A 288,358-nucleotide genomic window follows, 5' to 3' on the forward strand; every position below is an offset into this window, starting at 1 on the left:
AGGACAATCTTCAATATTGCCGTGCCCACTTTCATCACGTAACCTGCTTGCCCACCGACTAACTGTACTGTGATCAACAGCAGCATCTCCATACACCTTTTTCAATGTCTTGTGGATGTTTCCCACTGTCTCATTTTCAACAGCACAGGAATTCTATGACAGTATGTTGCTTCTGACAAACATCAAGTGAAGCAGCCATCTTGAAGACATGCTGTGACAGCGCCACTCATGGGAACGGGTTGAATTAAGTTTGAAAATAAGTGGAAAGGATGTATCTACACACTGTAAAACTTTCACACATGCAGAGTGAAAACTATATTTTTACAAGAATAGTGTGCATTTCTTTTGCAGTGACCCTCATATATATTCATGATAAAGTGGTATTAAAAGCTATTATTTTGCAGTAATATCCTTACTCGCCACACTGGTGACCCCGTGTTACACATTTTCTGTGAATCCAGCAATTTGGACAATTTCTGCAATCAAAATACCACAGGAAAATGTGGCCTACAATAGCAATGACTGTTACGATGTATCAAACGACTCCATCCACTGGTTCTATACCTACATGTGCATCTTCTGCTTCAATTTGCCACCATTGTGCTTTCATATAGGCATCATCACAACTTGCTCAACAAAGTGCACAGCCAATGGACATTTACCTTTCTAATTCTAACCTACAAACGACACTCTTGGCTCTGCATCATGGCACCATATTGCCACCAGATTCACATAACCTCTTTGAATTCAATGACAAACCATAAGTGTTCAGTTCAGTGCAACAGCAACAGTGCTTGAACAGTGACCTTTTATTAATGAACAATACAACTTTCACAGCCACCCCATCTGGTGCTCCTAGATCGAGTGTTCCCATTGTACCAGAACTAGTAAACAAACTTCTGCAGTGTACTGTGTTGTGCATACCAAATCTCTTGGTGGCCATGGCCGTTTCTACTGTGCCAATCACCCCTGAAACTGCGTCTGCCATGTCAGGTCATATGTATGAACATCAAGAACAGTGTAAAGTCGAGCATCCAGATATTCCGCAGGACACTGCAACATCGTCTGTGTTCATTGCCCTGCTCCTGCCTGTTCTTTCCGGACATCTACCACAACTGCCTCTGCTTAACAAGGATAGCCTGAAGACATGGTCTGCTCTTGTGGACAGCATCCTCAACATCCACAGGGTGTTATCCAATGAAGTGCGGTTCATATCTTTGATTGCAGCTCTGCACGAGTATGTGGATTTGACATCTGATCTCATCCTCATGGCACCAATGAGGGACCGCTATGAACACGCAAAATCTATTACTTTCGAGTGCTTGTTGAGAACTCCACAAGAAGCAATTAATCACATAGTGCCTGGTATCGCTCGGTGAGCTCACACCATCGCAGTTGAGGTGAAAGTTCAGAGCATTGATCAGTCCCTCCTTTCTGTCTGATGCTGCTTTGTGGTCACTCTGGATAGTGAAAATACTGGAAGCTATCCAGATGCAACTTTTATCACATGCCACCGACCCATTAGAGATGTGCCGACGGTTAGCAGACAATGCCTATAAATTGATGAGCCATCAACAACTCACTGCAACGCAGAGCTCTTCACCGATAGTTGGCAATACTGCACCTGTTCCAGCATATACTTTCATGCTAGGCTGCACAAGGTCACTCCAGTCAAAAAAGTTAGTCAATGTGCTACCTGCTTATGGTGGCAGTAAACTGGCCACCTCTACCGTGCCTCCTCACCCAGTCCCCTCTCCACCTCACCCAATTCCAGTGCTGCAACTACAGGGGTCTCACACAGTCCACAGCTGCGCCCCATATATCTGCTGTGTTGGTACCATGCCCATCACGGGATGCAGCTTAGGAGTGTCACCTGCCGTGTGCCCTGCACCCAATCTTCCATTGCAGGATGAGTTAGGTGCATCATCTCACAGGTATTCTACAGGGTGCCTGCAGCAACACCAATCTTCACACAATAAACTACGTCTGGGCAGACTCAGACATGATCTCATCTGTGACACTTTCTTCCTGGTCGACACTGAAACAGATACCAGCATCATACCTCCAGCATTGTCAACTTCGCCACCGATACCTTCTGCCATGACACTGCAAGCAGCAAACAATTTGTCAGTCGCTGTCTATGGCTCCACACACCTTTGCCTCAAACTTAAAATGAAATTTTGTTTTGAATGGATCAACGAGGCCAACACTGATGAGCCAGTGTTGGGCACCGATTTTCTACAACACTATGGCCTCTCTCCAGATTTATTGTCAGGAATGCTGCTCCATCACTCTTCTGTCACACGCATTTAGGGCTCCTTCGTCATTAACACCCACACATTCGCGAGCTACAACAGCTGTCCCTTCATGCTCGCTGACTGAACTCACACCCCTCACTTCAGACCTGGTGGATTCACTGTACAAGCTACTCAACCAACAACATAACATGGCAGCAATGCATCGCTGCAAGACTGATCATCAACACTTCTGTAGACCTGGCACATGCGTGAATGACCATCACAGCACTTTCAGCAGCTATCACCACTACAATGCCAGACACTGCTATGGTCTTGCTCTCTATGGACAATGTTCAATGCAAACCGTCTTGTTGCTCCCATGGTGAGCAATCCGCCTCCTCCACGTTGGCCGACTACACTCACTCTACAGCTTCAAACCAAAGAACTATGCAGTAACTACAACTGACGACGTCCCGCATGCTCACACCAAGCCCGCACACCCTCACGCCACCTCGCCCACCGCCAACACGGACCACACCCCTCTCGCCACATCAACACCACATATAACAGCTGGCCCAGACTCCACACCTGCAGCTGCTGACACAGTACCTGATGACAGAGAATCTTCACCACCTTTGCCACCTATTGTACAGGTCAGTTCACAGTTTCACAGTGTTGGGTGTGACGTTGTTCCCTGCCTTCTGTTCGTGTAGGCCCAGTGAGGTTCTCCATTAAAGTTATTACAAACAGTACATTTCATAGGCTACATGCTACGGAAGGACTCCCTGACCGCACAAAGACATGCCATCTATCAGCTAAGAAACTTCATGGTGCAAAATAATGCATTCAGGAACTTTTACAACTAGGAATCGTATGTTCTTCTGACAATAATTGGTCATCACCCATTCATCTCGTCCCCAAGAGGGACTCAACCTGCAGACTTTGTGGAGACTACCATAAACTGGATGCCTGCACCATTTTAGGCAATTACTTCATCCCCCCACATTCAAGATTTTGCACTGCAATTACATGGTGCTCGGTATGTTAGCATCATTGACTGTTGTAAGGCATATCATCAGATTCCAATGCACAAAGACGACATTGCTAAGACAGCCATTACAACCCCTTTGGGTTGTTCGAATACTGTTATATGTCTTACTGCCTTAAAAATGCAACTCATATGTGGCAACATTTTGTAGACTCATTATTTCGCCAGTTTCCATTTTGTTATGCTTACTTTGATGGCATATTAATTTTCTGGACCTCTGCTAATGAACATGAGAAACATCATTCTCAAGGACTCCACATGTTCTCAATAGCGGCGTGCAGATAAACGAAGACAGATCCCAGCTGCACCAGCCAGAAGTTACGTTCATGGGCCACACAGTGAACTCTGAAGGCATACGCCCCACGTCTTAAAGTGTCACTCAAACAGTGAGCTTACCACCACCAGCCACTTTTTGTGACCTACGTTGCTTCTTGAGCATGGTCAATTTTTTCAGGCATCACGCCCCTCATGCAACCTCCCTGTAGTATCCTCTAACTGATGCCTTGCAAAGCAAACATACTTCGGGCAATCGCAAGGTTACGTGGACCCAGGACATGACTCGCACCATCAGTGACCTAAAAACGCCCTTAGCTAATGCAGTCACACTAGCTCATCACAGCGCAATGTGCCTATCTCAATCACTACAGACGCTTGTAACACCGTGATCAGCGCTGTGCTGCAGCAGCACATTCACATAGACTCTCAACCACTACGTTTTCATTTTAAAAAAAAAAACTGTCCACCTCTCAATGCAAATGGTCGGCATTTGACAGGGATATACTGGCCATTTATGAAGCCATACACTATTTCCGAGAGGATATTGAAGCACATGACATCACCATTTGCATGGATCACTGTCTCCTGGTTGACACGCTGCGTAACCCTGTTAGTGATCTCCCTCCACATTGTTTCAGGCATATGGATTTCATCAGCCAATATAGAACGGACATACGTTTTATCAGTGGTGCAGATAACATCATAGCAGACTACATGTCACACATTAATACTACTATGAGCCTGTTTCATCCCATGGAGCTCATGTGACTACAAACTACTGATCCGGAAGTACAGTCGCTAGCTACTAACAACTCCACATTCAACCACGCCCTTTCCCTGGTGTCACACAACCAATTCTTTGTAATACTTTGATTAACATACAATGACCAGTCATACCCCATCCACTTCGACAGGCCGTTTTCTCTTCGCTGCACGGTCTAGCTCATCTGAGAATCAGAGAGACAGTACACCTAGTAACTGAATGTTTCATTTGGCCACACATTAATAAAGACACTCTTGAGTGGGCAGAAGCCTGCGTATCTTGCCAATGTGCTAAAGTTGGTCGAAATGCACATCCCCCTCTGGGACACTGAAATACTGAAGGGATGCTTCAAACACTTTCATATGGAGCTTGTCAGCCCCCTACCCTTTTAACGTCCACTGTTGCTCTTTGTCAGTCACTGACCGCATGACACAGTGGGCAGAGGTGGTTCCTTTGAACAGTATCTCAGTGGATACCATGGCTCTAGCATTTGGTACCTGTTGGCTTTCTGGCTTCAGCTGCCCTGCATCCATCACCACAGATCAGCAGCAATTCGAATCTCTGCTCTTTAAACGATTGGGTGTCCTATGCGGTGCCAAGCGTTTCCATACAACAGCCTACCACCGCCAAAGTAACAGGTTAATGGAACACTGGCACCGCACACTAAAGGCAGCATTAATGTGCCACTCTGACTCTTGGTTAGATGCACTCTGTGGGTACTGGCAGGCATTCACACAGCATATAAAGATGATTTAAAGGCCTCTCTGACAGAGATCATTTGTGGCGATCCTGTGGTACTTCCAGCAAAATTTGTCGAGGACACTACTTCTCTTCATGCTCCTTAGTCGAGCAGGTTTGCTCTTATATCTTACATATGTGCATACCACATCCATGAGCACATACTCACCCACCAGTCTTTATACACAAGGAACATGCAGACTGCGATTTTACTATGTTGCGAGATGACACTGTTTGCCCAGCTCTTACTCCACCCTAATCAGGACCTCACTGGGTTGTTGACCATGCTGCAAACACTATGACCATCCTGCTTAATGGCATACCACAAATGGTCTCTCTACATAGAGTTAAACTGGTATGGGTCATCACTGAAAACATCTCAAACAACAAGGCCTCAGAGCTTCCTCCAATGGTCATCACAACAAGTGAACTGGTTTCCAGTGAGTTTTCAGCAGGCTCTTCCCTCCCACCCTCCTTTACATCTTGTGAAGCCAGCGTTAGTGATTGTGTCTCCCCCAGTGACAGTGATGCATGTGACGAACTTCCCATACCCTTGTTCTCACCACCAACACTGCGCTCAACTGTGACCACATTTACTGTCGACATCTCAGCATTCCCAGTGGACGACACCTCAGTGCAACATCATAGTGAGTATCTGTTTGTTTTTTGTGCACCTCCTCATGTATGTGAGTCTAAAGATGTTAACCTCAGGCTCGTCTGAGCTATTCACTTATCCAATGATTTGGTCATCAGTTCCCTTCAAGCTTTTATCAACGAGGATGGCATATTGTCAGTTGTCATTCTACGTGATCATCCACAGTCCCTCCCTTCCCTCCTATTCAGATCCCACTCTCCCACACCCAGTCGTTCCCTACACCAACCGATGTGGATGAAAGATTGTGTTGTGTCTTCCCTGATTGCCTCCCTGGTGCAATTCCTTTCTCCTTTTGCTCCTAGACCATGCTCTGCTATCCCGGGGTTGGGGGGGGGGGGGCTTTGTTGTGGTTCGATACATCAATCCATGTGATCTCTCTTGATGATGATGATGATCTTTGAACTCACTTGATGTCTAGTTTTGTTCTATGTTGTTAGGTTTTGTGATCACAAAGTGACTAAAGTATATCATTACAATAACATGTTGTTAAATGTTATTGTTTCACTGTAATATCGTTACCCACCACAAGGTTTTAACTCAAGGTGGCATAGTTAGACATTGCAAGAGTACCCCAGAAGCATGTAATCAAAAGTGAATCTTAACTTTATTCTCGAGGATAAATTCATAATGAGAGCTTTAACCCTCAGTAAATAAGTAAGTTATCAAGCAATAGTTCAGCCTCCATGACAGCCACAGAGTTATAAAGATTAAGGTGCTTCTTCAAACCATAAAAATCTAACAATCAGCGAAATTTGAAAGATAGTCTAAGAGAAATTGAGTCGCTCTGAGCATTATTAACTGTACACTTAAGCTAACTATGTATAACCTCTCAGACAATGGAAACTCCAGGTAGGAATATCAACAATGTAGGAAAAGAAAGATTGCTACTTACCATTAAGATGCCAAGTTAAGTTGCAGACAGGCATAATTAAAAGACATTTACATAAATCTTTTGGCCACAGGCTTCATCAGCGAAAGAGAAATGCACACCATTCACACACACAAGCAATCACACCTCGTGCACACGTGACCACCATCTCCAGCATCTCTCGCCAGAATGCAACTATCATGTGAGATGCAATCAGTAATCTGAATGCATGGGTGGGGAGAGAGATGAATGCTGTCTGGCACAGTGTGCAGAGACTAGAAAGCCAACAGGCGTACACCAGGATACTGTGGGGCAGGGAGGTGGGTAAAAAGGAGTGAGAAAGAAGAGGAGCAGGGAATGATGGGCATGTGTGTTCGTTGGCAGAGGGTGGGAGACAAGAATGGGGAGGAGATTATAGGACAGAGGGGATGGAAATTTGTTAGGTGGAGGGTGTGGGGACTTTAGGTTGAGCCTAGGAAAATTATGGGAGTGGAGAATGTGTTGTAAGGATAACTCCCATCTGTGCAGTTCAGAAAAACTAGTGGTGGAGGGGAGGCTCCAGATGGTGCAGGTGGTGAAGCAACCATTGAAATTAAGCACGATATGTTCAGCTGCACATTGTGCCACAGGGTGGTCTACTTTGCTCTTGATCACAGTTTATCAGTGGCTGTTCATTGTGGTGGACAGCTGGTTGATAGTCATACCAACATAAAAAGCTGTGCAATGATTGCAGCAGATCTGGTAAATGATAAGTCTGCTTTCACAGGTGGCCTGGTCCTTGAGAGGATAGGACAAACCTGCAACAGGACTGGAATATGAAGTGCTGCACTTGAGTCTTCCACAGGGATATGATCCTTGCAGCAATGGAGTGGGAGTCAGAGTGGCATAGGGGTGGACTAGGATGTTGTGGAGGTTGAGTGGCCAATGGAGGTGTGGGAAGTATCTCACGCAGGATGTCCCTCATTTCAGGGCATGATGATAGGTAATAAATGCCCTGATGAATGATGTGGTTCAGTTGTTCCAGTCCGGGGTGCCCCTGTGGGACAAAGGGGACACTCCTTTGTGGCTGGTTCTTGGAGGTGGTGGGAGGATTGGGAATGTGAGGAGAAATGGCACGGAAGATCTGTTTGCAGTCTAGGTCTGGGGGATAGTGCCTGTCTGTGAGGGCCTTGGTGAGACCCTCAGCATACTGAGTAAGGGAGTTCTCGTCACTGCATGTACAATGTCACCAGGTGGCCAGGCTGTATGGAAGGAATTTATTGGAGTGAAAGGCATGACAGCTGTCAAAATGAAAACGTAAATAATAGAACTGTTAACTCAGGGCCTGATAGACATCACCCTGCTGAACTTGCTTAGAATGCAGGTTTCCCAGAGGACTTAAATCATTTTATCATATCAGTATTATATAGACCTTTATCTTGAGCTGTTGTGAGGTCTACACAGTATATCGCCTTTGGGTGTGGTACACTCAGTCTTGCAGGGAGCACATTACTTTGGGGAAAATTCACTATTTTCTTTCGTTATGTGGGAACTGTGACAATGATCTTGAACAAACACTAACTCGTTGACCCTGAAGATTGGAGTCTGTGCTTCCCCATTAAATTTGTGTACTCTCTTAATTGCACGTCTATGTAATCACTGTTCTACTGCTCTGTGTACTACTTCCAATTTTCTGTGGGTGTAGATGGCTACTTAAATAATTTCAATAACTGTTCTTCCACAAAAGTTATATTCGTGATTTCTACTGGAGATAATCTGGTAGCCACGTGTGGTAACTAATTTATTATCACCTGAAATTCAAGAACGAGTTGTGCCCATGTAATATGGTTTTCTGAACAACATGTTCTGAATAATCTTCCCAATTATTTCATTACTCTTCACATGGGTTGGATTGTGGGTGGTATCTTGAGATAGCTGCATGTCTCAATCCTTTTCATGTGAGAAACTCTTTAAAATTAGTCTAATAAATTGTGGACCATTATTGGTTAATAACCAAAATATTCCTGTAAACATTGTATCACAGTGGGTGTATTGGCCTTCTTAATTGGATAAAGCTTAACATGTTTTGACCAACAGTGTACAAGCACAAAGATATACATAGCTCCACCACAACTGAGAGATAGTTGGGGGGGGGGGGGGGGCGGAAAAGGGCGGCAGTTAAGTGTGTAGTACTTTAAGTATTACAGGACACAACTTATAAGAGAATAACTATATTATCTTCTTTCACCCTCTGACACAGTTCACAGTCATATAAGACCTCCCTAATTTTCCCACTCAGGTTCTTGAAATAGTAGAATTTTTCATGGTTTTTATACATTTTCATATACCTTATTGACCATAGCCTTAATGGATAAACCATATTAGACATCTCCCTACTGTTTGTGGCATACATAGCCTTCATGGTGACAATCTCTTTTGCCTTCCAAAATAGAGCATCTTCTTCATGCAGCCATATAGATTTATCTTCTGTTTATTGCAATGCTATTTTCTTGTTTGTAAACTTATCACCTTAATAACTATCCACTCTACATCTTGATTAATTTTTCTAGTGAGTTTTGTACTTTATCATTTGTATAACTTAATGATAGGAAGTTTATAGTGAAAATCACGCCTAGGCCACTAGTTCTCATGTTATCCATACCTAAAGATAATCATGATAAAGTATCCAAAACAACATTTTGTGATCCTTTACTGTAAACAATTACTATATTATATTTTTGTAACATCGGACAGTGTGGCCGAGCGGTTCTAGGCACTTCAGTCTGGAACCGTGCAACCGCTACGGTCGCAGGTTTGAATCCTGCCTTGGGCATGGATGTGTGTGATGTCCTTAGGTTAGTTAGGTTTAAGTAGTTCTAAGTTCTAGGGGACTGATGACCTCAGATGTTAAGTCCCATAGTGCTCAGAGCCATTTGAACCATTTGAGCCATTCTTGTAACGATAATGCCCATCATGTTAAATAGTTATGCAAAAGGCAGATTTCCATTAAAAATCATAATGCTTGGTAGTCAGTATAAGTAACTGTTTTTTTTTAATCTCCAAATTAATTTTTGAAACTTCTTAATGCTCCATACAATCATGGCTAATTATTTTCCCTTAACTGTGTAATTTGGTTCACGTTTATTTAAATTATGACTTGCAAAAGCAATGGTGTTATGCTCTCCTCTATTTGGACCTCATTCCTCCTGATAGAGTTCACCTACTGTCCTATGTTTGGATGCATCTGTCACTAGTTTGAACAATTTCTTCAACTTGGGGTGTTGGAATATTGGTGCATTTACTAAAGACAGCTTGATGTTATGAAAAGCTTCTTATGTTCCCTCATTCCTCATTTTGCTTCAACAAGGATAATACTCTTGTGCCATTCATTTATTTTTCTTGTATCTACCTATAATAAAATCTGGCTAAACCAAGAAATGAACATGATCATTTTATATTTCTCAGTTTGGGACACTCCTTAACTGCTCTTCTGCATTCCAGGTGAGGTTTGATCCCATTCACTTCTACCAGATGGTCTAGAAACTTAAGTTCTTCAGTTATCATTATTGCATCAGAATATCTGAGGACTAAGGGATAAGCTTAATGAGTTGCTTATTTGTGTTGAAGAATTAGAGTTGAGCAAACCAGTTGATATAATATGCCTCTCTGAATATCATGTGACCACTGGTACAGATATGTTAAATGTTACAGGATTCAAGTTAGCTTCTTATTTCTGTAGAGAAAATATGGAGAAAGTGGGAGTTGCCATATTTGTCATTGTTTTAAGTTCATCAATATTGATATTAATAAAGTTCAGTCAGTGCAGCAATTTGAGGCTTCATAATAAGTCCTTTATAATAGTAGGTATATACAGATCACCTTCAGGAAATTTTAACCTCTTCATAAAAAATCTGGAAGTTCTGCTGTCCCATCTCATAGTAAAAAACAAGGAAATAGTGGTTGCTAGTGATTTTAACGTGGATTTATTGATAAGCTCTGTCAGTGAACACTTATTGCAGTCAGTAACACTATCTTTCAATTTAGTTCCTACTGTGAATTTTGCTACTAGGATATGTAAATGCTCTGAGACTGCTATTGATAATATCTTTGAAGACAAATCTAGGGAAAAAAGTCATATCACAAAATCAATAGTAAGGGGACTATCTGATCATGACATGCAGCATCTTGTGTTAAATGTTGAGACTTGTCAGGATAAAAAAATCTATTAAATCTGAGTACCGGTGGGTAATAAATAAGTCAAAAATTGAGAAATTCAGGAAATTGCTCAAAGACATTAACTGGATAGATGTTTACAATACTTCTGACTCAAATGGAAAATACAAAGCATTCATTAATAAAGTTACCTCCACTTCTGAAAATTATTTTCCTCTAAAGGTAACTCAAATCACCCAGAAGTCAAAAAATAAACTGTGGATTACAAATGGAATAAAGATATCATGTGGGACAAAAAGGAGACTGTATCTACTATCTAGGAACAGCTCTGATGTTAGAATTGTAATGTATTACAGAGAATATAGCAAAATATTGAAGCAAGTAACCTAGAAATCGAAGCAGCTTTATTATGAGGAAAAGATAATTACATCAGGCAACAAAATAAAAACTGTATGAGATATAGTGAAGACAGAGACAGGTGGGGCCAAAAAGGAAGATGAACAGATAGCTCCAAAAATAAATGAGACTTTGGTAACAAGTACATGTAGTGTTGGAAACCTCTTAAACAAGTATTTCATTTCTGTTACTGACAGCTTCTTGTTGTCAGGTTCGGTGAACAGTGCAATGGAGTATCTGAGACCAGACTTTAAAAATAACTTCAATAGAATGGAAATGACACTCACATCTCCCAAAGAAGTAGCATCCATCGTAAAATCCTTAAAATCTAAGTATTCCTGTGGGTATGATAACATATCAACAAAATTGATCAAAGAGTGCTCATGCGAGTTGAGTTCTATCTTAAGATTAGATTAGATTAGATTTACTTTAATTCCAATTGATCCATAGTGAGTTGGTCCTCCAGTATGTGGAACATGTCAGAAAGTTATTTCTGTAATCAATCTCTTATCAGCAGAACATTTCCAGACTGGCTAAAATATGCTGAAGTTAAGCCTCTTTACAAGAAGGGGGATAAAGAGATACCATCAAACTATCGACCAATTTCACCTTTGCTGGCCTTCTCAAAAATATTTGAAAAGGTTGTGTTCTAGCCTCTCCTTAAGCATCTGACTGCAAATAATATATTGTCCAAGTGACAGTTTGGATTTCTTAACGGTTCTGATATGGAGACAGATATTTACACTTGACAGTGAGAATGTATTTAATTCATTAGATAGTAAATTAGTGGCTACTGGCATTTTCTGTGACCTGTCAAAAGCTTTTGACTCTGTGAATCACAGCATCGTCTTAAGTAAATTAGAATATTATGGTGTCATTGGCGATGCTGCGAAATGGTTTGAGTCTTGTCTATCTAACAGGAAACAAAGGGTGTCATTGCAAAATACCTGTACAGTAAGCAGTGAATCTTCATCTGACTGGGAATTAATTACATATGGTGTTCCTCAAGGTTCCATCTTGGGCCCATTGCTTTTTCTTGTTCACATTAATGACCTTTCATCTGTTACACTGCCCGATGCTAAGTTTATTTTGTTTACAGGTGATACAAACATTGCAATAAGTAGCAAGTCAAGTACAGATTTAGAAACAGCTGCTACTCAAATTTTCACTGACATTAATAAGTGGTTTAAAGCTAATTCACTGTCATCAAACTTTGAGAAGACCCACTATATGCAGTTCAGGACTTGTAAGAGATTTCCTTCCAGCATGTGTATAACATATAAAGACCTGCAGATCGAAGAGGTTGACAGCGTTAAATTTCTGGGATTACAACTCGATAATAAATTCAGTTGGGAAGGGCAAACCACAGAAATTGCTTAAGCACCTAAACAAGTCTGTAATTGCTGTGAGAATGATGTCAGATGTAGGAGATAAAAATATCTTAAAAAACTTGCATACTTTGCTTACTTTCATTCCATTGTGTCATATGGGTTCATATTCTGGGGCAACTCATCAAACCGAGCAAAAGTTTTTAGGATGCAAAAGCATGTGATAAGAATCATTTGTAGTGTAAATTCAAGAACATCATGCAGAAACCTGTTCAAGGAACTTTGTATCCTAACCACAACTTCTCAGTACATTTATTCCTTAATGGAATTTGTTGCAAGTAATACATCTCTATTTCCAACCAATAGCTCAATACATCAATACTAGGAATAAGAACAATCTACATAAGACCTAAAATCACTTACCTTGGTCCAAAAAGAGGTCCAATATTCAGGAACAAACATTTTCAATAAATTGCCAGCAACCATTAAAACCTTGATTTTAGATAAAGCACAGTTTGAACAGAGTTTGAAAGACTTTTTGATATGCAACTCCTCTAGTCCGTAGATGAATATCTTAACAGAGACTGTTAAGCAGGCTTCAGTAAAAATATCTGTTTGATTTCAGTTTTGACATCACCTGGACGCAACAGTCAGGTTTAGGTATTTTGTGTATGATAAATTTGTTAATTGTGCATAACATTGTTTCAGTCTGACAGCATGTTAATTCTGTAAATATTAGCTGTTCCAGTTTACCACATTGTATTCACCTATTTTGACAATTTACTGACAAATGATCAGGGTAGTAAGTATTATATTCAAATGTTTTATGTTTTTATGTTATATTTCTGACATGTTCCACACCCACAAAAATCATCTCATTTTTTGGGTATATGGAACAAAAACTGAGTCCAATCTAATCTAATCTAATCTAATCTCTTGCGTGAAATGTGATTTTGTGACTTCAATTGTAATTCCTTTTTCTTGAAATTTTTGTAAGGCTTTAATTAATGTTCTACAATGTTCTTCCCAAGTCTTAAATACTATTAAAGTGTCCTTTACATATACAATCAATTCTTGTAGTAATTCTTTCCCTAATGCTTTGACAATCACCTTTATAAACACTGCATCTGTGATGTTAAAATTGAATGGTAAAACTTGAAGCTGATATGACTTCTTGTCACATAAAAATACTGTATATTTTCTTGAATTTTTATATTAATTTTCCTGCTAATAAGTGCACTGAACAGAAAAATCTTTTTCTTTGAATTTGGGTAGCAAATTGACTATACATACAGGTCAACCTCTTTCCATTTCTACTTGTTTAATTAATGTGTGGTCATCTAACATCAAATGCATCCTCACCAGTAGACTTCCTTACTATTAGCAGTGGATTGTTGTCAATGCTCAGGCTTCTTTCTATAATCTTATTATCTACCATTTTATTTATTTCTTCCTGCACTACTGCTTGTAAAAGTGAAGGCATTGGATATGGTTTACCTTAACTCTGAAATGGCACTCACAGCCTCCTATTTCTCCTGGTTTTTTGCAAAACACATACCTATACTTTTGTAAGATATTATATAGTTCTTTCTTCTGGTCTTTAGTTAGTAGAGTAGATCTGTAAGCCTCATCATGTAATAAGTTGTCTCCCACTATACCTTATCCTTCATTGACTTCATTACTTATCACATGAATGTTCATTACTAAACACACAATAACATATTCCCCTTAAGCTTGCATCAGATTATTAACTTTGAATAGTATCTCATAGAGATATTTTTCTTGCTGCCAGTATAAAATTTAGCTATCAAAATCCAGCTTTCCTTTATATTTTACTAATCAGTCGATCCCCAACAATATCACTAAATTTACATTTGGTATTACCAACATTGTTTGCATGAACTTAAAATTACTTATACTTGAGGTTAATCAAGGTTCTCAACATTAAGTATTGATTTAAGTGTCAGGAAATCATTTCTGGAAGTATTTCTATGGAGTGTAGCCATGTATGGAAGTGAAACATGGACGATAAATAGTTTAGGCAAGAAGAGAATAGAAGCTTTCGAAATGTGGTGCTACAGAAGAATGCTGAAGATTAGATGGGTAGATCACATAATTAATGAGGAGATGTTGAATAGAATTGAGGAGAAGAGGAGTTTGTGGCACAAGTTGACTAGAAGAAGGGATCGGTTGGTAGGACATGTTTTGAGGAATCAAGGGATCACCAATTTAGTACTGGAGGGCAGTGTGGAGGGTAAAAATCATAGAGGGAGACCAAGGGATGAATACACTAAGCAGATTCAGAAGGATGTAGACTGCAGTAGATACTGGGAGATGAAGAGGCTTGCACAGGGTAGAGTAGCATGGAGAGCTGCATCAAACCAGTCTCAGGACTGAAGACCACAACTACACAACAACTATTCCAATGATGTGCACCTCCGTCACTGGCAACATTGGACAGTAACATTATTTTTTGATAGATACTAACAGTGATACCAATGGGATTTCACTTCCCAAAGCTACATAAATGTCTACTGCTTTACCTTCCATGTACCTCTTCTGACAGTCATTTTTCTTCTACCAGCCAGTGCCTTGTTGATAAGATTTGATTAAATATAACCAGTTTTGCTGTCTTTGGGCCTACTGCTGAAATGTCACATGCTGGATTTTGGCCCTCCCTCCAGGATGTTCCCCATGTCCCTTCATTATATTGGGGTTTTTAATTTGAATCACATGCTGATTACAGTCAATACACTCTGATTCTCACTAGCATCTACAACGCTAACAGTATTTGGAGCGAATCCTGTGTACTTACTTGTTGTGTGGTTTGATTACTTGTATTGTTTTTGTTGCTGTTATTTCATGGAATACTACAATAATTACTTTCATTTCACCTAATATTTCTATACCTATTATTGCCACTAGTTTTGTTAGTGTCAATACCTCTTTGATTACACACGCATCTCGTTTAAGGACTCTAGGCCTCTATAAAGGTCAATAGTTCCTTAACATCCTTCCATCCTCTGTCCAAAACCTCCTTTCATACATGGTATAGACAACTTCGAACAACAACTATTGCTAAACAGTTTCCTTCTAAAGGGTTTTTTAAATACTTTAACTGGATTAAATACCATTCGGTGTATTTTTTAGAGCCTCCCCAAAAATTATTATAACACTTAGGGTCTAACGGTTGTAGCATCAACATTTCCCATTTACTTGTCAACTGATATTTGCCTTTAAACTGTTCTCTAAAATCGTCTCATGATTTAATGTCCTTGGAATGGGCTGTTTCCCATGATACCGTGTTCCCGGCTAAATAATTGAGTGCAAAATCTATCTTTCTTTGGTCTTCCCAGTTATTTGGTAAAGTCCTCAAAAAGATATAAGAAATACGTAGGATGTACTTCTCCATCTGGTTTAAACTTTAGAAATTGCTTTACCAAGCTCATTTCTATCCTTGATTGAAGTTATTCTAACCATTCTGTTGGTTTTCATGTACTATTTTAGATTAGATTAGATTAGATTAGATTAGATTAGATTAATACTAGTTCCATGGATCATGAATATGATATTTCGTAATGATGTGGAACGAGTCGAATTTTCCAATACATGACATAATTAGGTTAATTTAACAACATACTTAAGTTAATATAACAACTTTATTTTTTTGTGTTTTTTTGTTTTTCTTTATTTTTTATTTTATTTATTTATTTATTTAATTATTTTTTTTTCCTTAATTTATATCTAAAAATTCCTCTATGGAGTAGAAGGAGTTGTCATTCAGAAATTCTTTTAATTTCTTCTTAAATACTTGTTGGTTATCTGTCAGACTTTTGATACTATTTGGTAAGTGACCAAAGACTTTAGTGCCAGTATAATTCACCCCTTTCTGTGCCAAAGTTAGATTTAATCTTGAATAGTGAAGATCGTCCTTTCTCCTAGTATTGTAGTTGTGCACACTGCTATTACTTTTGAATTGGGTTTGGTTGTTAATAACAAATTTCATAAGAGAGTATATATACTGAGAAGCTACTGTGAATATCCCTAGATCCTTAAATAAATGTCTGCAGGATGATCTTGGGTGGACTCCAGCTATTATTCTGATTACACGCTTTTGTGCAATAAATACTTTATTCCTCAGTGATGAATTACCCCAAAATATGATGCCACATGCAAGCAATGAGTGAAAATAGGCGTAGTAAGCTAATTTACTAAGATGTTTATCGCCAAAATTTGCAATGACCCTTATTGCATAAGTAGCTGAACTCAAACGTTTCAGCAGATCATCAATGTGTTTCTTCCAATTTAATCTCTCATCAATGGACATACCTAAAAATTTGGAATATTCTACCTTAGCTATATGCTTCTGATTAAGGTCTATATTTATTAATGGCGTCATACCATTCACTGTACGGAACTGTATGTACTGTGTCTTATCAAAATTCAGTGAGAGTCCGTTTACCAGGAACCACTTAGTAATTTTCTGAAAGACAGTATTGACAATTTCATCAGTTAATTCTTGTTTCTCAGGTGTGATTACTATACTTGTATCATCAGCGAAGAGAACTAACTTTGCCTCTTCATGAATATAGAATGGCAAGTCATTAATATACAATAAGAACAACAAAGGACCCAAGACTGACCCTTGTGGAACCCCATTCTTGATAGTTCCCCAGTTTGAGGAATGTGCTGATCTTTGCATGTTACGAGAACTACTTATTTCAACTTTCTGCACTCTTCCAGTTAGGTACAAATTAAACCATTTGTGCACTGTCCCACTCATGCCACAATACTTGAGCTTGTCTAGCAGAATTTCATGATTTACGCAATCAAAAGCCTTTGAGAGATCACAAAAAATCCCAATGGGTGGTGTTCGGTTATTCAGATCATTCAAAATTTGACTGGTGAAAGCATATATGGCATTTTCTGTTGAAAAACCTTTCTGGAAACCAAACTGACATTTTGTTAGTACTTCATTTTTACAGATATGTGAAGCTACTCTTGAATACATTACTTTCTCAAAAATTTTGGATAAAGCTGTTAGAAGGGAGATTGGACGGTAATTGTTGACATCAGATCTATCCCCCTTTTTATGCAAAGGTATAACAATAGCATATTTCAGTCTATCAGGGAAAATGCCCTGTTCCACAGAGCTATTACACAGGTGGCTGAGAATCTTACTTATCTGCTGAGAACAAGCTTTTAGTATTTTGCTGGAAATGCCATCAATTCCATATGAGTTTTTGCTTTTAAGCAAGTTTATTATTTTCCTAATTTCAGAGGGAGAAGTGGGTGAGATTTCAATTGTATCAAATTGCATAGGTATGGCCTCTTCCATTAACAGCCTAGCATCTTCTAATGAACACCTGGATACTGTACTCTTTTTTTCCATAGCTCCTCCCAGATTTTCTGCAACTCTTGTTGATTAGAATTAGACTCACCAGTCAAAGTAGGTGTAAAAGAGGAATCAGTTCTTTCCTGTACAATTTTTCTACAAACTCCTGCAATCGTCTCTCCAAGGCAGGTAAGTTGGTATGAGGACTCAAAATTCACTGAATATCCTACCTCACTCGAGTATCTCTACCCTTTCTTTAGTATTAGAGATTTCCTTGTTAACTGTTCTCAAATTTTTAAGAATATTTTTAAAACATTCATCAACTTCATTGCAGATTACAGTACACTGATTATTTATTTCCTTTCATAACTCCTGGGGTAAATTAATGATTACATTTTCTAAGGTAGATATTCTATTTCACTGTGTTGATATTACACTCAGTATTTCATCTTGTTTCATAATTATTCTATCCCCTTGAGCTCAAAGTGCTTTCTCTTGTTTTGCATTAATTCTATCCTCGTGTGCTTGAAGAGCTTCTTCTAGTTCAGTATTTATATTAGCTAGTTCTGCTTTAATAGTTTCCTCTTCTTTAGTGTTAATATTAGCTACTTCTGCATTAAGAATTTCCTCGTGTTTAATATAATATTAGCTGCTTCTGCCTTCATACCATCCCCTTAAGCTTTTAAAGCTTCCTGGATGTTTTAAACGTATCCTCCTGAAATTTAGCCAGTAAAGCTGTTATATCTACTTCCTGTGCCTCAGCTGCCACCGTACAGGTATAGGATATTACTAAATTATAATTCAGAGTTTGCCACTACTCAGCAGTTCATCTATATCACTCCATAACAACATCAATTACAGACACACATACGATATAATTGTGTCACAATTTCGTAACTGTACAGGTCACCATACATTGTTACTGAATGCTGCAGTGAACCACAGTCAGTCTGCTAATTCACTGTGGAACATTTTGCACCATTTGGCTATAGCAAGCTGCCACTGGAACTGCTACAGTGTGGCTGGTGACATGTAATGGTGTGGTGCCATAAACCGTTCACCAGGTTGAACTGCCCTCGCTATATCAGTCAGCTGCTGAGGCATTGTTAATCTTCTTCTCTGAGCCCAACGTAAACTCTGCTGTGTTGCAAGTTAAATTGAATGTGCATGACTTGTGTACTCTTTCATAAAGAAGCACAATAAAATACCAGTTGATTCCATAAGTAAAGACAGCAGCATTTTATATTCTCCAATTCTGCACAAATTTGTTCCTTTTCTCTCTTCAACACACACAGGTGTCTTTGAATGCAACTACCTAGCGTGTGTACTGCTAGACATTCTGCTGTTGACTCCCATTGTCCTTGGCAACACCAAGTATTCTTGGATATTTCTGTGAAATATATATATTTTTTCTTTTTTATAAAAGCTTCCTTTTTGTCTCTTTCTTCACACCTTCTCTTCACATCCTTCACCAAGGTCACCGCATGGAATGTTTTCTTGGTCCTTACTTCCCTAATGGGGATGTTAGGAATGGGCCATCAAAGCAGTTCCATAGTCGATTGGTAACTTTCGTGTTTTGCTAGGTTTCTTGCTTCTCTTACTTTTTCTCATAGTTACTGTACAGTATCAATGCTGCAAGGGTCTGCTATTCAACTGTGGCATAGCTTCTCCCCACGGACAATCTGTTCCGTTTGCTTATCAATCCCCTAATCTTATAACCTTTTGTGTTTGACATCACTTAATTATTAGCTCCCAATCTCATTGTTAATTTGCATGCTGTGTGATATCATGAAGAATTCTCAGTTCACTACATTTTTGGCACCCAACATGGGACAATATAATCAGTAATCTGCATGTCAGTTTATGCAGGAGATCAAAATAATTCTCAGTGTACTATATTTTTGGTGCCCAATGTTGGGTGATCTTACTGGCAATTTGCACGCTGTGTGATATCACACAACATTCTTGATTTACCACAAGGTCTTCACCTGAAACTGAGAAAGTTCTTTCTTGTCACCCACGAAATGAATGTCTTGAGATGTCTAGTTAACAGGTAAGTAACCCATTCTGATCCAGAAAAACAATGAACCCTGGCAGGTTTTCTGATGTGAGAGGCTTCCTTTGATTGTGCTCTTTCTGCATATGCTTCATAAAGAACTTCAGTTGGAAGGCACAGCTGCTACAAGAACTTATGCAGAGAGAAGTGAGAAGCAAGAAAGGTCTTTCTGTATACTTATAAAGCTGTTGACATCTTCACCAGTCATGCACTTTGTAAGGAGAGTGCTGAGATGAAGCTACACACTGATGTCGCTGGTTACGGGGTAGGTGCAGTTAATAGTGCAAACCCAGGAATCTGCTGTCGTTCTCCAGGGTACTCTCAGAATTCGAGAAGAACTATTTTATGACTGTGTAAGGCTGTATTTCTGTTCTTTGGGCAGTCAGCAATTTCTGATCCCATTTGATCCTGTTTAGTGAGTAGACCACTCACTGTTGTGAGTGCCAACCATTTTTTATGCTGGGAAACAATCCTGAATGTTCCATCAAAACAACTGGCAATATGGGCTGCAATGCCATTGCTTCAGGAACGTGATGTCACAGTAATATGCAAAAGTACACAAACACATAAATACCAACTATCTTTTATGGAATTCTTTGAAGAAACATTACAGAACTCATGTTATCCCAGTTATCACTCTGCTACTGAACATTATGGCCGAACAGTGGGAAGGTCCAGCTTTACTAAACATCTCTGAGGCCTTAGAGGAGGAAAGAGCTGTCAAAGAAGAATTCAGTTTAGTAAGTGGAACATTATAACAGAATTCTGGTCCAGCAGAATAGAAATCGTTACTCATCACCCCACCTCATTTGCAGCTAGCTGTACTAAAGTATTTTCATTACACTTTGACATAAAGTTATCCACAAGTTGCCCAGACCTGCGATAGAATCAGAAGCAGGTAAATAACTACATCTCCGCCAATCTGTCATCATGTAATACGCTACAGCAATGCTGATGACAGAAGTGTGTGTCTCAGTTATCCCCTCCCACAACTCCTGGTATGAACTCCTCCTGTGATTGCTCTATTTTGCCAGACTGGACAGACCTCTGTGGGAGGTTCCAAAATCAACAAATGGAAATAAATGGGTAATAGTGTGCACCGAATACCTTACCTGCTTTGTGTTGACCGAGGCTGAACCATATGCTGGAATTTATTTGTTTTTGAATTGTCAAAAAACAAACAATTTCTCTGAAACGTGTTTCTAAGTTAACAAGTGTATTATTGGTGTAGTCATAAGAATGAATTCGTCATTGGCTTCTTTTGGGCATCACTTATTTCCCTTCTGTAATATATTTTCAGTTTTACACATATTTGCATATAATTAATATCAGCACAACACCTTTTATTGGATAGATTCAGTAGTATTTCAACTTTATATCACCATTTAGTTCTGCCTCCTTTTCTGTTTTTTTCTGCACATTGTGTCTCAATATTTTTGACAGGACAGCTGTCATTAGAGATAGTTTATGTGGTATGTAAAAAATTTTCAAGTGTTTCACAAGGAGACCCACAATGACTGAAGGTGGAACTTCAATCACTATAGATGAGTCAAGCTACAAGACTTGTTATATATATAGCCATCAGTAGATTCTCCAACTCAGTTCCACTCTCATATTTGTGAACTCTAGATAGCCTCAGGAGAATGCCATCTTGGACACAGAGTATAAAGTTCACAGCTTCTTGGAATGACATAATCTAAATAGGTATTCTGTCTGATTGGTTTATCATTAAGGCAAAAAAAGTTGTGTAATTTAAAAGTATCCAGAAATATCTTATTTTTAAGAAATTTTCACTTGTGTTAATACTACACAAGTTTACAATTCTTTTCATTTTTTGTTTAAGTTAAGATAGAACCATAACAGATTTTTCTGTGTATATGCTCCATTAAAATTTGAACTATTATGGAAGGAAAGTACACAAACATAAAAAATTTCTTTGCAATAAAGAAACTGGATACCAGAAGCTTTGATTTTTCTTTTAGGGTTAAATGAGGTAAAACAGCACAAATTTAAAACATATTTTTCTTAAAAAGCAAATGTCAAGCATTTTGTATAAAATTCTACACAACTAGGATGTTTACAGCTTCTATCGTCAGTCATGTAGAAGTACATGACTTAAGATAGGAGTTGTAATGTCCTAGTTGTGTAGCATTTTATACAAAATGCTTGATATTTGATTTTTAAGAAAAAAAAAGTTTTAAATTTGTGCTGTGAAACTTACAGACGTACAGGATGTATCCAGATGATTCTTCTGATTTTACAAGAGTGTATCTAGGAGGTTTATAGCTTCTATCTTCATTCGTGTAGAAGTACATGACTGAAGATGAAGCTGTAAACCTCCTAGATACACTCTTGTAAAATCAGAAGAATCTTCTGGATACACCCTGTATGTCTGTAAGTTTCATTTTCACAATTTTACATCTTTTTTTTATTGTCTGTATTGTTATAAAATTCCCAATTTTTTCCATGTGTGGAACAGTTTTATTCCCTTTCAGTAATGTTTTGTGAGCAGATTTTTTCTTGAAATCCATCACCTAAATTTCTATTTCATTAGGTGGACTACACAATACATCAGACAATTCTTTGAAAGCTATTAGTATGTGTATTCTCTTGTTACAGGTGTCCAATAGTTCGCTATATATGTTTTCTGTCGTCCTCAGGTTCTGCCAATGTCACATTCAATTCTAAGTAACTTCTTGTCTCTCCTGATTCTGCCCCAAAATATTTTTGTGAGAACACCAGACACTAGAACAGAAATGTCCTGAGATGAGATATTGTGAGCTACCCCCACCTGTTGCACTACTGCCGCAGTACCAGAAAGAATCTTAATCCAATATTTATTGTATGCTGAAATAAAAAAAATTAATTGGTGTATCCCAAATTTACAGTTCCAAGACACTGTACATAATTTCGTGGCAATGTGACGAAATGTAATGTAGAATCTAAAAATTAAAAATTCAACTTCATTGAAGTTGTGAAGAATTAATGTAATGTAATATGTGATGAGATATGTTGCAGTGATTCAAGAAAACGTATGTGAATCATTAGTGAAGTGCTTTAAATTCAACTCACATGCTTTCACATTTGTCTGCTGGTACGTAGGTCACACTGCCGATACACAGTAGTTATCTGTCCTGGTGATAGTGCCACATTGTCTTTCAGTCCCCAGGCTGGAGAGGGGCCTCTCAGTGTGGGTGCTGCGCCGAGCCGTGTTCCCCCTGAATAAGTAGCTAATGGCTCCTCAAACTAGATCAGAGTTCTCCCCACTTTTAACTTCTACATTGGCAGTTATGGAATTTTGCCTCTGTAAGGTAATTGCTGGCCACCAATTCTGTCTTCCCATATTTTTACAGTTTTCTCAAATTAAATCTCCTCTGGATACATTACACATTTTATACAATGCCTGAAAAAAAAAAAAAGTTTAAGGCGTTCCTCTGCATTTATATAGGGTTAAATCTATTATTGTGGAATATGATTATTGTGATATTGTAATATTATGTTGAGGCCTGCATTGATTCTGTTCCTGACTTTTCCAAGTCAGAAAAATGTACAGCTATCACCAGGAGTAGAGCCTTAAGATTATCAAAACCACTGACATCAAACTCTCACATCAGTAGATGAGAACACCAACATCTAGGCTGCAGTATTCTGTTTCACTTTTTCCTGTTCATGTCAATTGAACATTGAGCTCGATCAATACTCACTGTGTATAGAGTGTCACATAATAATGACATATCCAGCATGTTTGAGTTCTCAAGAGTTTAGTGAGGTGCACTCATTGAGAAATGCGTTGAGAATTTCTCCAGCTTCCCGAGATTTGTTCTCATTTCCCATAAATCATGCTATCTGTCTTATATAAACAGCTGCCCAGAGGTGTAAATGGAGCAACAGCAACAGGTTATTTTCTTCTAAATGGAAATGCAGTAGAGTACTGATTATCCAAATTCCAGTCAACTAAACAACGAATAACCAAAAGCATTTCAGTTGGCAGCCAAACAGCCAACTTGTATCCTAATCGGCAGGGCTGACTAAAGTATGTTCAAGACAGGTAGAAAGCAGTCAGGGATATGTTGGAATCTAATGTCGACCGTGGCCATCAAGTATTGAGGGATCATGAAATGACTGCCAGAGTCACAGAGGACTGAGGCCCTCATGGCTCTTTGGATGGGCCTAGTGACAACAAACATGTTACAAAAGAGTGGCCAGTGAGGCAGCTTTTCAATGCCTTAAGATGGCTATGAAGACTGTGATGTTGTCTAATTACTGTTCTTAAAACTTCTGAGAGATTTAGCAGGGGCAGGGTGGGGAGTTCCCTGAGTCTCAGGATCATAAACAAAATTTCACTTCTTTTCCTAAACTGTAGGCCTACTTTAACAGCCATTCTGAACTTTTCAAATTAGGCTATGTTCTCTGCATTATTTGTAAGACATGTGATATAAAGTACATTTCTATGTGATGTGTTTAATTCATTATTTCATAGTTTTATATTTCTGTGTACACTGTTTAACAAATGATTGAGAGTGTCATTTAGTTGCTAATATAGCTTATCAAATTTTGTGTAATCTCTGACTGTTTTAGTTTGATGTAGTTCTTTTTCGTCAAATGTTTGAGAGGAGTAAAAACATTCCACAATGCCTTTTGTAAATTTTTCATAGCAAAACAAAAGGGGTACCAAATTAACCAGCATTACATCTAGTTTTGCAAGCAAAAAAAATTTGATTGCTTGGAAGTAATCAGAGTAATTTAGAAAAAGTTAATTAGTGATTTGAGGGTAATTTGAAATATTTCACAATTAGCTGCCGCTAGCTATGTCAATGAAGTACTACAAAGTTCACCTCTTCAAGGCCTAGCTATTTTGTGCATAAAAAGTTACATTAGTGTGATATTTAACTGTCAATAAAAAAAGTTGAATAAACAACAATTGTAAAATTTTTGTAAAATGATTTGTCTAAAAGACAATAAAAGCAGATAAAAGAAACATCCGACACATCTTTGAATGACAGTTGAAATCATGTACAGCAAATGAGGTGCCAATTGAGAATTTAAAATGAGTATGTTAAACTCAGAGAATTTTAAGAGCACTAGAGGATATCTGTGTGGTGGATTATGTAGACAACACAGTCTCATCTGCTGTACATGATTTTGAGCATCATTCAAAGCCACGCCATTCGTAAAAAAAGTGAATGTGTTTGTGTGTGTGCTGTTGCATAGTAATTGGACTGTTTTTCTATTTATGTTTTACAGGTGTTTCAATTTAGTGTTTTCAACTTCATCCTCCACACGTCAAATAAGTAAGTGATGAAAGAATATCAGAATATACTGTCAGCTACGCTTTGTGTGATGGTCAAGATAAACATCTACCGGAGTTATTTGTAGAAAAGAGTGTGATGTTTTATGAAATTATTTTGAGTTCTGTAAGCAGTAACTTCCACTGAAAAATAGAAACCAACAAAAATTATAATGTTTCCATTTTTGAATGTCAAGAAAAACAGCAGCAAAAAGCTTACATTTTAGTTTTAATATGAAAACTAAATTCAGTTAAAAAAAGAAAAGAGTGGAATGATGTTTACCCTGACAACACCTTTCTTAACAAGAGGCTCACATACTGCAGTGCAGTTCGAATCTTCACAACAAATAACAAAAGCGTAAATCTTTGCCTGTCTCTCAAACAGTTGCATAAGTAGATATATATTTCTAAAAACAAAGATGATGTGACTTACCATATGAAAGCGCTGGCAGGTCGATAGAAACACAGACACATACATACACACAAAATTCAAGCTTTCGCAACAAACTGTTGCCTCATCAGGAAAGAGGGAAGGAGAGGGAAAGACGAAAGGAAGTGGGTTTTAAGGGAGAGGGTAAGGAGCCATTCCAATCCCGGGAGCGGAAAGACTTAACCTTAGGGGGAAAAAAGGACGGGTATACACTCGCACACACACACACATATCCATCCACACATATACAGACACAAGCAGACATATTTAAAGACAAAAAGAAAACTCTTTGTCTGTATATGTGTGGACGGATATGTGTGTGTGTGCGAGTGTATACCCGTCCTTTTTTCCCCCTAAGGTAAGTCTCTCCGCTCCCGGGATTGGAATGGCTCCTTACCCTCTCCCTTAAAACCCACTTCCTTTCATCTTTCCCTCTCCTTCCCTCTTTCCTGATGAGGCAACAGTTTGTTGCGAAAGCTTGAATTTTGTGTATATGTATGTGTCTGTCTGTGTTTTTATCGACCTGCCAGCGCTTACATATGGTAAGTCGCATCATCTTTGTTTTTAAATATATTTTTCCCGTGTGGAATGTTTCCCTCTATTATATAGATATATATTTCCACGTATTTGATTATCATTTATAACATATGTTCTCTGTTAATTCTGGGACCTTGAGGATAGAGGAACATATTTTCTATGCTGTCACCAGCCTCTACGTGGGACATGTCGACAAAGAACTCCTCTGATAAAATTAGATCAGTTTCAACAAATATTTTTAAATATGCTTGTACACTTTTAAGGAATTCAAAATCCTCATACTTATTGTACAATATATATTCTCCTGCTGTGTTTTATAATGAAAAATTAAATCCCTGTTTTAAACTCAAAACATATGTCACAGTCGTCACATTAGAAGAAAAGCAGATGTCCACTTACAGCTTACAAACTTCAGTATAGTGCAGAAATTCAATGGCTGGTAGGTTTTTTAATGCTCTCCTTCCACAAATTGAATGTGTTGTGGATAACGAGCTCCTTTAATACTTATGCAAGGCTTATGACTTTGCTTGTTTCAAGGATCACCTTACACTCTGAAAGATTTACTGAATCATACTGTATACTATCCAACACTTGCAAATTTACATTCATCCTCAAATCCTTACATGTATGAGTGTGTATCTTCATAGGTGCTTCTCAATACTGTAATTTTTTATAAAGGAACCTACCTAACATGTACAAATTTAAGGTTTAAAAAATTGGTTGCCACTATTTACTTAGTTTTATGGAATGTTGTATTGTAATAACCACCACAAACTTATAAAATTGAGTTGTTCCACATCCTGATCTGTTAAAGACAAAGATTTATGAAACACAAAATAAATAAATGTGTAATATATTTTTTTGCTAGACTATCTACCACAGCAGCTGTTATATATGAATTATTTTTTCCCATCTTAAGCATACTGCAAGGATGACCATTGAAATGAACACACAATACAAAGAGCTGAATGGTAAAATCATTGTAAACTTTTCTATGGAGACAACTTTTGTGAAGATTTACACAGATGAAAAAGAAAATGCAGGTTCCTAAAAACCAAAACTATAGGAAAGGGTGAAAGGGCAACCAAGTTTTTTCAGCTTTAGTGTCTGGTAATGATGAGGGAAAACCCTTTGAACTCAGAACATTAAAAGAGAGCAATGAACATCAATTATCACTGATGATTCTTTGTAAATAAAAGTGAAATGTAAGTAGTGTAAAACAGCCTTAAATTACAGCATTTTTAAGATGGAAAAAATAAATAACAGTTTATAAATAAATGTGTGTGCTGTAAATAATACAAGTTCATGGTGAACATTCAGCATTATTAAAAATCAATAGGTTACAGCTTACATGAAATAACTGAAACCACAAATGAAAAGCAGACCAAATCAATACACAGTTTTATTTGAACTGACCATAATGAACCCTAGTTACAAGGGTTATTAATATTAACATATTTACATTTTAAAAACATATGTATTGTATAAAGGAAAGAAATCAGCCCAGTCTCCTCCTACGAGGCAAGAGTTAGTTGTAACTTCTTGCTAGGAGAAGGAGAAAAAACAAAAAAGTATGCAGTAATCTAAAGCAAATTTACTGGAAAAATTTGTGAAACCCGAACATACTCCTCACTCAGAAAATGGGTATCACACATTCGACTTCTCTTCACATTCTCACAGCTACTTACTGAAAATAAACTCTAATCTGCAACTATTTCATCACACCACACTATATTCATAAATAAAGCTTTTTTCAAGCACTGAAATAAAGAACATTTTAAATAACAACTCTGTCTTAACTCCTCTGCATGGTCCCAATTCAAAAATTTGGATACTGAAAATATGCAGTCCACAAATTTATATTTTGTGCTTCAAGTCTGTTCAGACAGTCTCAAACCAATCTGCTAATGTTGCAAAAGTACTTTGTGAAACTGAATGCTCTAATTAGGGGTGAGGGAAACATAAAAGTGATTCTCGCAGACCATTCTGTACAACTAACTTTGTAGTTAGCACTTAACTACATGTTAAGAATACATTAGCTGTGGATTTTGAAAGGGAAAAAAAGAAAATAATAAAGTCAGTTTTCCCTGTTCTTTTACAAATGAACAAACATACTGACATAGCCAACACATTGTAAAAAGCTAATCACAGAAGGAAAGGCAAATACACATGCTGAAGATTCACAAAAATAAAAATGAATAATGTGAAATCTTTCATGACCGAATGGTGAGCTTGCATGTAAAAATTCTCTATTACCTATAGTCTCTAAATTTAAAAAAATAAAAACTGAAAAGATATGAACTATGCCACTAGTTTGTGGGAAATGTATTGTTCACTTCTGTGTGTATACATTGTCACCATCCAGTCTTTGTGACCGTGAGAACTGCATCCCAACATATCATTCCTCAGGAACATTAAACACAGGAAGCCCAGATAATTGTATTGAATCAAAACTAGCTAGTCTGCATCACAAGAACTCTTTCCCCATGTAACTGGACTTTCTTTCTTTCACTTTTTAAGAGTTGTTATCTACAAATGAATACAACTGCTCTTCTCAACACACATTTTTGGACAGACTGACGACATGGCACACTTTGTAGTATATTAGCATGACAAAATATTTTTGGTAGTCGGAAACAAATAAAAATTTGAGACAATTTGGACAAATCCAAAATTAACGTACAGGCTGCAATATTGCCCTAAAATTGGTCCACATCATGTGTCTCCATGCAGACCCTACAATCCTTTTCCGGATATGTTCAGACTTTCTGGAATGTGTAACGAATGGTTTGGATTTAATTAGTCATGCAATGGAACTACACAAGCACACTTCAGTGAATGAAGTTGCTGTCAAATTCTTAAAAATATAACACTGAAAATGTAACAATAAAGAGGGTGAGTGTCACTCGAAGATACATTTCATAAAACTTGACAAATAAAAATAATGGATGTAGTAAACAAAGTAGTATTTTGCAGAAATACTTTATAAATTGCATAGCATGATTTGTAATTTGTCCACAGTCTGTCCCTACTGACACACATTTTAAATGATAGAATGAAGGAAACTAGGCCTGGGGAAAACAACTTTAATTTTTTTTTACATGGAATGTCACTAAAAACCACAGGAAACATTAAGTATGTATCAAGACAGCATCACAACGCAGAGTTAAGTTTCCATCTTGATTAAAAAATTATAATGTGAGCAATGCTCTTGCATTAGGAATGCAACCAGTACATGCCACAGAGCTGTGTGTGTATGTATATACATATATACGTATGTATATATATATAAAGTACTGCTGAACTCAAGTCACTCACAGATGGCGACACTTATTTTCTCGTAATGGCTTCCAAATGCCGTTTGCTTCAGCACATGGCAGAGCTGAGTGTGAAGAAATTCTGCTGCGCATTTGTGAAGAAACTGTGATTGAGACAGCCGCTGTACTTGGATCACAAAGGCTTTTAGAATGGCAACACGAGAATATAAATAGCATTACACTTGAAAACCGTTATCAGTGAACATTTGTTATTTCACTCTCACTTGCAAAACTAACAAAAAAGATATTCAGAAATAAATCTACATAACCCAACAATTTTTTCAGCTTTCATTGATATACACAATCCAATCAGGGTAACAGACTGGAGTAAGATTTATATATATCTTTATCTGTGACTTGGTCATAAAGAATAAATACTAAATAATATTTCATATTTATGAAATAGTCACATTTATAGAAAAGTGAGCACATTTTAAATGCCATGAGGCTAATTTCTTCTACCGTATATGCACATACACACTGTACAATAAGCACCAAATTCATTTACAAATAGGAACACACGATATTACGGTTGTTTACAGTATTACAAAACAAACATTTGGATATGTACAACCTTATGCATACAGATGTGCACACGAGTACTATCGTATGTGGATGCGCGCACACACACACACACACACACACACACACACACACACACACACACACACACACACACAAGCTTGCACCTTCAACAAATACAAAAAAATTAAAAATAACAAGTAATGCAAAGTGCACACAACGCTTTACATGGGCAGCAGTAGTTGTAACACTGCTACTTCTATATCAACATGTTAAGTACACAAAAAGTCTCAATTGCTCCACAATTGTTCTATACACTGATAATCTACTTAACACACATTGTGCAGGAACATGTGAAGCACAAAAACATCTTTACCACCCAAATTTCGCCACACTGATCAAGAAATAACATCCACTGTCACTGCACTTCAGCCTCAACAGCCTGAAAAAAATGTTTAGGCACCTTCTACTGTTGCACCCACTTACTCAGGAATCTTCTGTCAAATCAAATGCACCTACAAATCACAATGGCTTAGGCACCACACATTCCTGCCATCATACAAACATGGGAAATTGGTACAGGCAAGGAGTGAGCATATGACAAACTGGGAAGCTCTGGGAAAAAGAACAAATTCAAACACTTTCAAACCTCAACCTACAATCTAGTGGCACAGAACAAGAAAATAATTTAACAATTTAGACACCATCCATTATTGCCAAATTACTGTGGTATTTTGTTTTGCAGCTAGCAGACTACGGTACTATCTGCGCAACGATTACGTGGCAAAGTCGAGGCGGTCCCACGACAGGTTTGATCCAAGCTCGCCCGTGACTCTGAAGTCCACATCCTCCGTCCCAAACAGGTCAAACGGGTCCCGCGTATCCGACAGCAGCGGATCGTACCCTGTGCTCCCGCACACAGTCGAGGGACCCGGGAAAAGTGTGGTGACGGGAGTCGGGACGTGTGGCGGTGATGGGACGTCTGTATCGGCAGGTGCAGGTGGCACTAGACCATCCAACCAGTCCACATCGGTCACGTCCATGTCCACCGGGACGTCTACATCCATGAGCTCGTCGGCAGTTGGGACGGCTGAAGAAATGGACCTGGCATCTGGAGGGTGAGCCACCTCCATCTCAGCATCAGAATCGAGTGCGCCAAAGTCTGTAGGATCGAGGACACTCAGGTCAAGGGCCAGGCCCAGGTCAGCTTCCACACCATCCGAGTCCACGACACCTGAGGGCCTCGCCACTTCCTCCAGCAGGAAATCCAGATCTTCATCACGGAAGTCTGCCGCATCACCGGACACGTGCGGCAGCGGAGGTGGTGGCGGAGGCGGTGGCGGTGGCGGCGGGGGTGGAGGTGGTGGTGGAGGCGAAGCTGTGTCGATAACAGAAAGGAACTGGGGGGACTCTGAAGAGGCTCCAGCAGGTCCCGAAGTTGGCGTGGCTGGGTCCTGGGCCGCACTAGGGGGCAGCTCTCCATTCTTGATGAGTATCTCCAACACGTCGTCCACAATCTGGCTCTTCACGTGCCTCTGCTTGGCAGCCTGGTGCTCATCCTGTACCAATACATTCAGAATTCATTTTATTGACAGTCCTCCAAAACATTACGACTATCGCATAAAGTATAATAAAAGAATAAAGCAACACACACACACACACACACACACACACACACACACCTCTGCTCACCTGATGAAGCTGCCAATATTTTTATCAAAATTTGATATCATTGAATTTCAACACAGAGTGTAGTAAATCAGGTGGGACACAAAACATTTACTTTTTATGTTAATCAATCAGAGAGAGAGAGAGAGAGAGAGAGAGAGAGAATGTATGTGTGTACACATGAGGTGCACTGCAAATTTATGGAATGTCTAGAGTAATTTCAACAAAACATGGTACAGATATGACTTATTGTGTGAAAAAAGTACTGCTGGAGATAAGGTAAGACACTCCCTTGCACACTTTGGGGTGAGATTTGCATGTGAAAGTAAAAATAATAAGAAGTGGACAAAATTATGGTGGAATTAATTTTTTTCCTGGTCAGTAGGGTGACTGGTAGCGGTCCTGATGACATGTAACCTCTAGGGGTGGAGGTGACAGTAACACGGAGTTACTTGTAATTAATGGAGTCACTTGCAAAGCTTGCTTTCTCCTGCCTGGCACAAGACTAGGAGGAGGAAGTATCCGCGACGACAGCAGGTAACTGGCTCGTCGTTCCAACTTAGCGGTGACCATAAACTAACAGGTAGCACAGCAACATGTGGAGCTGGTGCTGCCTAGAATCTTGAACACATTATACTACACAGTAAATAAAGTGTTGGAAATAAGTGAGGCACATAGTGATTCACATACAACGGAAATATTAAACAGTAAGTTAGTACGAGCAGGTAAAATGGCTTAGAGCCACACTCAGCTGCAGTCAACTCACAAACATTAAGATAATTCATTACATAGCAGCACAATTAAACAAAATACTGGTATAATTTTTAAAAGTATTCATCTCTGAGTATAGGAAGGCAACAGCATACTATCTCCATCAGGACTGTGCCTAGTACAGCAATGTGGTGTTCGAAACAATCTTCAGATTGACGACTGCTTTACTTTTTTACTATGTGAGGAGAATGCACATCATTTATTTCTACACAAAGAAGCTGAGTTCTTTCCTACAGCACGCTAGGCAGTGCTACAAATGGGGAGCTACAAGGTCAAAGGGTAGACGTGTGATCTTCAGCTTTCCTGGTGAATCAACTGTCTGTATTGTTCTCAGATGTCCAGCCAGATGCAAACATTTACGTATTCAAATATGGTGATCACAAATTTGTATGTAGCCACAGCTGAGTGAAAGGCTTTATGAGTTTTTCCAACATCTAGAATCTCTGTGCCTACAGTATCAGATTTGCTACCAATGTGTAAGAGAGTGGTGAACTCCAGTTTTTGGACATCCTAGTCAAGTGCACAGCAGACTGCACCATGGAACACTGTGTGTGCAGAAAAGCCACACTGATTTGTTTCTCCACAGCTCCAGTTGCCATTATCGTTCACAAAATGATGGTGTGCTATGTACAAGGCATGGCTGAAATATACAACATTCTTTATTTTTACTTCTTCAGAAGTTTTACATTATCCCCTTCCAAATATTCCTCTCTACTACATTTATACTGCTCCTTGTAAATTTTGCTCTGCTCAATGCTGTGTTTGAAGTTCTCTTCCGATAGCATGCTCATCATCTCAGTTGCTTTTTCTTTCACAATTTCAGTTGTCTCATGTCTTGTTCTTTTCAGTGAAGATTTTGTTGCTGGGAACAGAAAAATGTTTCTTTTTGAGGTATCATGATTCATCTGGCTACTACTAATTTCTATATGAACTGTGAAATGTCTGCCATTAAGGCTTCACAAAGTCCGCCATCTTTGGCACTCCCAGCGTGTCTCCTTCATCAACACAAAGCACCGTCCTCGTCACAGCAAAATTCCCAGCCATGCAGCTGGACCAGGTGCAGGGGCTACCCCTCTCATCCGGCTAATGTTTGCCACCACGTGTTTGTTGCCGGGCCCCGACTTTGACGAGCGTCCTGTGCGGCTGCCCCAATTCCGAACATATAATATTTCCATGGTACCACAACTCGCAAGTACCTCACAATGAAATGTGACTCCTTTACACTTTAGACTACAATCAGAATGAAGCAAGTTGGCATTTTTGGCCAAAACACTTACACCAGAATCTAAGTTTTGGGGCAACTGACATCCAAGTATGCAATGTCATAACAATACCTCCACGGTAGTCAAGGAAGGGCAGCAGAGCAATGCAGCAAAGATGCTCATTCTATGGGTATCACCTGAAGATGACAGAAGGCCTGCTGTCTGAATACAAGAGGGAATCAGAAAGTGACACACAATAATCCCCCCCCCCCCCCCTTGCTATTGCAGCTGGAATGGAATGTTGAAATTTCACAGTGATATTGTTCGAAGTTTGTGCAATAAAACAGAGGGTACTTTGTTTTCATGTGCAGCTCTCAGCAACAGAAGCCTGAACTTCGATAAATACATGGCATACATGTCACTGTCATCAACTTGTGTAGAGCAGCGAAGTATAGTTAGATATTTCTGGGCCAAAGGGCATAAATCAAGTGAAATTCACAGGGGCACACGTGGTGTGGATGGGGATGACTGTATGGACCCCAGCAATGTCTCCAAGTGGTGTGCATTCTTCCTAGATGGCCATGAGCACAGCTGATAGTGATCAGAAACTGTGAACAAAAGCCATTGCCTTCAGTAACCTCTTTTGAGGCCTCTTGAGGAAGCCTTCCTAGCCTCCCAAAACCCTAAGCACCTTGTCTAGTTCAGGCGCATTGATGATATCTTTGTGATCTGGACTTGGGGCCAAGATACCCTAATTAAACCCAATAATCATCAACAGTACCTGCATTTTGACAGCTACACCAAAAAATCCCTCCAATACAGTCTGGCCACCTGTGGACGACGTAATTACAGCAATGAGAATTCCCTTGCCTAGTAAGCCGAATTTCACATACCAGCTTCACTGGCAAGCACTACTCCCCAAAACCTAGTCCACAAATGGATTTCCTGTGCCATATCCTCCCACACCCAAGAATCACCAAGGAAGGAGCGCCCCTCTTGTCACCCAGTATCACCATGGACAGGAACAACTGAACCACACCCTTCACCAAGGCTTTATCTATCACCCCGGACTAGAACAACTGAACCATACCATTCACTAAGGCGTTATCTATACATCATGCCCTGAAATGAGGGACATCCTACCCAAGATTCCTACAACCGCTCCTAAAGTTATGTTCTGTCACTCACCCAACCTACTCAACATCCTGGTGTGCCCCTATTCCACTCCCAATCCCAATCCCTTGCCACAGGTGTCATCCAGGTGCAAGACCTGTAGAAGCCATCCACCCAGCACTACAGTTCTTTCAGGTTTATCCTATCCCATCAGTGGCAGGGCCACCTGTGAAAGCAGCCAACTGTGCTGCAATCACTGCAGTGCTTTTTACGTCCACCAGAATTAATGGCCATCACCAAACAGTGACTAAGAACAAAGTTGACCACAAAGGTAGCATAACACATAGCGGAGCACAACATGGTTGATTTCAATGGCTGATTCATAACCTGGACCATCCAGATCATTACTTTTTCAGCATCAGCTTTTCTGAATTAAACAGATGGGACTTGCAACACATCCTTTGCTCCCGTAACCCTCCAGGCCTCAATCTCCATTACCCCATCGTCCCCATACCCTCCACACACTAGTTTCCCTTTTCTCTGTCTCACCATACCCTCCCAATTCACTTCTCCACATCAGCTTCACTGTGTGCCACAACCCACCAGCTCCAACACCCGTGCATCATGTGTCTGGCCTGTGCGCCTGCCTTCCCTCCCTCTCACATTCCTAGCCAGCAAACTGACTGCCTCCCCCTGAGCTGTTAGTTACCCACTCCCTGCTTTCTGCACCTCCCTCCCTTTACCCACCCTCTCCAGCACAACCCCCACAATACCCTAGTTCACCTGCAAAGCTGCAGTGCTGGGACTCCCAAAATCTAGCAAGTTTTCTTTCTTTTCTTTTGTGTGTGTACGTGTTGCTGACTGAAGACTTGTGCCTTTCGGTGAATGGGTTCCCTTTACTCTTAAAGTATTTACATTCTACTAGAACTTTCGTACTACAGGATGCGGCACAGGGACTTCCCTATTTAAAAAAAATCATAAATCAGAAAGTATTAGACGCATCATTTTAATTATTTTTTATTTCCAAAGAGTAACATCTAAAGTTTTGTTCCATTAAGTTATGAAAATGATATCTTGAATGCGGCCTCCGTTCTGCTCAATGCATTTGGAGAGTCAAAATCTGAAGTTTCAGTCCACTTTTTCCAAGACATCTCTGTCGATGTCGGCAATAGCAACACGAATATTGTTCTGTAGCTCAGGCAGGGTCTGTGGACGATTGGTATACACCAAAGATTTAAGACATCCCCATAAGAAAAAGTTCACGGCGCTGAATCCGATGAGCGTGCTGGCCGCTGGAGATCGCCCCTCAAAGAGGTGAGATGATCGGAGAAGAATTCGCGCAACACGGTCATCAATGTTCATGCCATGTGTGCCGTGGCGCCATCTTGTTGGAACCAGACATCATCCACATCCATTTCTTCAAGTTCTGGAAGTAACAACTGTTCAATCATCTGAACATAATGCTCACTGCCTTATCGCTCTCTTCGAAAAACCGTGGGCCAATAATGCCATCTTTAGACAGTGCACACCAAATAGTCACAGGTTCAGTATTCAGGGGCTGCTCATGATGTTCTCAGGGGTTCGTGCCACTCTAGTACTGTGTATTCTGTTTATTCATGCAGCCAGACAAATGAAAAAGTGCCTCATTGCTGAAGGACACTAAGGCGTCACGAGGCAGCTCATCGATCAACGCTTCACACGCATTTTTTCGTGAAACAAAATCACGTGCATGAAGTGTGTGCACCACTGGCAGTTTATGCAGATGAAATTTCAACTCATCATGAAGAATTTGTCTCACTGTGTGTTCAGAAACTGCAAGGGTAGCTGCACGTATGCGTGCAGATCGCTTGGGGGAATTCAAAATCAACATCTGTACCCTCTCAATGTTTTCAGGCAGTCTGGTGGTTCTTGAAGGTCCTGGTTTCTTTTCCTGCACACTTACGGTATCCATAAAGGTGTCTACCCACATAACAATTGATTTCCTATCAGGAACATGACCTGCAGGCACTATGTTGAACTGTTTTCTGAATGCACGCTGAGTTCTGATGACGGAATGTCCATTCGAAAAGTAGGCCACAATGGTGAACGCGCACTCCTCTCTTGCCCATTGCACGATCCCCACTACACTAACCTTAAAGAAAACGTTAAGTCTCACACTTTTGATTGAACTGAAACCCACGCAGCAATGTGTAACGGCCACTGTGTGCCGAGTGCTTCAAATAATGAAGTTCCCACGCTGCACTCTGTATAAAAGTTATATTTTGTACTCTAAAAGATCTGCAGCTTGCTGTCTAATTACTAAGTCCAATGAATGCATCCAAGTATTGCTAATAATGTGACAGATGGTGTACTCCCAAATGCCGCAGGACAAAACTCTTGTGAGCTAACACCTGCAGCACAGCACTGCGGTTAGCTTGCTAGCTGGCATGCTGTGGGAGGACAGTTTGAATGCATCTGCCAGAAATTATTTGTTATTTAGTATTTACCATTGCTGAAAGTTTCTTGAAATATCTTATGTTTGTAATGTTGGTATATTCTTGAATAGTTGATGTTTGTATAAATATCAGCATTCTGGAATAGCCTGTGTTTGTATAACAAACAGCTGCAGTGTATGACCAGGAGGTCAGGTCTGTTCTGGCTTTACACTGATGTCATAACAAATATCCTTTCAGTTCTAAGACCTGTACTTCACTGACGATCCTGCCTTTGGATCTGAACTCTATTGTGGTTGTTACATCCGACTGACATAAATGCTAGGTGTCCCAGGTTTAAGTCTGTGGTCTTATGGACACAAGCCATAATTCAACACTAAAGCAAGTAAACCTCCAACTTTTCCCATTACTGCAAATGCATCTGTGCCCCTTCTAGTGAAAGGAGCCAGTTGGCCAGCCAGGGTGTGCAGCATCATGGGACTGCTTGCTGCTGAAGCTGTTGTGTACCACTGAGTTACTGCAGAGGAGCCTCAGGAAGACCTGGATAGAATTTATATTTGGCTCAATGACTGGCAGCCCAGTTTGAATGTGGATAAATGTAAGTTGATGTAATAGAAACATTCATCCAATGAGCAAATACAGTATTAACAGTATGGTGCTCAATTAAATATCTAGGTGTAAAATATCAAAATGACAGGAAATGGGACGGGCACATAAGGTCAGTTGTAGGAATGGAAAATGGCTAACTAAAGTTTATTGGGAGTATTCTGGAAAAATGTAGTGTTTCTATAGAGAAGACCAGGTACAGAATGTTGTGCAGATCAGACCAGGTTGGATTAAAGAGGAACACACTGAAGCAGTTCAGAGGCAAGCTGCTAGATTCGTTACAAGTCGATTCAGATGGTACTAGAGTGTTATGAAAAGGTATTATGAACGTTTAGAGAATCAGCATTTGCAGCAGACTACAGAATGATTATACTGCCTCTGAAATTCACCTCACAAAAGGATAACAGGGACAAAATAATAGAGGTTACAGCTCATACACTGGCCAACAGGCAATAAGATTTCCCGTGCTCCATTTGCTAGTGCAACAGAAAAGGGACGGAAGGGAATGGTTAGCAACAGTACACTCTGTCATGTGCTCTGCAGTAGCTTGTGGAGTACGTACACATATGTAGAGACACCAAAAGAGATGGTACAGTTTTGTATCTGTAGCAAACACATACCTCGATATGTTTCGTTGCTTCGTCATAATGTGGCGGTGGGACCTTTGGAATGATGAAAGCGGCTGTTGTGGCTTCTGTAGGTGGTGCCTGTGTCACACTTACTTTGACACTTCCATCAGCCATAGATGATTGCTGTGTCACAAACGAGCCCAAGAAGTTCGGTAATGATGCAGTCCTGTAAAAAGATAAAGCATCAGTTTTAGAAAAATGTTGAGTTGTGTAAATACTGCCTCTGCTTTGTATTAGCACAGCATTTTCTAAAGATCCTGAGAACAAAATAGTGCATAAAAATGAAAGACTAAGGACAGACAATCATAGTAATTTTACGCCAGCATTTACATCCACTGTTGACATGGTCAGGTATACCATGAAAATACTGTCAGCAATATTGGGATCTACTTTTAACTAATGAACTTTAGTGCTTGAAATGAGTATTAATAAATAATTCCAATATTCTGGAACCAGATCAGTGGTATGTTAAGAGCAATTTCATAAAGATGAAATCAGTTGATGACTGTAATCATCATCATCATCATTATCATTATCATTGTTATCATCATTATCATCATCATAGCAGCAGCAGCAGCAGGAGGAGGAGGAGGAAAAATAGCCACTTGGCTGGCATCCACTTCCGGATAACAGCGTCCTCTAGACTTTTCCACACATTATACTGTCTTCATTTATAGCCATCCATGTCTCTCTTGCATGTTTCTATATCCTCTGCCCACGTTCCACCAGGTTGTTATCTAGGTCATTCCTTATATCTTGGGATCCAGCAAAGATATACGAATGTCCTGCTAATACTGACGGAATTTCAAACAAATTTCTTATAGTTAGTGAGGTGCAGCATGTGCTACAAACTGCACATCAGGAGAAAAAAGTATCCACATGGGGCTGACAATGTGTGTAAGGGCTCGTACTACCCATCTCAAAAGTATTACATTGTCAGGCAGCACACACCTGAAATGTGCCCATTGGGGCCACACATGTGAGTGTCATCTGTATAAGTGGTCTGGCAGTAATTTTCAGCATCACTGCTGCTTCCACCATTGTTCTCATTGCTATTAGAACCATCAGTTTGTACACTGCGTCAATAGTTTGTTCCACTGGAAGATAATCCTCATCTGATTTAAAAATGTGATGGCACTGTGAAGCACACTCTTCTTCACCTTTCCTATGAAACTTTTCTTCTATGATTTATTTGAATCGGCCAATGTGAAATAACGTACTTCTTTTGTAAAAGTTCTTGCACTGTACATCAAAGCTCAGCGGCATGATGGGGCTCAAAGAACTGAAAACTGGCATTTTGCTTTAGTTTTTTTATTTTAATAAGGTAAATAGTTCCACTTTGTAAATACCATATTTAACCAATTATAAGACAAGATCTTTTTCCCATATTCGTCATTTAAAAAATATAGGGTTGTCTTATATTTGCAGATTAAATTATTGCTGCTGAGGTCAACATTTTTATGTTGTTCACTAGAGTGTATAGGGGTTGTCTTACATTTAGAGATGAAGCATTGACAATTTAGGTCACGATTTATTTTGAAGAATTGAGAAGGGCAGGGCTCCATTAACAATACTTGTTTTCCAACAGCCTCAAGATACGCTGAAGTGCGAACAATACATGACATTGATTCATGTGGTGCTAGTGCAAGAGATTTGAGAATCAAGTCATGGTCCAGGTAGGCTGTATTCTTTTTATTATCTATGTGGATGGCCTATTTCAACTTTTAGTCATTTTCAGACTGGTTTCAGCTCCCAGAGACTGTGGTCACGTGTACGAGAGAGTTGCATTTGTGTGTGAGTGTGTGTGTGTGTGTGGGGGGGGGGGGGGGGGGGGGGGGGAAGGGGGAGGGGGGGGGTCTATTTTTTACAAACGCCCTGTTGGATGAAATCTCATTTTGTTGTGTCTATCTGTGACACAGTATCTTCACTATATGGCGAGTAGCAATTATCCTTATCCTTTTTATAATATTGTTTTATAATATTGTTGCTGTTGTTGTTTATAATATTGTTTTCAATTGCTTGAAAATCATTAAAGGTTGAAATAGGCCAATGACATACATAATAAAAAGAAAACCACACGTGTCCTCGGAGTATTTTATGGTGGCATGACTGGATAAAATCTTCTCGGTTTTCAAGTCGTGTCAATTCCAATAAAATTCTTGAGCTTTCGATGGATAGCTCCACCATCATCGTCAGGAGTAAAACCACTGACTGCTGGGACTGCCACTATTTCCCACTTACATACCTACAATTACAGCTGCTGGCACCAATCAGAAAGGGCCGAAACGATGCATGCGCGGAAGGCAAGTTGGTCAGCTCCAGCCCACCGCGAGACTGAGTGAGGTCAGGTGGCACAAAGGGCCAGTGCCACATCTGAAGCTGCCGCTCCTGCCTCCTACAAGCGTTAAGCGTCCAATGTTCCTTCATTTTGACATCCAAAGCCTGCCCCCACACCCTACTCAGTGTGTAGCCCTGGTCTCTGTTGAAATTGTTGCTGTTCATTCTAATCTCAGCCACCTCTTTTATGACTGAGTCCCAGTATGTTGACGCATGAGTCAAGACTCTCTTTGTAGAACACAGAAGCTCCCAGTTGTTTATCTTATTTTAACACTGTAAGTAAAGTGCTCATTGTTAGGCATTCAGCAACCAATTTGTAGAAGCCTTATATCATATTCCAAATAACTCATGAATCATCAACTTTGCTTTCAGTTTTTCTCTATGATTGTTCTTATTTGGTGTGATAAGTGATGTAGGTTTCTCTTGTCAATCACACATTTGGCAACACATGACAGAACACATCTCAAATTTATGGGTTGCTTTAGATCAGCCTCGTCCTTGACAAACTTGTGTATGTTCCACACAATTTTATGGCTCCGACGGGTCAGAAGTTTCTTACCACCTACTTTCTTCATCACCAAATAGGGCACCCACAGCTCACTTGATATCTTCTGAACTGTGTCAAACGAGGGGTGTGTCCGCAGGAGCAGTAACTATATGTCCAAACTGGCTCCTTCCCCAACCATACAAAATCAGTGCAGAGCTGGTGCATGTGCTGACACAGTAGCTCATGATTCACCCGCACCTATACATGTATTGCTCAGTATCTGGAAAAAAGTATTAAGGGACTGAGACTTAGATTAGATTCAGTTTTCATTTAATAGACAGAAAAATGAGATGATTCTCATGATGTGGAACATATCAGAATGTATAATGTAAAAGACACAGAACATTAAAATATAAGACTCGTTTCCCTGGTCATTTGTCAGGAAACTGGGAGTGAAGCAGAAGACAGGCATGTGCAACTGTATAGCTCAGAGCAATAGGTCCTAACCCACAACATTAAAAAGTTAGACTGCTGTGCCATCTAGTGGGGATACCATCATAAGAAAGTTGTCGGACTCAAATGGAACTGGCACGAGACGAGACCAAACTCCAAAGAAAGTACAGCACAAATTTGATGCTTGAAAACTCCAAGTGGATGCAATCATTAGTTTGTTACATAATCATATAAATCATTATATGGGTCATGCATTTCCTTTTTTTATGTTATGTTTGGAGTTTCAGATACAAACATAAACTTTGGTGACAGAAATATTGATTATTCAGACAGCCAGGGATTATGAGCCATTAGGGGAGAGTAGTTCATCACAGGAAGAAGTAAAAGAGTACCAAATTCAGTCAGTGAAAAAAGTACATGAGGAATCTGAAGCACCAAAGTGATGAGGTGCATATGCTGACAATTATTAAGGTCATTCCAGTACAGTCATATTTAAAAGTGTCCCACATTTGTCCTAAAAATTACAATGATAGAATATGTTACAAAAATTGAGAGCCAGTATTTTCTAGCTATTGCAAAACGGGTTGGGTGATGAAAAAGTCTTAATAATGGGTTGAACAAAAGTGTCGGAGATGAAAATAAATACATAAAAGGAAATCCATCTCCTAAGGTGATGATACAAACTTGCTTTCTGCAAGATGAAATGGAGGCGGGCAGATCGTGATGTACATAGTAAGTTCTTCAAGGGCGCACTGTAAATTTCTGGTATAACTATAATCCTGGCATTGAACTGAAGAGACAAGTCAAGAACAAGAAGTTACTGTTGGCAGTTTCATAAAGAAATTTCCTGCATACAATTACATTACTGCTGAAAAGATACTTGTCAGTAGTACCTTGTACCACATCTGAATATGTCTAAGACATGCAACATTTATCAACCTGACTGTAAATCTGTGAACACTACTCCTGTATCACTGTTATCTATATCAGCACAGTTTTAATACTTAGTTCAATGTATATTTTCATCACCCAGTAAAAGGTATAAGTCAGTGATGTGATAAGCTTCATTATTAACAGAATTCCTTGTCAGAAGGTTCAGAAACAAGAGCATAATATCCAGTTGCAGCAATCACAATCAGATAAGTCAAGAGATGTCCAGGCAAGGGAATCAAGCAGTGGTACTCACCCGGTATTGATGTTTCACTTTGAGAGGACTATACCTTCTCCAGTACTAACAAGAGGTATGCTTTATTATAAATGCCAGTTCTGGGTGCATAACCTTGGGATTCGTGATATTTTGAATATGGGATACATGTATGTCTTAGATGAAGGTATTGTACCCACTGGTGGCCCAGAAATAGCATCAAGTTTATAGAGACAGATAAGCTACCTTTCTAAAACTAAATGAATACTTAATTTGGACAGTGATTCCTGTGGAGGGCAAAACATAAGCATTAAAGTAATTTTGCTCCTGTCATTTACCCTCCAAAGTTCAAGGTGATTACCTGTATAGGTACCACACAGATGACTGTAAGCTGTGATGCAGTCAACAAAGAAAAAGAAGCCACACTTGTGGTTAATAAAAGACTTAATGGCACTTTTTCTCATGTTCAGTTTTGGAAAAACACATCACAAACCAAATGAAGTCTGCAAATGGGGAAAAAGTACATAGGCTCAACATTTGTTGGCTGTAGCTGTAAAATAAGAAAACAAAGAGCCATTTATCTGAATATAATTTCAAAGAAGTTTCTCCCTTAATAGAAATAAATAAGCAAAAACCAAACAGAGAAAAGTCACAAAGCTCTGAACTGGAATCCGTACCAACACTTTACCAATAAAGCAAAGGAAATACAAAAGAAAAGAAGGCTTTCTTATAGTATATGTCACCTGTGCACCATTATTAGCAACCTAAGGGTATGAGACAGGCGAAATACCCTCAGACTTCAAGAAGAATATAATAATTCCAATCCCAAAGAAAGCAGGTGTTGGCAGATGTGAAAATTACCGAACTAACAGTTTAATGAATCACAGCTGCAAAATACTAACGCGAATTCTTTACAGACGAATGGAAAAACTGGTAGAAGCCACCCTCGGAGAAGATCAGTTTGGATTCCGCAGAAATGTTGGAACACGTGAGGCAATACTGACCCTACGACTTATCTTAGAAAATAGATTAAGGAAAGGCAAACCTACATTTCTAGCATTTGTAGACTTAGAGACAGCTTTTGACAATGTTGACTGGAATACTCTCTTTCAAATTCTAAAGGTGGCAGGGGTAAAATAACGGGAGCGAAAGGCTATTTACAATTTGTACAGAAAGCAGATGGCAGTTATAAGAATCGAGGGGCATGAAAGGGATGCAGCAGTTGGGAAGGGAGTGAGACAGGGTTGTAGCCTCTCCCCGATGTTATTCAATCTGTATATTGAGCAAGCAATAAAGGAAACAAAAGAAAAATTCGGAGTAGGTATTAAAGTCCATGGAGAGGAAATAAAAACGTTGAGGTTCGCCGATGACATTGTAATTCTGTCAGAGACAGCAAATGACTTGGAAGAGCAGTTGAACGGAATGGACAGTGTCTTGAGAGGAGGATATAAGATGAACATCAACAAAAGCAAAACGAGGATAATGGAATGTAGTCGAATTAAGTCGGGTGATGCTGAGGGAATTAGATTGGGAAATGAGACACTTAAAGTAGTAAAGGAGTTTTGCTATTTGGGGAGCAAAATAACTGATGACGGTCGAAGTAGAGAGGATATAAAATGTAGACTGGCAATGGCAAGGAAAGCATTTCTGAAGAAGAGAAATTTGTTAACATCGAGTATAGATTTAAGTGTCAGGAAGTCGTTTCTGAAAGTATTTGTATGGAGTGTAGGATTGTATGGAAGTGAAACACGGACGATAAATAGTTTGGACAAGAAGAGAATAGAAGCTTTCAAAATGTGGTGCTACAGAAGAATGCTGAAGATTAGATGGGTAGATCACATAACTAATGAGGAGGCATTGAACAGAATTGGGGAGAAGAAGAGTTTGTGGCACAACTTGACAAGAAGAAGGGACTGGTTGGTAGGTCATGTTCTGAGGCATCAAGGGATCACAAATTTAGCATTGGAGGGCAGCGTGCTGTGTAAAAATCGTAGAGGGAGACCAAGAGATGAATACACTAAGCAGATTCAGAAGAATGTACGTTGCAGTAAGTACTGGGAGATGAAGCAGCTTGCACAGGATAGAGTAGCATGGAGAGCTGCAACAAACCAGTCTCAGGACTGAAGACAACAACAACAGCAACAAGGGTTGAAAATAATACTGTTACTGGACTCTACAAAAATGACAGATTTGGATAAATGGTTTTTGTTCTTGGTAAGTGTATCATTTGTAACTTACCAGCGCCAACAAACCTTAATCAAGAAGTTTTATTTCGCAAGACATACATAACCCTCTGTAATTATTATTAAAATGTTTAGTAGTTCAATTATTTGAATGATTTATATGTCTGTTATTTATTTATATACGCAATAAAAGAAATACATGTTTGTTATCTCTCACATTTTTCCAGAGAAATGTGGGTTACGTACCTATAATCCTGAGCCATCCAACTCTGGAATGCGTGGAAAAATTTCAAACTTGGTATAACATGTCCCACAATCTACGGAAAGTATGTCACTATTAAGGAGGGGTAAAGGCATGCCTGGGGCAATACGTAAAAATAATTGAAAGCAAATAGTATATAGATTTTGTTCCTTCTCCTATCTAATATAAGATGGTATAAATACAAGTACAATGGGGAACCATCAGCCAAAGTTGGAAATTTCACTTTTTTCCCATTTTCAAATTATCCAGATAGTCAAAATGGTGTTTCCAAAAATACAGATAATTCTGTATGCATCGTAACTGTTCATTTGCAGTTCATAATATGTGTATATTTTTCTTGACACGGGTCTTGTATTTTTAGAAATACCGTATCAACTATCTGGATGATTTGAAAATGGCTCCCAGCCCAAAACTAGTACGGCTCCCAGCCCAAAACAAGTCATCGAGTAAATAAAAAAAGTGAAATTTGCAACTTTGGTTGGTTTTCTGTTGTACTGATTAACAGAAGTTGCTGACCTGCAATTATTCCAGCACGCTGGAAGTTCACGATACATACGCACCTGGGTAGTGCCAGTTAATTAGCTGCTAAATAAATAAAGAAAAAAGCTACAAAGTGAGCAGAACTCGTTACGTGCCATACCTGTGGTGGCCAGGCTGCGTGAGCCCATTGACACTTGCGGCGGCAGCCGCAGCAGCGACCTTCTGCAGGTTGATGTGGTTGAGGACAAGCGCTGCCTGCTGCTGGTCCAGCACGATGCTGCGGCGGATGAGTGGGTGGCCACTCTGGCCATTTGCTGTACTGCTAGAGTTGCTACCGACAAGCATGTTGTTCGTGTTACTGTTTTGATTGTTGTTGTTGTTGTTGTTGTTGTTGCTACTGCTGCTGCTGCTGCTGCTGTTATGGTTACTGTTGTTGTTGTTCTGCTGTTGTTGCTGTTGCTGGTGATGGCTGTTCTGACTCTGGAGGAAGGCTGCAAGGCTTGCCTTGGCATTAATGACCTGTTAAAACAAATACGAATTGTCTTAAAGATTTCTCTTGAAGAGCAGCTTTCTATTTCAGTTGTGACATACATAACTATACTTTATTCTTGAATCTGTCTTTGGATGGACTAAGTGTATGTAATTGGAAGGCTATGGTATTTCTAACTACGATTTCTGGTCAAAGTTACTGTAGCAGCAAAAATGATGGTTACAAAATTATAAATAAGCATTTCTTTTGTCTACAGTAGCTTCAAAACTATATATTTGAGATGAAGATTTTATTTTGGAAATTATTAAGCCTTTAAATGCAAACATTTTAAGTTAGGCTTTGCTGTGACTGTTATTGATAGTGATTGGGACAAGTTTACTGTTACTTGTCACATTTTATTTTATTTCCACTACACATTTCAGAGGTCTAAACCTCCATCGTAAGGTAGATTTATGTGAATTAATACAAAATGTATGTGTTTTGTTTACTACCTTTGTGAAACATGCAGTGCTGTCTAGTAGCTAAAGACAAAAACAAAACACTTAGTGCATGGGTCATAGTTTTGTAAAAGAAATTCACATTTCCATAACTCAAAAAGGAAATTTCAGACATTGTTGTTAACATGTACTGGAACAGTAGATTTCAATATGTTTCTTTGGATCATATTAGATATAATTTTTGACACACAGTGGAGATCACAAGGTAAATTAATAAACAATATAAGTCCAGAGCATAGCCAAGTTGTCTAAGCATATATCACAATCCAGGGGTAAGGCCATATCACAAAACATTACCCAGGCAAGGTCAAAGTATTACGCTATCTAATGGCGGAGATGCTGAGTCTCACCAATGTAGAACGTGTCATAAAACAAGAAAACGTAATACATATTTGCAAAAAACGATAAATACGCTGAAGTTACTTCTCGAGATCCTAAGTGAAATGGACCTATTGGATGCAGAATAAGTCAAAAAATCTTAAAACACGTATTTGTTTAAAAGAATTCTTAAATTTTTAAGCTCATTACTAAACACTGTACAAGCAGAAACACATTTATAATTTTGTAAATGCCGTATCATGTGAACTGCAAGTAATAGAAAAAAATAACTGGTACAATGCAGTGTGATGAATACCACTGTACCACACATCTATAGAAGAGTAGGCATTTTTCAAAGTTAAGTAAGTGAGCAATACAGTTGAAAGCAGCTGTGACATGATCTGTATGAATTTAATGATGAAATTAGTTGTAGCAACATGGCAAATGGTGATAGAGTATGAAATAATTTCTAGTGACTAAATACAAATAACACTGTTTTACTCAGAGGAAATTTGGAGCTGAATTATTATTTAGATGAGCTGAATTATTATTTGAATTACAATCATAATAAATACAATGTGACTGCAGCAGTTAAAAGCCCACCTCCAGATTTAACACCTCTATCAACAAACACTTTCGATAGGAATGATTAACTGCACTTGGGTGGCAGTCGGTGTGAACGTGTTTATGTTAAAACTGTGGTCTTGCTGGGGCTGCAAGCTTTTATAAAATATTAAAATCTATTGAGGATGTTATAAAGTAACACTAAGAAGCTTCTTTCCCAGCATTTATGGGTCTTCACGAGTGAACTAAGTTTCACATATTTCAGAAATCTTACACCAGTGGAACAAAAGAGATGGTTCTGATGATAACTGACAGTGGAGATCACAAGGTAAATTAATAAACAACATAAGTCCAGAGCGTAGCCGAGTTGTCTAAGCATATATCACAATCCAGGGATAAGGCCATATCACAAAACATTACCCAGTCAAGGTCACGGTATTATGCTATTTAATGGTGGAGATGCTGAGTCGCAGATACGCACAACAAAAGGACTGTCACAAACAAAGTTTTCAGCCAGTAAGGCCTTCACCAAAAATAGATGGCGCACGCACACACACACACACACACACACACACACACACACACACACACACACACACACACACAAGTGCAGCCTCAGGCAGTTTGGCTACAGTTGCCTGAGACTGCAGTCATGTGTGTGTGAGTTGCCGTTCCGCACGCGCGCGCGTGTGTGTGGGCGTGTGTGTGTGTGTGTGTGTGTGTGTGTGTGTGTGTGTGTCATCTATTTTTTGATGAAGGTCTTATGGGCTGAAAGCTTTATTTGTGACAGTCTTTTTGTTGTGCCTATGTGCGACTTAGCATCTCCGTTATATGGTGAGTGACAACTTTCATTTTCATAAAATTATTACATTGCATTCTGCATTTTCCATTGTTTGATTTCTGCTATCCAATGGTATGTGCATAAGGCTTCAGTGACTACTAAAAGACTGGCTACAATAACTGGGCTGTGGTATACCAGTAAACACTCAACAGAGGGTAACGCCATCTCTCATACTTGCTGCAGATGCTGCACCTGGCATAATCATGAGCTGTGGCTGTCACCTAGAACTCTAATATCTCTGACGGATTCTCTGTATCGATACTTGAGTTAGCTGGGGGCTCTGAATCATCCACAGATACCACACGTATCAAAGTGCGAGATGATGAGAGGAGCATCAGGCCTATCTTCACAACTGCTCATACTTACACTGCTCCTACATTTTTCAATTGAAAAGAAAGTTAAAAACACACCTAAAAGAAAGTTAAAAATGTATTTCAATACTCACACCTTCTACAAATCAACAAAGTTTGTTGTAATGTAAACAGACTTCTGTTGCCACTGATGTAAGTAATTATTTTCTATGGAAAAATGCCAATGCAATCAAGCAAATATTAAGCTACTAACAGGAAAGAGGAGTGGCTGTTTAGTACAACAATACAATCCATCCTGTATTTTCCATTGTTTGTTTAGACAACAGCTATTTCTAGAGTAGCAGCTTTTCTGCTACACTCATCCTACATAGTACAAAACATTACAGTGACAGTTCACTGGCAATGCAGTTTACAGATTCATTTTTTGAAGAATTGCTTCACTTCTGTTCACGAATACCTTGACTCGTTCCAAGTTCTTGAAGGTTCTGATTCTTGCAGGTGTACATGGAACAATGTGAGTGAAAGAATGGGTCAATGAAACAGTGAATGAAATGAATGAATTAACAACTGGGAGCAATGGGCTGAATTATAAAGAGAAACTGAATTATCAGAAACTGAGCAAGGCTGAAAATTTCAAAAGATACGTCCACACAGAATTATATCTACACGCACACTTTTTATTGATGCCAGGAAGAGAGAGAGAGAATTCATTCCAACCCCCACTGCCCTCCCATAATGATTTAAGAATGAAACATGGCTGCCTTGTGTGTGTGCGAAGATTAAGCAACAAACAGTACAGTTGTATCATTCAAAATTTCAAAGCTGCAATCTTTCCAAAAAGGTCAATACGCAAGAAAAAAATGAAGGCAACTGTCTTCTGTGAGCAAGCAGGTATAAGAGGCACAGTAATAGTGAATGTTACTGTGCAGAGATTGTGGTTAATATCTAAGGTCTATCCTCAAAACACTTAACAGGCAAACAGGCATGTCATTCAGAACGAACAATATGCAAAGCTGCCTTTCACCAGAACAATACACACCCACACACTGCAATATTTGGTAACCACTCTTAGGTGAAAACATTTTAATCCCCCCCCCCCCCAAAAAAAAAAAAAAAGAAAGTTGTAGCAGGATCTGTTACTCAGCAATTATCATTTTTTCTCCATCTCAAAGAATAGCTTGATCAACGAGGTTTTTGCACAAGCTGTAAAAGCACTGGCAGCATTTCCAGCAGGTGTATACGTCCACAACAGTGCGCATGACATAATAACCTGTTCCAGAGTGTACCCGGTAACTATTTGTATGAGGACCATTATGTTGCTAGCTCCAAGAATTACGAAAATTGTGTGTGGCAAAGAAAATACAGCTCACCTGGTCATCAAACATCCTTGCAAGCAGCAATGCAATTTGTCTTTCAGCTTCCAAATGCATAAGCACTATCCTTTAGTAAACTGTCACAGTTTCTATGACCTCAATAAAAAGGAACACGTGCCACCCTATGTTAAAAAATTTAAAAATTCTAGAACCTTTAAGAGATCTTCTACGAAAACCAATATACACTTGATGCTTTCCATTTTTTACACAATTGCAGCATCCATCACAAAAAATTCTATGGTCTCAAAATGTCAATTAATATTCTATGCACAGACAATAAAACATATGGCTTTTAAAATTTATGATAAACATAAAGGGCATGAAAATATTCAGCACGGAAATTTGACTCACTTTACCCTGCCAGTTGAAAAGCGCTAAATATTCATGGATGACAATTTCACAGTTTGAACAAGAAAACTCAACTATACTGTTCTGTAGAGCATGTGAACTACAGTGAGTATTTTGTAAATATACCATGGTAATGTGAGTAAAATACGTAAAACTTCTAAATGACTGTTATTAAAAACAGTTTTGTTGTAAATTTTGAGGTATCTTCTGTACAAGAATTCAAATGATTTGAAAATGATGTTAATGGATATTTATGCCGGCTCTTGGTATGACAAGTTTATATTCACAGATATAGTTTCATTCCACTTGTGTTTGTTTATTAATAACCACTCATTAGCTTACTACGCCATCATCAGGTAATAACTGGCTAGCATCTGCAAAGCACCAGTGCACAAGAAATCAAAATTTGAAAAACACGGAATTTCAACTTTGGTTTTTGTGCACACTTGTGCCTTTGTGGACACTAGTCAGCTGTTACTTGACTACACCTACATACATACTCCATGAGCCACCGTACGGTGCACAGTAGAGGCTACCGGGCATGACTATTAGTCATTTCCTTTCCTGCTCCACTTGCAAGTACAGCAAAGGAAAAATAACTGCCTATATGCCTCCATACAAACCCTAATTTATTTTATCTTATCTTTGATGTCCTTAAACAAAATGTACAATTGTGACAGTAAAATCATTCTACAGTCAGTTTCAAATGCTGCTTCTCTAACTTTTCTCAACATTGTCCACCAAAAAGAATGTTGCCTCTCCTACAGGGATTCCCACTGAGTTCACAAAACAGTGTTGATTGAATGTACCGGTAAAAAGTCTTGTAGCCCACCTCTGAATCACTTCGATGTTTCCTTCTGTGTGACCTGGTAGGAATCCCAAACACTCAAGCAGTACACAAGAATGGGTCACACTAGTATTCTACATGCGGTCTCCTTTACCGATGAACCACACTTTCTTAAAATTCTCACTAGTATCATCCTTAGTTGCTCATTCCATTTCGTATCGCTTTGCAACATTATGCCTAGATATTTAATCGATGTGACTATGTTGAGCAGCACACTACTAATGCTGTATTCAAACATTACAGGAATTTTTTTCTCCCCCCTACATTTAGAGTTAGGTGCCATTCACCACATCAACTAAAAATTTTGTCTAAGTTATCTTGTATCCTCCCACAGACACTCAACAACGACACCTTCCAATACACCAAGAGTGTCATCAGCAAGCAGCTGCAGATTGCTCCTCACCCTGTCTGTCAGGTCATATAGACCAATAAGCTAAAACTGGTTACTAATAAATAAATATTGCAGAACAAAACAGAGCATCTTTGCCTCTCACCTTTAAATATGGTTAAAAATTTTACACTGACACATGAAAAAATTACAATCAATATTTCACCATTTTACACTGACGTCGACTGCACACTTCATGGGCTACTGTCAACTTCGTTCACATACCTGCTGCTGCTGCTGCTGCTGTTGCTGCTGTTGTTGTTGTTGTTGTTGCTGCTGCTGCTGCTGCTGCTGCTGAAAGGCAGCATGCTGTTGCTGCTGCTGCTGAGCCTGCTGCTGCCTCTGCTGCTGCTGCTGCTGCTGCTGCTGCTGCAGCTGCTGCAGTTGCTGCTGCAGCTGCTGCTGGGCCTTCTTGTGCTGGAGGTGCTGCTGCAGGATGAGCTTCTGCGGCTGCGATACGGCGGTAGGTGCCGCAACAGTACCCGCTGCGCCGGCCGCCCGGGTCTGCGTCTGCGCCGCAGCCGCCGCCGCGGCTGCTTTGCTGCGCATCTTCTGCAGCTGCAACTGCATCTGTGACTGGTGCAGCTGGCGTTGCAGCTCCTCGATGCGCCGCTGCTGGTCACGGATGATGTCCTCCGTGGCGGCGGGTGTTGCCGGCGTAGCGGGACTGCCGCACGCCTCCATCTCGATGTCAGCAGACGGCGCGGGCGACGGTGCACCGCCGGTCGCACTGACTCCGGGTGGGCTGGGTGCGGCCGTCGACTCTGTGTCCGCCGGTGAAGATGGCGCATCAGCTGTCGAGAGGCCTGCGTAAGGTAGGTGTTAACTTAGAAACGACAAATTCGGACTATGTCTTGTACACTTAATGAGAGGTTTCTCTTCCCTCTCTTTCACTACATGCCTGAAAAGTACACAAAATCTCTCTAGTTTTAATTTTTAACACAGTTGCCAATAATTTTAAATTTTTCTTGCTTATAACAGAGTAGAAATGGATGGAAATAGGCAGCTGGTCAGACAAAAAAAAAATAAGATTTTTATCTTTCCCATGTGTTTATTAATTGTATCAAAAAGAGAATTCGTTTGAGGAAACTACTATGAAATCTTTTATCGGCAGTACTTAGTACCTCATCACCAGAAGCTAAGTACTGGTCATGCATTTATTCCATTATGTGTGACTAAAGCTTTATTATGTAAAATAATTAAATTTTGTACTTTATCATTTAGTTCTCATACTTGTGATTATGTACTGTATCAGACAGTAGATGCCCAATTCATATCGGTGGATGGTTTTGTTGGCTGTAGACCAGAAATGCACTTCCAGAACTTCCTCTCTCCTTTTCCACTTAGTAGACAGGGTTTGAACTGGTCACACCAGGGCACACCCACTGTTATTTGCATCTAATACCATCTTATGTGACTGGAACTTGAAGTCTGCATTAAGTCCTGGTAAGCAGTAATTATTAATTGTTTTCAAAAATGTGTCACGTCAGTTTATGAACACCTCTTGACACAGTATTACTACACACTTTTCTACTGAATGTAATCTCAATTACACAAGTTCTCTTCAAAGCTTTGGATTATCAAAAATAAAATCGTTTTGCTGTGTCAGAAATAAGGAACTGCCACGAGCTATATGAGAAAATGCGAACTGGGGAAAGAAAGAACCAGAAAATCCCAGAATGAATCTTTCACTCTGCAACAGGATGTGTACTGTTTTGAAATGTCCTTACAGATCAAAACTGTGGCTCTCAGCCAGATTCTCGTAATTTCAGGCAATGATCCTGCTAACTGAGCTGCCCCCACGTAACTCGTGACCTGTTCTTTGGACACAATAGGCCCTACACTGCAGATATGACATTTATAAGGAATATCCTTTCTTCCAGGAGAGTTAGTGGAGGAGAGCCTCTGTGATATTTGGAATATACGTGTGAGGTACTGGAACAGCTGAAGTTGTGAGGGCAGCCCCAAGTTTAGGTTTTACTATTTATGTTCACTTTTAATACTGCAAAGAACCTTGTACACTTAAGCCAAGGATGCAAACTCACTTCTCCAAATGCATCATTTGACTCGTGCTTTATCACTAATTCGATGTGGACAGGCCAAAGTTCAGTATCCCACTAATGAAGAGTCATGCCCAGATAGTGCAGTAGTTAAGAGTATTCCCTGCAAAAATATAGTTCTAGATTTGATTCCTGGTCTGACATGTAGAAAGAAATCTCCCAAGAAGATTCGAAAAGAAAATTACTGTTGTATCACTTTGCTCAATGACAATATACTTTATCGTAATAAATAACTTTACAGTTACTCCTAAGCTCAAAGAACTTTGACAAGAAAAATAAATTCCAATATGTACCTGAGTCACACTAAAGAGAAAAATATAATACTTACTAAATTGCAGCACATATAGACACAAAGAACAAGAAAAATAAATCCCAGTTTTTGGGAGCAGATGTTCCTTAATCACTCAAAAGTGATGAAAGAGATGTGGAAAATAAGTCATTTCAGGATTAAAGAGGAAAGTCAGCCAGGACTCCGGATTTATGGAAGTACAGTATAAGAGGGAAATTAACACTTAGTAAGCAGAGGATATTATCTGTTACACAAAGATCTATAAAGATGGTTAAACTCATTAAATTAACTATATCAAAGCTATGTTAATGTTTAACAAAATAGTCTGCAACACAAAACTAGGACACAGATTAGTCATTTTCAAGCACACACAACATACTAGATAATTATGAATTTGTCTTAGTGTGAGAACCACAGGTGCTCCCTGAGACTTTTAAACAAGGTACTTTGAATGTTCACTTTGCTGAACTCGACTGAGGACATTGTGACAGATGACTAGGGCATCAGCTGAACATGAGTTATAAACCTGGTCAAAGATGGAGAAGGAACTGTCTGTGTCCTCACGAGTCAAGACCTCAACACTCACCCTTTAAGTCACCAATAAAAACTGCTCGTAACTAAATTTCATGTTACATGACAATTTTGAAACTACTTCTGTATTAAACAGAAAAATAAATAAAAAGACTTAACAAGGGGATGTAGACTGCAGCTGGAAGAGGCACTTATGGCCAAAGACAGAAAGTGCAAGCAATGAAGAGGACAAATTCTGATTGAAGAATTAAGGTGTGTAAACTGTGTAGATGTGGGCAGCTAAAGAACAGTCTTCCCTTTTTTGGTAAAGATGTGGAAAAAGGAGTAATTACTGCTTAATTTATAAACAAAATCATTTTTCCTACGAGGTTGTAATTCACTGGACAAAAATTTATAATTCACAACTGAAAAAACTCTGTATGAAAAACTGTTAAATACTATTCTGGGTCACTATGCTGTATCAAAACGAATACAAATCTAACAGTGGATAAATTACTATTTGATGGCTCTACAACAGTTTTTCTACCACAGCAGGTTTCAAAAGTTATATTTCTGCATAGTGTACAAAAAACACATCTTCATTGTGGATACAGCAAATCACAGAGAAATGATGTCACATATGATCAGCTATAATTTTCTCTCAAAACACTATTTGTCAAAAATTAAAGCAGGAAAAGGCTTTAATCTTGAAAAATCAGAGCTGAAAGAATACTAGCAATATACAATGGAGAGGTGTGGTGTGGGGGAGGCAATGGAGTAAACACAGGTGGTAATCATACCCTTGTACACACCAGTGAATGACACCAACAAGTCAGCTGAACTGTATCTCTTTCAGGAGTGATCAACTTACTCAGCTTGAAATTAGCATTATGCTCAGTCCTGTCAGTTTTACGTAGCTGGTGCCTCACAGTCTGTAAATATTTAAAATCGCTCCTTTAAAACAAACTTTACTGGCTACCACTTTTAATCACACAGGTCACCATCAAGCAAATAAAAAATGAAGCCAATGTACTCACTTAGGCTAACACTATTGTGTCAACAGTAAAGAATAATTTGAGCAACTCTTTTATTATCATATCCACTGGTAGAAAATTGTATGTCATCATAGATGTTATGGCAAAAGACATCGGACCCAAGTAAGAAATGATGAAGGCTCATAAAAGTGTGCCCCTTGCAGAGGTTGTACAAATTTTCAATAATTACATCTGCAACACGAGCGCTCTGCATATGGACACTATGCTCGTACGTGTTCGTCAAGGAGTACATTTTATGAGCCCCATTGTCTCCCCACTCAGTTTTTATTCTATTAATGACATCATAGTGTTACTTAAGTCAAATACACAGGCTTGCTTTTTCAAGCAGCAGGTTATCTTGATGATCAAATTTACAGGATAATTCATGTGTGTGTAATCTTTTTCATGTTTTTACAAGTGATTGGATCATACTTCATTAGTCCTGTTACCACCTTTACATCACTGTCGGGCACAACTCGTGCAGAACTCTTGAGAAACATTCGTAAGAGAAAGCAAAGTAACTGGTGGGTAGGGATGACGAGCAAAAACGGCTCTGCTTAAAGCTACCTGCAGCAAATGAGCCCCGCTTAATAACTTTCGACTCATTGCTCGCATATTTCCCAGGGTTTAAAATTTCAACAATAAGCTACGAACTCATCTAATGTATTACTAGCAAAAAAAATAGTACCTGCACATACTAACAAAACATCCCATCCACCGTTGCATCCCCTGACACTAGACACCTTACCCGAAAGTGACTGCGACTCATCACCGGCGAAGCTGGGAGCAGGGCCTGGAGAAGCACACAGCTCGGCCACATATGGCCGGAGCCGGTCGATCAGTTGAGGCTTTGACCCCGACACGGGGAGGTTGCGGCGCTTCAGCTCCGCCTTCAGGTCGCTCACTGGAGTGACGGAGTGAGTTGTATTAGTAACGTGCAGAGTGCTAGTAGAGACAGTAAATGGGAGGACGGGGCACATGAGAAAAACAAAATTAAACACACACGCAGAGTGGATAGGTTCACAAGTACTTTACAACACCAGGTTGCCAGCTGTGAATGGATTATGGCAAAGTGAGAGCTAATATTTATTCAGTTACAGGTGTGTTTACACACTCATGACACACACTGATGGGTGTAAATCATGTGTAAGAGAGGAAATAGCTACTATATTTTGACAATACACTGACAGATCAAATATAAGACTTAACAATGTAGGAAAAAACAGAATGTTACTTACCGTAAAGAACAAACATCAAGTTGCAAACAGGCACAATTAAAACAAACAAACACACACACACACACACACACACACACACACACACACACACACACACACACACACACACACACACACACCAAGGCCTTCACATACAGGCACTATACCCCAGATCTAGTCTGCAGGCAGATTTCCCTTCCCCTCACACGCCCAATCCTCTCAACACCCCCAAAAACCAGCCACAAAGGAGTGTCCCCTTTGTTAAACTGTGCCAACCTGGACAGGAACAACTGAACCACATCCTTCATCAGGGCTTTTGTTACCTATCATCATACCCTGAAAAGAGGGACATCCTGCTCGAGATGCTTCCCACCCTTCCTACAATGGTGTTCAATCAGCCATCCAACCTCCACAACATCCTACTCCATCCTGAACTTCATATTCCAGTCCTGTCGCAGGTCTGTCCTATCCTATAAGGAGCCAGGCCACCTGCGAAAGCAGCTGTATCATTTACCAGATATGCTGCAATCATTGAACATCTTTTTACATTGGTATGACTACCACCCAGCTGTCCACCAGGATGAATGGCCACTGCCAAATTGTGGCCAAGAGCAAAGTAGACCACCCCGTGGCACAGCATGCAGGTGACAAGGGAACCTCCCCATCGCACCCCCCTCAGATTTAGTTATAAAATGGCACAGTGGATAGGCCTTGAAAAACTGAACACAGATCAATGTAGAAAACAGGAAGAAGTTGTGTGGAACTATGAAAAAATAAGCAAAATATACAAACAGAGTAGTCCATGTGCAAGATAGGCAACATCAAGCAGCGTGTGAGCTCAGTAGTGCCATGGTCCTGTGGTTAGCGTGAGCAGCTGCCGAACGAGAGGTCCTTGGTTCAAGTCTTCCCTCAAGTGAAAAGTTTAATTTTTTTATTTTCACTTTATGTGACAAACTGTTATGTTTTCATCACTTTTTTGGGAGTGATTATCACATCCACAAGAAAAGCTAAATCGGGCAAGGTAGAAGAATCTTTTTACCCATTCGCCAAGTGTACAAGTTAGGTGGGTCAACAACATATTACTGTCATGTGAAGCACATGCCGTCACCAGTGTCATATAGAATATATCAGACATGATTTCCTGTGGAGGAATCGGTTGACCTATGACCTTGCGATCAAATGTTTTCGGTTCCCATTGGAGACGCAGGTCCTTTCATCTACTAATCACACGGTTTTGCGGTGCGGTCGCAAAACACAGACACTAAATTTATTACAGTGATCAGAGACGTCAATGAACGAACGGACAGATCATAACTTTGCGGAAATAAAGAAAATAAACTTTTCACTCGAGGGAAGACTTGAACCAAGGACCTCTCATTCGGCAGCTGCTCACACTAACCACGGGACCACGGCACTACTGAGCTCATATTCTCCTTGATGTTGCCTATCTTGCACATGGACTACTCAGTTTGTATATTTTGCTTATTTTTTCATAGTTCCACACAACTTCTTCCTGTTTTCTAGATTGATCTGTGTTCAGTTTTTCAAGGCCTATCCACTGTGCCAACTCATAACTAAATCTGAGGGGGGTGCGATGGGGAAGTTCCCTTGATTTCAATTACTGCTTCACTACCTAAGCCATCTGGATGCTCCCCTCCACCACCAGCTTTTCTGAACTGCACAGATGCAAGTTATCCTTACAACACATTCTCCATTCCTGTGATTATCCCAGCCTCAACCTACAGTAACATACTGTCCCCACACCCTCCACCCAACAGTTTTCACCCCCTCTGTCCTGTCACCTCCTCCCCATTCTTGTCTCCCACCCTGTTTATTTGCAGTTCTCCGCCAACTTGTCTGCCTGTCTTTGCCAGCTCCTCTCCTTTTTTGTTCCTTTTTTCCCCACATCCCTGTCCCAAAACCTTCTGACACTGCACCTCTTGGCAGTCTAGTCCCTGCACACTCTGCCACCCATACACTATTATCAATTCCCCTTCCCCACCCCCTCCAGACTGCTGATTGCATTCGACATGATGTTGCATTCCAGCCTGAGATGCTGGAGTTGGCATAGGTGTGTGTGTGTGTGTGTGTGTGTGTGTGTGTGTGTGTGTGTGTGTGTGTGTCTTTTACTGATGAAGGCTGGGCCAAAAGCTACATGTGAGTGTATTTTATTAGTGCCTGTCTGCAACTTGACGTGTCTTCTTTATGGTAAGTAGCAATCTATCTTTTCCTACATTGTTTGAAATGCAAGGGTTAGATATGCAGTGTAATGCAGGCCATATCCTGTTTAATGAACAGCAGCACCATGACTTGACGAGTACACAATATGGGGAAAGAACACATCTCAAACAGCATTGCGCAATATTTCTTCCCAAAATAATCTAAATTGCAATCTATGCACTGAGCCAAAACTTTACTAATGCCTGGATTAGAAATGATTGCTTACTCATGCACCATGTGTTTCATTTCATCATCACACTGTTACTTAATTTACATTTACACATATATCGTTCAGTGCCCTGTGGAGGGTACATTGTCTCAATATTAGCAATTTTTGTCATTTGAGTAATCAGTGTGGGGAAAAATTATGGTCTATATGCATCTGTACGTGGCCTAATCTCCCGTACCATATTTTTATGTACCCTATATGAGACATAAGGCCGAGACAGCCAATTGATGCACAATCATCCTCAAATACAATTTTATAAATTTATCAGACATCTCTGTTACACTTCTGTATGAGCTACATTAACCTCACACAATCCTAGAATCACATAACTGAATTTGTTTGATGTTTCATGTCACGACTACTTAATGACGACGCCAAACACTGGAGTAACACACTAGAAATGGTTACATTAGTATTTTTACGTGATTTCCATTCCAAAAGCACCACACTTCCTCAGAACCCTTCCAATAAATCCAAGTCTTGCTTTCATCATCCCATTTCATGTTGCATCTTAGTATAGCCCCTAAATATTTAAATGATGTACATTACTCCAGGTGTTCTCCACTCATCTTGTAATTGAAGAGTACTGGATACTCAGTCTATATTATAGTCATCATCTTAAATTAATCCGCATTTAAAGACAGCTGTTATTCATCACACAATGAGGAAGTTTCACACAAGTCCTTTTCATCAAACAATATGGAAGTTTCACATAAGTCCCTTAGCACATTCTTATGATCATGAAAGCAATACTTTCCTGCAGACAACACCGTCTTTTGTAAGCAAACTGACAGTGCTGCTTGCTAGATAAAATAAATTATTTACTTATATTGAGGACATCAGAGGTATTATTGTGCTTCCCTGGGGCACACCAGATGTTACTTTCACTTTGTTAAACATTTACTGTTCAGTATAACATTCAAATGAATATCTGCTAAGATATAATCTGTAAGATAGCATCTTGAATATCAGTTGATTACGTGTTACAGCTGGGGCGATTGTGGAGAGTCCAAACCCAAGGAAACCGCTTATTGGCTAGATAAGGTAAGTAACTGCAGTGTGCTAGTCATTCGAAATTATTATACCCAAGTTTTTGTATAATTTATTGGACAATAGATAGCCTCAAACAAATGAACTGTTATAGTTTGCCCATCCTGGGCAAATAGTGACATAACTGTATCCAGTCATTAGTGACTTGAACACTGGACTCGCATTCGGGAGGACGACGGTTCAATCCCGTCTCCGGCCATCCTGATTTAGGTTTTCCGTGATTTCCCTAAATTGTTTCAGGCGAATGCCGAGATGGTTCCTTTGAAAGGGCACGGCCGATTTCCTTCCCTAACCCGAGCTTGCGCTCCGTCTCTAATGACCTCGTTGTCGACGGGACGTTAAACACTAACCACCACCACCACCACCACCACCACCACCACCACCATTAGTGACTTGATCTCGCCCTCTAATCTTCAGCATTCACAGATATCAAAAGCTTCTGTTCTCTTTTGCTGTGTACTGTTTAGTCTCCACATTTCACTTCCACATAAAGCTACACTCCAGGCAAATACTTTCTTATTATTGCTAGTCTATATTTTTATAGCATGTAAACATCACACACCATCAGGTATTTTGCTGTCTAGATAGCAAAACACATCTACCATTTTCAGCATCTCATTTTGTAATTCCATTTCCTTAGCATCACATTACTCAGTTCCACCACTACACTCCATTATTCTTTTGTTAGATTTAGCTAATTCATCTTACAACGATTCTTAAGACAATGTTCATTATGTTCAATTGCCCTTCCAAGGTCTTTGCTGCCTCTGCCACAATCACAATGTTGTTGGCATATCTTAAAATTTTTATTTCTTAACCATCAACTTTAATTCATTTTCCAGATTTATTTTCAGTATCCTTTGTAGCTTCCTCAATGTGCAAACTGAAGAATATGGGGAATATGTAACAAAGCTGCCTCACTCTACTTCACGGGTGTTCTCAGAAATTTATCCAATAGAGGGTAAGATTCTGAAAGTGCCATTTCTGATACAAGAGATCAGATGAATTTGAGAATGTCTTGTGCCCCAGAAATAAATTTAACTGGCTATACTCAAAGTTTGTTATATCTAAAATGATTGATAGTTTGATTGGAGATAGATTATTGCTGTACTTTACAGGTAAGCAATTTCATTACTGTATTACAGCATATCTTTTTATATTGTTAAAACGAATATGGGCACAGAAAAACTTCAAAAACAACCATCACATTGGTCAGTAGAACCATGTCTTGACAACCTAGACTCAACAAAAATTATCTTTGTCTCCCTGGTTTGGCGCATTATTGTGTAGACACGACAGCAGGTTACACAATTCATAACTCTATAATTGGATGCTGCACTGGGTTGCACCCCACACAGTTTAAGAGGGTCAAACACCTTTTTGACCTTTGTACACTAAGTGATCAAAAGTATCCAGACACCTGGCTGAAAATTACTTACAAGTTCGTAGTAGCACCCTGGAATTCAGTATGGTGTTGGCCCACCCTTAGCCTTGATGACAGCTTCCACTTTCGCAGCACACATTCAATCAGGTGCTGGAAGGTTTCTTGGGGAATGGCTGCCCATTCTTCATGGAGTGCTGCACTGAGGAGAGGTATCGATGTCGGTCGGTGAGGCCTGGGATGAGTCGGCGTTCCAAAACATTCCAAAGGTGTTCTATAGGATTCAGGTCACGACTCTGTGCAGGCCAGTCCATTACAGGGATGTTATTGTCATGTAACCACTCCGCCACAGGCCGTGCGTTATGAACAGGTGCTCGATCGTGTTGAAAGATGCAATCGCCATCCCTGAATTGCTCTTCAACAGTGGGAATTAAGAAGGTGCTTAAAACATCATTGTAGGCCTGTGCTGTGATAGTGCCATGCAAAACAACAAGGCATGTAAGTCCCCTCCATGAAAAACACAACCACACCATAACACCGTCACCTCCAGATTTTACTGCTGGCACTAGACGCTGGCAGATGATGTTCGCCAGGCATTCGCCATACCCACATCCTGCCACCGGATCGCCACACTGTGTACTGTGATTTGTCTCTCCACACAACATTTTTCCACTGTTCAATCGTCGAATGTTAACACTCCTTACACCACACAAGGTGTGCATTTACCGGCATGATGTGTGGCTTATGAGCAGCTCCTTGACCATGAAATCCAAGTTATCTCACCTCCCACCTAACTGTCATAGTACTTGCAGTGGAATCCTATGCAGTCTGGAATTCCTGTGTGATGGTCTGGGTATATGTCTGCCTATTACACATTATGACCCTCTTCAACTGTCAGCGGTCTCTGTCAGTCAACACATGAGGTCGGCCTGTACGCTTTTGTGCTGCACGTGTCACTTCATGTTTTCACTTCACTACCACGTCAGAAACAGTGGACCTAGGGATGTTTAGGAGTGTGGAAATCTCGCGTACAGAAGTATGACACAGTGACCTGACCACGTTCAAAGTCCGTGAGTTCTGCGGAGCGCCTCATTCTGCTCTCTCACGATGTCTAATGACTACTGAGGTCACTGATATGGAGTACCTGGCAGTAGGTGGCAACACAATGCACCTAATATCAAAAATGTACGGTTTTGTGAGTGTCCAGATTCTTTTGATCACATAGTGTATTTTGCTATTTTTTCCTCACTTCCAGTGCAGAAATTGGTGTTTCTTGTGCATTGTGATATGAATTCACCGACAGTATAGTGTGGCCATATTCTTCTCACTCTATTACAATTTCTCTACAGTTTGAAACTGCATCAAGTCTCGGCAAGTCTTCATGGGTCAAACACATACCTACTATTGGGATTAAGATGTGCAGCACACAGGGATATTCATGTGGGAATTTGGGACAAATGTCGGAAGATATAATTCAGCCATGTTTGTGCTTAGCTAGTGTTGGAATTGACCCTGTGCTGTACAAGGAAACAACAGAAAAAAGATCAGGTGCTCTTTTTCTGTAGTGTTCTGCAAAGGTTCACAACATTGTGACAGCAAAACAACTTCAACACCACAATAAAATGGTACAACTTCCTGTGAATTGTTAGCTATACTTGAGTAATGTTAACTGGAACCAGAAACAAATTACCACTGGCTGAAGCCTTGTGACTTCTGTTGACGTTCACCAATTCAGGACCAGGAAGCTGTGAGACAGCTTACAGTTAACGTACTCTACATTATTCTCATTGGATGTATGCGATACTGAATGTCTGGTACAATGTCAGAGTTGGAAAGTACCATTACCCTACACCATACTATTCTCAATGTGGCAGTTTACAGACTGCTCTGTATTCCACACTTTGGGAGTAACAACTCAACCAGATCAAAAATTCATTTCAGTCACAGACACTGTGAATACTTAATTAACTATTCCCTATTTATGGTGAAACTACAGCCATTAAGTGTACAACTTTATGACTATTGTCATTAAACCTGTAATTTTATGGGTATATGCTACTAATTGGTCACACAATGCAATTTAACAAGTATCATTAACCACTATAAATAAACAGTACACTAAAAACATAATGCAGCATGTGCCCACCAGTTTCTTCGTGGTTCTTGCCCAGTTTGAGGATACGAGAATTACCTGAGAAATCATAACTTACATATATTTACGTATCTTTCTCTTTCTCTCTCTCTCTCTCTCTCTCTCTCTCTCTCTCTCTCTCTCTCTCTCTCTCTCTCTCTCTCTCTCCCACTCCAACTCCCCCCGTTTTCCCACGCACTCTCAAGAGAGCTAAATGGTGCATAAAGACGTTATGTTAACAGATGAAACAAAAGTAGCATGCTTGAACCGCCAAACATTTGAGATGGTGCTGTTACTAAACAGAGAATGACACATCTAAAGATAAGCATATCAAAGCAGGATCAAGTGCGAGCATTTACATGAGACACAAGTAATGTGCTACATTCATATTAGTATGATAACACAGGAATTTAGTGATTTTTTTCCATTTGTAATCTCTCTCTCTCTCTCTCTCTCTCTCTCTCTCTCTCTCTCTCTCTCTCTCTCTCTCTCTCTTTTCATATAACCAGTAAATGTCTGAGTGCTGAGTTATGATTGCATTCTATTCATTTTCCAGAATGGGTGTAGATAGTTACCAATTTGTCAGTGCTTAAGAAAAACTGTAATGTTACTTCACATTGTAACAAGCAGGCAAAAGTCCATACATGGAATATTACTGTAGGTTTTTGCTTGGGGAGAGGGAAGGAAGGGGTGGCATCTTTCATTCAAATTTGGCAAAGATATTTGTTTATCTGTGAACACAGTGTACATCTAGTGTTTTTGGTAACAAGGCACTGAATCTGGTAAATGAGGATGGGTACAAAGGTGATATCATCATCTTTTTCTTATGCCTTTCTCTCGCATCAGCACAGGGTCAGGATGGTTATGTACGGATTTGGCACGGTTGACTGAAGGAGTGGCCAGATGCCCTTCCTGGTGGAACCCGTTACCCCCCTGGGGTAAAATATGTGTAGCCCAACTGTCTGCATAGAATTTCTCCAGGAGAAAATGAGTGAAAGCTATCTAAATGTTTGCAAACCATGTAGCTGATGTGGGACTGCAACATTCACCTAGTGAAGTGTGGGAATCTGCCTAAAAGCCATATCCTGATTGCTGGGTGGCACACTGACCCTTATCAAATCCAGTGGGCAGCATTTTCTAATGTTTTGAAAGACTTTACTTAAAATTTAATAAGTATAATATATGTGACAGTGTATAAAATGTATTGCCAGTGTTTCATCTCTGAATATGTCCCCCAATGGTGGGGCCAAAACACACCAGCGGGTAATTTTATACATCAATCATAGCCCCTCACACTTGGTGTTCTACCAGAAGAGAGCACCAGCTGCAAAATCCCTCATAGTATCAGTGTGTAACATTGAAATATCAGCTTACAGAATGCCCACAACCTGTCACTCAGCCTTTCACAAGTAACCTGGTTACTTTTGTAACATAAGCTCTGCCACAAGTCCTGGCACACCCACCAGCAAAGACCGACCCCGCCGTGTTGTTTTCCGGCAGTGGCACCGTTGGATGTAGCACAGAGGCACTCTCCCGGCTGCTGTCAGTTTTCGTGACCTGGAGCCACTATTCAGTCAGGCAGTTCCTCAGCTGGCCCCATGAGGCTGAGTGCACCCTGTTCCAGTCCTTCCACCAGAGGAAAATCACTGGCAGTACCAGAATCTGAACCCTGGTCCTGCGTATGGCAGCCAGGCGCCCCAACTGCTCAGCTAAGGGGAAGGACAGTCACTCCTGTGCATCTAAGCTGCACTCCGAAAATCACCTTGCACCTTGCGGCAGAGCCTACCCTATCTCTTCCCCCTTTCTTTTGCCACTCTGTGAAAGATGCACAGGAAGTGGGACTGTCTGTGCACTGCCTCTCACATAGGGACACAGCTAGCTGAGTCACAGATCCTTCCTCTTGAAACCTGACTCACCTTTCCTCCTCTTGAAGTCATAACAAAGATTTATAAAGATAGAAACATTGTGTTTTCCTTTTGCCAGTGGACCTGACTACATGTTGGGAATTTTGTTTTGAGATCTATTTCTTTTATTTATTTACTTGTTTATTTGCTGCCTCTTTAACAACTAATTTTTAGACACTGTCATAGTTTTAGTTTACATATATGATGAAATATGAAACTGTACTAATTGTACTTCTCTTACTAGTAAAGGATAAATGCATACATTGATATAAAACCTGAGCATCAAAAATTATCATTTTCTGTTACCAAAATGCGCTGATGATTTACACACACTACCAGTTTTAAAGGGGGACACTAAAATTTAAAACTTCTATCAAATAGAAGCATTTCTCTACTGACAGGCATATTCAGTTTATTCTTTACAATATTTACATTAACTATCTTAAAATCATATTGTAGTCAATTGTAAAAAATTGTCCCAGTCACACGTGGACTGCAATCTGCAGCCTTTTTATTACTTGTAACTTTGAGAAAAAATTTTCCCTCCCTGAGACTTTTAGTTACACACATTACTGTTCATTGCATTATTCTGGATTAATTTTATATTTTCTGAAAATATCTCTTACAAGGCTCTCTCTTGCTTACCCCAGCTACCACTCTTACTTCCTTTTCCGCAGTCCTTTCTGTATAGACCACTGGTATCCACTTCAGATCTCGATACATTAATCAGATAAGGAGAAATGATCATCACGTTTTAATTATTTTATATTTTTCTAGTGATCCCGTCAATGTTTCACAACTGCTAAATACGGATGGGAATTCGATGTACGCCCTAATCTCCTTCTCTCGCCTCTCTCTGTCCGTCCCTCCTCCCCCTCTCTTTGTCGATCACCTCCTTCTTTGGTCATCCCCTCTTCACCACTCTCTCCACCCACATCCTCCTCGCTCTTTTCTCTGTCTATCTTCTCCTTCCCCCTCTCTATGTCCATTCGCCCCCCCCCCCGCCCCTCCCTGCTCTGTCTACCTTCTACCCCTCTCATTCCCACTGCGAGCCTCGTTTATTGTTACTGTGAACAAAACCTCAACAGGTAACTGCAGTCACTTAAAGTCGGTTGGGATCATTGGTGCATCTGTTATGAGAGAGGCCTCCCCAGCTGCTGGGTCTGCAAGGACAGGAGCATCTGTGACAGTATTTCACATATTTTTAATCTGCAAATGGATAGGATTATAAAGTTTCGGATGATTCACTTTCTGCAGTAATATTCTAGTTACAAGCTGATAATGCATAAATACAATTACCTTGTTTTCTGTTAAACTGAATGTGAGGAAGAAAAGAAAAAGACATAGCTGTATATACAATTTTTGTTTTAAACTGTATAAGGAGGAAGAATATATAAGGAAGAAATAATTTGTCTAACAGATCAAATGCCCTCCTATCGTAGAAAAAACTGTCTGTGAGATGGAAAGCGAAATCACATACTTGTGTGTGTGTGTGTGTGTGTGTGTGTGTGTGTGTGTGTGTGTGTGTGTGTGTGTGTGTAAACCCACATTTATTTACAATATATATTAAAAAATATACAGCTCATCTTTGTCCAATGCTTATTAGGTATCACGCACAAATTTTAAATAAACTGGTTAAGAACTTTTCGAGATTTTTGCTAACAATGTTTCCCTTTATATACACTATATGTATTTTTATATACCATTTATTAAAATAACATGTAGCTTATGTCTGTCTGGATGTCTACTAGAGTATAGTATACAAATCTGAACTAAATTGGTCATGAACTTTTTGAAAAGTTTGCAAAAACATTTCACCTTTGTATGTATTGTCTGTATTTTTATATACCATATATATTAAAATAATATACAGCCTATGACTGTCTGAATGTTTATTGAACTATTGTGTAAATATTTAAAGTAAATTGGCCAAGAGCTTTTTGATGTTCCCCCTTAATATAGCAGATACTTATTTAAATATCATACATTTTTTTTTTAAATGTAGCCTATATGTCCACACAAACATTTGTTATTATGTCATGTAAAAATTTGAAATAAATTTATCACTAACTTGACAACATTAAACAATGACTTGTCTTTATATAGTGGAATGGATATTGATATTGTATATTATTTTAATAAAGAGAAATCAGAGCTTGCACAGGAAGATTTATTTCCTGTGGGCTGTACAGAAATAGCTTGAAGGTGGTTCGATGAATCCTCTACCAGGCACTTAACTGTGACTTGCAGAGTAGTCATGTCAATGTAAATCTACTGCAGATTTGTACTTATCAATCAGAAATATGTTTGCCTTAAGCCTTAAGGTATCATGTTTTAGGAAGACTGAGACCTGATTTTCTTACAGATATCATCCATTTTGACAGGTGTTCATCAACAATGATTTCCAAAATTCATGTTTCTTTGTATAGAAAGTACCTATGGTACTGTAAATGGAGTATTATACAATATTCAGATTATATTATTTAACTGGATAGATAAAAAAATCTACTCACCCTGCGACATGGCTGAACACACACATAAAAGATTGTTGTGATTGGCAAGCTTTCGGAGCTAGTGGCTCCTTCTTCAAGCAAAAGGGTTGAAGGGGAAGGAAGAAGGGTGAAGGAAAAGGATTGGAGAGGTCTAGGAAAACGGGTAGATTTTGGGAAAGTCACCCAGAACCATGGGGCAGGGGAGACTTACCATATGGGGTGAGAAGGAAAGAGAACGAAGCAAGGAGTCTTTCCTTCTCATCCCGTACGGTAAGTCTCCCCTGACCCACAGTTCTGGGTCCTGGTTATGCTTTTGTTATATGGTGCTGTACTTCTAGTTTTGTATCGTGAGTTTTATAAAACCCATACAGCAGTATATAAATACATAAAAAAGAGCACAGGGAATAAATAAAAGTAAATTTGTCCCAAAAAGGACCAGTAAGCAGTGAACTGGTATCAAGAAATGCATGATATTGCCCATCTCTAATTATCATCAGTCCTGATTTTTCTGTTACAGTCTCTATTTTTGACAAGTTGCTCTGCTACCTACATCTACATTCATATCTACATTCTTTAGTGTCAGCAAATGTCTGAGACTTTCATCTTATGTAACAGGCCTTTCAATTTTGATTTTTAAACTAATCACCCAACCATAGGTGGCACTTTCTTGTAAAATATTGGACAAATCACTCTTGCGTTCTTTCAATTACTGTACAGATTTGAGGTCTGTAGGCTTTGCACTTTGTACATTCAAAATATTAAGCTGTGTCAAGCTTCTAGTTCTAGCATTTATTTTATAAGAAACTTGCAGAGGATGCTGATCCATGAACAACGTAAGGCTTTTACACTTCAGCCATATTGTGTTTTGTTCTATGTTACAGTTGCAGGTATGCCTTTGATAAGTGAAGCTGTAATATTTCCTATGATTGCAAAGTAAACAGTAAATTAGTACAATACTTACTGCTCATAAAGGACAGGACAGGGCGAGAACGTTAAATGTGCAGTTTGTACATATCTTAGGTCTCCATTACCCTCAATTCATAATTTGCATTATTTGTGACGATGTTTGTTGTGTGACTAATAACATTATCAATTTAGTATTTTGACCAAATAAATTAGTAGTATGTATGTATATCTGAAAATCTAATAATTTCCAGATTTTTACTCACTCCTTCAAGATTTTTTTGCAAAATACTTTCAAAAAATTACATTCTGTTCAAAACCATTAGTGGAACCCGCTAATGAGAGATATATAGGCACTGCAGACTCACCCTTCCAATCGTCGAGCCTGGACAGGGAGCGCATGATGCTGCCGGAGTCGGACGGTGCAGGTGTCAATGCTTGCACCGCAGGGGGTGGCGGACTCGTGGGGGCGGCCTGTGATGGTGAGGGTGAGGGCGAGGCCACCGCCACCATTTGTGTCGGGCCACCGTCTGACGACGACTTGTGAGAGGCCGGCAGGATGATCTGTGGGTACTGTTTGCAAATGGTGGAGCATTCAGAAAGTGGCAGGCTCAGTTCTGCTACTTGAATTGTACTCGCTTTATCAGACATTAATGCCACAACTGCTCACTAGTTAAGGGCATTAATGGCACCACAGATTTTATTTCTCAATCAGATTCCAAATACTTCTTTAAATAGGCACAAGTCCAATTGAAAACTACTGTGACTATGTTTGGTTTTAAGGCTACACTGAGAAGTTAATTCACTTGTTAGAATCAATTTAAAAGAGCAAAGTGAAGCTCTGCTGCCCTTGCCACAGATGGGCCAATCAGGAGCGACCAACTGCCGTGTCATCTTCGGCCAACGGCATCATTCAGACAAGGTACTGAGGGGCATGGTGTCAGCACACTGCTCTCCCAGCCATTGCCAGCTTTGCAGACCTTAGAGGCCACTTCTCAATCAAATAGCTCCTTAACTACTACCACGAGGCTGAGTGGACCCCAGTCCAGTCATCACACCAAGTAAAAACTGCTGGCAGTACCGAGAATCATAGCCCGGTACTCCTCGTGGCAGCCATCTGTGCTGACCACTCAGCTATGGAGGCAGATTAGTATTAAGAGCCAAGTATTAAAATTATGATAGCAAGAAGAATGGACACAGATGAAAACACCCAAGAAACATATTTCGCTTATAATCATTTAATGTTCTGACCTATCATAGTGTCAATTACTGCTCAAATTTAATGATTGCAATAAATATCACAGGTTGCAATTAAGGACCTCATAAGTACCAGTAATAACTTAAATGTTTGATAACCCATGCCTTTTACTGGTATTTATTCATTAAGTAGCAAATCATCATATGACTACCTGAAACCCAACACACTGGAACAGTTATAGTTAAACATACATTATTACATTGTTATGTAAACAACAAAATCTTTGCAATAAAATAAATTCCAAATTATTGGATATTAAGTGAAAGCATGAAAGGAACCTCCCCAAAGATAGTCATTGAGAAAAGCAGTCAGGTGTACCCCGAGTGCCTAGAAATGACAGCAGATCCTTTCACACCGGAAACATCCATACAAAAGTCCTGTTCAGGGCCACAGCTAAGCATTATCTCAATCAGCATAGAAGGTATAACATCAGACAAGGAAGAACTGCTACAAGAACTTTGCAGACAGCACCAGCATCATGTACTGTGCATACAAGAAACACACAGGAGCTGTGACAAGCGTAGACCAAATATAAATGGAATGCACCTTGCTATCGAAAGAGCACACTAAGAATACGGAAGCACTATCTTTGTTCATTCAGACATCCAAATTCCATCCACAGCACTCACAGAGGAAAATAACATTGAAATCCTTACTACATAAACAGGTAATTGCACCATTCCGTCTCTCTACAAACCACCTGGTGAAGAATTCACAGTTAACAAACCAAGAAATTTCCAAAATAAATATGTGCAGACTGCGATTGGTGATTTCAATAGTCATGGTAACATTTGGGGCTATGATAATGAAGATGAAAATTGGGTAGCAGTACAAGAGTGGGCGGAAATGAATCACCTGCCCTTAATCCATGATGCAAAACTAGCTGCATCATGGAACAGTAGCACTTGGAGGTGAGTGTACAATCCTGACCTCATATTCACCACCAAAAGCATTAGCCAATATAGACCTATAATGTGCTAAATATCTGCTGCTGTTAGACCTCAAAAAAACCATTTCACAGGAGGTTTATAAATTCTGACTGGTCAAGATTTGCAGATTTACTGGATGCTAAAGTGTCTTCTATAGAACCAACACCAGAACAGTACAACACCTTCACTACAGCTGTAAAAAGATGTTCCTAAATATCTATCCATCATGGCTGTCGAAAATCTTACATCCCTGGTCTCACATCAGATCAGGCAGCCTTATGTACAGAATACAGCACCTTATTTAGAGAAAACCCTTTCAATGAAACAACTATAGAAACAGGAAACAAACTCATTTGCTTTAGAAGAGAGTCAAAAAGGAAAAACAATAGAACACCTGGATCTGAAAAGAGACAGTCATAAGGCCTGGAGACTTCTGTGATGCCTGTGCCACGATCCAACTAAGACCACTGCCCACCAAAATAACACTGCCAACCAAACAGCACACCAGCTACTGCTAATTGGGAAGCCCACCCATAGATAAAAAACCTCAGCAAGAGGATAGGAACAACTTTTCACTCCCATTCATGATGGATGAATTACAGGAGGCTATCATATCAAACAGAGTAAAACTGGTAAGTTAGCTAGTTGGATGATGCACAAACTGAGCAAATCAAGCATTTTGGATTAGCAACAAAGGAATTGATTCTCCAACTCTTTAACAAGTGTGCTGAGAGATATCAAATTCCAGAGATATGGCGAAAGAGCTGAGTAATTGCTTTACTGAAACCTGTTAAAAAACGAAAGAGTCCAAAGAATTTTAAACCAATAGCACTACTGCATCACCTTTACAAACTGCTAGGCAGAAAGATTTTAAACTGTCTCTCACATGTTATTGATCCCTTGTGTATACCTCAGCAAGCTGGATTCTACCCAGGTAAAAGCAGCACAGGACAATTACTCAGTCTTACGCAGTTCATAGAAGATGGCTTTGAAACCTGTAAGGTGAGAGGAGTGGTATTTGTGGACAGTAGTGTATAACATCAACCACCAATTACTATTAAACAAAGATTTCAGCCTCACCAGGCTCATCACCAATCTTCTGCAAAACTGAAGATATTTTGTTGACCTTCAAGGATAGTGCAGCTGATGGAGGCTACAGACAAATGGCCTTTCCCAAGGGAAGTGTGTTGGCCCCAGTTCTGTTCAATATATATATTAATGACCAACTTGTAGTCCCCAAGTGCAGGAGCTTCTTGTACGATGATGATCTTCCTCTGGAAACCAAAAGCACAAGCTTCAATTCAACAGAAATCACCCTAAAGAGTGCTCTTGAAGATCTGTCAAAATACTACAGAATAACACAGCTTAAACCAAACCCATCAAAGACACAAGTGTGTACTTTCCATCTGAGAAATAGGTAAACCACCTGCAAGTTAAAGACAGAATGGTCAGGTATTTAACTGGAACACTGTGACACTCCAAAATACCTACAAATAACACTTGACAGACTTATAACATTCAAAAAACACTGCATGATTTTCAAATCAAAAGTCTCCACCAGGAAAAACATACTGAGAAAACTGGCCAGGTCACAGTGAGACAGCCAAACTGAAACCATCCAAACTTCTGCAGTGGCATTATGCTACTCCACTGCAGAGCATGCCTGTTCTGTTCGGCATCAGTCAACACATGCCAAACAGGTGGATATTGCCCTAAGTGATGCATACAGAATTATAACAGGCTGCTTGAAGTCAACTCCAGTTGAATTGCTCTACCACCTTACAGGAATTGGACCACTTCCTATTCGAAGAGAAATAGCAGCAAATAGGGAATGAACAAAACTGGAGCAGGAGAAAAAACATCCCATGCATGGGCAACAACTCTACCCACAATGACTAAGGTCAAGGAATAGTTTCCTCAGAACATCAGAAAACCTAACAACCACCTCCTGGTTGGAAAAATTGTCAGGATCTTTACCCCCTGGTCATGGTAAGAATTGGCCAGTCTGGAAGTTCTTGAAAGGCAGAGGTAAGGAGTGGGCAGATCGCGGGCTAACCTGGCAAAATAGAGATTCATTGAAGAAAACAAAACCAAATGTGACTGTGGGCAAGAATAGACTGTTCAACATATGCTTCAGTGTTGACTGTTTCCAGCTACCTGCACAGAAGAAGACCTAGGCAACATAAAATGCACTGAAAGGGACCAAATTTTGGTCAAAAATTATATAAACTGTGTTGATCTGTCAAAACTTGCATAAACTATGTTTTATGTATGTTTCTGACACAAGTAAAATAATAAAAAGGTGAAATCAAACATTTCTATAATCAGCCTAAGCTCAGTATTTTCAATAAGTACATGTCAACATTATAGCAAAAGTATCTTGGTAGTATTGAAATTTTTATAGTATAAGTACTAAAAAATGTTAAATATCAAACTTTTATTTAAAATAAAAATTGTTCAGTAAAACTAATTACATTATACATACATCAAAGCATAAATTACAATAAGAAATAACAATAATTTCGAAAATACAGCATGTGAAGTAATTCTGATCAGTGTGATTATCATTATGAGTGGGCTAGTGTGAATGTTTTAGTGTCACAAAAGGAGGCATTAAGTGATGGCAAGTTTCTAGTGAATAATCTGATTGTCAATCACATGTGAGGAAACATCTACAGCAAATTTTGCAGAAAATGACAGTAGAGTGATGTTCCCTGTGTGACAACTTGAGTTTCAGAAAAGATTTAAGTAACAAAGAGTAGTATCCCATGTTGTTAAGTGATCGACTACTGTGATGTTCCTTGCAATGAAGCCTTCAGCCGTCGCAAACTGACAGTCACTACTGGATTGGTTATTCACTTAGGGTCACTTTTTTCTTTCCTCTTCTCATCCCAATGCACACTTGTTTGTTTGCTCTCTCTCAAGATCCTAGAGCCCTTATAAATCTGGAATTCCACTTGTACTTAACAACAGATGCAAGTGACAAGTTTTCAGCTAAATGACCAGAGAAAGAGACTGGCAAGGTCAGTCTCCAAGTGTAAAGAAGTGGCAAGTTTGGAGGTGACACCACAAAACCCAAAGGGGAGTTTAAAGTGAGTATACAGACTTAATTTCTCATCTCTAATGAGTAGACATATTGCCTGCCTGCTCACTCATAACTCTGTAACCCACCTTCCACTAGCTCCTCTACATACATGGCATCTGATCCTGAAAATCAGTCATTTTTCCCCATCAGAGATATAGTATGACTTCTGTACTAACTAACAGGTATTCTTACACTGCTGCACTCTCCAGTAAGAGGGAACGAATCAACACATATGTAGCGACAGTGACGCTACTGTTCTCAGACTAGTCGTACTTGCAACACTGTAGCGGGAAGGAAGGAAGCCAGTATAGCAGTGACATTACAGTGTAACTCTACTCCTAATGTACACAACCCTCAACACTGGACTCACACTAGCTCTGTCCCTGATCTCTACTGTCCATACCTTGTGTTGCCACTCGAGCTGCCACTGAAGGAACAGCTGCTGCTGCTGGAGCAGGAGCTCATAGGAGGTCTCAACAGGTGAGGAGCTGGCGTGAGCACTTTTGTGTGCATTGGGCGGGCCCTTGTACTCGTGGAACTTGATGGGCCGCGTCTTGGGCTGCGTCTTGCTCTTCGACTTCTTGCGGTTCTTGTCCTTTCCCGGTGCATCGGAGCGTGCTGCCTGTGACAGCACCGAGGCCAGCGACGGCGCCGGTGACGGCTGCGGAGTCTGTGGGGGTGTCAGTGCTGCCACGACAGTGGGTGCGGGGGCGGGAGGTGGGGGTGGAGGAGGTGGCGGGGGCGGCACAGCAGCGGCAGAGGCGGGTGCCGGTGACGCCACCGAGCTGAGCGGGCTGAGGCTTGACGTGGTGGAGCCCAACGACAGCGGACTGGTCACGCACAGGTCGGCCAGGGTTATGGTCGCGGCGGCGGAGGCAGGCGCCGTCACCACCGTCACGATGCCCGCCGAGGCTGCCGCTGCCTCCAGTACATCGTGTGCCGCGTGTAGCGAGGGCCCTTGTGGGGGCGGTTGTGGCGGCGACTGCCCGCCCTCGGAGCTCTGCGAGTCATCGTCGAACGTGACGTAGCGGTTGGGGTGCTGTGGCCGTGTCAGCTGGCCCTCGCATGTCGCCTTGAATGGGATCACGCCCTCTGCAAAGTGACAAGACGTGATGGGTTAGCCACGAGATGTGTGCACCCTCGGTGGCTGTTTTTCATTTTGATCACCCAATCGATGCTCTCTGGCACACTACTCCAGAGCCATTCGAAAGTAACCCTTGTCAATTGGTGTATGTAACTACACTTCCGTTACCTAAAAAGGACTGAATTCAAATGTGATGTAGCATCTGCCTCAGACCAGCTGGAATCATCAAACCACTCAAAATCAAATAAATTTTGTTTAGCAAAACATTTTCCAAGAAAGCAAAGAATTTGTGATTTGCATCCATTCAAGATACACTAAGACCTTCTCTGTAGCTGAGTGTGCAGCATGTCTGACAGTCATGCAAAGGGCCCAGATTTCATACATGGTGCTGCAAGTCACATTTCCTTAGTGGGAGTCTTTGGAAAGGGGTTCACTCATTCCTCGAGTCCAGCTGAAGAGGTTCTCGATTGATAAGTAGTGGCTCCAAGGCCTAGAAAGCTGACAATGGTCGGGAGCGCAGTATGCTGAGCCCATGTCCTTCTGTATCGCATCCAATAATGCCTTGTGTTAGAGGGTGCAATTGCGTGGGCCTCTAGGCCGTAACATGGAGGTGCATTTTTGTTTTGGTTTGTTTCTCGTTTCCACTCCAAATAAACTTAAGGAGATAAGCTCTTCCTAAGTGAAATGGACAGATAACAGTCAATTAAATGTGCGTGTGGCTTCCAATCACAGGTATAGAACATTATTTGCTTTTTGTCAAGTGAATGAAACCGGTCACAAAATTTTTACATTGTTAAAATTAAATTTGCTGTGAACAAGGGACTATCAAAGACATATCATCAAAGTTTCGTAGGCACGTATGCTTATCACTGTGTTTCTCAACATTCACAATAATAAAAAGCCATGATCCTTTTCAATCTCTTGCCAAAGACTAAGCAGAAATTGCAATTGCAAAAATGCTCACGGAAATTTACTGTGTTCTTAACACAGGCCTTCTACCACTTGATCATTGCCCTGTTAGCAATGACTTTTTCTCCTCTGCCATATCTGTGGTGAATCAAAATCATTCCATCAGTTTCTTGGGAATAAGTTTTATAACTAAAATTTAATTTATGTTATAAAATCTTATATGGTTCAAAACGAGTTCTATGCCAAGACCTTTAACCTTGTTTGACAGGTGTCACTTTCGAGTGGGCCCGACTAGTGTGAAGAAGCTCGTCGCAATCGCTATTCGTCAGGGTGTGGTCCCTGCTTGTCAGACGCTAACATGTGGACCAACACTTAGGACCAGTGGCAGTCTATACCGTTATCGTTTGTAGCGTTACAGAGAAGTTGTGGCACACCTCAGTCTACTGAGAAACAGAATAGCTGTCATCAGAGAGAGCCATTCTATGTCAACTCATCGAGGGTTCCCTGCTCGGCCAACTCAGATCTCGATGAAATTTTATGAGAACATTGGCAAATGTCCACAACGAACACTGATACAGCTTAACGTTCGTCGAAGAAATACTGGCTGAGATGTAGTCATTTGTTTCTCTCCATGCACGACTTTGCACAGAGCGAGCGTGAATTTCTGGTGACTTTGAGCTGTTAAATCTCGGGCAATAGTCTGTTAAAAGAAATGAAATTTTCGCCATCTTGTACAACTTTAGGCGTTCGCTTCAGAATAATAGTGAAAAGGGTTTGACGAGCCGTATTCGGACATAAAATTTTAAGCTAAATCGCCCGAAAAATGTCAACATTTTGTTTCTTATATCTCAGGGACTAAAGATATGACGAATGCGAAACTTGGCTTGTAGTAACGTAACGACACAATGTACCGAATATAAAGTGTCATTAATGTACCACTTTCAAATACCGAATAAATTAATTGCAAAGTTGAAGATTTTGTAATAAGGCCGCTACTGCGGTATTTTCGAACTGGTTTTGCAAAAAACTATGTTATATAAAACTTTTCAAACTGCGTTCATTAGAAAGACCGTGGTTTGAACAGCAAGACAAAGTGTATATGATTATCCAAGGCGGAGTAACAAGTCTAGATAATTTGAATCGAAGTTGGGTGCGAAAATGGCGGCACGAAAAAATGTAAACTTCAGATTCTTGTATCCCTTGGACTAAACGCATGCCAAACATGGAACTTAATACGCAAAAGCTCTGTGGCACAGTGTTGTGGAAAACAAAATTTCATTCAATTACTATTTTCCAATAGTCTACAAATCCGTCGAAAAGATTATAATTTTTGTGAAACGGTCAAAATAGCGTATATGTGACACTTGTTTTGCAAATGCCGTTTTGTATCGAAGCTTTGAAATCAGTGTCACTGGAAACAACGTGCTTTATGCCCCTCTTACTCCCCCCCCCCCCCCCCCTTACTGGTGGAATGGTGGTTTACTCTCCAACATATCTGTAAAGGAAGTGTCACATATACCCTATTTTGACCGTTTCACAAAAATTATCATCTTTTCGACGGATTTGTAGGTAATTGGGAAATAGTAAGTGAATGAAATTTTGTTTTCCACAACCCTGTGCTACCGAGCTTTTGCGTATTAAGTTCCATTTTCGGCATGCGTTTAGTTCACGACAAGCAAGAATCAGAAGTATACATTTTCTTGTGCCGCCATTTTCGCGTCCAACTTCGATTCAAGATTATCTAGATTTGTTATCCCGCCTTGGATAATCACATACAATTTGTCTTGCGATTCAAACCATGATCTTTCTTATGAGCGTAGTTTGGAAAGCTTTACAGAACACAGTCTTTTGCAAAACCAGGTCGAAAATACAGTTGTGACCATTTTACAAAAACTTCAACTTTGCACTTAATTTAAGTGGTACACTAAAGACACTTTATATTGGAACCTTGAAACATGCCAAGTTTCGCGTTCGTCACACCTTTAGCCTCTGAGATATAAGAAACAAAATGTTGACATTTTTTCGGGTACAGATTTTGCTTATATTCTTTTCATTATTATTCTAAAGCGAACGAATAAAGATATACAAGATGGCACAAATTTCATTTGTTTTAACAAAATATTGCCCGAGATATAGCAGCTCAAAGTCGCCAGAAATTCACCCTCGCTCTGCGCAAAGTCGTGCACGGAGTGAAACAAATGCCTACATCTCGGCCAGTACTGCTTTGACGAAAGTCAAACTTTGTCACTGCTCCCATAAAATTTCATCGAAATCCGTGGTCATCGAGCAGGAAAATGTCTCGAAATCAGGCGACTTGACGCGGAATGACCCAGGAGTGATACACAGGTGGCTGCCTGCACACCTTCTGTGTAGCAGTAGCTCATGTATTTTCTTTTACGCAGCGTCACCAAAGATGGGTTTCAGTGCAGTGCATTGTAGTTTAGTAGCAGCTTTTCCGCGTTTGAACGTAGCCAGAACAGTGACCAGTAAGAGTATTAAGCTGCCACGGCCCCCACCCTCGCTGCTCCCAGTGCAGGTATTGCTGGTACGTACAGTGAGACGCAGACTAACAATACAATGAGAGCGAGCCACGCCACGTGGCCGCCTGGTCCTGTCTCCGCGTCTGTCACTTCAGGTTTACATCAGCGTATCGCTCGCTCTCGCTTTATTAGGAATTGCATATCTTTTTTCCCCTAAATATCGTGTACCTCGTATCCTCAATTCATTGCGCAGGTCCTGCTCTCACCCACTGACAAGGCGGCAGAGTGTCAACGAGCATTACTGGAATTTGGACTTCATATTAAGAATGATTATTTCGTGGAAACCTTAGGCAATCATTTTCGTGGCAGTTAAATTCGTAAAACTGCTGTCTTCTGTTAATAGTAATGCTGCAAATGCATTGTTGTTTCCTGACAATGAGTCTGAGACTTTGCCCCCTCCCCTGCTACTAAGTTAACAGACAGTTACTCTAATAACTGCAGGTAAAAATACTGCCAACAGGAATACAGTCCTAGCTCCTTGTAGACAGCAGAGCAGTTTTCTTCGGTGCTGTATTCAATACCGACGGTGGTATCGTTTGCCAAGTATGTAGATGACGCGTTATTATAAACAACTATGTGCACCTGGCTGATTGCTCAGCACTGTCTGGCTACTGACAAGTCATTCCCATTTATTTTTAGGTCACTCCCTTTCAACACCTAAGTCCACGCCACGCCACGAGATGAAATGTCATTCGATCTGTAACGAATCAACCCGGTAACATCATTGCGAATTCGGCACGAACATTGCTTATTTTCGATTACTGTCACGTGTCATAACATTCACACCCATAAATCACGCACGCGAATTCACACACACAATGTCACCCCTTTCCTCTTCCCACCTGTAAGTCTTCTAGTCCCACAGTGCTTTTTTTTTCAGAAAGTAGCTATGTCATGTGTATATAAAAAGACAAGCATCACTAGGTCAGCTTTTAATTTATTTTTAGTTGGCGCCAACTGATGACCACAATAATTTGTGATTAACGGATCTCACGATGATCTGAGATTACAATTTTGTAGTGTGTTTATCTGACATGTTCGACACTCAGGAGGATTCCCTCTTTTATGGGTCTATGGAATGAATAATTAATCTAACCTAAATACTGTTTCAAAGGACGAACAAGCGTAGTGTAGGCGGTCTCTTTAGTAAACCTGTCGCATCATCTAAGTGTTCTGCCAATAAACCGCAGTCTTTTGTTTGCCTTCGCCACAATATTATCTACATGATCATTCCAATTTGAGTTGTTCACAATTGTAGTTCCTAGGTATGTAGCCGAATTGACAGCCTCTAAATTTGTGTGATTTATCATTTAATCGAAATTTAATGGATTCTGATTTGTACTCATGTGGATGACTTCACACGTTTCATTACTGAGAGATAGTTGCCACTTTTCGCACCGTTCAGATATCGTGTCTAACTCCTTTGCAATTGGTTTCGATAGTCCGATTTTCCTTCGATTACTACGTACTGTGACCTTTCTGAGAGGAAATCTAGGGGTCCAGTCGCACAACTGAAGCGACATTGCATAGCCACGGAATAGAAATATTAATCCTTAATTCTATATTGTAATGTATGCATAATAAAAAATCTTGTTTCATATAAGCATTTCTTGTGCACTTGACACGTTCCACATCATAATGGCTACCGTACCGTGCGATTGATCAATGGAACACGCCACCAACTAACTAACTAACTTGAGCGATGGGCGAAACCGGTCTCCAATGGAATATTAATGTGACCAAGATGGTGTTTGTCCTTCTATACAGGGGAAGTGATCACGTTGGTCCGTGGACATTACTTCCTGAGCCATGAGACAGATGTATCGAATTTGGTCCATTTGTTGCAGGTGTTTCAGAGTCACATTTTACACATTACCTCTGTCCATCGTTACCCCACCTCTATAAAGCTTAAATGCAAACAAGAGTGCCGACAGTGAGCCCAGGAATCTCTGGAAACTGTGGACTCTATGCTAATATAGGAAGTTTTGTTTATTATTTTCGCACTGCCAAGCCAGTGGCAGCGCTCGGTGCTCACCCTTGACGGCCCTCTCGATGGGCTCGTCGGTGTGCAGGATGTTCTTCTTGATGAGCTCGAGCGGCCCCGGCCGGTGCGACAGCTGGTCGTTGAGGGAGTCTGCGAGGCGCGCCTTCTTGAGCATGCGCTGGCGCTCGGCCAGCGAGGGGTCGACGTGGCCGACGTCGGCCTCGAGGATGTGCTGGCGCACCAGCTCGTGGCGCGCCGGCCGCTGCTGGATCTTCGCCTTCAGCAGGTCGCCCATCTTGGCGCGCTCCAGCTTCTGCCGCTGCTCGTGGAACGCCGGCGGCGTCTTCAGCGCTGCAACAGACGCCGCGAAATGGGCAGCGTGCCTCTGACCCCACTACCACGTCGCGTTCTGCAAACGCGACCACCCTGCTACTCTGTCTTAAAGGTATAAAACATTTTATAATCCACAGAAACACAATGACACTACCTATTCCAAAAGAAAAAGAAAATTGGCTCAGGACTGAACTGGATTTAGAATAAACGTAAGGACAAGGGATCGACACAAAAGAGAGATTTGTCGACAAAGAAAAGAGCTCCCATTTGTGTTTCATAGGTTTGAAGAAAGCTTTCCGCAACGTCAACTGGGAAGAGCACACAAATAGAGGGTCTTTCAAAAAATGGTTCAAATGGCTCTGAGCACTATGGGACTTAACATCTATGGTCATCAGTCCCCTAGAACTTAGAACTACTTAAACCTAACTAACCTAAGGACATCACACAACACCCAGTCATCACGAGGCGAGGGTCTTTCAAAAAGGACTTTAAAACTTTCAAAATTCATAAAAATTAATTCATAGTACCTACAGAGGTGATTGTAGTGTCAATTTGTGGGGAAACACATCAAGTTTTGTCCCGCGTAGTTCCCTAATGCCGAATCGAACCGTACGGAGCGCTAGCGACAGTTGCGTTAAAGAAGGCTGCCTTCACAGGATTCGAGCCCAGCTTTGCGTTTTGGTTTAAAGAATCGAAGTCGGCGACAACAGTTTAGCGTAACTTCCGTACCAGGTACGCTAAAGATCCTCTTAGTAGGCCAACAATTTATGAGAGGCATGAATGTTTTCTACAAACAGGGTGCTCGATAAGACGTGGGAAATCATCAGGTCGTCCAAGCACATCTGACGGCCCCTTTCTTCCGTAAGAGAACCATCAACGGGATAGTGTACCTGGATACGTTACAACAATTTGTGATATCACAGATCGATGAGGATGACCAAGAACGAAATGTTTATTTACTTCATACAAAATGGTGCACCACCCGACTATCTGGTTGACGTCCGGGGTTTTCTCAGTGACCGCTTTCCAGGTCAATGGATTGGCCGTCATGCGCGAATTGCATGGTCCCCACGTTCCCCTGACCTGACACCACTCGATTTCTTAAAATGGGGATTCAAGTAACACCTGTAATGCTACAGCGAGTTTGGGAAGAAACTGACTTCCAAGGGGATGTGTGCAAGACACTCAAAGTAGGCCACATATAACGTCTTTAGCTTAAGGTAAAAGAACTTTATGTGTTTCCCTACAAAATAACACTACACCCAGCTCTAAACCTTCTTTCAATAAATTTATATAAATTTTTAAAGTTGTACAGTCCTTTTTGAAACACACTGTATACTGAAGAAAACACGAACTGAGTGGAAAGCCGAATGGCTTGTAAAGTCGCGATAGCTCAACCGAGTGGCTTCGGTAAGACTAAAAGGAGCGAATACCGAGTAGACAGAATTAGTGGAAAGTGCAGAAAAAGGTAACACCAACATTGTATTGTATATACAGGGCTATTACAAATGATTGAAGCGATTTCATAAATTCACTGTAGCTCCATTCATTGACATACGGTCACGACACACTACAGATACGTAGAAAAACTCATCAAGTTTTGTTCGGCTGAAGCCGCACTTCAGGTTTCTGCCGCCAGAGTGCTCGAGAGCGCAGTGAGACAAAATGGCGACAGGAGCCGAGAAAGCGTATGTCGTGCTTGAAATGCACTCACATCAGTCAGTCATAACAGTGCAACGACACTTTCAGGACGAAGTTCAACAAAGATCCACCAACTGCTAACTCCATTCGGCGATAGTATGCGCAGTTTAAAGCTTCTGGATGCCTCTGTAAGGGGAAATCAACGGGTCGGCCTGCAGTGAGCGAAGAAACGGTTGAACGCGTGCGGGCAAGTTTCACGGTTAGCCCGCGGAAGTCGACTAATAAAGCAAGCAGGGAGCTAAACGTACCACAGCCGACGGTTTGGAAAATCTTACGGAAAAGGCTAAAGCAGAAGCCTTACCGCTTACAATTGCTACAAGCCCTGACACCTGATGACAAAGTCAAACGCTTTGAATTTTCGGCGCGGTTGCAACAGCTCATGGAAAAGGATGCGTTCAGTGCGAAACTTGTTTTCAGTGATGAAGCAACATTTTTTCTTAATGGTGAAGTGAACAGACACAATGTGCGAATCTGAGCGGTAGAGAATCCCCACGCATTCGTGCAGCAAATTCGCAATTCACCAAAAGTTAACGTGTTTTTTGCAATCTCACGGTTTAAAGTTTACGGCCCCTTTTTCTTCTGCGAAAAAAACGTTACAGGACACGTGTATCTGGACATGCTGGAAAATTGGCTCATGCCACAACTGGAGACGACAGCGCCGACTTCATCTTTCAACAGGATGGTGCTCCACCGCACTTCCATCATGATGTTCGGCATTTCTTAAACAGGAGATTGGAAAACCGATGGATCGGTCGTGGTGGAGATCATGATCAGCAATTCATGTCATGGCCTCCACGCTCTCCCGACTTAACCCCATGCGATTCCTTTCTGTGGGGTTATGTGAAAGATTCAGTGTTTAAATCCCCTCTACCAAGAAACGTGCCAGAACTGCGAGCTCGCATCAACAATTGTTTCGAACTCATTGATGGGGACATGCTGCGCCGAGTGTGGGAGGAACTTGATTATCGGCTTGATGTTTGCCGAATCTCTAAAGGGGCACATATCGAACATTTGTGAATGCCTAAAAAAGCTTTTTGAGTTTTTGTATGTGTGTGCAAAGCATTGTGAAAATATCTCAAATAATAAAGTTATTGTAGAGCTGTGAAATCGCTTCAATCATTTGCAATAACCCTGTATTGTATGTTAACCGGGGACCTATAAACGACGGAGAGGCTCCGTCCCCGCCACAGCTGCAGTGGTCCACAACCCCACAACGACTACAGCAGTCCACTTTACCCCTCCGCCGCCCCACACCGAACCCAGGGTTATTGTGCGGTTCGACCCCCAGTGGACCCCACAGGGAACGTCTCACACCAGACGAGTGTAACCCCTATGTTTGCGTGGTTGAGTAATGGTGGTGCACGCGTACGTGGAGAACTTGTTTGCGCAGCAATCGCCGACATAGTGTAACTGAGGCGGAATACGGGGAACCAGCCCGCATTCGCCGAGGCAGATGGAAAACCGCCTAAAAACCATCCACAGACTGGCCGGTTCACCGGACCTCGACACAAACCCGCCGGGTGGATTCGTGCCGGGGACCAGGCGCTGCTTCCCGCCCGGAAAGCCGTGTGTTAGAGCGCACGGCCAACCGGGCAGGCTAACACCAACATTCTTCAACCTTTAGGAGATGTAGAGTACTGCTTCTGGTTACTAATGGTCAAGAGGAGGGGGTGGGGAGGAGGGGTCGGTGGTCGAAGAATACGGTGTCCGAGATACGTTCTTTTAGGCACACATGGAAAAGAGCTGCACGGAGTCCCGCCACAGCCGCAGTGGTCCACAACCCCACAACGACTACAGCAGTCCACTTTACCCCTCCGCCGCCCCACACCGAACCCAGGGTTATTGTGCGGTTCGACCCCCAGTGGACCCCACAGGGAACGTCTCACACCAGACGAGTGTAACCCCTATGTTTGCGTGGTTGAGTAATGGTGGTGCACGCGTACGTGGAGAACTTGTTTGCGCAGCAATCGCCGACATAGTGTAACTGAGGCGGAATACGGGGAACCAGCCCGCATTCGCCGAGGCAGATGGAAAACCGCCTAAAACCATCCACAGACTGGCCGGTTCACCGGACCTCGACACAAACCCGCCGGGTGGATTCGTGCCGGGGACCAGGCGCTGCTTCCCGCCCGGAAAGCCGTGTGTTAGAGCGCACGGCCAACCGGGCAGGCTAACACCAACATTCTTCAACCTTTAGGAGATGTAGAGTACTGCTTCTGGTTACTAATGGTCAAGAGGAGGGGGTGGGGAGGAGGGGTCGGTGGTCGAAGAATACGGTGTCCGAGATACGTTCTTTTAGGCACACATGGAAAAGAGCTGCACGGAGTGGCACTAGAGATCGAATCTACTACAGTTCAAATAAACACAAAGAAGACGAAAACAATGACAACAGGAAAAGATAAAAGTGTCATATTAACGCCAAATGGGGAGACGAAGTGGTCCCAATTACACTGCTGAGGCCCGCACCCGCGTGACAGCAGAGAGAGCAAGTGGACGCTTCGAAACGAGAGTAAAGGGAAGTGGTGCCTGCCCTCAGAACGGAAGGAGTGCGGGGAGCGGAAATTCGTCGAAGAACGGTACAAGTGTATGAAGAGCACTGCACGTCCGTTGCAAATCGGACACTCAGACCGACCTCCGGAGCAACGGCTGCCACCGCAGCTCGTCGGTCTTCTATAACGAGGACACCCACCTGCCGGCTCCTGTTATCGGCAGCGCAGTGTGTGCGTGATTGACCAGCGGCATCCGGCCGCCGTGAACGCCCGTGCCACGCTTGACCCTCACAACGACCGTGCAGTGCTACCCGTGCAGCTGTGCGAGTATCTGACGATTTTGCGCCCCCCGCACTACGCGCCACTGCTGCTCTTCTTTCCCCACTTCGGTGCTTTCAGCGCGACCGGCTGCAGTGGACGGTGGACGCGCGCGCGTGCTCGCCCTGAAGACGCAGACGCACATAACTGAGGGTTGAACCTCGGCAGGTGGTGAAGTTCTAGCGCCTCTAGGCAACACCGACTCAAAGGAAGGCCTCGGCGCTTGTTGGTGACGTCACGTCAGCTAGGCACGGCGAACGCCAGGTCTGTTGCAGGCATACTCATAATGGCGGTGTCTCTCTCTCTCTCTCTCTCTCTCTCTCTCTGACACAGGAAAATGTGAAACTATTGGCGGTAGTTGACCAACACACATTCTTCTGAGAGATTTCTGCAATCAATTAATTGTGCAATTCATTACACTTCTTAACAAATTACGTACTCCTGAACTTAAATTTCCACCTGTTTTAAGGATTGACACACAAAAACAACTTCATGGTTCAGCAGCAACAGAATTCGTGCTTCTTTACCTTATTTGTAAATCTCAGGAAGTTACGTTTGTACTGGGTTGCTTTCACAAGAAACTGTGAACATATTGGAGCTCTTCTTTAGGTATCTTGGTTGACTATGCGGTGAGGAGCACTGAATATTATTATTATTATTATTCGTTACAGTCAACTTTGGACTACGCTAAGCATCAGTCATTTCTTGTGCTTTTTCTTGCGTTCTTCCCAGTACTTCTTCATTTTTTCTGAGTGGGCTTCTTTACGTTCTTGCGACCAGGTTGTTCCCGTCTTCTTTGATTGCGTTCGGTCTTTGAATCCCTGTATTTTGTTGATGGCATTCCTATATTCCATTCTGTTGTAAACTGTCTCTGGTATAATGTTCATTTCTGCAATGTCTTCTTTTACTTCTTTCAGCCAGTTAATTTGTGTCTTTCTGCTTTCCATGTATTCCAGGATTTTCTTTGCCGTTCTTTCTGGTGCCATTCTTTTGACATGCCCATAGAAACTCAGTCTTCTCTTTTTAAAGGATGTTGTCAGTTTTTCAATTTTCTCGTATAACTCTTTATTGGATCGCAATTTATAATCTTGTCCATCCTTTTTAGGTCCTAAGATCTTTCTCAGTATTTTTCTCTCTTTTATTTCCAATTTCTCCAACAGACGTTTTCTGTTCAGTGGGATGCATTCAATCGCATACAAACTTTCTGGTTTTATTACCGCATTGTAGTGCCTGAGCTTGGCATTGATGGAGATCGACTTTTTATTGTATACATTTCGGCATAGCTGAATATTAATGAAATATCTTGCGATTGTACACGTTGGGCGAGGGCGTGGGGGACAGAAGAAGAGGCAAAAGAGAGATACCTGTTTTATCAAATAAATTTTTTTTATCTTATAAAGTTTCTCCTTTCAGTTGCAAGAGGGAAACATTTATCTTTTCTAATGTGCATGTTTAAAAAAGTTTAAGCTCAGTAGTATTTTCGATGTATGAAGCTATTTTGTTTCCTGTTTAGAATTCCTTTCGTTGAAAACGACTGTAATCTAATGACTGGCAACAGTTGGGCATTTACACACGTAAATTAATTCACATTTTCAGTGACGATGTCAAACGAAAATAAATGAATAAAAGAAACGAGTTAATTGTGAGGGCTTTGGGGTAAGTTTCGATAACAAAATGGATCAAGTACGTACAGTTACTTGAATGTAAAATTTCCGAAGCTTGCAATGGGGCAAAGCATCTTCTCATATTGATCTACGTTTGTTTTAACAGGATTCAGTAATACAGAACTATGATCTTCATTTGTAGCTTTACGATAGTAAGAAAATCTTTCACCTAAATAAAACTGCAGAATCCAAAACAATACCAAACATTTTGTCCAAAAATAAGAGATTTATAGTGATAAGCACGCCCAGGCGTTCTGCCTGCAACAGACCTGGCGTTCGCCGTGCCTAGCTAACGTGACGTCACCACCAAGCGCCGAGGCCTTCCTTTAAGTCGGTGTTGCTCTAGGGCGCTTCTCCTTCTGGCTTGATGTGTTGTGGGGGAAATTACATGATGGTGCTGAGTGGGACTTGGCTTTATGCTGTTTTTTTTCTTTTCTTTTCTTTTTTTAAGATGAAAGAATAGTTAGAGGGATAGTAGAAGAAGCAGGAAAACGGAAGGCCCAATTTACTGGCTGGCGTAGTAATTAAAAATGACAGATGAAAGGACAGTAGAAGGGACAGTGAGAGGGTGAGGAAAACGAACGGTCCATGGGCTAGCCGGTAACTTACAAGTAAACAACAGATTAAAGGAAAGGTGGAGGGACAGTAAGAGTTGAATGAAAACGAAAGGCAATTGCCCTGGCCTCATCTTCGTGGCGGCGTCGGTGACGGCAGTGGCAGACAGTCATGAGAGGGTGAAGTGGGGGGGGGGGGGGGGGGGAGAGAGAGAAAGAAGTCAGAGAGTGACAGATGGAGAAGTGAGAAGGGAAGGGCCTGTAAGGATTAGGCCGACATTGGGGAGCGAGGGGGGGGGGGGGGGGCTGCATGTCATGACGTGGTGATGAGATGGAGCGATAATATGAGAAGATAAAGTGACATGAAATGGAGGTGGCTAGTGAATGGGGGGTCATGGGGGGCGGAAGAGAAGGTCAGGACAGCGGGTGGTGGCCAGGCGGTGGACACGGGTGCCCAGGGAAAGGATTAAAGGATTGGGAGAGTGGCGGGTTTGCTGGTAGAAGGAAGCGGCTGCGGAAAGGATGCGAAAATGAAGGAGTGGCACCTCGGCCAGGATGTGGAGTTCTTGGGTAGAGAAGTCGAAAGGGAGGTGGAGGGCACGCCGGAGAGCCCGATTTTGGAGTCGGCGGAGGTGGGTGGGGGCAGCATTGCCCCACACCATCGCCGCGTATTCAAGGATAACACGAACAAGGGAGGTGTATAATCTGATAGCAAGGTGTGTAGGGAGTGAAGAGGTGGGAGTGATGAGGGGGTAAAGCAGGCATAGCCGCCCTATCGCCTTTCGACGCACGTCATCGATGTGGGGGCGCCAGGTGAGGCGTTGGTCCAGGGTACTTCGCAGTACGAGTCCAAGGGATTGGGGTACCAAGGACGGACGGACACCTGCGGGAGCCGGTGCTCGCCCTGCCGTCGCGTCCCCTTGCGCCCGCGTGTCCCTCTATTCTACTGGCGGCTTTGGAGCCTCGGCGCTCTCGTCTTAAGCAGGCAACGGCATTTACGTTATTGCTGATATTTGTTTTATACGCGTAAGGCCTTGGTCCGACGCCTAATTCTCTGCCTGACGTTTCGTCTTCCAATGCCGGAGACGTCATCAGAAAGTCGTCACAGTCTCAAACAACCGCAGCAAACGGAACAGTCTGTACGTGTCCGCGCAGCGGTCGGTTAGTGACGTCATCAGACCACTGTCTAGATCGCGGTGTCGTACCGACGTATACTTGTGGGAACTTATAGGGGGGAAGAGTCGACTCTATTACTTTTACTTAGCAACGAGGCCCACAACTTCTCTAATTTCAATCCTTCTTTTCTTTTAAAGTTCTTTTTGTGCTTTTGAATTTCTATGGTATCTTTATATATCCTGTGATTTTAGCAAGATCTAATCAATTACCGTTCTACGATATTCAGAGGGGGCACAGAAATTCAAAAGCACAACAAGAACTTTCCAGAATGAGATTTTCACTCTGCACCGGAGTGTGCGCTGATATGAAACTTCCTGGCGGATTAAAACTGTGTGCAGGACCGAGACTCGAACTCGGGACCTTTGCCTTTCGCGGGCAAGTGCTCTACCAACTGAGCTACCCAAGCACAACTCACGCCCCGTCCTCACAGCTTCACTTCTGCCAGTATCTCGTCTCCTACCTTCCAAACTTTACAGAAGCTCTCCTGCGAACCTTGCAGAACTAGCACTCCTGAAAGAAAGTATATTGCGGAGACATGGCTTAGCCACAGCCTGGGGGATGTTTCCAGAATGAGGTTTTCACTCTGCTGCGGAGTGTGCGCTGATATGAAACTTCCTGGCGGATTAACACTGTGTGCCGGACCGAGACTGGAACTCCCGAGTTCGAGTCTCGGTCCTGCACACAGTTTTAACCTGCCAGGAAGTTTCACAACAAGAACTTTAACAGAAAAGGAAGAAGATTAAAATTACACAAGTTGTGGGCCCCGTTGGTAAATAAGAGAGCCAATTGTTGCCCCTACAAGCTCCACAGCCGCGACGGCGCGAGTCCGCGATGTAGACAGGCATAGGCCGACCGTCCCCGGTTTGCTACGGTTATCTGAGACTGTGACGACTGTCTCCTGCACTGTAAGAGGAAACGTTAGGCAGATAATTATGGCTCGGACCAAGACCTTATACGTTTACGACAAATATCAGTAATATCTCAAATACTGGACGTCAATGCCTGCATTCTACGATTAAATGGCATTACGACCGCTTCAGCGGTCTTGTTTTCCCTTTACAACCTCCGGCTCCTGTCTTTGCAGCGATATGGGCACGCCACCACTATACAAGGAAAGCTGTAAGGAAACTAGCTTCCAGTGGCGGATCCGCCTATTGTCAGAAAAGCGTCGGCTCCAAAAGAGAAGAAATGGGTGAGAGAGAGAGGGAGAGAGAGAGAGAGAGAGAGAGAGAGAGAGAGAGAGAGAGAGAGAGAGAGAGAGATAGAAGTAGGTACTCACGTGGCATGATTCCCTGCGCAACCAGCTGGTTGATGGGCCTCCGCAGCATCAGCTTCACCTTCAGTGCTGCAACAGAACAGAACGGAACACATCAAGCCACGCCACGCCACAGCGATCGACGCGCCTGCCAGCTCCGCTCCTCAGCAGCATCGAGGAGGAACCAGTGAACGTCGGCCAACAGGCGAGCCGCGTCTCGAGGGAAGTGCACCCGCGTCTACACCACACTTGGTGGCCATTGTGGCGGCTGCATTTCGCTCAACACTGGTAAATGGCTCTGAGCACTATGGGACTTAACATCTGAGGTCATCAGTGCCCTAGAACTTAGAACTACTTAAACCTAACTAACCTAAGGACATCACACACATCCATGCCCGAGGCAGTATTCCGCTCAACACTGCCGTCTCACCCACTTCACCTTCGCTTTCGCGAATAGTACGCACATACATGCAGCCAAAGTCATGTTAAGAATAATTAATAAAGGACTTGAAAACGTAATGGAGGAGAATCTTGGCGAGGAGCAGTTTGCCTTTAGATGGAATACGGGCACCAGAGATGCAGTAGGGCTCCTACGAATCTTGGGAGAAAAGTTTATTGAAAAAAGGAAGAGACCTATAGATGTGCTTCATCGATCTAGAAAAGACATTTGACAATGTGGTTTGGGACAAGGTGGTGACTACAATGACGGGAAAAAGAGTGGACTGGAAAACCAAAAGACTTGTAAACTCATTACATCTTAATCAAAAAGTTTCAATTGAAGTGAGAGGAGAAAGTACAAACTGGATCGGACTAGGAAAAGGAGTAATACGAGGATGCTGTCTATCACCTATTCTTTTCAACCTCTACTTGGAAAACATGATTGACCAACGCTCATTAGATGACAAAGGTGTAGAAATTGGAGGAAGAACAGTAGTTTGTTTGAGGTTTGCTGACGACATGGTCCTTCTAACCACAGGGGAAAAACAATTACAAGATTTGGTGGACACCATTGAAACTAACGGAAAAAAATATGGAATGAAAATTAACACAAATAAAACAAAACTATTGGCACTAGGAGGAAATATGGAAATAAAAATTATGCTGAATGGAGAAATACTAGAACAGGTGTAAAATTTTAAGTATCTTGGAAGCAGGATAGACACTGACTGGAAGTGCAGCACAGAAATTAAAACAAGGATAGCAATGGCAAAAAAGGCGTTTTATAAGAAAAGGAGAATTTTCTGCAGCGGTCTGGACAGAGAACTCAGGAAGAGACTCATAAAATGTCTTGTATGGAGTGTTCTTCCATATGGTGCTGAAAGATGGACTATGAGGAAGAAACACAGAGAAAGGTTGGAGGCTTTTGAGATCTGGACATGGCGGAGGATGGAAAGAATAAGGTGAATGGACAGAGTAAAAAATGAAGAGGTACTGAGAAGAGTGGGAGAGAAAAGACAGTTACTAGATGTAATAAAGAGAAGAAAAAGAAATTGGATTGGGCATATATTAAGAAAGAATGACGGACTGATAAAAACAGTTTTAGAAGGTTATGTAGAAGGGAAAAGGAAGCGAGGAAGGAAGAGATTCCAGATACTGGATGGCATGACGGACGGTACAACATACAGCAGCCTTAAGAAGGAAGCAATGGATCGCAGAAAATGGAGAGGCAAAGGATAACTTATGATGACGGTGCACAGACAGTAATGGAAATAAGTATTCTTACACTAGAGCGTGGAAAAGTAAACTGCCTTTATTGACAATACGAAACCAAAAACACTAATTGGATATGTACTATACACACTGGCCAGTCGTCACTGCAGCTATGCTGGTATATAAAACGAGAATGAACAAGCCTTAACAAAACAAAATACAAAAACGTCTGCCAAGTTCTCTACTGCGCTGGGAATTAAGTATTCATACACCAAGAAAAATGACACTTCTAACAAAGCCACAACATGTTTAATACTTCGTATGCATACCCTTCCGATGTATTACTTCTCGCAACCTCCGTGGCACGGAATGGACCAATTTTCTTGTAGTTTCCGACGTGATACCTTCCCATTCTCGAAGGAGAGCCTCTTTCAAAGAGGCCTTACTACGGATGTCGTGTTTTCTCGCCCGTGTTTCCAGCTCACTCCACAAGTGTTCCATGGGATTCAGGTCCGGACTCTGAGCTGGTGTTTTAAGAGCGTGTGGAGTGTTGCAGAGCAACCACAGCCGGACAATTTGCGCCCTATGTTTGGAATCATTGTCCTGTTGGAAGTAATTTCTAGGAAGACCCAAGGCGTCAACACTCTGTTGTGAGTTCTGTTTGAGAATGTTCATATACACAAATCTGTTCATGGTAACTTCCACAAACACTAATTTTCCGACACCGGAGGCTGACATACAGCCCCATACCATCACTCCACCACCTCCGTGCTTCACCGTGGGTTGAATGTTGTTTCGCTCGAGGTCTGTATTCGGTCTTCTCCAGACCAAAATCCTGCCATATGCACGATATTAAATTTGCTTTCATCACTAACCAATACAGTATCCCAGAAGTCTGTTCTCTTGGATACATGCTGTTTCGCGAATTCCATCCGCCACTTCCTGTTCTAAAGCTGATGTAGGGCTTTCGTCTCGGGACCCTGCCTCTGTTGCCCGAACGACTGAAAATGGTACGAACTGCCCTTGGAGTGATGTCCTTTCGGAAGTGGTCAGGTACATATGAGGACAGTGCCGACGCTGTCGTTTTCGGGTTTTTCTTGACGATTCTTAGCAGCACTCTGGTCTCTCTTGTTGTAAGCTTCTGTGGACGACTGTGTCGTTCACTGTTTATTACTACATGTCTGTCCTTATATCGCTTAATGATAGATTGCACAGTCGCTCGGCTTCGTCCTATGATGTTCGCAATTTCGGCATACGGCTTGTGTTGAAGATATTGGGCGACAACGATGTTTCGTTCCTCAATGGCTGTTTCCTTCCCCTTGCGGCCCATTCTGCTGTTCCACGGTACCCACGTCCGACGTGCTGTTGCTTCACGGCCGCCACACGACTACACAAGTGTGGCATGCACTCCTGGGCTGCGTCAGCCGTTTGTTTGGTTGGTTGAAAGTAGTCCGCTGTATGAATACATTTTGCCCTGTCGTAGACCGCGCGGGGTGGAACATATTTTATTTTCCCAAAATAGATTCATGGCATACGGTAAGCTTCATTACCAAGAACATGGTTATCTGACACTACATCATCGTACTTAATCGTATCGGCGGTGTGGGTGATTTACTATCCCAACACACCATCGTAGTTTGTCACCACCTACTGTATGAATACTTATTTCTGCAACCTGTGACTAATGCAGCAAATTTTCTGAAGGGCAATCTTTCCGGCGTTCACTGCAACGTTTACTGTTTAAACAACCGATTGTACAGTATTCGAACGAATAGTGCCTCAGCATAAATAATAAATATCCGGCCATTATAAACAGAGATATTAGAATTATTCGTAGGAGAACAACCTCGAATATCCCTTTGTTTGCACAATGGCCGAATATTTATTACTTATGGTGAGGTACTGTTGATTCGATCGCTGTATGTACTGTTTCCAGTTTTACATATTTTAAAATCTTTGACAACTGCTACACAAGCACTTGCCGGTAGCCTACAAGACCAAATTACAATCTCGTATTCAAAAACAAAACATTACAGTCAATAGCGGAAAAGATGACGTATTTCACAGGCATCAGTAGTTATTTACTCTAAAAAACAGGAAAAAGAGAAAATTTCGAGACGTTCCGCCGTTTCTGAGTCAATTAGCGTTGAAATTAGCCTGTCAGACCATTTCGGGCGCAAATTCAAGCGGCCTATCAGAGCCGGTATCGCCAAACCTGCTCTTCGTGTGGTTTCCTAAAACCGAACAAGAGAGCGATATAAAAATTCGACACGGGGCAGTACTAAGGATCGAACCCGAGCCGAAGGCTGAGCATTCTCGTGCGCTGTGATAACACTGACACTAACTGTATCTGTCGGGTCTCTAGAATTTGCGCGCGCAACGACCCGATTGGCTGACTTCAGTGCTAATTAACTGGCAACAGTTATTTCTCAGCAAATCCTACCCTACAAGACACTTGGAAGCTTTTCAGAGTGTTTCTGAGCATACTGTGTAAAGCGAGAGTCCAGAATCGCTTAGCCGGCCGGTGTGGCCGTGCGGTTAAAGGCGCTTCAGTCTGGAACCGCGTGGCCGCTACGGTCGCAGGTTCGAATCCTGCCTCGGGCATGGATGTGTGTGATGTCCTTAGGTTAGTTAGGTTTAATTAGTTCTCAGTTCTAGGCGACTGATGACCTCAGCAGTTGAGTTGCATAGCGCTCAGAGCCATTTGAACCAGAATCGCTTAGTTTCCGACTTGATGTCGATTCACACAGGTCAACGGAATGTCGCAAGCAAGTGTTTAACTGTCACGGAAAGTCAACGCTAAGCGCTATCACTCAGCCCTGTACTGAACGGTGAAAGTCACGTTATGAGCAACCGTCCGTCTTACAAAAGGTCAGAATGTAGCACCAGCATTAAGGTAACAGCAATGCTGGTAGAGTTTATATTGTACGAATGACAGTCCGTCGATTGTGTATGTGAGGTTTTCATTTCCGATACGTAGTCTTATTCTGACGCGAAAGCTCTATCGCTAGGCCATCTAAAGACTCACTCTGTATTGCGATAACCAGCTTCACTTGCTGAAATTTCTTTAAGATATCTCATTACCAATACACAAATATACCTTTAACAAACAGAAGTGTGAAAACAACGAGACTAATCACTATGTAAGACAAACGTCATTGCAGCTGCTGTCCGTGACGTGGGCACTTTTTGTGTGGGACGGCTCCCTTCACCCACAAGATAAATGCTGCAAAATCCGTTTCAGGCCCATGTGAGTAAACATCGAAACCTCACACCTGGAACGACAAGCGGTGCCGATCCCACGTTAAAACGTATTTCTGCTGCCCCCAACTTCCGTCCCCTCTCAGGAGGGTCCATTATAATCGCCGACAGTTGCATTTTGTCACGAAGGAATTATTGCGGCTAATTTAATGACTGCTTCAAAAATTTCGGCTTTTTTTTTGGTATTAGCTGGACGGTGTTACATGGTCGTAGTCTGATTGGGAATTTCATTCTGTAATTGCTCTGCATTCGGCAAAGTCTGAACGTTTCCGTGGCTCGGAGTCCAATACTGTATCTCGAAGTTGTGTGATTAATTACACGGAGAAAGCTGTTGACGGCCCAGCTTTATCCGTGCTAGGGGAAGGTTTAAATTTTGCACTGATTCCTAAGCGTTTATCGGTCGTTGATCTTATAAGTTCTGCCCAACATGCAGCAACTACCTTCTAATGCTATCGAGGAGGTTAGGAGAGAAGCATGTTGTGTATTGACTGAGGAAACATTCACCTAAGAGTAATATAACAGCAGCTGCGAGGGCTACTTTACGTTCTCTCTGAGTGGACCCGGATACTGTTATTTTGCTTTCTGACAAGTTGCAATGCTACGGTTGTATTGGACGAGCAGGATTAGATTCAAAAGATACGGTGGTTACTATGTGACTCATGATATCGCAGAGTTACTCTTGAGAGAAAGCCTAACAGCCTCCTGAAGAAAAGTTTATTGTTGCAGGGGGACAATCACAATTCTTAATTCTTACTGTGCCGTCCCGCCTAGATTATATGGCCTTCCAAAGATCCACAATGAAGAGGTTCCTCTCCGCCCGACTGTGACACTGATGCTCCGACATATCGTGTAGCAAATCACTTTGCTACACTGTTGATCTCACTAGTGGGTCGCTGTGTGCATTACATTAAGAACTCGGCGGATTTCTTACGTCGATTAGAACGATTGCGTCTGAATGATCCTTGTATTTTACTTAAGATTTTATGTGATCTCTCTCTGCACTTGTGTCCCTCTGTCTGGTTCACTACGGTTGACTGAGGATACGTTTGGTGCTGAATTGGACTTTCACTTTTTGTTAAATGGCTAGTACTATGAACAGACAGATGGAGTTGTGATGGGAAGCCCGTTGTCACTTACTACTGCCAAATTGTTTATGGAAGACTTCGAGTAACATGCGTCGGCATCACTGACACCTGCGTCTTGCTCGTTGTGCTATCGACCAACCACGAATCGGGTGAGATATGCTAACAACGAGGAGGCGCCAAAATCTACGGCATTTCCTACAGGATTGGCCGCATTCTGCGGAAACATGATGTGAAATGTATTTTCGACCATCATCTCTAATTAGGGCCCCTTCGGGACCTCGGTTTTCATAAGGCGGGTGTCCACCGTATTCCTTCCACCTCGGGTAAGTCGTATGCTGGTCATACCATCAGGGCCGTGGAGGACCGGTACATTGGGCGTAAGCGTCACACACGCTTAGAACAGCCGACTAAATATACTATATCACAACATTTTCCTCAGTACCCCTCATCCTACGGAGTATAACAACACGGAGATTATGGCATGTACTTTCAGCTATTGGAGTAGCCTTATAACAGAGATGCAGGCTTTTACTTAAATTTTGCGAGGAATGCTCTCTCCTTTGCCAAAAAACACACAGACAGACTTCAAGCTGCCTCTCCTGGTGGTTATCAATCTTCGCTATCGGTAACTTCTGACGTCGGTCATGTCTGGTTGGTTGGTGGAGCTAGTGTTTAAAGTGACTCTGTGTGGTATCTTTCCGGATATGCTTTGCGTAGCGAGATTCTAAATTTACTGACACAGTATTCTCTTGCTGCACCCGTCCCCTGACAATGACAAGGTGAAAACCTGTCGAAATAACTGCGATTTTCTCCCTGCTACGTTCCTATAAGTTATAACATCAGGTATCATTTGATTATGCAATCGATGGCCAATCGATGGCACCACTCGGAACCTCCACGTATCTACAATTTTGTGTCCAGAGTGATTTAAGGTAGAACGAAAACGGAAGTCTAGCCGTGGGAAAGACAAATGACAGAAACACATTTATCGGAAGAATCTCGATGAAATGTAATTCACGTACGACATAGATCGCTCACAAAAAGCTCTTTACGTTAATTATCTAGCATCGTTGACGTACGAATATGAATTAGAGGAAGAGAGAGAAAAGATCCAAATAGGAGCGGCACGATTCGCCTCGGGTTTTATTTAGAGGACGTGCGGAGTGGAGTGCCCCAGAAGAAGTTAGACTGCAGGGCGATGGGGGCGGGGGAGGGGGAGGGGGGGCGAGGGCCCACACGACGCCACTGTGTGTCACAGGGCCGGCCACACTCGCGGAAACTCAGGGCTTACTACTGACAAGGGAAACTCCCCATCGCACCCCCCTCAGATTTAGTTGTAAGTTGGCACGGTGGATAGGCCTTGAAAAACTGAACACAGATCAATCGAGAAAACAGGAAGAAGTTGTGTGGAACTACGAAAAAAAATAAGCAAAACATACAAACTGAGTAGTCCATGCGCAATATAGGCAACATCAAGGAGAGTGTGAGCTCAGGAGGTCCGTGGTCCCGTGGTTAGCGTGAGCAGCTACGGAAAGAGAGGTCCTTGGTTCAAGACTTCCCTCGAGTCAAAAGTTTAATTTTTTATTTTCAGACAATTATCAAAGTTCAGGCACCCACAGATAATCAACTTCGCTCTCCAAAATTCCAGGACATTTTCAGATTTGCTTGGACATATGCAGGATTTGACGGTCTACACACGGAAAAATTTGAAAACGTTAAAAACATATGTTTTGACAGAGCACAGGGAAAACTGTGCGACTGTGAAACTGTTAAATTCATTTGTTGCAGTTTATGTGACAAACTCTATGTTTTCATCACTTTTTTGGGAGTGATTATCACATACACAAGAAAACCTAAATCGGGCAAGGTAGAAGAATCTTTTTACCCATTCGCCAACTGTACAAGTTAGGTGGGTCGACAACATATTCCTGTCATGTGACGCACATGCCGTCACCAGTGTCGTATAGAATATATCAGACGTGATTTCCTGTGGAGGAATCGGTTGACCTATGACCTTGCGATCAAGTGTTTTCGCTTCCCATTGGAGAGGCACGTCCTTTCGTCTACTAATCGCACGGTTTTGCGGTGCGGTCGCAAAACACAGACACTAAACTTATTTCAGTGAACAGAGACATCAATGAACGAACGGACAGATCATAACTTCGCGGAAATAAAGAAAGTAAACTTTTCACTCGAGGGAAGACTTGAACCAAGGACCTCTCGTTGTACAGCTGCTCACGCTAACCACGGGACCACGGCGCTCCTGAGCTCACACTAACCTTGATGGTGCCTATATTGCGCATGGACTACTCAGTTTGTATATTTTGCTTATTTTTTTCGTAGTTCCACACAACTTCTTCCAGTTTTCTCGATTGATCTGTGTTCAATTTTTCAAGGCCTATCCACTGTGCCAACGTATAACTAAATCTGAGGGGGGTGCGATGGGGAGGTTCCCTTGTGAGAAACACGCCTCGCGTAGTGACCGCGGCGGCGCAGTCAGACCGCCGGCCTACGTCTACCTGGTTACTCTGCACTTCTCACGTAAATGCTGGCAGAGGGTGCGCACAGCCCCTTTGGCGGGGAGGGGGGGGGGGGCACGGCAATACGATCGTTTCGTGCTACGTAGATGGGAGTCGACACAATACTTTAGAAAAGCTGGCCAGTGAAATTTTGTGAAAAGACTTCACCCTAACGAAAAATGCCTTTGTTTCAATTATTTCCACCCCAGCTCACTTATCATATTCGTTACTATCTCTCCCGTACTTTGTGACCATACAAAACGCGCTGCTTCTCTTTGAAATTGGTTGATGTTCTCTTGTAAGGATCCCATAGCGCACAGCAATAATCCAAAAGAAGTTTAGGCAGTCTATTTAGTAGATTTGTTGTACCTTCTAAGTGTTCTGCCAATGAAACGCAATCTTTGGATCGACTTCTCCACAATATTTTCGATACGACGTCCCCAATTTAGTTGTTCCGTCTTTCTTTCTGCGTACCTCCGTAAACCGAACAAGGAGGGCGGGCGGAAGGATCGTATGTACCAGAGATGTTCGATGTCGTCCATATTCACACAATACCAATGCTGGAGATTAAATATACGTAAGTCTTTCAGACACAGTAACATCGATGTTGAAGACAAAATATATTGGTAAAAGAAAACAAGGCTACTTGTTACCACTGACAATAAATTTTTCGTCACTTGAACGAGTCTATTTCTGTACACGTCTCGTAAAAGTGTCAGTTTGTCCGTTAAGAGAGCAGAAGTAGCGATTGGAAGAAAAGTCATAACATGTCTTGCCCGACTGCTGAATTTGGTAGGAAAAAAATATCTAATGGAAAGACTGACAGATTGCTTCGGCTGATCATTGAGTGAAAAGTACTGCGAGGTAGTTTAAACAGTGTCGTAGCAAGTGATGAACTGAGAAAACCATCAGACCTAAACTACTGCAAGAAGCACCCACTAGGTGGAATTCAACGTTCTAGAAGACTGAAAGGTTTTCGCTCCTGAGTGTAGTGATCAGTCCTTATGTATCACCCGTGCTAACCGCCGCAGATCCAGTAAACGGGTGTGACATTCTGTGGATTACAGAAGTGGCTATTCTAAAATGTGAGTAGAAAAGTACGTTGCAAGCAGTGAAGTAATCCTGATTACTATGTTGAATACGAAAATATCTGGCATGCAACAACTACCACCTGTTGGACAGGATCTGAAGAGGGAGATCATAACGGAAACCAAAAAGCGGTTACTACGAACTTAACATGTTAACATACTATCCATATCAAAGTCAATCGATACTCGATCCAAGACAATACATTTTCAAGCTGTTTTAACGTGTTCGAAGGCAATCAAAACCGCCAAGGATTTTTTTGCAGCAGCTGTGACGACTGTCAGTGAGGATGGGAAACACACTGATGCGCTACAGGATAGCACATAAACAAATATGACGTGCGGAGCGCTTATTACAAAGTACCACAAGAAAAGAATAACTTGTAAACTGCAGCAGGCACGGACTTGCCATTACAGTTCAGTTATTTTCTGAAAGATCGTTTTCTAGATCTTAAACAAAGTCCACTAGAAATACGGAATAACATCGCCGGTACAGCCTATTCGAAGATATAGGAAACTATTACTGAAACACTGATCTCAAATGCAAAATATGCTCTCAATAACGCAGTAGACCGAAAGGGAAACTTTGTCTCAATAATGTAGTTTCTTACAATTTGTACAGAAAAAGTTGTTACTTATTGCTGTATTTACTGATTAATATTTATGGCACTATGTATTTATACGACGGTGAGTCAAATGAAAACCTTAAATTTGTAATAATAAATCTAAATTTCGCGCCGTTATCCTGTAAGTCGGTAAGTGTGCTACAAACAGCGTGCAGAATGGCCTGTAGGTGGCAGCATAGTGCAGATGCACACATACCGTCGCAGTATCAGTATAAAGTGACCGCCCCACTTGCGCCTTCCACCATGGAAGAACAGCGTTCTGTTATTCGGTTTTTGCGTGGTGAAGGTGTCAAACCTATTGAAATTCATCGACGAATGAAGGTTCAGTATGGTGATGCATGTTTGTCACAGCAGCAAGTCTACGAATGGTGTAGGAAGTTCGCAAATGGTGTGACTTCAATGGAAGATGCTCCTCGTCCAGGTCAGGCACAACGAGTTGTGACTCAACATAACATTGCAGCAGTTGAAGCCAAAGTGAAGGAAAACCGCCGAGTGACACTGAATGACATTGCAGCATGTTTACAGATTAGTCATGGGTCAGCACACCACATTGCGCATGATGTGCTCCAGTTTCACAAAGTGTCTACAAGTTGGGTACCACGGCAGCTGACTCCTGAAATGAGAGAACGACGTGTTGATGCTTGTGAAGAACTTCTTCGGCGCTTTGAAAGAGAAGGTGATGGCTTCCCTGCAAGAATCGTTACTGGAGACGAAACCTGGGTTCACTTCCACCAACCGGAAACGAAGAGAGCGAGCAAGGAATGGCCCCATTGCTCATCATCAAGACCAAAGAAGTTTCGAACAGAACCATCGGCATGGAAGGTTATGCTCACTCTCTTTTGGGACGAAAAAGGCGTCATTTTGGAGCATTACATGCCTAGAGGGACCACTGTCACCAGGGCATCATACACAGATCTCCTAAAAAATCATCTTCGGCCTGCAATCAAATGAAAGCGACGTGGATTGCTGTCAGCACGTGTCCTTTTGCAACATGACATGCAAGGCCCCACACTGCCCGTACAACAGTTGCAACAATCACAGACCTGCATTTTGAGTGTCTTCCTCATCCACCATACTCACAAGACCTTGCCCCAAGTGATTTCCATATGTTTGCAACACTCAAAGACGCAATGGGAGGAAAGAAGTTCCGTTCTGATGAAGAGGTACGCCATGCGGTGCATAAATGGTTGCGCGGACTACCAAAAGAATTTTTTTCTAAAGGAATTTATGCACTTTGTAAGCGCTGGAGGACTTGCATTGAGCGTGGGGGAGATTATGTTGAAAAGTGATACAGCTCTGTACCACTTCTGCACAATAAATAATATTTAAAAAATATTTAAGGTTCTCATTTGACTCACCCTTGTATGATGTTTTTCGCGCCATTCTAATAAATTCATCATTTAACATCGTTGTTAAAACACTGAAATTTTGACGTCGATTATTATCTATGTTTAATCGTCCATGATGACACCGAAAGCACCGTCGACAATTCGCCAGCATAGCACATCCCTAGTATGGACCCTCCGCCAACCACTGTTGAGTACACAAGTAGAAGACTTGAATGGCTGCCGGAATTATGGGAACACTGACAACGAACCCCTTAAGTGTGAGGTCACAAAAGGCCAACTATGTCTACGTCATACGATGCCCCTCATACTGCCTACCATGTAACCACAATATTGGCTGCTAATGGCAACAGGCGGCTGTACTGGAGGTATCCAACGGTGAGCACAGCAAGAGGCTACGGAGCGTAGCTGAACTGCTTAGTACACAAGTAACTCACAACAGTGCAACAGTACTAGTTTTGTTGATACAAAGCAGAGCAATGGCAACGATAAACAAAGCAAACATTTCATCACATCTACAACGACGGTTGCCGAAGTTGAAATTTCGTCAAAAAGAAACGCAACGAATTTCGCAGAGAGAGAGAGAGAGAGAGAGAGAGAGAGAGAGAGAGAGAGAGAGAGAGAGCGAGCGAGAGAGAGAGAGAGAGAGAGAGAGAGAGAAATCAGAAGCAGACGAAATACTAGCGTTTCTGAAAGGTGAGTCAGTGGAATGCGTGGTGTCGTATGCCCTGTACGGACAATTTACATGAGGAGTACAATGACGACGATACGTGCTTAACAAATGAAAGTGATACTGAAATAAGTGTAGAGCCGTGTAGTTCGTCGTCCTTATCGTACAGGGAGCAACAAACCCTGTCTCCAATGAAACGTAATAAAGGATAATCGTTGTCCAAGGAGGGAGGACTAAACAGTTACGTATGTGGAAAATCATCTGCTGCATAGTAAAGAAAGCAGTATGGGCGCATAAGAAAAACTACGGATACAGGACAAGGCGCACTTGTCATAAAAACTGAAGTTGCGCCTTTCAAGGATGCTCGATACAATTTACAAGCGGAATCGGCCAGAAAATTTGTAGATGAGGTAAACAAACTTATCCTGTCTATCAGTATGGAATTTGTTTTCAACTCCGACCAATCGGGTTTTGAAGAGGAAACGGGTATGAAAAGAACTCCGGAAATTAGAGGTACCAAGAGAGTAGTATCAACATGAACTTATATCAATGCCTTAACACACTCGTATACAACTATGCCAACGGTTAATCTGGATGGTGAATTGGCTGGAAAATTATTTATTGCGCAGCGAGAAGTTGGAGGTGTTCTTTCTCGTGTGCGTGATCCTGCAAGGTCAGTAGGGAATATTTACGTCACAGCAAGCAAGAGTGGGAAAACTACAACTATGATATGAGTATTGCTTTTGGTCAATGGCTCGTCAAAACAACTTACTTCTGCTTGATCCCTGGTCTGTATTTAAAAACCATTCTCCTTTAGAGAAATCTACCCCTCTCGGAAAGTGTGTGACATTGCAATTCGTACCATCTGGAACCACTGGATAAATTCTGCCTCTGGATGTTTGTTTTTTCTGTGCCTATAAAACATTCTTGCACTATCTGCACCTACGACTTAAAAGGATAGCCAGTTTCACGATAAGCTCCAACACAGATTAATTACTTTTGAATACATTGTGGGAGTGAACAGTGATCAAAGTGTTACAAATATTTACTATTTAAATTCCTTCCATTTTCACTATTTTTATTTGTTTATAAGACTGGCATGCAACATAAGTCATAGCAATGCCTTTTAAAAACTGTCACATGTAAAAAAAATGGAATCTACATATGAATTCCTTAGGCAATATTTCATAAATATGCACAACTAGTGTGCCGTCTCGATTTTTTTTTCTGTTAGTATTGATCTGTAAGATTTATTATGTAATCTATGTAAATGGAAGTCTCTTCTTACACCAGTAAATCGTAACTGTGCAGCATGTACTATACATATCAGTTAACAATTATTGCAGCCTATTCATTGAAAATCGTTTCAATAAAGACATGTTGCTGCTCAATAGTACATCGCCTGTAGTGACAGTCTATGCCATTCCACTTTCGCAACAACTTCGTTATAGAGAAGCCTGCTGCCACATCTTTGGAACGGCGTCCAACTTCACCATGGCAACCAGTGGTTCCAAATGATTCACTAACAGGCCTTGAGAAGGCAACCAATGTACTGTCAAAACGAAGTTCATTTATCCTACACGTTTAAATATTTTAACGCTTCTTAATTGACAATAATTGTTAAATAAGCTAAGTTTAATGTGTGTTTATTTTCCTTTCTTGACAATGTTCTTTTTACTGAGAAATTTTACATTCTTATTCGACCTATAACCCATTGGTTAGTAATGACATCATTCCGTCAGAAGTGGGCGGAGCCTCCATTATATATAGTAAGACGTGCATTGGTTTCTCCAGTAGTGATTCTCCGGCAGGAGGAGGTCCTTACTTCCTCATTGGTAATTCATCGTTTTATAGCTTTATAACTGTATGTATTTTCTTTAATGTATGTAGCCCTCTAATTAAAGCTTTGTATACGACTTGTAGGTCTGAAGATGACCACAGGGGTGGTCGAAACCGGTGACCGTAATAAATAAATTGTTATCAAGACATGTCCGAAAGAACAGATACCATCTTAGTATATATATATAAAAGGCTCACCGGCCACTTGACCATCTTCTACTTCTGTGCGAATGCACAAACAGAGCCCGAACTCTTACGGGAATCGGCAACGCGCCGCGAGTAATGAGTATAATGGGCGGGGGCACTACGAATGTAGTGCGGGACGATACATTGAGAATGTGAGTTTCGCGGGAGGCGTGCCAGAGATAAATCCCTGCAGTCGCGCTATCCTCTGTGTCCTCGGTGGCTTACATGGAGTACTTGCTTCGGCAGTACATATACTAAAATTGGAACGATACAGAGAAGATAAGCACGGCCCCCGCCGGCACGGTAGCTCAGCGTGTTCGGTCAGAGGGCCGATTGTCCTCTGTAACAAAAAAACTGAGTAAAAGAATCAACGATCAACTTGAACGGGCGCCATGTGACGTCCGCACAAACCAAACGCAACGAACTATACTGAACAAAATGAAAGAAAAAAAAGGATAGAGCGTCTGCCATGTAAGCAGGAGATCCCGGGTTCGAGTCCCGGTCGGGACACACATTTTCATCTGTCCCCGTTGACGTATGTCAACGCCTGTAAGCAGCTAAGGGTGTTCATTTCATTGTAATTTCAAGACTGTTTTTGATAGTAAATATTTCCAACACAGATTGTTTCAGATTCGGTTGCATGCTATCATTTTGCATCAGTTATCTTCACTCTGGTACACAAATATGATTCTACGCGCATTCTTTGAGATTGGATACCTAGTGGAACATCCTGAACTCCCAAGAAGTTCGCCTCCGATGTTGATGATGCGAACCTTCATGATCACTGTGATGTGCCATTTTTCATTCGGTATTCGTGGTGCAAGTTTTGAAAATTACTCAAATGTCGACGATGTCCATTTTGTGAAGCGTTGTACGTACATCCCACAGAAGACTGATCTCTGCACCTTCCGGACACTCATTTCCTGTTGCCCTCCAGATACACACGGTGCTTCAGAAGCAGCTAATATCTTGCGTGTATTAACTGTTAACACAACACTCCCAGATAAAGACCAAAGTTGCGACCTCGCACTCGAGGGGGTGGTTGTGAGTGGTGTTCCTGTAAAGACGATAGTGGCCCAACGTTGTCACAGTTCGAGGCTCGGACCTACATGCAATCAGCAACGAACAACACCAGTCACGGGACGTGAGGGGGCTCCCAGCCGCGATACACAGTTCGTAGCAGACGCACTCGCACTGGTGGTCACTGGAGTTCACACGAAGGTAACAGGGGTAACAAACGGGACGGACTACTAATTAAGATAGAGGGTTCACTGTGTCGAATCAGCAAACGACCCCGATCTACACAGATTTGGAGGCGGTGGTCGAGGCAGTTTAGGCGAAAGTCGCGGAGGAAATAAACGCGCGGCTGCGAGGAGACGTGAAGCGCGGCGGCGACTGTGCGCGTGGGCGGCACTGACCGTGCGCGGCCCGCGGCAGCGTCGGCGGCGGCGTCGGCCGGCAGCAGGCGGTGGCCGTGCACATGGCAGGCGGGCGGCACCGACACTGCCGCTACTCACTGCTGACCGGCTAGCAGCCGTAGTACTGGATAGTGGTGAGGGGGGGGGGGGGGGGGGCAGGCAGCCGCCGCGTCACAACACGCCGCTCGCACGCTCTTGTTTACAGTGGGGGAGCGGCCGGCCCTTATACGCAGGGCTGCAAACACAGCCGGCCCAAACGCCCCTACAAGGAGAGCTTTTCGTGCCGACTGACTTCGCGAAACGTGAGTTCCACCACGCGAATGAAGCGGACGGTTGCTCACGCAACTCAAACCGACTAGTTTCTCTCTTACGAACAAAAACTTCAATGGTTTTCTGTCAAAACCCATCTTTGCAAACTCCGCGATAAAGGTGGCAGCATTAGTCCAGTATCCCCACGACACACTTTGGCCTGTAACACACGAGAGCACGTGTTCTATTTCGCAGCTGATCAAAATAATACTAATCCAACAAACCGAAACGTCGCGATCACATCTTTTTGGAACACCGAAGAATGATCAAACCTGTCGAAATAGCGGAGATTGTCGCCCTGCTGCATTCCTGTAAGTTATGACATCGGGCATCGTTTGATTATGCAATCGATGGCCAATCGATGGCATCAGTCGCAACCTCCACGTACCTACAATTTTGTGTCCTACTGATTTAAGGTAGAACGAAAACGTAAGTCTAGCCGTGGGAAAGACAAATGACAGAAACACATTTATCGGAAGACTTTCGAGGAAATGTAATTCACGTACGACATAGATCGCTTACAAAAAGCTCCTTACGTCAATTACGTAGCATCGTTGACGTACGAAGATGAATTAGCGGAAGAGACAGAAAAGATCCAAATACGAGCGGCACGATTCGCCTCGGGTTTTATTTATTGGGCGCGCGGAGTGGAGTGCCCCAGGAGAGGCTCGACTGCAGGGGGGTGGCGGGGGTGGGGGGCAGGGACGCCGGCAGAGGGCCCACAAATGGTTCAAACGGGGCTCTGAGCAGTATGGGACTTAACTTCTAAGGTCATCAGTCCCCTAGAACTTAGAACTTCTTAAAACTAACTAACCTAAGGACATCACACACATCCATGCCCCAAGGAGGATTCGAATCTGCGACCGTAGCGGTCGCGCGGTTCCAGACTGAAGCGCCTAGAACCTCAGCCACAGCGGCCGGCTATTTTCTTTACCTGCGAAATTTCTGGGCGAAATCGCTACAGACAGCTTAGTCTACCAGTTCTGCTACCACGATACCAAATTATTGGAATGATGGAGGACGATAAATGTATCAGTCTAAGTTAAGGGGAGTCTTGTCCCGAAAAAATGGCTGAAAATTATAGATGTTTAGTTAATAACGCGCAAAAAGGCAGATCGAAAGAATGTTCACATGTCTGTGAATTCCTAAGGGAAATGTGTGTGAAATCTTATGGGACTTAACTGCTAAGGTCATCAGTCCCTAAGCCTACACACTATTTAACCTAAATTATCCTAAGGACAAACACACACACACATCCATGCCCGAGGGAGGATTCGAACCTCCGCCGGGACCAGCGGCACAGTCCATGACTGCAGCGCCTGAGACCGCACGGCTAATTCCGCGCGGCACCTAAGGGACCAGGCTGCTGAGGTCATCGGTCCCTAGACTTACACGCTACTTTAACTAACTTACGCTAAGGACAACACACCCACCCATGCCCGTGGGATGACTCGAACCTCCGGCGGGAGGGGCCGCGTCAGGTCGAAAAGTTAAGAGTTTCACGTGTATATGGAAAGACCCGTTATTGTCTGATTACACTACTTACAACGATTCCTGGAGACAATTAAAACCGTTAAATATATCTCAGAATACTTATGCGTAGTGATTTCAGCACATAAAATTAGTTGCGGGGGATGATGGTGAGGTCCCATACTCCGAGGAGTGTAGGGGACGATGCGATAGACCCGCACCGCCGTACTAGGCAAGATCCTAGCGGAGGTGGTTTGCCATTGCCTTCCTCCGATCGCAATGAGGATGAAGACGACGCAACGACACCCAGTCATCTCGAGGCAGGAAAAATCTCTGACCCCGCCGGGAATCGAACCCGAGACTCCGTGAAGCGAGAACGCTACCACAAGACCACGAAATGCAGACAGTTGCAGGGGAGGCAGAAGTCATGTTCAGTGACAAAATCGTAGTTTGACGGATGGAGTTACCATCAGGAAAAGGACGGGATCGTTACCGAGTAGGACTGACACAGAAGAGAGGGAAGATGCAAGGAAGAGCAGCGCGCTTCGTCACGAGTTCGTTAAGGAACCGCGGACACCTTACGCAGATGACACGTCCCAGTGGCAGGCGCCTCAGGAGAGGCGCTGTGCAGCGCGCAGTCGTCTACTGCCGAAGTTCCGACTCGAAAGGGCGAATCATGCATCACTTCCGCAAACATAAAGGCAATGGCAGGAAAACAACTCAGGATTCGGGCCGAGTCCCGCTCGTGTAGCGTAACGCGCAGCGCACTGCCTTGCGCGGCTGGGAGGCCACCCACACCCGCATGGAATAGTTATGCAAAAACTTATTACGTTTGTTGTTGTTGCTGTTGTTGTGGTCTTCAGTCCTGAGACTGGCTTGATGCAGCTCTCCATGCTACTCCATCCTGTGCAAGGTTCTTCATCTCCCAGTACCTACTGCAACCTACATCCTTCTGAATCTGCTTAGTGTATTCATCTCTTGGTCTCCCTCTACGATTTTTACCCTCCACGCTGCCCTCCAATACTAAATTGGTGATACCTTGATGCCTCAGGACATGTCCTACCAACCGATCCCTTCTTCTCGTCAAGTTGTGCCACAAACTCCTCTTCTCCCCAATCCTATTCAATACCTCCTCATTAGTTATGTGATCTACCCATCAAATCTTCAACATTCTTCTGTAGCACCACATTTCGAAAGCTTCTATTCTCTTCTTGTCCAAACTATTTATCGTCCACGTTTCACTTCCATTACGTTTATAGCTCGGAAAATCTTAACCTTTACAAACACAGTAGTTACATAGTAAGAAGACTAGACAAACAATACGGTCTGCAGTAGAGGCCAGATTAAGAGGTGTATGAGTTTAAATCAAAGCTGTAAAAATAAAAGAAACTTTGGTATATATGCTGATAAACTATGGTGACACGTCAAAGTAAGATCCCCTCACAGTCATCACAAAGTGCTGCTTAAGTACGACACTTGTTACTTCTCGGCTGCCAAGTTTGCCAGCCATGCCGAACCCTTTCTTTTCCGCCAATCATACAGGGCGCGCTCTCTTGCCTAGTACAAACCAAAGTATATCTAAGGTGAGCAGCTGCCAACTTGAAACGAAAGCTGATACTGTGAAGGGGGATGAGCGTCGTACCGTCACCGCTGTTTCGACTTGTAACCCATTACGAGCTCCATTAAGTCAATCTCTTAGACATCTCTCACGCAGGAGTACTATCCCAGTGCAGTGTGTCTAACACAAGAGCCACAACTGCGCTTCACTTGCCGCTGCAGGCATTCCGGATCTCGCTTTACTTTCAACTGAGATGAAGCGTTAATCTGTCGAAATACATGAAAGGGAAGCCAGCAGTCGGAAAAGGAATAATGCAGGAGCGTAGCGTGTCAATTAGCCTGTTCAAAGATTGAGTACTGAAGCAAACTATGATACATTTAAAGTTTAGCGAGAAGAAAAATTTCAAATCTGAGGTTTGTCGATGACATTGTAATTCTGTCGGAGATGGCAAGCGACTTGGAAGGTTAGTTCAGCGGAATGTCTCGTGTCCTAAAAACGCCACTTATAAACCGGGCAGTGTAATATAATTAATCCGCTGACATTGGTGGCACTACGTACGAAAATGAGATGCTAAACGTAGTACAGGAATAACTGACAACAGAAGTAAAGGGGATATAATCTAGACTAGTAAACGTAAGACACGCTTCTCTGAAAAACATCCACTATACAGGGTGGTCCATTGAAAGTGACAGGGCCAAATATCTCACGAAATAAGCATCAAACGAAAAAACTACAAAGAACGAAACTCGTCTATCTTGAATGGGGAAAACCAGATGGCATTATGGTTGACTAGCTAGATGGCGCTGCCATAGGTCAAACGGATATCAACAGCGTTTTTTAAAAATAGGAACACCCATTTTTATTACGTATTCGTGTAGTACGTAATGAAATATGAATGTTTTAGTTGGACCACTCTTTTCGCTTTGTGATAGATGGCGCTGTAATAGTCACAAACGTATAAGTACGTGTTATCACGTAACATTCCGCCAGTGTGGACGGTATTTGTTTCGTGATACATTACCCGTGTTAAAATGGACCGTTTACCAATTGCGAAAAAGGTCGATATCGTGTTGATGTATGGCTATTGTGATCAAAATGCCCAACGGGCGTGTGCTACGTATGCTGCTCGGTATCCTGGACGACATCATCCAAGAGTCCGGACCGTTCGCCGGATAGTTATGTTATTTAAGGAAACAGGAAGTGTTCAGCTACATGTGAAACGTCAACCACGACCTGCAACAAATGATGATGCCCAAGTAGGTGTTTTAGCTGCTGTCGCGGCTAATCCGCACATCAGTAGCAGACAAATTGCGCGAGAATCGGGAATCTCAAAAGCGTCGGTGTTGAGAATGCTAGATCAACATCGATTGTACCCGTACCATATTTCTATGCACCAGGAATTGCATGGCGACGGCTTTGAACATCGTGTACAGTTCTGCCACTGGGCACAAGAAAAATTACGGGACGATGACAGATTTTTTGCACGCGTTCTATTTAGCGACGAAACGTCATTCACAAATAGCGGTAACGAAAGCGGCATAATATGCACTATTGGGCAACGGAAAATCCGGGACGGCTGCGACAAGTGGAACATCAGCGACCTTGGCGGGTTAATGTATGGTGCGACATTATGCGAGGAAGGATAATTGGCCCCCATTTTATCGATGGCAATCTAAATGGTGCAATGTATGCTGATTTTCTACGTAATGTTCTACCTATGTTACTAGAAGATGTTTCACTACATGACAGAATGGCAATGTACTTCCAACATGATGGATGTCCGGCACATATAGGTCGCGTGCGGTTGAAGCGGTACTGAATAGCATATTTCATGACAGGTGGATTGGTCGTCGAAGCACCATACCGTGGCCCGCACGTTCACCGGATCTGACGACCCCGGATTTCTTTCTGTGGGGAAAGTTGAAGGATATTTGCCATCGTGATCCACCGACAACGCCTGACAACATGTGTCAATGCATGTGCGAACATTACGGAAGGCGAACTATTCGCTGTTGAGAGGAATGTCGTTACACGTATTGCCAAATGCATTGAGGTTGACGGACATCATTTTGAGCATGTATTGCATTAATGTGGCATTTACAGGTGATCACGCTGTAACAGCATGCGTTTTCAGAAATGATAAGTTCACAAAGTTACATGTGTCACATTGGAACAACCGAAATAAAATGTTCAAACGTAGCTACGTTCTGTATTTTAATTTAAAAACCTACCTGTTACCAACTGTTCGTCTAAAATTGTGAGCCATATGTATGTGACTATTACAGCGCCATCTATCACAAGGCGAAAAAAGTGGTCCAACTAAAACATTCATATTTCTTTACGTACTACACGAATATGTAATAAAAAATGGGGGTTCCTATTTAAAAAACGCTGTTGATATCCGTTTGACCTATGGCAGCGCCATCTAGCGGGTCAATCATAGCGCCATCTGGTTTCCCGCTTCAAGCTAGACAAGTTTTGAAACTTCCTGGCAGATTAAAACTGTGTGCCCGACCGAGACTCGAACTCGGGACCTTTGCCTTTCGCGGGCACACTCCGCTGCAGAGTGAAAATCTCATTCTGGTAGACAAGTTTTGTTCTTTGTAGTTTTTTCGTTTGACGCTCATTTCGTGAGCTATTTGGGCCGGTCGCGATCAATGGACCACCCTGTATACGTTAAGTCTTACGAATTCTTTGAAAGTATTTGTCCGGAGAGTACAGATATATGGAAGTAAGGCATGGAACAGACAAGAAGAGGCTACGAGCTTTGGAAGTGTGGTAGTACAAAAGAATGCTGGAGACTGGATCGGACAATTAATTAACAGCTATTGAATGTAATCGGAAACGAAACAGCTTTGTGCCACAATATGTTCTTAGGACACTGCCCTTGGGTGAGAGGGGAAGGGGAACTTGCAGGGGGAGGCGAAGGATCGAACGCAGTAAGCAGATCTAGGCTGCCGCAGCTAAGCAGAGATGGAGAGGCTCGCAGGCGACAGAGTCCAGCAGCGTGCAGAGTCGGAGGACAACAGCAGAGGCAGGCGTTCAGAGAGCGCCGAAACGAAACTCCGACTTACGTCCGCGGGCGTGCGCAGCGCTGCCGACACGAGGCGGCGGGCATTCTCCGCTCACTGCCGACAGGCGCTGCTCGAGACGTGGCCGGCGAGCGGGCGACCGGAAGCGAAGCAACAGCAGGAAGTTGCATCGATGCGGTCGCGCTGTTTATCGCCGCACGAGGCGAGCGCGGCGGCCGGCACCCGCTGCCAGTCTGCGTCTCCCTCCGTCCGAAACCTCTTGACATCCGAATCCGTACCGTATACACAGATACTCCGCGAGCCAATGTGCGAGGGTCACTCCAAAAGAAACGCACACCATTTTTTAAAATACATCTTTTATTCTACATGTTTGAAAGTTTTACAGTGTGTAGACACATCCTTTAGGAACAATATTTTCATCTCTCCATATAATTTCCATCCTTCTCAACTGCCTTACGCGATCTTGGAACCGGCGCCTGTATACCCGCACGGTAAAATTCTGCACCAACCTGTCGGAGCCTCTGTTTGGCAGCGTGCACAAAGGAGTCATCATCTTCGAACCTTGTTCCACGAAGAGAGTCTTTCAGTTTCCCAAAGAGATGATAGTCACACGGAGCCAGGTCAGGACTGTAAGGCGGATGTTTCAGTGTTATGCATCCGAGTTTTGTGATCGCTTCCACCGTTTTTTGACTAACATGCGGCCGTGTATTGTCGTGCAACAGCAAAACATCTTGCTTTTGCCGATGTGGTAGAACACGACTCAGTCGAGCTTGAAGTTTCTTCAGTGTCGTCACATATGCATCAGAATTTATGGTGGTTCCACTTGGCACGATGTCCACAACCAAGAGTCCTTCGGAATCGAAAAACACCGTAGCCATAACTTTTACAGCAGAAAGTGTGATTTTGAATTTGTTTTTCTTGCTTGAATTTGCATAATGCCACTCCACTGATTGCCTCTTCGTCTCTGGTGAAAAATGATGGAGCCATGTTTCATCACCTGTCACAATTCTTCCTAGAAATCATCTCCACCATTCTCGTACTGTTCCAAAAGTTCGCTGCATACCGTTTCTTTGTGAGCCACTATCAACATCCTGGGAACCCACTTGGCACAAACCTTTTTTAACGCCAACGCTTCCAGTATTCTTCAAACACTTCCTTCCCCTATCCCAATGTAGCGTGACAATTCGTTCACTGTGATGCGTCTGTCAGCAGTCACCAATTCGCTAACTCTCTGCACATTGTCTGGAATGTGTGCAGTACGAGGCCTGCCGCTGCGAGGACGATCCTCAATATTGCCGTGCACGCTTTCAACACGTAACCTGATTGCCACCGACTAACTGTACTGCGATCTGCAGTAGCATGTCCATACACCTTTTTCATCCTCTTGTGGATGTTTCCCACTGTCTCGTTCTCACAGCACAGGAATTCTATGACAGTATGCTGCTTCTGACGAACGTCAAGTGTAGCAGCCATTTTGAAGACATGCTGTGACGACGCCACTCAACGGGAACAGGTTGAACTAAGTTTGAAAACACGCGGGAAGGATGTATCTACACACTGTAAGACTCTCACACATGCAGAATGTAAACTGTATGTTTACAAAAATAGTGTGCATTTCTTTTGGAGTGACCCTCGTACATGACCGGGTGGAGGATATTTCGTACCGATATACCGCTGTAACTGGCCCCTTTCCTGTTGCGGAAGGGAATGGTGCGACTAAGAAACGACTGAAACTTCCTGGCAGATTAAAAATGTGTGCCAAACCGAGACTCGAACTCGGGACCTATGGCCTTTCGTAGGCAAGCGCTCTACCGGAAGGTAGGAGACGAGATACTGGCAGAAGTAAAGCTGTGAGGACGGGGCGTGAGTCGTGCTTGGGTAGCTCAGACGGTAGGGCACTTACCCGCGAAAGGCAAAGGTTCCGAGTTCGAGTCTCGGTCTGGCACACAGTTTTAATCTGCCAGGAAGTTTCATATCAGCGCACACCCTGCTGCAGAGTGAACATCTCATTCTAGGAAACGACTGTTTGTAAACCTCCGTACGATATGGAAATTCTCTAACTTTACATTCGTGGCGAGATACATACGTGAGGAAATAATATGTTGATGGGATTCTTCTAGAGGCTTACGCTGCCCGAATATGAACAATAAACCACACTACGCCTGTGTAGTAGCGTCTATCACTGAAGTTTCATAGGAATCTCTGTGAAGCTGTCGCGTCGACTAAACGGGCCGGCGACGAAACGCCGTGCTGTCCTTTGGATATCCTCTGCTTCCTCCAGCAATCCTCCCTGGTATGGGTCGCAGAGTGAGGAGCAATAGTCAACTATTGGTCGAATGAGAGTCTTGTAAGTTGCCTCCTTCGTCGGTAGACTCTATTCTTTTCCGCGATTAGTTTTATGTGATCGTTCCACTTCACACCGCTCTGTACGTATCTCTCAGATTGAGGGACGTCAATGTTTGCAATGATTGTGCTTTTACAGAGTGATCTAACAGTGACGGGCATTCCCCATTGTTTGTACGCAATAAGTTACGTTCGTTTAGCTTAACAGACAATTGCCAGCCGAGCATCACACATCGATTCTCTGCAGGCCTTCTACATTTCTAATGACTTCTCTATTGAATGAGAGGAAGTGACTGACTGTACGAGTCGACGTAAGCGGCGTCATCTGTAACGTCTTGTTTTCCTAATCCTTAACGGAGATATACGAGTACCACGGTTGCGATACACATGTTCGCGAACCTTCCTGCAACACCCGTTCTCCAGATTTAGCAAACAGGATTTTGCGATAACAACTGCACCATTTCTCCAAAGATTCTTCTCCGAGCATTTCTGCTACATTGTCGTAGGAGCTATAGTGAACTGTTAAGCTACAATCCTAGAGCACGTCCTACTTATTCAAACTATGTTTGCGTGTACTCTTTTAATCGTATACTATCGAGATCAGATGTGTGTGTGCTTCTGCGTGTGCTTAACTTTTGCTAATGCAGTTCTTCTGCCAAATGGGTTTGCAGAATACTGGTTTTCCTCTTAGGAAGGGCGTCAAAAAATGCAAGATTGGTGCTTTTTAACGGTCGGTCGAGACTGACGTTATTGCTGATGGAAAATGAGTTCGAGTTGGGGAGTATTGGGAAGGAAAACGAGCGGGTCTTTTCCAAGAGAAGCGTCCCATAACGCGCATAATTTATGCGATCTAGGGAATGCAGACAAACTCTAAATCCGGAATGCTAGACATGGGCTTGAACCAAAGGCTTCCCGAAAGCGAGGCTCTCTAAACACGCACCCCGGCCTGAAAAATTAGCGCCCGGAGACACCGCGCTAGTACCCTGCACCGTCGCCTCCAGCGCTGATGATGGCCTGTCTAAAGCTGTGTATAGGGAAAGTACGGCCAACTTGCCAGTGGCTGCCATTTTGCGCCCATTGCGCCGCTGGTGATGCATGTAACATCGTTAACGAAAGTTTAATTGCACTGTATGAGTGTGGTGATGATATTTATTCAAACAGTCTACAACAAGTTAGTTATTCGATAATTCGTAAGATATTTCTCGAACCTTTGCTTGGTTTTCGTCGTTGTAAGTTTCATGCAGCAGGTGACAACTTTTTAACGCGTCATCAGTACTTTACAATTCGTTAATCTTGAAGGGGCAGAGCCTGGGACTTTAGACTTAGGCCGAGTCCTACGTGAGCGACAGAAGCGACCGACTGCGCGCGACACCTTCAGGCGAAAAAACACCACCACAGGTATAGTTACGCAAGTGTCCTACGTGAGCGACTTCCGTGGCGCTGCCTGTTCTCGGTGTTTCAATTCAAACGTGTTTGAATCTTTTCGCTGCGCGACAGCGAAAGGGCCAGCCACGTGTCTTCTCGGCAAAGCAGTGGAGCGGACGCGACGGCAGCTATGGAATACTTATTATCCGATTTTAAGTAAACTATTCGGTGAAAAAAATGTGATTCTTCCGCATCTTATAGCTTAATATCTTTGCTCGATAAAGGTCTGAATTTACTTTCGCTATTCGTCATAGTTATTGTGCTGCACGAAACTGAATACATGAACGCACGAAATTTTTAAGAATTTGCGGAGATAAAATCACATTGCGTAGACTTCCCTATAGTTCATTTAAAGCCATACATTATTGAGTATGAAATGTAATCTATAAATCTCAATTGTATTTAAAGTTGAGACCGGAATGATACCGCTTCTCATTCTTGAGATATTGGCTGTTATATCCGCGGACGGGTCGCTTTCCTGGGCTTCGGGAATCAAGTGGTCGTAAAAATCGTCGTATCCCATATACGGTTCAAGATATTGAAACGACGTTTTTTGGAAATGACAGCACGCAGAACGGACTATTTTGTCGTACGATTAACACCCGATACGTTTTTGTGAACGCGTGAGCAGAGCAAAAACAAGACCCCCTATAAAGATATGAGGTTTTGTTTGAATTTTCATAGCGAAACAAAGAGAGAGAAGGAAGCAAACGGGGTATCAAAGTGACTAGCGTGAGGTCTATTTTTGCATGAAAATATTTAACTGCTTGAAAGAAATCAGGGTTATTAAGGAAAACTTAATTAACGAGTTGAGGAAAAATTGGAATCTTTCACTAAATGCTGTCGCCAAGCTGAGTAAATGAAGTGTCAAAAAGTTGATGTCTTCAAGGCCTAGCTATTTTGCACATAAAAACATACATTGGTGCGGTATTTAAATGTTAAAAAGGATTCCTTCGAATCAAGTACCAAAGCTAGGATTTTCGAGAACAGAAGACGTTAGGAAAGCAAACGAGGAGTCAGTAAGATCATGATTTCTGAATAAAACTCGAAAATAAAAAACAAAGAAATTGGTCAAATATTTTGTGTAAAAGAAATAAATAGACCACAGAAACTTTTCAGTGCCTTTGAATAATGCTCGAAGTCATGAACAGAAAATGAGGTGCATCAAACGTTTTCCTAATATTTTTTATGTCATTGATATTGCGATAAAATGATACGCGAAGGAATGGAAATTAAAAAAATTACATTTAAATCGATGAAATGAATAAAAATGATGTTCAAAATCATTTCGACGAAGATTTTTAAAAAAAATTACTGCACCGGACAAAATTCGAACTGACAAGATCCTGCTCGTGAAGCTATTTTCCTATGCATTACACCACGCATGTATATGTTGAGTTCACACAAAATTCCGAAATTTTTTTTCGTCAATTATTCGCTTATTAGTTTATTAGTGCCCCACCAGGGTGAGTGGCTGCAGTGTGTGATACCTGGGACCTTAACCAACATAACGGTATAGATGGTTCCAAAAACTCGACCCCGCCACTGGGAACCTCTCCTTGGGTGTTATATAAACGCGAATCAGCATCCTGTTCAGATGAATCACAACAGCGTTTTGAAATGATGCAGAAGAACCGTCACTTAGTTCTAGAACTCTGGAGCATAGGATGCAATCGACTAATGGGAAAATACTTGGTTTTGCGTAATACTGCCACGTTTTAGTTAGTCAGGAATCGAAATATGAGGATGTTAGCCTGCCGCGCTCAGAAAGCAGCAGCTAGGGAGAGTATTGTGGCCACGATATAGTGAGTTCCAAAGGCGTTGCAGGACGGGGAGAGAGGCCGGTGCGCCGCCGTGTGCTGCGCGCCGGTGTCCGCCTCGTTGTGATGTGCGGCGGCGGCGACGCCGGAACTGTGGACGTCCGCTGAGTCAGCACGCGGCCGGGGGACGACGAACCCGCCACCTGCCTATGTGGATCACCGGTGGCAGTCTGAGCGCCGGCTCTGCCGTGACATACACTCGTTTCTCTTATACCCGACAATAACCTCCAGCTGCCGACAGTAAACTCCACTGTCTCGGTCGGGAGCGGCTGCCACGTATCGTGTCGACGTCTGTGACGCTAGCGGCGCCCGCCGCAACGTAAACAACTCGGAGGCCACGCCTGCACAACTGAACCACCCGTGGATATTCCGTCAGTTGTTTCGTAAAGGTTTCCGCCTCACTAAAAGTGGACTGTTGTCAAAAAGTTACAAAACAACTTCACATTCTCGTCAGAAATGGCGGACGAAAGACGACGAGATGTCTACTGCGATTGTCATTCAACAATTAAACGAATGTATAGCAGACACAGCATGTCCCAGGAGGCACGGTCAGTATTCAGTGATATGACAGAAACGGTCACTCGAAGCGCATAAGTGTAGTAAACGTGGGCTCTAAAGTGCGCACCGAAGTGCTATGAGCACTCCCGTTCTTTAATCCTGCGTAGTTATTTAATTCTATTAAGATAGAGTCAGAGATTCCGCCGCTGGGCTGAAAAACGTACACCGTGCAACGTCTCCAGGTTTTCCCCCGCAACTTACGCTGGTAATTCCAGAGGAGACAAAACAGGATATTGCATCAAAGTCGATTGATAAAAGCCCACAAAGAAACACCACACTTCAAGTTTCCAAAGACACAAACGTGACTTATCGGTTTACATTGTTCTACATCTACATCTACATTTATACTCCGCAAGCCACCCAACGGTGTGTGGCGGAGGACACTTAACGTGCCACTGTCATTAACTCCCTTTTCTGTTCCAGTCGCGAATGGTTCGCGGGAAGAAGGACTGTCTGAAAGCCTCCGTGCTCGCTCGAATCTCTCTAATTTTACATTCGTGATCTCCTCGGGAGGTATAAGTAGGGGGAAGCAATATATTCGATACCTCATCCAGAAACGCACCCTCTCGAAACCTGGCGAGCAAGCTACACCGCGATGCAGAGCGCCTCTCTTGCAGAGTCTGCCACTTGAGTTTGCTAAAAACGCTATCACGGTTACCAAATAACCCTGTGACGAAACGCGCCGCCGGCCGGGGTGGCCGAGCGGTTCTATGCGCTACAGTCTGGAACCGCACGACCGCTACGGTCGCAGGTTCGAATCCTGCCTCGGGCATGGGTGTGTGTGATGTCCTTAGGTTGGTTAGGTTTAAGTAGTTCTGTTCTAGGGGACTGATGACCTCAGAAGATAAGTCCCATAGTGCTCAGAGCCATTCGAAACGCGCTGCTCTTCTTTGGATCTTCTCTATCTCCTCCGTCAACCCGATATGGTACAGATCCCACACTCATGGGCAATACTCAAGTATAGGTCGAACGAGTGTTTTGTAAGCCACCTCCTTTGTTGATGGACTACATTTTCTAAGGACTTTCCCAATGAATCTCAACCTGGTACCCGCCTTACCAACAATTAATTTTATATGATCACTCCACTTCAAACCGTTCCGCACGCATACTCCCAGATATTTTACAGAAGTAACTGCTACCAGTGTTTGTTCCGCTATCATATAATCATACAATAAAGGATCCTTCTTTCTGTGTATTCGCACTACATTACATTTGTCTATGTTAAGGGTCAGTTGCCACTCCCTGCACCAAGTGCCTATCCGCTGCAGAACTTCCTGCATTTCGCTACAATTTTCTAATGCTGCACCTTCTCTGTATACTACAGCATCATCCGCAAAAAGTCGCATGGAACTTCCGACACTATCTACTAGGTCATTTATATATATTGTGAAAAGCAATGGTCCCATAACACTCCCCTGTGGCACGCCAGAGGTTACCTTAACATCTGTAGACGTCTCTTCATTGATAACAACATGCTGTGTTCTGTTTGCTAAAAACTCTTCAATCCAGCCACACAGCTGGTCTGATATTCCGCAGGCTCTTACTTCGTTTATCAGGCAACAGTGTGGAACTGTATCAAACGCCTTCTGGAAGTTGAGGCATCTACCTGGGAGCCTGTATCTAATATTTTCTGGGTCTGATGAACAAATAAAGCGAGTTGGGTCTCACACGATCGCTGTTTCCGGAATCCATGTTGATTCCTACAGAGTAGATTCTGGGTTTCCAAAAACGACATGATACGCGAGCAAAAAACATGTTCTAATATTCTACAACAGATCGACGTCAGAGATATAGGTCTATAGTTCTGCGCATCTGCTCGGCGACCCTTCTTGAAGACTGGGACTACCTGTGCTCTTTTCCAATCATTTGGAACCTTACGTGTTTTTGTTGTGGTCTTCAGTCCGGAGACTGGTTTGATGCAGCTCTCCATGCTACTCTATCCTGTGCAAGCTACTTCATCTCCCAGTACTTACTGCAATCTACATCCTTCTGAATCTGCTAAGTGTATTCATCTCTTGGTCTCCCTCTACGATTTTTAGCCTCCACGCTGCCCTCCAGTACTAAATTGGTGATCCCTTGATAACTCAGAACATGTCCTACCAACCGATCCCTTCTTCTAGTCAAACCGAGCGAGGTGGCGCAGTGGTTAGCACACTGCACTCGCATTCGGGAGGACGACGGTTCTATCCCGTCTCCAGTCATCCTGATTTAGGTTTTCCGTGATTTCCCTATATCGTTTCAGGCAAATGCTGGGATGGTTCCTTTGAAAGGACACGGCCGATTTCCTTCCCCATCCTTCCCTAACCCGAGCTTGCGCTCCGTCTCTAATGACCTCGTTGTCGACGGGACGTTAAACAACACTAACCTAACATAACCTTCTTCTAGTCAAGTTGTGTCACAAACTCCTCTTCTCCCCAATTCTAATCAATATCTCCTCATTACTTATGTGATCTACCCATCTAATCTTCAGCATTCTTCTGTAGCACCACATTTCGAAAGCTTCTATTCCTTTCTTGTCCAAACTATTTATCGTCCATGTATCACTTCCATACATGGCTACACTTCATACAAATACTTTCAGAAACGACTTCCTGACACTTAAATCTATACTCGATGTTAACAAATTTCTCTTCTTCAGAAATGCTTTCCTTGCCATTGCCAGTCTACATTTTATATCCTCTCTACTTCGACCATCATCAGTTATTTTGCTCCCCAAATAGCAAAACTCCTTTACTACTTTAAGTGTCTCATTTCCCAATCTAATTCCCTCAGCATCACCCGACTTAATTCGACTACATTCCATTATCCTCGTTTTGCTTTTGTTGATGTTCATCTTATATCCTCCTCTCAAGACACTGTCCATTCCGTTCAACTGCTCTTCCAAGTCCTTTGCTGTCTCTGACAGAATTACAACGTCATCGGCGAATCTCAAAGTTTTTATTTCTTCTCCATGGATTTTAATACCTACTCCGAATTTTTCTTTTGTTTCCTTTACTGCTTGCTCAATTTACAGATTGAATAACATCGGGGAGAGGCTACAACCATTAGACCTTATCAAGTCCACCTCTAGCGCTAAACGCCACCTCCGACTAGCTAATGGCTCCACGTTCCGATTCTGACATCTTCTTGCTGGGTGCACTAAACAGTAACACTCGCTTAGTAAACCGGAAAATACCTGCAGAATTCCACGCCCGCACAAGGCAACGCACTCTGGAATTCTTGTAAGTTTCCGTGTTGGAAAAGAAACTTTGCTGATCATGAACGGTCTGAACTGCCGAAATGTCAAACCCTTTGAAACACCGCTTTCGCCCCAGAGGGCACACCATTTGCCAACCAATTTCTCCAAGCAGCTCCACGAAAACTGTCGTGTTATTTCGGCCAGTCACATTCGGGAGTAGAAATCGGGCATTTCCATCGATCAATTCTTGCCCCTGCTAGTAGAATTCATCCGCAAACTGCAGCTTTTGTCCAAGACTTTTCAAAAACTTACTCCCAACAGGTGACGGAAAACGCCTGGCGCCATGGGAAGTCACCAGCAGAGCTAGTGGAACCTATAATCCTCTTCTCAGGACTACGGAAACACTCACCGACCGTATCCCGAGTAGGCAGATTCCGCTAGCACCTGATCCCGGAAACCAACTTTCGGGTTAAGTTACAAAGCTCGTCGATTGCTGAGTGTTTGTTTCCGAGGATTTTAGATTGACGGACACCTTAATAATAGAGAAATCGCTTCCAAGTCCTGTCCAAAACGAAATCTCCGACCCTATGCATGACGTTCTCCAGCGCCCCTAGTTCTAAAAGCTCCTCGCTCAGTCATCCTCTTCCATACTTTCCCACCACCACACGAGGCGAATGCAGGGGCGGTTCCCTGCCTCACTTCCTTCGCCATGCTTGTCCTGATCCCAGATACTGAGCCGATTCAGACCGCCTGTTCTGGAACTCCGTCACATAAATTGTATACCAGTCTGGCATCGTCGTCTACACACATGCACCGTAAGCCACTGTACAGTACGTGGAGAGGGTACTTCGTAACTATGTTGGCGAATATCCAATCTAATCCGTCCCGCATTGGCCGCCTCGGTAGGCGCCCTAATCTCTCTCATGGTGCTTTCCCATCACTAAGCGAGACACACAACTGTGCCAGCACACTCTTCCTCGAATATCGGTCCTCTAAATTTATCCAGTGGAGTTTCCCGAGAACAATGTCCTAGCGCTGTAGCACGGATTCTCGTTTAAATATTTATTTCAGAAATTAAGCGCCTTGCTTTTTAACGATATTTTATAAAAGAGATTTTTATATACTTGCTAATGCGCTGCTTGCTGGACTCAGGTAGGCGCACTGGCCCCGGATCGAATCCGCGCGGCGGATTAACGTCGTCGGTCGGTGTGCCGGCCAGCCTGGAAGTGGTTTTTAGGCGGTTTTCCACATCCCACTAGGTGAATACCGGGCTGGTCCCAACGTTCCGTCTCAGTTACACGACTCGCAGACATCTGCACACGCTCGCATTATTCCAGGAATTACACTCGACGCAGACAGCTGGGGTACACTAATTCCATCCCGGGGGGTATGGGGTGGCGGCAGGAAGGTCCACTAACCTTGCCAACTCCGTTCCTAACAATGCCGACCCTGCCTCAGCGCGGGACATGGAACCAGTAAAAGAAAGAAAGAATATAGTTGCTGCGGATGCCAACGAGCTTATTACTTTCAGTTAAATTGTCCGAGCATCTCTCCACAGCGACCTGTTAGGTCTCCAGTAACGTGTCTCTGAGCTTGTTAGATATTTGCTGCGCTGCCTTGACTGAACAAGGACAAACTGTTTGAGCGGAACTGTACAACTACTCGGACTAACTGCCAAGTCTGTCTTCTAGTCGCCTTCCCTATTAGTTATTTTGCGTGTGTGTACCTCCGTTATGGGTATTACCGTTCAATATTTAAAATGTATGACACGCTTCAGATGAGCGCTAATAATCTGGTTATGGGACCCTTTCGGGTTCTCCTCCTCTGTCACGTGCGCTGTAAGTATTTGTTGGTATTTGAAGATATGGTTCAAATGGCTCTGAGCACTATGGGACTTAATATCTGAGGTCATCAGTCCCCTAGGCTTAAAACTAACTAACCAAAGGACACCACAAAAATCCATGCCCGAGGTAGGATTCGATGATGCGACCGTAGCAGCAGCGCGGATCCGAAATGAAGCGCCGTGCATACAGTTTTTGTGGTACGTTCCTATGGAACCAAAGAGCTGAGGTCGTCGGTCCCTAGGCTTACACACTACTTAATCTAACTTAAACAACTTACGCTAAGGACAACACACACACACCCATGCCCGAGTTGTTGTTGTTGTTGTTGTTGTTGTGGTCTTCAGTCCTGAGACTGGTTTGATGCAGCTCTCCATGCTACTCTATCCTGTGCAAGCTTCTTCATCCCCCAGTACCTACTGCAATCTACATCCTTCTGAATCTGCTTAGTGTATTCATCTCTTGGTCTCCCTCTACGATTTTTACCCTCCACGCTGCCCTCCAATACTAAATTGGAGATCCCTTGATGCCTCAGAACATGTCCTACCAACCGATCCCGGCTTCTGGTCAAGTTGTGCCACAAACTTCTCTTCTCCCCAATCCTGTTCAATACTTCCTCATTAGTTATGTGATCTACCCATCTAATCTTCAGCATTCTTCTGTAGCACCACATTTCGATTGCTTCTATTCTCTTCTTGTCCAAACTATTTATCGTCCATGTTTCACTTCCATACATGGCTACACTCCATACAAATACTTTCAGAAATGATTTCCTGACACTTAAATCTATACTCGATGTTAACAAATTTCTCTTCTTCAGAAAAGCTTTCCTTCCCATTGCCAGTCTACATTTTATATCCTCTCTACTTCGACCATCATCAGTTATTTTGCTCCCCAAATAGCAAAACTCCTTTACTACTTTAAGTGTCTCATTTCCTAATCTAATTCCCTCAGCATCACCCGACTTAATTCGACTACATTCCATTATCCTCGTTTTGCTTTTGTTGATGTTCATCTTATATCCTCCTTTCAAGACACTGTCCATTCCGTTCAACTGCTCTTCCAAATCCTTTGCTGTCTCTGATAGATTTACAATGCCATCGGCGAACCTCAAAGTTTTTATTTCTTCTCCATGGATTTTAATACCTACACCGAATTTTTCTTTTGTTTCCTTTACTGCTTGCTCAATATATAGACTGAATAACATCGGGGAGAGGCTACAACCCTGTCTCACTTCCTTCCCAACCACTGCTTCCCTTTCATGCCCCTCGATTCTTATAACTGCCATCTGGTTTCTGTACAAATTGTAAATAGCCTTTCGCTCCCTGCATTTTACCGCTGCCACCTTCAAAATTTGAAAGAGAGTATTCCAGTCAACATTGTCAAAAGCTTTCTGTAATTCTACAAATGCTAGAAACGTAGGTTTGCCTTTCCTTAATCTTTCTTCTAAGATAAATCGTAAGGTCAGTATTGCCTCACGTGTTCCAACATTTCTATGGAATCCAAACTGATCTTCCCCGAGGTCGGGTTCTAGCAGTTTTTTCATTCGTCTGTAAAGAATTCGCGTTAGTATTTTGCAGCTGTGACTTAATAAACTGTTAGTCCGGTAATTTTCACATCTGTCAACACCTGCTTTGTTTGAGATTAGAATTATTATATTCTTCTTGAAGTCTGAGGGTATTTCGCCTGTCTCATACATCTTGCTCACCAGATGGCAGAGTTTTGTCAGGACTGGCTGTCCCAAGGCCGTCAGTAGTTCTAATGGAATGTTGTCTACTCCCGGGGCCTTGTTTCGTCAGTGTTACCTTGCTCGAAACACCAAAAGGCCGCCTATCACAACCCACCTGTTCGTGTACTGTGCTGACAGGGAGAAAACAAGCCGAGCCCTGCTCCGGGATTCCCAGTTTTTCACCCAGCACTGGAACGCCGCCCACAGCAGACTGCAAGTAGTAAGGTGACACAGACATCAATTGCGCGGAGTGGCAGCGCAACGGAGCACGGCGTTGTACAAGTCTCCTGTCGACATTAACGGAGAGGGAAAAGAAAATATCAGTCAGTTTAGGAGTAGATTCCCGCTGCTCCTGAATATGAGTGGAGTGTTTTCAGAAGTGCGCCATCTCGTCCGCTAACGACCCCCCGCTGGCGTCGGTCTCTCGGTGACCGGTCTGCTCCCCTGGAAGCCCACCACTGCGCAGACTCCGGTGTGGGACACTGCCTAGCTTCCGTCCCTGCTCTACCCGCTGGCCTGGGCACAAACACAAACAAGTCACTGCGACGACGTGTGATTTAATTAACATTCAAAAATAACTAGGAAATATCGCCATAATTCTCAATCCCAGAGAAAAGACTTTCAGACCAGGATACAAATGTACGTACGGCTTTCCGGAACGACCGGCGGTGTATCACGCGAGGAAGCCGCTAAATATAAGTGTGGGATCTGTTCCAAGAGCTGCCGACCGCCGGTTTTACGATTTATCCGCATATTAAAAAAGAAAGAACTCTTGTCCTTTTCTCGTTCTTTTTCGTGGGGTCGAGGAATTTTCAGCGAGCTTGTCGGAAAGTACGACGTTTCGAGACAGTAAATAATCCTCAGCGACAAACAAAAATGTTTCTCCACACAGCGAAGCGAGGACAGTTCGCACGATTATGCACCGTTCACAGGCAGACTGATGACAGGGAGGAGAACTGTTCAAAACCATTCGAGAAGGCTGGGTGTGTCGTGGAGGCGCCGTCAGAAGCCGAGGCAGCGGCACGCGCTCCTCAAGAGTATCGCAGGGGCGCCGCTGCTGCTCACCACGTACACTACTGGCCATTAAAATTGCTACAACACGAAGAGGACGTGCTGCAGACGCAAAATTTAACCGACAGCAAGAAGATGCTGTGGTATGCAAATGATTAGCTTTCCAGAGCATTCACACAAGGTTGGCGCCGGTGGCGACATCTACCACGTGCTCACACGAGGAAAGTTTCCAACCCCTTTCTCATACACAAATAGCAGCTGACCGGCATTCCCTGGTGAAACGTTGTTGTGATGCCTCGTGTAAGGAGGAGAAATGCGTACCATCACGTTTCCGACTTTGATAAAGGTCGGATTGTAGGCTATCGCGATTGCGGTTTATCGTATCGCGACATTGCTGCTCGCGTTGGTCGAGACCAATGATTGTTAGCAGAATATGGAATCGGTGGGTTCAGGAGGGTAATACGGAACGCCGTGCTCGATCCCAACAGCCTCGGATCACTAGCAGTCTAGATGACACGCATCTTATCCGCATGGCTGTAACGGATCGTGCAGCCACGTCTCGATCCCTGAGTCAACAGATGGGGACGTTTGCAAGACAACAACCATTTTCACGAACAGTTCGACGACGTTTGTAGCAGTATGGACTATCAGCCCGGAGAACATGACTGCGGTTACCCTTGACGCTGCATCACAGACAGGAGCGCCTGCGATGGTGTACTCAACTACGAACCTGGGTGCACGAATGGCAAAACGTCATTTTTTCGGATGAATCCAGGTTCTTTTTACAGCATCACGATGGTCGCATCCGTGTTTGGCGACATCGCGATGAACGCGCATTGGAAGCGTGTATTCGTCATCGCCATACTGTCGTATCACCCGGCGTGATGGTATGGGGTGCCATTGGCTACACGTCTCGGTCACCTCTTGTACGTATTGACGGCACTTTGAACAGTGGACGTTACATTTCAGATGTGTTACGACCCGTGGCTTTACCCTTCATTCGATCCCTGCGAAACCCTACATTTCAGCAGGATAATGCACGACCGCATGTTGCAGATCCTGTACGGGCCTTTCTGGATACAGAAAATGTTACGAGTGCTGCCCTGGCCAGCACATTCTCCAGATCTCTCACTAATTGAAAACGTCTGGTCAATGGTGGCCGAGCAACTGGATCGACACAACACACCAGTCACTACTCTTGATGCGATGTGGTATCGTGTTGAAGCTACGTGGGCACCTGTACCTGTACACGCCATCCAAGCTCTGTTTGACTCAATGCCCAGGCCTATTAAGGCCGTTATTACGGCCAGAGGTGGTTGTTCTGGGTACTGATTTCTCAGGATCTACGCACCCAAATTGCGTGAAAATGTAATCACATGTCAGTTCTAGTATAATATATTTGTCCAATGAATACCGTTTATCATCAGCATTTCTTCTTGGTGTAGCAAATTTAATGGCCAGTGTGTATGTTGTATACTCACACGGTGTGGCGGATAACGCCTGTAACTTTGTGTGGCCGTTCCGAGGCGACACGGAATTTCGTATGCAGGGAGGTGGCTTCCTCCGAAATTTCTAGCGAATTGCAGAGACTCTTAGAACATAATCAGCGCCTGGTACGAAGGCTGGCAGCTGACTAAACATAAAAAACATAAAAAAATAAAACATAATAGCAATGAACATACTATCGAAGATAGTGCTGCCAAAGCAGAGTTACTAAACATAGCCTTCCGAAATTCCTTCACAAAAGAAGACGTAGTAAATATTCCAGAATTAGAATCGAGAATAGCTGCCAACATGAGTAACGTAGAAGTAAATACCCTCGGAGTAGTGAAGCAACTTAAATCACTTAACAAAAGCAAGTCTTCTGGTCCAGACCGTATACCAATTTGTTATGCTGATGCATCAGCTCCATACTTAACAATTCGCTCGACGAAAGATCCGTACCCAAAGACTGGAAAGTTGCACAGGTCACAACAACATTCAAGAAAGGTAGTAGGAGTAATCCACTTAATTACAGGCCCATATCATTAACGTCGACATGCAGCAGGATTCTGTAACATACATTGTGTTCGAAGATTAGGAATTACCTCGAAGAAAACGGTCTATTGACATACAATCTACATGCATTTAGGAAACATCGTTCTTGTGAATCACAACTAGCTCTTTATTCGCATGAAGTGTTGAGTGCTATGGACAACGGATTTCAGATTCCGTATTTCTGGATTTCCAGAAAGCTTTTGACACTGTGCCACACAAGCGCCTTATAATAAAGTTGCGTGCGTATGGAATATCGTCTCAGTTGTGTGACTGGATATGCGATTTTCTGTCAGAGAGGTCACAGTTCGTAGTAATTGACGGAAAGCCATCGAGTAAAACAGAAATAATTTCTGGCGTTCCCCAAGGTAGTGTTATAGGACCTTTGCTATTACTTACCTATATAAACAATTTGGGAGATAATCTGGAAAGGCGTCTTAGGTTGTTTGGAGATGAAGCTGTCGTTTATCGACTAATAAAGTCTTCAGAAGATCAAAACAAACTGCAAAACGATTTAGAAAAGATAACTGAATGGTGCAAAAATCGGCAGTTGAGTCTAAATAACGAAAAGTGTGAGGTCATCCACATGGGTGGCAAAAGTAATCCGTTCGGTTACACGATAAATCAGTCAAATCTAAAGACCGTAAAATCAACTAATTACCCAGGAATTTCAGTTATGAACAACTTAAATTGGAAGGAACACACAGAAAATGTTGTGAGGAAGGCTAACCACAGACTGCATTTTATTGGCAGGACACTTAGAAAATGTAACAGATCTACTAAGGAGACTGCCTACACTACGCTTGTCCGTCCTCTTTTAGAATACTGCTGCGCGGTGTGGGATCCTTACCAGGTAGGATAGCACTGACGGAGTACATCGAAAAAGTTCAAAGAAGGTCAGCACATTTTGTATTATCGTGAAATATGGGAGAGAGTGTCACTGAAGTGATACAAGATTTGGACTACACATCATCAAAAGAAAGACGTTTTTCGTTGCGAAGGAATCTTCTCACGAAATTCGAATCACCAACTTTCTCCTCCGAATACGAAATATTTTGTTGGCACCGACCTACATAGGGAGAAACGATCACCACGATAAAATACGTGAAATCAGAGTTCGTACGGAAAGATAGAGGTGTTCGTTCTTTCCGCGCTCTATACGAGATTGGAATAATAGAGAATTGTGAAGGTGGTTCGATGAACCCTGGGCCACTTACTTAAATGTGATTTGCAGAGTGTCCATGTAGATGTAGAAATGAAGTGCAATGTGCATACATAGGCGCAAAGATCCGATATCGTCTGACTGCACGATAGACGGCGAAGTCATTAGCAGCTATGAGTTTCATCCCAGAGCGATTTAAGGTGAAAAAAATCACATAAATTTCACCCAGGGGAAGGCAAGATACCAGGGCCATATTTATTGGAAGAATCCCGAGAAAGCGTAACTTAGGCCGAAATTGGTCGCTTACAAATCCCTTGTTCCACCGGCTATTGAACACTGTCCGTTCGTCTGGGATCCTTACCAACTCGGATTAACAGGAGAAAGAGATCCGTCACAAGCTTTTTTTACCCGAAAGTGAAAGTCTCACAGAAAAGCACATCGGACGACAGGTATTCGACCCCGTGCCTCCTGAATGCGAGTGCCGAGTCATAAGCACTGCGCTGCCACGATTAATGTACCTAATCGCGCGCTCCTATTCCATTAACACCGTACGATAACTGGCTGCCTCTATGTAAACACGTTAACAAAACTGCAATGGACATCAATAAGTAGCGCAACCATCATTTTTCTTGGCCAATTTCGGTTGAAAAAATGCAGAATTTGTTTTGGGACACAGTGGAATATCCTCCCCTTTCAGCCCCTATAGTTTCATGAAGTGGTGTTGTCATACGTAGCCTTCAAAATGGCGTCCATTCCAAGCAGAGAGCTGTCATAGAGTTTCTTTTGGCGGAAAACAAGAGCATCGCAGATAACCATAAGCATTTGCAGAATGATTACGGAGACATGGCAGTGAACAAAAGTACGTTGAGTCGTCGGGCGGGGCGTCTGCCACGGACGCAAGAAGTTCACGCAAACCTGTCCGATCTCCCACTTGCCGTCCGGCCGCACACGGCTGTTATCTCATGCAATGTTGGAACGTGCGGACACCCTCATTAGAAAGAAAATGTTTAAAGCCGCAACGTCATGGCGACGGTCTTCCGGGAGAGGCCGTTATTCTGCTCGATGTTCTCGATCGTGGTGCAACGATCAACTCTAAATTGTATCGTGGTACCCTAAAGAAACTGACGAAATGATTAAAGCATGATCGTCGTCACAAAAATACAAACGAACTTCTTCTCCTCCGTGGTAACATAAGGACTCACATAAGTTAGAGCACCCGAGAGAAGCTAACAAACTCGCATTCGGTAGGACGACGGTTCAATCCCGTGTCCGGCCATCCTTATTTTAGGTTTTCCGTGATTTCCCTAAATCACTCCAGGCAAATGCCGGGATGGTTCCTTTGAAAGGGCACGGCCGACTTCCTTCCCCATCCTTCCCTAACCTGATGAGACCGATGACCTCGCTGTTTGGTCTCTTCTCCCAAACAACCCAACCGAGAAGCTCACAAAGCTTGATTGCACTGTTCTTCGTCATCCACTCTACAGCCTGGGTCTCATACCTTCCGACGTAAATATGTTTGGCACAATGAAGGATACACTTCGCAGGAAGCAGTACGTCGACGATGAAGAGGTTTGTGATGCAGTGAGAAGTTGGCTCCGACGTCGACCACTAGAGTGGTACCATACGGGCATACATACCCGCCCAATAAGGCAGCGTACGCTCGTGGCATTGAAGGAGATTATGTTGAAAAACAGGATTTTGTAACCAAAAGAATGGGAAATAATACGATGTATTGGAATCTTGAATAAAACCAACCTCCTTTGAGAAAACAATGAGTTGCCTTTCTTATTGAACGCCTATCGTACCATAAGCACACAACGTCTGTCAATCGTCAGAGACCCCAATTGATTCCTGGTTTTTTAACAGAGTTACAGAGATAAGTTTTCATTTTGCATATTGGTCCTTCAGTTGCCATGCCTTTGTTTATCGATTCTCATTTTTGTTTTGAACTTGGGAGTTGAATAGTTGCGTTTGAGTTTAAATAACTGAATTTTTCAACTATGATCGTAATTTGTTAGCCAATTCCACTGTATCTTTTAACTGTGCCATACCTATTTTGAAATGCTGAGTATGGTAACACAGTGGACGATTTCCTAACCGACAAGTACCAGATCCGAGAGTGTTTATTCGCGTTTGTAACAAATTGCGTGAGACTTGATGCAGTGCCCAGAGACCCACATATCATCCGAGCGTGTAGACGAACAGTGTGTGGCTGAAGTAGGAGACGTGGTCCATCAACAAATATACGCAGAATTTCTACACGAATCGGAGTTCTACAAACAAGAATATGGCGGAAATCTATAGTTACCATTTAGAGCTTATTCAACACCTTTGCGAAGGATATGAAGGTAGACGACTGGAATTTCGTCGTTGGCCAATTGCAATTTGCCCTGTAATCCCATGTGGCGTCTATTGATGAACTCGATGTCACTCATGGTGGTATTAATAACAAACACATCGATGGCCCGACAAAACTCCACATGGATTTGTGGAGACACATTTTCGAACGCTTCTCCGCAAATGTGTAGTGAGGCACGACAGACAAGTACTTCACTGGGCACTGTTGTGCATCGTTTTCAGGACCCAGTTATCCACCCTTTCTTGAAGACGAGCTTCCAGCACTGTCAACAGAAGTCCTAGGAGAATAGGTACGTTCTTTCATTACGACGGGTCTCTTGCACATTCTAGGCCTAAACCTAACATTCCTCGGAAGACGGATCGGCAGACACGGTCACGTCTGTTGATCACCAAGGTCTCACACCCTCACCCCTTTAGATTTTTGCCCGTGGAGATTGTTGAGAGGCGAAGCCTACAAATAAAAAGTGAACTGCAGGAATGAACTGATCGTTCGGTTTATAAATAGTGTAGTCTCCGTAAAGGAGCTCTAAGTCGATATCAGAAGGGCTCCACGTGTTGTTGCAAAGAGAATTCCAAAGTGCGTTGATGTAGGAGGTTGCATTAATGAAAGTCAACTTTGAACTTAATTATTTGCCTTTGCTTAATATATTATGTATTCGTTTGGGTTACAAACAGCTGTATCTCTGTAATCAAATAAATTTGGAGCCATGTTATTCGGAATATTTTATTCGAATTAGTCAATAATAGCACGACCTATAGCATTTACTATTCCTCCTGGAACACCGAGAGTCGTGAAGCATTGTGTCCGTCTCCGAGGCGTGTTTCAGTGCGGTGCGGTGCCTAAAGCGTGAAAAAGAGGCAATCCGGTGTCCATGGTGGCCACGCGTGTCCTTGGCTGTCACAGAGAAGAGGATGCGCGCCTGCGCTTGTTGCCTTTTCCTCTTCCTATGCGAATCCCATGCGCACGAAAACAAACCCCTGAAAAAAAAAATCCATCTCGACCTACATTAAGATAACTAAATTGTTAAGTGATCTGGAGCCACCACACAAACCAAACTGCGCTCGAGTGCACCTGACTTCTTCACTTCTCAGTCAACTTCGAACAACCAAATCCTGATTTCCCCCTTTCGAACGAACTTACTGATTATGGTACCACTAGCCGGAAAAGGCAATGGACAGTGTAGATACGATTCTGTCGAATTCGCCCACTCCTTAACAGTTAAAGATCGTTAGCAAGCACACTTGCTTTCGACTGTTGCTTCTTTAACATAAATTTTCGCACATTAAAACTTGCTTCTCGTGCAACAAAACATACACTTTCAGTTACTACTTACAAGATTGCTCGAATTATCCGTGAATTTTCATATCAATTATTTTTCGCTTATATCATGCGATTCAAGTTTTCGCTTTTAGTTTTCTTTCCGAAAATTATGCTTACAGTGGCTAACACTTATTGAAAATCATAACTGCCTTACTGTTGTTGTGGGATAGCTTCCATCTGTTACTCTCGCCAATCCTGACATGAAAGTACTCCTCCAAAAGTATTGTATGATACTTTTACAAAACAGCCTTTTGCAACGACTGAGTTATCTCAGTCGAAGCAGGAGACGAAAATATCTCGAGTCAGCCAACTTGCTTCTCATAAAAAGATATTTCAGTTAAGAGATTACTATTTAATTAACACAACACTATACAGATTACTTCCCAAATGCATTGCACTTTAATATCTGGTTAAGGATTCGTACTCCTCAAATCAAATGCTCCCCTTTAATTCCCACACAATAATATTCCATTCCATCTTTATTTTGCAAATTTTATGGTTCATTTTGTTTTTTATGTTCGTATTACTTCTATCCTCCTCTCAATCAAAACAATATAATAAACAAGATTTGTACGCGAATAGAAACGCCAGTGTGTGAGGGACTTCCGGTCATAAAGTATTATGATACTCCGATTCAGAGAGAAAATTCGTCTCAGCTTCAATTAACGTTATGTAAAATTAAATTAAGACGCATCTCGTGATTATGAAGTACGGCTCTGCTGACGCTGTAACAATGACGTCACGAGCCCCATTATCAAAAGAAGTCGAAATGGGAGGGGGCACTTTGGCAGTCAGTGTTCGGGGGAGGTCGACGCACAAGCGTCACCATTACAGGAGGCTTCCAAGTATACGAGGTACTAGAACATATCTTGTCGACCACGTAAATACTCTTAACATCGAAACTGAAAATGCGGCTCTAGCTTCCGGGATCCTTCTTCCGCGATCGATATTCACTGCAACGTAAACTCTCTGCCGTTTCCGAAGCGTTTCCATTTGTAAGTACCGTAAGGGAGTTGGTCAGTATCGAGACGTGTCATGACACAAAATACTTTTTGTATTACAAAGAACTGGTTACTATCCACTCAGTATTTGTTACAAACTCTGCACTCCTGACTGCCACAGTTGAACGCCTATGCAGGTTCCCACTTGCTTATAATAATTTCGGCTAATCGACGCGGAGTGACCGTTTGTGCTGCGGAGGAGAAGAGGCTCAGCATGACGTGAGCCACCTGGCATATTTAATTGAGAGAAACAGCATCGAGCTGACGAAAACACAATAGCTGATTTCGCGAGGCAATTCGTGTAGGACACGCGCCTCCGTGCCCGATGTCGCCAAGTCACGCTGGTGCCGTGGCGTTCGACCCGCGGATAAGCCGATTCGAATCCTGGTGGTAGGAAAACACTGTCACTGCCAGTATCTGCCCAGCAAGGGAAGGAGAGGTGGTGGCGTAAAGTTACTGATCACTAGACTTTGCGCCAGCTTCCTGGTTTAAATACCAAACCTCTCCGCAGTGTCTCGTGAAGAGAGGACACGCGACTCTGATGATGGTGTTCCCTCCGTAGGATTGGGACGTTAAGGGGACCTGGACGTCAAATGACTGAAATTTTCGAAAACATTTTTTGTCACCATCTTAAAGACAATTTTATACCGTTTCAAAAAATGTATTTTTATCTACTTTTCAGTTGTTAATTTGGTCTTAAACGCTCTTTGGACAAATGTCTGCAAACCAGCCTCGCTCATGCAACAGGCAAGGAATATCGCCATCAACATTTCTTGCCTGCCACAGTCATAGAAACAGTAAAACCAAGATACAGGGACGTTGCAGGCACAACAAAATTACTTAGCAAATGTCTACGCGGCCGTACACAAAACCCTAATGAGAGTTTCAACAGCTGCGTGTGGCAACGAGTACTAAACACAGTGTTTTTGGATGGACAGTACTCAAAATGGGTTTGATGGATGCTGTCATCTGTTTCAATAATGGTGTAATCAGCAGGACAAAAGTAATGGACAAATTAGGCATCCAGCCAGGAAATAATGTGATAGCTGCTCTGACTTCCATACATCGTCAGTGACTAGTTGAAGCTAAAAGGGCTGGGGAAGCCACCACTAACGAGTCCAGAGTAAGGAAAAGGCTCCTGAAGAAGTCTACATAGGATAAAGAAGCAACTGAACAGCAATATTATGCTGCTGGAATGTTCAGAAAGAGGCATACGATGAGTCAAAAACACTGTGAACATTCTTTTCTCATTTTCTCGAAACTACATTTTCAGAACATTAGGTACAAATGGCTCTGAGCACTATGGGACTCAACTGCTGAGGTCATTAGTCCCCTAGAACTTAGAACTAATTAAACCTAACTAACCTAAGGACATCACAAACATCCAGGCCCGAGGCAGGATTCGAACCTGCGACCGTAGCGGTCTTGCGGCTCCAGACTGCAGCGCCTTTAACCGCACGGCCACTTCGGCCGGCCATTTGGTACATATAACTTCACAACGATTTTATCCATTTTCACCAAATTTCTCTCAAGTGAAGAACTGGATAGTATCTTTGTATTATGCCTAATACATCGCAGAAATGATCTATGTTTGTCATTCTGTATATAATTTTAGCGGTATTTTTTAGACAAAATAGTAATGTGTTATAATAAGGGTTTTTCTATTTCCTCATTAAACGAGAGGCATAATGTGTTCCTATGAATGTTGACAGCAGCCTGCCACAATTTGAATGCTATTAGACTGATGATGGACCAGAAAATGGTACCAGAATAGGAACGTGTATTATAAAAACATCTATTAGGCAGAATACTGTAATTCTTAAACTATAACAGATATTTCAATAAATTTCCTTTTACGGCTTGAGTTAACGTCATTCATTGTTGGTAAAAAACCACAACTTCCTCCGCATTGTAGATCATGAGTAATGTGCACTGAGGGCGAGGTATAAAAATGTAGTCCTTTCACGTCCAGGTCCCCTTAAGCTTGGTGGCCCCCTTGGGGCTCTTCGCAAGGCGCAGGCTCTGTGCCGGCACAGGGTGTCATAATCTCCCTTCTATCCTCATCACCATACAACACACACACACACACACACACACACACACACACACACACACACACACACACACACAAATTACATACATGTAGTACTACAAATATTGTAATGGAGCGCGTTGTAAATAAATTAAAAAAATCGTGTAGGACAACAGACGAGAGGAAAACCTATATCTGACCGGACTAACAGAATCGATGCAGATCTTAATCATTTAACATGTAGACTCTATCAGCTGAAATCGGTTTCAGACATTCCCTTTTCGTGATTCGGAAGTTGAGTTGCATGTAAATGTAGCAATCGTGTGCTACGTATGTCACGTCAGTGTATTCGTTTGTCGTAACTTTACTGTGCCAGCCATGTTAAATGTTTAACCAATGCATGTGTTACCATATTTATTTCCAGCGCAAAGTAAACAAAAGTTGCGTAAATATTTTTTGTTATTTATTGTTCAACATCGAAACACCATCAGAACATCAAAATTAACTATGGATCTGCGCCTCTAAGAGAAACAAGTGCCAGGATGTATGCGCTGAGGGGGAGGGAGGGGGGGGGGGGGGGGGGCGGGCGAGTTTCAGTGGAGAAAAGGAAATGATGAAATAGTTTTCTCAACTTTTTTTCCAGTTCTCGGGCACAGTAGCGTTCGCAGCTCTCCTTTTGTTTGTCATTTATCAGCTCACTACTTTTCTACCTACCAAAGCCACTGGTTCACAGTTTACAGTGACAACACATGCGGCTGGAAATGACACCTTAAAACTACTATTAAAAAGGTGACCCTGTACGACGCGGTGCTGTGAAGTTCTAGAAAACCCTGAGCAGAAGATTCGAGTAACAGCTGAACAAAATATGAGAGAATGGGATTGCAAAATGAAGTCGCACGTCAGCGTTGGCAACCGACAAGCGAACTTTAATTTTGGTGAAAAATGGTTGGCGCACAGTCTATAGTGCTTTTTGTGAACTTGGTTGGACCCTAGAACGTGAACTAACAAAACACTGTTCACGATCCTAGTTGTCACTGACAACATCTTGGAGCCTTCATAATTCCATTCACTGTAGAGCAGTCGCCGATCTGATGAGGATCAGTAGGAGAACGAATATAACTAGGGCCTCGCACGAGAGTGGCGACCATGACAGGACACTGCTTGCAACAGTCTGCAAAGAAGCAGTCTGATCTGCACGAAAGTATTACCGTAGGGTATTTCGAAAATTTCTGTGCCGGTTCGTAATCCAGTGAAATGGTGTTGCACAAGGGTGAACTGTAAAGCGTAAATTTTAATTATTACAGACCGAGGACTATTATTTTTATTTGTGCAATGAAGCTAAAGCTGTGCGTCCCGTCACTATGTACATGCACAGAACAACATTAAGTAACTGGCACTTGCGAAGCTCCCGTACATAGCGCCACGGTCTTGTGGAGGGAGAGGGAGAGGGGGGGGGAAGGAGAGGGAGAGGGGGAGAGAGAGAGAGAGAGAGAGAGAGAGAGAGAGAGAGAGAGAGAGAGAGTACTCACACTCCTTATTCTTGTCCATGGATTTGTGTAGCGGCGAGTCGTCGACTTCGCACTTGGGCGGCGAGGTGGGCCGGCCGGCGGCGGCGCTGGCGGCGGGGGCGGCGCCGGAGCCGGGGCCGGGCGGGGGCGGCGCGTCGGCCGAGCCACAGCCGGGGCCCTCCGCCTCCGCCATGCTGGGGGCGGCGTCGCCCTGGCCGCTAGCCGACTGCTGCTGCTGCTGCTGCAGCTGCAGCTGGTAGTCCTAGAGCACAGATACAGTTAAAGTAAACGCCCCATACTGGAAAGCCAATTTTTGTGCTACAGTTGGAGTTAATAACAAATAAAGGCAGAAGGTGCCCCAGCTGCACGAATATAGACACCGTAAATTACAATTGTTTTATTTCTACGAACTATAGCTGTTTTGGCCCATAGGTAGATACATCGCAATTACTCCTCTCAACAATTACTCGGACTCAGGATCTTAGCATCATACAAGATAGTTAAAAAAAATACGGGACAGTTATATGAGGGTCGCCATCGGTGGGTTCCAGTTTATTTCCAGCGAGTGATGATGCCGCATCCCGGAAAAGGGCTTGCAGCTGTCAGGTGGGACTGGGCCCGCCAGCTCACGCGCAGCGCAGCATGGCGAACTCGAGTTCCTCACATCGAGCCTAGCGCCGAAATGCCGTACACTGTGCTGACGTTCTGCAAAAACTGCTACGGGCGTGTGCACACATCTGGTTGGCCAGGTCACACCCGTTACCTCGCCAATATAATTATTTGTTGACAACTCTCATGCCTTTGTCATAACGGCTGCTTATCCGCCCCTATAGAACGCACCCACCTACATTCCCACATAACGCTGAGTACTGCCTAGTTCGTGCCAACCTCCTCGTCTTGTCGGTGCGTCACGAGTCTTCACCAGTGTGCCCGCTGCACTACAGGCTCGGTAACAGCGAGCCTCGGGCTGGAAGCCCGTGACCCGCAACCACGGCGGCCTCTTGGAACGCACCTGCAGAGCTCTCGTACAGTGAGGTGTTGCCTAGCGAACGAGCTGTCTGCCCTCCGGTGTCTCTGGCCGGCTGGTGCCCCTTCAGCAGACACACTACAGAACACCTCTGGTTCAAACGGCTCTGAGCACTATGGGACTTAATATCTGAGGTCATCAGTCCCCTAGAACTTAGAACTACTTAAACGTAACTAACCTAAGGACATCACACACCTCCATGCCCGAGGCAGGATTCGAACCTGCGACCGTAGCGGTCGCTAGAACCGCTCGGTCACCGCGGCCGGCAAAGAACACCTCTCTTGGCTTTCTAAACACATTTTATTAAATACAGCAACGATTTCAGCTACAGAAAGTTGTACGACATGTTTTAAAACATCTGGTAACAGGTCTACAATTTGGCAATAAATAAATAAAGAAAGCACGTTCGTAAGTAATAATTAGGCACTTTTGTGATTAGACCGACAGACAGAAACCTACAAGTTATTCTGGACGTGAAGTCTTTGACGCGAGATCAGCGCCACGCCGATTTCGGCAAACTTCGGCACTAGGCGGGAAAATCGAAAGCGACTGCAATCAAAAGATTTACGTCAATATGTTTCCGTTTTCGACAAAGTTAACGTCAAAGGTGACAGCATTGGATTCGGTTGGACTGGGTGGAATCCTTAGAGCACAATCGACGAAGGACATTTTATTGCTACATATCACACCCGCAACCTAGTATTTTCCGAGAAGTAGAGGGATTTGTGGTTTCGATCCGTTACAAGTATACGTGAGAAGCGAAGCTAACTGGAGGATCGGGGTCGGTGGCCAAGTCGTTTAACACCACCGATCAGACGAGTGCGTGCGTGGGTTCGAATAGCACTTTTTGCAATATTTTTATATTAGTTAACAAGAGAATGAATGCTATCGCGAAATTTGTATATTTTTTGGTGAAATCTAGCTACACTTAGCTGCGATCAGCGACTTATGAAATATTTATTTATTTTTGCGAATCAGTTTTGGAGGTTCATCAGGATCATCTTCACGTAAGGCATGCGAAAGTTTACACATGCATGGTTGTGGCACGATGGTGGGCAGTGGAGGTTCAAATGGTTCAAATGGCTCTGAGCACTATGGGACTTAACATCTATGGTCATCAGTCCCCTAGAACTTAGAACTACTTAAACCTAACTAACCTAAGGACATCACACAACACCCAGCCATCACGAGGCAGAGAAAATCCCTGACCCCGCCGGGAATCGAACCCGGGAACCCGGGCGTGGGAAGCGAGAACGCTACCGCACGACCACGAGATGCGGGCAGTGGAGATTGCTTCGCTGTGACAAGAACATAAGAAACGCTTTACAGCAATGCCTTGTGAGATGAATAGCTGGCGAGTTGTGCCGAACTAAGAAATATTCCAAAAGCGACAGGTCGCAGCTAACTGTACTCACTTTACACTTAACATACAGTTACGGGTTTCTAGAATATCCATTACGTATAAGCTTAATTATTTGTTGTTATGTTAAATAAAATAAATTTTATTGTTAACCAGAAAAACTGAGATTAACGTTGCAGTATGTTGCACCTTTCATGTTATCGTCCTTATGTTGTAACTCCACGAATGTCAGTTTAAAGCAATATGAAATGAAAGAAAAACGTTACCAGCCACTCTGTGTTTTCTACATTTAACGTAGCGTTACCGATTTCAAACCTATCTCGCACTTCTTCAGATGCATGTGCAATTGTAAATTACCTGGTACTGTAGGTAGCAAAGGATCACTACTCTTTTTGTGCACAATGGCGGCAACTGGGGTGTCATGTCTATCTCTGCTCTGTAAACAGCACAGGTATGTTGAGATGCGCCAAACTGACTCGAAACCGGTACCGGGTCACTAAACAAGGAAAATGAAATTGATCTGTTGCACTTTTCTCTCAGTTTACACTGCCTTCATGCTACTGGGGTGACACGTTTGTTGGAACATCTTATGTGTGGAACCAACACCGCTCACAAATTTTACTTTGCGCATATGATGTGGTCGTCTATGAAGACGTGTTATCCGCGAAACTTAACACACGTTCGGTAATATCTCGATAAGTATGCCACTCGATTTCGAAAGCGGGAGCTTCGAACTTGGTTCAGATTAATGTTCAAGAGGTTAATAATATGGTCTCATTCGAAAGTAAGGCACACATTCGGTGAACAGTCTTTGGGCCTGATTTCTAATGTCTGAATGTTTTCTTTGGAGCTTGTGCACAGATGCATTGCTGTTTCGAGCTTTGTGCCGAAAAAGTCAGCCTCTTTTCGTCGACTGGTATGAGGTGACCATAAAATCGCGCCCGTCTTTTGAGAATCTTTTCTGTGTCTTTTTTGTATTTGCTTTAAATCTCTTTGCTACCTCTTCCGTGTTCCACTAGCGTAAGGTACGCGAGAAGGACTCACTACTGCTAAGCGTCGGTACAAGCTCGCATCTCTCTAACTTTACCTTCATAGTCTTTTTCACGAGATGTACGAGGGGACTTCAAAATATGTTACACTTTGCACTATACTTCAAAGTGACTCAAGTGACTCACATACATGACATTCTTTTCTCGACAGTCACAAAGCCAAAACGTCCAACCCATCATTAGGTTCCTGGACGATAGAAACCCGCTGCTCGGTCACGGAGCCGTTCCAGAATCGCTATTTGTACATCCTTACCGTTGGAAAATCACTTTCGTCCTAGACGTTCTTTCAACTTTCGGAAAAGATGGAAATCACATGGTGCAAAATCTGCACTTCACGGTCTACGTCACTCATTTCTGTGCGGCTCCGGTCAAATTGTTTGAAGGATTCCACTACGGCTCGGCGGACACTGCATTTGATCTACACTGAAGCGCCAAAAAAAGTTGTATAGCCATGCGCATTCAAATACAGAGATATGTAAACAGGCAGAGTACGGCGCTGCAGTCGGTAACGCCTATATAAAACAAGTGTCAGAAGCAGTTGTTAGATCGGTTACTGCTGCTACCATGGCAGGTTATCAAGATTTAAGTGAGTCTGAACGTAGTGTTATAGTCGGCGCACGAGCGATGGGACACAGCGTCTCCGAGGTAGCGATGAAGTGGGGATTTTCTCGTAAGACCACTTCACGAGTGAAGCTTGAATATCATGATTCCGGTAAATCTTCGACATCGCTGCGGTCGACAAAAGATCCTCCAAGAACGGGACCAACTACGACTGAAGAGAATCATTCAACTCGACAGAAGTGCAACCTTTCCGCAAACTGCTGCAGACTTCAATTCTGGGCCATCAGCAAGTGTCAAGCGCGTGAAGTATTCAACGAAACATCGTCGTTATGGGCTTTCGGTGCCGAAGCCCCACTCGTGTACCATTTGATGACTAAACGACACAAAGCTTTATCCATCACCTGGTTTCATCAACACCGGCATTGGACTGTTGATGACTGGAAACATGTTGCCTGGTCGGACGAGTCTCGTTTCAAATTGTATCGAGCGGATGGCCGTGTACGGGTATGGAGACAACCTCATGAATCCATGGACCCTGCATGTCAGCAGGGGACTGTTCAAGCTGGTGGAGGCTCTGTAATGGTGTGGGGCGTGTGCAGTTGGAGCGATATGGGTCCCCTGATACGTTTAGATACGACTCTGACGGGGATGACACGTTGGCACGTGCGTACACATCCTGTCTGATCCCCTGCATCTATTCGCGACCACTGTGCATTTCACGGAGTATCTCTGTACAATTTAGCTCTTTTGCCCACAAGAATCGTACTGTCCAGCGCACTTCAACTTTGGAGTACGTTTCCAGTTTCCGCGCTATTTCACTCCCCATTTTGGTGCACCTGGTATCTGTACTGCCGGCTAGTGTGCCCGAGCGGTTCTGGGCGCTTCAGTCTGGAATCGCGCGACCCCTTCGGTCGCAGGTTCGAATCCTGCCTCGAGCATGGATGTGTGTGACGTCCTTAGGTTAGTTAAGTTTTAGTAGTTCTAAGTTCTGGGGGACTGCAAAGAGAGACTCTTATTGCGTAACTGTCTTAGCGTGGGATGACGTGGGTAACTTACTTTCCGATGTCGGTATATTTGTACGAGGGAGCGATATTCGTGCTTCTTAGTTAAAACAGTTTTTCATGGTCATTTTCCCTATATATATATATATATATATATATATATATATATATATATATATATATATATATATTTCAAATTTTATTCTTTGTGATTTTTCATGTTTTGTCCGGAGCTTTAATACGGCATGTGTCATTATATTATTATTATCATTATCACTAACGTATTTAATCATTACTCACTCCATAACATGATATGATATTTCCCTGGTAATGTAGCAATGGTAAAGTTGCCCTACGAAAAAATGACAACAAATAAACGCAAACCAGTCAGTGTGTGATCCAAGTGACGTTTAGTTGAAAGTCTGGCAGCGCACTCCGACAGTCACGTGCGGTGCGGCAGCCGACGTGTGGAGCGGAGTAGCGTGATCTCGTGAGGGGACCAAGGTTCCTCCGCTACCGCTGGCGCACTATCACTTCTCCCGGGCACTGCTCGTCTCAGGGCATTTAATATCGCCTGAGGGCCACTATGCACGATGTGGTCGCCTCTACAACTGAGGCGAAGGGCCACGTGCAGGCCTCTTCTTCACTGTGGGCGCGTCTCGTTCAGAGTTGTTCATCACAGCTCGTGTGTAGTCAAGATCTTGTAAGTGAGACGTCGTACCGTAATTGCAAAGAAGCCGTGACTGACACATCTCCTTTTTCATGCCGTCCGCGACGTGATTCGCAGTGCTGTGACTGCCCAACAGCTTTGGGACCTGTAACTCCAACGAGTTCGTCCGCAACACCTGGAGCTCACACAGACCTGCAGTAATGCGGAGCCGTTGTGGTACAAAGTCTCATAGAATCTCAAACTGTCGCTCACGAATGACAAATTATCGCCCAGGTCGTGCTCCAACACTTATGCAAGACTTACACAAAATCGGATTTCTGCACGTGTACAGAGAAATGTGTGTGTGAAATTTTATGGGACTTAACTGCTAAGGTCATCAGTCCCTAATCTTACACACTACTTAACCTAAATTATCCTAAGGACAAACACAAACACACTCATGCCCGAGGGAGGACTCGAACCTCCGCCGGGACCAGCCGCACAGTCCATGACTGCAGCGCCTTAGACCGTTCGGCTAATACCTTGCGGCTACAGAGAAGTACGTCATGAGTGTACGTAAGGTTGTAAATCGAACTTCGATGACGTGAGTCTGCGAGCCTGAGAATTATCACATGCACCTCGCTGTACTGTACATTTACATGTTGTGTGATAACTTGGTTATTCCACAGCTGCGAGTACAATTTCACTTAGGATCCGTGAAAGGGACATTAACATAGCTTTTCTCTTGTAAATACATATTCTTCTTTTATGGCCTATTCTATGCCCCTGAATACCCCCCCCCCCCAAACTGTGGATCTGTGGAACAAAAAGCGCATCTAACCTAAACTCGGCCAGTCGCAAACAATGCTATTGTCTTTTGAGTCTCTGAATTGATCATCTTTATTCAGTAGTTACATTCTAAGCACGTATGGCAGCATGGAATTACTGTTAGCTAACATAACCAAAACCGGAGAGCGCAAACCGCAGCACAATGATCGATACACAGAGAACGTGTTGTAAGAAGAGGCATTCGATCCCGGGACCACTGACGGCTGGGAGAGGGCCACGTCACGTGCTTCTGTGATTCACCGTCTCTCCGCTTTCCACACTAGGGCGGCACGCCCATATGAACTTCTCACTGCTAAAAGTGGGCCCCGGTACTCGCCATACTCAATTGTGAGGAGGTTCTAGAAGGCCGAACACAAGCTGTTTTGTGAGTGTGAGGCTGAGTTCCACTACGACAATACAGTACTTCAGACAGCTAGCACCGTTCAACGAGATTTGCATGGGTAGTGCAAACCTTCTCTTCTACTGTTCATCCATTCGATGTACAGTATCACGTGTGGGAAACTTCTGTACTCTTTCGCCGCTACTGTTCAATCTCTACATCGAAGCACTAATGATAGAAACAAAAGAAAGATTCAGGAGTAGAATTAAATTTCAAGGCGAAAGGATATGAATGATACGATTCGCTGTGACATTGCTAGCCTGAGTCAAAAGTGAAGAAGAATTACAAGATCTGTTGAATGAAATGAACAATCTAATGAATACAGAATATAGATTGAGAGTAAATCAAAGAAACACGAATGTAATGAGAAGTATCAAAAATGAGAACAGCGAGGAACTTAATATCAGGATTGATGGTCACGAAATAGATGGCATTAAGGAATTCAGCTATTTAGGCAATAAAATAACCAATGGCGGACGGAGTAAGGAGGACATCAAAAGAAGACTAGCAATGGCAAAAAGGGCATTCCTGACCAAGAGAAGTCTATTAGTATCAAATATAGGCCTTAATTTGAGGAAGAAATTTCTGAGAATGTACGTCTGGAGTACAGCATTGTATGGTAGTGAAACAAGGACTGTGGGAAAACCGGAACAGAAGAGAATCGAAGCATTTGAGATGTGGTGCTACTGACGAATATTGCAGTTAGGTGGCCTGATAAGGTGAGGAATGAGGAGGTTCTGCGCAGAATCGGAAAGGAAGGGAATATGTGGAAAACACTGATAAGAAGACGAGACAGGATGATTTACTGACACGTTCCATGACCTTGGAGATTTGCTCCTCAATTTGGTCCTACGAAACTTGACGTCCTACTTATTATTATTTATTTACACACCTGTTAAGACGAGTGAATGACTTCCATGGTACTAGAGGGAGCCGTAGAGGGCAAAAACTGTAGAGGAAGACAGAGATTGGAACACACCCAGCAAAGATGAAGAGATTGGCACAGGAGAGGAATTCGTGGCGAGCCGCATCAAACCAGTCAGAAGACTGATGACCCAAAAACAGCTTCTACCATTTTATACGCACAGAGCCTGGACCTGCATTTCCTGCTGAAACTACCGTTCATCTGAGTGACTTCGTAGAAGGAGATTCGTCGGGCCATGGAGTTTGGACCAACACCGGAGGTGCATGAAGAAGAGCAAAGATCGGCGGCCTTTATTCATTATGCTGGGAGAAGAATTTTAAAGAGTGTTAACATTAAGAGTGTGGTCCGTCCACCTTCCAAGATTAGGGCACTACTGGCCTCTGTGAAAGACGATTTGGTGGTTTAGGAAGCCTGTACATACAAAATTCCGTTTCAATGTGGGAGGGCTAACATCGGCCGTTCAATCCACACAGTTCGTGACCGGTGCGTGGAACATCGCCGTCATACGAGTTTTCAACAGCCGGAAAAATCGGCGCTAGCAGAACACATTGCTTAAACAAGGGACACGGTATGAACTTTGGCGAAACTGCCATAGTTGCCAACAGTTCTGGTTTTCGCAACAGTGTTCATAAAGAGGCAACTGAAATTACGTTGGCGGATCATTTGATAGAGACAATGGGTTTCCTCTTAGCAGGACGTCGGACGCTGTACTATCACGCATCAAAACAGAACGTTCTTCGGTGCGGCCAGTGTGTACGCAAGCGCATTTGTTTATGTGTCGGAATATGTCCCGTGTTGGAAACAAACGACGCTGCGAATGATGCTTCGCTTCTCTGTCGGTGCCAATGTTCACGATGAGCACCGCTACGTCATTTACATCTGTGTCATTCCGTTACTTCTTCGACAGTCACTTGCTTTCCTGACGAAGACAAACGCGGTTACTGTCGAAAGCTCGAATTTTCGTAGAGAATTAACCTGACAAGTACAATGAAAACATGACTTCCCAACTTTGTCTTCAAATCTAATTCTGACCTCTTGTATTTGTTAGATACCAAAACGCACATTCTACAACTCGAAAAGAGGGGCACTGTACGTGTTGCCATTTCTACATCTACGTGATTACTCTGCTATTCACAAAAAACGGAACGACACAGGTGGTGGTGGGAGGATCACGGGGGTTTCCGTTAATCAAGAGCGACCGCAGCAGCGCGGACGGGCGACAGCCGTCACACGGATTCCCAAGGCGACGCTATTCTCGTCCGCTGGCACCGGCCGCAGCGCCGGCACATTGTCGCCGGCGGGCTTCACCCCACAAGGTCGCCTTTCAGAGACCACGGTGCACGCGAACTAGAGGCGCTGAGACAGGAATGCGCGTAGAGCACAGTGAGCCGTGCGCGGCTCGTGTTCTTGCTGTTTATTGTTTGTCATCTTCTCTTACGGTACTGCCGCCTCGTTTTCTTATTCCATTTACTGGCGTCACTAACTTCCTGCCTTACCTGCCGTGAGTGGCAGCAGCAGCAGCGCTTATCGATAAGTGCACCGTCGTACCATCTCTGGAGCGACCGATAGTATTTCCGGGTCGTCGTGTGTCTGGAGTTCGGTCGGGACGCAACAGCTGTGAAGTCGGGGACGGAGCGTCGGTGAGGCGCGGATAACCAGTGTTCGCCAACTGCTGGCGACACACTTGAACTGTCCGACGGAAGGAAACTGGAGCGGGAACGCCCGTTGGTTGGTCGTTCGGTCGGTCATCTCATCGGCCGACGTGTTTGGTCCTCTGACCGTTTCCGGGCCTAGGCAGCGGGTAGGTTGGCGCAAAGCAGCGAGGAAGTCTCCGTGGCGCGTGGCCAGTCCGGTGCCGCTGACGGCATGCACGAGCGGTTGGAGTTCTGAGGTGCTTCTTCCGAGGGTTACGAAGTTCGTCGGCCACCGATCCTGAACACTAAAGTTGAGTGCTCACGTAACCTACTATGAAGCCTCAACTGCTATCACTTCTCTTCGTTTGATCCTGGTTGTCGCTTTCTGGGAGATTCCCGCGAGCAACAGCGTGTGTGCATTGAAGTCGGCTAGAATTGCAGCCATCTTCCGGTGTGGTGTTTAATTTAATTTCATTCTTTCCTGTATTAATGAAGTGTACCAGCGGTATCTTCTGCCTTGTGGCCATTGACGTTCCGGTGACCTGCCCTACGTTGACGTAGTTTTTGGCAGTGTATTTTCCTCTTCCCGTTGATGCTGTCCAGCACGGCGTGTAGTTCGACAGCTGAGGTGTTGTTGGTAGTTTTGGGCGTTTATTCTGACTTGGCTGGAACGTTGTGCTACTGACATCTTATTGTCGTTTCGCTGGTTAGGTGGAGCAGAACTGATCTTGTTGGTTGGTTCGTCGACTGGCTTTCGGTTGGGTTACCTTCCGATTAAGAGGTTGTCGCTCTGGCTGCCTGTCTCACCTAAAGGTGCGCTAGTGTTACCTTCCCAGGCCGATCCTCGGAACCTTCTGAGCGCCCCTCCTTGTGCTGTACATAGTGATTTCCGTTTTAGTCTTAAGTACTCTGTATGGCCTTTAGCCGAGTTTTAGCTTATTAAAATTGCAAGGCTTTTCTTCTTAGGCCTTAAGCCGTAAAAAAAATTGTTTCTTGTTTGATTTGTGGCCTTCAGCCGAGTTTCCGCCTTTCAAAATTAAAATTGAAAATTCCTTGTGCCTAGACCTTGAGCCGTAAATTTGTTTCAAGTTGGTACGTGGCCTTCAACCGAGTTTTCAACCTTTTCAAATCAAAAGTTGAAACATTTTGGCTAGGCCTTAAGCCGTAAGAAATATTTTCTAGTTTGTATGTGGCCTTCAACCGAGCTTTCCAGCTTAAATTAAAAATTGGAAATTTCCTTGTCTAGGCTTTCAGCCGTGAGATTGTTTGGGTTTCGTATGTGGCCTTCAGCCGAGTTTTATGCGAAGCATTTTAGGATAAAGCCTTTAGCCTATTTTAGTTGAATTTTAGAAGCTCTTCCCTTTAGGCCTTAAGCCGTAAAATTGTTTTCTGCTTGGTGTGTGACCTTCAGCCGAGTTTTAATCTCTCTTAAATTAAAAATTCAAAACCTTATCTTGCCCTTAAGTCATAAGATTGTTAGTCTTTAGTATGAAGCCTTCAGCCGAGTTTTACACGAAATATTTTAAGAAAAGGCCTTCAGCTTTTTGAAATTGAAAGCTCTTCTTCCTAGGCCTTAAGCCGTTAAATGTTTTGTTGATACGCGGCCTTCAGCCGAGTTTTCAGCCTATTTAGATTAAACACTGAAAATTTTTGTCTCGGCCTTAAGTCGTAGCACTGTTCTTGATTAATGTGAGGCCTTCAGCCGGGTTCTACGGGAAAAATTTAAGCTAAGGCTTTCACCCTATTTATACTGAAGAAGTGAAACCTCCATAAGAACTCTTGTACCTCAATTCCTTGCTTAGGCCTTGTGCCTTGGATTTTCGATGAGGCCTTCAGCCGATCTACATTAAATCAAAGGAGGCCTTCGTTAAAACCTTGAGAGTTTTTGATTCTTGCCTGTGTGATTGTCTGCCTTAAGAAATAAGTTTATATGCTGAGTGCAACTGACAGTAACTTATCTTGGTCCCTTATGCATAAATATAACCTCATCCGCTCTGTCCTGCTAGCCCAGGGATTTCAGACAAGACGCGGCGATCAGCTGCTCTGGGGAAGAGGCGGAACGTACGCCGAGGTCATCACGCACTCTGACTATCGGGGGCCACGAGCCAGAGACTGGCTTCGGCGGAGAAAATTGCAACTCGTGCCGGCTCGCCAACTAGTGGTTGAGGGGGAACATTTAGTGTTCACTGACGTTTAGTTTCAAAACGTGAGATACGTCCTACAACCCAAATGGATCGAACTTCCTCGCAGACAGGCGCCTCGGTTGCAAAGGCACCGCAGAAATGTGTCGTTATAGTCAATTCTCGTACGTGGATCTCGCTTTCTGCAGAAAGTGTAATACATAAACAAATGAAGATAGTCATATAACGACGCATGCTACCTTATGTCTGCGGTACAATGTTAATCTGTGCCTTGTTGCGAGGAACGTCTCAGGTGGACAGTGGGTACAGTTGAAAAGGAAAGGTTTGCAGCTGCAAAAAAGTAACTATCAGGCACTCCTTAAATACTCACTACTAAGGTTTCGCAGACACCGGTTCGGTAGCTTTACTTGTTTCTATTGTCTGCAGCTGAAATCGCAGTTTGGAGTGACGCACTCTAAATTTGTGAAACATCTTTGGTCACGTTCTGTTTCAAAGAAACAACATACGCGAAGTACGTTGTTTCGAACGCAAATAGTTAAAGAGGACAGCGCGTGCTGGTGGCCACCTTCCTTTTAATATGAAATAGGAGATTACTGGAAGGACAGCAACTGTATTACGATACCGACGACAAGACGGAAGGCTGATTTTTGACAGCAGGGGAGAGCCATGGTAACATACTGGCTCCTGGCAGTTTGCATCGTTCTGTTTCTACCCGTGCACTCCCAAAGTGTTTCGAAAATCTACACACCAGAGATGGGTCGTTCGCGAACTAACGGGTCCACAGGAACGGTTCACCAAGATGAATGGAACGAGCGAGGAACGAATTCTAAGGAACGGTCTTTCATAGTTCACTTCGGTCGCGGCTTTCTACTTATAGTTCCCGGGAACGGTAAACGGCCGATCTCGTTCCCGCAAAGGCACATCGGCTGGTCTCGTTCCAGCCTCGGTCTCGTTCCCGTCTGGTCTCGATCTCGCTCGGCCGGACTCGTCCTTCTTCGCGTGGCCACTCGTCGCAGTTCCACTGCCGACTGCTCAGAGTTCAGTATCGAGATGATGTCCGTTTCGTTCGCTTTGCACGCCCATTCCAGATCTGTTTCAAACCTTTTTTGAACTCTGGACTTCAGGTACTTATCGTATTCTATTCAGCGTCCAAGACCGGTAATTGAAATGTATTTTATAATTAAGTAAAATACATAAAAATTATATGGTATCTAATACATACATCTTTCCAGGTAACAAAACACCGTATCACATTACTTCACTATTTCGATAAACAGCAGAAGAAATACTCGTTTGTTATTACACATGCAAAGGACGTCGGCACGGCACACACGAGTGGCCATTTTCTGTCTTTTTTTTATCCAAGGTAAAAGAGCATGTTCATTGTTATGGAAGGCAGACCGACTTACAACTGAATGTAGCCCGCGCTTCGTAATCGAGTGTATGGTGTCACATTTTGTACAAAAAATATGATAACTCCTACAGAATTATTTCAGTAATACACGGTGGCGCACGAAAAGTCGGCCCCGAGTACGAGGTGCATTCAAGTTCTAAGGCCTCCGATTTTTTTTCTTATTAACAACTCACCCGAAATCGATGAAACTGGTGTTACTTCTCGACGTAATCGCCCTGCAGACGTACACATTTTTCACAACGCTGACGCCATGATTCCATGGCAGCGACGAAGGCTTCTTTAGGAGTCTGTTTTGACCACTGGAAAATCGCTGAGGCAATAGCAGCACGGCTGGTGAATGTGCGGCCACGGAGAGTGTCTTTCATTGTTGGAAAAAGCCAAAAGTCACTAGGAGCCAGGTCAGGTGAGTAGGGAGCATGAGGAATCACTTCAAAGTTGTTATCACGGAGAAACTGTTGCGTAACGTTAGCTCGATGTGCGGGTGCATTGTCTTGGTGAAACAGCACACGCGCAGCCCTTCCCGGACGTTTTTGTTGCAGTACAGGAAGGAATTTGTTCTTCAAAACATTTTTGTAGGATGCACCTGTTACCGTAGTGCCCTTTGGAATGCAATGGGTTAAGGATTACGCCCTCGCTGTCCCAGAACAGGGACACCATCATTTTTTCAGCAATGGCGGTTACCCGAAATTTTTTTTGGTGGCGGTGAATCTGTGTGCTTCCATTGAGCTGACTGGCGCTTCGTTTCTGGATTGAAAAATGGCATCCACGTCTCATCCATTGTCACAACCGACGAAAAGAAAGTCTCATTTGTGCTGTCGTTGCGCGTCAACATTGCTCGGCAACATGCCACATGGGCAGCCGTGTGATCGTCCGTCAGCATTCGTGGCACCCACCTGGATGACACTTTTCGCATTTTCAGGTCGTCATGCAGGATTGTGTGCACAGAACCCACAGAAATGCCAACCCTGGAGGCGATCTGTTCAACAGTCATTCGGCGATCCCCCAAAACAATTCTCTCCACTTTCTCGATCTTGTCGTCAGACCGGCTCGTGCGAGCCCGAGGTTCTTTTGGTTTGTTGTCACACGATGTTCTGCCTTCATTAAACTGTCGCACCCACGAACGCACTTTCGACACATCCATAACTCCATCACCACATGTCTCCTTCACCTGTCGATGAATTTCAATTGGTTTCACACCACGCAAATTCAGAAAACGAATGAGTGCACGCTGTTCAAGTAAGGAAAACGTTGTCATTTTAAGTATTTAAAACAGTTCTCATTCTCGCCGCTGGCGGTAAAACTCCATCTGCCGTACGGTGCTGCCATCTCTGGGACGTATTGACAATGAACGCGGCCTCATTTTAAAACAATGTGCATGTTTCTATCTCTCTCCAGTCCGGAGAAAAAAAATCGGAGGCCTTAGAACTTGAATGCACCTCGTACTATATTGCACACTGTCGCTTACCAATCGTCATCTATTCTTTCGAAGTTGTTTGCATTAGCTTATTTGTTATTTCCTCACTGCCTGATTATTACATGTTTATCTATTCTGCTCGTAGCGGTCAACAAATCGTGCGTAATTGGCGAGCAAGTCTGTACTCGGGGTCGGTTTTTCGTGCGCCTGCGATCAGCCACATAACGCTACAGTTGGCTAAACGAGACGTTTTGCAGAATCACGAAAATTACAAGTGTGTGAGAATTCTGTTATGGATAGAAACTCTGTACTCCAGGGGGGAGGGTAGTGGCCCCTCTAGGCGCCCTCCACCTTCAGCCACCTATGCTACTAATTTTCAGTTTTTCATAACCACATACCAAGCACAATGAACGGTGAACAAGTAAGAATGAACGGTTCCCAGAAAAGAGCGATCACCAGTGAACTAGTTCCCAAGGATGAACGACTTTGCCGAAAAATTAGCTGCTACTTGAAGTTAAGTTAAAATAAAATTCAACGTTGACTTCCATACGTACGTAAGGCAGCTACAAAAATCTGTAAGTGGATTGATGTGCATCACGGACAACACGCCAAGTCGACGAATGAAGTGTTTACGTGCAGGTTTCCACATACAAGGAACAGCTGCGAGCGACCTAACACACAGTTTACGTCCTCCACTGTGCAGTCGTACACACATAGTACGTCCTTTTGGCCTCTGGTGCACTCTGGTACCAGGACTGAAGTTGCTGCTCGTGAATATGCTGCTAGGTATCTCGGTCGACGTCGTCCAAACAAAAATGTGTTCCGTCGTCGGGAGCTTCGCCTTCGAGAGAAGGATGTCTCCAGCCGTAATCGCCGAACAGCGGTCGTCCGCGGACTATGCCTGCTGCAGCTAACGAAGAAGTCAATTCTACAAACTGGTGCACGAAAAACCTCAGCGAAGTAGAACTCAGGTAGTGAGGCAGCTGTACGCCTAGCAAAATGTGCTCGTCGAAGTGTTGCGCGATGGAGGGCTACACCTGCATCATTACTCGCTAGCGCAACACCAGCATCCTACAGACCGCTTCCTACGGATGCATTTTTTGTGAATGGTATCAACAACAGCAAAAAGCCAACGATGACTTATAAAAGACTGTGATATGATCTGATAAACCTGCGTTAGTACGCGAGTGTATCTCCAATACGCACAATGGCCACCACTGGAAAGAAGTTCGGCCGTCGCCTGAGACTGTGGATAACAGGTCCGGTAAAGCACTAAAGTATGGCCGGGAATAGTGGGAAACAGTATCGTGGATCCCTACACGGCGTCGGAACGGCTCACCGAGCGAAGATACGAGAGTAATATCAAAAGTAAGGTCTCCTACTCTTTTATAAGTAAATAGACCAGTTTATTTCTACTATGGTTTACATCAGTTTCCATCTTGAACATTTAGCTATTTTTTGACGTATCACCATTTCTGACGAAGCATTTTTGTAGACGCTGCGGCAGTTTTTGTATGCCCATGTCATACCAGCTCGCCGCCATGCTGTTCAGAAAGTTATGAACCTCTTCTTTCACCTCCTCGTCGGAGCTGAATCGCTGGAACCACAATTAACGCTGACAGGTACTGCGAGGCTCTGAAAAAAGTCAAACGGGCAATTCAGAACTGGAGAAGAGGATTGTTGAGCACGGGCGTACACATTCTCCATGACAATGCTCGCGCACACATCGCTCGGCAAACCGTTGCTCTCCTGCAACAGTTTCAGTGGAACGTAATCACCCACCCACCCTATAGTCCTGACTTGGCGTCCAATGACTATCACCTGTTCCCTAGGATAAAAGAACATTTGGCCGGAAAGCGATTCATCTCCGACGACGAGGTGCAAGAAGAGATTCATAACTTTCTGAACAGCATGGCGACGAGCTGGTATGGCACGGGCATACTAAAACTGCCACAGCGTCTGCAAAAATGTGTCGACACAAATGGTGATTATGCCGAAAAATAGGTAAATGTTCATGCTGTAAACTGAAGTAAACCATTGTAGAAATAAATAGGTCTATTTGCTTAAAAAAAAAAAAAAAAAGCAGGAGACCTTACTTTTGGGATTACCCTCGTATAATGAATTTCGCACCAACAATTTACCGAAAACACCAGAAGTTATTCCAGTTCATGTTTGGCACTCGTTATGTTCCATCACGATGGTGCACCTGCACACTCTGGATGAAATGTGCAACGGTATTTAAGCAAGCCTGTTTCCTGGGAAATGGAGCGGTGGTGGAGTATCTGTTTTACGATCTGAGCGTTCGCCAGCCTGCATCCCCTGGAATTCTTCGTGTGGTTATATTGAAAGGAACACGTTTATTCTACTCCGCTGATGAATGCAGAAAAATTGTTAGCGCTGGTCCACATTGCTCTTGTAACTGTAGATGCAGTTATGCTGCGAAGAATTCGGAGAAGCTTTATACTTAACATATTACAACTGACCGCTCTTACTGAATGTAGTATACACGTGTAACATTTCCAAATTCATGCGTTGTGTAGTTGTTTCTGTCCTACGACAGGCACTTTACTTTTAACTTGGTATTAGTCTTCACGAATATTTCTGACATGTCTAACCAATAACTGCCATGTTAACCGTTTAAAACTTTGTAGTCGCAGAATACGTATACCAGAGCATTTTTGGTCAGATCAAAATTAGCAAAGAAAAATAAAATTACACCTAGAACCGGAATCGAACTCGAGTAGCTCAACGCAAAACCCGTTCTACTGCATTAAGTGTGCAGTAGAGCTACATAGGTACCCGTCGTACGTGTGATCAAACTTGACGTCCATTTTCTACTGGAAATACGTAAGCGAAGGAATTTTGTTACAGATATTTTTGGATAGTTAGAATGCAAGCGCCGCACGAGTTAAGTGTACAGCTGTCTCCTCAGATCCATTTGCCTCTACTCCGTTGAGCTGTTGCAGCTGATGTTCCATTCGGCAATCATTTACCTAACACACTTGTCCTTTCGGCGACAGCGCCACGGTCTAATGGAGGAACCGATTTATGTTCTTTCGTGGTGAGACAATTCGGGAAGACGGAATTCAGTATTTCGGCCTCCTTCCTTGCTGTCACCCTTTCCGGCGCCTGTATGATTCCTGGACGACTGTACAGACAATTTTAAACAGTTTACTGACTTTACGTTGTGTTAAAATTTTTTAAACTTTTTCGTCGGTTCTGATTGCAAAGTTTCGCCTTCGAATCCAATGTACGCGTTCCGCATTGGTCGCTTTACGTTCCTATTGACTTAGTTTGGCTTTTGGGCTTCGATTTCGCTCAGACCTGCGATGAAGCACTGTTTGCGTTCTTGCAGCTTTCTCCGGCCCTTGGCTGTGTCTAACGCCGTCGGAACACGGGCCGCGCTGTCGAACGTCAACGCTGAGCGTGCTAAGTTCAACGTGCTGCTGAACGCTCAGAAATGACGCGACTTGTGCATACGGTACGTGGGCCCCAACGTGGTATACGCGATCGCAACACACTCCAGCGGCAGTTGCGGGATGCTTCTAGTTCGTAAATCACACTGTTTACGAAAAGGGCGCGCATAAAATTCCCACATTAGCTCTATTAAAACGCACATTTCCTCCATCGTCCACGAGAAGGAAAGTATCATGTCCAATCAATAAGGGCACAGGCTTATGAAAGTTCCACTACAAACAGTGCGATACAAATTTGCAATACTTCTCCACATAAGATAAATATTATTTCATCATTCCCACATTTTAGTGAAACCCTAAGGTCAACCTGACTCGATCACTGTTCCTACCCAGTGGCAGAATGTATGCAACATGTGAATTACGAAGGGTAAAAGAAAAAGGAGCAAAATATCTTTATACAAGTAGCGCATGCTGTCCTATAGATTAAGCCAATCGAACAAAGTCACCCTTCAAAAAAAGGTTAACTATTTACATAACATCAAATATTATAGTATATACTTATATTAAACTAATCATAAAGCATCTGAACCTAATAAAAAGGCAAATGTTAGGGAAAGAATTTTGAAGCGTCGAGTCACGAACCACTGCCCAAATTTGAAACTACATACGGATCAGTGACGCTACACACTCAGCTAAACCATCAACACGCTTTTAACCCTCAATCATAGCAAGTTAGCACTTGCTAAAAACCTTATCGTAGGTATGTTACTAATTGAAATTTAATTATAACAAATTGTACCAAGAACAATGCCTTTTGGGTGATCTTCAGTGTGTCGCTGCCTTCAAATAGCATACTCTCACAATACGCAAGTTACAATAATTCTTTTGCCACGAATATGATGTTTCTCATTATTTTATTGGAACGAATCACAGAGTTAACAACGGCTTTTCGAGTGATTCTCAATTTGCTGGTGCTCAGAAACGGCATATATACATATAGGCTTGAAATGAATGCCAATATGGCGCCTCAGAACTCTGTACTGAAGGAAGACGGCGTGCATGTGACGTAGGTGACGTTGTGCCATCTCATTGGTCACCGCTCAGACTCACGCTCAGAATATCTCATATGCTAGATATTGCTCGGCACGTTCAGAAAGACTCCCGAACGTTCTATTCCATGCTATGACGTCAGAAACTCGGCATGTCCAACGTCCGGTTGCACGGTTCGTGTGCCGACGGCTTAAGGAGTACTCTCAGTCAAGTGCTAACTACCGCACCTGAGAAACGCATTACCGGCAACAGCGGCACACGAGGATAAGCGACGAGCCCGCACCCAGCAGCACCGACGACCGAGCAGCTCTCGGCTACCAGAATGCCTTGCCGGCACACGGAACGCAAGCGCGGATCTAGCGGCGAGAGGGGGCGGGTAGGGTAGTAGTCAGTATCAAAATCCCCCCCCCCTCTCCCCCAAAGAATATCTTGCTAACAAGGGAACCTCCCCATCGCACCCCCCTAAGATTTAGTTATAAGTTGGCACAATGGATAGGCCTTGAAAAACTGAACACATATCAATGGCTCTGAGCACTATGGGACTCAACTGCTGAGGTCATTAGTCCCCTAGAACTTAGAACTAGTTAAACCTAACTAACCTAAGGACATCACAAACATCCATGCCCGAGGCAGGATTCGAACCTGCGACCGTAGCGGTCTTGCGGTTCCAGACTGCAGCGCCTTTAACCGCACGGTCACTTCGGCCGGCTGAACACATATCAACCGAGAAAACAGGAAGAAGTTGTGTGGAACCGTGAAAAAAATTAGTAAAATATACAAACTGAGTAGTCCATGCGAAAGATAGGTAACATCAAGGAGAATCTGAGCCCAGGAACGCCGTGGTCCCGTGGTTAGCGTGAGTAGCTACAGAACGAGAGGTCCTTGGTTCAAGTCTTTCCTCGACTGAAAATTTTACTTTCTTTATTTTCGCAAAGTTATGATATGTCCGTTCGTTCATTGACGTCCCTGTTCACTGCAATAAGTTTAGTGTCTGTGTTTGGCGACCGCACCGCAAAACCGTGCGATTAGTAAACGAAAGGACGTGCCTCTCCAATGGGAACCGAAAACATTTGATCGCAAGGTCATAGATCAACCGATTCCTCCACGGGAAGACACGTCTGATATATTCTATACGACACTGGTGACGGCATGTGCGTCACATGACAGGAATATGTTGTCGACCCACCTAACTTGTACACTTGGCGAATGGGTAAAAAAGATTCTTCTACCTTGCTCGATTTAGGTTTTCTTGTGGATGTGATAATCACTCCCAAAAAAGTAATGAAAACATGAGAGACTGTCACATAAACTGAAAATAAAAAATTAAACTTTTCACTCCAGGGAAGACTTGAACCTAGCTAGGACCTCTCGTTCCGTAGCTGCTCTCGCTAACTACGGGACCACGGCGCTCCTAGACTGCCAGTGTCCTTGATGTTGCCTATCTCCGCATGGACTACTCAGTTTGTATATTTTACTAATTTTTTTCATAGTTCCACACAACTTCTTCCTGTTTTCTCGATTGATCTGTGTTCAGTTTTTCAAGGCCTATCCACTGTCCCAACTTATAACTAAATCTGAGAGGGGTGCGATCGGGAGATTCCCTTGTAAGACCAGTTATATTTTTACGTGTATTTATGCTCAAGTTTCTCAGGTAACTTTTGGAAAATAAAGAAGCAACAGAAGGGTCTAAAAATGACGCGGTATTCTCTAAAATTACAAGTTGTGGTTGAAGACAGGATACTTTGGAGTCGGTCGCTCCGGGACTGGCCGACTTCAGGCAAGCATTCCAGCCAGGCTGACAACACCTGCTGCCGACAACAAACCCTCCAGCGTCCCGCGGTCATCAGGTAGGTGTCCGCGTCTCGTGGTCTTGCGGTAGCGTTCTCGCTTCCCGCACACGGGGTTCCCGGGTTCGATTTCCGGCGGGGTCAGGGATTTCCTCTGCCTCGAGATGACTGGGTGTTGTGTGTCTTTCATCATCATTTCATCCTCATTCACTCGCAAGTCGCCGTAGTGGCGTTAAAGAACTTTGGGAGCGGCGGCCGAACCGCCCCGCGAGGGGTCTCCCGGCCACCAATGCCATACGCTCATTTTTCATCATCAGGTAGGTCTGGCAAACCACAGAGTCTCGAGTCATCAAAGACAGGAAAAAAAAACACTGACCAACCTGACCGTAGGGGGAAACGACTGTCACACAGTCACAGCCTGCAGACCTGTGCTCAGGATCGTAGTGCCACGTGGAGCACCGACAATGGCGATTGCACATTTCGATTCTATATAGCGTAAATTACTGCAATTACAACAAAACATTTTACATGTATTGCTATTATCAGATACTAGCCAACTGCGGCACTTTAAAACTGTGATTGACAGCAAACTATATTTGGGAAGAGGGAGGAGAAAGTGAGAAACTACCCCACCCCCTTCCCCCAGGACCCGCGCCCGATCGTTACTCCGGGAAGCAAGAAGAACTCACCTTGAACCACTCCGGGTAAATGGCGATGATGGTGTCGAAGAGATCTTGGTCCAACTGGATTCTCCAGAACAGGTTGCTGTTGCCGCTGTCCAACCTGTGCCCAGATTCTGAAACAGAAAGGCAGACGCTGCTGTAGCACTGTAAAACAGTTTGCACGCAGCACTGACACCAAAATGGACCACTCTAAGTTCTAGAATCACTGCGTAACGGCGCATTATTATTACAACGATAAAGTCAAAATCTGCTTTTTTGTGCAAACGCAATCAACATTACACTGCAATAATCAGAGCTATGCAATGGCAATAATAATAATAATAAATAATAAACGACAATAATATGGAGCACTTTGTATGTAGGGCATCCGCAGTCGAAATATTCTATATTGAATAAGAAGGACTGCTGCGACTGTTTAAAATCTTTATTTAAAGACACGACCGGTTTGACAAACTGTATTTGCATCATCAGGTGTTTTTCTGTATAAGAATGCACAAAACAACTCGTTAGAATTTTGAAAATGCAGGTAATGGTTGCGTTTACTTACAGTCAATCCATCAAGGCCGCCTGTTTAAAAGCCGGAGAAAGCACATTCCTCAACACTCCAAGTAGGCCACGCTGCAGCCTACAGTTAGTTTAATACTGGCAACAGTAGTGCTTCCTCCCCGTTGGAGGTAAAATTCGACATATTCTAACAGTTGTTTCTGCAGCGCCGTTTCAAACGCGGTTCTTTTGCAGAATTCTTTATAAATTATTTGTATAACATCCACTACGTTCCTGCTTATGACGTTTTTACAGAATTCTTTTTTAGGCTTCAGCTTCAGGATAGTCTTAGACCCTACTTTTTATTAATGGACGTTCGCACATTTCCTAGTTAAAAATTTTAAATACCTCAACTAGAATGATGGGGAATGTGCTTTTTCCTGCTTTGAAACAGCTCGCTGTTATGGACTGACTGTAAGCAGACACAAACGTAGTCGCTTTCATTTTCCATTACCTGCCATTGTCAAGTTGTTTTATGCATTTGTAAACAGATAAACATCTGATGATGCGAATATAGACTGAGAAACCAGGCGTGTCTTTAAATAAATATTTCAAACAGTCTCAGCAGTCCTTCTTATTCAAATAATAATAATGATAAACAATAATAATAACGTACAATAAAGTAATAAAGCACCTACTTGTGTGGCAGAGGGCACTATTATTGCACTGTATATTAATTACGCTATATATATACAGGGTTATTACAAATGATTGAAGCGATTTCACAACTCTACAATAACTTTATTATTTGAGATATATTCACAATGGTTTGCACACACATTAGGCATTCACAAATGTTCGATATGTGCCTCTTTAGTGATTCGGCAGACATCAAGCCAATAATCAAGTTCCTCCCACACTTGGCGCAGCATGTCCCCATCAGAGTTCGAAAGCATCGTTGATACGAGCTCGCAGTTCTGGCACGTTTCTTGGTAGAGGAGGTTTAAACACTGAATCTTTCACATAACCCCACAGAAAGAAATCGCAAGGGGTTAAGTTGGGAGAGAGTGGAGCCATGACATGAATTGCTGATCATGATCTCCACCACGACCGATCCATCGGTTTTCCAATCTCCTGTTTACGAAATGCTGAACATCATGATGGAAGTGCGGTGGAGCACCATCCTGTTGAAAGATGAAGTCGGCGCTGTCAGTCTCCAGTTGTGGGATGAGCCAATTTTCCAGCATGTCCAGATATACGTGTCCTGTAACGTTTTTTTCGCAGAAGAAAAAGAGGCCGTAAACTTTAAACCGTGAGATTGCACAAAACACGTTAAGTTTTGGTGAATTGCGAATTTGCTGCACGAATGCGTGAGGATTCTCTACCGCCCAGATTCGCACATTGTGTCTGTTCACTTCACCATTAAGAAAAAATGTTGCTTCATCACTGAAAACAAGTTTCGCACTGAACGCATCCTCTTCCATGAGCTGTTGCAACCGCGCCGAAAATTCAAAGCGTTTGACTTTGTCATCAGGTGTCAGGGCTTGTAGCAATTGTAAGCGGTAAGGCTTCTGCTTTAGCCTTTTCCGTAAGATTTTCCAACCCGTCGGCTGTGGTACGTTTAGCTCCCTGCTTGCTTTATTAGTCGACTTCCGCGGGCTAACCGTGAAACTTGCCCGCACGCGTTCAACCGTTTCTTCGCTCACTGCAGGCCGACCCGTTGATTTCCCCTTACAGAGGCATCCAGAAGCTTTAAACTGCGCATACCATCGCCGAATGGAGTTAGCAGTTGGTGGATCTTTGTTGAACTTCGTCCTGAAAGTGTCGTTGCACTGTTATGACTGACTGATGTGAGTGCATTTCAAGCACGACATACGCTTTTTCGGCTCCTTTCGCCATTTTGTCTCACTGCCCTCTCGAGCGCTCTGGCGGCAGATACCTGAAGTGCAGCTTCAGCCGAACAAAACTTTATGAGTTTTTCTACGTATCTGTAGTGTGTCGTGGCCGTATGTCAATGAATGGAGCTACAGGGAATTTATGAAATCGCTTCAATCATTTGTAATAGCCCTGTATATATACACGAAATATTTATACGAATCTGAATATTAAATCTGTCTAAGACAAGATAACTATAAAATGTGGACAAGAGAGGGACGTAAATTCCGAGAAAAATATATGGACCTTCAAAACAGAGTGGTGACTACAGGAACCCAGAAGTTAGATCAGAGCTACACGAAGCAATCGAATGAACGCGGGACAGGTGGAAAAAATAAACAGGCGGGTGGGAGGAGGACAAGCTCACTGACGGCTTCTTATGTATGTAGAGAGTTCACCCATTCCGGGAATAGAATTTTTCTCTGTTATTGACACTGATACTGCCATGTTATCGGTTCCAAGTACTCCAAGACTTTCGAGTGTGGTTTAATTTCTAGTTTGAATTCGGATGACAAGTGGCAAAAGAAATATATTTTTAGGGTGATATAATTACAAATTAAGACTTTTCGGAATCTTTTCCTTTGGCTGTAGCGTGAAACCTTGCTTCTTTCCAAATTTCATGATTTTCGGTCAACGGAAAGTACCCTGTGGATTTTGATGAGAGAGTTTCGTAAATGGCCAATCTTTTTATTACAGTGACTTACGAGTTTCACTGTTTTACATCGCCAAGGGACCGTTGACCCTACTTATGTAAAATTTCTGCTTCGTACGCCTACCCATACGTGAGAAGTAGGGTTCTGAACAGTCGGACAGACAGACAACGGAGTGACCCATAGGAGCTCCGTTTTTACCGACTGAGGTACAGAACACTAAATAATGAGTGAATTGTTTATTATTTTCGAAATAATCGCCATAACTGTTTATACATTTAACCAACTGTGACATAAGACGATCAGTGACTGGAGGATGTGTAAGGGTTGCCCAGCGAAACTTGGGCGGCGTAGTCGAAATCGAACTTGGAAACAGGGTAATACCTGCCCGCCCACTTGTTGCCAAGGGTGTTTCGACTACGCTGCCCAAGTTTCGCTGGGGAGCCCTTCAACGCCACGTCGACACAGTCCCCATCTCTCCCCATGCGATATTTTCGCAGCCCTGATGAGAGTTGCTGTAGATTTATTTCGGACGAAGAGGTGATCCGGCCTGAGTGGACGAGCGGTTCTAGGCGCTACAGTCTGGAACCGCGCTACCGCTACGGTCGCAGGTTCGAATCCTGCCTCGGGCATGCATGTGTGTGATGTCCTTAGGTTAGTTAGGTTTAAGTAGTTCTGAGTTCTAGGGGACTGATGACCTCAGAAGTTAAGTCCCATAGTGCTTAGAGTCATTTGATTTGAACGAAGAGGTGAACGCCAGGTTACAATCACGGTTCCGCAGGCAACCGCAAAACATTTTTCCACGAATGCACTGACCGTCTTGTCTCGCAGTGGCATAAACATGATAACAATTGCGGCGATTACATTTGAAATAATAAACAGTTTACTTACTTTTTTCCATCTGTCTCGTTTTTATTTGACTGTCTCGTCTAGTAATGACCAGAAAAAACTGCGTTTTTTTTGTTTTTTTTTTTAAAGACTCCAAGTGTAACAGCCAGAGGCAGAAAATTAGACGCATTGAAGGACGCGAAAGATTAAAAGACGCAGATATGGTAGGAAGCAACGGGGGCAGGAAGGAAGGTTAGAGATTAACGTTGTGCTCAATGGAGCGCAAGTTCCAGTCGAGGAAGGATACGGAAAGAAACCGACAGCATTCTTTTCAAAGCAACGATAATAGCATCAGCCAAAAATCTACAGCTGCTGGGCAGAGTAGAGATTTGAACCGACACACTTCCGGAGCCGCGTCCGGCGCCTGACCAGCACGCTTCGTCGCTCGATACGGAGATATAAGATGAACGAATGAAATCTCTGCCGTATGCGGTCTCTCGACAGTGTACTGAAAACTGCGCACACTAAAATTTGCGCCCATTGAAATCTGCGTCCAGAAAGGGTCGATGAAGGGTCCACTAATACCCTTGACAACAGGTAGAAGAGCTGAGGGATGCTCCCTGGAAGTTTCCGAGGTCGCATTTTGAAGCCATACCATACAGATGCTGCGAGCTGAGGAGCTCAATTAACGAGTGCACCGACAGCTTTCTAGAAGAAATAGCTACACGCTGCAAAACCATGGAACGTATATCATTCAAAATCCAGAAACGAAACTTCTCGTGATTACACAAAAATCAGTTGAAAATTATCATGAGATTCCTGAAGACGGTATCCTTGCACAAATTTCACGACTAAGAAGATTTTCTCCTTAAATGTTCCCAACTTTATTTTGTCGCTGCGATTTATGTTTCGATAGCTTTATGTAAGAGAATTCTTTTTTTGCAAGACAGATTAATTACGAATTATCTCGAGGCCACTATGAGTCAAGCACGACTGTATAATTTAGCAGTTAGTCAATATGGTTCAAATGGCTCTGAGCACTATGGGACTTAACTTCTGAGGTCATCAGTCGCCTAGAACTTAGAACTACTTAAGCCCAACTAACCTAAAGACAAAACACACATCCATGCCCGAGGCAGGATTCGAACCTGCGACCGTAGCGGCCGCGCGGTTCCAGACTGTAACGCCTAGAACCGCTCGGCCACTTCGGCCGGCAATTAGTCAATAAAAAATGGGGCAGTTAAAGATATCAATACTCAGGAGGCAATTCCAAAATTTGTAGCCGAAAAAGAAGGAAGAAATTCTAACTTACGTGCTAGTCACCTGTCGCTAAGATCTTCGTTTACTTGTTCTGCTTCCTTAATAATCAATTCAACAGTGTGTGTGTGTGTGTGTGTGTGTGTGTGTGTGTGTGTGTGTGTGTGTGTGTTTATTTTTAAACGTGTTTTACTTATTTGTTTTCATCTATAAAAGCTGCTTGCGAAGTATTTAACGTTATACTTTGATTACTTAGTAGTCACGCATATGAAAAACTCCTGAACACAAATGTCGTATTTTATGCTTTTATGAGGTTGGCAATGCGGGTGTGTGGAGAGAGAGGGATAGGTGTGAAAATTAAAAGTCTGCACCAGATACAAAACTATCTAGCTTTACCACTGCGTAGACGTCAGTCTGAATGGTCGTTGAAACTTTCATATCGGAACTATTGTGACAGAAATATTCATGTGGCACGACGTCGATTGTACGACAGCTAGAGCGGTAATAAGGCTTTTTGTTCAGATAGTCGGCTGCTGTGCTAGAGGAAGTCTATCGGCGTGCAGTTCGGCAGTGTCTAAGGAGCAGATAAGCCATGACACAAAAGAAGCAGGCAGTGGGCGCAGACTTCACAGATTTGTGGTTGGGCGCAAATTTCACTGGGCGCAGTTTTCATGGATTCCTCCTGACCCTGAATCGTGTGCTCTCGAAATGAGAGGGCAGTGAGGAACGGCTCGCAGGTCTGCACCCCAGATCAGTTAAGGCCTTCGAAAAATAGCAGCTTCATTGTAGAGGTCTTCTGCAGGCGGATAATCATATTGATACCATAGAGCTAAGCTAAAATCGTGGAAATAACAGTTTTGCGAGAGATGCGGCAATCACAGAGTATGGACGTAAGCGTAACAGGATGTGGCAACGTGGAGGCTATGATAGTGACGAATGCGGTGCGTTGGCAACATTGTCTGGCGAGCAACTGAGCAAGTCTGTAGGGTTTACTGCACTGCATGTTAAAGTTTCACGGACTGAGCGCGGAAAAACTGACAATGTACCTCTATGTCAGCTGTTACTAGTCTTCACTGCGTATAAGACAGTAGTACAACTTGCATCCAATACTTACATCTATATATATATTGCGAAAGCAACTGTGGCGGATGGGATTTGGGAGCAGTGAAATAAGCGATTTTCGGTCCTATGCCCGAGCGTACAGAGCGGGCGAAGAGCTACTGTACCTCAGTCTCTCTACGCGCCACGATTTTTCTTTCAATGTCGATGACTACGACAAATATACAGTGGTGGTAGCAGAAAAGCTCTTAGTGTTCATCGCACACAGGTCCTCTAAATTTAGCCAACAGGGTTTTGCTATAGCAGCGTTGCCTTTCTTCCAAAGATTCCCATTTAAATTCCCCGAGCACCTCTTTTGTACTTTCGTATGAACTATATTGACCTGCTACTGTCCTAGCAGTGCGTCACTGAATTTGTTTGTCTACAGTCATATCGCCTCGTTAAAGGGGTCCCAAATGCTAGAGCAATACCGCTTCGTATGTGACTACCTTTACAGACGCGCCGTGCCTTCCCTGAACTCTCCCGTTCGCCTTCCGTTCGTCTAAATACTTTGCGGTGTAGCGCGCTCCAGATGTAAGCCATTAATTTTGCAATCGTTTGCTATCGGATCTTCCTTTTGACAATGGAAATTAATCATCGAAATTTTATGCACGAAATGTCAGCGGATAAACAGCTACGAGAGGAACATTCGCCTTTTCGCGCAGGGCTACGTCGTGGAGACGCGTAATGACATAGGTGCGAGTGTCCAGGGCACGCAGACTTGCGCTGTGAAGATGTGCAGTGGTAGCAATATCACAACTCCCCATTCTCTAAACCGCATAAAAATTTCTCGTATCTCAGATGTGACATCGCTATTGTTTTAAAATTTGTCATTTGTAATTCTTGAAGTAATGGCGGGTCAAAAATTGACTGAGTACTTTGTTTACAGAGAACATTTAAAAAAAGAGAAATTTGACTCTAACGTTATCGTCGGATGACATTTATACGATTTTCGTAAAGGCCTAATTCAACGATAATAGCTGAAATTGCTTCGTTCAATTTTTAGTAAACGCTCACGTTCAGAAAAGACTATTTACAACTAATTTTCTATATTTCTTCGTGGCCGAGCTTCCGTCTGCGGCGAATCTCGTGAAGGTCGACCAAAATCGGATAGTGTTCCAATAAACATTGGCGGTGGGCGCAACACAAATGGCTCTGAGCACTATGGGACTTAACATCTGAGGTCATCAGTCCCCTAGAATTTAGAACTACTTAAAACGCAACTAATCTAAGGACATCACACACATCCATGCCCGAGACAGGATTCGAACCTGCGACCGTAGCCATCGCGCGGTTCCAGACTAGAGCGTCTAGAACCGCTCGGCCTCTCTGGCCGGCCAAACTGTTTGGTTGTTCCAAGATAGTCCCAAGCCAACAGAAGTGTTTCGCACGCGAAGCTCTTCCAAGAAAATCATCGTTCGGTACTTTGGGTTCCACGGGCATGTCGCGATCATTGCTTTAGAGGGGCGAAAAGTTGATGCTGCTGAATGGACTACAACAATTTGTTTCCAACAAGTAACCGATCACGTAAGGAAAAAGAGGCGAAAACATCGGCGCATTGTTCATCGCGTGGCAGTGCCAGATGTTGGCACGGTACGTAAAACAGCCGACTGTCTGTGGGGCGGGGTGCAGCAACAGGCGGACCAACGCCGGCCTTGTGACGTAGCAGGGCGTCGGCCGCCGCTGCTGCTGCCCACGCCGCTCCAGCGCCTACGCGCTCCAGCCGGCTCTCCAGAGAGGCACACGACGCGCCGCGCTGCCTGGACGCTGCTCCACAGCAGACTGCGTGCGCCGAGGATGCCTGGCCGGGTTGCGCTCGCCTGCCAGTGGCTGGTCGAAACTCTGTACTCGCAGTTTTCTGGCCCGGACCGACTGGCCAGCCAATGAGAGCACATTTTGGTTGCCCTGCTGGCGGCAGTAATGTTGCTATCTAATGTCTCACACAGAAGAGAAGATGCCACACCGACACTGAAAATTTATACGGTTCAGTGGCAGCAGTATTTCTTGTCTAACGAACAGTTTACAGTACAGACAACGAGTGGAGAATTTTGTCACACTATGAGAAGATGGAGGCAGTTCTGGCATCGAAGGAGGCATTTCTCTCGTACCAATAATGTCGTGTGGCCCAGTGGCCGGTGCAAGCATTTCAATCAGACGCCGCTTGGCGACTTGCACGTCGCTAAACTACTCCAGTTATCGGCCCGGAGAAAGGGGACCTACAGTTTAACGAACCATATGTCGTTCCAAACGTCTTCACACATCGTTGAGAGGTGAAGTCTACATTACGGCAAAGTGAAAATTTCCGTGGTCTAATCCAGCAACGGCTGGTCCCGGCGGAGGTTCGAGTCCTCCCTCGGGGATGGATGTGTGTGTTTGTCCTTAGGATAATTTAGGTTAAGTAGTGAGTAATCTTAGGGACTGATGATCTTAGCAGTTCAGTTAAGTCCCGTAAGATTTCACACACATCTGAACTTTTTTTTTTTTTTTTTTTTTTTTATCCTGCAACCTCTGGATTTCCAGGGACGCGCTTTATCACGAGACCACCGGGTTCGATTTTTCTCGTCCTACATAGACAAAAAGCTAAACGCATAAAATGACGGTTGGAAGGAGAACGGCTTACGTGGTCCCTCCCACCACGGCTTCGCTGTTCTCCGAACCCAAGTAGATGCCGAGCGAGCCATGCTACGGCGTCGCCGTCAGCTCAGCTGGCAAAAAAATGTAGCTCAGTGAAAGCGGAGAAAAACAGGACAGATATCGCTCTCCCACACTCTGACTATTAACGGATGCTAGCTGTTGAGTCAAAGGTAGAACAGTCACGCTTCTAACGAACTTGGTACTGGGATATCCAACAGCATACCTCATACGCCACTATTACTTACTTACTTACTTACTTCCTCCCTTAAGGGAAAGAAAATTGTCACTATTAATCGGCTAAGACGACGGTGCACCACGTGGCTGCCAACAAAACCAAGAACCTTTTGTAGTTATTAGCATCTCCAAAATACAATTACTGTGAGCTTTAAAAAAGCGCCGCACCTTTTTCAAAGAGGTCTATAAGATAAGCGAACGAATAACGAAAACACTACGCGAAGTTTTCAACATTGTTGATTACTTTTCACTCCAATTAGTTCCAAGTTCTTTGAAGTATCGAGACTGTAACTGTATTTATAAGTTCATTGGACTTCGCAATTGATCTTTACTGATAAAATGAGTTTTTACTTGTTACCTGCTTGGTTTCTTAATGCGATTAGTCTAAGCAAAAGTCTTCGCCACGTGTACATGCCGGACACGTCAGGGAGCTTGTGAACTGCTACATTCTGTCGCACTAGACTGCCGAAAGGTGTTCCACACTCTACTTCACTGCCCACTACAATAACCAAAATAATAGGATAGTGAGGGCTGCCGGCCGGAGTGTCCGAGCGGTTCTAGGCGCTTCAGTCCGGAACCGCACGACCGCTACGGTCACAGGTTCGAATCCTGCCTCGGTCATGGATCTGTGTGATGTCCCTAGGCTAGTTAGGTTTAAGTAGTTCTAAGTTCTAGGGGACTGATGACCTCAGCTGTTAAGTCCCATAGTGCTCAGAACGATATGAACCATTAGTGAGGGGTATCTTCACAAACAAACGACTAGGTCGATAGTATTTCGACTGACGGAACGCAGTAGTTACGTTCATGAGAAGCGAATGTCAATACCGCTTGAACCGCAAGGAAGAGTGAGTAATGGGGCCCCTAATATTGTCAATTTGTCCAAACGATTTATCAGAAGGAAGCGGTGTGAAATGGGAAGAACTCATGAATCTGTAACAGGAAACTCGAATGGAAGACTTACGTTTATTGGAATTGTTATGCGAAATTGCGATAGATCAGTATAGAAAACTGTTTGCAAGAAGCTAGGATTTTTTTTATTAACGACAGTACATCTTGATGGGTGGTGGCCCCCGTTTAGAACAGCGAAGAGACCTGTTCAGCCCTGATTGGGAAGGTTTGTTGCGGCACTGTACATATATGACGTTAAGAATCCACTGCTGGTGGATCATTTTCCAACTTCATTACAATTGTTATATTTTTTCTGTTTTTTTCTGCGTAACTGAATTCTGCATTTGCTTAACGGCTGAGGAAAAAGTAGAGGATCATTATGGAAGTCTTACATTTATTGCGGTGTCTTACAGTTTACCTAACTAAGTAACATACTCATCGCCTGCGCCGAACTACCATTCCTGCACTACGGACATTAGGTTACTAACTAGGCTAATATTTCTTCGAAGCACTCAACGAGTGTAAAAAGGTGAGAGCACAGTAGTTCTAGGTCACTGCTTCAGCGTTTCAGGTCCTCACCGTCAACTGGGCACGACAGCACATGCCCAGCAATCTGAATGGGAATCGTTGGAAGAAAGGAGTCGTACTCATGAAAATGTGATGGGTAACTGAATGAAATGTGTTCAACGGAGAGTAGGCGACAGACCTGCTGCGACAATAATACGTCTCGCGTCGGGTCATGAAAGAGGAGACGAGAGAGTTTAGGGCGCTCAGACGCACACCAAATATTCCTTCGATCAGTAGCGAATGCAATCGGATAGAAATTCTATAATGCTAGTACGAAATTTTTGTAAAACAACTGTTGTGTTAATTTATTATAAGGAACTAGGCACATTTGATTTCCGCGTGTTTATGAAAACAGTGTCCGATTCCACAGCACAGTGGCTTGTGGAGAGTATGTATAGGCTGTTTCTGGAGGAATAGTCAACATTTTAGGAGGCAGTAGTATAGACTGATTCGAATAAAACATTCCATATAACATGAGTCCAAATTTCATTACTTTCAGGCGTAACATGGGTCAAAATTTTATTGCTTACAGACATACGACAGCTAGAATCTAATCCATGCAGACACGCAGAGGTGGTTTTAAGCTAAGGCAAATGATTAAATTCAAAGTCGATTTTCATAAATTCCTCCCCCGAGTTGGATGCACTATCGAACTGTTTTGATGACACCACGTCTAGTTCTAGAGTCGTTTCGGCGTGCTTATTTGAGGGCAGCACTACGATCCATTCGTCCCTCGAGTTTACTCTTTCCCTGAAGAAATGCACACAGGCAAAAGTCTAAAGGGCACACAGCACATTTACAGAGAAGCGTTCTACAAACTGTGTCTCTGCAAACGCATGTGTGTTTTCCTTGGACGATCGATGCAAGCTCAAAGTATTTTTGATACCGAGGAAACAGTGTTAATGGGGTTACTCGGTGGCTTGCAGATAGCCAACAATCGTCTACGTTTATCTTCTTCTCGAAGGTGTTGAATCAGCTGTAAATGATAGAGATACAAGCCGTGGATACGTAATGTCGGTCGTATTCTTCTCGTATGTGGAACACCGACGTGTGCAGAAATTCTGCACCTGCTTGCCGAACGACTAAGTGTCACCAACTGAATAACGTATTCTACGTCATCGAAGTACTGTTCGTATGCACGGTCTCACGATAAACGACTGCTGGGCACTTGGCCAGCGTCAGGCACTTTAGTGAAAATACGAGTAAACAAAGTTGTATCTGGTGCTCTGCAGTTGGGAAATCGTCTGCCTTACTTACAAGCAGCGGCAGCAGCGTTTCCATTACAAAAGCCGCACGAACACTTCATTTCGACGTGCTCAGTATCTGTAAGTACGTGCCGCACACTTAAACGCTACAGTATAATTGGCCAAAAACGACAATCACAGTGAGAGTTATTAAATCCAATTACGTAAATTTAGTTGCAACTTAGGAATTTCGACTTCAAGACGAAAACAACAATCGATAGTAATACGAACAGCGACTGGAGTATCACTACTTATGTAAACTTACCTCTGTAGCCAGTTGTATTTCTGTAACCGGTAAAACCTGGACTCGTGTTATGTGGAATATTTTATTCGACTTAGCGTATACTACGCTCTCTTAAAGTATTGACTGTTTCCCTCGAACGGCCCGTATACAGATGATCGGCGAGGGTTCAGTCGTACGCTAGAAGCTGCAATCGGCGTCGGTACCTGGGACTGGTGTTCCTACAGCAGCAGCAGGTAGAGATTTGCCTGGGGACGCGGCGGGCGCGTGGGCGGCGCCGGCCTTGCCGCCGCTGCTCGCTGCCGCCCACACGCGGCTCCTTCTCTGCCACTCCGTCCTCTCCCTCTCTTTCGTGGCCTGCGGACGCTCCCGGCCCAGGCAGCTCGTTGCGTCTGTTCTCTGCGGCCCACTGGTCCTCGCGAACATGCGGGCCAGAATGGGCCGCTGCCGGTCACGGCGTCGGCTAGCGCCTGCAGCCGCCTGAGGCTGGGCTGTTCGCAGGCGACGCATCCGTCTACCGGCTGGTGACGTCACTAGAAGCGCGTTACACGACACACGTCCAGCTGACCGCCACCTCTAGCAAAGATTGGCAGCCGACCCTCAACACAAACCGCTGTAACGTAAAGCGCGTGGACAAACGAAGAGGCCTGGGATGTTTCGACCACGCCATCTGAGAGCAACGCACCGACCACCTAAACCGAGTGCCAAGACTGACTCACGCTGCTCCGGACTAATCAATGTTGATAAAATTCACACGCGAAACAAGTACGAGGATGAGTCAAAGGAAAATCTTAAATGTTTTTTAAAATATTATTTATTGTCCAGAAGTGGTACAAAGCTGTATCACTTTTCAACATAATCTCCCCCACGCTCAATGCAAGTCCTCCAGCGCTTACAAAGTGCACAAATTCCTCTAGAAAAAAATTCTTTTGGTAGTCCGCGCAACCTCTCATGCACCGCATCGCGTGCCTTTTCATCCGAACGGAACTTCTTTCCTCCCATTGCGTCTTTGAGTGGTCCAAACATATGGAAATCACTTGGGACAAGGTCTGGTGTGTAGGGTGGATGAGGAAGACACTCAAAATGCAGGTCTGTATTTGTTGCAACTGTTGTATGGGCAGTGTGGGGCCTTGCATTGTCATGTTGCAAAAGGACACCTGCTGACAGCAATCCACGTCGCTTTGATTTGATTGCAGGCCGCAGATGATTTTTTAGGAGATCTGTGTATGATGCACTGGTGACAGTGGTCCCTCTAGGCATGTAACGCTCCGAAATGACCCCTTTTTCGTCCCAAAAGAGAGTCAGCATAACCTTCCCTGCTGATGGTTGTGTCCGAAATTTCTTTGGTTTTGGTGATGAGGAATGGCGCCATTCCTTGCTCGCTCTCTTCGTTTCCGGTTGGTGGAAGTGAACCCAGGTTTCGTCCCCAGTAAGGATTCTTGCAAGGAAGTCATCACCTTCTCTTTCAAAGCGCCGAAGAAGTTCCTCACAAGCATCAATACGTCGTTCTCTCATTTCAGGAGTCAGCTGCCGTGGCACCCATCTTGCAGACACTTTGTGAAACTGGAGCACACCATGCACAATGTGGTGTGCTGACCCATAACTAATCTGTAAACATGGTGCAATGTCATTCAGTGTCACTCGGCGGTTTTCCTTCAGTATGGCTTCAACTGCTGCAGTGTTCTGTGGAGTCACAACTCGTTGTGCCTGACCTGAACGAGGAGCATCTTCCACTGAAGTCACACCATTTGCGAACTTCCTACTCCATTCGTAGACTTGCTGCTGTGACAAACATGCATCACCGTACTGAACCTTCATTCGTCGATGAATTTCAATAGGTTTCACACCTTCATTACGCAAAAACCGAATAACAGAACGCTGTTCTTCCCTGGTGCAAGTCACAAGTGGGACGGCCATCTTTATACTGATACTGCGACGGTATGTGTGCATCTGCACTATGCTGCCACCTACAGTCCATTCTGCACGCTGTTTGTAGCACACTTACCAACTTACAGGATAATGGCGCGAAATTTCGATTTGTTATTACAAATTTAAGGTTTTCATTTGACTCGCCCTCGTATGTTAAAAAAGCCTCGTTCGAGCAATTCTTCATTTCCGTTCCTTTGTGTGGGACATTTGTGCTGTAGTATATTTTGCAGTAGCTTGGGGAAGGGGGATTTATTCAGTCTCGACTTGGTCCTCCTAAACGGTCAGTCCCGTAACAGAGAAATGTATTAAAGTCCTGGGTGGAAAGAGCACTTTACAGTGCGCCATACGAGGGGACAGGAACTGCCCTATGAAAATGCGTACACTCTGCTCCTCATTCTGACTAGCGTGACATCCTCAATGTTAAAATAACGTTCGGAGCACACGACACTGAGAAGTCGACCGGCGGTGCTCTGTGCCCTCTGGCGTGGACGAGCTGTTTTCGTATTGTGTTAAAGAGATATGGTGAAGGTTATACGTCGTCACCGACCGGGCTATTTCATTCAATATGGAAAATTAAATCAGAAACTGCAGGCATGGTGGTGGTGGTGGTGGTTAGTGTTTAACGTCCCGTCGACAACGAGGTCATTAGAGACGGAGCGCAAGCTCGGGTTAGGGAAGGATTGGGAAGGAAATCGGCCGTGCCCTTTCAAAGGAACCATCCCGGCATTTGCCTGAAACGATTTAGGGAAATCACGGAAAACCTAAATCAGGATGGCCGGAGACGGGATTGAACCGTCGTCCTCCTGAATGCGAGTCCAGTGTGCTAACCACTGCGCCACCTCGCTCGGTTGCAGGCATGGACTTAAGAGTTGAGTCGCTCTGGTTTCGTAGGCGATTCTTGCCATTTAGTGAGTGTGCAGACGTTCAGCAGGCAGAGGCCTCAACCTGCGTTGTGGACACAAGTAGCCGGCTTCACAGTGGCGTCTGCTGAACGAGGCGGACTTGGCGACGCCTTCTCTGAAGCCAATCAATTAAATTCGTTTCCGTGAAAATCTCAGTGCGCTGTTTTCTGTCTGACCCTTCCCTTATTGGCTTTGAACTGTGTTCTCGAGTTTTATGCACACCGCCAAGGACGAACTGCGCGGCACTTGGCGGGTATCTTTAGTCAGCGTGGGAGTGTCACGGCAATCTTGAACCGACTGCAGTAGGTGACGTTCAAAGAAAGTTGTGCTTTGCAGAAAGCCTTAGTCAGAAAATTCCTAGAGCGCACGGTCAAATATGAGTCACTTCCTCCTACATACATCCCGCGTTACGACCAGTCGAAAAAATTCGGTATCTTACAGAAAGACGATCAAGTCATTACACGCGAAGCTCCATCCTGGATAACACAGGATTGGGGAAGGAAAGCGTCCGTGTCCTTTTCAAACGAACCATCTCGGCATTGACGATGAGCGATCTCCTACGGCAAACAACGGAAAATCGAAATCTGGATGGCCAGACAGGAATTCTAGCGGCAGTCTTAGCGAATGCGAGTCCAGCCAGCCTCATCAGCACAGCCTCGGCCACCAGCGCGCGGCAAACGGAAGAAGGGCCTCCTGCAGCCAGTGGCGCACACCCAGGCGGGGACGGCGCTCTGCCGCACGCGAACCGGCAAGCCCGACGTCTTGTCTCACAACACGTGGGGTGGGCGGGGGTAGAAGTCAAAACAATCTTCCCTCCTGTCCCATTCACGAGCGGAGAACGCTTTGGTAGCAACGTGTTTCTCATCTAGGCTCTGAACTCCGCTACCGTAAATGTAAGCCTTATCCTGATGCACGACGTCCTTTTCCAAATGACGATTGTTGAGCGTTTCTGACTGAAAAAACGTACGCCAAATGTGCAGCTTTTCTCTCCTCTCAATATACTCTCTCTCTCGTGAACTTAGTAATGGTCAGAGACTGAAAAACATTACTGAAGAGTCACTCAGAACAAGATTTTGTAGAAGTCCCCTATAGGAGCTGACACAGCCCTCAACAGCATTCTTCCGATAAATGAAAGTGCAGCATCGATCTTTGGCATATTTATTTTTATGTGGGTATTCGAGCTTGACTTATTCTAGACGCATACCCTACGCTAATTCTCTCTCTCTCTCTCTCTCTCTCTCTCTCTCTCTCTCTCTCTCTGTGTGTGTGTGTGTGTGTGTGTGTGTGTGTGTGTGTGTGTGTGTGTGGCCCTCGGCAGAGCTGGTACAGCGACATTTGCAGCTACACACACGCGTATGTGTGTGCTGCCTACTGACTTTCAATCGAAAGTGTGGGACTTGCTTGCTGATCTGGCATGATGATCTAGTGTGTGGGTCGTACTGCAACAAGAGCCGGCCGCGGTGGCCGAGCGGTTCTATGCGCTTCAGTCCGGAACCGCGTGACTGCTACGGTCGCAGGTTCGAATCCTGCCTCGGGCATGGATGTGTGTGGTGTCCTTAGGTTAGTTAGATTTAAGTAGCTCTAAGTTCTAGGGGACTGAAGAGCTCAGATGTTAAGTCCCATAGTGCTCAGAGCCATTTGAACCATTTTTGCAACAAGACATTTGCGCTGTTTACGAAAATAATGGCTACTTACCACGCCACACCAATATTTGTCATAGCAATTTTTTTTGTTAATCCTTAAGTTGAGCGACATAAAATTCAGCGGCGACTATCACGACGAATAGCAGAACGTTCCTCCGGCGTCCATCAAGTGCTGTTACTCGCATATCACGGTACGAGTTTCGTGTAATTCATTTATGTCTTTTTTCTTCCTTTTTCTTTCATGGACTCTACTGAAAGTATAACTTCCATATGGGATTCTTTCAGCTTTTATTTAATTTATTTCACTAACAACGTTAGTTTCTGCACGGTACTACATCACAAAATTTATTTTGATGCTCAAATTGTGTACACCGACTTCAAGACTATTAAGTCTGATCGTCCGATACCGAAGATGCTTCAGCGTCTGCAGTTCGGTACTCAAGTGGAGAGATTAACATGTGCAGCGAGCAGGGCTTCCTCTTATCTTACGCTGTTTCTGCGTGAAAACTGGTCTGTGCGTTCCACAACGATAACAATCTTTGAATAGTTCGCCTCCGAGACAAGTTGTAACAACCGGCATTTCTATTACGTACTCTTTATCTGATATTTCAAAGTTGCAATTTGCTCCAACGAATAGTTGTACTTCAAGAAGCAGTGATGGCGTTAATAAATTCTGCAACTACTTTTTTTCCTCAAGAACATGGAACTGTGTGAAATTTACGTATGATTCGCAAGCATTATTCCTCAGTTCAAGTGGACAGTAGTGGTGCCAATGAAACGACTGGGAGTTGCTGTATGTGTCGTCTTCGGACGAGTCCAGGTATAGTCTGAACAGTGATTCTCGCCGGGTTTTCATCTGTCGTGAACCATGAACCAGATACCAAGCCCTTAATGTCCTTGAAAGGGACCTGTATGGAGGTCGTGGTTTGATGGTGTGGTTTTCATCTTGCGTGAGCCATGAACCAGATACCAGCCCCTTAATGTCCTTGAAAGGGACCTGTATGGAGGCCGTGGTTTGATGGTGTGGGGTGGGATTATGATTGGTGCACGTACACACCTGCATGTCTTTGACAGAGGAACTGTAAAAAGGTGTACCGGGACGTCATTTTGCACCAGTATGTCCGCCTTTTCAGGGGTGCAGTGGGCCCCACCGAGCTGCCATCGTGGAGGAGTACCTTGAAACAGAAGATATCAGGCGAATGGAGTGGCGTGCCTGTTCTCCAGACCTAAACCCCATTGAGCACGTCTGGGATGCTCTCGGTCGACGCATCGCTGCACGTCTTCAAACCCCTAGGACACTTCAGGAGCTCAGTCAGGCACTGGTGCAAGAATGGGAGGCTATACCCCAGCAGCCACTCGACCACCTGATCCAGAGTATGACAACCCGTTGTGCGGCCTGTGTACGTGTGCTTGGTGATCATATCCCATATTGATGTCGGGGTACATGCGCAGGAAACAGTGGCGTTTTGTAGCACATGTGTTTCGGGACGGTTTTCTGAACTTATCACCAATACCGTGGACTTGCAGATCTGTGTCGTGTGTGTTCCCTATATGTAGTGCCACGTTGTGTGGCTCCACATTCTGCAATTATCCTTAATTTACGAGCATGAGTGTATACTACTGTCAGGCAACTGGGGGATCGTGACACACCATAAACGGCAAAACTAACGCAGGCGTCTGCAGCTACAAACATGGTCCGCAAACCACACTACAGTGCATAACAGTGGACACTTTGTACAAGTGCTAGTCACTTTCTTTCTTGTGACACCTACACATGAATCCAGGAAAGCATGGTTCTCTGTATGCCTCTGTACGAGCATTCTCCATCATCCCGGAGGACAATGTACTGGAAGACCAGTTCTTCATCTGAAAATACCCACCAGGAAATAGAGAGATACTATCCACACGGAAATCCTTTAACACACTCAGATCTACGGTGTCAGATATCTCACTTGTGAGCCCTCTCTCTGCGACAGCGGGGAATACCAAACCATGGTTCGCCCTCACGACCTCTGCTATTAATTTCTTCAGAGTTTCGTAGATCAGCTAGACGATTTGGTTCACACGTTTTCTCAACACGATTTATTTCTAAGTATGGCAGCATGCCATTTACAAGTTACTGAAGCGCACAGTGGGTGAAAATGAGTGAATAAGAACATAATTACAGTCATCCACTGCCCATGTTAAAATGAAACACATTAAAGACTAAATTCAACACTTTTGTCTTCTATATTGCGTATTCTACCACTTTCAACTAAACACTCGTCTATGAAAGTACCTGTAGAAAAGAAACGATTTGAGATTAAATTTAAAATTTGCTTCGCTACCAATCAGACATTTTATGCTATTGGGCTAATGATCAAAGATGTTTGTAACTGCATAGTCAACTTCTTTCCCAGCCACTGACATGTTCAGTAGTTAGCAATGAATATAAATTTTTCTTCTAGCATCGTAATTGTCATTGCTAGTCTTCTCACACTGCGATTGTCTATTATGACCGCATTTCATTGGCGAATATATAGTTGTATCGGAATGATGCAATCTGAATGTCCAACACCTTGAAGTTGTGGCTACAATATGAGTGTCGATGGACACTTACATACATCAATTCTCACTTTTACGCACTCTTCTTTCCTATTTTTTTATGTGATAGTACCGCAGTCAATTATTTCTTGATACTTTTATCGCATATTTTGTTTGTTTCTAATCTAACAATTATGTACGGAGAATAACTTGCCGAAATTACTTTTTTTTAGACCTATTTATGTCTGATTTGACATGAAGAACCGCAAGTCATCGAAAAGCGTTATTCATGAATTACTCTGTTACTGACCCCTCCCTCGCATGATAATGGATCTTGCCAAGGAGTGATAGAGTGGCAAATGGAGGGTGTTAGGGGGCGGGGGAAGGTCATACTGACTCGTGGTACTTGGAAGAGGGGCAGCAGCATTTTCAGTAGTTGCAGGGGCAACAGGCTGGATAACTCACTGGTCTGGCCTTGTAATTTTAGCCAACTTGCGTGATCTGGTAACGCGAACGGCTGAAGGCAAGGGAAAACTACAGCTGTTATTTTTTCCCCGAGGGGATACAGCTCTACTGTATGACTTAACAATGATGACATCCTCCGGGCAAAATATTCCAGAGGTAAAATTCTCCATTTGCATCTCTTGGTGTGGACTACGCACGGTGATGTCATTAGGAAAAACGGAACTGGCATCATATGGGTCGGAGCATGGAATGTTAGATCTGTTAACTGGAGAGGGATGTTTCAGAATTTAAAAAGGGAAATGGATAGGTTGAAATTAGATATAGTGGGAATTAGTGAAGTGTGTTGGTAGGAAAAGCAGACTTCTGGTCAGGTCAGTAAAGGTTTATAAATACAAAACCAAATAGGGGTAATACAGGAGCAGGTCTAATAATGAATAAGAAAATAGGAATGCGGGTAAGCTAGTGTGAACAGCATAGCGAACACATTATCGTAACCAACACAGGCACGAAACCTACACCCACCATAGTAATACAAGTTTATATCCCTACTACCTTTGCAGGTGACGAAGAGATTGAAAGAAAGTACAATGACACAAAAGAAATTATTCTGACAGTTAAGGAAGACGAAAATTTAATAGTGATGGTGCACTGTAAAAGAAGGGAGAATGGCAGGAGAATATATACTTGGGGCAGGAATGAAAGAGGAACCTGCCTGATACAATTTAGCACAAAACATAATTTAATCATCATAAACTAGGTTTCTACGTGGAAAGCACCTGGATACACTGGAAGGTTTACAGAAGCTTCTGTAAAGTTTGGAATGTAGGAGACGAGATACTGGCAGAAGTAAAGCTGTGAGTAACGGGCGTGAGTCGTGCTTCGGTAGCTCGGATGGTAGAGCACTTGCCCGCGAAAGGCAAAGGTCCCGAGTTCGAGTTCCGGTCGTGCACACAGTTTTAATCTGCCAGGAAGTTTCATATCAGCGCACACTCCGCTGCAGAGTGAAAATCTCATTCTGAACACAGTAGAAGTTGAAAGGGTAGCACTGAAAAATGAAATAGTCACGGCAGTAGAGTGTCAAATAGGTAAAAAGACAAAGCGTAATATCAATCCCTGATATAACCATACCTTAATTTAACTGACTAAATGATAAAATTAAAAAGAAATCAGGGAGTAATGCAGGCGAAAGGGAATACAGGGTTTAGAAACTGAGATAGACTGGAAGTGAAAAATGGGTATGCAGGAATGGTGAGGAGGCAAATGTAGTGTCACAGAAGCATGTATAACTGCTAATAGGTAGGTACTTCCTACAGGAAGATTAAAGAGCCCTTTGAAATGAGTAGCAACTGTATGAATATGAAAAACTCAAATGGCTAGGTAGTACTAATCAAAGAAGGGAAAGCTCAAAGGTGGAAGGAGTATACAGAGGGGCTGTACAACAAAAATGAGCAATAAGGCAATATTAAAGAATTGGAACAGGATGTAGATGAATATGAAATAGAAGATATGATACTGTGAGAAGAATTTAACAGAACACTGAAAGACCTAAGTTGTGACGGCCATCCATGACAAACTACTCCACCTGTTGCGCAAGATGTATGAGACAGGCGAAATACCCTCATACTTCAATAAGAATGTAAAATTTACAATTCCAAGAAAAGCAGATGCTGACAGGTATAAATATTACCAAATGACCAGTTTAATAAGTCCTGGTTGCAAAATATTAGCACATATTAACTAAACAAGAATGAAAAAACTGGTAGAAGTTGACCTCATAGAATATCAATTTGGATACAATAGGTTAAGGAAAGCCAATCCTACACTTATAGCATTTGTAGATTTGGAGATATCTTTCACCAATGTTGAAATTTTGAAGTTAGGAGGAATAAAATACAGGTAGCGAAAGGTTATTCAAAGGTTGTACAGAAATCAGACCGCAGGTTTAACAGTCAAAGGATATGAAAGGGAAGCAATGGTTGAGAAGGGAGTAAGGCAGGGTTGTAGCCTATTCCCGATGTTATTCAATCTGCACAGCAGGACGGCGAAGATTTCGGTACGCGAGCTATGCGCTGGCATAAGTGGTATTGCTCTCTCGCCTGCCTGCGCGCTTTCCTTGCCATCACGCCATGCTGTCTTAGCAAGGGGAGGGGGAAGAGGAGAAAACTGTGGACGCTACACATTTAAGTGGTCGGCAACACATTTAACTGAGTGAGGACTGTGTATGCTGACCATTGTTACAGCGTATGACGTAACACCGAAAATGCTGACGTAATTACAAGCATGAGACGAAAGTAGTGTCTTGCCTCGTATTGTGTCTACACAGAATACATCAGTCAACAATGTAAAACATCTTGGCACTGGTTCTGCAAAAGCCATTTATCATTGCCTTGAACATTGTTGAGCAGCCGCATTCTGATTAGAAACGACTACTGAAGCAGCTAAATCCGGTTAGCGCTTATCTATCAGGTCACGGTCACATCAAAACTAAAGCTAGGCTGCCATTTCGGTTAGTAACAATCGACTTAATATTAATCGACAGTGTTTCATCCTGGCGACCGTGACAGGTCAACTGCAATCTTCGGTGAAGAATAGACTACAGAACACAGTACTTCGTCTAGCTCCCGTCTCTCATCTTGGCGACGATTGAAATGACAGGATTTTTCACTGGTTTCTTGGTCTGTTCCTGTGCAATACGTTACATTTATTTTGTTACACGGTCAGTTACCAGTCCCTACAAAAATCGTCGATTCTCGGCAGCCGGTCGTGGTAGCCGAGCGGTTCTAGGCGCTAAAGTCTGGAACTGCGCGACCGCTACGGTCGCATGTTCGAATCCTGCCTTGGGCATGGATGTGTGTGATGTTCTTAGGTTAGTTACGTTTAAGTAGTTCTAAGTTCTAGGGGACTGATGACCTCAGAAGTTAAGTCCCATAGTGCTCAGAGCCATTTGAACCATTTGATTCTCGGCAAGTTTTCGTGCATTTCGCTACAGTCTCCTGGCGCTGCAACCTTCTCACAGACATCATCGTCGTCTGCGGAAAGTCTCCAGATCATCATTTATATTTATTACAAGCAGAAACAGCCCTATAACACTCGAAATTACCTTTAGTTCTGTCGATTTCATTTTGCTGAGAACAAAGTACATCTGCTTGAAATTCCCGAATCCATTCAGAAATCTGAATACTCGGTAGGTGCGTGATTTGTATACTATACGACAGTACGGAGTGGAACAGTACGGTTCCCGGAAGTCATGGAAGGCGGCTGTAACATGGACGCCTGTGTCACGGCGTTCTGGACTTGGTGGGCTAAAGCTCTGAGTCATAACAACTGAGTCTACCGAATGGCAGCCGTAGTTCTTGGCGCAACTATGACAGGACTGTGTCAGTCGACGCTCTCCGTGAATGTGGACGCCTCACCGCGTTGGTGGCTATAACAGCCGGGGGAAAGTTACGTAAGTGATCGGCCATCTGCCTGCGTATTCCGAGTTGAAAAGATTAAGCGTAAGTAAACAGTTTCGGCTGTATCAATACCCTTCTCGAACGAACGCTATATTCTACTACTTTAATTCGACAATGGAATTCCGTTGCACGACCATAATGACGTGAATGCACCACATGCAAAACTCTTCGAAACCTTTCCAGCATCTCCACCCACGACAATTTTTCCGCAAAATGTGCAAGACGTGTCTGTAATTAACCTGTCACACAGGAAGACAGGAGTCTGGGCAGGGTGAGTGCAGAGTGCGCAGTAAAGAGGCCCACGCGCCGCGGCTGCTCGCCTCATGAATATGCGCGCGGCGGCCAAACACGCTGGACGGCCAGAGGACAGCGCCCGCCGTCAAAGCCTTACACATTCCTCATCACTGGAAAAGTGAGGCGTAGGAAAGGCGCGAGAAAACTGCCTCCGACAGGAAATGCGCAGCACACTGCGTCACCATGCGCACGCACACTAACGCGAGCGCGCACACAACACACACACACACACACACACACACACACACACACACACGGACCACAGTTTTCCTTCTCGAGAACAAACATTCCCGATAACCGTCCGCTCGTGTTGGCAATAGATCTGCAGCTCTTCAGAGTCGGTGTCTGTCCACATACTTAACACGTTCACACGCGACACAAGACGGAAACCGAATTTCAGAAACAGACTTTCGCTGCCGTGTGTATATCTCAGGTCTGAATCCACTTTGTTAACGCGATCAGGGGTAAGTTCCATTTCCGACAGTGCAGTAAGTGAAGTTATCAGTAACTTCGGAATTTCTCCGTAAAAAGACAGAACGATCTTCTTGCGTATGTCAGTGAACTGGTAAGGAAAGGCAGGAGGAGGTTATTCGAGAACAGATTTTCAAAAACCTTATCCACGTCCGAGTCTGGCTATAACCAACCTACATCGCGCATGTTGCGGGTAAAAAGACTGGAAAGCGATCACTGGTGGATCACGATTGTTCTCCAACATTTCGGATATTCTAAATGGTTAGAAAACTTCCGAATTAATAAAGATACCAATACCTGAGCCTGCAGTCGGCGAATGTTTTCTCACAAGTCACCCATTGTGTACACAACTATGTTGTATGCAGTGGAAGAGACTGAATAATTGCGTCAGAAATCTTATGTGGTAACAGTTGATCAGCCTTTGTATCTAAAGCTCCGAGATATCTTAGCAAGTAAACATTCACGTTCCAAACTCTCATGTATATGTTACCATAACATTTGTGGATACCATCAGGTAAAATCACCACCTGCCTGGGCAGGGCCGGAGTGGCCGAGCAGTTCTAGGCGCTACAGTCTGCAACCGCGCGACCGCTACGGTCCCAGGTTCGAATCCTGCCTCGGGCATGGATGTGTGTGATAGGTTAGTTAGGTTTAAGTAGTTCTACGTTCTAGGGGACTGATGACCTCTGAAGTTAAGTCCCATAGTGCTCAGAGCCATTTGAATCATTTTTGAACCACCTGCCTGGACTACCTACCGCAGAAATTGTTTGCGCATGGACTATTTTCTACCACTTGTGGAGGTCCTGTTTTCCTACGGCACGGTATTGTCGCGTCTGGGCACACTGAAAGGAAGAGTAACCGGTAATGCCTAGACATCAATTCCAACAGATATGTCCACTCAATGACACAGGTCCTCTTTCTAGCAGGAATTAAATCTTCCAATGTGATAACGCATCGACCCTGTACTAGTAATAAAAGTATAAAGCCGTCGCGACTGTCTGTTTCTTTGTTTGAACACGCTAATCTCCAAAACAACTAGACGAATTTTCATGGAGTTTTCACAGGCAACTGGAGAGGAACTTGGGGCAACATCAAAATCGAGTAACGAATAGAAAAAAAGACATATCGTGATTTACAGTTTTAAGAGTCTGATCAGATTAGTAGTCGGACGCTTATGTTAGTCACGGCGTAGTACCGAAGGACCAATAGATGGTGCTTTTAGGTTTTTTTACCCAGTGACAGGAGTATTTTCGGAAGTTTACGTCAGTGACAAAATTAAGCGGTGCAGTCTTATTTTTAAGATTACAAACTAACATCGAATGTAAATGGCTAGGATATACGGATTTCGCTTTGTGTACTAAAAACTTTATAAAATTGCTCTCCGTCTTTCGATAGTTTTGCTTATATTTGGCTTCATGGCAAGGAATAAAGAATTTATCGACAAAGACACAGGTAACTGTATGCAAAGGCCCTTCTTTAACTTCCGTTGCGAAGCACGGCCGTATAGCTATTATAACATACATGAGTGTCTGCCAGACATTGGTTTTTATGAGAACGGGAGTGAGATAACGCGTTTTTTGAAATGGCCTCAAAAATCGTTGAATTTTAATATTATCAAGCGACTATGGGTTGTTTTGGCTACACAATTAAAAGCACTCTTCCCTTCGCCAGCATAGCTTAACAAACGGCAACAGATGGTTCGCGATGAAATGTATAAAACGTCATTGAGCACCATCCAGGACAGATTTAGTCGATCCTTCGCAGGCTTCACACTTTTCTGCGATGTGAAACGCAACCCATGTTGTCGTGTATGCCTCGCTCCCGTCCAACAGAACAGGCACAGCCAATGTTTCGCTGAATGTTATTTGTGTTTTCTTTTCTGCGCTTCCGTACTGGCCTACTACCATGTGCCACACACTTTAGAAAAAAATATATTCTTATTTTCGACACCTGTGTCAATAATCTATAGAATTCGTAGTGTTAGTAAAATATTGAAAAAAAAAGGGAATGAAATGATCGTGTGGCATTGTCGACCGGGAGGTCCCCTCCGGCTTCGACCGCCAAGTGCAAGTGTTATTTCAATCGGCGCCACATTGGGCGTCTTGCCGAAGATGAGGATGAAATGATGATGAGGACAACACAACACCCAGTCCCTGAGCGGAGAAAAATCTCCAACCCGGCCGGGAATCGAACCTGGGCCCAGTGCATGGGAGGCAAGCACGTTACCGCCTATCTAAGCAGGCGGACACAGTGATACATTGATTTACTTGAAGAGAGAACCGGTTTCAGATTTACAGGTAAACTTTATACATTTTCTCTTCGACCACATTAAAATGTCACCATGGTTGCGAATTTTAGAGTTTACTTACATATGGAGGTCACTGGTGCCATCCATAACAGTCCAAATATTTTGGAGAAATTACTGCAAAAACTGTTAGTCTACTTAAAACAAAAAATGACCGAATAGGAAATTGAATTTTAAATATTTTTTTTTTATGAAACTCGATCCAAGACGTCGATAACGCCCCAAAAAAATCCGCAAAGTTGCAAGAAACGATTTTTTAAATAAGAAAAAAACGAAATGTAAAATAAGGAAGCTGTAGCGCTCAAAAAGATCTCTCGGTTGTTTTTCTTTTTACAAATATCAATTGTTTTATTACGTTTCGAGATATATCGAAAAAAACGGTAAAACTCGGTTCCGTACAGTTCTACATTTACATTCCTAAGCTTGCTACTTACTGCAAGTATAGCTCGCGATAAGTTAAAAAAGTACTCGTTTCAAAAAATAAATAAATAATTACTTCGAGATATATCGATGTTTTGGAAAAAAAGGTGCCTTCAATAACTGGCTAGATCTTCTCAGCAGATGGCCCTACGGTGACGATTTTAGTCTTATTTTCTTCGCAAAGAGTTGTACTATCATGCTATTACGCATTTTTTACGATTTTATTAGTTTTGAAGGTCAAAAAATGGCTTAGAAAAGTTGCCCTTTTGTTGAGCTCGGTTTTTAAGGAACTATAACAATTTTTATTTTATGAATGTAACTGGTGAAGTAAGAAATTCTAGACACTTTCTCACGATTAAAAAAAAAAAAAACATTTCTACTGTCTCTTGGAGCTGAGATAGCTTTTTTTAATCTAGTGGACGCAATTAACATTTTATAGTGATGCGCTTGATGGACGTTAATGTTGAGTACTTATATTTTCAAGACAAAGTACTACGATTGCACTGATTTGTAGTATTAGTAACTGACAAAGGAAATTCCCATCGCACCCCCCCCCCCCCCCCCCCCCCCTCAGGTTTAGTGTTAAGACGGCGCAGTGGGCAGTTCGTCAAAAACTGGACACAGATCAAGCATGAAAACAGGAAGAAGGTATACTGAACTGTAAAAAAAAGAAGCAAAATAGAAACAGTGAACAGTCGAAGCTCAACATGTGCAACATCGAGCGAATTTCAATATGCGCGGCGTCGTAGTTACATGGTCACGGTGTTGGAGTACGAAGGTGGAGACGTGCGTTCAAATCCCCTCCGGTGCCACGCCTTTTTTTCCAGAAAATTATGAATTGTATGTGCGGTCACTGACGTGTTTGCTCGCTATATTAAAATCAACAGTGAGGAATAAGGAAGGGGCCGCGCGGAGTGGCCGCACGGTTAGAGGCGCCTTGTCACTGACTGCGCAGCCCCTCCCGTCAGAGGTTCGAGTCCTCCCTCGGGCATGTGTGTGTGTGTGTATGTTGTTCTTAGCATAAGTTAGTTTAAGTTAGCTTCAGTAGTGTGTAAGTCTAGGGACCGATGACATCAGCAGTTTGGTCCCTTAGAAATTCACACACATTTTAACATTTGTAAAGAAGGGACCTCCAGACGTACGTACATCCTCTTTGTTCTGCAGAAGTACCACATGTTTTGATGACTCCTGCGTTCCGTTTTGGAATTGTTGACTCTTGAATTCCTTTGTTGTAACACAGTTCACACCCGTTTATTTGTCGTTTTCATTTCTGTGAGAGGTCTGTGCAGTATCAAACGTGCTCTCACTATTCATCACATTTACTTAAGACGTTAATATGTTCTTACAACACGGCTCGTATTCTATAACCAATGTATAGTATGACAATTAACAAGACTACAGAAGGAGAACAAGTACTTCAATGACTGGACGGAAAGTTCATAATTCTGTGAAGAAAAAGGAAAACAACGGGGCACGGTGGAGATTTGAATACGGATCTGCAGTACAACACCGTGACCACACAACCACGAGGTCGTGGTTCTGGCAGTTCACTCGGTGTTGCACATATTGAGCTTGTACCGTTCACTGCACCTATTTTGCTGCTTTTTTCATAGTTCAGTATGCCTTCTTCCCGTTTTCATGCTTGATCTGTGTTCAGTTTTTGACGGGCTATCCAATGAGCCTTTTAGCACTGGATGTGAGGAGGGAGCGATGGGGAATTTCCGTTGTGGGAGGCGGCTCGCTGTGGACGCATGCTTTAAGCGGCCCGCGCTCACCTAACGTCTGCCACCTCGGCCCCTGGACCACGCATAGAAGTCCTTCTGTACTGACTCTGGGGTAGCTTCACGTAGTAAACACGAATGTTGCAGTCATTTTCGCCTTAAAAGCAAAATAGCCCCATAAATATCTAATTTTTTTTAATTTACATTTTTTTTGCTTTTATCGTCATTTTAATAATTTTGCATTATTCAAAAGGTATTGTTCACGTAATACCTTAAATGTTTTGCTTAATTACGATAATTACATTATCCTTGTTGCTGTTTCTGTGAAACTTACTTTATTACTTAATTATTTTTGGTACAAAGTTAAACAAATGCAACATATCAGGATAGTTAACAGTTTCTCCGTGTCTGGTTCACGCTGCTTCTGCAACTTTTGTTCACTCAGTGGAAAGCCGTTTCAGTTGCTTTTTTAGAACTTTTGTTAAGTTCGCACGTACGGTTTTGGCCATTATAAACTGTGCCTGAAGCAGAAAACTGTAATACATAATACGACGGCCGTATTGATATTTTTGTTTGTTATAACAGGAGATGAGAGAGAATGCATATACATATACAGTAAAAGTGCAAAAAATTTACAACTTAATGTTACGCAGTAGTGAAGAGCTACGTCAACTGACAAAAACGGTAGAAGTCAAGTGGATGAAAAAACACAGTTTTGCGCCCAATGACATCATGAGAAAAAAATGGTTCAAATGGCTCTGAGCACTATGGGACTTAACATCTGACGTCATCAGTCTTCTAGAACTTAGAACTACTTAAACCTAACTAACCTATCACACACATCCATGCCCGAGGCAGGGTTCGAACCTGCAACCGTAGCAGTCGCGCGGTTCCGGACTGAAGCGCCTAGAACCGCAGAACCGCTCGGCCACCGCGGCCGGCCATCATGAGAAAAATGGGCGTGTCGTACTTACAACAACTGTGCGATTCGATACATTAAAACTGTTACCATGGTCTACCGTACAAAGAGTTATCGGATGTTTTTCAAAATTACAGTGCTTGTTTTTCAAATAAACTGTTAATACTAAATGATAGAACAGCAAAAGTCAAGCAGATTAGAAATACTTTTCGCGCAAATCAGGTCACGAGAAATGAGCTTTTCATAATTATAAAAACGTACAATCCGAACGACTGTTAACATGCTTTACCTTTTAAGAGTTATATTCCAACGTGTGGCCATGTGTGGGAGTGAAACATGAACGATAAACAATTTAGACAAGAAGAGAATAGACGCTTTTGCATTGCGGTGCTACAGAAGAATGCTGAAGATTAAACGGGGAGATCATATAAGTAACGAGGAGATCCTGAATAGAAATGAGGAGCAAAGAAATTTGTGGCACAACCTGATTAGACGAACAATCGGTTGGTGGTAAGCATTCTGAGGCATCAAGTAGTGGAGGGAAATCGTAGAAGGAGACCAAGAGATGAAAACAGTAAGCAGATTCAGAAGGAAGTAGGTTGCAGTAGTTACTCGGAGATAAAGAGGTCTGCGCAGGATAGAGTAGATGGAGAACTGCATCAAACCAGTCTTCGGACTGAAGACTACAACAACAACGACGACGACGACGACGACGACGACGACGACGTTCTGACGTGATTCAGAATTACAACTGCATGTCTTTCAAATAAAAGCTGAAAGTATTTATTTGGAATTAATGAAAGTATAAAACAGTTGCATTGAAAGAGGTGCCCAAGTCGAGCGTAAAGGTACGACCCCTAACGAGTAAAATTTGAACCACCAGGAACTGTTGATGGCTCCAGCCTAGCTTCAACGCACCGTCGCCTGCTTACAGACGTATGTTTACAAACAACTAGCTACGGCTGCGAACCTGCGGAATATCTTAAAAGCAAACTGTCATAACAGTGCGGCAGATATCCAAGAAATTGGTGATCCTTCATTTGCATTACTCGTTAAGCTTCCTTGATCTTTCCTGGCGAGCGTAAATTTCTCTCTCTTCATAAATGTCTTTAAAGTACCCGTTCTTCGTTGTATGAGGTAGTACAAGATTGATATAGATACTGTAGACCTTGTGACTATCTTGTATAAAGTGATCTGCGAATGCGGTTTGCTACCTATGGGGTTTTTTCCTCTTGTGTTCCTTGTACCCCGTTTGAAATTTCTTCAGGTTTGCCCGATATAGTTCGCCTTACGGTCAGAGCAGTGAATTTTGTATACGCCACGGTTTTGGTATACGTCATGGCATGAATTAAGTCTCAAAAGTGATGGTTGAGATTTAATGTGCGATTTGTACATCACATTTTTTTAAAAAGTTTATTTTTATGACATCAGGCCAGTGAAAGGGAACGAAACCAATTTTCAGATTTTTAGAAAAGCTACTGAAGCGGCTTTTCACTGATACCAGGAGAAGTTAGAGTGTTTTATTTATTTACACAAATATTAAATATACAACTGTCTACAAAATATGTATAAAATCTTTATTGTGAAAACCATGTCATACACGTGTCCGACAGTGATAAAATTATTTATCGAATGAATCCTCAGTTTCTTTGTTGGATAGTCTTCTGATTCATTTTCTTGTTCTTCCTTTTCCACATTTTCGTGGATCAAGAGGAACTTCAACATTTGCACGTTATGACTCAGCATCATCTTCGTTAAGAAGTTTTTCGCAAGCAACGGAGTTTGTTTCGCTGCTGGGGGGCGGGGGAAGGGGTGAGGTGTCAAAGTTCCCCCCACTTCGCCGCCCGCTCTAACAGACGCATTCCGCCCTTGCACGCTCCACTTATTACTACTCACTTACTGACACTAAAAATCAATTAAACATATCCTACTACTTTTCTCTTGGAAATATAAGCATTCAATATTAATCATCATCAAGCACTTCACTGTAAAATGTTAATTGAGTCCCCTAGATTAAAGAAAAGTTATCTCGGCTCCAGTAGGTCGTAGATTTTATTTGTAATTCCAGAAAAAATGTCAGAAATTTCTTTCTCCACAACTTACTTTCATAAAATAAAAAATGCAATAGTTAGTTAAATATTCGCCCAACAAAATTGCAAGTTTTTCGAAGTCATTTTTTAATCTTTACAATTATTAAAATCGTAAAAAATATTCAATAGCATGTTACCACAAATTTTTGCGAAAAAAATCTGCCTGAAATCGTTATGCATGGTCAACCGCTGAGACGATGTTGCCAACTATCGACAGCCCCTTTTTCAAAAAATGGATATCTCGAAAAATAATTAATATATTTTTAATTTTTCAAACACGTACGCTATACTTTAAGTAAATATCAAGTATGGGAACGTGAACGTCAATGAGTTATAGAGAACCCGATTTCCAGCGGTTTTTTCGATGTGAGAAAGCAATAGATTTACATTTATACGCCCTGCAACTTTCTGATTTGACATTTTTCGATTGAAGGTATAGTGTTTTATCTAGTTAATAAAAGTGGTTTTTGCAAATTTGCAGTTTTTTTACCATGTTCGCCATCTTGGATCGAGTTTTATGAAAAAAAAATATCTAAAACTTAATTTTTGATACGCATATATTTTCTTGTTTTCAGATAATTCAACTTTAAGCCGTCACAGAATGCTTGGACTATAATACAGTGCACCTTCATTCCACGTTTCGGTCAGCAGTTGTACGTAACATTGGACTGAAGGTATCAGACGTGTTATTTGCTCTAATATCGCAGCATCGATATCGGTTTTTCCATGGAATCCAGTCTTTCCCTGGAACGAAAACTAAGATTCATACATTTCCTGTTAGCAAGCAGGACTGTGACGTAGGTCTTAGTAACGCCCGCTTCTTTTATTGCGTTGCTTCAAGTGTCAGAAAGAATCGCGCGAGTGGAGTCCCCGCTTTCACCCGTGCACGGACGGCTGCAGGGTTTTAGATTTCGCAACTGTTCCGTTGCAGCAGTGAGTAACACGTGTCGTCTGTGTCCTTGACAGGACCAACGGGGAGGAATAGAAAATAAGAATGGGTCACGTTAGCAGAAGTGCTGTGGTGTTTCCAGTGCCGCATAAAGTCCCTCCCACCACCCCTGCTGCACCTACTGCACGCCACACAGAGTTGGACATAGCCAGCTTGAGGCACAGGCACCAACGAAACCTACAGGCCGTATAAAGAAGATAGAATTGGATGAAACCTGTAATTAGCTGCTACGGCTATATATGTACGAGGGTCACTCCAATAGAAACGTAGACAATTTTTTTTTAATCCATCTTTTATTCTACATGTTTGGAAGTTTTACAGTGTGTAGACACATCCTTTAGGAACAATATTTTCATTTCTCCATATAATTTCCATCCCTCTCAACTGCCTTACGTCATCTCGGAACCAGCACCTGTATACCCGCACGGTAAAATTCTGGACCAACCTGTTGGAGCCACTGTTTGGCAGCGTGCACAAGGGAGACATCATCTTCAAACCTTGCTCCACGTAGAGAGTCTTTCAGTTTCCCAAAGAGACCATAGTCACATGGAGCCAGGTCAGGACTGTAAGGCGGGTGTTTCAGTGTTGTCCATCCAAGTTTTGTAATCACTTCCATGGTTTTTTGACAGACATATGGGCGTGCATTGTCGTGCAACAGCAAAACATCCTGCTTTTGCCGATGTGGTCGAACACGACTCAGTCGAGCTTGAAGTTTCTTCAGTGTTGTCACATATGCATCAGAATTTACGGTGGTTCCACTTGGCATCATGTCCACAAGCAAGAGTCCTTCGGAATCGAAAAACACCGTAGTCATAACTTTTCCATCTAAAGGTGTCGTTTTGAATTTCTTTTTCTTGGGTGAATTTGCATGACGCCACTCCATTGATTGCCTTTTCGTCTCTGGTGAAAAATGATGGAGGCATGTTTCATCACCTGTCACAATTCTTCCAAGAAATTCATTTCCACCATTCTCGTACTGTTCCAAAACTTCGCTGCATACCGTTTTTCTTGTTTCTTTGTGAGCCACTGTCAACATCCTGGGAACCCACCTGGCACAAACCTTTTTTTAACGCCAACATTTTCAGTATTCTGCAAATACTTCCTTCCCCTATCCCAACGTAGCGTGACAATTTGTTCACTGTAATGCGTCTGTCAGCAGTCACCAATTCGCTAACTCTCTGCACATTGTCTGGAGTGTGTGCAGTACGAGGCCTGCCGCTGCGAGGACAATCCTCAATATTGCCGTACCCGGTTTCATCATGTAACCTGCTTGCCCGCCGACGAACTGTACTGTGATCGACAGCAGCATCTCCATACACCTTTTTCAACCTCTTGTGGATGTTTCCCACTGTCTCGTTTTCACAGCACAGGAATTCTATGACAGCACGTTGCTTCTGACGAACGTCAAGTGTAGCAGCCATCCTGAAGACATGCTGTGACGGCGCCACTCACGGGAACAGGTTGAACTAAAATTGAAAACAAGCGGGAAGGATGTATCTACACACTGTAAAACTTTCACACATGCAGAATGAAAACTGTATTTTTATAAAAATAGTGTGCATTTCTTTTGGACTGACCTTCGTATATTGAATAACGCATGTGGTATCATTCTAAGTGCATCAACTGGTAGCTGAGTGGTCAGCGTGACAGACTGTCAATCCTAAGGGCCCGGGTTCGATTCCCGGCTGGGTCGGAGATTTTCTCCGCTCAGAGACTGGGTGTTGTGTTGTCCTAATCATCATCATTTCATCTCCATCGACGCGCAGGTCGCCGAAGTGGCGTCAACTAAAAAGACCTGCACCAGGCGAACGGTCTACCCGACGGGAGGCCCTAGCCACACGACATTTCATTTCATTTCAACGGGCAGTGGCGTTCCTGCCTCCCACACAGGGAGGCACACACCGTCGTCCTCCCGAATACCATTTTTGTAAATTAAGGTTCACAATTTTCACTCCATAATATCTCATGTTATTGTGTTCTGCAGCAACTCTTCATTGGCGATACAAGTGTCTGTTGCACAGAAGCGTGTACGAGGGGTAACACTGGTATGTGTGTGTGCACATAAGGGAAATACTGCTAATTCTGTACTGCACCACACGTGACGTGTACGTTTTGCCGGGTTCGTTCAGTTTCGAATATAAAGCAGAAGTTGCAGTAATATTTCAGATGTTAAAACAGTCCATGTGATGAAAATGGGCGAACTAAACTCAACCAACCACATTTTCCTACCATTTATACAGATGTCCTGTAGCATCAAGCCTTCAGCTCATTCCGCGAGGCGAGAGACGCACTTAATCCACAAATATTTCTATAGTAATAAAACGCATGTGGCGAATTATCCACTTCACCTGTGACAAAGAGAGAATGAGGCTTCCGTCCAACACTATACAGTAGAATTACAGCTGTATTCATGTCAGCCATCTATTTAAAAAAGGAGCAAGATCGCAATCACTCTGTTAGCCTAATACAGAGGACATAAAACTTCTCGCATCATTGAGGATTTATTAGTCGCGGTTATCACTGCGGTGTCACCACCTTAAGCTTGCTCCGGACAGTCTGCTGCAGCTGTGGTCCTGCGCTCCGATGCGAAACACTTCACCCGAGTACACACACAAAGCGGTCGCCTGCACAGTACGTTCGTGACAGGTAGGCGGCGGTCGCCCACACACTACGACACCTCACCGTTTCACACACACACACACACACACACACACACACACACACACACACACACACACACACGTGTTTCACTCGCTCTGTACACTCCGTCTGTCCGCAGCTCGTGGTCGTGCGGTAGCGTTCTCGCTTCCCACGCCCGGGTTCCCGGGTTCGATTCCCCACGAGGTCAGGGATTTTCTCTGCCTCGTGATGACAGGGTGTTGTGTGATGTCCTTAGATTAGTTAGGTTTAAGTAGTTCTAAGTTCTAGGTGACTGATGAGCTCATAAGTTAAGTGCCATAGTACTCAGAGCCATTTGAACCATTTTTATAGGTTAGGTTAGTGTTGTTTAACGTCCCGTCGACAACGAGGTCATGAGAGACGGAGCGCAAGCTCGGGTTAGGGAAGAATGGGGAAGGAAATCGGCCGTGCCCTTTCAAAGGAACCATCATGGCATTTGCCTGAAACGATTTACGGAAATCACGGAAAACCTAAATCAGGATGGCTGGAGACGGGATTGAACCGTCGTCCTCCCGAATACCATTTTTATAAATTAAGGTTCACAATTTTTCCTCTTTTCACTCCATAATATCTCATGTTATTGTGTTCTACAGCAACTCTTCATTGGCGATACAAGTGTCTGTTGCACAGAAGCGTGTACGAGGGGTAACACTGGTATATGTGTGTGTGTGTGTGTGTGTGTGTGTGTGTGTGTGTGTGTGTGTGTGTGTGTCCGCCCAGCACCTCTCCTGCAGGGCTCTTTACGACAGCCTCGTAGCACATTTGCTCCCTTACGAAGCCAACATCAGTCTCAGAAAACATTCATAAACACAATACTAGAAGGAGAAATGACTTCACTACACTTCACTTCCAGTCTTAAGGTGGTTCTAAATACGTCAGGGATTCAGACAGAAGTCTTTCATAATTTATTTACGCATCGATGTATACAGTCTAACGAGGAAAACATTAAGACAGCTTGAAATTAATACTGTCAATTTTTGCTGGCAAAGTGTTTCGTAATAATAATTAACTCTCTGACCCACCCCACATCGAAGAGAGATTATCAATTATGAGCCACGCAACACGTAAATAACTAAACTGTTTACATCGTTTATATCGGTAACCTCTCACTTACAAGTAACTGTTAATGTTATCGCGGCTTCACAGTATCGTTTATAGCGATTACTTCTTTAAAAAATACGGACGTAATACAACCCGCCCTTTATCACGCATAAAACTGATGATTTGACGTACAGACATGTTAATATTATTCTGAAAGAAGTGTGTTAACACGGTAATGTTTCTACACCAAATGCGAACTGAGCTTGAAGTCGGTTTGGTGTTGCCGACTACGGAGATGATTAAAAAAAAAAAAAGGTTATTATTTGCTGTTTATTTCGGGGAGTAAGAACATACACATCCGGAACTATCTGGACGAACACTGCTACACGAACAGTTGCGATTCAAGAATGTTATATAGAATAGCCACGCGGATGAAGTATAACCGTGGCTAGTCCCAGTAGGATTTGTTCAGAATTGTCCGAACAAGCACCCCGAACTGTGAATCCTGGAACGTGGAGTTACTACCAGTGTTGTTTCTGGCAGCCCAGTGGGGAAAAGACGTGTAGACACTGTACTAAAACAGCTGGGGACATCCGGCGTCGAAAGCCTCTTCACGGTCACTGCTACCTTTTGGCAACGAATGGTTTGAAAATCTTTAAAAATCGCAAAATTTCTCAGCAATATTTTTCAATATAAGATCAGAAGGACGTGCTTCAGAAGAGATCAGATACTACAGAAAAGACTGCACGATTTAATGGATGCAGAACTGGCCTCGTGTCGGCTAGCAAAAAGGACTCTCGAATGTGGCACGTGCAACCAGGCCAAACTACTTGCAGTGTTCTTACCACTGCTTTGATGTCCTTCTGTGAAGTGTCTGAATATCCCTACACGTGTGTAAAGCGTAGAACGTGTGACACAACACACACTTCAGGGGTGTCAAATTATTATCGCCACACTAGAATTAGATTAATTATACAGCTTTAAAAGCCTTCGAGGCTATCAGTGGTATAGCTAATTTTGACTTAATTCAACTCGAGATCCTGTGTGTGTTGCGAGGGCGAATGAGAGCTGCCGAACACACGGTAGTGATGCCCCGGTACCCGGGTCCCACCCGTGAGTTTTCCGAGTCGTAGCCGGCCGGAGTGACCGTGCGGTTCTGGGCGCTACAGTCTGGAGCCGCGTGACCGCTACGGTCGCAGGTTCGAATCCTGCTTCGGGCATGGATGTGTGTGATGTCCTTAGGTTAGTTAGGTTTAAGTAGTTCTAAGTTCTAGGGGACTTACGACCTCAGCAGTTGAGTCCCATAGTGCTCAGAGCCATTTGAACCATTTTTTTCCGAGTCGTAATTGCAGTTAATTCGGAAGTTTCTAATTTTCAGTAAGTTGGCGGTTTTCGTTGTAATAGAGCCCTCTGTGCCAAGTTTAAGCGGTACACACTACGCGAATACGGCCGACAGGCGCCACGGCGACAGTTTCGCGTTACACTGCAGTCCGTCCCAAGCTGTGCGCTTGAGCCCTCTGCGAAGTAGGCTGTTTTCTTCGGAACCAGAGGTTTTAAATACCTGCCACACCGAGAGCTCCTCTTCGCTGGCATTGGAGTTGTTTTGGCGCCTGCACGCGATTCCGTGGCCGGTACAGTTAGGCGCCAGAGAGTATCGTCGTTTCTTGTCCAGGCATTTTAAGTGGCTGCTACACGCACCAAAAGGACGATAAAAGACTCCTCGTTACTCGAAGATACTGCAAACACTGTCGTTGCTCGCTAGTTGCGACAATCAGGTCATCTGGGATCACGGTGGCATATGCATCGCGGATCCCGGCGCCTGCCAGCCAGCCTGCCGCCGCTATGGTTGGTTACCCGCAATCACTAGCCGGTTCTCTCTAGCTCGCTCTCAGTTACACGTTTTATTCTCTAGTTTTGTACGTGTCCTCCGATTATTTATGTTTTTCTTGATCGGCTGAATGTTGTCTCCTGGTACCCTAATAATTACCTCGTATCCAGTCACTGAGGTAACCTATTTGAAAGCTTTTTAAACTTGTTCAAACGTGTGAGTTGTTAGTAATGCATTTGCGCGTCTTTAATCAAAATATACATGTCTGAGCCTGTAGACCACTCTTATTTACGTCGAGTTTTTACCCCCTTCCGTCCTTAACCTCTCATCGTGGACGATTTAGTTCACTCTTACACTATGTGTGTGAAGGTACGATCGAATTACGCCTGTAACGCCGCACGGTCTACGGCGCCTTGCCACGGTACGCGCCGTTCCTTCTCCTCCCCCCTCCCTCCCCCCCCCCCCCCCAACCCCCACCCAAGAGGTTCGAGTAGTCCCTCGGGCGTGTGTGTGTGTGTGTGTGTGTGTGTGTGTGTGTGTGTGTGTGTGTGTGTGTTCCCAGAGTAAGTCAGTTTAAGTTAGATTAAGTAGTGTGTAAGCCTAGGGACCGATGACCTCAGCAGTTTGGTCCCATAGGAACTAATCAGAAATTTTAAAAAAATTCACGCCTGTAGTACGAGATGCATTCGACGCCAAGAGCATGGTCAGGACAGGTATTAGGGTAGCGCCCGTTCCAAGCCACACAGCTGGGTACGCGGTTTCACATTTTCACAAATGTTTACGGGTGCTGAGCAAGAGGGAATTTTGTATTTTACTATAGCTGTACGGTTAAAAAAACTAAGGCCTTACAAAGCGAACGAAAAACTGGCCTCGGCCTCTAGGCTTAACAAGCTCAGCCCATCCAGTAGCCGGTGGCTGCAGGCAGAGCAGAGCTGAGCTGAGCTGAGCTGGGCCACGTGCGGCGGCGGCGGCGGCGGCGGCGGCGGCGGCGGCGGAGTGGGGGCGACCGGTCGACGGCGCTTGCGACACCGGCCGCTGACTCAGCGCGGGTCACACCTGCCGACCGGTGCCGCCCCCGGGGGCAGCCCGCCCACACAGACGCCGCCCCGCCGCGACGCCACCCCCGGCACCCCTCAAACCTCGCCCCTGGCGTCGCACGCCGCGCGCGCCGGCCGCCGCCAGCAACAGGTGGCGCGGAAGCTGGCGCCGCACTTCCGCATTATTGCCGCCCACCGCCCCGGTCCCGCACTGTCGCTACGCTTCGTATCGCCTGTTGCACGTTGTGTGGCTACCTATATTCTTTACCTTATCGTCTCCTACTGCTGCTCATATACTGTCGGTGCTTCATACAGATTTTATCTTCACACACTGTTAGAGAAAGCTATATCTGTAATTAATTATTCGGCTTTCATTCCACATAAAAAAATTCCCTTTTCCCGTTTCCCATTTTATTTAACTCTACAACCGCGTTTCTATCCGCACTATTCACACAAAGTCTGATTCTCAACGAGACTGTGCTCGTCGAATAATCAGTAGATTTATACATCGGCGGCTCTCATGTCGATGTGCAATCGACGGCTTACAGTACATCTACATCTACATCTACATTGATACTCCGCAAGCCACCCAACGGTGTGTGGCGGAGGGCACCTTACGTGCCACTGTCATTACCTCCCTTTCCTGTTCCAGTCGCGTATGGTTCGCGGGAAGAACGACTGTCTGAAAGCCTCCGTGCGCGCTCTAATCTCTCTAATTTTACATTCGTGATCTCCTCGGGAAGTATAAGTAGGGGGAAGCAATATATTCGATACCTCATCCAGAAACGCATCCTCTCGAAACCTGGCGAGCAAGCTACACCGCGATGCAGAGCGCCTCTCTTGCAGAGTCTGCCACTTGAGTTTATTAAACATCTCCGTAACGCTATCACGGTTACCAAATAACCCAGTGACGAAACGCGCCGCTCTTCTTTGGATCTTCTCTATCTCCTCCGTCAACCCGACCTGGTACGGATCCCACACTGATGAGCAATACTCAAGTATAGGTCGAACGAGTGTTTTGTAAGCCACCTCCTTTGTTGATGGACTACATTTTCTAAGCACTCTCCCAATGAATCTCAACCTGGTACCCGCCTTACCAACAATTAGTTTTATATGATCATTCCACTTCAAATCGTTCCGTACGCATACTCCCAGATATTTTACAGAAGTAACTGCTACCAGTGTTTGTTCCGCTATCATATAATCATACAATAAAGGATCCTTCTTTCTATGTATTCGCAATACATTACATTTGTCTATGTTTAGGGTCAGTATCTTCGCTCAGTATGCTTCCCCCAAGAATAGCATCGATAGTTTGTCAGCACGTAAAGGAGCTCATAGAGTGTTTGGTTATGTTTAAAAACAATAGTAACTGTATTGCGATAACTATTATTAATTTGGCACTTGCTCGTTAATGCTCTCGCTTCCGAAGGAACAGAGTCTGGCGCTTATATCTCAAACACTGATGTTCGTGCTTCCACCTGCCATCATGGATATTGGAAGATATGGTAACACTACGCTTACGTGCTGTCGCCGTGTTACAACACCGTGGCGTCCACGTAGTGCCGCTAGAACGCAAAAGAAAACACTTCCAGAATCGCTGCAAACCTCACGTGCGATCAGCAAATTGACGAGCCTATCAAAAAATTAATTCTGCTTTATACGGCTTACACTTAACTCGCACGCTATGTTGTGCTTAACACCATCGTACGGCGCAATAGAAAGCGATAAATTTGGTACTATACTAGCGACACCTGTAAGTGCGTGTTATTCGCAGAAACAACTGCCCCACACAGCTGGCGTCGTCAGCTTCCACAAGCCATTACTGATACCGACTTGTCCAAAGGGACCTAATTCTCAATCTGAAGAGAGATACATCATTTTGAGATACCTAATAGCCGAGGTGATGTACCAGCTGCCAGCATTTATGTTGCCACACAATGTCACAGAGATACATACTCCAAATGTGACGACGTATTTCTCTCAGCGAGAGGCTACATGCCACCTTTTCAGCAAGATAAATTGCATTTTTAGGTGCTACATATAGTCTATTTTGACAACAAAGACGCATGTATAAGGTAACAGATACATCACACGATGAATGTAACAAGTTTGTTACAAGGTTATGTTGCCATTTGCGGGAAAAAAGCACAATAGAGATCGTAAAATTTGTAACTTACGTGAAACAAGAAACTTGCAGTGAACTACAGCAGTCTTGGGCTGATATGATAGCTTCCTCCTTCAGACACTGCTATATAACCGGAAATACGTAAATAATCCCCAACAGCGCACAGACGGATCGAAACTATCCGGCTGACTGCAATATTTCGGTTCTGACTGTGCAAACATGCAGAGAAGCGATGATATTTTATCCGGTAAAACTTGCAGTAATCCAATCACATCCTCACAAAATATCAGCACAGACCGCCAGCTTATTGTATATGTAAGGAAATGCAATTTTGCACTCTCCAAGAAAGGTACGTGATTTCTTCTGGCTACAGACGTAATTAGTCATTACTACAGTCAGTCACGCCGTACAAATATTTGGAAGAAACAACGTATATTCTAGGCATGATCCGAAAGAAAGTGTATTAGATTTCTATATATTTGTTTAGGGAACTGTACTTCAAAAATCGTACAGGACGTTGCTCACACACTTGTTAACTATTTTTCCAGTTCAGTACGTGAGGTGAACCGTGGCACAAGCTTCTTTATGCTCCTGTCGGCTCCTTCCCCTGCTTCTTTCTGCACCTGCTCGTCGGTTGAAAATTTAAGGCTACTCACGTGTCCCTTCAAGTAGGTGAAAAGATGCTAATCTGGAAAGCGCCAAGGCAGGGGAATATAGGGTGTGATTCAAAACATCCCAAACAAGCGAGTCCGAGAACACCTCGGTGGCAGAGGCTGGGGCTGAGTGAGGACGGGCGCTGCCGTGCAGCACGCCCTCCGCTATCGTCAGCATTGCCCTCCTTTTGTTTTCAATGCTCCGTTTCAGTTTTTCTGGGTCTCTCAGGCTGAAATTTGACGTATTCCGCGTCATATGAATACACGGTGTCCCAGTAGAAATGGCTAATATTCAGAGATATGACTCGATCGATCATTCGCAGCAAAAATGGCTAGGAAACATGGGCTGCCGGCCGGAGTGGCCGAGCGGTTCTAGGCGCTACAGTCTGGAACCGCGCGACCGCTACGGCCGCAGGTTCGAATCCTGCCTCGGGCATGGATGTGTGTGATGTCCTTAGGTTAGTTAGTTTTAAGTAGTTCTAAGTTCTAGGGGACTGATGACCTCAGAAGTTAAGTCCCATAGTGCTCAGAGCCATTTGAACCAAACATGGGCTCTAAAGTCCATACCTTAAGAGCTGTGAGCACCCCTTCACACTTGATACTGTGAAACAAATTTCTTCTACTGCAAGCTCTTTGCTTTCCGTACTGTGGAGGTGGCAGTACGGACCAAAATTAGAAAAAGAAATAGTACGTTAAACGTGAACTCTTAAAGTGCATAACTGAAAAGGTATGAGCACTTGTTCATCTTCGCTAGTGTGAGATACCTCTCGTCTGCCCAACAAGTCCTCACAGTTCTTCAGGTGTAAGTTTTAGAGTGCACTTTTACTAGACTTTTTTTTCTCCTTCGAATGATCGTTCGTGTCATATCCCTGAATACTGATCATTCGTCCTGGGACACACTGTACGTATAAATTCGCCAGAAGCTAGGTGTTTTCCTGCCAGAACGGTCACAGGTCACCGTGTGTAGTAACTGACGATAACTCGTCTAGAGAAAGGCAAGTTCCACATGACAGTATTGTTTGTTGCCAGATAATGCCCCTATATGCTGTCTAACGAAGTCAAAAGGTTCAAAATGTCTCTAAGCACTATAGGACTTAACATTTGACCTCATCAGTCCCCTAGACTTAGATCTACTCAAATCTAACTAACCTAAGGACGTCACACACATCCATGCCCGAGGCAGGATTCGAGCCTGCGACCGTAGCAGCAGCGCGGTTCCCGACGAAGCGCCTAGAACCGCTCGGCCAAATCGGCCGGCAAGTCAAAAGGAACAACAAAATTATTTATAAAAGGTATATGAATGGTGCGAAAAAGAGACAGAAGTTAGGAATTTTTCAATTTCAATGAAAATACAGATGTTGTACAGAAAACGGACGAAACACCAATTTTATTGGCGGAACACCCGCTAAAGATGCTGCTTACACTACGTTTGTCGGTCATCTTGTGGAGTATTTCTGCGCAGTATTCTGCTGACAGAAACATCGAAAAAGTTGAAAGGAGGGGACCTCGTTTTGTGTTATCACAAAATAAGGAAGCTAGTGTCACAGCTACGATAAATGAAATGGAATGGTGGTCATTAATAGAAAGGCGTTCTCCTCAGCGGCGAAGTCTTTTCTCGAATCATCGATCGGCAGCTTTCAGAATGCTTTGTCTCCTCATACTCGCACAGGGAGAAAAGACCGCCGAGATCAATTGACTCAGAGATGGCACGGGCGGGTTGGGGTGCCCGTTCTCCCCGCACCGCCCGCGACTGTCCGTAACGCTAGCGAATTACGGATGAATTCTTCACGGGTTATCAGCCGAGTGGTGGCGTCGTCTTGTCGCAACGTTTCAATGCGCCAGAAGATGATGGGTACGAAACTCACTGAAACGTTGCGACAAGACGACGCCACCACTCGGCTGATAACCCGAGAAGAATTCATCAGTGGAATACGCCGACAAAGACTGCAATCGCATATATGCTAGCGAAGTAGTTCGGAAGTGGTGTGTGCGCCTTGTGCGAAGCACTCGTGCGTGAAGTGCTGAGTAATTTTTTTTTGGGGGGGGGGGGGGGGGGGGAGGCGCAGCGCGGCGGCGCCTCGGTGGTGGTAGGCGCCTACAGGTGTGGGGCGACGCGGGCCGCTGTGACGTCACGCTGCACGTGGCGCTGCGTTGCGACACGCGCAGCCGGAGCTGAGCTGAGCTGGTCCCCCGTCAGCGCTCTCTGTCTTCCACGCACCGCACGTCGCTGCCTTCACAGCCAGCTTGACAACCACTCGCACGAAAATACCTTCACGTACAGGAACACGCTTCGCAAGTCCAGCTGCATCGAACGGAAAGCGGCTGTGTTTAACACTAGACCGACCGTTAAATGTGTCTCCCGATTCACTTCGAGAGGTACCATTCCGTACAGACACGCATTTCAGACGATTAGTGTCTCACTAAGAGATCGATTAGGGAATCCGTTTGAAGCTGACGTACTACGACATCGCATTCAGCTCACGGGAAGTGTGACGAACAGCCTACGGTACATTGAACTCCTGGTATACTTCACTCATTTTATGTCTGACCATCCCCCCGAGAAGACGCGAATCTTCCCTGCTGTCCAATTTGTTCAATATGAACTTAATAAAGTAAGTGAATTTCCATTTAGAATTAAGCTGTTTGGAGTACTTTGGCCAACCATTTAACAGACGAATTATTCGTGCTGCAGCAGCTTCGCTGGGACGTCCGGAATAGTCGGCCTGACTTCTCCTACACTTGTAATTTCGAGGATTTCAGCGCTCATAATAAAGAGACGAGTATCTTTAAAAGTGATAGCATATTAAAGATAGCCAACGAATTAAAATATTAGGCTTCATAAAGCACACGCACACTTGCTTCCACTCTTCTCTTCCAACCATGACACACACACAAATACAGTCACTAGTGTTAGAGATACTGCAGAAATGGTTTGTTCGCCATACTGCTGACGTAAATATGTAAACACTATCAGGAACCGGATGAGAAGGGGCTGCTCGCGTATCGCTGGAAAATTCTAGAACAGAACTTGTTCACCTACGAAGGATGACAGAGCAATCCATGTACATGAATCTCTTTAGGGTCGAATCCCGCAATTACGACGGAGCCAGGTGGTCTACCCGTTAAGACAGTGGATTGTGAGCAACATCGGAGTTCAAATCTCGTCTGGATATCCCGACTTACATTCGCCACAGACGCTGTGAGCCACTTTAGACGATTGCCAACGACCAGTGATTTAACTGGAATCGGAGCAGGCGTTGGAGGTACACTCTTTTTCATACACTGTGACTTTGAAAACTTTCTGACCCCCAATACAAAAAAAAAAAGAGCAATCATTACAGCGTCTCATACGTACAGCCCTTCTGACATCACGCTTAACACTGGGTCAGGAATCTTTCCGTTGAGCACTCAGTCGAACGCCTGTGACTGCTTTCGATTACGTGAAAGCTACCTACGCGCCATTGTCGGAGACACAAGTTGGTGAGCAAGCGCCGTTGAATTTGCACCAGTTCCGAACTAGCTCACGTCGAGTAAGAAAAAGAATTCGACCTGCCGTCTGGGCGAGCGGACAAGCTGCTCCAATTACATAAGAAATACTACATTCGGTATTAATTACATTTTAAAAATCTAATTTAAGAACATATCAGGTGATAATTTTAAATCTGTGTTGTGTATATTTTTTAAGTACCACATTAACAGAAAGAACGTGCTACCTGACCTGCATGGAAGGTACAGAAGTTTGTAGTATGAGTGGGTCCTACCTACTAACTACGCAGACGAAAGCAGTTGAGACATGGAGATCGTGGCAGGCACACAAGCATTTGCAGACACGGCGACGGTTGCAGACTGGCAATACGCCGCCCCGCCCTCGTGTCGGACTCGACGGCAGAGTCGCCGCTTTCGCCGTACGAAACAACCACGTTACGTAAGAGTGGGCAAGGAATCTGCCACAGGCGCACGCGTCTCTGGCGCTTTCTGAAGAGCTGTAACGACCCAGCGGCTGTGGCAGCGAGCGCGTCAGTCCACTGTTTACCTCCGGTCAGTAGTGACGTCACACGAGGGAGCTGGCAGAGGTGTGGCAAAGCGGAGGGAGGACGGAGGCCCCACTGTGGAGGTGGGAAGGACTCTGGAGAGAGCTGACGTCAGCCTCGGCGGCGCCGCGTCGCCAGCAGGCCGCTCGCTGCCGTCCTCTGGCCGTCCCCCGGCGAGTAAACAAAGGCGTACCTGCTGCTGCGGCGGTCACACACACACGCGGGAAGAGCACGGCGAGCGCCCGCAGAGCGGCGAACCTCGCGGCAGCACCGGCACTCGCGGTCGCAGGACACACGCAGACACACACGCAGACACACGCAGCGCAGCCGACCTGCCGCGCCGGGGCCTCACGCCGCACTGCCGCTGCCGCGGGATGCTGGCCGCCGGGGCCGCGCTGCTGCTGCTGCTGCTCGCTACCTGCCCTGCCCACGGGCCGCCGCCCACGCGCGCGCTCTCCTCACACTCGCTTCATTAATAAGTGCCTCCTCTCCTCTACTCGCGGTCTTACGGTCAGCGCTGCTGACACTCCGACAGGTGGTCCCGGGTTCGAGTCCCGATCGGATCGGGGATTTCCTCCTCTCAGGGCAGGGTGTCTGTGTTGTCCTCGTCATAATTTCATCGCCAACACGCAAGTCGCCGAAGTGATGCCAAATAAAAATTACTTGCACCACAAGGCCGAACTCCAAACAAGGGGACTTGGGGCCAAAAAAGGCGCAAGCACATTTCATTATTCTTCTCTACCCGCTTTCGTACCGTTAGTGTCAAGACGGTACGTATTGTATCTTCGGTCTTCAATCCTAAGCTTGCCGAGTAAGCAGTGTGCTTCAGGGTTCAAAAATGGTTCAAATGGCTCTGAGCACTATGCGACTTAACTTCTGAGGTAATGAGTCGCCTAGAACTTAGAGCTAATTAAACCTAACTAACCTAAGGACAGCACACACATCCATGCCCGAGGCAGGATTCGAACCTGCGACCGGAGCGGTCGCTCGGCTCCAGACAGAACTTAGAACTACTTAAACCTAACTAACCTAAGGACATCACACAACACTCAGTCATCACGAGGCAGAGAAAATCCCTGACTCCGCCGGGAATCGAACCCGGGAACCCAGGCGTGGGAAGCGAGAACGCTACCGCACGACCACGAGCTGCGGACTGCTTCAGGGGAATAGTAAATACACTGGTATGCAAAACTTACGGACGGAAGTAAATTTCGCATGATGTGTAACTGCCACGTCACCTAGCTTGATTTAACTTGGACCGTACGTAGAAAGAGCTGCTACAGTACAGTGCAGTGCAGAAACCCAAAGAAATACGTAATGAGACGAACGAAATGACACCTTTATTCGAAGCATCAAACAGCGCAGATGAAGCAGCTGTCGGAAAGAGAGGATATTCGACGGACGGACTTTGTAATGTCCACGAGACCGTCACGAATCGCGGTGACTTCGGTGTTATTATTTTCTTTCAAAAATGTATCATTTCTGTATTTCTATCAGTGACTTACTATAGTATGCTGTAGCAGTTTTTTCTACGTGCGGTTCAAGTTTCATCGAGCTACTTTACTTGGCAGTGGTACATCATGCGAAAGTTACTTTCATCCTAAAGTTTTTCACCCCAGTGTATTTTAGGAGATGTTGATGTAGAATAGCCGGCCGGTGTGGCCGAGCGTTCTAGCCACTTCAGTCTGGAACCACGCGACCGCTACGGTCGCAGGTTCGAATCCTCCCTCTGGCATGGATGTGTGTGATGTCCTTAGGTTTGTTAGGTTTAAGTAGCTCTAAGTTCTAGGGGACTGATGACCTCCGAGATGTTAAGTCCCATAGTGCTCAGAGCCATTTGAACCATTTGATGTAGAATAATTCGAATAAAACATTCCGTATAACATGAGCCCAATATGACGTATATCAGATTTTTATTGATTACTAAGATGCAGCAGTTGGAATGGAACCCAAGCAGGTACTGACAGAAGGTGTTAAATTAAAGGCAAATGATTAAGTTCAGAGCAGATTTTCATTAATTCCATCTCCTCGCGAATGACGGGTTGCAGAACAACACCACGAAACAGCCTCTGGCATACAGCATGCGACGGCGTGACGAGTATTGCGTGGATCCGCTGGGTGCGTCGCAAACCACTCGGTAGGCGTCTGTCGTGAGACTGAAGAGTGTCACAGTTCTGCGAAGCACGCGCCATCACTGTTACGCACGTCCCCAGAAAGGGTAGGAGCTACCAGTAGCGTTCCTCGAGAGATGGCGTGTCACTGCCGTGCCTTACATTCACATAGGCGTAACAAGCAGTTACTTTGTGTGTGGCAACGATGGGTGGAAATATTTCAACTGCCTCGCTGAGTGTACGTCAGGGCGCTGAAATAATGGATCCATTACCACAGATTGCGAAAACTTTGTGGATGTTTTCCGTGGTCCTGTATCTAAATAGGGTTCCCGAAATTGCAGCAGTCAACACTTCATCTTCGATGGGGTGCCTTCTACAGACACTCAAGTGATATCGGGTGTGTCCCAGACGTGTGTAACAGGGCCGTGGCTGTCCGTGTGACAGCGACCTGGACTGCTTCGCACTGGTAGCATTAAGTGTCTACAACTGGGCGACCCGTCCGGCGTAGCGGTAACAAATTATATAAACAAACCTTCTACGTGAATCAATATCTCTCTTAATGAAAACAGTATCAAAATCCCTATAATAGTTCCTGAGATCAGCCCTCACATGCAGACGAAAAAAACGCGGCGAGGGACTTTTATAATATCTAGCGATGACCCAGCGGACTATGTTATTTACAATTCTGGATTATGTTATTTACAGTCTCAGAATTTTCCCAGGTGTTGTGGGAATATACTATCAGGTGCAAGCTGCAGTAATATTCAGTTAGCTGGCGATATTGTATTACCAACATAGTTCCAAAACTGACAACCTCTTCTTAATCAAGTGAACTGCAAATCTGTGCACATCAAGCAACCTAAGTGCGCGGTATCTTCTGGCCACACAGGATCAACTAGCTCAAGAGATGTAATATAAATATCTCGGAGTAACGATGTCTTGAGTTCCGAAGTGTAACGACCGCATGGCTCAGCTGCAGGTAAAGCAAATACTTATCGGCAGTACAGTGAGAAACTTGTTCGCCTAAAAATTTGCTCACGTGTATGAGACGCGTGTCACGTCGGACTAGCAGGTGACGCCGAGTGTGTACGAGGGTGATTTGATGAGTCTACCAAATAAAGCAAGAAAAATGTGTGTTTCGTAAACAACTCACCTTACTTCTCGATATAGTCTCCTCTGAGGGTTTTACACTTGTTCCAGTGGTCCTCCAGTTTCATCATCTCATCGGAAAAATAAGTTCTGTCAAACTCTGCAAAATACTCGTTGGCTGCAACGATCACTTCCTCATTTGATGAAAATTTCTTTCCAGCAAGCCGAAGTTTCTATTTAAGGAACACGAGGAAGTCACTTTGGGGCTGCCTATGGTGAACAGGATGGATGAGGAATCATTTCAAAGCGCAATTCGTGCAATTTCGTCATTGTTATCGGTGATGTGTAGGATGGCGCATTATCCTGGCGAATGAGCATGTTTTGCGTGCCAATCTTGGTCTTTTTTCGCCGGCCAGTGGGGCCGAACGGTTCTACGCACTTCAGCCTGGAACCGCGCGACCGCTACGGTCGCAGGTTCGAATCCTGCCTCGGGCATGGATGTGTGTGATGTCCTTGGGTTCAAATGGCTCTGAGCACTATGGGACTTAACTGCTGTCGTCATCAGTCCCCTAGAACTTGGAACTACTTAAACCTAACTAACCTAAGGACATCACATACATCCATGCCCGAGGCAGGATTCGAACCTGCGACCGTAGCGGTCACGCGGTTCCACACTGTAGCGCCTAGAACCGCACGGCCACACCGGCCGCCTGATGTCCTTAGGTTAGTTAGGTTTAAGTAGTTCTAAGTTCTAGGGGACTGATGACCTCAGATGTTAAGTCCCATAGTTTTCAGAGCCATTTGAACATTTTTTTTTTGTCTTTTTTCAGCCAGCGCAAGCGCGCCATCTTGGTCTTTTTTCAGCAAACACAAGCTTCAAACGGTTATTCCTTGTGAATCCCAAATAACAGTGGTCATCACTTTATCAGCCTAGAAAATAGTCCTTGCCTTCTTCAGTGCACTTTCGCCTGCGCTGGTCCATTGTTTTCAAAGCCGTTCTGATCCTGGTGAGCAACAACGGTGTGTAGTTCTCGTAACATGCAAAGATCAGCACATTCCTCAAACTGGGGAACTATCAAGAATGGGGTTCCACAAGGGTCAGTCTTGGGTCCTTTGTTGTTCTTATTATATATTAATGACTTGCCATTCTATATTCATGAAGAGGCCAAGTTAGTTCTCTTCGCTGATGATACAAGTATAGTAATCACACCTGAGAAACAAGAATTAACTGATGAAATTGTCAATACTGTCTTTCAGAAAATTACTAAGTGGTTCCTTGTAAACGGACTCTCACTGAATTTTGATAAGACACAGTACATACAGTTCCGTACAGTGAATGGTATGACGCCATTAATAAATATAGACCTTAATCAGAAGCATATAGCTAAGGTAGAATATTCCAAATTTTTAGGTATGTCCATTGATGAGAGATTAAATTGGAAGAAACACATTGATGATCTGCTGAAACGTTTGAGTTCAGCTACTTATGCAATAAGGGTCATTGCAAATGTTGGTGATAAACATCTTAGTAAATTAGCTTACTACCCCTATTTTCACTCATTGCTTTCATATGGCATCATATTTTGGGGTAATTCATCACTGAGGAATAAAGTATTTATTGCACAAAAGCGTGTAATCAGAATAATAGCTGGAGTCCACCCAAGATCATCCTGCAGACATTTATTTAAGGATCTAGGGATATTCACAGTAGCTTCTCAGTATATATACTCTCTTATGAAATTTGTTATTAACAACCAAACCCAATTCAAAAGTAATAGCAGTGCGCATAACTACAATACTAGGAGAAAGGACGATCTTCACTATTCAAGATTAAATCTAACTTTGGCACAGAAAGGGGTGAATTATACTGGCACTAAAGTCTTTGGTCACTTACCAAATAGTATCAAAAGTCTGACAGATAACCAACAAGTATTTAAGAAGAAATTAAAAGAATTTCTGAATGACAACTCCTTCTACTCCATAGAGGAATTTTTAGATATAAATTAAGAAAAAAAAGAAAAAACAAAAATATTAAAAAAATAGAAAAAAATAAAAAATAAAAAAATAGAAATAAAAATAAAGAAAAACAAAAAACACAAAAAAATTAAGTTGTTATATTAACTGAAGTATGTTGTTAAATTAACCTAATTATGTCATGTATTGGAAAATTCGACTCGTTCCACATCATTACGAAATATCGTATTCATGATCCATGGAACTAGTATTAATCTAATCTAATCTAACGATGGATTCAGGTTTCCTCAACAGTCGCAGATCGGCGCTAAAAGTGTTGCGGACTGCGACTAAACATCGCTAGACACTGTGTTGAAATGTTATGTCGGATGCGCTTTTGGTCGGCTGCGAGCAGTCGCGGCACCCGCCTACGACGCAGTTCCTCCGTAGCCAATTCTCCGTGCAGGATATCGCGCACTCACTCAGTTGACGTGCCTACAGTCTCAGCAATTTCACGAATTTTTATTCAGCGGTTTCTGTATCGTGTATTTTGTCAGTGGTTTCCTTTGCTGTCCTCAACTGGACGGCAAGGACGCCCTTCATCTTCGGTGCTTGTCCTATCAGAGTTAAATTCATTAATCCAAAACTAAACGGTGGTGCAGAGTCCTCACGAACTTCACACAGTTCTGTTTCGATTTGTGCGGCAGTCGAACCCTTAGAATCAAAATGTTTAATAATAGCACGAAACTCTGTTTTCTCCACTGTCAACAACTTTATCACAATGACCAATTCAGACGACTGTCGACAACGAACTGTAAGCAATAAACTGCTGATCTTTCTTATACGATCCTCGGAATAATGGAGCTTATCAACCAGGAATGCGGAACAAAAATGTTCCATTCCTTCGCGGAAATTTACCAGAGTTACCAAACCATCCTCGTACAAACGAGGAGGCGGAGAGAGTGCAAAAGAAAGGCTGAAAAACTGAAAGTAGTCCAGTCAAAGAAGGTCAAAAAAAGGTCGAATAAATGAAACAATAGTGTAGTTGCAAAGTTTCGTATGTTGGTGGGAGAGAGTGTCACGAACATCATTCTAAAAATCCCCAACGGTGGGGTGTGGGCGAGTAGATGCAGTGGGGGTTTAAAGGCCACTTTTTAATGCTGCCGCTTCTCGCGAATACGTTGCCCAGAACAAAACTACAAAAATCTCCTACAAAAAAGGTCCTATTCATTTTTTCTCTAAGACTAATAGTTTCTTGTTGCAAGTGATGAAAAAATCGCAAATTAAAAATTGTGTTTTAATGGTATAAAATTAACGTTTCTCTTACGAGGGTTGGAACTTAAATAGTGGCAACTATTTATTCACAACCGATACAAAAGAGTTACATGTTTGCACCGTTTACTATCTTTGAAAGTAGTCACCAGCATGGTGTAGAACTCGTTGCCAGCGATGTGGAAGGCGTAGTATACCGTTAGCAGAGCCTGTCCTGTTGATGATGCGAACTGAGCGGTCTAAAGTTATGGTGAATCTCGTGTACGACTGTAATGGTGTTATCCTAACGCATTACGTTCCTCCACGCAGACCGTCAATGCACGCTATTAATTTTCGTTTTTGGAGCATCACCTGAGACCAGCTTTGCGAAAGATGCGGCGACACTTCCTGCGCAATCCACCCATCATTTTGCACGACAACGCGCGGGCGCATACAGCGCAAGATGTGGCTGCTCTGTTTGGTTGTGGGACTGGGAAGTACTGTACCATCCACCATACTCCCCGGACTCCGGACTTAAGTCCTTGTGTCTTTGATTTGATTCCGAAGATGAAGGAACTGTTCCAGAGATTAGACCGCACCATTCGCCGAACTGTGGTCATGCACTTCCCACCTTCATAGGTCTGTACACTGAAGGGCGAGCAAGCGATTCCTCGCACTCTATGTACCCTACTACGTCACAAGAAGCAACTACAGGGGGTTTTCGCAAAGTTTTACCAAAACTCCTCAGCGCCTAATTAATCACTGGCGATGTAGTGAGCTAGTATGCCCTGGGCTCGTTTATTTTCCACAAGGCGCGTTAACATAAGACTAACGCAGAAATACACATGGACAGAACGTGCATCAGGGCTGGTAGTGTGTAGCGTGCGGGAACGATGCGCGTTCAGCTCGCATGCCCCGATACGCGAACAGGGCTGAAGACTGCCCTACAATACACGACGAAAGCTGGCAACAAGTCTTGCTACTCAATGCACCCTGCTGTACGTGCTGCGTCGACACTCTAGGATGGCGGCAATTTTGGAGCGGACAAGGTAGGGCTGTAGGGGAGGAAGGAGGCCCATCTTAAAAAAAAAAAAAAAAAAAAAAAAAAAAAAGCTGGAGCTCGAGAAGTGTTCTTTGCATTGTCGTAATTGTTGCAGTACGACAGCGCAACGAATACTTACGAAGCTCTATAATAAGACACGTGCGTAGATTTTATGCTGTTCTAACAGCTCGTACTTCGTGTTCCACTTTCTTTTGATCGCGAATATATCTTTCCACCTTCGAAAAAAATGGGACTTAACATCTGAGGTCATCAGTCCCCTAGAACTTAGAACTACTTAAACCTAACTAACCCAAGGACATTACAAACATCCATGCCCGAGGCACGATTCGAACCTGCGACAGTAGCAGTCGTGCGGTTCCAGACTGAAGCGCCTAGAACCGCTCGTCCACCATGGCCGGCTTACCTTCGTCCGAAAAACTAAAGGAAGGTACACGCGTTAAGATGACGACAGAAATGCCGTTGACCGTCTGCTGTTGGATAGAGGCACTACGTCAAAGAAGGAAATCAGGAAAATCATTTCACTGCACAATGCCGTAATGAGTGCTGTAGCGCCGCAAAGTGATACACCGCCCACACTGGCAGCAATTACAGGACAGACCGTTATACAGCTCTCACCGACTTAATTTCTTTGTCACAGATACATCACAAACGTAATAAGCAAAGAACACGTGATTTGTTTTTTATTAAACGTCTATTAACTTAACAAAGGTAATCTCATTGAGAAGTGTGCTGTTCGGGGATGGCCTACTACTTACGAAAAAGAAAGAGACTTTATTATCATCACTCTACTATTGTATTTTTCTTTCGCTTGCATCTCTATTTTTTAGGAGGGGGACAACGGATCGTGCGTTCAGATGAACGTCAGTCAGACTCTCCAAGTATTCGTTTTTATAATTTCACTGCTGAAAAATCAGTTAGACACAAATATGCGGTCACGAACATACTACAGAGTCGAGCAGCTATTGGAAACAAATGCGGAACTGTAATCTAGGGAGGGTCTTGTAAAACATTTCAGCTTTTCCTGTCTGCAGGGCGGAACCTGTACATGAGCACACGACTGTGTGAATGTGAGTGAACTCCAGCCAGATTTCAGGAGCCCACTTTCAGCGCCCACGGCAAAAGGAGTTGCAAAAACACTTAAGTCGAGTTCAAATCGATTTAAGTCAGTAAATTTCCTATCAAAGTTTTGTAAAAAAAAGTCTGTAGCACTGTAACAAATTCATCAAAATGTTCGTTCAGTGCCTCCTTTCAAGATTTATTTCATTTATAACTAAATGAACATTCGAAAAGTGCGCAAGTGTCCTTTCTGAAAGTTGCTTTATGCGCAACAGCAATTTTGTTTAAGACCAAAAGTCGCTGTCAGAGACACTGGTAATTAACTTAAATCTACACTGCCAAAGTGTGCCGGCCGGAGTGGCCGCGCAGTTCTAGGCACTACAGTCTGGAACCGCGCGACCGTTATAGTCGCAGGTTCGAATCCTGCCTCGGGCATGGATGTATGTGATGTCCTTAGGTTACTTAGGTTTAAGTAGTTCTAAGTTCCAGGGGACTGATGACCTCAGATGTTAAGTCCCATAGTGTTCAGAGCCATTTGAACCATTTGAGATTAACGCGATGTAGGATGCAGTGTATCCCTGCTAGATACTAACGTCTTTCACCTTTTCCGTTACTGAACCAACGTCGTCAGACTTGACCAATCACTGCAGGAGCTCGAATGTTGCAATTGACTAAAGTTTTTGGCAAGAAAGGTGATACTTGTCAATAATGTTTCCTGAGCGAGAAAATACGTCGTCAACTGCAGTTTTATCTAGCATTGAGAAAATTGAGGAATTTCTCCATGCTATTGAACTCTACGTCAACACCTCTCACAAATACAGCAATCTGAGCAACATCCACACTTTCATCCAAAGCCAAAAAAGAAAAAAAAACTAAATCTTTATTCTTATTTTTCCGTTGCGTTTGCATGTCGTTCGCCATTCCTTCGACGGGCCTGCAAACCTCCCCGTGAATGAGAGGCTGTTTGGGAAACAGTAAGAGTCGTTGAGATTGTTCAAATGGCTCTAAAGCACTATGGGACTTAACATCTGAGGTCATCAGTCCCCTAGACTTAAAATTATTTAAACCTACCTAACCTAAGGACATCACACACATCCATGCCCGAGGCAGGATTCGAACCTGCGACGGTAGCAGCAGCGCGGTTCCGGACTGAGGCGCCTAGAACCGCTCGGCCACAGCGGCTGGCAGCTATTTTCCTCTGATTAATTTTGTCTTGCCACGAACGCCAGAGAGACTTGGACAGCGACCACACTAACGACACGAAGTAAACGGGCCCCTCTGGCAGCGCGCGCATCGCTAACAAACGGCCAGTGGCAGCAGAGTGGAAACTGATTCTTCGTCATCCTGAACGGCAGCAATAGCTCTCTTCCGGGAAAGGGAACGTCGATTGTCATTCTGCAGACACACTACACCTCCCTAGCATTTCCTGTCCCGTTCTCCTATGTGAGCTCGTGTTTACTTTCAGTCTGACAAATGAGTACTCCTCCCGGAGCGGAATGGCCGACGCGTGCTGGAGGACAGCTGGCAGCTGGGCACCGCGGAGGCGGCGCAGCTGACCTCGAGGTAGCGGCAGGGCGCGGTGTGCGCGGCCGCAGCACGGGGTAGGGGGGACACAGCCAGAGAGGCGGAGTGGAGGCCAGAGGGGTGTGTGTGTGTGTGTGTGTGTGTGTGTGTGTGTGGGCGCTGTCAGCGGCGGCCCGCCCTGCGCCCGGCGGACACACGCGCGGTGCGTGGCAGAGGGTACCTCCTACCCATGTCTGTCCCGTTACATTCGCGCACTAACAGAGCGACCGCGTCTGTGCTCGTCATATTCGAGTTTATCCAAACTTATGGTGCGTGCAGGGCCTGCCAAGAAACAAAAGTCACGGAAGTGGGGGCTCAGATGGTTAGCGGTTTAGAGAAAATATCATTATTGGCGCGGGTCGGGCGTGGCTCGAGGCTTTTACAATGGGGCGACAAAAGTCATGGAGTAGCGATACAGAGGTAGTATGGTGTACATGAGGTATAAAAGAGCAGTGTATTGGCGGATCTGTCATTTGTACTCAGGTATAAAATGAAATGATCGTATAGTATTTATTGGCCGGGATATCCCCTTCGGGGTTCGGCCGCCGCATTGCAAGTCTTTTTAGTTGACGCCACTTCGGCGACTTGCGTGTCAATGATGATTAAAATGATGATGGACACACAACACCCAGTCCCCTGGCGTGAATCGAACCCGGGCCCCTAGCGTAGAACGCGGTAACGCTACCGCTGAGCTACTTTTTTTTCGTTTTGTTCGTTGTGTCTCGTTGTATTTCGTCGTAGCGGACGTCACTTGGCATCCGCTGAAGTTCGTTGCTCATCTTTTCACTCAGTTTTTTTTTTATTACTTTTTTTATTACAGAGGCCAGCCAGCTCTCTGACCGACCGCACGGCTAACCGGGCGGGCTGATTATTTCACAGTAGCAGTTTCATGAAATTTCCTGTCAGATTAAAACTGTGTGCCGGATTCAACAATCCGAGAGCCACAGTGTCAAGAGCGTGCCGGGAGTATCAAATTTCAGGCGTTACCTCTCACCACTGACAACGCTGTAGCCGACGGTCTTCACTTAGCGACCGAGAACAGCGGAATTTGCGTAGGCTGAGGCGAAATTTGGCGTTAATGGGGGTATGGCAGCAGACGACTGACGCGAGTGCCTATGTTCACAGTACTTCACACCTGCAGTGCCTCTCCTGCGGCCGTGACCGTATCGTTTGGAGCCTACACGACTGGAAAACCGTGGCCTGGTCAGATGAGTACCGACTTCAGTTGACGAGAGCTGATGGTAGAGTCCGACTGTGGCGCAGACACCACTAAGCCGTGGACTGAGGTTGTCAACATACCAGTGTGAATGCTGATGGTAGCTTCACAATGGTCTGGGCTGTGTTTGTGTGGAATGGATTGAGTCCTCTGGTTAAACTGAACCGATCATTGACTGTAAATGGTTATGTTCAGCTATTTGGAGACCACTTGTAGCCAGTCATGGACTTCATATTTCCTAAAAACGACGGAATTTTTATGGATGACAATGCGCCGTGTCACCGAGCCACAACTGTTCGTGACTGGATTGGTTGGATTAAAGAAAATTGTGGACAATTCGAGCGAATGATTCGGCCACGCACATTGCCGAACACGAATCCCATCGAAATTTATGGGACAAAATCGAGAGGTCGGTTATTGAGCAAAATCCTCGCAGTTATGGGCGGCTATAGCGGTAGCATGGATCAATATCCTGCAGGGGACTTGCAAGGGCTTGTCGAGTCACGCCGCGTTGAAGTGCTGCACTTCGCTGGGCAATAGAAGGTTAGACACGATATTAGGAGGCGTCCCGTGACTTTTGGGACGTCAGTGTAGACTAGTGTAGTTTCCGGCAGCCGTTAGCGCAGCGAAAAGAGCATAGAATGGTAATCCGAGGGTCGTGGGGTCGAGTCCGTATGCGGGAACATAATTTATTTTCAATTTTTATCACAAGCTGCGACTTCGTCGCGAAAAAACAGTGACCCGTACTTGTAATAAGTTCCCTTTAATTTACGTCTATGGTCACAAACTTTTTGTTAACAGATTACCGGTTTCGGTCTTTAATGACCATCATCAGATCTGTTTCATAAAAACAAAGTCCTAACGATCAAAAATGGTTCAAATGGCTCTGAGCACTATGGGACTTAACATCTATGGTCATCAGTCCCCTAGAACTTAGAACTACTTAAACCTAACTAACCTAAGGACAGCACACAACACCCAGTCATCACCAGGCAGAGAAAATCCCTGACCCCGCCGGGAATCGAACCCGGGAACCCGGGCGTGGGAAGCGAGAACCCTAATGTACTGCAGCCATAGTAGCATCGTCATATGTTAAATGCGGAATCAGCACGATGCTGGTGCATGTTCGATCGACCTGCTCCCTAGTTCTTACCGCTGAGACAGTTTAAGATATTTAGTGCATTTAGACATTTACATTACAGGTCATGCACGTGTGGCAGCCACGATAAGATGAGGGCCAAAAATTTCACTGAGATCTTAAAATCTGAGTCGGTTCGACTCAGACTGAGTTCAGGATAAGGAAAGCATTGATGAACGAGTAAAATACACACGTATAGTTTTTTTCCGTGGAGAATTTCAAACCAGTGGCATGCGCCCAAGCCGGCCGTTGTGGACGAGCGGTTCTAGGCGCTTCAGTCCGGAACCGCGCTGCTGCTACGGTGGCAGGTTCGAATCCTGCCGCCGGCCGGAGTGGCCGAGCGGTTCTAGGTGCTACAGTCTGGAATCGCGGGACCGCTACGGTCGCAGTTTCGAATCCTGCCTCGGGCATAGATGTGTGTGATGTCCTTAGGTCAGTTAGGTTTAAGTAGTTCTAAGTCTAGGGGACTGATGACCTCAGATGTTAAGTCGCATAGTGCTCAGAACCATTTGAACCATGCGCCAAATCCCCCTGCCTCTTAAGGGTACGGGCCGTTCTTTTTTGCGGGAAAACTGTTACAGAAATTACATATGATGGACATCCGGCTTTGTCCACAAAGGCGAGAACATGCCCACAATTTCATTTCTTTGAACGGGACAGAGCACCAACGCAGTGGTAGCTGTATGTAAAGAGCATTTCTTAACAACGGGCTGCCTTGCGGTGTCGTACGGTTCTCGCACCGCTGCACTGGCTTCCAAAGCTGGCCTCATCTCAAGGTGCACGACTTTACTTTTGTGGGGATTTGTGAAAGACTCCGGCTGTGTGCGTCCCCTTATAACAGCCGTGGCTGAAGTGCAGTAACTCCAAACACGACCAGATTAAGCACGGAAAACATTCGTCTACAATCTGGATGTTTATCGTGAATCACTCGAAGCTCTGACCCCAAACCTAAGGTTGTCTGTGCATGCACGTAGAAAATATAAGCCGGCCGAAGTGGCCGTGCGGTTAAAGGCGCTGCAGTCTGGAACCGCAAGACCGCTACGGTCGCAGGTTCGAATCCTGCCTCGGGCATGGATGTTTGTGATGTCCTTAGGTTAGTTAGGTTTAACTAGTTCTAAGTTCTAGGGGACTAATGACCTCAGCAGTTGAGTCCCATAGTGCTCAGAGCCATTTGAACCATTTTTTAGAAAATATATACACCTATTGTTAAATTCGATGGTCCGTTTGAAAATACAAGCGTTGCACTCTTAGACGTAAGTTAAAATGAAATGATGATTAAATCGACACTCTAGCTGCAAACAAGCGTCGATATACATAATTAAGGACGTGTTGAAAATGTGTGCCCCGACCGGGACTCAAACCCGGGATCTCCTGCTTATATGGCAGACGCTCTATCCATCTGAGCCACCGAGGGCACAGAGGATAGTGCGCCTGCAGGGACTTATCCCCTGCACGTTCCCTGTGAGACCCACATTCCCAACATGTCCACACCACTAAATTTGTAGTGCGCCAAATAGATGTTCGCCCATCACACTCACTCATTACTCGTGGCAGATTAATCTACCAAGTCCCGTACGAATTGGGGCACGGTGTGTGCGTTCGTACCAGAAGGTCAATGGCAGGAGAAGTCATATTTTCATTATATATGAAGGTAATATCTGTTCCCGATAGAACAGACACCATTGATGACCGTGCAGCTCCTCTAGAGAAGCCACTGACCTTCTTGTGCAAACGCACACACCGTGCCCCAACTCGTACGGGACTTGGTAGATTAATCTGCCACGAGTAATGAGTGTGAAGGGCTAACATCTATTAGGCGCACTACAAATGTAGTGGTGTGGACATGTTGGGAATGTGGGTCTCACAGGGAACGTGCAGGGGATAAGTCCCTGCAGGCGCGCTATCCTCTGTACCCTCGGTGGCTCAGATGGAGAGAGCAACTGCCATGTAAGCAGGAGATCTACATCTACATCTACATCCATACTCCGCAAACCACCTGACGGTGTGTGCCGGAGGGTACTTTGAGTACCTCTATCGGTTCTCCCTTCTGTTCCAGTCTCGTATTGTTCGTGGAAAGAAAGATTGTCGGTATGCCTCTGTGTGGGCTCTAATCTCTCTGACTTCATCCTCATGGTCTCTTCGCGAGATATACGTAGGAGGGAGCAATATACTGCTTGACTCCTCGGTGAAGGTATTTTCTAGAAATTTCAGCAAAAGCCCGTACCGAGCTACTGAGCGTCTCTCTTGCAGAGTCTTCCACTGGAGTTTACCTATCATCTCCGTAACGCTATCGCGATTTCTAAACGATCCTGTAACGAAGCGTGCTGCTCTCCGTTGGATCTTCTCTATCTCTTCTATCAACCCTATCTGGTACGGATCCCACACTGCTGAGCAGTATTCGGGCAGTGGGAGAACAAGCGTACTGTAACCTACTTCCTTTGTTTTCGGATTGCACTTCCTTAGGATTCTTCCAATGATTCTCAGTCTGGTATCTGCTTTATCGACGATTAATTATATATGGTCATTCCATTTTAAATCACTCCTAATGCATACTCCCAGATAATTTATGAAATTAACTGCTTCCAGTTGCTGACCTGCTATACTGTAGCTAAATGATAAAGCATCTTTCTTTCTATGTATTCGCAGCACATTACACCTGTCTACATTGAGATTCAATTGCCATTCCCTGCCCCATGCGTCAATTCGTTGCAGATCCCGGGTTCGAGACTAGGTCGGTGCATACATTTTCAAAATGTCCCCAATGATGTATATCAACGCCTGTTTGCAGCTACGGTGTAGATTTAATTATTTCATTCTAGAGAAGCTGCACGGTCATCAATGGTATCTGTTCTTTTGGGAACAGATAGTATCTTCATATGCAGCAAGTTAAAATGTACTCAAAATTTCGGAGTTGATTGGTGTAGACAACGTAGTCTTGTGGAAACGAACGAAGCTCTTTGGAAGACACTGTCTTACAAGCGCTGTTCTGGTGCCACCCGTGACAGAAATCCATGCCTCGTTACGGTCGGGCGGATCTGGAGACGCTAGCTAATCTCACGTGGCGGGCACCGCAGTTCACCCCAGCTTACACCGGCTAGGCTGCACTCACGGGACAGGCACAGAGGGAGAGGGAGAGGGAGGGAGAGGGAGAGAGAGAGAGAGACAGAGAGAGCTCGCCGCACGCTGCCCTGCGCCTATCGCCCTGGTCTACTCCGGTCCAGCCGCGTCCACAGGCTGCGTGGGCGCCCCTCCCCTCTCCCCTTCCCCAACCCAGACGCCGGCCCCGGTTGCCAAACGTCTGCTCGCCTTCGCCTTCCGCCTCGTACCTGCCAGAACACAACGGGCAGCCGGCATTTAAAACCACACGCGCACTCTCTCCACTTCCTACTGCGTCCCACTCGGTTTAAATTAAACATTGCTGCTACCTACTCGCGGCCTTTACATCAGCTGGCGGCGTTTCACGGACGCTGTACATTAAGTCATGCCATCAGGCAGTGTGACTCGTGAAGAACAATGCGCCTTTTTCCGCCAAGTCGAATGGAATATTACGGTTCACAGGTCCCCATCTTTCACTCTTATGCTTTGCGTTGAGAACAGATACCGAGTTCGCTTTCACGGCCGGTATTTGCCTCCTTAGGGAATTTCGTTACATGGGAATGAAACCGCGGTGAAAGGCATATTTATTTGCCTAAATGCGTGTGTCCACTAGCAAGTAACTTCTGCCAGAACCTTCTGCAAACACCTGCTAAAATGTTACGCTAGAACAAAAACTTGCGGAAGTTTGCTTCTGCAACTAGCTTCGGCAAGCTAATTTCATTAACTTGCTGCAAATACTTCAAAAGTGTCTCTACTCGAGTTGCGTCCTGAGGTATGCAAGTCGAACTGTACAGTATTGTAGTTGGCAACAAGCAGTCGCCACCCTTGTTACATTATTACTGTAGTAGAAAATCAATAAGGCAGAAACAGATGTTTGGGTGAAGAAACAGATGCAGAGGCGTATGAAATGCAATTAGGAGACTTCGGTCTAATTAAAAACTTTCTGAGAATGTCGTATGTTAGTTTCGAACTGTGCGATCAAACATTCGAAAACAGGATACCGGTACTAACAAAGGCAAGCAATACCACCACAAGATTCTTTTCTAATTACCCTTCGAGTTTTGCAAACATTTTTTATTACTTGTATTCCAAATGCAATGCACTTATGTTTATGCTCCATTAAAAAATCTTGTGAAATTTTTTTGTTTATTTATAGACGCTGACACATGTCTATGACACAGTCATAACCGGTTTCGGCCACACAATGACCATCTTCAGATTCTAAAACAATACAAAAGAAAATTTGTATTAAAACCTAAAAATAAATGTGCCATATTTAACCAGGCTTATTAGTAATCCGGCAATAGCCGGAAATACAACGCCATCGGGCGTCAGAAATACTCTCTACAAGTGCTTCTGCTTTTTTCATCTATAGCAATGTTTTCTTCTTGTTCTGAAATGTTATTTTACTGATTTAACGATCTGTTCTGTAACCTTCAATTTTATGTACATTTGACCTAAATATTAATAGTAAATTTGTATATTTTAGGCTTCTGAAAAATTAAGACTATCTCATAGAGGACGCGCGCATCTAGCGCAAAGAGGGTGCACGAAATCTAACAAATTTTTATATCTATATAAGACCGGTGTTTTACATTTTATAGCTAGTTTGACAACGCATGAACCTGTGTTCAGTGTATGCCGCCTTTACATTTGAACTATATGTATTTCGCATAAATTCAGTTAGATTACTAATAAACCTTGTTAAATATTGAACTTATTTTTAGGTTTTAATATAAATTTTCTTTTGCATTGTTTTAGAATCTGAAGATGGTCATTGTATGCCCGAGACTGCGTCTATAAGTAAACAAAACAAATTTACAAAATAATCAATTCCGCACTCCATAGACAAAATGTCGTTTTTTCCAAAATTAAAAAATCTCCTATAATTTAAATACATATGTATTGCTGTTCTACTTCCCCCTTCCGGTGAAGCACTATAATTTAAATACGCATATACTGCCAATCCGCCGCACGGCATTAGCAGAGCGGTCTAAGGCGCTGCAGACATGGACTGTGCGGCTGGTCCCGGCGGAGGTTCGAGTCCTCCCTCGGGCGTGTGTGTGTGTGTGTGTGTGTGTGTGTGTGTGTGTGTGTGTGTGTGTGTGTGTGTGTGTGTTTGTCTTTAGGATAATTTAGGTTAAGTAGTGTGTAAGCTTAGGGACTGATGACCCTAGCAGTTAAGTCCCATAAGATTTCACACACATTTTTGAACTGCCGCTCTACTTCCCCTTCTGGTGAAGTAAAGTAATCTGTAAATTAATTTCGCACTTCCTTGACTGTGGTAGTCAGTTATATATCTTCAGGGGTTCTAGTGGTACACTGTTTTGGCCCTTCAGTTTTTGCGCCATTGTCCTTTCCGACACTGACAGTTTCGTATCGGTACTGAACACAAGGAACTTCTGCAAGTTGGAGAAACACGAGTCGCAATTTCGGCAGGTACTCGCATCAAGATACAAGAAACTGTTTCTACTAACTTCTGGAAACTGACGTAACTTGCAGCAGTAGCTTAGCGAGCGACTTGTGGGAGTTTACTTGCTAGTGGACACACGCCTTAACGTTACCCTCCTAACGCTGCAATCGTCATCAGAAGCTATAAACACTGAGACAGTAGCTCCAGACTCAAACAAACTCAGCGAGCCCAACTGTTTACACTCATTCACTCAACGATCAGGCTGTGATATCATTAGACACGGCTTTCTAAGATCACCGTGTCGCGGCGACGTGCCCTACGGAGCCCGTGAGGGGGGAAGAGTCGGCGCTATTTGCTTTGTTTAGCGCTGCCGTCCATAACTTGTCTAATTTCAGCCCTTCTTTTCTGTAAAGTTGTTTTCGTGCTTCTGAATTTCTACGGCTTGTAATGATGCCGCCTTCATAAAACGACAATATCGTAAAAACGTATTTGGTGGTCCCCTGGGCCCAGTGTCTTTTGCCACTGCCGACTTACCCGTGTTTCCTACGCTACAACTACCCTTGCGTTCTTTAAGCCGTGTGTTAGTACTTCTTTCGGTAGTCCCTACGTACACTTAACCGCAAGTGCAAGCAGCACGTGTAGGTCCTCTGCAGCATTCAAATACCCACGCAAATTTCTTTTCGGTTGAAACACTGTGTCAATACTGTGGCATTTTAACAGCCTTCTAACACGATCTGTAACCGTTTTTCCCCAAGTGGGAAGAAAGCTTTTTCTCTACCTGGTTGATTTTCTACGCATGATATAAAAGACTACCCCGCATACGGTCATCATGTTCCCATACCCAGGAAAACTGCCTCTTTCCTATATGCAGTTCAGAAGTCTAGAAAAGTATCATCATCATCATCATTTAAGACTGATTGTGCCTTTCAGGGTTCAGTCTGGAGCATAGCCCCCTTATAAAATTCCTCCATGATCCCCTATTCAGTGCTAACATTGGTGCCTCTTCTGATGTTAAAGCTATTACTTCAAAATCATTCTTAACCGAATCCAGGTACCTTCTCCATGGTCTGCCCCGACTCCTCCTACCCTCTACTGCTGAACCCACGAGTCTCTTGGGTAACCTTGCTTCTCCCATGCGTGTAACATGACCCCACCATCTAAGCCTGTTCACCCTGACTGCTACATCTATAGAGTTCATTCCCAGTTCTTCTTTGGTTTCCTCATTGTGGACACCCTCCTGCCATTGTTCCCATCTACTAGTACCTGCAATCATCCTAGCTACTTTCATATCCGTAACCTCAATCTTGTTGATAAGGTAACCTGAATCCACCCAGCTTTCGCTCCCATACAACAAAGTTGGTCGAAAGATTGAACGGTGAACAGATAACGTAGTCTTGGTACTGACTTGCTTCTTGCAGAAGAGAGTAGATCGCAGCTGAGCGCTCACTGCATTAGCTTTGCTACACCTCGCTTCCAGTTCTTTCACTATGTTGCCATCCTGTGAGAATATGCATCCTAAGTACTTGCAACCGTCCACCTGCTCTAACTTTGTTCCTCCTATTTGGCACTCAATCCGTTTATATTTCTTTCCTACTGGCATTATTTTCGTTTTGGAGCTGCTCAAAAATGGCTCTGAGCACTATGGGACTCAACACCTTAGGTCATAAGTCCCCTTGGAGATGCTAATCTTCATACCATAGTCCTTACATTTCTGATCTAGCTCTGAAATATTACTTCGCAAACTTTCAATCGAATCTGCCATCACAACTAAGTCATCCGCATATGCAAGACTGCTTATTTTGTGTTCACATATCTTAATCTCACCCAGCCAGTCCATTGTTTTCAACATATGATCCATAAATAATATGAACAACAGTGGAGACAGGCTGCAGCCTTGTCTTACCCCTGAAACTACTCTGAACCATGAACTCAGTTTACCGTCAACTCTAACTGCTGCCTGACTATCCATGTAAAGACCTTGAACTGCTTGCAAAAGTTTGCCTCCTATTCCATAATCTCGTAGAACAGACAATAACTTCCTCCTAGGAACCCGGTCATATGCCTTTTCTAGATCTATAAAGCATAGATACAATTCCCTGTTCCACTCATAACATTTCTCCATTATTTGCCGTAAGTTAAAGATCTGGTCCTGACAACCTCTAAGAAGCCTAAACCCACACTGATTTTCATCCAATTGGTCCTCAACTAATACTCGCACTTTCCTTTCAACAATACCCACAACGCTGATTAAAGAGATACCTCTGCAGTTGTTACAATCTTTTCTGTTTCCATGTTTAAAGATTGGTGTGATTACTGCTTTTGTCCAGTCTGATGGAACCTGTCCCGACTCCCAGGCCATTTCAATTATCCTGTGTAGCCATTTAAGACCTGACATTCCACTGTATTTGAAGAGTTCCGATTTAATTTCATCCACCCCAGCTGCTTTATTTCGACTTAAAATAAGACACTCACTAGGTCAGTGTCTAGTTCTGTCAAATCTTTAGTACTGCGATATAGTTCGACACGTGACGAACACTGAAAATTCCAAACCACTGGAGTTAGCCACGAATGCTTGTCATAAGTGTATAACGATATGTTGTTTGATCACGTCAGGTAGGGTGGATGAGGAGAGATAATGACACGTTTCCTTTATTCATAGGTTTGTTAAACATTCGTTGCCGGCCGTTGTGACCGAGCGGTTCTAGGCGCTTCAATCTGGAACCGGGCGACCGCTACGGTTCCAGGTTCGAATCCTGCCTCGGGCATGGATGTGTGTTATGTCCTTAGGTTAGTTAGGTTTAAGTAGTTCTAAGTTCTAGGGGACTGATGACCTCAGATGTTAAGTCCCATAGTGCTCAGAGCCATATGAGCCATTTAAACATTTGTAGCCACAATAATTCTCCTGGCATATCAAATACCGATCATCATTCCATAACTGCAATACAAGATGTGCTACGTCCATGACCTTGGCTGAGCCTATTGATGAAACTAACTCTTCCTCTACATCATTGTCCATTTCAGCATACGACTCTGGAATAAACTAACCTCTGACCCAAAACCATTTCGTTTTCCCGAGGAGATAAAAGCTCTACATACTGTCACTACCGAATCCCATCTGCTTCCTTCTGTTCTACAGGGAACCAATATTACTGTCACACCGTCAACTCTCTTCACGCATTTGTCTTCTCTGTCTATTTCAATGTCATTTCTTTCACCTCATCTGGTACGGTTACACTATTATTTATCGCTCTTCCTGTCACCAGCCTGTTTGTTCTCCACACCTGATAGCTTCGGCACTGCCCCCTGCGTTTCCCCATCAGTATCATCATCATTATTATTATTATGATTATTATTTACAGTTCGGGTAAGTTCACCGGAGAGAATACTAGTAAAGAACACGCCTGTCGCTTTGGAACACTAATGCAGCTGGTGCAGAACTGCCAACAGCCGGTCACGTGACAAGTTAGGGCAGTGAAGTGGTGTGTGTGTGTGTGTGTGTGTGTGTGTGTGTGTGTGTGTGTGTGTGTGTGTCTCAGTTGTAAGGAATCAGCGCAGTAACATGGGCTAGTTGGAGGCGTGACAGAATCGCACAAAGGAGTAAACGTACGAGTATTTCGACATGGCAGTTACTGTTCTGTGAGTGAAGCTGGTCGATCTGTTTGTGTATCAACACGGGCTTTCCAAAGTGTCTACAAGGAATGCTGTAACACACGCAGTCATATATCAGGGCATAACAACAGTAGTCGTAAAAATATGCTAACACAAGATAGAGGCCGGAGACAGCTGACACGTTCCGCCAAAGACAGTCGGCCTCAACTCCGACATGCGCCGCAGCTACCAGTAAACGAACGTCCGTCTCAACTACGAGAGTTGCCCGTAAAGTAATGCACCGCATTTTTTTCTTCAACAATTCTTTATTGAACATAATGAGAATTACACACATGAATGAATGGTGTTTTATCTACACACCCTATTTTTCCACGTAATCTCCATCCCGTTCGATGATCTTTATAACGTTCTCTGGCAGCACGTATCCAACGTGAAAGTTAAAAGAACATTTCCATGTATAATACTCACTGTAACAATAATTTATATGTATTTCTGTTAATTGAATTTCAAAAGGACACTTAATTTTGTGAGGAAAAAGATAATTATGAATTTTGCTATTATAAATGATTATTCAAAGAGTGTGAAACGCTATCTGTGGCGGAGGATGTGACAACCGCCACAGAAGGAACGATATGTAATCAAAATGACAAAGACTGCACAAGAATTAGTTAAGATATAAATAGGCAATATATTGTAATAGAATCGCTTGTCTTCTGCACGGACTGAATGGGAGAGAAACCTGTGAAATTGCATTAGGCTCTTAAGTAGTCTTCATTTGTCATAAGTCGATGATCGACGCCATTTATAGCTGGGATTGTAAAAGGTGTGTAAAGATTTTAATTGTTTCTGTTAAAATATATTTATCTAGTAAAATCTGTTTGCCACAATTACTGCAAATTTCGCACCGGACATTACCCATTTTATTTAAGAAATTTCAGCATTTTATTGGATATCGCTGGCGGTGCGGAGCTGCGCCGCGAGCGAGCAGTCTGCAGCAGCGGCACATTTAAATATACAGGGTGTCCGAAAAGTCTTTCCCTGATTACACAAATTGACAACTCAGGCTAGAAGTAAGATACAAATATGAAACTGGTGTCTAATTGTTTACAAACTATCAAAGTTTTTTTTCACACATCAGTAAACTTCCACTTCCATTGTTGCCCAATGACAGTACACGTCGATATGACTTTGCGGTCGAAATGCTATCACGTATTGAGGACGATGATGGTTATCTCAAACGAATTGCCTTTTACAACGAAGCGACCTTTTTTGTCAGTGGAGTAGTGAATCGCCATAATGTGCGCATTTGGGGTTCACAACCCCCTGGCGAGGTCATGGAGTGCACCAGAGGCAGTCCAAAGGTGAATGATTGGTGCGCGCTATTGCACAATCGAATTATCGGGCCATTCTTCTTCGCTGAGGCTACCATCACATCTGCAATGTATCTGGACATGTTGCAACTGTATGCTGTTCCTCAGCTGCTTCAGTATCACCCCGATGTCTTGTTTCAGCAAGACGGTGCACCGCCTCATTGGGGTTTGGACGTCCGTGCCAATCTCAATATGACCTTTCCTGGGTCGTGATGGGCCAACTGTTTGGCCTCCACGCTCTCCTGACATAACCCCATTAGACTTCTTTTTATGGGATTATGTCAAGGACGAGGTCTACCGAACGCGTGTACCAGATCTTGAAACCCTGCGGCAACGGATAACCACAGTCGTTGAATCGATCCCTCCAGTGATGTTGGCTAATGTGTGGACGGAAATTGAATATTGCCTAGATGTGCTACGTGCTACCAAGGGTGCTCATGTGCAAGTTTACTGATGTGCGAAAAAAAACAATTAGACGCCAGTTTCATATTTGTATCTTACTTCTAGCCTGAGTTATCAATTTATGTAATTAGGGAAAGACTTTTCGGACACCCTGTACAATCGCAATAACGACCACATCCTAAAAAGGGTACAGGTACAGGTGAACGAAAATAATGAAGTGTTTCTTTTCACAGCATTCCAGAGGCAGAATAAAATGAGATAATAGATTTTATCTTGTGCATTCACAGGTGGATACAAGCTGCAGCTTTTGTAAATTTTCATTCAAAAAAGTGATAAATTCTGAACATATCGTAAAGTGTATTTAAAACTGGATAATTTTCATAAGAGCTTAGCAATATAAAAAAGAAAACATTTTCGTATGGTAAAGATAGTCTTATGCTTCAAAGCTAGTCGGGGTATATCCAGTTAAACAAAAATCCACTGCAACGTGGAAATGTTTGCTAAGTTCGATGGACAATAATATTTTCATTCTTGCACAAACAGCTTTAGTACTTGAATAAAAGTAAAACTTGAATAATTATTTTGGAATATTCAAATAAATTCATTTTTATTAATCTGCAACAGAATATTTCATACGTAAAGTAATAATCACAGATGAAAAATTTATTGCAACCTTTCATTGCTCATGTCCATCCATGTATATGTTAAGTTCAATGTCAACGGTTTCCCAATCAAATTAAACGCAAAAAGCAAAGAAAGTTTAAAACCAGACGGTCAACTCCCGAATAATTAAAACAGACAGAATCGCATTAAACCTTCCCACAGCGCGAAGCAAGGCCGTGTATTCCCTGTCGGAGCCAATCCTTGTCCTGGTGGCGGAGGCAGTGCTTCACTGTGTGAAATCACCTCCTCGCCGTCCTCAAAATGTCTTCGAATGACATCCTTTAATGGCCGAAACAAGTGGAAGCCCGAGGCGGCTGGGTCAGAGCTGTAGGGTGGATGGGGTAACACTGCCTAACCCTGTTTTGCGATGTATTCAGCAGCCCTCAGACTTGTGTGCTGACGAGCGTTATCGTGTTGCAGCAAAACATCTCCTGGGTTGCTGTGGCGCCGAAGTCGCCGGAAGCGCGTCCTGAGTTTTGTTAATGTGTTGATATACGCTTCTGAATTAATGGTACTGCCTCTTGGCATCACATCAATGAGAATCACACCTTCAACGTCCCAGAACACTGTGATCTTGACCTTACCTGCGGAAGCAGTTGCTTTGAATTTTTTTATTCTATGGGAAGTGGGAATGGCGCTATTCCAACGACTGTCGTTTTTTTTTTTCAGGCTCAATACGGTGAACTCAGATTTCGTCGTGACAATCCGAGACAAGAAGACCTCCCCCTCCGCTTCAAAACTTGGCAACAAATCGAGACAAATGTTTTTCTGTGCCATTTGTGATCCACCGTTGGATACCGCGGGACCCATTTTGCACACACTTTTGAATATCCAAGAGTGCGGATAATTGCATCCACACTCGCTGACTGACAGATGCAGCGGCAACTGCGGAGTCGTAGTGCGTCTGTCTTTGACGCGCGGCGTAGCGGCGCAGTCTGATGAGGGGTCTAGTCGCGATTCGCGAGGCTCCCCCCCCCCTTCCCCTCCCCGTCTGAGGTTCGCGCCCTCCCTCGGAGATGCGTGTGTATGTTGACCTCAGCAGTTTGGCCCCATAAAATTTACCACAAATTTCCAAATTTTCCTTCTGTCCTCGCTAATGACAACATCAGCTCGCTGCAACATGTCAGGTGTGATAGCCGTGGCTGGCCTCCCCGACTGCTGCAAATCGTGGAGCTCCGCCGAACCGCCTTCTGATGGCCTCACCCTCCGTGCCCAGCGACTGACTGCACTTCTGTCGACAGCACATGTTCCATAGACCTTTGCACAAGCGTTTGTGAATATTCCCCACAGTTTCTTTCTATGCAGTGAGAAATTCAATCACGGCACGTTGCTTGTAACGTACATCACCTACAGACGCCATTTTGAAACTGTCCTGCAGCTACGCTATCTGTCCGAAGTGACGGAAACTTGGCGCGCTCACTCAGGAGATTTCAAATAATACGTACGCAACGTTTCGGATTCATAGCATTGTTTTCGGCTGAGAAAAAAAATGCGGGGCATTACTTTCTGGGCATCCATCGTAGTCTTCGAGCGAACACTGCGAAGGGAACTGCATGCTGACCATGTCGCAAAATGACGCTGCTCACAGCGATAAGTAAGGCTGCACGTTTTCGATGATCAAAACAAGACGGAAACTGGACAGTGGTAGACCGCGAGTCGTGACTTCATCTCTCTTCAAATGGTGCGAGGCGTCGTGTACATCCCTGCTCCAACGAGGCGTTTTGCTCGAACTGTGTTGTCCCGGTCAGAGTTGTTTCTGTGGTGTTTTGGGGATGTTTTTCTTAACACGATTTGGGCCAATTCCGTCAGGTTGCAGTGAACGTAAACCAGAATGTTCATTTCAATATTCTCGGTGACCAAGTGTTGCCCTCCATTCTACCCTTCATGATAGGTGTGCTGTGGACCCTCCCGTCTCCCGAGATGGCGATTGAATCACACATAGAAATTCCGGAAAAATTTGGAACGGCGGTTGAAACATCCCCGACACCTGCTGGCTCTACGGGATCTGAGGGGCTTCAGCTGCGTGCGGCAAACCAGGAGAAACTCAGAGACTGCCTTCTTTGCCTCACAGAGGCCATTATAAAGGCTGGAGGTGTTAGCGACACGTCTCCTGGGGTGATTTATCTACACTGTAACGTTAGCTCACGAGGCACACGTGGTAATAATGTAAGGGAGGCCGTGACGCGATAATGCTAGCAGTGTGGCAAAGCAGGCGTCAGGACTATTTGTTAGTACGGGTTCCCTAATATCAGGGTCAAGCATGCATTCAGGGGCAAACTTACTGTTGAGCTTCATGTCAGCCCTTAATCTACTGTTCTCTTTTGATTGACGGCTGCTTAACCTATTGTTCTACACCACTTTTTCCGGCCGGAGTGGCCGAGCGGTTCTAGGCCCTTCAGCCTGGAACCGCGCGACCGCTACGGTCGCAGGTTCGAATCCTGCCTCGGGCATGGATGTGTGTGATGTCCTTAGGTTAGTTAGGTTTAAGTAGTTCTAAGTTCTAGGGGACTGATGACGTCAGCTGATAAGTCACATAGTGCTCAGAGCCATTTTACACCACTTTTGATATCAAATTTACTTCCAAATTAATTAAATTACGATGGCTGATTGATTTATCACCTTAACCTACTGTTTTACTAAGTGGTTTATACCCCTCTGCGGTCGATTTATGACCCCCTGGGGGTAATCTGTCCTCAAAAACCTACCCCTCGCCTCCTGCACCCCCTCACCAACCCCTCTGGAAACCTTCAACACTCACCCCCCTCCCTCTCGCCGATGCAAGTACACTTTCAGGCCTGAGTTATTCCAATAGCCTCATCCAACTCTATCAATTTATTGACTAATTAATCAAATTGATCAATTAAATAACCCCTCCTCGCACCGGGAATCCCACAGCCCGCCCCTCCCCTCCACCTGGAAATTGGCGGCTCTGTACTGCAGAGAAATGATCTCACCACAGGGAATTCAACTACACAGCAAAGGGTATATCGTTTTGCAGTGGTAGGATCTCTGTTGCTCATCATTCTCTGCTGTTTGGGAAGATGCAGGTCATCGAAAATAATTAATAAAATGGGTCGCTTTTTTTTATTCCGATCGACAAGGAATGCCGTCATGAAACACTTATCACATGTTGGTTAAAAATCTTTCGATTGCAAAGCACGTAGCAACTGTCGGGCTGGCCGCTTTGCGTATTCCCGGATATGCAGTCCGCTCGGGGTCCCGCGAAGCAGCAGCCGCACCACATGCCAACCGTCGCAAGCAGCGTACAGATTGGATGTCACACTAAACTCCTGAACTAAAGCTTCACGTGGTGGCAACCCTCTGATACCTGGGAAACCCCCAGGGCTTCCCCTGTGGGACACCGGCGCACGCGGGAACTCCTTCCAAGACAAATGCCTGAAAGGGGATTGATCCAGAAACACTGTTGAAATGAGTAAATTGACTGACTAATAAATTTCCGGTCACATGCTCGTGATGTAGGGTATGTAAGGCAGGTGCGGTAGTTCACCAGTTCCAGTCACAGTAAGTCTCTGAAGGAGAAGAACCACGAAGTGCCAACAACAGCAGTCAACATCCTCTCATGCCTCCCCATCGCAGAAGAAGTGTAAAAGTAAGTACTCATTATATGTTGTTGCTACCATTACCGCATGTAGCAGTTCCTCCTCCTCTTTGTGAAGTTCCCTTTCTTTGTTCAACGCGATGTCATCGCCTGTGAATGCTTCTTGCTGCTGCTGCTTCTGCTTCTTCTTCTTCTTCTTCTCCTCCTCCTTCTTCTTCTTAGTTCAACGACATCCAGTGTGTCTGGACCAGCAACAGCTACCATCAGCTCGTTGAGACTTGAAGCAAACTTGGCCTGCCAGGATCAGCAGCAGTAGCAGCACCTGAGCAGGACGACAAGCAGCTATTAAATGAATTTTATCCATAGTCGATACTGTTGAACCCCGTGACTCTAATTATCCCACTTGTATCTGTTTAGTCACCAGCAAATAAGTTTTTTGTATTTATACAATGACCTCCAGCAATATAAATATGTAAATGAATGTACAAACATTTGAGGATGGGCGCAAGCCCGAAACCGGTCGTGTGACAAATAAAGCACTCCGTCTTCAGGCCACAAGTGGCCCATTGGGACCATCCAACCGCCGTGTCATCCTCAGTTGAGGATGCGGATAGGAGGGGCGTGTGGTCAGAACACCGCTCTCCCGGTCGTTATGATGGTTTTCTTTGACCGGTGCCGCTAGTATTCGGTCGAGTAGCTCCTCAATTGGCATCACGAGGCTGAGTGCACCCCGAAAAATGGCAACAGCACATGGCGGCTGGATGGTCACCCATCCAAGTGCCGGCCACGCCCGACAGCGCTTAACTTCGGTGAGCTGACGGGAGCAGGTGTATCCACTGCGGCAAGGCCGTTACCCGTGTGACAAATAAATAACCTTTTATTGTGACTGGAAGCGGAAGTTTTTCTACACCCTATCAGTTGCTAGAATCCATTCTGCCCCCTGATCTGGACACCCAGCAAGTCCCTGTCTCTCAGTAGAACTGTGCTGGTTCCCTACACCACACAGCGCGCGTCAGTGCTGGTCTCTGACAAATTCACCACCCCGGGAGCACAGTGTTGATGTGGTGGACGAGAAGCTGACGATTCCTACCATTGCTCTACGGCTTTTCACTTGAACTTATAACCGAAAGTGGTTCAAAGCGCTCAAATACTGGCATGAAATCATCAGTGCGCAGGACTGGCTTGTTGTGTTAGAGGCTGAAAATGCATCGAGAAGCATTAAAGTGCGGTTTACGGAGTTGGAATGGGATGAATTCTGTCATGCAGAACACTACATCAGCCAGCAGATGAACTCCGAGTATTCTCCATCTCCGTACATTTATTGTGCTGCTCTGATGCTATCTATAACATCATTGGACGACGGAGTGACACTAATGTTGAGATCTGGAGGTCCATCCATTCATCTGCAATACTCCCGCAATTCAGACTTGTTCGGCCTATGGATGGTGCTATTCCTTGTGCTGAAAAGACTGAAACGTGGGCTGCCATTGTGTTCAGACTGTATATAGACACCATGAATTATCTCTGTACATATTGTGTGCAAGCAGGAGACTCAGAACAGTGCATCAATATGGTGTCAAAAGAAGCAGCTAAAGGAACACCCGTCAGTTTGAGAGAGATACATGCTCAATTTACTGCATACAGGAAAGAGTTATTTGGGAAATACTGTAAAAAAAGGAAACAGTGGTTTTTGTGGCTGGGTGAGTGAAGCATGAGGACTTTGTTGTGACTGGTCCTGTGATGGTGTGGGAGAAGAACATACGAAGAAGAAGGAGGAGGAGAAGAAGAAGAAGAGGAAGAAGAAAAATGGGGTGCTCCTACCCAGTAACATAAGAGCGATGATTGTAGGTCCATCCAACTTTGGCAAGACAAATGTTCTCATGCCTCTACTAACACATCTAGATGTAGTTCGCTTTGAGCATGTATGTGCGTTTTAAAATGCTGTTTCAACTGAAGTACCAGCCACTGCGAAAAATACTGCAGTGTGTTGATGGTGTAACATGTATGACATTCAGTCAAAGCAGTCAGATTCCCCAACCAGAAAAAGTGTTTATATTTGACGATTGATTGTGGAAAACCAAGATCAAATTCTACGATGTTTCTGTTTTGGTCGTCATATGGGTACTGACGTATTTTCTTTGAGTCAGACATATTCCAGAATCACGAAACAGTTGGTGAGGGATAATGCAAATCTCATTATAGCTTTCAGACAAGACAATCTGAATCTAGAACACATTTACCCGGCACATGTAGAAACTAACATGTCATTCAATGATTTTGTAAAGATGTGCAGATTGCTGGAATCACACACATACAGGTTTCTTGTTATTGACAAATCAAGGAAACTGAATGATGATAGGTGTAGACAGAAGTTCCAGGAGTTTCTATACATATAGTGAAGAAAACATTGATGAGTATATTAGTATACATCACACTATGGAGCTATAGACGTATGCCCAGACCCTTCTGGGACTGATCAGCTAATTAGATACTAGGGTTAAGGAACTAGAATTATACAACCACAAGCGAAAAAAGTGGTCCAACTAAAACATTCATATTTCTTTACGTACTACACGAGTATGTAATAAAAAATGGGGGTTCCTATTTTAAAAAACGCAGTTGATATCCGTTTGACCTATGGCAGTGCCATCTAGCGGGCAAACCATAGCGCCATCTGGTTTCCCCCTTCAAGCTAGACAAGTTTCGTTCTTTGTAGTTTTTTCGTTTAACGCTTATTTGGTGAATATTTGTCCCGGTCACGATCAATGGACCACCCCGTATAATGGGGTGCACAGGGCACAACCAGCATAGTAGCATAACATGCGTAATAGGAGATGCATTATAGGAGGCAGTGGTATTCTCGACAAACTGTCAATGGAATTACATATTCCGGGTTATAATTACTGTGGGCCTGGTACTAAGCATCACAAACGTTTGGCTCATGGTGCTAAGGGGATTAACATAACATTGCATAACATAAAGATTTGCCAGGATGTCATGCCACAGATCGAATTTTATCTGATAAGGATAAGGTGATACGCAGAAGACAGGATATTGCTACAGTTCAGTGCATTGCGGCATTTGTAGTTGATAAAACCATGTGTAGTAAAATTAAGAGGTGACGAATTTCAAGCAATTTCCCCAGGTATCAAATATCAAAAAGTAGCAGCGATCTGAAGCTTTTGTTCAGGGGATTAGTGTGACATCCGGTCTGTGCGCTGCGCTGCTCGAGGTGGTTGACACGTGGAGTGGTTAGCACACTGGACTCGCATTCGGAAGGACGACGGTTCAATCCCGCGTCCGGCCATCCTGATTTAGATTTTCCGTGATTTCCCTATATCACTTCAGGCAAATGCCCGGATGGTTCCTTTGAAAGGGCACGGCCGATTTCCTTCCCCATCCTTCCCTAACCCGAGCTTGTGCTCCGTCTCTAATGACCTCGTTGTCGATGGGACGTTAAACACTAATCTCCTCCTCCTCCTTCTCCGACACGTGGAGAGGCCACTGGTGGACGCGTCGCTTCGCGGGACCCCGAGCGGCCTGCGCGTCTGGGAATACGCGAAGGGCTGGCCCGGCACACGGTGGACAGCACGTGCTTCGCGATCGATTGTTAAGAGCGTAATTACGTGTGATGAGTATTTCATGACTGTATTCCTTGCATGAACGGAATTAAAAAAAGCGATCGGTTTCATTAATTCCTTTCGATGAATTTTACAAGACTTGCATCTTCCCAAAAAGCAGAGAATGATGAGCAACAGAGATCCTACCACTGCAAGTTGAATTATTTGTAAATAAATAATATACCCTTTGCTGTGTAGTTGAATTTCCTGTCGTGAGATCTCTCCTCTCCAGCACAGAGCCGCCGATTTACGGGTGGAGGGGAGAGGTGGGCTGTGGGATTTCCTAGTGGGGGGATGGGCTATTTAATAGATCAATTTAATTAATTAGTCAATAAATTGATAGAGTTGGAGAGGGGCCTCAAAGTGTACTTGTGTTGGCGAGGGGGAGGGTGATGAGTGTTGGAGGTTTCCAGAGGGATTGGTGAGGAGGGGGGGGGGCAGAGGTAGGATTTTGAGGAGGACATTATCCACAGGGGGGCATAAGTCAAGAACGGGGGGTTATAAACCACTTAGCAAAACAGTAGTTTAAGTAGTCAAAATTTATTTAATTTCCATGTCAATTTGATATCATAAGTAGTGTAAAACAATAGGTTAAAGACCTGTCATTCAAAAGAAAACAATAGGTTAAGGGTTGACATCAACTGAACAGTAGGTGTGACCCTGAATGTGTGCTTCCCCTGGTGTAGGGAACCTGCACTAACGAATTGTCCCGACGCCCGCTTTGCCCCACTACTTGCGCTGCTGCTGCTGGCCGGCAGTACACAAGTCACCCCGCTCTGGCCGAGTGCCTCTTTCCAGAGACGCCGGCACAATGGGCCACTTAACCGACACACGCCTACCCACCACTATTTTTATGCTGGCACATTTCAAGCCGACAGAGAAATTGCCGTACTTACCGCTGCTCTGCCAGAGACAATGTGCGGGCAATTCGCAACGCTCCACGTACCTGAAACAATACAAACGGCGCCATCAGCACGCACGTTCACACATCTCCCTGAGGAGAGGCTCTACACACACACACACACACACACACACACACACACACACACACACACACACACACACACATTGTCCCATGTAACAAGGGACGACACTGAAATCAGATTTAAAGAAATGATAACATGCGGCGGAGATTTTTAGCAGCTGAAATGTTGAAGTAGCGACTTGAAAAATTAAATTTTTTTGGTCTTTGTTGGCGTTGGACATCACGTGGAAAGGACAGTTAGATTATGTAGCGCGTGCCAAGGACTGGATTGGAATTTCAGCGAAACTGTTCTGCGACATAAAAACTAAACATGAAGGAGCGTGAAACTGCACTGTGCTCGCAAGCGTTTAGATTTCGTGGCGATTTTTGACAGAAGTCTCGCTCCACCCGTCGATACACCGTTTTTACGAGTTAGAAATTTTCAACATCTCAGTTCATAAACATGTCTACTGGGAACCTTCAGGACAACTAGTTTTCTACGTCAGACTTTGTCCCTTAGGGACTCTCCTAGGTAGAATTCCATAGGTAATGAATTGTGAATTGCGTCCGAAGAAACTTTAGCGGACCTCTTCGTTGCACCCGTATCTGTGGAAAACTGTTCGAGGCGTGTAGGGACGGTTCGACGGTGGACCGCAATACTTTGGGGCCGCTCGCCTGGAGTGTGAGAACGTAGCCTGGACTCGCTCGTTGCTGCCGGAGACCCACTGCCTGGTTTCCTGTAGTCGGCCGAGTGACATCAACTTGCTTACGTCTGCTGCTGCTTTACTACGTCATCGTGGGAACAACAGAATGTGCTACTAAGCTTTATACGAACGGTAAGTTCGAAGAATGTTTTATGTATTTACTAAACTGTGAAAAGCTGCTCTGCCGTGTGTCTAAAGCAGCTCGTACAATACAGAATTCTCTACATAACAGTACTTTTTTACTTTAGGAATGCAATAGTAAAAACATTACTTCATATCATAAACTTAACAATAAGGATATACAGGGTGTTTATAAGTGAATATCGCGGTTTTAATGCTTTATAATATTTATTATATAAAACTCAACAGTTATAAATGATATGTCAAATGGAAGAGCAACTCAAACAGTTTAAAAAAATGGCTCTGAGCACTATGGGACTCAACTGCTGTGGTCATAAGTCCCCTAGAACTTAGAATTACTTAAACCTAACTAACCTAAGGACATCACACACATCCATGCCCGAGGCAGGATTCGAACCTGCGATCGTAGCGGTCGTGCGGTTCCAGACTGTAGCGCCTTTAACCGCTCGGCCACTCCGGCCGGCCCAAACAGTTTACCAAGAACCTTATACATGTTGAATGTGAGCACCGTCTGTCACATAGCACACATCAAGTCTATAGCCGAGTTCTTCCCAAACGTTGATAAGTGTGTCTTCAGTGATTGTAGCAAGAGCCTCTTCAATCCGATTTCTTAATTCAGGGAGGTCTGCTGGTAGCGGAGGCACGTACACACGATCTTTGATGAAGCCCCAAAGGAAAAAAATCGCATGACGTTAGGTCGGGCGAACGTGGGCGCCATGCAAAGCAAGCGCTGTCATTGGGCGCCTTGCGGCCTATTCAGTGCTTGGGTACAGTGAAGTTCAACCAATCGCGTAAATTGCGGAGGAAACATTGCGCGCTGCGCATGCGCACTGGTGCCATACACAACTGTTTGAGTTGCTCTTTCATTTGACATATCATTTATAACTGTAAGTTTAACGTAATAAATATTATAAAGCGTTAAAACCCCGATATTCATTTATAAATACCCCGTATAAAAATAAACACAATTATTTGGAAGTAATATGAAATGAAAATAAAAGTCTTGAACCAATATACAGAAACGAATGTACTGAGTTGCTGCTGATGTGGATTTCCCTAGCTGCCACTCAGTTATCGGTTTGACTTGGACTTCGGCCTGCCCCAGGTGGAAAAATAACCTGCGGTTACAGCTACCAGTGCAGTCCCTGAAAGCACGGTTGTAGCTGGGAAAGTATTTATACTGGACTACATTACGGTGAGCACAGACACTGCTCACACTTGAGTGGCGACGTCGTCTTCTCACGCAAAATGTGAGGTGACGCGCACACAGTTGCATGCCCGGTCGCGCACCGCACCAAGTCACGTGACGTCACGGCGCTGGCGGCGTCCACCCGCAGCTCCCCATCACTGCCGCCCCCCACCCCACTCCGCTCGGTAAACATCTCTCACGCCTGTCGTCCTAGCTCCATCACTGCTCTGAACTCCTTTAGTTCAGTCTTAGGTATGTTGTCTGCAATTATGTTCAGTAACTTACGTGGATCAGCAGTCCCAGTTAACAATAAATAATAAAAGAAAGCGTGAAATTATAATATGGTTTGTTTCCGCCACTCCGGCCGTAAGCCTGGGAAATACGCGCGAGTGCGGCGTGGCGGCAGGTTGACTTGCAGGCTTGCCCTCGCTCGCACCGACAGTCACCCTACTTCCTCAGAATGCCCCCTACCGCACCGCCGACGACTACCGTACCTCGCAAACGTTTTCGGACATTACCCACAAATGTTATCTTTTTTTACAGAAACAGTATTAAGCCTTACGATATGAACAAGTGCAAAGGCTATTACTATTCATACAGAGAAATGGATGTAATACCCATGATTGAAATCAGATAATACGTACAAACATGAACGCGAGAACAAAAAAAAAAAAATCGCCTTCTTCGTTTCTCCTTTTTCCTGGCCCTTATCCCGTATCTTTTGAATCGTCCACTTAGAAAAATTTATAAATGACAGTGCTAGAAAGCTTCTACGTTATTTGATTTTCAAACAGCTGAGGAAAACTGAACGTACTCAGACATTTCTCTCTTTACTTATTCTGATCAACACTAAACTGACACACAATATTTTTTTTAGCGCAACGCAATCTGACTTTCAATAATCCCTACAAAAGAATGGCCCTGACTGACAATAGCCTATACCTTTCATGAATCACTTACCTCACAAAAATCTTCGTTACTCAAACTACTGCAATAAAGCGAGCGCCAATACTGCCAGCTAAATAGAAGATTCTAACTACTGAAGGCACTGACTACTCATAGGCATAGTTAGCAAATGAAAGATTTTCATGGAGAACAAACAATGTATTTACCTTAATAGTGTTCAAAAGTCATTATATATATCAGTTCATGACATCCAGTCTTACAAATTTCCTTTTTCTGGCGGACACACGTCCAGATCGGCCGCTCTCAAAAACTCTGCCATCTCTCTCCCCACATCCACCACTGCTGGCGGCTCACCTCCAACTGCGCAACGCTACGTGCTGTTCACATCCAACTGCCCAACACTACAATAGCAAATATTCCAACAATGCAAACCAGCCACAGACTGCACACAGCAGTGATTTTCATACAGAGCGCTACGTGGCGTTACCAACATAAAAACCTAAACAGCCTACAGGATCGGCATGTTAGTTATACTAGAGTTCGCAGTGTCAGTGGTAAAGGGTGGCCCTATATCGTTCTCGCCCCTCCCCCACCCCCTCTCCCCCGCGGAACTGTAAGCGTCTAGTATTTCTGCATTATAAAAGTGCGCCACCGTTTTCTAAATGCTTGCGAATCGTCGAACTGAGACGAGACGTGGGTAACAGCTGGGTATCGGCACAGACAGCTGTGGGAACTCTCCTCAAGCGTCACAAAATAAATTAATAGTGATTCGCGGAAAACGCCCAATTCCGATACCAATTTTCTTCGCGAATGCAGAGAGAAGAAAGGCGAATAGATAAGGTGACGAGCTCCCTGCGCGGCAACATAGTCTGATCAGTTCAAGGAAACAGGAATACACAGCAGTTGGTAAATATTTCGTAATAAAAAATGGTTCAAATGGCTCTGAGCACTTTGGGACTTAACTGCTGTGGTCATCAGTCCCCTAGAACTTAGAACTATCCTAAGGACATCACACACATCCATGCCCGAGGCAGGATTCGAGCCTGCGACCGTAGCGGTCGCGCCGTTTCAGACTGTATCGCCTACAACCGCTCGGCTACACCGGCCGGCAGACTTAGAACATCTTGAAAGAAATACAACTAATGCGGTACGGAATGCAAGGGTATGATAAGTGACTACGGATGTCGCTTTCGTTAAGGCGAAATATCAACTAACTTTCTCCTCGGAACGTAAAAATATTCTGATGCCTCCCAACTATATAGGGGGAACGACCATGTCGTACGATACACAAGAGCTAAGATTTAGGCGTTCGCGGTTTCCGCGCGCTACTCGAGAGTGGATCGGTGGAGAGGCCTTGCACCCTCTGCCGACAACTTCGGCGTGAATTGCAGAATCGCGAAGTACATGGATCTGAGGCAGTGACCAGTTACTTCGCCATTGAAGACAAGTCGGGAAAGGCTAACATTTTAGTAGGTTATAAAACTGTTCCCCTCTGAGGGAGAGAAACCTAAAATAGCGACATTATCGAAAGGATGTCTGTTTTTAGTGTAGTGTAGAGTACCGCGGCCTTCTTCGGGCAGCGCCGGCAGGCCGCAGCGGTGTCCGTGGGCCAGCTAGCACCCTGCGAGAGCCATCCCACGCTGACGTCATCCCCAGTGGTTCCTACCAGCGTACTGCTCTGTCATTCGTCAGTTCTTACAATTGTCACATTGCTCGGTTCGTAGGAAAAACGTCAGACTGGACTGTAGTTTGGAGTCCACGATAAAGTGTAATACGTCGTGGCTCGGCTAGTCATACCGAAGATCGGACGGGGGCCAGGGAAGGCAATGCGGCGTCCAGATCAAGCTTCGCTTTGGGGGCAGATTTACTGACCTTTCCGGTTCAGTGACTCTAGAGTGCTTTTCTACTTTTGACTCTAGAGTGCTTTTTCACTTCGTATTATTTTCGGTACAATCATTCGTCTCCCGTGTTGCCACAAAATTAAACAGGTTCGCACAAAGATTACACATTCCAGAGCTCCCGCGGAAAGATTTGGATGTGTGCTGAAGCTCATAAGTGATGTCTTGCATCCCTTACCGAGCATTTAACTGTGGACTGCAAGACAACGATGTGGGATAAAAAGACCAGAGGGTAAATTCTCTAACAAAACAGTTCTCGGAGGAGTCGAGCCGCACACTCGTGTCTAAGCAACGCTTAAGAGAGCATATGCGAAGTAGTTGAGAATCATGAACGCCGTAATAGCGAGCGTGTTTATTTATTTGCCGTTGTCTTATATACTGTTATTTAATTGTATCTATAGCGCATAACGTATTTAACGAAAAATTTGAAGTGTATATTTTATCATTAAGATACTGAACGAAGAAAAGTATAATACACTGCTGACCATTAAAATTGCCACACCAAGAAGAAATGCAGAGCCGGCCGAAGTGGCCGTGCGGTTAAATGCGCTGCAGCCTGGAACCGCAAGACTGCTACGGTCGCAGGTTCGAATCCTGCCTCGGGCATGGATGTTTGTGATGTCCTTAGGTTAGTTAGGTTTAACTAGTTCTTGGCTCAGAGCCAAGAAATGCAGATGATAAATGGGTATTCATTGGACAAATATATTATACTAGAACTGACATGTGATTACATTTTCACGCAATTTGGGTGCATAGAATCTGAGAAATCAGTACCCAGAACAACTACCTCTGGCCGTAATAACGGCCTTCATACGCCTGGGCATTCACACAACAAAGCTTGGATGGCGTGTACAGGTACAGCTGCCCATGCAGCTTCAACACGATACCACAGTTCATCAAGAGTAGTGACTGGCGTATTGTGACGAGCCAGTTGCTCGGCCACCATTGACCAGACGTTTTCAGTTGGTGAGAGATCTGGAGAATGTGGTGGCCGCGCAGCAGTTGAACATTTTCTGTATCCAGAAAGGCCCGTACAGGACCTGCAACATGCGGTCGTGCATTATCTTGCTGAAATGTAGGGCTTCGCAGGGATCGAATGAAAGATAGAGCCACGGGTCGTAAAACATCTGAAATGTAACGTCCACTGTTCGAAGTGCCGTCAATGCGAACAAGAGGTGACCGAGACGTGTAACCAATGGCACCCATACCATCACGCCGGGTGATACGCCAGTATGGCGATGATGAATACACGCTTCCAATGTGCGTTGATCGCGATGTCGCCAAACACGGATGCGACCATCATGATGCTGTAAACAGAACCTGGATTCATCCGAAAAAATGACGTTTTGCCATTCGTGCACCCAGGTTCGTCGTTGAGTACACCATCGCAGGCGCTGCTGTCTGTGATGCAGCGTCGAGGGTAACCGCAGCCATGGTCTCCCAGCTGATAGTCCGTGCTGTTGCAAACGACGTCGAACTGTTCGTGCAGATGGTTGTTGTCTTGCAAACATCCCCAACTGTTGACTCAGGGATCGAGACGTGGCTGCACGATCCGTTACAGCCATGCGGATAAGATGCCTGTCATCCCGACTGCTAGTGATACGAGGCCGTTGGGATCCAGCACGGTGTTCCGTATTACCCTCCTGAACCCACCGATTGCATATTCTGCTAACAGTCATTGGATCTCGACCAACGCGAGCAGCAATGTCGTGATACGATAAAACGCAATCGCGATAGGCTACAATCCGACGTTTATCAAAGTCGGAAACGTGATGGTACGCATTTCTCCTCCTTACACGAGGCATCACAACGACGTTTCACCAGGCAACGCCGGACAACTGCTGTTTGTGTATGAGAAATCGGTTGGAAACATTCCTCATGTCAGCACGTTGTAGGTGTCGCCACCGGTGCCAACCTTGTGTGAATTCTCTGAAAAACTAATCATTTGCGTATCACAGCATCTTCTTCCTGTCGGTTAAATTTCGCGTCTATAGCACTTCATCTTCATGGTGTAGCAATTTTAATGGCCAGTAGTGTAAATATGAAAGTGAGTGAGTGAGAGAGAGAGAGAGAGAGAGAGAGAGAGAGAGAGAGAGAGGGAGGGAGGGAGAGAGAGAGATATGTAGGACTGATTATACGTTAGGAGAAAAGATTACTTGTACATACTACCGTCTGACCCTGGGCATGCAGATATATACCAATCCGAAATGCGGATGGCACTCTACACGCTGGTGGGTTATTCTCAATTGCTACAGCCCATAATTTATTGTTTATAATACTACACAAAGCTAGGCGAGTGAACAGAGCGCCAGAATCAAAATTCGCTAATGCTCCAGTTTGGGAGTGTCGGCGCGCTAAGAAATGCACCTCGTTCTTAAGGTACGTTTACACTGGGATACATGTATCGCGACACGTATGAGCGACATGTCAATTTGACATGTCGCGATACATCACCTCATACAAAAATTCACGGAACTTGTATGCGGACCCTCGAGCTCAAACATGTCGCGTATACATTTTGTATATCGCTTTTTGGCCATATACGCGACATGTATGAGCGACATTTTAAGAACTCGCGCATGCGCAGTACTATCATTTCCTGTCGTCTTGTCGCCTGCCGCTTATTTTGAAGTTTAGCGCATGCGTAGTACCAGGCTCTTTGGCGGCTGTTTTGAGTTTTGGAGCTGCCGACTGTCGTTTGTTGTGTAGTTATTTGTGTATTTTGTCGTGTGTTGTGCCCGCGTGTTTTAAAATTTGCGATGACTTCTTGGTCCAAACAAAATACACTGCATTTTATAGAGGCAGTGCGCAGGCATCCCTGTATATGGGATGTGAAAATACGAGACTATAAGAATACTCACAAAAGGTACGACGAGTGGGAGGAAATTGCCAAGGCATTTAACGTGTCAAGGAAGGAATGTGAGAACAAGTGGCATAATTTAAAAAGCCAATATAGTCGCGAGTTAGCGAAACGGAAGAGCAGCAAAGGAAGTGGAAGTGCTACAAGCAATGTGTACCACACTTCATGGTATGCTTTTGAAAGTATGCAGTTCATAAGAGACAATTACAAACCACTCTCTCATAGGAGCACACATGAAGTAGTACCAGTAAGTAAATTTGTTATATTATTTTATTAATCATATATTTGGCAACATTTTTTCGTGCTAATGCTTTACATAATGTGAATATTTACAATTTCACTGAAAAACACGATTCTCCATACTGCTATGGTTTGAAGTCCTGAATACTGCAGAAGAATAGAGCATATTACTTTATGTCATCATTTAACAATGATGTGCAACTTATTTTCCATACTGCCATGGGATGGAGCCCTGAATACTGGAGAAGTATTCAGCATATTCTCTTCTGTTGTCATTCAGCAATGAAGTTCTTCGGCCAGTTCTGGGCAGTGGCTCCAGCACAGTAGGGGTTTCCCTCCAGGACCCAGGTATTACGTTGCCATCATCTCCCTCTCTGTCGTATGTTCCTGCTGCACAATAACTTTGAGATTTTCTGTTTTGAAGAAAATTATGTAAATAAACACAGGCTAGTGCCACCACTGTAGCTTTCCTCGGACTGAGAAGCATTTGCTTCCTCAGCACTCTGTAAACAGCACTTATAATCCCAAATACATTTTCTATTACTCTTCTTGCCCTGCATGCTCTATAGTTAAAAATACGTTGCCAACTATTTTTTTCATGCAGACCTGGAAATGGTTTCACAATAGTTTCCTCTAGGCCAAAGGCTTCGTCAGCGACGAAAACATATGGAACAGGCTTGCTCCTACCAGGAAGAGGAGTTGGTGGTGGTATATTTAGAGTTTTTGTTTCTAACATTTTGTAAAATGTGGTGTCTTTAAGGACACCACCATCTGAAATCCTCCCCTGCGTGCCAACATCAGCGTAAATTATTCTATAATTAGCATCAGCAATTGCTAGCAAAACAATGCTGAAGCGCTCTTTATAATTAAAATAAACTGTTCCACTGTTGGGTGGTGCCACAATGTCAATGTGCCTCCCATCTATAGCTCCCAAACACCTGGGGAAATTCCATTTTTCTTCATATTCTTTGGCAATTTTCAGCCATTCCTCTGCAGTAGCAGGAAGCTGGAAAGAAAATTGTTACTCTTTTAATTTAATTTACGCACGGACACTCAAAGAAATTCTAAATACATTAAGATACTTTGATTATAATTTATGTATAACATATAGCTCACTTTGCCTTAGAAATGTGTTATGTATTTTAAAGGTCATGGAAGCCCCAGCCAGAGAAGGAGATGGTGAAGGAGAAGGAGAAGGAAGCATTAGTTTCCCTTTCGATGTCACAGAAATGGAGGCGGTGACATTTGCCACGCCCCCAGAAGACATTGTGGAAGTGGAAACCACTCCACTCATCTCTGTGCCTCCACATGAAAGTGGATGTGCAACCGTGGCACCCTGTACCACTCCAAGTCCGAGTGGAAGTGGTAGATCAAGTGCACTGAAGAGAGCCAGGAGAGACCTGGATGAAGACGTAGAAGGTCTTTTACAGACCTTAAGAAAAGTTGGCGACAATTTAGCAAGAAGGAAAAGGGACCAGTTTACCCACTTGGGTGACTTGGTCGCCAATAAGCTCAGATTTCTGTATGAAAATGGCCATACTACAATTGTGGCAAGACTTGAGAACGGAATCTACAGATGTTTGCAGGAGGCAAACGATGAACTAATAAATGCAAATGCAACATAATTTATGTATTCTTTAAAAACATGTATAAACGTTGAAATATGCATGTAATGTGCTGTCAAGTACTATTTAATAAAACTAAATACAAATTAATGTTGTCGGATATCTTTACTGTGAAGAAAGTGTCCTCAGAAATTGTGATATTGTATTACTGAGTGAAGCATGTCAGTCGATCCAAAGAACTAAAAGCTAACCCATTTCAGCAAAATTTGAGAAATTTATGCTGAAAAAGATATGTGCCGTTAAAATTTTAGTTCCTATTCCAGCATCCTCACGTGGTTATGTTGGCAACATCAACGGCGCGGTAGAAAATTTGTGCTGCTGTTCCTGGTTGACAGTTACTTGTATGTACCCTCGTCCGCTCGTTAAAAGTAATTGCCCTCGTAAAACGAAGATTTCATGACAAAACATTTGCATTGTCGCGCGATTACTAATGCCAACGACTCACACACGATTGTCGGCATTAGCATCCGTTGCCAACATTATCACGCGAGGCCGCCGGAATAATAGCAAAAAACTGATATATGCGCCAGATGCATGAAAAAATTATATAATGTATTACATACTCTGATATATATATATATATATATGTATGTATATATATATATATATATATAAAACTTTTACCTTCACTTCTTGGGATAAAACTTGCACAATGCCCTCGCAAACACGAAGAATAATGTTGCATATGGCACTTTTTGATATCCTATGCAGATACATTAACGTCGAAAAGGAATCCCCAGTGGCCAAAAAACGGAGTAACTGCCAACTGATCCTCTGGTGGAATCGCTTCCCGAAAGTTTGTGTTGGTTTTGGACACAAGAGGAGCAACAAGAGATAGCAAACCGCGGAAATCCTCCATACTCATCCTAACATAATTTCTAAAATATGCGCCATCCTCTAGCGTTAATTCCTGAACGAGCATTGCGTAAGCTCCGTGAGTAGCGCGTTTGCGAAGAAACTCTCTCTGCCACCATCTACGCTTCCTCCGCCTTTTCTTCCTATCATCTTCCAAAAGAGCAAGTGTACCAGCACATAAAAATGTGAAATCTTCCAAATCGTCGTCGGAAGCCATCGCACAGTGATACAAATCAGTGTAAACGCACGCTCATACATGTATGAAGTTGATACTTGTCAGCTCATACAAGTCGCGATACATGTCGCAAAGTCGCATATACATGTATCTCATACATGTGCCGATACAAATGGCAGTGTAAACGCACCTTTACTAGACTGAACGGTTTTGAGAATCGGGACATCAGTCAGTGTGTCCCGGTCCTCGCTCCTTCCGGGAGTACGCTGTGCTCGGCCGTTGTGCTTCACTGCCACTGTGTGTGGCTTCTTCCAGCCTGTGTCAGGCCTGCAGTGCGTAGTTTCGGTAGGCTGCGATCAGCCTGCGCCACAGGTGCTCGTTGCGCCGTAGAACGCCTCGTTACCGACGGCGCCTCTGGCCGTGGATTTGGCATCTCGTCTAGGGACAATTTCCAAGACGGTGCAGCCCTCGGTGGCGATTTCACAACGTCGGCAGGTGTCTGTGGTGCGCCGGGGATTTTTCGTGTAACACACACACACACACACACACACACACACACACACACACACACACACAGGCGCGCGCGCCCACACACACTGTCCGTGTTTTGCCGCGCCGGGGTCGGCGACCAGGCGGAGCAGCGTGCGTCTGTCGGCGCCCGGCCTTCCTTCCGGACGGCACGCGTGCTCGTGTGCGTGTATGCGTGTGTGTACGCGCGTGCGTGGTGCGCGTGAGCCGCTCTCCGGAAGCGGCGCGGCTAACGGCCCGGGCCAGCCGGCGCCCGACGAGCTCTCCTCTGCTGCCGGCCGACCTACTCGCGACCGTTTGACCCTGCAGTCTTCCGCTCATTCCCAGTCGCCCCCACACCAGCAGGTCTCTCCAAGGCCTGCTCTTACAATTCTTTGCCATTGTTTACTACTTTCTTGCCCTCGTTTACTTCACCCATTCCTTCAATATACGAGGGTTGGATCTTTAATAGTGGCAACTATTTATTTACAGTTCGTACAAATAGATACGTGTTTCAAAGTTTTACTGACCCTCAAAGTGCAGGACAAAGCTCAAGCAAGTACAGTGCAAGCTGTTACTGATTTGTTTCACTGATGGGGCTGCTAAGAGCTATACCATCTACTGCACTCTCCTGACTTAAGCCCTCGTGAGTTCAACTCGATTTCTAATCTGAAGGAAACACTTCAAGGCATTCGCTTCAGAACTGCTACAAATTCGTCGGGCAATACACCACGCCGCTCCAACTCTCAGTCCGCAACTCGTGGTCGTGCGATAGTGTTCTCGCTTCCCACGCCCGGGTTCCCGGGTTCGATTCCCGGCGGGGTCAGGGATTTTCTCTGCCTTGTGATGACTGGGTGTTGTGTGATGTCCTTAGGTTAGTTAGGTTTAAGTAGTTCTAAGTTCTAGGTAAAAACCTATTTTGTTCCTGAGTTCCTATTTGCATAAAAATTTGTACTTATGCGTTTCATGACTATTTACACTTAATAGCGTTAATTCTATAGGACCTAAAAAAGACTATTTCGACGTTAGTGCCTATTTTTGCCTATTTCGGCTTTTTAGGATATTAAAGTGCCTATTTCATCACATAAGACAGTGGCTTCAAGTTTTTCCACACTATACGACAAATGGAAAAAAAATATTTTCTGCCCAGCGTGCAGCAAGGTGGCTAGTTGACATGCGCTCATGCTTCGTATCTGCCTAACACTTCGGTCTTTTTTTATTTTTTTTTTATATCGCTATCCTGTTAATACCAAATACTCTTTATAGGTGTTTTATTATTCGTATGTAAAAAATAGATCACGGATCTTTAGGTTAAAACCTATTTTTTTTCCTAAGCTCCAATTTGCATATAAGTTGGTACTTATGCGTTTCATGACTAACTAAACTGAATACTGTTAGTTCTATAGGGCCTAAAATTGCGTAGTTCGACGTTGACGCCTAATTTTGCCTATTTCGGCATCAAAATCCTAAAAAGTACCTATTTCGTTAATCTGACATAGAGTTCTTGTGTTTTCAAAGATTAAAAAAGGGAGTAAACTTAGGGCTTTACGTCTCGTCGAAGGCGAAGGTCTATAGAGACTGTTTGCAATTCTTTTGCTTGCCTTACTACCAACAGCACTCGGCACGGTTGAATGGTCATCCATCCAAGTACGCGCCGAGCGCGACAGTGCTTAACTTCAGTGAGCGAATGGGAACCGGTCAAAGATTTGAGTTACCCATTAGAATCGAAAGTGGGAGTTCTAAATGTTACATCTGAAAATATTTCGTTCGTAGGATTCTGGCCAGCTGTGTATTCTCGCAAAGAAACGGTTTCATAGGCCTTAAGCTGAGCACGGATTAAAAAATCAGAATGTTAATCATAGACGCCCTCTATAGCTAAATTATTGCCCTTCGTGCATTTTCTCGCTGCTGTCTACAAGCAGTCCTACCAAACTACTCTGTTTCGTGACAGGTATTATACGTGAATTTTCCGGTTCGAAAAATAATTTGCCAGTAGTGAGATGTTTTTTCATCTGAAGCACCGGTAGATTCCATTCGCTTGTTCAGAAGGGGTGACCATCTAAAAAATGGCTCTGAGCACTATGGGACTTAACATCTGTGGTCATCAGTCCCCTAGAACTTAGAACTAATTAAACCTAACTAACCTAAGGACATCACACACATCCATGCCCGAGGCAGGATTCGAACCTGCGACCGTAGCGGCCACGCGGTTCCAGACTGAAGCGCCTTTAAACGCACGGCCACACCGGCCGGCCGGGTGACCATCTGTCAGGTGCCATATGTCCAGCAAGGAGTACGGTACTTCCCCTACCGCTCCTATTCACCGCAGGAAAAAAAAAAACAGGTCATCGTTCACTTTTTCCCAGCGAAAACAAATCAGCACATTGTGTAGCGACCGACGTGTTAAGTGTTACTGACGTTCTAAGTGCAAAATAAATTCTAGTTTCTGTGTGAGAATACTACGCCAAGCCGAAAACAGCTAGTTCAAAGTCTGCTCATATAAGGCAGTGGCTGCAAGATTTTCCGCATTACACAACAGATGGGAAAATTATTTTCTGCCAAGCATGCAACAAGGAGGTTAGTTGATGTTTTCTTAGACTTCTTATTTTCCTGTCACTTAGGATTCTTTTTTATCGCTATCCTTTAGTAATACGGAATATTGTTTATATGCGATTCTAAACTGCATTTCCCTTTTCTCTCGTATCAGGTTTCGAGTGTTAAGAAATCTCACTTAACTCAGCATGCAGATGGAATCGCACATAAAGCTAATGTTGAACGAAAGTCAAAATTGAAGCAAACTCTTTTAACCAATAAATCTGGTGAACCCTCCGAAAAAAAAAACAAGTTCTGCAGTGATTTGTGTCATGCACTTGTGACAGCAAACATCCCCTTTCGGAAACCCTATTTTCAGAGGTTTTCTTGAGAAGTACTACCATCAGTCTGTTCCTGCAGAGTCAAGTTTACGTAAGAATTATGTGGATTCAGCTTACAATGCTGCATTGCACAGAATCCGAGAAGATGTTGGAGAATCTTGTACATGGATTTCTGTGGATGAAACTACTGTCAGTGTTGGCCGTTACATTGCAAACCTGATTATTTTCAAGCTAGATCCAGATGCTCCATCCAGGGCTCATTTGATTTACTCAAAACAGCTTGCAAAAACTAACCAACAAACAATAGCACAGTTTGTGAACAATGGGCTTAAGGTGCTGTACCCAAACGGAGTGGATGAGAATAAGGTGCTTCTGGCCGTCACTGATGCTGCAGCATATATGATAGCAGCGTTTCAACTATTAAAAGTATTCTACCCATTGATGCTGCACGTAACTTGTGTAGTGCATGGGCTCAACCGCATAGCAGAGCAAGTAAGGCTACAATTTCCTAAAGTAAATAAAGTAATATCTATGGTGAAGAAAATTTTTGTTAAGGCACCATCAAGAATACAGGCATTCAAAGAACAGCTTCCAGATGTCCCATTGCCGCCAGAGCCTGTTGTCACCCGCTGGGGCACGTGGCTGATAGCAGCAGAATACTACAATACGCATCTCTCAGTTGTCCAGAAGGTGGTTGAAAGTATACCGGAGGATGCTGCATCCGTAACTGCAGCAATGGAGTTACCCAGAGATTCTTCTTTAAAACGGGACTTACATTACGGCCCACTACACATTTATGGCAAGAATAATTTCACAATTAGAAGGCTCAGGGAGACCTATCTACGACAATATTTCTTTGCTTGAAGAAGTCAAAATGAAAATTAATGAAGCGCCAGGTGAAGTAGGGGAAAAAAGTACGGGCAAAAACACAAACGGTTTTGCAGAAGAACACTGGCCTGAAGGAGTTGTGTGCAGCTGCCGACATACTTAGTGGAGAATCCAGCACTCCTGACTGCAGCATTCCTGTCCAACATGTGCCGAAAATGAAGTACGCCCCTGTCACATCTGCTAATGTAGAACGTTCTTTTTCAGCGAATAAATTGATTCTGACTGACAAGCGCCACAGTTTTTCACTAGAAAACCTAGAAAAGATTTTGGTTATTTATTGTGAAGCCAACTATGGTCAGAATATGTGAAACTACGAATGTATTAATTAAAGCATTGCCAAATCTTTTTTACGGAGATCTTTATCTTGCAGGAATTCAAAAATATTTGGAGTTATGTTCAACATTAATGTTGTAGATTGCTGTGCTCTGTAGCTGTGTAAATATTCGTTCTTATTGTTTTAATGACTAATAAGATGTTCATACTGTCAACACTGTGTATTTTAATTTATTTTTATTTTCTCTGCATCATTTTTATTAGAGCCTATTTTAGGTTGTATATCGCCTAAATGAACTACTGAAGGAGCCTATTTTAGGTGCCTAAAACACACTTTTTTACGACCTGGTCTACTGATGACCATAGATGTTAAGTCCCATAGTGCTCAGAGCCATTTTCCAACTCTCAACACATCTGGCACTGCTAAGAGTATCCTACGACTTCCAAGTCTCTGGCGACGGGTTGTACACAATGCTGGGGACTACTTTGAAGGTCAGCAAAACTTTGAAACACGTATCTATTTTGTACGAGCTGTAAATAAATAGTTGCCACTATTAAAGTTCCAACCCTCGTAATTTAGATCTGACAAACATCGTTCGCCTTAGGTAATATGGAAAAGGGCTCGTACGTCGGCGATACTGAAAGTCACCAGTAACAAACTTTTATTACCCCCCCCCCCCCCCCCCGCTCTCTCCTCCACAATGCACGTACTTCACTAAAGGTAAAATCTTCTAGTTACGTTGCGTTGCTCCTCAGATTTCTTCTTAATAAACTGATGTTTCCTCCCGTCTGCTGGAGTCTTCTTCAGAATCATCTGGAGTCCCTGATTACCTGAAACGTGTGGACGAGCAGCGTCGCGTTCACTTATAAAAGGGAGTTTTCCCTCGCTAGTTCTAAAGAGTGGAGTCATCGGGTGAAATTCTTCGAGCTACTTCTGTAGGTTGGGGTACATCCGTACTCTGAAACCACTGTTAAGTTCACCGCACAAGGTACTTACCAATGCAGCAGTTATTAGAGCTTTTCCCCATTCCATTCACGCACGAAGCGCGGGAAGAACGCTCCAGCGCGCGCTGTAATTAATCTGATATTGTCTTCACGATCCTTACAAGAGCGATGCGAAGGAGGTTGTAGTATGTTCCTACAATCATCATTTAAAGCCGGTTCTTCAAACTTTGTAAGTAAGCTCTCCCGCGATAGTTAATGTCTGTCTTTTAGAACCTGCCAGTTCAGTTTCTTCAGCATCTCTGTGGCACACTCACACGGATCAAACCTGTGACCACCCGCTTCTCTGTACATGCTGAATATCCCGTCTTTGTCTTACCTGTTACGGGACCCACACATCCGAGGAATATTCCAGGATGGATCGCGCAATTGATTCGTAAGCAGTCGTCATGCGACAGGTAGCGATCAGAACAGGGGGAAGAAAGAGAGGGGATGTCCTCCCTGTTCGTCGTCTGCGTTCTTCGCGCACCGTGTCCGACTATCCACTTCCTCCGAGGTGGGATGTCTCGAAGACGCAAGCCTACAGCTGTCGTCGCTACTGAAATTACTTTAGTTCTTCTCAATAGGTTCTCGGATGTTCCTTGTACAACTGTTACATCCTTTTGCTCGCAACCGCACGTTATTGAAATCTTACCTTAACTACCACGTATTTCATACTTTACTTTAAAATCGTGTGGCGTTCGCGCTCTTTAATCTGTTCTTTTACACTGTTACCGGTTTTGCGTGTGTACACTTTGCCACAACCGCACGCCTCCAGTGTGAACACGGTCAGGCGCGTCCGTTATGCGTCGAAGAAAGTTTTTTATTCGACAACAGAAAAATTTATACCATTTATGTGAGGATTTTTTCTTGTGTAGTCAGTAACTCTAGAAACGCACGGTAATCTTGCAGAGTGAGAAGACACTTCCTCGTTCTTCTTATTAGGATATTTAATTCTACTTGGCTTGAAGGCCCTATATGGAGAAACTATCACAGCCATCGGCTTAGCCTTCAGTGTCTCCTATAAGGAATTCAGCTCCGACTCCCAGTTACAGAATGCGCGCTTGCTATACTAACTTTTTGTTCATCCGGTATATATATGAGAGAGAGAGAGAGAGAGAGAGAGAGAGAGAGAGAGAGAGAGAGAGAGAGAGAGAGAGCAATACGACCATCACTCACAACCACTGGTTTTGCAATTTTAAATTTTAGCTACCTACTGGCACAGTTACTACTTTAAAACGGAAGAAATGCCCGCCCGCAGGTTCCAGCATGACTCTACCTTAATCAACGTCTAGTTTCGACATGATCATCATCATAATCTCCATTTCGTCAACGTAACTTAATCATACTAGCAAACATTGGCGAGCAGTAGCAGTGGAGTTCTCCTGCAGCAACGGGTACACAAAAGGCAAAGCCGTCATCAAGCCGGAGTGAGTGCGAACAGCAGAGTGTTTTATTACCAGGCATAGCCCCACCAGAGGCGCCGTGTCGCTGCCTTCTCCCACCCTCTGAATGGTAATTTACCGGCTAGTAAAATCATCAGACGGTCAATTCCAATTACAAAATGATCTAGAGAGAATTTGTGTGTGGTGCGAAAAGTGGCAGTTGGCACTAAACAAAGAAAAGTGCGAGCTCATCCACATGGGTACTAAAGGATTCCGATAAATTTTGGGTATACTATAAATCGCACAAATCTAAGGACTATCAATTCGACTAAATACCTAGGAATTATAATTACGAGCAACTTAAATTGGAAAGACTACATAGATAACATTGTGGGGAAGGCGAAACCGAGACTGCGCTTTGTTGGCAGAACTCTTAGAAGATGGGACAAACCCACTAAAGAGACAGCCTACATAACACTTGTCCGTCCTCTGCTGGAATATTGCTGCGCGGGGTGGGATCCTTACCAGGTAGGATTGACAGAGGACATCGAAAAAGTGTAAAGAAGGGCAGTTCGTTTAGTGTTATCGCGCAATAGGGGTGAGGTGTCACTGATAGGATACGCGAGTTGGGGTGGCAGTCACTGAAACAAAGGCGGTTTCCTTTGCGGCGAGATCTATTTACGAAATTTCAATCACCAACTTTCTCTTCCGAATGCGAAAATATTTTGTTGACACCCACCTACGTAGGGAGAAATGATCATCATATTAAAATAAGAGAAATCAGAGCTCTAACGGAAAAATTTAGGTGTTCCTTTTTCCCACGCGCCATTCGAGAGTGGAATGGTAGACAAGTAGTATGAAAATGGTTCGATGAATCCTCTGCCAGGCACTTAAGTGTGAATTGCAGAGTAATCATGTAGATGTAGACCTTCCCAGCCACTTATGAGCGGACCTACAGCTTACGGGGGACTCTGAGCCGAAGCGCATCTAGGCATTATCCGCATCCACAAACAACGTCAGAGGTAAAAGGATGCAGAAATGAGAGATCATAATCCTAGGAGTGAACGGGGACCAAAACTCAGACCTCTGCATCCGGTGTATGGCACTTTACCACTGAGTCAGCGAGTTGTCAGCACAGCGTATCAAGTTTGTAAACTTGAACAGTTTTTCATTAAAAAATAGAAAATAAAAAAAAATATAAAAAACTTGATGCAGAATGATGCTGCCTGGAACCAAACAGCATATTCTCTGTATACACTTTGTAACTTCAATCGCTATCTTGATTTTTTTAAATTAACACGTTTATAGTAAATTTCGCAAATTTCGAAGGATATGCACAACTGCTTTCAACGCTTCGTGATTCGTGGCCCATTATGACAATGACTCGCGACAGTTAGCGAGTATGTCTGAATTACGCTGACAGTGCAAACAAAAGCAGTGGACGAACAGAGTCATACTGCTGCTTCCGGGCGGCCGTGTCTTCTTGTGGAGCGCAACCTGTAAAAAACGTAACGACAACCAACGATGATAGACTGGGCTGACGCTGAGACGCACAAGTGGCACGTCTCGCGCGCAATGCGCAAACGAATGAGCGGCGGCCGCGTGCTCGCGGACGCTCTGGGCGAGCACCGAGCGGGCGACGGCGACGGCGCTGGCACGCTCGCAAACTGACATTCAATGGCACTAAAATTACCCCCCTTTATGCAACGCGGGCCGCGTATTTCTGGTTGCCTGGCTGGGCGGAGCGCAGGGGCACTTTGAAGAAGAAGTGTCTCTCTCTCTCTCTCTCTCTCTCTCTCTCTCTCTCTGAGTCACACTCAGCGGGCAGGCACGCTGCCGGAGTGTGACGTCACCGTCCTATTTTGCGTCCCTTTCGACATCATCTCCGGCGGTGCGTCTTCACGCCGCAGCAGAGCGGCTGCGCAAATGGCTGCGGCTGACGGCTTGTTTATTGGCAGCCGAGCAGAGAGAGAGAGAGAGAGAGAGAGAGAGAGAGAGAGAGCTGCGGGCGTGTCTTCCCTCCTTCGTCTTACTGAGCTGGTCCTCTGACACTACTGCTGTCGATGGCGGCGGAACACGCGTACATCTACGGTACCAGACCAAACGTATCCGGACGCCTATTAATGGACACGTTAATGTGGTGTGGGGCACGTCCGTCGTTCGCCTTCCTGATGGTTTCATCTCAGCTAGGAGACTGCCAGCTAGTGAGGTGTCTGAAGTGTCTGTGGAGAAATGGCAGCGAAGAGCAGGAACCAGTGAAGATAGTGCTGCTGGAGTCTGGAGCCCAGTCGACGTTCTGACTCATTCCAAAGTTGCTCCATCGGGTTGACGTCCGCACCCAGGGCAGGCCACTCCGTTTCAGGAGTGTTACTGTTCAAAAACCGTTGCCCACAGACGCTGCTTTGTGACAGGGTGCATCGTGATGCTGATACAAGTAATCATCGTCTCCTCTACTGCGGGCAGTACACAATACTGTGGTCCCAGTCTCTCCATATTTAACCGTTTCCTTAAGCGCAGTACGGGGACCGCACCCTGACCAAGGAAAACACCATACCGTAAAACAAAGTCCTCCATAATTCACTGTAGCCATTTGCTGGATCCATACCGTTCCCCCGGATGGCCACAGGGTACAGCGTTATTTGACACTCCGGCGTTGACTACGGAAATATTTTGCTTATAGGGAGCCGCTGGACCATTGTACCCCTTTGCTTTTAACGCTCTACACCCAATCACTGTGCTACCTACACTGCTAGCAGCACTTCGTAACGCACGAGTGTTTGTTTCCGCTGATTTTGCGCGATTTTTTTTACAACCTCCCTCCGCAATGCTCGACGATACCTGCCCACCTGTGGGACAGATCTGCCTGGTCTACACCTACATATACGTGAATACTCTGCAAGTCACATTCAAGTGCCTGGCAGAGAGTTCATCAAATGGCTCTGAGCACTATGGGACTCAACTGCTGAGGTCATTAGTCCCCTAGATCTTAGAACTAGTTAAACCTAACTAACCTAAGGACATCACAAATATCCATGCCCGAGGCAGGATTCGAACCTGCGACCGTAGCGGTCTTGCGGTTCCAGACTGCAGCGCCTTTAACCGCACGGCCACTTAGACCGGCAGAGAGTTCATCGAACCACCTTCACAATTCTCTGTTATTCCAATCTCGTATAGAACGCGGAAAGAATGAACATCTTTCCGTACAAGCTCTGATTTCCCTCATTTTCTCGTGGTGATCGTTCCTCCCTATGCAGGTCGGTGTCAACAAAATATCTTCGCATTCGGAGGAGAAAGTTGGTGATTGGAATTTCGTGAGAAGATTCCGTCGCAACGAAAAACGCCTTTCTTTTAATGATGTCCAGCCCAAATCCTGTATAATTTCTGTGACACTCTTCCCCATATTTCGCGATAATACAATACGTGCTGCCTTTCTTTGAACTTTATCGATGTACTCCGTCAGTCCTATCTGGTAAGAACAGCACTATTCTAAAAGAGGACGGACAAGCGTAGTGTAGGCAGTCTCTTTAGTAGATCTGTTACATTTTCTAAGTGTCCTGACAATAAAACGCAGCCTTTGGTTAGCCTTCCCCACAACGTTTTCTGTTGTAATTGGATTCTGATCTCAACAGGTTTTTCTTAACGGGAAAAAGTCGACAAATGTAAAGGTATTTCCGGAGGTATGCTAAAGGAGTGAGACAGGGCCGTTTCTGTCTGCCACCCACGTCAGTGATCTAGCGGATTGCGTCGTAAGTCCGGCCAGGAGGTTCGCAGACTGAACTGTCGTCCCTAGGGAGGCTGCGACGCCGGAGGAGCGCAGGCAAAAGTAGGAAGACCAGCCGACGCTGAGCGGGAAGAATTTTACTGAAACTTAATTTGTCCAGGACGGAAATTGCTTAAAAAGCACTCTTATGACTGATTCTTGAGTTTTGCTCACTACTCTGGAAAACTTATCAACCTGGATTAATAGAGGAGATCCAACGAAGAGCACTGCGTATCGCCAAGCGTCATACAGATGCTTGTCAAATTGCAGTGGCAGATACTACAAGAGAGGCGTTATGCATCACGGACAGATGTACCGTACAAATTCCGAAAGGATACGTTCCCACAAGAGTCGGACAATCTATTACTTCATGGTAAATACCTCGTGCGAAATGACCATGACGGGAAAACCGTAGAAATTACAGTTCCTGCAGAGATTTCCCGATCGTCATTCTTCCCACGCAGCATTCGCTGCCGGAACAGCTGAAGGGGAAACTGATAGCGGTACCTGAAGTGCCCTCCGCCACACAAGAGAAGGCTACTTGCGGGGAACAGGTGTACGCGATCTGATCTGTGGGGACCCCTGTTTACTGCGGAACTGAACACTGTACTTCAAGTGACGAAAGGCGGACCCACCTGTGCAAAAGGGGGGGGGGGGCAGAATGTACTATCGAAAATACGCATCCAGTAACAGCAGAACGAGTCGGTCTGGAGAGGTGAGCGACTGCGAACGTCGACTCGTCATTGGATGTCACCTGAGTAACACCTTGGCAGTCGGAACAAAATAATAATTGGGTCCTTTTACCGACCTCCCAATTTAGATGACACAGTTGCTAAAAGGTTCAAAGTAAACTTAAGTTTGATTTTCAATCACGTACCCGACTCATACGATAATAGTTGGTGGTGACTTTAATTTACCCTCGATATGTTGACGAAAATACATATTTAATTCTGGAGGTACGCATAAAATATCATCCGAAATTGTGCTAAACGCATTCGCTGAAGATAATCTCGAGCAATTAGTTCATGACCCCACGCGAATAGTAAACGGTTGTGAAAACACACTTGACCTCTTAGCAACAAATAATCCTGAGTTAATAACGAGCGTCAAAACCGTTTCAGAGATTAGTGAACACAGGGCTGTCGTAACAAGATTGAATATTGTAATCCCCAAATCCTCGAAAAACGCGAAAAATATACCTATTCAAAAAAGCACATAAAAATTCACTTGACGCCTTCCTAAGAGACAGTCTCCACTCATTACAAATTAATAATATAAGTATAGACCAGATGTGGCTTAAATTCAAAGAAATAGTATCGGCAGCAATTGAGAGATTTATATCAAATAAATTAAGAAACGACAGAGCTGATTCTCCTTGGTACACAAAACGGGTTAGAACACACTTGCAGAAAAAACGAAACAAACATGCCAAATTTAAACAGACGCAAAATCCCCAAGATTGGCGATCTTTTACAGAAGCTAGAAATTTAGCGCGGTCTTCAATGCGAGATGCTTATGTTTCCACAACAAAACTTTGTCTCGAAACCTTGCAGAAAATCCAAAGAGATTCTGGTCGTTAGCGACAAGAAACAATCAATGGCTGCTCTGCAAGATAGCAATGGAGAAACTATCGAAGGCAGTGCTGCTAAAGCAGAGTTACTAAACACAGCCTTCCGAAATGCCTTCACAAAAGAGGACGAAGTAAATATTCCAGAATTCGAATCGAGAACAGCTGCCAACGTGAGTAACGTAGAACCAAATATCCTCGGAGTAGTGAAGCAACTTAAATCACCTAATAAAAGCAAGTCTTCTGGTCCAGACTGTATACCAATTAGGTTCCTTTCGGAGTATGCTGATGCATTAGCTCCATACTTAGCAATCACATACAACCGATCGCTCGACGAAATATCCGTACCGAAAGACTGGAAAGTTGCACAGGTGACAACAATATTCAAGAAAGGTAGTAGGAGTAATCCACTAAATTACAGGCCCATATCGTTAACGTCGATATGCAGCACGATTTTGGAACATATATTGTGTTCGAACATTATGAATTACCTCGAAGAAACCCGTCTATTGACACACAGTCAACATGGGTTTAGAAAACATTGTTACTGTGAAACACAACTAGCTCTTTATTCACATGAAGTGTTGAATGCTATTGACAAGGGATTTCAGATCGATTCCGTATTTCTGGATTTCAGGAAGGCTTTTGACACTGTACCACAGAAGCGGCTCGTAGTGAAATTGCGTGCTTATGGAATATCGTCACAGTTATGTGACTGGATTTGCGATTTCCTGTCAGAGAGGTCACAGTTCGTAGTAATTGACGGAAAGTCATCGAGCAAAACAGAAGTGATTTCTGGCGTTTCCCAAGGTAGTGTTATAGGCCCTTTGCTGTTCCTTATCTGTATAAACGATTTTGGAGACAATATGAGCAGCCGTCTTCGGTTGTTTGCAGATGACGCTTTCGTTTATCGACTAATAAAGTCATCAGAAGATCAAAACAAACTGCAAAACGATTTAGAAAAGATATCTGAATGGTGCGAAAAGTGGCAGTTGACCCTAAATAACGAAAAGTGTGAGGTCATCCACATGAGTGCTAAAAGGAACTCGTTAAACTTGGGTTACACGATAAATCAGTCTAATCTATAAACCGTAAATTCAACTAAGTACCTAGGTATTACAATTACGAACTTAATTTGGAACGTTCCCCTGATTCTCGAGTGCTGCTAGTCTGTCTGGACCCTTTGCAGGTAAGATTAATGGAGGACATAGAAGTGACCCAATGAAGACAAACACTTTACGTCACTGGTCCCGTTGCTAAACACAGAATAGTCTTGAGATTTCACAACTACTGCATGCACTTGACACTAGTCAGTATATATTAGATGGCCTCGCTTTTTTCAAACTGACGCTGAATTAATAGGCTACGCCTGTCTGTCTGCCTAGTGCGGCACGGTACGCCAAAACCTTCACTTTTTTTCTAAGGTGGGAGGGGGCGGGGTGACGCTCCCTCCCCTGCCGCTCTGCCGGTACGCCCTCGTGTTTGAACCAGCCTGATGAACACACGAAGCGTTTCAACCGAACACGAAAGGTGGAGAGTCAAACCAAAGTCTCGGTGTCGTTCCAAGTCGCCGTCCAGAACAGAGAACAAACTCGCAGACGAACCGCCAGCCGGTGAGAAAATAACGAGCCCGCCGCCGACGTGCACCTGCGGCCCACTTACAGGCTGGCAGCGGCCACAGCGTCGCGGCGACCCATTTTGGAGGCCGCGCCGCACCTGGCCAGACCACACCAGCCAGCGCCCGCCGACGCCTGGCTGGCCAGCCACACTGCGACCGATCCACATCACCGCAGCTCCAGGTCATCCACCCACTACGCAGTACTATACAGCGTTACAATTACACTACTGGTCATTAATATTGCTACACCAAGAAGAAATGCAGATGATAAACGGGTATTAATTGGACAAATACATTATACTAGAACTGTCATGTGATTACATTTTCACGCAATTTGGGTGCATAGAGCCTGAGAAATCAGTACCTCTGGCCGTGATAACGGCCTTCAGACGCCTGGGCATTGAGTCAAACAGAGCTCGAATGGCATGTACAGGTACAGCTGCCCATCCAGCTTCAACACGATACCACAGTTCATCAAGAGTAGTGACTGGCGTATCGTGACGAGCCAGTTGCTAGGCCACCACTGACCACGCGTTTTCAATTGGTGAGAGATCTGGAGAATGTGTTGGCCAGGGCAGCAGACGAACATTTTCTGTATCCAGAAAGGCCCGTACAGGACCTGCAACATGCGGTCGTACATTATCCTGCTGAAATGTAGGGTTTCGTAGGGATCGAATGAAGGGTAGAGCCACGGGTCGTAACACATCTGAAATGTAACGTCCACTGTTCAAAGCGCCGTCAATGCGAACAAGAGGTGACCCAGACGTGTAACCAATGGCACCCCATACCATTACGCCGGGTGATACGGCAGTATGGCGATGATGAATACACACTTGCAATGTGCGTTCACCGCGATGTCGCCAAACGCCAAACACGGATGCGACCATCATGATGCTATAAACAGAACCTCGATTCATCCGAAAAAATGACGTTTTGCCATTCGTGCACCCAGGTTCGTCGTTGAGTACACCATCGCAGGCGCTCCTGTCTGTGTTGCAGCTTCAAGAGTAACCGCAGCCATGGTCTCCGAGCTGATAGTCCGTGCTGCTGCAAACGTCGTCGAATTGTTCGTGCAGATCGTTGTTGTCTTGCAAACGTCCCGAACTGTTGACTCAAAGATCGAGACGTGGCTGCACGATCCGTTACAGCCTTGCTTATCCGCATAAGATGCCTGTCATCTCGACTGCTAGTGATACGAGGCCTTTGGGATCCAGCACGGCATTCCATATTACCTTCCTGAATCCACTGATTCCATATTCTGATAACAGTCATTGGATCTCGACCAACGCGAGCAGCAATGTCGCGATACGATAAACCGCAATCGCGATAGCCTACAATCCGACCTTTATCGAAGTCGGAAACGTGATGGTACGCATTTCTCCTCCTTACACGAGGCATCACAACAATGTTTCACCAGGCAACGCCGGCCGGAGTGGCCGAGCGGTACTAGGCGCTACAGTCTGGAACCGCGCGACCGCTACGATAGCAGGTTCGAATCCTGGCTCGGGCGTGGATGTGTGTGATGTCCTTAGGTTAGTTAGGTTTAAGTAGTTCTAAGTTCTAGGGGACTGATAACCTCAGATGTTAAGTCCCATAGTGCTCAGAGCCATTTCACCAGGTAACGCCAGTCAACTGCTGTTTTTGTATGAGAAATCGGTTGGAAACTTTCCTCATGTCAGCACGTTGTAGGTGTCGCCACCGGCGACAACCTTGTGTGAATGCTCTGAAAAGCTAATCACTTGCATATCAAGGATTCGTCTTCCTGTCGGTTTAATTTCGCGTCTGAAGCACGTCATCTTCGTGGTGTAGCAATTTTAATGGCCAGTAGTGTACTTTTCTTCGTGTACGTATTTTATAATTTACACGTGCTCTTGTTGTTCAGCTAATAACACATATGCACTGTTATTTTGCTTATAAACTACATAATTATTTGACGCGTTTACAGTGACTTTTCGACATACGGTTATTAAAATTTTTAATTACATATCGTCACTCTCAATAAAACAAACTTATACGTTACTTGCATTTTTTCCTGGTCACAAGAAATTGACACTCTTGTGCTCAGGATGACAATCGCGTCATTCTGCCAGCAACTTTTGCCGGGTTCGCCATTACGCTTAAATGCCTAATAAGCACTACTAATCGTCGCTCTGAATACACATAACCAGCTACGGGTAAATCAGAACGCGGTTCCTGTATCTCGCTGTCTTCCCATCTCTGCAGCAGCAGGCACGCCTGAAAGTTGTTCGTCACGAAGACGATGGAGGACTCCGACGAAAACTCGAAAGTTTCGCCAAATTTGACGTGGCAAGTAAGTCAACAAGAACCCAAGAGGTTGTTGAAACCGTGTTCCTAGTGGAACCAAAGTCAGAGCGGGAAACACGTTTCCACAATTGCTTCGAACGCATGCAAAAGTGCTAAGATTTCATAGGCGTATATTCTAAGAAACAATGAAGCTCATTGCCGGAAAAAAATGCAAAACCCCCAAGGGCTGTGTTCAGCAGCACCAGGCTATAAAATGTGTGCATACTGAGGACTTCTAGCGCCAGTGATTCATTTGTCACCATCACCTGCGATGAGATGACGGTCAGGAGGCCAATCTGTTTTGACGCTGCAGATAGTAACTGCACTGAGTTTAGCGTCGAACAGTGTTCGTAATCTTCATTCCACATGTCCCACCGACGAGTACGTGCTCTTCTCGAACATCTTCAGCCATTTGAACGGAGTCGCACTGTGTATCTGCACGAAGTTAGATGGACGTATCGTCGGGTCGATGGACGTGTGAGTTGGTGGTGTGTCTCGGCTTTCAACAGCGCTCTGTGCGACATTCCCACATCTGTAGACCAAGTTTTGGTCGCCCGCCTAGTACACACGAACTCAAGATTGACGCATTCTACGAGCAGCGGTGACCGACCGAACATCTCCACACTCAGCAATCATACAAAACGGTCGCTCGGCTAAATATCAGTACCTAAATGCTGAAAAGTCGCACAAGCCACACCAATATTCAAGAAAGGAAATACGTGTAATCAGCTGAATTACAGATCCATATCACTGATGTACACTGCCAGCAGGATTTTGGAATATATACTGTATTCGGACATTATGAATTACCTCGAACAAAACGATCTATTGACAAATGATGAGTCTGCATCCAGAAAATATCGTTCTTGTGAAACACAGATAGCTGTTTATTCACACGAAGAAATGAGCGCCATCGATAGGGGATTTCAAATTGATTCCATACTTTTAGATTTCCAGAAGGCTTTCGACACGGTTCCTCAGAAGCGATTTCTCAGCAGAAGTTTTTTTAAGTTCCCATCATCCGCAACAAGCACAGAAATATTCGTTTTGTATATAAAAACCGCCTTATTTCGCTGCAACGCATTTCATTTCTTGCAGACGCGTTTTGCCTTTTACTTTTAAGCCATTGTCAATGGCATCTAGAACCTACAAATATATTAAAACAAAACAAAAGTTTATCATTCTACATTCCACTGACGATGCCTTAAAGTAAAAGCGAAACACGTCTGGTAGAAATAAAATACGTTGCAGCGAGAAAACGCAGTTTTTATTTACAAAACAAAGACCCCTAATTAAACTCCTTGCCTGTGGAGTCAAATCTCAGTTGTATAACTGTATTCGTGATTTCTTGTCATAAAGGTCTTGTTCGTAGTGACTGACGGGCCGTCATGGTGTGAAATATAAGTGATATCTGCCGATCCTCAAGGAACTGTTACAGGCTGTCTGCTTTTACTAATTTATAACGAGCCGCACGGGGTAGTCACGCGGTCTGCAGCACCTTGCCACGGTGCGCGCGGCTCCCCCCGTCGGAGGTTGGAGTCCTCCCTGGGCATTGTGTGTGTGTATGTGTGTGTGTGGTGTGTGGTGTGTGTGTGTGTGTGTTTTGTCCTTAGCGGAAGTTAGATTAAGTAGAGTGTGAGCCTAGGGACCGATGACCTCAGCAGTTTGGTCTCAGAGGAAATTACCACAAATTTCCAGATCATCTATAAGGGACGATACAAAAGTTTCCCGTACAGTCCAGAAGCAGTATGTCAATCTGGCAAAATCGCCACAAGCAGTGAGTCAGTGATCCCACCGAAGCACCAGATTGAAGTTGCCCGGCCGGCCGCGGTGGTCTCGCGGTTCTAGGCGCTCAGTCCGGAACCGCGCGACTGATATGGTCGCAGGTTCGAATACTGCCTCGGGCATGGATGTGTGTGATGTCCTTAGGTTAGTTAGGTGTAAGTAGTTCTAAGTTCTAGGGGACTGATGACCACAGATGTTAAGTCCCATAGTGCTCAGAGCCATTTGAACCATTTTTGAAGTTGCCCGTCTGGTAAAAGACCCGTGTTCTCCGCGTGAAGCACTCCGTAACTTCGTGCTGCACGTTCTCGTCCGAGAGGAATCGTCGACCCTTCGAGGCCGTTTTAAGAGAACGAGGGTATTATCAGGACTGGAGGGCGTGTGCTCGTGTGTCTCCCAGCTGAGGCTGTACGCGAGTGATAGACGTACATACACCTGGTGAGCTGCCTGCTGCAGAGTGCATTCGCCCACGCCAGACCGGTCCCACGGCAGGCTTCACGACGTGTAGGGGCACCAGTTACAACTGGCGGTCACATCTGGTGTTTCTGCAGCGTAAAGTGACCGGTGCCCGCTGTCATGCCCGTGCTGCTGCCATACGTTCGACAGGAAGGTGACAAGCTTCCTCAGCAGGACGGTTCACGTCCACATACGTCTTCCTCGCAGTGTAAAACATCTGCCCTGGCCAAGAAGATGAAGTCTCATGCCATTTGAACACGTGCGGGATATGAAGAAGTGGGAACTTACTCGTTCTCTAGGGCCCGCAAGAACCATTGGCGAATTTCAGAAAAAGGTGCAAGGTGCTCGGGACGGTGTATCGGAGGACGCCGTTTGGCATCCGGCACCTTTACGATCGTTCGCGTGCGAGAATACACGCCTGCGTTGCCGACATGGGGGTTACACTGTGTACCGATGTGACCATTTGGTCATTCTTTAGCGGGTGGGACACGTGCGTCTCATTCGGTTTGAATCTGTTACCTCGTACTCCAGCTGTCACCTCGTCCATTTTCTTTCCGGCGGTGTACCTGTCCGAAAACTGGTGTCTCCCACTGTATTTGTGGAGCCGAGCGCGACGCGAGGGAAGGCAGAGCGTGACCGCCTCCACCCGCGGCCGGTTCGGCCGGGCCGCCGCCGTAGGCGGGGCGGTTTCTGGGCTAAACAGCGGCCGCCGCCGCCGGCTGCCGGCTGCCCACGCGCGACGTCACGCGCGCTTTTAAACACGCGCGCCGGCCGCCGCCGCGGCGCAAACACTCCCACTGGCCAGTCCTGTCCACTCTTTGTTCGCCGGTGCTTTGAAGCAGTCGCCTCGGGAACATGTGCCGGCGACTCGGCCCGCGGTGCAAATAACGAAAGTGCAGCCGCGCGCCGACAGACTAAATATTTGCCAGCGCGAGGCTAGGCAGCTACAGTGCGAGAGTGGTGCTGTAAACGCGCTCGGGCCGCATCTGATGCGATGCGGCAGCGCTACGGCTGCAGGCGGGTCGGCCGCGAGATGCCAGAGGGCGGCGGCGGCCTGCCGGCTGGGAAGCCGCGCCTTACGGCGCCTCCTCTCCCTAGACCGCCACCACTGTGCAGAACCGCTCCACTGCGAACCGCCGTCTACACCTGAACCTATTCTCCGTAAGTCACCTTCTGATGTACTTTCCCCCCCTTTTAGGTTCCAGTCGCGAAGTTGGTAAGGTTGCGTGTGAGCTCGAATACCTGAAATATTTCCCTGATGATCTTTTTGATAGATATACGGACGGAATTTTCAGGGTAAGGCAGACCGTGATGCAGAATGCCTCTCACACATCGCCTGCCACTGGAGTTGGCTCACCACTTCGGTAACGCTTTCGCGCAAACTAAGTGAACTTGTATCGATTCTCGGTGCTCTACTTCGCATTTTCTCTGTTTTCTGTATCCGTTCTGTCCGGCACTGGTCGCGGACTGACGATGATGTTTGGTTCGTGGGGCGCTCAACTGCACGGTTATCAGCGCCTGTACAAATTCCCGATCTTTGCTCAGTCAAACATCGCCACTTTCAGGAATCATAATGAAATGACGAGGACAATACAAACACCCAGTCATCTCGGGGCAGGTAAAACCGCAGACTGACAAGCGAGACGGAAGTACCGGTCGAACGATAGTTTTGTAAGCTTCCTCCCCTGTGAACTACACTTCCCGAGCATCTTTCCAGTGAATTCAATTCTGCCGCCTGCCTCACCTGCGATTAGTTCTATGCAGTCGTTTCACTTTGATACATTCCCAGACAGTTAATGAATATCACTGCTTCGAATACTTCTCCTTCTATCGGGTAAAATGAAAATCCCGAGAGCCATAAACAAGGTAAAAGTTTACGTCATTATCCACAAAATGGTTCAAATGACTCTGACCACTATGGGACTTAACATCTGAGATCGTCAGTCCCCTAGAACTTAGAACTACTTAAACCTAACTAACCTAAGGACATCACACATATCCATGCCCGAAGTAGGATTCGAACCTGCGACCGTAGCGCTCGCGTGGTTCCAGACTGAAGCGCCTAGAACCGCTCGGCCACACCGGCCGGCCATCATCCACAAATGTGTGAGAATGTATGAACTAAAGATGTAAAATCCGCTGATCTGACAGCCACTACAGGCACACACAGAGCTGGCAGTGTGGTGCGTAAAGTTACATAAATGCTCGAATGAAGTATTTGATAAGTAGGGTCCAGATGAGGGGAAAAGTAGCTGTATTTTGTACAGAAATACAAAGCTGTGCAGAAGTGATAGCCCACAGTTATCAGTGTAAGCAGATCAGCTCCGGCCACAACTCTTCGCCACTACGGTCTACAGGAGTACAGCTCGAGCTGTCGAGTGAGGGAGCGAGCGATCCCGCTGTGCGCCGCCCGCGGGTGATGCTGGCTGGCGCGATCGCAGAGCGCACGGCGGGCGCGAGACGCGGCGCTGGTGTCTGTCTGGCTGGCTGTGGACGCGGAGCAGCTGAGATCAGCTGGGCTCACTGGGACCACGGACAACTCCGCGGCCGTGGCCCTGGGCAGGCGGCAGGCGGCAGGCGGCAGGGACAGGCTGGCTGCCACTGCCCGGCGGCCCAAAGCCCGGCAGAAGCGTACCGTACGGGACGTTGCCCACCTAGTGGCACGACATACCGAGCTGACCACCACGCACAGGGTGGGAATTATTGAACTATATGAAATAAAACCGTCATAACTTCTGAACGGTTTGCATTAGGACATTCTACGCTACTGGTCATTAAAATTGCTACACCAAAAAGAAATGAAGATGATAAACGGGTATTCATTGGACAAATATATTATACTAGAACTGACATGCGATTAAATTTTCACGCAATTTGGGTGCATAGATCCTGAGAAATCAGTACCCAGAACAACCACCTCTGGCCGTAATAACGGCCTTCATACGCCTGGGCATTGAGTCAAACAGAGCTTGGATGGCGTGTACACGTACAGCTGCCCATGCACCTTCAACACGATACCACAGTTCATCAAGAGTAGTGACTGGCGTATCGTGACGAGCCAGTTGCTCGGCCACCATTGACCACACGTTTTCAATTGGTGAGAGATCTGGAGAATGTGCTGGCCAGGGCAGCAGTCGAACATTTTCTGTATCCAGAAAGGCCCGTACAGGACCTGCAACATGCGGTCGTGCATTATCCTGCTGAAATGTAGGGTTTCGCAGGGATCGAATGAAGGATAGAGCCACGGGTCGTAACACATCTGAAATGTAACGTCCACTGTTCAAAGTGCCGTCAGTGTGAACAAAAGGTGACCGAGACGTGTAACCAATGGCAGGCACCCCATACCATCACGCCGGGTGATACGCCAGTATGGCGATGACGAAGACACGCTTGCAATGTGCGTTCACCGCGATGTCGCCAAACACGGATCTGACCATCATGATGCTGCAAACAGAACCAGGATTCGTCCGGAAAAATGACGTTTTTCCATTCGTGCACCCAGGTTCGTCGTCGAGTACACAATCGCTGGCGCTCCTGTCTGTGATGTAGCGTCAAGGGTAACCGCAGCCACGGTCTCCGAGCTGATAGTCCATGCGGCTGCAAACGTCGTCGAACTGTATGTGCAGATGGTTCTAGTCTTGGAAACGTCCCCATCTGTTGACTCAGGGATCGAGACGTGGCTGCACGATCCGTTACAGCCATGCGGATAACATGCCTGTCATCTCGACTGCTAGTGATACGAGGCCGTTGGGATCCAGCACGGCGTTCCGTATTACCCTCCTGAACGCACCAATTCCATATTCTGCTAACAGTCATTGGATCTCAACCAACGCGAGCAGCATTGTCGCGATACGATAAACAGCAATCGCGATGGGCTACAATCCGACCTTTGGTTCTGAGCACCATGCGACTTAACTTCGGAGGTCATCAGTCGCCTAGAACTTAGAACTAATTAAACCTAACTAACCTAAGGACATCACGCACATCCATGCCCGAGGCAAGATTCGAACCTGCGACCGAAGCGGTCACGCGGTTCCAAACTGAACCGCCTTTAACCGCACGGCCACACCGCCCGGCAATCCGACCTTTATCAAAGTCGGAAACGTGATGGTACGCATTTCTCCCCCTTACACGAGGCATCACAACAACGTTTCACCAGGCAACGCCGGTCAACTGCTGTTTGTGTATGAGAAATCGGTTGAAAACTTTCCTCATGTCAGCTCGTTGTAGGTGCCGCCACCGGCGCCAAGCTTGTGTGAGTGCTCTGAAAAGCTAAGCATTTGCATATCACAGCATCTTCTTCCTATCGGTTAAATTTCGCGTGTGTAGCACGTCGTCTACTTGGTGTAGCAATTTTAATGGCCAGTTGTGTATTTTCAATTCATCCAGTTACAGTTTGTGACCCCAGCGATGAGACATTTTTACTCAGTTATTTGATTCGTATTCGCCACTCGTGCATTACCCCCCACTGGCAGTATCTCACTAGTTAAGGCTTTTAGAAAGAGGAGGACAGGGTTTGGGAAACGGAGGGCCGCACGCAGTTATGCGCGGTGGCGCCCCGTTTACACAGCTAGCTGTGCGCCACTCGGACTGCCGCGAGTGGCCACGTCAGAGGATGGCATAGGAGGCGTGGCAGGCGGTCGCTGGACAGCAGGGACCGCGACACGCACGGCGTTCCAGGTGCGGCGCGCGAGCAAACTGGCTGGACGCGCGAGGCGGTCGTACTGCGTACACGCTGGAGCCAAAGGCGCCAGGCAGTGACGCACTCGACATTTCGCAGCTAGTGGATGTCCAGCAGTGGAGAACGTATTATACTGGAAATGGTCGCAACAAATGTTTGTTTACACGATGTTTGGAAAGTGTTTCTGTGTTGTGCGATGCCTTAACGAAATACATCTCACTCTTTTTAGACGCGTTGTGAGCATTCGCAGATGCAGACAGTGAAACTTGTTATGGCTAGCCACCTAGAGGCCACGTCACTTCCTCCAGTGTACTCGCAGCTCTTTTCCTCTATTTTATTAACAATGAGACATAAATTTTTGTAATTCTAGTACAGTCAGCTACCAGACATAAATGCTACATTTTGCACATTGTGAAGCAACATTTGTGGCTTGTTGTTCTCAGATTATGAAGTTGGCTTTTGTTCCGTGTTTTGGCAAGTTAATTTTGGCTAGCAGCAGCTCAGCTGAAATTCTTGTACTTTCATCGTGTTTGGGGCAGGGGACAAAAATAGACGGTCTGAATGGAATATTAGTTTATTTTGACTAAGATGTTTATTTGTAGTCGTTTTCTTATGATAAATCTCAGTCACATCTGGAAAAATATCTCGTAGCTCTAAAAATGGCGGTTTATAAATAGACTAGCATTTTACTCAATCTGCTGCAATCGCAGAGACTGGTGGGTTGGAATTTTGTTATTCGTGGTTTAAATAACGAAACAGTACACTAGTTACGTATTTTTTATGCTTAGCAGCACTCGTTTCGAGAATTTATTCTCACTGTCCAGTGCAAATTCTTACTTAAGTACTTTGTCAGATGTCAGCATGTCAGCTGTTCTGCCTCTTTTGCACGGTAGTCGGTTTTTTATAATGCAATCGGCAAACCGTATAAAATATAACTTGATTTTTTTACATGTTAATCTTAACAACTAGCTTTTTGTCTGTTTCCTAAAACTACGATAAACAAGTCGTTGCGCAACGAATGTATTCCACAGAAAATGTAACATCTCTGACTGTATGCTTACTGTTATAGCAGTTCTGTATAGTCTATAATAACTAGACTATTAGTTCGCACCAAACAAAAATTTTACATTTATTTTCTCTTGAAAAACCACATCACAGTCTCGACAACCAGTAAAATACGAAGGATAAATGAGAGCTCTGAACTGCATGGCCACCCGAGAACAGCCTCTAGACTACTGTCGACTCTCCACCATTCTCATATCACAGTAATACGTCACCACACTGTGATAACGCCTTTGTAACATATTTCGATTTCACAGGCAAACAGAGTGAGAAATGGTTTGGCGCGTGTGTGTGGATTTCTCCGTACCTGTAAGCCGACGGACAAAAATACTATTTTCTAACATTAAAATGTAAAAAAAAGAAAGATTTATTTTGTCAGATTTACGACTGCAGTATAACCTGACAATACGACTACAGTGTAAGGAAGGCAGAACAACACACAGGCAAACATACGAAAATCACTTCACAACAAGAGTAAATTCTCGAAACACATCGTGCTAAGCATGAAAAAATACTTAATTGGTGGAGTGTTTCATTATTTAAATCGACAATAACAAAGTTGCGAGCTTTCCGAAAACATCGACAATGGTGAATGAAATGAAGTAAAATAGCGAATTGTTATAACAACATTCATAATAGCAACAGTGGCCTTGGAGCGATACTCTATTTCTGATAGTGCAAACAGGTGAATATGGACTTATCATCGATAGATAAGCAGTTAACAGCGTTAATTTTGGACGAGCTTTGCAGCAAGAACACCATAATTAACCATAAGCAATTCCATTACTAGGTGTGAACCACAAGGGTCGTTTCTATTGCTTGACAATGAGGCGTTCTCCCTTTGCACACATAAAATGAAATTAGTCTCGTCGGATTCGTTTTATAAAGGAGCGAGGAATAATCAATAGCAGGTTTTTAAGAGGACAAAAATCGGCAAAATGCGCATTTGGTATGTTAACATAAATTTAGGGACTATTAATGAAGAATTGAGTAGCAACGTTTACAAACTTGACGGTATCATTCAAGATGTTTACGTGTTGCATAACATCGATTTGTGACTAGGCATTCTTAGGACCTCAGTTCGGGAATACCATAACAGGAAATCATATAAACAATTTGCAGGATCAGTGTTCACTCCGTACGATTCTCAAAGCAGCGACGGCGGGTCGAGAGTCGTGCTCGGACAGGTCAGTCGCTAGAGCGGCCGCCCGCCACGGGCGAATCTCGCAGATTCGAGTCCCGGACCGGCACGCAAGTTTTAAACTACAAGAAGCTGCGAAGAAACAATTAAACACTACCGTAACAGCCATCTTCAGGATTTATTAATGTGTTAACACATACTTCCTACAACGCTCTTTCATTTCGTTTCAGAACAGCGACTTTATTTGCAACAGGTTTGCAGATGACGGTTTATTTGCTTCACCTGTGACGAGCGCCGAAGTAAAATGATGTGATAAGCACTTTTTACGGTTTCGACTACGTACGAATGTTAGAGACACTCTCGAGTGGTAGCGACAGTATCGTTAAGCCTAGTTTACACGAAGACACTAGGCTGCAGGCAAGTGCGCTACCGGTCACTGCGCATGTGCGCCGCGCGTTTACGCAACTCGTTGGTGAAACTAAACACTTTCGGCGTGTTCCAACTTTGGCGACACTAGTTGCATGAGTTTTTGAAGTTGTGTGTGTTCGTAGAGTGTAGACAAACTGAAATATGAAGAGGGGAACGGAGAATAATGTTCGCTTTTTGGATATCTATGCTTTGAATAGGTGTTGTGGGATTTCAGTGATGGTGATTACAAAAATAAGGAGCATATTGCTGCCGCTAAGACTGTCATGTCCGATCATAACATAGATGGTTTGACAATATCTGAGCTGCAGGGCAAAATTTATTGAGTTAGGAGCACATATACAACTGAATTAAGAAAAATACAAGCAAGTGTAATTCTAGCTGAAGCTGCATTCTTTACTCAGTATTCATCTATTTAAAACGTCGCTGCAGTGATCCCCATTCACACATGTTAGAATTTTGAAATATTGCCACTGTTCAGTGCTATCTTCAAGAGAGTAGTTTACAAACCACTCTCTTCTTAATGCGGCCTGCTTCGAATAATTACTGTTGTTAATGTTAATAATTATTACTGTTAATAATTGTTGGTGTTAATGAAAAAGCGTCATCACCAACTTAAACCGCATCTTATAGCATGCCGAGTGTTCTTCATTGTAATGCAAGCAGTATGATATGTAATTTCAGCTCTGGCGACAGTGCTTCATGCATTACGGTACCTTTATTCCTTACCGCATAATTAACTGTATTTAGAAGAACCGTGAACAGTTCTGGTGACGTTTAAGGTAATTGAAACAACTTCTTGGATCTTCCGTTATAAATTATTTCAGCAACGATGCTGAGCAACCGCGCTGACGTCTTTTTTTCATCCAGTCACGAATCGAAACAAATTTCTAATTTTTTTCTTATGCAGCGATTCCACGCAACAAGCTTTAACTCCATGACAACTCGCGCGACTTGCAGCTGCCAAAACATTCACTTCAGACACGTCTCAGGGACCCACAAAACGACGAAACTGAGGTGAATACTGGTGTCGCCGTGTCTACAGTCAAATATGAAACCACTAGCGTGCAACTCATTCCACCGAATGAATGGCGCAACCTAATGTCGTCGTGTAAACTAGGCTTTATCTACTATAGTGTGTGGCGCTGCACCTGAGAGAAGGCCGCACTGGTCGGGTGACTCCAGACAGCGCCGTGCAGATGGCGCGACCGCCACCTCCGGGAAGATAAAGTTCTGTATAAAGGAAAGTATGGCTATCCTATTCCACTGTGTTTGCCTCTGTCCGCGGTTCAGGACTGCCTGAAACCGCGTCACGTGACATTAGCAGCCATTGTGGGCCCAGGCGTTACGTGTGAAGCATAGGAAGTGTTGTGTATTTCCGAAGTTAGATAGCAATCTTAGAGATAACACTGCCACAGTTAGCACATAAAACTAAAAACAGTGAGTGGTACCGTACAAAGTTATCATGACCGGCAAAAAGATTTGACCTGACTGACTGTACAGCATGGGTTAAACTTATATTTAGGATGTTCATAATAATAAATTATACACTCATGCTCATAAATTAAGCATAATGCTGATACATGGTGAAACAACGCTCTGGTGGGCGGTTTGCGGGTTTAAATCACCTCGGTGTATTTGACCTGCGGTCGTCGCACGGGGTCGCTGGCAGCAGTCCACATACGCAGAGCTGTGTTGGTGCATGTCAGAGTACAGTGCTGCGAGTAAGTGTGCAGACGTTTTCAGACGTGCTAATGGTGACTGTGTGTTGAAAATGGCTCAAAGAATACATATGGATGACGTTATGAGGGGTAGAATACTAGGGCGACTGGAGGCTGGTCAAACACAGAAGGTCGTAGCACGGGCCCTCCATGTGCTACAGTGTGGTTTCAAGATTATGGCAACGATTCCAGCAGACAGGAAACGTGTACAGGTGCTGCAATACGGGACGTTCACAGTGCACAAACACCACAACAAGACCGATATCTCACCATCGGTGTCCGCAGACGGCCACGGAGTACTGCAGGTAGCCTTGCTCGGGCCTTAATGCGGTCACTGGAACAGTGTCTCCAAGACACGCATTCTACAGACGAATGAACACACATGGTTTATTCGCTCGGAGACCTGCAAGGTGCATTCGACTGACCCCTGGTCACAGGAGAGACCGTAAAGCCTGGTGTCAAAAACACAGTACATAGTCATTGGAACAGTGGTCCCATGTTATGCTCACGGACGAGTCCAGGTATAGTGTGAACAGTGATTCTCACCGGATTTTCATCTGACGTGAACCAGAAGCCAGATACCAACCCCTTAATGTCCTTGAAAGGGACCTGTATGGCCACCTTTTCAGGGGTGCAGTGGGTCCCACTTTCCTCCTGATGGGCCGGCAGCGGCGGCCGAGCGGTTCTATGCGCTTCAGTCCGGAACTGCGCGACTGCTACGGTCGCAGGTTCGAATCCTGCCTCGGGTGTGGATGTGTGTGATGTCCTTAGGTTACTGAGGTTTAAGTAGCGCAAGTTCTATGGGACTGATGACCTCAGAAGTTAAGTCCCATAGTGCTCAGAGCCATATCCCATATTGATCTCTGGGTACATGCGCAGGAAACAGCGCCGTTTTGTAGCACTTGTGTTTCGGGACGGTTTTCCCAACTTATCACCAACATCGTGGACTTACAGATCTGTGTCGTGTGTGTTCCCTATGTGCCTATCCTATTAGCGCGAGCTTTGTGTAGTGCCACGTTGTGTGGCACTACATTCTGCAATTATCCTTAATTTATGAGCAGGAGTGTACTTCGTTCCACACAACATAATGTACAAAAAGAAAAACAAGTTTTGCATATTTAAGTACCGAAGCTACGACATTTCATTCAGTAACCATGGAGCTTCTAAGTCAATGCAGTCACAAGATGTGTCCATTTATGTCACATATTCTGACACTCGCAAACTCTCTCATCACAACCTATAGAGTACTTGCCGTTGGCCTAGAATCGTGACATTCCTCAAGAAGAAAGGCATCATAGTACAAGTAAAGGGAAAAAATCGAAATTTTTCGCTTACATTTACATCGCACGACAAAATTCTTGTACCATTAGTTATCCGACTTCAAAATTAAAACGTTCCTGGGACCGATAACTTGTCAGTATCAATGTTGACAGCAAGCAGAAATCGTCGAGATTTTCTACTCTCGGTATGGATGAACTGTCTATATACGTAACTAAGTTTGTGCGGAACCCCTGGCCACTGTGGCGGAAGCCTGTGACTGGGGCTCTGGCCTGACCGAAGTTACCGGGAAACTATTGCAACCCGGGCGCTAATCTACGAGGGTTGAATGAAAAGTAATGCCTCCACCTTCGTTAATTGGTTTTTGATGGGAATATTTTAATAAATCAAACCCAGAAGTAATCTTAGAGTGTGATCTTTAATTACCAATATTCACTTTTCCATATATCAGCAGCCAATTGGATACATTTCTGACAACAATGAACAAGTTTTCTTAAACCGTCACGCAAGAAGTCGACACTCTGTTTCCGCAACCACAGTCTCACAGTTCTGTCAACGTCTTCATCAGAATCATAATGATGTCCCCTCAGATCGTCTTTCATTATCAGGAACAGATGGAAGTCAGACGGTGCTAAATCTGGACTGTATGGAGGATGCCGTACGGTGGTGAGATTCAGTCTCTCAAGTTCTGCTGTCGTGGCACGTGATGTGTGCACAGATCTTCCGATAGTCAAGAAATGCTGATTGTGCTTGCAATTTCTCTCTGAGTGATACGACGACCGTCCTGAATCAATCTGTCAACATTCTGCTTGCGAAACTCGGTGGTTGCTGTCACAGGACGCCCAACTCTGTCACCCACGTCACATGTTCCCGCGACAACATCTGTAAACTTTGTCGCCCAACGACGCACATTACTCACATCAACACTATCACCATAAACTGCTTTCATTCTCTGATGAGCCTCCTTTGAGGTGACATCATCTACTGTCAAGAATTCAATGAATGCACGTTACTTAAGGGGGGTAGCACGTCAAACGGGCCGACTTGGAGCAGGAGAGGCACAACAGGACATTTTATTTTCTACTGTCTATACTTTTACAAATAAATTCATAAAACTTTGTCATCATGACCAGGAAGGATTCAGGATTCTCACTCATTGCAGTGGAAGTGCAAAAACATAACAAAACAATTTTTTTTAGATATGAAATATCATCTTTTTTTCACTTACTGTTGGCTGCATTTGTTGTTATAGGTACATTTTTCTTCACAAGTACGAGAGATTCTTTGATGAATTTTGCACAGCATACAAACCATACTTACAGGTGTATGAAACTCCAGAATTTTCCAAATCTATTAAAAACTGTGGTAAAAATTGAGATAATTAACTACAAAATTTGATTTTTTTTCTAAACATAAAGTTTAAAACGTAACAGATCATTCATTTTTTCATAAATTAAATAAATTCTAGAGTTTCAGACACCTGTAAGTATGGTTTGTATGTTGTGCAAAATTCATCGAACAGCCTCTCTTACTTATGAAGAAAAGTGTACCTATAGCAACAAATACAGCCAATAGTAAGTGAAAAAATGATGAAATTTCACATGTAAAAAAATTATTTTGTTATGTTTTTGAACTTCCGCTACGAGTGTGAATCCTGAATCCTTCCTGGTTGTGCTGACAAAGTTTTATGAATTTACTTGTAAAAGTATAGACAGTGGAATTTAAAATGTCCTGTGGTGCCTCTCCTGTTCCAAGTCGGCCCGTTTGACGTCCTACCCCCCTTAAATTGCATTGACCGACCGTCTGCGCAGGGTTCCATACTTTACACTGTAACAACACAATCGTTCAATGCTAAGGCTTCCCGCCAACTGGACCTGTAGAGAAGAGGCGACGGAACAAATGAGTACTTGCCACATACCAATGCTGCCAATTGAAGGTGGAGGCATTACTTTTCAGTCAATCCTCATACATTGTATTAATACGAATACAGTTGTTACTGTTTGCTAAAGCTTACTTTTGATCGTAGGCCTAGTTCTGTTCAAACTCATTTTAAAAATATTGTATTCTCTTGTACTTTCATAATCATTCTCCTACTGTCATAGAACAATTTGCACACAAATTTTATGGTTCTCTTTTTGCCCTGCTGACTATTGGATAGGACCAGTTTAACGCTAATTGTGAAAACAGGTGTTCAAACTGGATACCGCAACAAGAACTGCGAAATCTGCTTTCGCCATTAATAAAAGATAGCAGGGAAAAAAACTGTTTTTCATGCTCGCCACAACAAATGATTTTCGACTCATTTAGTTTAAATTTGTTGATATTTTTGGTTGCTAAATATCCGACATGTTCCGTCTGAAGCCACTGGTCAGTTTTAGCAGTGCATTAGACGATTGAGTGCACTTCTTTAATACAAACGGTTTAATATGCTGCAGAAGTCAATGTACGAACGTAATCCCAAAAGTAAGGTGGTCTATTTTTTATAAGTACATAGACCTATTTATTTCTACAAACCCGCCAGGTTAGCCGAGCGCGCTAACGCGCTGCTTCCTGGACTCGGGTAGGCGCGCCGGCCCGGATCGAATCCGCCCGGCAGATTAACGACGAAGGCCGGTGTGCCGGCCAGCGTGGATGTGGTTTTTAGGCGGTTTTCCACATCCCGTAGATGAATACCGGGCTGGTCCCCAAGTCCCGCCTGAGTTACACGGCTCACCGACATCTGAACACTTTCGCACTCTTCCGTCGATTACACTAGTCGCAGACAGTTGGGGTACATTAATTCCATCAGGGGGGGTTCTTACAATGGTTTAATCAGTTTACAGCTTGAACATTTCGCTATTTTTCGACATAATCACCATTTCTGTCGATGCATCTTGTAGACGCTGTGGCAGTTTTTGTATGCTCATGTCATACCAGCTCGCCGCCATGCTGTTCAGAAAGTTATGAACCTCTTCTTTCACCTCGTCGTCGCTTTCCGGCCAAATGTCCTTTTAACCTAGGGAACAGGTAACAAGTCACTGAGTGCCAAGTCAGGACTGTAGGGTGGGTGGGTGATTATGTTCCGCTGAAACTGTTGAAAGAGGGCAACGGTTTGCCGGGCGATGTGTGGGCGAGCACTGTCATGGAGAATGTGTACGCCCTTGCTCAACAATCCTCTTCTCCGGTTCAGAATTGCCCGTTTGAGTTTTTTCATAGTCTCACAGTACATGTCAGCGCTAATTGTGGTCCCAGCGATTCAGCGCTGACGACGAGGTGAAAGAAGAGGTTCATAACTTCGTGAACAGCATGGCGGCGGGCTGGTATGACATGGGCATACAAAAACTGCCACAGCGTCTACAAAAATGCATCGACAGAAATGGTGATAATGTCGAAAAATAGCTAAATGTTCAAGATGTAAACTGATGTAAAACATGAAATAAACAGGTCTATGTACCCGTGGTCTAGGGGTAGCGTCTTTGATTCATAATCATACAAAAACTGCCACAGCGTCTACAAAAATGCATCGACAGAAATGGTGATAATGTCGAAAAATAGCTAAATGTTCAAGATGTAAACTGATGTAAAACATGAAATAAACAGGTCTATGTACCCGTGGTCTAGGGGTAGCGTCTTTGATTCATAATCAAAACGTCTTCGGTCCCGGGTTCGATCCCCGCCACAGCTTAAATTTTGATAATTAATCAGCATTGGCGGCCGAAGACTTCCGGCATAAGAAGTCAGCCTCATTCTGCCAACGGCCTTGTCAAAGAGGGCGGAGGAGCGGATAGAGGTTCAGGGCACTCTCTTGTCCTAGGGTTGGGAAATTGCCCCCAAAGGCGGAAGAATCAGCAATGATCAACGACATGAGGATGCAGAAGGCAATGGAAACCACTGCATTAAAGACACGTAACGTGTATCCACAGGACATGTGGCCTGTAATTGAAGAAGTGTCATGAAGATCTCTCCATTGGCAAAAGATTCCGGAATAGTCCCCCATTCGGATCTCCGGGAGGGGACTGCCAAGGGGGAGGTTACCATGAGGAAAAGATTGAATAATCAACGAAAGGATAACGTTCTACGAGTCGGGGCGTGGAATGTCAGAAGCTTGAACGTAGTAGGGAAACTAGAAAATCTGAAAAGGGAAATGCAAAGGCTCAATTTAGATATAGTAGCGGTCAGTGAAGTGGAAGGAAGAGAAGGATTTCTGGTCATATGAGTATCGGGTAATATCAACAGCAGCAGAAAATAGTATAACAGGTGTAGGATTCGTTATGAATAGGAAGGCAGGGCAGAGGGTGTGTTACTGTGAACAGTTCAGTGACCGAGTTGTTCTAATCAGAATCGACAGCAGACCAACACCGACAACGATAGTTCAGGTATACATGCCGACGTCGCAAGCTGAAGATGAACAGATAGAGAAAGTGTATGAGGATATTGAAAGGGTAATGCAGTATGTAAAGCGGGACGAAAATCTAATAGTCATGGGCGACTGGACTGCAGTTGTAGGGGAAGGAGTAGAAGAAAAGGTTACAGGAGAATATGGGCTTGGGACAAGGAATGAACGAGGAGAAAGACTAATTGAGTTCTGTAACAAGTTTCAGCTAGTAATAGCGAATACCCTGTTCAAGAATCACAAGAGGGGGAAGTATACTTGGAAAAGGCCGGGAGATACGGGAAGATTTCAATTAGATCACATCATGGTCAGACAGAGATTCCGAAATCAGATACTGGATTGTAAGGCGTACCCGGGAGCAGATATAGACTCAGATAACAATATAGTAGTGATGAAGAGTAGGCTGAAGTTCAAGACATTAGTCAGGAAGAATCAATACGCAAAGAAGTGGGATATGGAAGTACTAAGAAATGACGAGATTGGTTTGATGTTCAGCAATAAGGAATAGCGCAGTAGGCAGTACAGTTGAAGAGGAATGGACATTTCTAAAAAGGGCCATCACAGAAGTTGGGAAGGAAAACATAGGTACAAAGAAGGTAGCTGCGAAGAAACCGTGGGTAACAGAAGAAATACTTCAGTTGATTGATGAAAGGAGGAAGTACAAACATGTTCCGGGAAAATCAGGAATACAGAAATACAAGTCGCTGAGGAATGAAGTAAATAGGAAGTTCAGGGAAGCTAAGACGAAATGGCTGCAGGAAAAATGTGAAGACATCGAAAAAGATATGATTGTCGGAAGGACAGACTCAGCATACAGGAAAGTCAAAACAACCTTTGGTGACATTAAAAGCAACGGTGGTAACATTAAGAGTGCAACGGGAATTCCACTGTTAAATGCAGAGAAGACAGCAGATAGGTGGAAAGAATACATTGAAAGCCTCTATGAGGGTGAAGATTTGTCTGATGTGATAGAAGAAGAAACAGGAGTCGATTTAGAAGAGATGGGGGATCCAGTATTAGAATCGGAATTTAAAAGAGCTTTGGAGGACTTACGGTCAAATAAGGCTGAAGGGATAGATAACATTCCATCAGAATTTCTAAAATCATTGGGGGAAGTGGCAACAAAACGACTATTCACGTTGGTGTGTAGAATATATGAGTCTGGCGATATACCATCTGACTTTCGGAAAAGCATCATCCACACAATTCCGAAGACGGCAAGAGCTAACAAATGCGAGAATCATCGCACAATCAGTTTAACAGCTCATGCTTCGAAGCTGCTTACAAGAATAATATACAGAAGAATGGAAAAGAAAATTGAGAATGCGCTAGGTGACGATCAGTTTGGCTTCAGGAAAAGTAAAGGGACGAGAGAGGCAATTCTGACGTTACGGCTAATAATGGAAGCAAGGCTAAAGAAAAATCAAGACACTTTCATAGGATTTGTCGACCTGGAAAAAGCGTTCGACAATATAAAATGGTGCCAGCTGTTCGAGATTCTGAAAAAAGTAGGGGTAAGCTATAGGGAGAGACGGGTCATATACAATATGTACAACAACCAAGAGGGAATAATAAGAGTGGACGATCAAGAACGAAGTGCTCGTATTAAGAAGTTTGTAAGACAAGGCTGTAGCCTTTCGCCCCTACTCTTCAATCTGTACATCGAGGAAGCAATGATGGAAATAAAAGAAAGGTTCAGGAGTGGAATTAAAATACAAGGTGAAAGGATATCAATGATACGATTCGCTGATGACATTGCTATCCTGAGTGAAAGTGAAGAAGAATTAAATGATCTGCTGAACGGAATGAACAGTCTAATGAGTACACAGTATGGTTTGAGAGTAAATCGGAGAAAGACGAAGGTAATGAGAAGTAGTAGAAATGAGAACAGCGAGAAACTTAACATCAGGGTTGATGGTCACGAAGTCAATGAAGTTAAGGAATTCTGCTACCTAGGCAATAAAATAACCAATGACGGACGGAGCAAGGAGGACATCAAAAGCAGACTCGCTATGGCAAAAAAGGCATTTCCGGCCAAGAGAAGTCTACTAATATCAAATACCGGCCTTAATTTGAGGAAGAAATTTCTGAGGATGTACGTCTGGAGTACAGCATTGTATGGTAGTGAAACATGGACTGTGGGAAAACCGGAACAGAAGAGAATCGAAGCATTTGAGATGTGGTGCTATAGACGAATGTTGAAAATTAGGTGGACTGATAAGGTAAGGAATGAGGAGGTTCCACGCAGAATCGGAGAGGAAAGGAATATGTGGAAAACACTGATAAGGAGAAGGGACAGGATGATTGGACATCTGCTAAGACATGAGGGAATGACTTCCATGGTACTAGAGGGAGCTGTAGAGGGCAAAAACTGTAAAGGAAGACAGAGATTGGAATACGTCAAGCAAATAATTGAGGACGTAGGTTGCAAGTGCTGCTCTGAGATGAAGAGGTTAGCACAGGAAAGGAATTCGTGGCGGGCCGCATCAAACCAGTCAGTAGACCGATGGAAAAAAAAAAAGAAAAAAAAAGTACTTATAAAAAATAGGAGACCTTACGGGATTACCCTCGTGTCAGCAGTGGCTCAGTTGGCCCAAAATGGCGGTCACTGGCAAGTTGGTCGTACTTTCCCTATACAGAGCATTACTCTGGGAGCATCGGCTCAACCGCGGGGGCGACTCCCGTGTACATGGCGGAGGGGCGGGGCGCGCCACCTGCCAGGTGGACGGCGTCCAGCGCCAGCGGCACGCACACGCTCCTGCACGCGGGCCAGGCACGCAGATTTATCGCTCGCCTCTCGTGGGGGCCCGCCGACATTGTCGGTAAGATGGGGCGCGCCACACAGGTGAACGCTTTCAGACGGGTGCCGGCGGCACACCTGTCCCGAGCTCCAACAGGTTGGTCCAGAATTTTACCGTGCGGGTATACAGGCGCTGGCTCCAAGATGACGTAAGGCAGTTGAGAGGGATGGAAGTTATGTGGAGAAATGAAAATACTGATCCCAAAGGATGTATCTACAGACCTTAAAACTCTCAAACACGTAGAATAAAAGATGGATTTAAAAAAATAGTGTGCATTTGTTTTTGAGTGACCCTCGTACAAGAGTCGCGACGGCGGCCGGAGTAGGTGAGGTCTCCACGACGTAAAGTGCACGCGGTCTGCGATGAGGTGTCGCCGTCAGCGTACAGAGTCGCACGGCCGGTGGAGATTGAGGTTGAGTGACGGCGGCGGCCACTCCCCGACGTTGCGGACCGCGGGGCAGGCCGGAGGCCGCGTGTCCGGGTGTGCAGAGTCGCACAGGCGTACGAGGCGGCGCGACACGCAGCAGGGCCGCGAGTGGAGGCCGCTGGATGCCAGACTGCTGAAGTGAGCAGCGTTCGCGTGGGCGCCGCTGAAGCCTCGGCTCCTATCACGTAGTCCGCAACACAACCGAGGCTAGGCCTTGAAGCTGCAGCGGTAAACCTATGTATTACGCCTCTGCCGGGCTACAGCGTCTGGTAAACGCCTTGCAGACGACTGTCGTATCGTCGGGTGGCCCCTCAATTGAAGTTCGCCCGGCCGGCACAAACTGACCCGCCTCCGTGAACTCTGGCATTACCTGTAGAAGTTTCGCTCAACGGTGCCCAGTGAACTACAGAGGGGTCCAAAAAAATGTATCCACTCTTTAAAAGTCCATAACTTGCAAACTAATTGACGGAGTTGTCTCATTTTTGGTGAAAGTGTAGCTTAAAGCCCAACTTAAAGATATCACTGTATGTGTTCGAAATGGTCACCATTAACATTCACACACAAACGATGCCGCCGAACTGCAGCACGGACTACTGACTGCAATGTGTTCAGTTGGATATTTTCACATGAATGTACGACGGATTCTCGAAGTTCATCCATTGTGCGTGGCTTTTGTCGATAAACGACGTCCTTTAGTGTTCCCCACAGGTAAACGTCCGGAGGAGTTAGGTCTGGGGAACTTGGTGGATACTCCACAGCACCTCTACGGCCTATCCATCTTCCTGGTAGATTTTCGTCGAGATACGTCCTAACACGATTTTGGTAGTGGGCTGGGGCACCATGTTGTTGAAAGCAAACTCTTCCGTCTCCATGAAAGTCTCGGATGGCAGGTAAAATGGATGTCTGAAGCTTCTGAAGGTACACCTCACCGGTAACTGTGCCGATGGAATATGGATAGGCCGTAGAGGTGCTGTGGAGTATCCATCACGTTCCCCAGACCTGACTCTTCTGGACTTTTTACCTGTGGGGAACACTAAAGGACGTCGTTTATCGACAAAGGCCACGTACATTGGATGAACGTTGAGAATCGATCGTACATTCATGTGCAAATATCCAACTGAACACGTTGCAGTCAGTAGTTCGTGCTGCAGTTCGGCGGCATCGTTTGTGTGTGGATGTTAATAGTGACAATTTCGAACGCCTACAGTGATATCTTTAAGTTGGACTTTAAGCTACACTTTCACCAAAAATGAGACAACTCCGTCAATCAGTTTGCCAGTTATGGACTTTTAAACAGTGGATACATTTTTTTGGACCCCTCTGTATTTGCGGAGCAACAGTAGCACCACTACACAAGGCGGTACTGAGCGTTCACGGAGAACAACCCGTCGGATGGTCACAAGGTCGTTTGCCCCGCGAGAGAGTGTGACACAAAGTCTGATAAGTCTGCACTGGCAGACGTTCGACTAAAGACGCGAACACCTAGGGGCCCTGTCGAGGCCTCTCCGGAGACACCTACGCCGCGGACATCGTGCAGATGGAATCAGCCGACTCGCACACGGTCGTACTCTTCCGAATATCCACCACGGAAAGGGAAGAAACGCTAATATGCACTTCAGTAAAAAGTGCACTCTTCAGTCAAATTCACAGTCATTCTCTAACCAAGGTGTAGATGTTTTAAACGTGACGATTTAATACTTGTAACGCTACGCGAGAGCTCATGAGGTGATAGCGATGTAAGGCATGACGATACAAAAAAAGGGAGAAAATTTGAAACGTGAAACAAGCAGTTTTAACGTTCGACATTTGTGGAACGTCACCACGGTGTATTGAGTCTATGCTCTTACAACTAGCGATGGAAAATTCCATAAAAAGCGCGGAAATGTGTTACAAGCGGGAACCGACTGCGAAGGCTTTGGGCAGTTTCAGCACCTGTGGAACGGCGATGCGTTTCAGATTAACATTTAACGAATTTCCGCAGTGTTTCAACGACTAATTTTACAGCTGACACTGACAGGTGTCGGGCCACTGTCAACTATGACAAACAGTGTGCAGGTACCGCGCATCGCTGACGAAATGTTAGCGACGTCTGCGAGCTCAGTGAGGTTATTCCGTGTGTCGCAACCACTGTCTCTAACAAGATTCGAGCCTCCCTCAAACTACGTTTTGATACATACTCTGCGGCTACTGTGCCGTTCCCCGGTACAGGTGGCAGGTGCTGTCCCAGATAGCGGCGTTATTTCTGTCGGCAGCGCGGCGCGCGCCATTTGGCGGACAAATTGCCAGTGGAGGCGGAGGCGGCGGCGCCAGGGGTCCACCTCCTGGCCGCGGCCGCGGCTGCCTCATTAGTGGCTCCCCTCTGCCCCTCCCCTCTGCCACTGCGGCTCTTCGCTTCTCGCCTGCTCCTAATAACAAGTCACTTCTTGACCTTCCCAACTTACTTCACTCCAGCCACGTGACGACGAATACCACAATTTCCGTCCGCCCCCGGTAGCTGAGTGGTCAGCGCGACAGACTGTCAATCCAAAGGGCTCGGGTTCGATTCCCGGCTGGGTCGGAGATTTTCTCCGCTCTGGGACTGGGTGTTGTGTTGTCCTAATCATCATCATTTCATCCCCATCGACGCGCAAGTCGTCGAAGTGGCGTCAAATCGAAAGACTTGCACCAGGCGAACGGTCTACCCGACGGGAGGCCCTCGTCACACATTTCATTTCATTTCACTACTATTTCCATTTTTCTCGAACGTTATCGTTCGGAAAGCAGCAGTACGGTCGTCAATACAACTAAGCGACGCTATTAGCTTCGCCGTAATATCGCTTGTGGCAAGATTCCAGCTTCATACCGAGTCCAGTGCTCTGTTGGAAAACACGCTAGCGAATGTACCGCAGCACACACCACATCTGAAAAGTGTCCCACCACCAACTGCGACACAGTCGGACCAAATTATACAGCCGTCCAAGGAACCATTCATATCTTTATTGCAGTTACAGAAAATTAATTTCGGTCTGTGACGACTAGTCCGGCTCTGCAGCTTCCGGATTCAGACGAGGGTAGGGCCGCGGATATTTCCTCGTTCCGTTCCTCCAAAAATTGTTCAAATGTGTGTGAAGTCCTACGGGACTTAACTGCTAAGGTCATCAGTCCCTAAGCTTACACACTACTTAACCTAAATTATCCTAAGGAAAAACACACACACCCATGCCAGAGGGAGGACTCGAACCTCAGCCGGGACCAGCCGCACAGTCCATGACTGCAGCGCCCTGTACCGCTCGGCTAATTCCGCGCGGCCGTTCCTCCAGAACGGTCCCAGGTGCACTCAGCCCGCTAACAAATGAGCACCGAGGATAAAAGGTGGCCGGGGCGACGGGCCTGTCACAGTTCCCCTCCTAGCGCCGCGATCGAGAAAGTTCCCACTGTAACTTCGGTCAGGCCAGTGCCCCAGTCACGGGCTTCCACCACAGATTTTAACTATGATGCCCACCTTCAACACCTACAAACATCGGCCAGGAGGTTCCGCACAAGCTTAGTTATGTATATAGACAGTTCATCCACGCCGAGAGTTGAAAATCTCGACGATTTCTGCTTGCTATCAACATTGATACTGACTAGTTATCGGTCCCAGGAACGTTTTAATTTTGAAGTCGGATGACTAATGGCACAAAAATTTTTTTGTACGATGTAATTGGAAACGAAGAATTTCGATTCTTTCCCTTTACTTGTACTTTGGCGCCTTTCTTCTTGAGAAATGTGACGATTCTAGGCAAACGGCAAGTACTCTATAGGTTTTGATGAGTGAGTTTCCGAGTGTCAGAATATGTGACATAAATAGACGCATCTTTTGACTGCATTGACTTAGAAGCTCCAATTTTTAATACCGCCAAGGGACCGTAGGCCTCAGTATGTGACATAAATTTCAACTTGTTAGTCTAGCAGTTACTGTAAAAAATGTCAGACACAGAGAAGAAGAAGAACAATAAAACGACTCTACAAGGGTTCCGTTTACCGATTGAGGTAAGGAATTCTAAAAGTGAGACGCAGGTTGGTTCAAATGGCTCTGAGGATTATGGCTCTTAACATCTGAGGCCATCAGTCCCCTAGAACTACTTAAACCTAACTAACCTAAGGACATCACACACATCCGTGCCCGAGGCAGGATTCGAACTACGTCTGCAGCAGTCACGCGGTTCCGGACTGAAGAGCCTAGAACCACGGCCGGCTGAGATGCATGCATCCACCCGTTGAACATGGCCTACTACAAATTGCACAAAAAATTACAAAATAAGACAATCACAAATTGTAATTTATACGTAAATAACATGTCGTCTCACCTGAGTACAAACGGTTAGTTATTACACGCGACTGCCACATTTAGTAATTTTGGTGCACTTTGTACTAGGCCATGTTCAGCGGCAGGAAGCCTCTGTCTCATTTCTTAGGCGTTGACGCTGGTCATCACACACCGAAATTAATTATCTCTTATATAAGACTGTGGTGTGCGAGTGGAATACGGAGACAGACGTGTTACAGACATTTTGGATGCTGTGCTGTTCTCATATTCAGTTCTTTCAAAACATCTATGGACCATTTTTGCGTCGTCCCAGCTCTGACTTGGCAGAGACATGAAGGACGCTCGTAGCAGTTGACGCACTCTTCACTGATAGCCAGATGATGGCAACAGCAAC

General features: G+C 44.0%; 2 protein-coding genes, 1 non-coding gene and 1 pseudogene across 4 annotated transcripts; 2 read left to right on the forward strand and 2 right to left on the reverse strand.

Moving 5' to 3' along the window:
* Positions 1 to 27,479: 27,479 nt before the first annotated feature.
* LOC124607345 (myocardin-related transcription factor A-like) lies at positions 27,480 to 159,209 on the reverse strand. Of its 2 annotated transcripts, XM_047139650.1 has the most exons (11): positions 159,109 to 159,209; positions 137,785 to 138,025; positions 90,413 to 90,478; positions 80,950 to 81,249; positions 74,785 to 75,473; positions 69,478 to 69,682; positions 56,331 to 56,486; positions 51,915 to 52,483; positions 45,873 to 46,231; positions 38,358 to 38,532; positions 27,480 to 31,504 (listed from the first exon to the last, which is right to left on the reverse strand). In XM_047139650.1, exons 2-11 carry the CDS (start codon positions 137,954 to 137,956, stop codon positions 30,722 to 30,724), a joined length of 3,474 nt encoding a protein of 1,157 aa, XP_046995606.1. In that variant the 5' UTR covers positions 137,957 to 138,025; positions 159,109 to 159,209; the 3' UTR covers positions 27,480 to 30,721. The 2 variants fall into 2 exon arrangements, with proteins under 2 accessions (XP_046995606.1, XP_046995607.1); XM_047139651.1 differs by lacking the exon at positions 56,331 to 56,486 and having other exon boundaries at positions 51,915 to 52,495.
* Positions 104,886 to 104,951, forward strand: LOC124608733 (annotated as a pseudogene).
* Positions 159,210 to 218,424: 59,215 nt separating the features above from the next.
* On the reverse strand, positions 218,425 to 218,499 carry Trnai-uau. Its single transcript has one exon. It is a non-coding gene; the product is annotated as a tRNA-Ile (tRNA).
* A 25,679-nt stretch (positions 218,500 to 244,178) lies between these two features.
* On the forward strand, positions 244,179 to 246,343 carry LOC124606455. The gene is made up of 2 exons (XM_047138437.1): positions 244,179 to 244,725; positions 245,867 to 246,343. The coding sequence occupies exons 1-2, from the start codon at positions 244,378 to 244,380 to the stop codon at positions 246,341 to 246,343; spliced, it is 825 nt and encodes a 274-aa protein (XP_046994393.1). The 5' UTR covers positions 244,179 to 244,377.
* The last annotated feature ends 42,015 nt before the right edge of the window (positions 246,344 to 288,358 follow it).

The sequence above is a fragment of the Schistocerca americana genome, chromosome 3 (assembly GCF_021461395.2).
Source record: "Schistocerca americana isolate TAMUIC-IGC-003095 chromosome 3, iqSchAmer2.1, whole genome shotgun sequence".
Classification (NCBI taxonomy): domain Eukaryota; kingdom Metazoa; phylum Arthropoda; class Insecta; order Orthoptera; family Acrididae; genus Schistocerca; species Schistocerca americana.

Excerpts from the sequence above, each read along its gene's own strand:
- LOC124606455 (XM_047138437.1), top strand. The coding sequence starts at position 244,378 with ATGACTTCTTGGTCCAAACAAAATACACTGCATTTTATAGAGGCAGTG. Across the intron at positions 244,726-245,866 it reads GCACACATGAAGTAGTACCA|GTCATGGAAGCCCCAGCCAG; the intron begins GTAAGTAAATTT and ends TGTATTTTAAAG.
- LOC124607345 (XM_047139650.1), bottom strand. The coding sequence starts at position 137,956 with ATGGCGGAGGCGGAGGGCCCCGGCTGTGGCTCGGCCGACGCGCCGCCC. Across the intron at positions 56,487-69,477 it reads CAGGCTCGACGATTGGAAGG|TGAGCGACCTGAAGGCGGAG; the intron begins GTGAGTCTGCAG and ends CCGTCACTCCAG. Across the intron at positions 52,484-56,330 it reads TGAGTCGCAGTCACTTTCGG|CTGATGCGCCATCTTCACCG; the intron begins GTAAGGTGTCTA and ends GCCTCTCGACAG.